Genomic DNA, 256,453 nt, shown 5'->3' with positions numbered 1-256,453 from the left:
TCTAAGATGTGTAAAATTGTTTAGTATGTGTGAAAATGGGTGCTACAGGAAGAGACACCTTGATTCATTATGGCTTTCAATACTCGCACAAGCCTCTCTACTGGAAGCTACTCTTTCCCCCACATCCATACGTAAGTTTATTGAGAGATAGTGGAAGTGACATTCCACAGCTCCTCCATTTCTTCTTCCAGATCTTTACTCTTCCATCTGCTTATAAAAGTCCTCATTGAAGGCTTCTTATCTTTTAACATCCTTGTTAAGCTCACTTCGTTCAGTGTAGACTTTCAGAACTGGCTCACAGTCTCTTTCTGCCACAATTCTGGGAGAGTTCAGTGTTCATGTAGACAAAAGACCGCATCTTAATTTCATCCTAGGTCTTTTCACATTACCCTTTCCTTCTCTGCCCTCCTCCAAGGCACACATCTTTAACAGATCATGCAGAAATTTCAAAGTTCCATATTCAAAATTTTGTAAACAAATTCTTGGTTTTTTTTCACCTTTCTCATACTAACCTTCACACCAAATCTGTACAACAATCTCAACAAACACTCCAGTCCCTGGATTCCCTACTTTCTTTGAATTTTTTAGTTCTGTTCCTAGGTTACCTTCCTTACTTACCTTGGGCTTCAAGATTGTTCATCTGAAGTTCAATATCACCATCAATCTGCAAAACCCAAACGTTTGAGCAGTAACAATTAACCTTTCTTGTTTCTACATTTTGGTAGTTGTGAATATTTGATAAAAAAGCCCCTAGTTCTTTGACTTTGCACTCCTATAGAGTTATGACTTCCAACTTTGGCTAGGACCTCAGTACCCTTACTTGTCCTTGATTAGTTTCCTCCAAAATTTCCCTCAAAACCCATTCAGAACCTGCACCACTCCCCCTAAATTTCTACTCAGATTCTGTTAATTCTCAGCAGATTTCAGTCTCCTACTTCATATTAATCCAAAAAACAAATGTTCTCTCCTTCAGCTTCTTACATCCATGCCCACAAAATCTATTATCTATATGAACAAGTAGGTAAAGATCATTTTTATTCAGAGGAAAACAAAGTGCTGATATTAACTAGTTTCTATCATTAGCGAGGTCCTCACTCATTTGACAGCTTAGAATCTAGAAACAGACCCAATCTGGTCTGAGTAATTATAGACAAGAAGTGTTCCAGTGTAGGTATTCCTGTCTAAATGAGAGCTGGACAAAAATACAACCTAACCCCTCATTTATTGTTTATAAACTGTATATACACATACTTTCAATCCTGTCACAGTACAATTAGATTTCTAAAATGGACAGCACAGAGACCGTGCCACTTTCAAGTTGAAAAAGAAAGTGCATCTTTGATCGCTGTTGGAGAGAGAGCTGCTGAGACTTCATTCTCTACAACTCACATCTTCAGAGTCCTCACTTTCATCAAGATGCTACTCGCTGGTATTACTGACAGCTCAGGAACGCTCTAGTTGCTGTCTTGGAGGGTCTGGGTTCTGCACCTAGAAACAATCCAAACCAACTTTTTGCAACCTTCAAGAGAAAATATTCCGCTAGGTATTTAGAAACTACCTCTCTCCAGTAAAAACTCAGTGTCCTTAATCGTTGAACACTTTATAACAAGCAGGAGAACTTGCAATAGTTTAATGAATTAGGTTTCTAATTCTCAATTGAGAAGGCACAAAGCTAACCCAGATGGCTTTGCTTTTGAAAAAAACTGGTAGAAAATGTTATACTTTCAGCTAAGCTTCCAGCTTATCAGGGCTCAATATTTCTCCTCTTTCTTAAATATAAAATTAATGTCTTATATAAGTGAGAGAGAAAAAAATATGAGACAGCAGTATGTGTCGTTCATAGTTGGGATTTTTTTTCCAGAAGAATTTTTCCTTTTTTTTTTTCTGCCAGTGCATTTACATGGACTAACCTGGATTATTTCATGAGTAGATGAAACATTGCATTCTTCTTCAACTATTCTGGAAGCCAGCAAAAATAATAGACTCCAATGCAAGTAAAATTTTAGTTTCCACCGTCATAAATGCCAAAGAACTATCCAAAATATTGGTAGCCAGGATAAAAGTTTATGTGCAAGATCTCTCCCCTCTCCCCACCCTCACCAAAAAAGTTGGTTAAATCCCTTAGATTTTGACATTTCTCTGTCTTTGACACAAAATATTCTTGTTCACAATGGCAGTTGTCATCAAACTGAGCCTTTTCCCCTCAGGATTAGAATGTCTGTGCTTATTCCTGGTAGCGCTTCAAGAACTCAGAGAGCTGCGCTCATTCTAGACTGCCAAGAGCTATGCTTCCAGGTCCTTCACTCGGTGGGCGGTGCCGCGGCTGGCCTAGAGAGGTGAGCATACGGGAACATAATGGACTCTTCCATGCTTCAGGCACCCATCAGCTCAGCAGTGCCCCAACAGGCATCCACCCTCCACTGCCATGGCCATCTCCTAGCCTCACAGCCCAGCTTCCTGCCACCGCCCACGCCCAGGCCTCCTGCTGGCAGCACCTTGTCCTGCAGACTGCTGGCCTCCCAGCCGCACTGGGGTCTTACTTACCATGCCACCAGCAGAGGCTGAAACAAACCTCTTTTTGTTCATCACATTTTTAATTTCCACAGTTAAAAATTGTTCTCTGATTTTTATTTTTTCATAAGAACATGTTTTGGTTTCATAGGCATTTTGCCTTTGCTTATATCCTTGAGGATACTGGCTTCTTTTTGTTTCCTCTGTTCCACTGATTGTTTTTGTTCACTTTTTTCCCCCTGTTTATTTTTGTACCTGTCTCCTAAGTTTATCTTTTCTCAAGTGTCTAGAGATTGTTGGCCACCTCTTAATATGTTAAAACCAAAAGCTCACTGGAAGAAGTGTGTTATTGGGGAGGTTATACTAAACCTGGCTGTTGAGAATTCTAGGAACATGGCAGGAAAAGCAGACTGCATTTCCAAATCTAGATTTTTCTATAATAGTGCTATTCTTAGTTCCTATACTCGCCCCTACCTTATCCTGTATCTTTTACTCTGAATCCTGAAGCTCTTGGGCTCAGTTTCTCCAGACTAAGCCTCTTGCTACCTAGGTGGATGTAAGTAGGGCAGTTTTCCGAATGCTCAAGGGAACTGAGCAACTTCAACCAATTGGTATATGGGTTTTCAACCAATCATGCTGTCAATCATATCTCACCCTATGTTATGGACATTCTGTCAGGCAAACTAGATCACTTCTTACGAGTGTTCCACTCCTGCAGGCACTGGATTCCTATTTCTTCTAGGTCTGCTAAGTCTATTAAATCTCCATTAGTTTATTGTGTAAACATTTTCTGAAATATTTCATGCACTGTCTCTTATGTTCTCTTTGTCCTCATGGCTAATAGCTTTTTAATTCTTCATTGATAGTTTAATAAAGTTTTTAGAGGAAGAGCTGATGGGCAAAGATGGTCAATCTGTCAAGTTTAACTGGAAGGGCTCAGTAGTCAGCTGCTGACATTTCTAAAACATTGGACAACATCATAAGTGTACATATGGTCTGGGAGCAATATGTAATGCCATGTTTCATTTGTAGCACTAGAATATATCTTTTACTCAACCTTCAATGTATAATCAGAATTTAAATTCCCCAGTAGCTATCATCCTAATCCAGTGGTATCATCCTAGACCAGGTTTCTACAATCTGTCATGTGAATTGAAACAAATGTAGAAAATGTCAGAAACTAACCTGGATTTACTGGGATACCTGAAGTCTGCCCAACAAATTATTTATAATAAGTACTTAATATATGAAGGAACAAAGGAGAAGAACCATGAGCTTGTTTAAGGGTAAAAAGCAATTAGGCTAAATGCTTTCAATTAAGATTAGTGTTTATCTATAGCTTCATAATTATCCAACCATAGGAATACCATTGACAGTGTTAATGAAGAAACTAAAATTTAATAATGTACTTGGAAAATAATACTGAAACAGGGACTGTACACAATAAATTGTGTGTGTGTGTGTGTGTGTGTGTGTGTGTACATACACATACACATTCTTAGGTTCCGTTTTTCTTTTTCTTTTAATTGAAATTTATTTTTAAAGGGAGAGGAAGAGAAACAGTGAAACCGATATGAGAGGAAAACATCAATTGGCTGCCTCCTGCATGCCCTCTACCAGGGATGGACTGGCCACGTTTCAGTTCATGGGATGACACCCAACCAGCTGAGCCACCTGGGCAGGACTCTGTTTTCCTAAAAGATTACTTCGTCTCCCTGGGTGCTGAGGAAAAGCTGGCTCAGGAGATGCAATTGTTAGGTCCTAATCTGAAGTTGAGAGAGGAGAGTGTGCAAGAGAGGAAAAATGGGGAACCATTAATCTGACTTCAGTGAGAAAAAAACATCTTTCATATAACACAATGATATAATGAAACCTAAACATGCCATTTATAAAATAGAAGATATAGATTCAAGAAAAATGTAAAGATCAGCAAAAAATTTTATATAAGAGAACTAGCATTCCCGTTGCAGGAAAAATCCTGCAATAGGATTTCCTGCTGCACTCTACCCCGCATCCGTTCCTCCCTTGCCGCCGGCCCCGCCTTCTCCTCCAGCCGTCTTTGTTTCCCTTCGCCCACAGCCCTGACTTCGCTCCTCCCTTCTCCTCCCCCCGCCCCCTGGCTTGCTTGCTTCTTCGAAGCTTTACTCCCTTTTGCAGCTCTTGGCTTCTTTCGACACTGTCTTGATATGCAAATTAGCCGCCATCTTTGTTGGGGTAATTTGCATACTCGTCCTGATTGGTTGGTGGGCGTGGCTTGGCTGGTGGGCATGGCTTATGTGAAGCGAAGGTGCGTTCAATTTGCATATTTGTCTATTATTAGATTAGATATAGAAATAGATATGGCTATTATATCATTGAAATAAAATATTAAAATATATGAAAAAATCTGATTAATAGATCAAAATTAATAATGAACATTTTACCAGAAAAATTTTGAAATTAAAATAACAAAGAGAGAAACAAAAAAAGAAAAGTAGAAAATATGCCTGATATCAAATGAACAAGCTGAAGTCAGTACTGTGATATGTCATAATAATGGCTATAAAGTTCAAGAAAAGAAATAGAAAGAATCTCCAAACTTCAAAAGTGTGAGGAAAGTAAACAGATTACTACCAGGAAACCAAATTTCAGAGAGTTTCAGACTGCCAAAGACAGAGGAGCGACATCTTCAAAAGTCTTACTTAAAGAGAGAGCCTGTGACTCCTGCCTGCTGTGCTCTCACGGGTCCCTATTGCCTGGAGACCACAGGATCATTCTAGGATAGGCCAACTCCCAACACTTTTTCTACTTATGTGTCTTTCTTCAGACAACAGTCGAGTATTGTACTGAGAACACCAGTAACTAGAGGATTACAGGAAAACTCAAAGACTTCAAATGTCTTGTAAACAAACTACTCACTCTAGTCATACATAAGAAATATGAAGGAGGAAAAGATAAAAGAATGATCATTAAAAGGGTAAAATACAAACACCCAGAAGGACACATTGGTGTGAATTTTAAATAATTCCAACAATTTTTGGAACAAAGTCATATTTTAAGTGTCAGTTCTTCATATAGAAATCATAAACAATGTGACAGGATAGAAACAGAAAAGATTTAAAAAGTATCAAATATCTGATAAAAAATAATACAAAAGTATTGGGATTGCTGAGGCAGATACAATTTTATGTATTATACCAGTCAACAAATATGTATTGTGTATTTATGTGTCAGACACAAAGCCAGGAGCTGCACTAGACAAAGAGAATCTATCTCTATATATAAAAGCCAAGTGACCAAAAGGCAGCAGAACGACCAGAATGACCGGTGGCTATGACGCGCACTGTGACAGCCAACCAGCCCAATCAGGGGTGGGGCTGGCCAGCAACTGCCCTCAGCCCCTCCCCCATGCCAGTCCCATCCCCAATGGGCCCCCCACCCCAATCACTGAAGTGTGACCTTCAGTGATTCTAAGTAAGTAAATGCTCTCCAGTCTTCATAGACCAGGAACCTGAATGATGAGTGCTCAGGAGGAAAAATGCTCATGGTCTGGACTGTCAGTCAGGTGTCAGGAGAGGTGCCCAGCACAACCACCATCTTCCTGCATTCTCTCTCCACTGCTTATTACTAAAGAGGGCAGGTACATCACACCACGGCCTCTCTTTAGGGGGTTTGTCAGCAGGGAACTAAACCGAATTACCTATCTAGAGAGAGGCTTAGAAACGGGAGCTATAAGTGTCCCTGACACTAAAGCGCCTTTGAAGCTTCAACTCATCTGAAAGCCAACAGCAAACCTGTATATACCCTGCAAAGATCTTTGACACTAATAACTCCCCCTGGCCAGCCCTACCCCCAATTGCCCCCCAAACCCCGATCAGGGGTAGGCAGCCGGACCCCACCCGTGCATGAATTCATGCACTGGGCCTCTAGTACAGTGATGAACAATAAAAAAGAAACACCAACTGCCTCTCAAATAAGAATAACTGATACAGACTAATCTAAATGGGAAAAAAGATACAAATGATACAGAGGCTATGGAGGGTATAAGGAGTCCTAATGTTTCTGGCATTACAGATGAGACTTGAACTTATGTTTTAAATTGTTTACAAGAAATTTCATAAATAGGATACTTACATTCGTGATGATGCTATGCTTTCCAGCCTTCATTGCCCTACATAACTCCATTCAAACTTGCTCAAGTATCATCTTCTCTGTCTTTTCCTTCCTCTTCATGACACTTGTACAGATACACACACACTCACCTACAGTATCATTGTGATATCTATCCATGTTGCCCACCACTTATCTCATGTACTATATAGTCACTAACTTCTCCATCCGCAGTCTCCAGGACCCACAAAGCTCCTTGAGGACAGAGAGTATGCTTGTTTTACTTTGCACCATCAGGGGCTACCATAGGAAACCCTTTCCGTCTCTGTCTCAGTAGAAACTCCCAAAGTTCCCTCTTCCACTTTAGGTGGGACTATATCTACACTAATAAAGGAGAAACATGCAAATTGACTGTACCTCCGCTATGCCCACAAGCCACACCCACCAGCCAATCAGGAGCAAGTATGCAAATTAACCCAAACAAGATGACTGGGCCACAGAGTGAGCAGGAGGCTTGGGTTTCCTCGGCAATGGAGGAAACCAAGCTTCCCCCTCGCTCTGGCCAGCTCTGGCCCCCAATTAAGACTACAAAGTTTCCATTATAGAAGATAAATAAATTCCAGATACCAGGGTCTCTGCTTGGGTCACCGGAGGGCATGGCCGGCCTGCAAACCACCACAGGCCCCTCACCCAGGCCACACCATGCCCCAAGGGAACCCCCACCCTAATCCAGGACACCCTTCAGGGCAAACCAGCCAGCCCCTCCCCATGCACCAGGCTTCTATCCTATCTAATAAAAGAGTAATATGCAAATTGACTGTCCCTCCAACACACAAGATGGCTGCCCCCATGTGGTCAAAGATGGCTGCCCCCATGTGGACACAAGATGGCCACCACAAGATGGCCTGCAGGGGAGGGCAGTTGGGAGGGACCAGGCCTGCAAGGGTGGATAGTTGTGGGCAATCAGGCCAGCAAGGGAGGGCAGTTGGAGGGACCATGTTTGCAAGGGAGGGCAGTTGGGGGTGACCAGCCCTGCAGGGGAGGGCAGTTAGGGGCAAATAGGCTGGCAGAGGAGCAGTTAGGCATCAATCAGGCTGGCAGGGGAGTGGTTAGGGGGTGATCAGGCTGGCAGGCAGAAGCAGTTAGGGGCAATCAGGAAGGCAGGCAGGTGAGCAGTTGTGAGCCAGCAGTCCTGGATTGTGAGAGGGCTGTCCAACTGCCCTCGAGGGGTCCCAGATTGGAGAGGGTGCAGGCTGGGCTGAGGGACAACCCCCCCCCCCCATGCACGAATTTCATGGACCAGGCCTCTAGTCCATTATAATCTACTTAAGTAAACTTGTCTAACACACACACACACACACACACACACACACACACACACACACACACACACACAGGAAAGTTCAGATCCTGAATTGAATTGTTGGCATTTCTGCTTCCAACCCTGGGACAAGAAAAACAAAAGCTTGCCTGTGTTCTTGAAATGGATTTGGAGTGAACTCTTTTATTCTTTTCTGTGTTTTATAGCAATAAGAGCCAAACATAAATAGTCTCTACAATTTATCTTGTCATGGGTATCATGCGCAAGTTTTTCAGCAAGAAAATTATATAATACTTAACCTAACACAGTAATAAATAAACTCACCAATTGCCAGAATTAATACCACCTAATGAGTAACTGTTGCAGTGGTAAAACATAATGTTCTGCAAATTTTCAACTTTATATTATGGTTCAATTCAGTTCACCTTTTAAAAAGTGTTAATGTTTTTGGCTGGCGATGCGGGCTGTGAAAGGACTCACAACTAAAAGAAGAGACAGATGCAGAGAAAAAGTTTATTTTCCCCAAAGGGAAAGAGCCTGTGCATTGCAAAGAACAAAAAGCTGCTCTCCCTTTTAAAGCCTTGGCTGCTGTTGCTAGGTGACAAGGAAGGGAGGGGGACATGGAGGCTGAAATTGAGCAGACATCAGGGAAGTTGTAGTTTGTTAGTTCTAAAGCCTGTAAAACATTCTTAAAGCAAAAGTTACAAAGAGTGCAAAAGAGCCTTGTTTGAAGGGGAGGAGGGAGGAGAACTTTCTACCTAGAGACTTCTTGATCAAATTATCGCTGAGTTGTAAAAATAGCAGGAAAGATGGGTATGTATGTAAGAATGTAGCCTTGAGAGTAGCTTATCTTTTCTTATACTTTGAACACAGGGGCTGTTTGAATCAGAGGAGCTAACAATCTAGGGGTTTAATTACCAGATGCTTCTCAGAAATTGTGGAAGGCCACAGCAAAGAAAAAGAAAGGCCTTTTTTTCCATCCCTAGATAAAGTATGACCTTTTGGATTCTGTGTATCACACATGCCATCAGATCACTTTCCTCTACACACCTGAGATCCCATAGACTTATCTTGCCTATTTTCTCCTATAATTTGTAAAAAAAAATCATAAATGTGGGGCATATTAATTTAATCCCCTGAATATTTAACAAAATGTTTTAATAACCTTGCTTTATTAAAATTCTAATTAAAGATTTAGTCTACTTACTATTTGTATATTAAAAAATAATCCCAAAATATAGCAGCTAAAAGCAACCATTTGATTTTGTTCACAAAGATATGGCTCAATCATTACACCTTAACACATCTGAAAAAATTTTAAAAGAATATTGCCCTAGCCAGTTTTCTCAGTGGTTAGAGCGTGGCCTGCAGACTGCAGAGTCTTGGGTTCAGTTTCAGTGAAGGGCATGTACCTCCATTGCACACTTGATCCCAGATCCCGGATGCAGACGAGTGTGGGAGGCAGCCACTTGCTGTCTCTCTCTCACATCATGTTTCTCTCTGTGTTTATCTCCTCCTCTCTTCCACTCTCTCTAAAATGTCAATGGGAAAAAAAATACCCTCAGGTGAGGATTAACAAAAAACAAACAAAGAATCTGAAAGGGCTCAGCTGGGTGCTTCTCACTTGGTTCTGTCCTGTGGCTATCATGAGATGTTGGCTGGGGCTGTAATCAGCGTGAGAGTGCTCACTTACTCGGTGGATAACTGAGAAGGTGGAGCGCCGGTCTGCTACTCCCCAGAGCACCTGTTGTAGCCTCTGCAGTTTGGCAGCCCCACAATCGGACTCTTTTCTTACTTGGTGGTTCAAGTATTCCAACCAACAAGGCAGAGGAGGTTCTTTGTGGCCTAGTCTGACATGTAACACAGCATCACTGCCACAATCTAATGTTACAAACAAGTAACAGGGCACCCAGACCCCAGCAGAGGGGGACAGACCTCACCTCTCGATGTGAAGTCAAGTTCACTCTGTAAGAACATTATATGGGATCAGAGATACGGATGCAGCCATCTTTGGAAAACCCATCTTTGGGTTAAAGGTCATCCACTGTTTTTGTTGTATACACCAAAAATATCAGGAATGGTGCCTAAGTCTCTACAGATATAAAATTAGTCTTCCACCTGTATCAACTTATAATTAATTTCGGTAACAATAAATTTTGTTGCTAACCACCTTTTTAACCTGTCACTTTGCTACATAATTTGATGGAAAAGAGAGTTGCTAGTCTTAATACGAGATTTTGATTTTCCTTCATAGGCTCTGATGAAAGAAGAGAATTGATAATAATGTTTACTAGATTCCAGAGGAAATAGTGACATATAAATTATTCCTACCCATTTAATTATGTCTCTTTAAAAGAATGGCTTTTATGGTTGCCATTTGATATTAATCAAGAAAAAAGTGAGGAAAAATGTTTATTAATCTTTTTATTAATTAATTTATTTAAAACTCTTCATTAAAACAAAGGAGATAAGTGTATATGGAGTTCTATTTTCCTGCTAGACTGTGATAAGTACTACATATCTAGGTATATACCTATATCTACATCTCTAAATATATCCATATCTATATTCAATCCTCCTATCAACCTTCAGATGAAGTAGAGATTCAATGATGTTAAGTCGTTTTCCAAAGTCATAGAGCTAATTTGTAGCAGAGCTCATTTGAAATCAGTATTCAGTGAGTTTAAAGCTTGTGCTCTTTCTACAACATCATTTATATTAAAATATTACTCCAAGTGCATACTTTTTCTTGCTGGTGTGGTCACTGAATACTTTCTCAAAATTCCTTTTCCTTGACAACTTACATTTTCTTAAATTTTTTTCAATAAAAATATTTCCAACTACTAGATAAGTATGCAGCTTTCATAAATGACACATGATTCTCTTGAACTTCAGTTATTTGTTTCATATTGGCTTTCTCATCATCTGAAAATCTCAGGAAACTCAACACAGTTGCAGAGGTGAGAATCTTCTCATTTATAGCTGCACTCGTTCAGCCATGGCTCAGAAATTCCATTCTAACTTGATAAAAAGAATCGTTAACACAACAGGAACCTTGTTTTCTCAGTGAATGAAATTTGTCACCAGATAGGTAATCTTATAACTCAGATCCTTCCAAATAACTTTACTTTGCTCAGATATCCAAAAATGGTACAAATCAGCTTACATATGTGTTATTAAAGAGAGAAACCTGAAAATGCATTTCCATTAATACATTCCTGCAATCTATACAATTGAATCTCTAAAATCTTTACTATTTCAGTTTTTATGTAGAACACATTAGTTGCCATCTAAAATATACTTTTTTTAAAAATCCTCACCAGAGGATATTTCTTGCACTGATTCTCAGAGAATGGAAGGAAGGGAGGATGAGAGAGAAAGAGAAACATCAATGTGAGAGAGACACTTGGATTGGTTGTGACCTGACTGGGCTTGGGATCAAGCCCCTAACCCAGATACAGGCCCTTGACCGGGAACTGAACCTGCGACCCTTCGGTGTGCAGGCTGGGGTGCTCTAACCACTAAGCAACACTGGCCAGGTCTCAATGATACTTTAATAAATCATATGTTTTCAAAGTGTGAATTATTATCCAGTTGAGATAATACTAATAGTCCTTCTATGTTCCACTGTGCCTGGTTTATGCTTGAGTTATACCAATCAAGGACTAGGGCTGGAGGAGTTTTTTAATCTTCTACCTTAGGCACTGTACCATACCATTTTGGGGTCAGTGAGGACTACTGCAATGTCTGACAGAGAATTGTGAACTGACACCTAAATTAAGGGCAATTTAATTGTGCAAAAGTAATAGGTTTTTTATAGTGATTCACTGTGGACCCCCCCCCCACTAAAATGTTTTTTTTTTAAGTATGTTTTTATTGATTTCAGAGAGGACGGGAGAGGGAGAAAGGGATAGAAACATCAATGATGAGAGAGAATCATTGATTGGTTGCCTCCTGCATGCCCCTATTGGGGGTCAGGCCTGTAACCTGGGCACATGCCCTGACCTAACCAGGAACCTAACAGTGATCTCTTGGTTCATAGGTTGATGTTCAACCACTGAGCCAGGCCAGCCTGGCCCCCATTAAAATCTTTAAGGTAGGTGAGAACTCACTGCTTCCCCTAACTTCACTATCCAGTTACAATGAAACTAGAGGCCTGATGCACGAAATTCGTTGAAGGGGCTTGGCCCTCGCAGCCATGGTGGCTTGCCTCAGCCCTCGAAGCCCCAGCTTTGTCCAGAAGGTCATCCAGAAGGATGTCGGGACGGACATCTGGCTCTCTGGTCTAATTAGCATATTACGCTTTTATTATAGATTATTATTATAGATAAATTTCAGACCAAATTCTTCCACAAATACAGACATTTATTAAACAAGAGTGTCATAGCAAAGAGGCACACAGAAGTTATACAACCTGTTCTGTAAGCTCAGTGAAATCCCAACAGTTTCTCCCTGGGAGTTCCAACCACCACTGTCCATGAAAAGCTTACCAGACTGAGTCCAGCAAGATGAATTTAGGGAAATGAGATTACTTAGGTTTTACGTGTTAAGGTAAGGAGTTTAAACTTTTCTGAAAGATAGAGGAAACCACGGGATAACTTTAATCGTGGAAGCAATGTACATTTTAGAAAGATCACTACCAAAGCAACATGTAGAATGGACTAAAGCAGGATTGGGAGGGGGCAGAGTTGAAGAAGGATTCACACACATGAAAAGTGATAAGAGCTTGAGCAAAGGTATAATAAACATTGAGAGCAGTGAAGGGGACAGGTTTGAAAGAAAGAATTCAAAGGCTTTGAGAATGAGTAGGCTGTATGAGTGTGAGAAAATTCTAGAATATCTCAAAGCCTTGGGTAATTGTGGGTAGTGCTACCCAATAAGTATGAATGACTAAAAATCAAAAGAAAAATCAAATGAACAGTGGGTCTACTACAGGACATCCTTCTTTATATGTGATGCCATCCAATAAATAATTTTTTTACAAGCTTGTTTAACCATAAAATAAAAATGGCCCTGGCTGGTTTGGCTCAGTGGATAAAGTGTCAGCCTGTGAACTGAAGGATCCCAGATTCAATTCCGGTCAAGGGCACATGCCTAGGTTTCGGGCTTGATTCCCAGTAGAGGGCATGTAGGAGGCAGCCAATCAATGATTCTCTCTCATTGATGTTTTTTCTCTCTCTCTTCCTCTCTGAAATCAATAAAAATATATTTTAAAATAAATAAATAAAAATGAAAGGCTATGACAGGAGCTTCTTATCATCAGACTAGAGGCCCAGTGCATGAATTTGTGCACGGGTGGGGTCCAGCTGGCCCAGACCCAATTGGGGTATATCCGGGCTGGGCCTGTCAGGAGGATGAGATGGCGGGAGGTTGGCCAGCTAGCCCTCCACGATTGGGGCGATCAGGGCCAGGCCGGCTCAGGGGAGAAGATGAGAGTGATTGGCTGGGAGGCCCTGCCCCCAATTGGGGTGTGGGAGCCGATTGGGAGTCAGCAGCCGGGGGAGAGGCCAATGGAGGTTGGCCGGCCAGCCCCACCCCAGATTGGTGTGGGGGGACCAATCGGGATCAGAGCTGGTTGGGGGAAGGGGCCATGGGCCAATCAGGGTGGTGGGGGCTGATCAGGGGTGAGGCCGGCTGTAGGGAGGGGCTGTGGGCTGGCCTGCCTCACCCCCAAATGGGATGGAGGGGCCAATCGGGAGCCAGCGACCTGGGGGAGGGGCCATGGGTGGTTGGCTAGCCGGCCCTGTCCCTGATCAGAGTCTGGGGTGCCGATCAGGGGTGGAGCTGACTTGGGGGAGGGGCCGCAGGCTGATCGACGTGGGTTGGCTGATCTGGGGTGGGGTCGGGCAGGAGGAGGGGCTTCAGGAGGTTGGCCAGCTGGCCCCACCCCCTATTAGGGTGGGGTGCTAATCAGGGGCGGGGCAAGCCCAGGGGAGGGGCTGCCCAGAGGGAGGAGCTGCAGGATCAGGGGTAAGGCTGGCAATAGGAGGTTGGCTGGAGGCCTCATCCCCTGTTTGGGCTGGTTTGCTGGCCGCAGTGGGCATCATAACGACCAGTCATTCCAGTCGTTATGGTGTTCTGGTCGCTGGCTTTTTATATATATAGATACCAATACATCCCTGTCAACCCACTGGATTCTCTTTTCTCTTGCGTGGCTTGAGTAGTCTCAGTGCCTTCTACTTCTTTAAGTATATTCACCGGAGATGTTTGCCCTCACTGGTCAACCAATAATGATTATTGTTTTTCACAATACATAAACTATAATCCCACAAAGGCATGTTAATCTGCAGTAGGCAAAATTTATTGTGAATTTTCTCTAGTAGTAACTGACAATAAACTGACTGGAAATCCAAACTAATTAATAAAATGTGTTTTATATCTGTATCAAAATTATGAATTATTAATTCATAATTAATAATTCTTCCTGTGCAATCACTTCATTAAGCATTATATATTTATACTAGAGGCCCAGTGCACGAAATTCGTGCACTGCCGGGGTGGGGGGGTCCCTCAGCCCAGCCTGCAACCTCTCCAATCTGGGATACCTTGGGGGATGTCTGATTGCCAGTTTAGGCCTGATCCCTCTCACAATCCTGGACTGCTGGCTCCCAACTGCTCACCTGCCTGCCAGCCTGATCCACACATAACTGCTCCCCTGCTGGCCTAATTGCCCCCAACTGCCCTCCCCTGCTGGCCCGGTAATCCCCAACTCCCCTCCCCTGCAGGCCTAGTACCCCCCCAACTGCCCTCCCTCCTTTGCAGGCCCGGTTGCCCCCAACTGCCCTTCCCTGCCAGCCTGGTTGCCCCTAACTGCCCTCCCCTGCTGGGCATCTTGTGGTGGCCATCTTTGACCACATGGGGGTGACCATCTTTGACTACATGGGGGCGGCCATCTTGTGTGAGGGTCAATTTGCATATTGGCTCTTTATTATATAGGATACTATAAAATTTAAAACAGGAACACAAAAAAAGGGACATCTGTAATACTCTCATCAATAAAGATTTTTTAAAAAGAAGAAATAAAAGTTACATACACTTTTGTCTATACTGTAATTGGCCCATCATGCACATGTACATTTTTCCTAATTAAATAGAGCTAAATATTCCTAAAGTATAGCTCCAGTTTTCTGATACAATGTGAAATTTTCCTGAAATTTCTATAAAACTTTATTTATAAGAATAGAAAAAGTAAAGTAAATCAATATATTGAATTCAATAAATAGTATTGTTAATTGGGAAAGCAATTCTATACTAGAACAAGTAACTACCTTTTAAAGATCTAGAGAATGATAAAATGAACTTAACTATAAGCTTTGTGTACCATCATTACAATATTTAACTTAATATTTTAAAGTTAATCAAGAGATATTTTAGAATCTTGAAGACTATTAAGACTAGAATTTCGAAAGTCAATTACTATGCTTGGGAAGTTTGAAAAATATAATTCCTATTGGATGCTCTTCTATTGAATTGAATATTAAATAATAGATTTTATTGTGCAAAAGTCAAAGAAGAATGCAGACAGTGAGGCAAAGCAGAATGATTTATTGTGCCACCAATTATAATTTAATGAAATAAAACAAACAACACTGAATATATATTTTATACCTCTACATGAGAATAACTGTGTAAAATAAGAAATTAACTATAAAAATGTTATATCATTTAAATAAACTTCCCACAGATAACCACATATGAATATTTATACTAATAGGGTGGAGGCTTACTTAAAAGTATCCTGTCATATTAATATGCTAAACCCCCAAAAAAGCTCTCCTCCCTTTTTAAAATAATATAACAGCCTATACATTTTCTGATTATATGCGCAGGAAAATGTGACATAACACTATTGAGAATAGATTTGTTAAGGAGAACTAAATACAATTTTATCAGTGAAAAATACTATATGTATACTGAGCACCCACAGTATTATGAGTCATTTTAACAGTAGAGCAATTTATAGGGTTTAAGATGACTACAGTTGGATGAAGTTTTCCAAGTAAAAAAATGTGATTCAAACAGTGTTAAAGATTTATATCTGCCAAAACATCTTCCAGCACCTTGATTTAATTACAATAACCTAATTGAAAAAAAAAAAAAAAAAAAAAAACCCTCCAAGGAATGAAGAATTCTGCTAGTGAAAACAACACTAAAATAGTTATACATATATTTCTGATATTTTAGCAGTGAGTTTTGGTTCCTTCTAAAATCTTGAAAAGGTACATACTACTTTGAATTTTTTAGTTCACACACATCACATTTTTTAAAATGTTGCCAAGAGTTAGATGAATAAAAATATATGCCAAAAAGTTGTATTCTACAAAGAATATATTTTCAATTTTTAGCCACTTATTTTACTCAACACTGCTTTTTTAAATAATTTATATTAACATAAAAATGTAAAATTATGAACTTGGGAACAACTCTATAAACTTCCCTCTTTGTATTTCCTAGGAGAAGTGAAGAACATAGGAGAATTTAGAAAAAATGATTACAACACTTCTAACAATTAAGTAATATCTATTTAGAAGAAACTGTTTCAGTTATTTATATAACAACAACAACAAAGAGATGTATAGAATAATTTATATTCATCTTAGGACACAAAATATCTTTTTACATTTTAGTTAAGAATTATCAAATTATCCCTCAGTCCATGTATGTGACAATGCCCTTTCTGAGGTGTTTATTCAATAATCTAAGAAAACATCCCGTCTCCTATTTTGTATTGTTTCTAGCGAAATAATAATTCTGTGCAGGCTATAATGTCTGCAGTTAAAAATAAAATAAAAAGATGAATAGAACTGGTTCCTAAATAATTACATTGTGTTCTATTGAAAAACAACAACACACAATGTAGAAGACAAGAATTCACAAGTCTGTGTTTAAATAAGCATTTTAGGGTAAGCCTCTACCATTCAAAATACTGATGTTACAGAAAACATCCATAATCACACTGCATGGAAAATTTATCTTGCATGTCCTTTAATTCCTTGAACGTTTTCATATGTTTGAAACAGTTTGAACTATTTCAGTCTCATAAATTTTAAGTCCAATTCCCATTTATCAAGTTGAAAAGAGAGCAATTTTATTTTGAGAAATGAATAGGAAAAAAATTGGACAAGAAACTTGGTTACTACATAGATGATCTCATATAGTTTGATACAGATGTTACTTTCCTATGAAGTCTAATTAAAAAAAAAAAGATCTCTGAAATATATTCAAACAGAGTCTTTTTAAACTTAGAGACAAGTGAACACTCACACTTGCAAATGAAAATACACATACCCCTACATCTGTCTTTCTGAATATTTCTCTCTCTAGACTCAACTTTTTGAGAAAAAAGGAAAAAAAAAAAGAATAGACCTTTAGAAAATTATATTGCAGTGTTTGGTCATACTTTACATTGAATTCATCTCTCCTTTAAAATGCTTAGGACTAACTTTGAAAAACTAAATCCCCCATGGAGTACGTAAAATAGTAACAAAATCTTCATCATCTACTACTCCTATACTTAGACCTTCATAGTAATCTTCAAATTCACCATATGACACTTCATCAGACTTGCTGCAGGCATCTTTTAACGTTTCCAGAAAAGATAATTTGATTTCTTCCTCTGTGGAATGGCCTGCAAAATAGTATTGATGATGTAACAATCTCCATAAAAGTACAGGAAAATGACTCTTGATGGTAAAGAAATACATAATCACCTTGTAAAACCTTTCAACAATTTGAAATCTTATGGCAAACTACCCTGTAATTTATTTAAATATTTTCTTGCATGAACTAGAATTTAACGTTAATGACTTTAACACATATTGAAGGCATCTTTTAAACTTCTGATAAGGTGCATCCTATATGTATAGGCAAAATAACAGTTACAACTGTTGATATTCTTGTATTTCTTAATGTTTTAAAGGACTCTGCTTCATTCTCATTAAGGAATCATTTCAAATCATTTCAAAGATTTACATGCTGTTAACACAGTGATGTAATGTGTGAAAGGCATGTCCCATTAAAGCATTAGTTATTTTGTCAATCAGTTATTCATGACTGCAGCTAGAAAATCATTGCTGCAAACACAAGATTCAAAGGCCGATGGAAATGTTTGTGGAAGACCTTACACTTAATTAAATCATTATATTTTAATCTCTGACATTAAGCAGGCTATTTCCATTGGGTTATCCTATCTAATAAAAGAGTGATATGCAAATTGACCATCACTCCAATACACAAGATGGCTGCCCCCATGTGGACACAAGATGGCCACCACAAGATGGCCAGCACGGGAGGGCAGTTGTGGGCAGTTAGGGGTGACCAGGCCAGCAGAGGAGAGCAGTTGGAGGGGACCAAGCCTGCAGGGGAGGGCAATTGGGGGGGACCAGGCCCACAGGGAAGGGCAGTTAGGGGTGACTGGGCCAGCAGGGGAGGGCAGTTGGGGGCGACCAGGCCTGCAGGGGAGGACAGTTAGGGGTGACCAGACTGGCAGGGGAGGGCAGTTAGGGGCAATCGGGCCGGCCAGGGAGCAGTTAGGCGTTGATCAGGCTGGCAGGGGAGTGGTTAGGGGGTGATCAGGCTGGCAGGCAGAAGCAGTTAGGGACAATCAGGAAGGCAGGCAGGCGAGCAGTTGGGAGCCAGCAGTCCTGGATTGTGAGAGGGATGTCCCAGATTGGAGAGGGTGCAGGCTGGGCTGAGGGACCTCCCCCCCCACCCCGCCCCCCATGCACAAATTTTGTGCACCGGGCCTCTAGTATTAAATAAGATTGACTTTATCCTATAAGAAGATGCTATTGAGAATCATATATGTTAAAAATTTTTAATTCTTTAGTATATTATTTAAAAAGAGAACATAAAATATCTGATTTATCCTTCTTAAAATTCATTTGATATTTTTTTTAATTCAGAAAGAGAACAATAAGCTATTTAAATAAGTAACTTTGATCATATTATGGTCATTTAGAGGGGGAGATTGATCTCTCTTTAATACCATTTTCTTGGGAAGCTTCCACTGATCACCCAATGTAGGTGTTCCATCAGAGAACTCTGCTCACTAACTTGCCACCCCTTCATTCCCTACCCTCCTGGCACTGATCTACCCTCAGGATCTGAGAATAGAGCAGGAAAAAAGACATTCATTAATTTTTTGATAAAAAAATAAGAATTAAGAGATGAAAGGAAGCTATAGATGGTCAGGTAATACACAAAGAAAATAAACAGAAGCCCATATATAAAAGTAAAAAAGGATTAGAAAAAATCTGTGACTCTATAAATCATTTTATTTTTTTTAATTTATTGTTTTATTTAAGGATAGTTGATATAAATAATTTTAAGCCTCATTTAAAATAACAAAATTAAATGAGAATGCCACCTTAATTGTTTGTCTAATAGGACAGGCAAAATTATGGTCAGAGTTGGATCTTTTTCAAGCACTAGAGGTTCTATAATGGACTTAGATAACAGTTCATTCAAACTAAAAGAATAAAATCTGCTTTGAATAGCAAAATGCTTAATGTATTTTAAAAACATGTATAAGAAATAAAGAACAGTGATTATTTTTTAAAGAATAGGTTGAATAAACAAGGACTGAATAATTGTGCCATACAGAGATGGTAATATAAAACAATAAAGTAAATTTGTGATTGAATGTTAATCAAGGATAATCAAGATCTAATCTATATAAAAATATATACATATTGGCAGAAGAGATTTCTCTGTTTATCATCCATATTTTTAACAATTAAGTTTTCACACTATTTTTTTCTAAGGAAAACACTTTTATTTAAATTTGTTTCAAATAGTCAATCAATGTATACCTCCTTTGTATTCCCACCCAGGAAATATCCACTCTATCTTTGTAACCTTTCTTTTGCTTCTCTTAGTATTTTAATAAACAGCATTAGATTTCTAATACTAGTGCATAAAAAACACTTGATAAATTCCATTTCTATTAAAGCTGAAAATACTTTTTAAAATAAATTATTTAAACTAAAAAGAAAATATTTTCTGTAGTTAAATTAAATTCTCTGATCTAAAAGCCTTAATTTGAAATTAAATTATAAACAATATATATCCTAAAGATGGGCATGTGAATCAATTATAATTTTTAATGATAGATTTAACAAAAAAGTTTTTTTAAAACAGTAACAGACTTTCCTCTTTTTAAGATTGTTTGGTTTGCTAGCTTGTCTTCTTCAATGTGAATGCAAAAACAAGGTATGTAATTACTTAAACTAACAAAGGTTTATCCAACAACAAAACAAAACCCTCACCAAGAATTCACCAACACATAAAAAAAAAATAAAAAATCTAGAGCTACTTAAGCAATTTAATTAAGATTATTAGAGGGGAGAAGACAAAGACAAAAATAAATGGTGTTGAAAGCACCTAATTTTGAAAAACATAAACTATCTTGTTTTTATCTTTAGTATGACAATTTAAAGGACAAAAAATCAGGGGATGGCATGGGTTTTAAGGGAAAAACATATATACTACAGATAACTAAATAATATTAGAAATTCTCTTTTAGCAACTGTAGTTCATTTAAAGTCATTGATAAGCAAATTAAGCTATTTTGACTTGAAATACATTATTAAAAATTGGGAATCAGTGGTGATTATTAGCTTTAATCTTCATACAAATGCTGTGGGGTTTTTTCACTTCACAATTAAAAGTAATAAATAAACTATTTGCAAGGGTTAATAACAGAAATAAACCAAAGTAATTACAGTGTATCTTTTTAATATTAAAAAAGGAAAATTCTAGAACAATAGTCTTCTATAGTATTTATCAGTAATCAAAATTATGAATTAGAAAGAGATTATTCATTTAATATAAATCATGAATGATCAATATACATACAAAAATATGTTCAAGCTCCCTAATAATCAGGGAAATGCAAATTTAAAAAATATAGCCTATTAGATTGGCAAAAATCTGAGGTAAAATAAAATCTCCAACTAATGGCAGTATAATCTGGTATAGCTGTCTTACAAAGCATTTTGGAAGTATCAATTAAAACTTGAAATGTTGATATTCTAGGTCTTGATATTACCCCAAGAAAATAGGCCAAATAAACAAACTCATTAATTTATTGGTTGCACATAATAAGTAGAAATTAAAAGTCTTCCAATAGAAGACTAGCCAGGTAGATAAGTATTCACACTATTTTTTGCTAAGAAATAGGTAACCTGCACTCCATTATAATAGATTGACTTTTTAAAAGAATAACATGCAGCAGATAAAAATAAGATAGCTCAACATGGATTAACTTAGAAATAGTAAAACATATCCTTTATAATAAAAGCCTAATATGTTAAGTGTCTGATCATCCGGTCAGCCAATCAATCAAAGCGTAATATGCTAATGTTATGCTAAGGCCGCTCAACTGCTTGCTATGACGTACACTAACCACCAGGGGGAAGACACTCAGACTGGCAGGTTAGCTTGCTTCTGGGGTCCAGCCAACCAGGACTGAGCGAGATGGGCCAGACACGCCCTGGAGCCCTCTAGGAGCCCCTCCTCAGCTGGCCAACCTCCCGCATCCATTCCCAGCCCAATTGTGCACTGGTGGGGTCCCTTGGCCTGGCCTGCACCCTCTTGCAATCCAGGCTGAGGGACACACACACCCCCAGTGCATGAATTTTGTGCACTGGGCCTCTAATTGTTGAATAAGATAGCAAACTACACAGCAATATGTTTAGTGAACCATTCATGAAAAAACTTCTAAAATTATTAGATACTTATAGTACATATAAACTATGAAATTCTATAAAGAAAGGACTGAAATATATGTACATATTAGAAGCCCAGTGCATGAATTCGTGCATGGTTGGGGTCCCTTGGCCTGGCCAGCCGGGGGAGGTACCGCGGGAGGTTGGCCCCAGCAACAAGCTAACCAATGGCCAATTCCATGAGGAATTGGGCTCTCTCCTCCCTCCTGTCTGGGTCTGGGGTGCAGGTGAACCAGATTCGGTGCTGTCAGGGCCCCAGCAGCAAGGTCTGGGTCAGTGCATGTCATAGCGACCAGCTGGTCTTTTCGGTCATTTGGTCATAACAATCACTTAGGCTTTTATATATAGAGATTAAATAATAGTAATTGCTACCCCTTTAAAGGGAAATGCAATGTTAAGTGGCCAAATGCTTTCTATATAATAAAAATTCACTTATAAATCAATTATGTATTTATGAGTGAATTTTTATTATATAAAGTCAGAAGAAATATAGTAGGCAATGAATCTCTAGAATTACTTTGAGATTTTCTCTATATATTCAAATTTTCATTATATATATATATATATATATATATATATATATATTCTCATTATATGTGTAGCTTTACCCTTAGAGAAAGACATTCCCTCATTCTGCCTTAAATCTTCAAGTATAAGCACATTCCGTAAAACTAATTCAGAGAACTCACACATGTAATTATCTATTCTCTATATCTATTTTGTTATTTTAAACTCAAATTCCTCAGTAGCTGAAGAGAAAATAAAAGTTCAATCTTGATTATAAACATTGAAGAAAAAATAAGTAGACAATAAACCTGAGAATTTTTAAATGAAGGTCAAAGAGCTCTCACTTTTCTAGTTTAAAATATAATTATTTATTCATCCCCTAATGGCCTCAGGTCTACATTATAAACTAATATTATTTGAAGATATTACTTTCATTAACTAACATTTTAGAAATCGAATGGATTTTACCTCATAATAATTACCTGAAATTACTTGAGGGTGCTTCTTTGCACAGTAACATTTTCTTATGTCTATGATAGGCACACTGCCAGTTTTGTTGAAATCTAGTTTCATAAAGGCCTAAATAATAAGAGAAATGTTATTTTTTTCTATGAAATCATTAGACACGCAAACCTCATTTTTTATTCTGCAGTAGTTAGTTATAAGCCTTAAACAAGACAATTTAAAAATACTAAACTGATATATGAAGGAAGCATCATGAATGCAAGAAAGGAAGGCATTGGAGCAAGATATAAGGTGCCAGATGATGATTGTTAGCACCAATTCACTGTCAACAGGAATCCCCAATTTGGGGTACAGTGAAAAAGGAAACTTTATCCAGTGCAAACAGCTCAAGTGTGAAACAGCATGGCTGCAAGATGGTCCTCAGAGGTGGCCCCTCTCACAAAGCTCTGCTCCTGTCCGGTAGGCCTGCTCTGATCCGCTCTGAGCTCTGCTTCATTCTATCTGAGGCGATATCTTCAGTGTTTCAGCTCCAGCCTGGGGAAAACAGCCTTTAGCCTTCAACAGAAAGGGACGGTGTACTCCCTGAGCCAGAGGAAGGCTGACTTACAGAGAGAGAAGTCCCTGCCCCTGGACCTTAATTAGTCCATCCTCATGCAATAGAGATCTCCAAATCCTTGAAGTTTGGCTGGTCCAAAAATCACTGTCCTGATTGGTCAGTGAGCTGATCTGATTGGTCAATGAGATGCTAATGAGGATATAGCTGCACAGTTCCAATTGAACAGGGGAAGTCTCAGTCCTATTGGTTGAAACACAATTTCAGGAACTCCTCTGTAAGGGCGGGCTCATACAGCAGGAACACAGTGCAGGCAGGCAGGCAGTTCAGTGCGGCCTTCTCCCTGAAGCACGGTCTGTGTGAGGGCGCTGTTTAGAAAGGGCTGCTAGGCTCTGTTTATAAATTTGAGACCAGTTAGCCACCAGGAGCCCTTCTTGGAAGGTATCTTCTTTCTCGGGGTCGAGATAGGTAACCTGCACTCAAGTATTAGTTCTACCACTTTCCAGCACCTTGGCTTTGATCAAGTAACCTAACCTCCGTTGCCCAGGCTTTCCTCCTCTGCACACAAGTTAGGTAAAACACCTCTCGGGTAACTTCCAGCGTAAGGTTCGCATGGAACTGATAAATGGCTAAGACAAGTTACCAGAATTATCTTGATTTAAAAGTGACTTCCAAATATTCCATCACTAAAATCAAAGAGGTAATTCAGTTAAAATGGCTCTGATCCAATACGACTGGTGCCCTTACACTAGTAAAAAGAAGAGATTAGGACAAAGACAACGCAGACTGACGGATGGCCATGTGAACGCCCTGGGAGAAGCCTATGACAAGCCAAGAAAAGAAACTTCAGGAGAAGCCGAACCTGCTGACACCTTGATCTTGCACTTGTAGCCTCCAGGACTTACAGACAATAGATGTCTGTTGTTTAAGCCCCCCAGTCTATGGTACTTGTTATGACAGCCTTAGCAAACTAATACAGTACTTTAAAACTCTACTTTTGTCCTCTATTCCCAGAACCAAGATGTCTGAGACAACTCTCCAGTTTCTACTTCTGATACTCAAACCTATCCCCAGGATATGTGAAGCACAAATAAATGCAAACGTATAAATACTATGAGGAGAATTTGTTTGGCTTAAGGCTTTTATTGTGTTTTTGGCCAGCAGAGATTTGATATTTTTCTATTTGAGATTGACACTTGATGTAATGTCTATACTACTTTATACACAATAGCTTTGTTCAATATTAGGTACATAGACATTTGATATTAAGTATGTAAACAAAAGAGGGAAAAAAAACTACATTGCTCAAAAGTATGTTCTAGAATGCTACCAGAACTGGAGTAATACGTGGTTCCCTATAAAAATCAGTACTCCTGTTTCTTAATTCCAATTTAACATGATCATTTTAATCTTCATTTTAACATTCAGTACACTTATTATAAAAAAACAGAGAACCATCTTAGTCATCCTAAGGTAACACGTATTGCGTCTTGACCATGGGAAAACCAAACAAGAAGAATTTTACATGTATTATCTCATTCAACCCTTATACCAACTCTGTGAGATAAGGAACTGAGGTTCAGGATATTTAAAAACACATATAGTCACATAGCTAGTAGTTTATGGAGCCAGCAATTTATGGAACTAGTAATTTGCGAACCAAAATTCGATTCAGATTTTATTTTCCTTTTATATTATTTTTCTAAAACATATGCATAAATTATTTAGATTTATCCTGGGAGAGTTGTATTTGTATGTGTTTGTGTTTTATTAAAATCAAGATACATTACAGATAAAGGGATTTAGAACATTTTCAAGGTAATTCATTCAAGTCTTAAGTAAGGAACTTAACAATCTATTAAAAGTAACTATTTAAAGCCCAGCATGTGTGGTTCAGTTGGCTGAGCACTGTCCCATGCACTAGGAGGTTACCAATTCAATTCTTGGTCAGGGCATATGCCTGGGCTGCAGGCTCAATCCCCACTAGGGGGCATGCAGGAGGCAGCCGCTCAATGTTTCTCTCTCATCAATGTTTCTATATCTCTCCCTCTCCCTTCCTCTATCTGAAATCAATAAAAACATACTTTTAAAAGTAACTGTTTAAAAGATTACTTAATAAAGTTACCTTTCGAACAAATGATTTTCTGTATTCATTCATTTCACCAATGATGGCACGTCTGAATTCTCCATAGTCAACCTTGCCATTGCCATTGTCATTCAGAATTAGCCATGAAGACTCAAAATCCTAGAAATAACACAGAGACCAATGACTCTTACACCTTACAGCTGTGCATGACCACAAGATAATAGTATTTTGTTACATCTTTTATAGTCCTAAACAAGGGAGAGGACTTAAGAAAATTCCCCCCCAAATTATATTCAAATCCAATCAAAGGCACTCAGAAAGCTATTTAAAGAAACTCTGTGGTGAACAGTCCTGTAAATGTAATAATCATTTAGGAATGACAATAAGACACAAATTGTCTTTTTAAATTCATTTTCTTTCCATACAAAAATAAAAAGTGCTTATTGTTTACTTGGTTTTGGACATTTAATTATTTTTATATATTATATCTGTGACAATTAAAAAATCACTTCGGGTTCTGGAATGCCTCCAATAGCAAGAGAACCAGTAATTGCATTTCTGCTGGTCTTCAGGCTTGAAAGTATAAAGCATAATATTTGAATGATTCTAATACTATTCCATAATTTACAGCATAAGGTGTTGTTTTGAGTAAATCTGTTATGCTAGTTTGTTCATTTTACCATTGCCACTTATTGCTTTGATAAATGCACTACTTAATAGAATATTCTATTTACAGAGTTCCTAATAACAAAGGAATCACGCCATGAGATTTTCTTAAATTCAGGTGTCAGTTGTTAGCTTTAAATGAGAATGTAAATAAAACATCTGACAAGGTGACTGACAAATAATAGTGAAGCAGGATAGTAAGAAGTGAAGAAAATTGCTTGGCAAGTGGGCCGGGGAAACTGAGACAGACAGCTGAACAAACTGGCCAAGCAATTTACAGCCAGATACAGATAGGAAACCCCGGTGCCTAGCAATGAACAGAACTAGTGCTAGATCTCACCCCCAGGGTGGCCTTTCCTCCCCTGGCAAATGGCTGGGCATGTGATTTAGACTCTCTGACCTCTCCCTAGAAATAATTGTATTTCAGCTCCAGTCCCAGAAAAGCAGCAAATCCAAGCAGGTGATGCCAGGACCAGCTGCAATGACTAATGACCCCCTGTCCTGGCCCTGAACAATCATTAGAGAGACTGTGACTCTGAAAGGACACACCTGGAAAAGCTGATGAATAGTCCATTGAGATCTCCCCTAAATTCCCAGCCTTTAAAAAATCCTCAAAACAAAGGGCCCAGAATACCCACTCTCTCCTGGGAGCATGCCCTCACCTTTGCTTCCCCCCACCCTTCTTCCCTCTCAGACTTGCATCTCCTAAATTTGAAGGGACCTGAGGAGACCTGCAACCAGGGGGAGCAATGGGCAGCAGCACCAGCTCATCCAGGGCTCACCCCCTGAACCTGTCTCCAAGGCCCCTTTCCTCTAACTCCCCAGTGAGCCAAAGCAGCCCTGCCTAGTCTCCTGTTGCTTCTTCTATCCTAGGTTCTTCCTTGTTTCACTGCCCCCAGCTGTAGTAAATGTACTCTCAAAATCACCTGGACTTGTGTTGTAAAATCTTTCCTGCATGAGATTAAGAACCCACACACAATCTGCTGGCCCTTAGGCAGACCCGCTCAGGCCAGGTCCCCTTTCCAGTAATAACAGGTCCTCAAAAAATATTCTCTTCTACTTTCTCCTAATTTTTCAAATAAAACTTCAGTAAGAAAACCTAACTCTCAACAACCCATACATTTTTTTGTCTGCCTTAATGACCTATACATGATACAGACTTTAAGTGTCTGTAAAATGAGCTTTTAAGTATGAACTCATAACTAATATGGATAGGAAAGAATGAATTTGCTAACCCAACTCATGGAATACTAGATTTAAAAGACAATGCTTGATGCTTAAAATAAACAATTCTCAAAACTTGAATAAGTTGCCAAAACCGGTTTGGCTCAGTGGATGGAGCGTCGGCCTGCGGACTGAAAGGTCCCAGGTTCGATTCCGGTCAAGGGCATGTACCTTGGTTGCGGGCACATCCCCAGTAGGGGGTGTGCAGGAGGCAGCTGATCGATGATTCTCTCTCATCGATGTTTCTAACTCTCTATCCCTCTCTCTTCCTCTCTGTAAAAATCAATAAAATATATTTAAAAAAAAAAAAAAAAACTTGAATAAGTTACCAAAAGTGGCAACAAATTTATATAACCCCCAAAATATGGTACAGAATGAAAAATGATAATTAGTTGAAGAAAACTGAGGTTTATTCAATGATAGTATCTTTATAGAAATTAAGCTATTTATGGTGTATACCAATTTTTTTCTACGTGATTCATATATACATTTACTTATTTGTGCAAAGATGGCTGCATAAAGATATGTATTGCAGCATTTATTATAATAATTATAAACTGGAAATAACCCATAGAAAAGTGGTTAGTAAAGCAAGTTTTAAAAGAAACGGTTATTTTCTATATGTTAAGTATTTATATATTATTCTAATATTAAGATTTTTAAACTTTATTTTTATCTTACAGTATTACAGATGTTCCCCCTTTGCTCACTTCCACCACCCCTGCCCCCTTCCCTCTGGCCATCTCCACGCTATTGTCTGTGTCTATGGGCTATGTATATATGTTCTTTGGCTAATCCCTTCGCCTTCTTTAATCCAGTCCCCACCTCCCCCTGAGAGCTGTCAGTCTGTTCTATATGTCCATGCCTCTGTTTATATTCTTATTTTATAGCCACTTAATTTTGCTTATCATTGCATGGCCAGTCTCAGTGTGTGGGGGGACGAGATAGGAAATATTATCTACACTAATAAAAGAGAAACATGCAAATTGACTGTACCTCTGTCATGCCAACAAGCCACGCCCACAAGCCAATCAGGAGCGAGTATGAAAATTAACCCAACCAAGATGGCTGCGGCCACGGAGCTAGCAGGAGGCTTGGGTTTCCTCGGCAATGGAGGAAGCCAAGCTTCCCCCTTGCTCTGGCCAGCCCTGACCCCCGATTAAGGCTACAAAGTTTCAATTATAGAAGATAAATAAATCCCAGATACCAGGGCCTCTGTTTGGGTCGCCAAGGGGCGTGGCCAGCCTGCGAAACACCACAGGCCCCTCACCCAGGCTGCCCCACGCCCAAAGGGAACCCCCACCCTGATCCAGGACACACTTCAGGGCAAACCAGCCGGACCCCACCCGTGAACCAGGCCTCTATCGTATCTAATAAAAGAGTAATATGCAGATTGACCATCACTCCAACACACAAGATGGCTGCCCACATGTGATCAAAAATGGCTGCCCCCATGTGGACACAAGATGGCTGCCACAAAATGGCCAGCAGGGGAGGGCATTTGGGAGGGACCAGGCCTGCAAGAGAGGGCAGTTGGGGGCAATCAAGCCTGCAGGGGAGGGCAGTTAGGGGTGACCAGGCCAGCAGGGAAGGGCAGTTGGGGGGGACCCAGGCCTGCAGGGGAGAGCAGTTGGGGGGGGACCAGGCCTGCAGGGGAGGGCAGTTGGAGGGGACCAGGCCTGCAGGGGAGGGCAGTTGGGGTGACCAGGCCTGCAGGGGAGGGTAGTTAGGGGCAATCAGGCTGGCAGGGGAGCAATTAGGCATCAATCAGGCTGTCAGGTGAGTGGTTAGGAGGTGATCAGGAAGGCAGGCAGGCGAGCAGTTGGGAGCCAGCAGTCCTGGATTGTGAGAGGGATGTCCGACTGCCCATTTAGGCCTGATCCTACTGGGATGTGGGGTGGCCTGGGTGAGGGGCCTGTGGTGTTTTGTAAGCCGGCCATACCCCTTGGCAACCCAAGTGGAGGCCCTGGTATCTGGGATTTATTTAGGATCGGGCCTAAATGGGCAGTCGGACATCCTTCGAGGGGTCCCAGATTGGAGAGGGTGCAGGCTGGGCTGAGGGACACACACCCCGTGCATGAATTTCATGCACCGGGCCTCTAGTTTAAAAATATATGAGAAAAAGGGAAAGTTTACTCATATTCTAATAAAAATTTCTCTCTCTGTTAGATGCCTTATGTAATTTTTTTGTTTTTATTCCTGAATCTAATCATAAAAATTTAGCAAATCAGCCAAAAAGGGAACTATTGTGGTGATGCAGAAAGAGTACTAGACTGCCTGTCTGGTGTGGCTCAGTGGTTGAACTTTGACCTATGAACCAGGAGGTCATGGTTCAATTCCCAGTCAGTACACATGCCCAGTTTGGGGGCTTGATCCTCAGTGGGGAGCATGCAGAAGGCAGCCGATCAATGATTATCTCTCTTCATTGATGTTTCTATCCCTCTATCTCTCTCTTTATATATATACACATATATAAAGAAAGAGTACTAGACTGGCCTGAATTATCTAGGTTCTAGTTTTATCTCAGTTATTAATTACTGGTGTAATTGTGATTAAAGACACCAAGGTTGCCCTGGCCGGTAGTACAGTGGTTAGAGTGTCAGCTCATGCACCCAAGGGTCTCGGGTTCGATTCCCGGTCAAGGCGTGCACCTGGTTTGCAACTTCACTCCCTGCCCCTTGTTGGGACTCCTGCCCCCGGTTGGGCTCGCATACGGGAGGCAACCAGTCCATGGTCGAGATCTCTCTCTCTCTCTCTAATATCACTAAAAATAAATAAAGAAATAGAGCAGGAAATATGAAGTGCCCTGCCTCTGCCCTAATGGGGTTTACATTCCATTTGCAGGCACAGCCTGACAATACTTAAAAAGTAGCATAAAGAAAAGAAAATGGGTAAATGATAGAGAGAAGACCAGGGATCACGGGACCAGGTGGGTGCTCCTATAGCCAGAAGTGTCAGGGCCGTACTCTCTGTAGAGAAAACTATGTCTGAATGATGAGAAAATCCAGCAGGCAAAGGTCTAGAGCAGTGGTCAGCAAACTGCAGCTCGCAAGCCACATGTGGCTCTTTGGCCCCTTGAGTGTGGCTCTTCCACAAAATACCACGTGCGGGCGCGCACGTACAGTGCGATTGAAACTTCGTGGCCCATGCGCAGAAGTCTGTTTTCGGCTCTCAAAAGAAATTTCACTCGTGGTACTGTTGATATTTGGCTCTATTGACTAATGAGTTTGCCGACCACTGGTAGAGGAAGGTTACTCCACAGCAGAGGAACAGCATGTGCAAAGGCTCTGGGGGTGGGGACCGAGGGCATGAACAATTTGTAATTCCTGGACAGGCCACACTCCCTCTCCCCTCCATGCCTTCACATGCGCTTCTCCTTTCTGTGAATGATCCATTGTCTGATCCACACCCCTCCCCTCTTGTCTGCTTAATTCCTCATGTTTAAAATTCAGTTGGGATATGTCCTCCTCCAGGAATCCTTCTATGATCTTCCCTATAACCTGATTTGAAATGTATCCCATGTGTTCTGAAAGCATGTTCTACTTAACAGATACCATTTTGTAATCATTTATATCTTTCTATCCTTTTATTATGAAGACCTTTGAGGACAGAGCATATCTTTTCAGAGCTTTGGATAATGGCTAGTTAATATGCTCTTAATATACAGTGTCCCCCCAAAATGTATACACTCTGAATTATTATAAAGTCAGTGTTTATTAATATATAGTTCATTTTCAAAATTTAAAAGAATCTAGAGAAATGAATAATTTTTTTTTTTTTTTTTATTTTTGTCAATGCCTGTTTTCAAACTGATGACTGTTCTGGTCCAGGCACTGCTGATAACTCAAAGCAATGGAATCCCAAACATCAAGAATCATTTTGTTAAGTATTTATGTGCCCTCAATTCATCAACTATTGCCGGTTTTGTACCATAAACTTTCTATTTTATGTATCCCCATAAAAAAAGTCTAGAGACGCTTTAGGATAAATTTTCTTTGTTCAAAGCTTAGTCTAGCTTCACCCATTATTTCAAATCAGTTAAACCTGAGAAGGAGTGAAAACTGAGTTATCAGCTGTTAAAGTGTGTATACATTTACGGGGCGGGGGGGAACCCCACATATATATATATATATGGTAGAGCAGGCATCCTCAAACTACGGCCTGCAGGCCCATGTGGGTGTTTTTGCCATTTTGTTTTTTTACTTCAAAATAAGATATGTGCAGTGTGCATAGGAATTTGTTCATAGTTTTTTGTTGTTTTTTTAAACTATAGTCCGGCCCTCCAACGGTCTGAGGACAGTGAACTGGCCCCCGTTTAAAAAGTTTGACGACCCCTGCGGTAGAGGAATGAATGTTGAAATTTTTAAACAACCAACAGGGCTTATTACCTGGTGGCTTAATACTAATAACAGGGCATAAAGAAGAAGAAGGAGACAAATGAACTACTAAAATTTCAGTAGAGAAGTGAAGAATATCATCTAAGAATAATAAATCATTCACGCAGTGAAGTATCTGTATGCATACCTTTTCAGACATTTCTAAGTGAAAGACTTTTAGGGCTTGCTTAAAATCTGCTTTATCTAAAAGTCCATTTCCTTCCTTGTCCAGTTGTCGAAAGTATTTTCCCATTGCAGTCAAAATACGGACACCTCTTTTGTGTAGCTGTTCTTTTAGCTTATCTGTTTAGGAAGAGGAAAGAAGTAAACTAATACTTCCTGTTCACAAATTTATCAGATTGCAATTGTCTCTCATGTAAGAAAATTAAAGTTTATGTAACTGATATGAGTAATCTCAACCAAATTGAATGTATGACTGACAAAAAACTTTGAAAAATAGAATCCTTTTAATAAAGAAGGTTATGTATAAAATTACGTGCAAATATACCAGAACTATAGCACCACTGTGTGGTGAAAGTGTTATTTTTTAAATATAGGAAAACAATGTTTCACTTTATCAGCATGAAAATAACCTAAATGTTGCAAGTAAAATTTTGTTTTCTAGGAATCCTCTTCATCTAACAATCCCACATTTTTTCATCTCCTTCCTCTGTTTTTGTTATTCAAATGAATTACAAAATTGACACCAGGCAAGTCACTCAAAGCAATGGAATCCCAAACACTCAGTTCAAAATGTCTAAAACAGTTTGCAATTTTCAAATTAAAACTTCCATGTGAAATAGCATCAAGGCTTGGAGTGTTATTCTGTACTGATACATTGAAAGGAATCCTTTCTTCCAGGAATTCATAAGAAGTTATATTCTTAGGCCCCTAGTATTCTTTGTGGGTCAGCGATTTCACTTAGTGCATTATGTGCCATCTCAAGAAAATATAGGGAACTTTACTGATAACATAGTTACTAAATAAAATATATAGAGGAAGTAAAGGTCACTAGACACAATAGTGACAAATAATATATTGCCTATGATAGAATAAACAATTTACAAACAATGGCATCAAGAATATTTGAGACTTCAAATACCAATTCCGACAACTTTAAAATGTTTCTAGTCTTCTTACTCCATGATCATCTCTAAATTATAAATCAGGATTTATCAAAATTCATAAATTATATCATGATCCTCTATGATTACTTCTAAGCTATGAAATTCAACAAAAGAATTGTCTGAGCCTAGTATACTGTAGTAGAAGATTAGACTCTAGAAATAAAATTTGTAATATGTGTTAGTGTCCACAGCCTACATCAAATATGTAAAGTTAATAAAACCGATTATTTTCCCCATTTTAGAGATGAAGAAAGAGGTACAAGAGATTACACAATAATATGTCTATTGAATGACAGCGTCCAAACACATCTAGCTTCCAATCTCGCACCTTTTCTTTTCACTAAGCTACTATAAATCTCTTTCTGATGTCATCTAATGCATAAGACAAGTATTATATTACAAAATTAGCTACTTGATTCAGTTCATGAATAAACCCATATTGCCTAGTTCTTTCTAAGTGTTAAATTCATAATTCAGATAATACTAGTTATTCAGTTAGATAGGATTATTAAAGTAGAAGAAATCTTTAAAATATTTGTAAACATATACAGTGTCCCCCCAAAACTGTATATACCCTTTAACAGCTGATAGCTCAATTTTGAAAATGAAATGTATTTTAATAAAAACTGCCTTTATAATTATTCAAAGTATGTGTATACATTTTTTGGGACACCCTATATATGTATGTGTACGTAATTAACTTATGAAAAGATAAGCAAATAGAAAATATAAGTCAAGTGCCATAAAATTAAGAAATACCTGAAAAATACTGCTTTACTACTTACAAAGAAAATTGTTAAAAATGTAAAATAATTGAGAGTATGCTAAAATGACACAGACCTTGAATGGCTGTGAAGACCAGCCTATCATTGGCTTCTTGCCTGGCTGTATCATCCTCCTGTTCCACAGAATCAGTTCTGCAATTGACATGTTCACAACGATAAAAATACATTAATCAGGTCCCACCTTCCGCCTGCTGATTTAAGCCCTGGGAGGATTAAATATGCTAAATCAAGGGCTAAAATCCTTAAAACCTTCCAAGAACTATCTTCAAGCATTATATTCGTTTTTGTGGCCATTTCAGTGTTCTTTTAAAATAATTAAAACTATTAAATTTAAAAGCAAGCAGTGTTACCTTGCAAAGTATAAAGTGCTATTTTGGAAAACGAAAAATGCATTCACTTTGAGCCATAAAATAAAATGAATTAGATTTATCACTAAGAAACACAGAATAGCATATATTTACCACTAAGAAGCACTCAGCAATAACAATAGCATATATAAAAATAATTAACCTAAGTCCAATTCATTTAAAAGCCTTTTTTATTCATAGCATTATTTTTACATTATGGATATTAGCAATCAATGAACACTAGTAACACGTAGGACCCAAGACACTTTTAATGCTATAAAAACAAAACATCACACTACAATGTGGGGAAAATTATGAATATTGTACTGTATCTCATCTTTTAAATGTTATTTCTTTGTTAGCATTTTATAAAATAAAAGTGTTATAGCAAAGGCCAATTAATACAGTTTCTTTAACATAAAAATGGGACATTTTTGTTCTTCGCTTGATTGTAACTGTTTCCACACATGGACTGTGAGGTAGCACATAAAATAGACAAATAATAGCTATGCTTTGTTTTAAAAAATATAAATCTAACTAAAGTCAAAATGCTTTGGGATTTAATTTAATTTTAAGATAATAAATAACAGTGTTTTCACTTTCCTTCAAAATGACAAATGCATGTTTGACTTACCTGAGATAATCTGAAGCTACCGGATCAATATTTGTGATTCGAAGGATAAGTAATGTGTTTTCTTTTATGCTTTCTGGAAGTCTGTGATGATCAGAACTTAAAAATGTCAAATTTGCACCCTAAAAAAATTAACAGATGAATTATTTAAAGCTTATAATGTCTAGAAGAAGTAAAATACAACTAATACTAATTTTAAATATTCAATTTTAACTATGTGACATGGTATACTTTTATAATGATTTTTAAAAAGCATTTTAGAGACCATTTAGAAGTCACACAGGCTTCAACTAATAATATAGGAAAATAAAGGAACTAATCTCCCAATCAATCTCTGAATTAGAATAATCATCTATTTAACAATCCATGTAGAAAAATAATATAAGAACTCCATCTTCATAAGAATCTTAGAAAGAAATGACAAATTATTCAAATGAAAATAGAGCTATTGATGCACAGAAAGGTGTACTGCAAATTGATGAACTGTGATAGATCAATCACACTTTTTCAACTAGTCTTTTGATAACAAAAATCACATAAACATAAAACCTACTTTTAACCTAATTTGAACTTAAAGGCTTCAATAAAGTATTCCTATCAACTATACTTAATATACTCAGAAAATTGTTATTATTTTGATCTCTAAGTTACTCATATAAATATGGTCAGATGGGAAGTTTAATTTTCTCTCTTAAAAATAATGTAAGAGCCCTAACCGGTTTGGCTCAGTGGATAGAGTGTCAGCCTGTGGACTGAAGGTTCCCAGGTTCGATTCCAGTCAAGGGCATGTACCTTGGTTACGGGCACATCCCCAGTAGGGAGCGTGTAGGAGGCAGCTCATCGATGTTTCTAACTCTATCCCTCTCCTTTCTTCTCTGTAAAAAAATCAATAGAATATATTTTAAAAAATACTTTATTAGAAATAATGGAAGAGATTTCTCTCCTCTCCTTTTTCCTGTAGCATTTACATAAGAAAACGTGTAGCTCTAAGTGCTTCCTCCTTCATTTGAAATGTATATAAATTCTTTTCAAATAATAATAATAAGCAGTTGAAGAAACTATGTGGGTTGTGTAGTAGGGTTATATGTATAAGAATGTACATAGAAGATAATGTGTGTATATATTCATGTGTGCATAGGTTACATCCATGTGATCTGTATCAGTGCATCCGAAGTTATACATTCATGCATATGAGTGAACATATGTGGGTGCACTTTTTATGCATGTGTGCCTGTGGGCATGTGTGTGTGTTTATTTGATTATTATCTTAATAGCTGGCACTAAAATTTCTTTTAGCAAGTGTTCAGGAAAAGACCTTGGTGGGGCATATGGAAAAGTTCCAGAGTAACATCTGGAAGTCAGAAGAAACATCCCCACCCCTGAATTAAAGAAGGACAATAGAATATTTCTGCATAAAGAAATGGAATATTGAAGAGAGGAGAAAAAGATGGGAGGAGTCAAAAATAGAATATTGAAGAGGAGGCGCCTTTACTATGGGAAATACTCAAGGGACATATTTCTAAGAATAAGAATGTCTGATAAATTGTAAGCTGCTGACACTGCTGCAATATTAACCTTCCTCCAGGTCTCTTTCAAAATGTCTTCCATACACCAAAGCATCATGTACATGGTTTGTGTGCAGATTTTCCCAGCTCTCTCCCTTTTTCTCTTCTTTTCCTTGATGGAAATCATAAAAGGGCACAGAGTTCCACATCTGCTTCAAGTGACAGAGAACAGGAATAGTAGAATAAATCATAAACCACACTAAGTTATTGGAGACAGCACTCAGAGCTAGAGGTAACTTCAATCATGGGGTAGGCATTAGACATCCTTTCTGCAGGGTGTGAAGTAGGAGTCAGAGCTGATTTTCTCCAGATTTCAAGAAGAAGACTTGAGTGACACGTGTATATTCTATTTAATCCCAGTTTAAGATGTAAAGTTTGTCCTCACCTAACAGTTACTACATCTTACTGATTCTACCTCCTAAAGAGAATTTTTAATTTTATTTTTCTAACTAGAGGCCTGGTGCATGAAAATTCATGCACTGGAGGAGGGGGGGTCCTGCCCCCTCTCACAGCCTGGGAGCCCTCAGGGGTGGGAGGTGACCAAGCAATCAGGGAAAGGTGACGTCCCATCACACCTCTGCTGCTGCCACTGCCAGCAGCACAAGCCTCAGCCAGTTACCTGAGCCTCGGGCGGCCCTGGGCGGCTGAGGGGCTGAGGGGACTGGGTGACTCTGGAGGCATGTGCACGGAGTGGCCAGGCCCACCTGGGGGCGGGCCCAGCCTTGCCACATGCCTGCTGCCCCGGTGAGGCTAAGGGGACTAGGCGCACCATCTTGTGGCTGTGGGCAGCACCATCTTTGATGGTGTGGCCGTCAATTAGCATATTCCCCCCTTATTGGCTATGGACGTCGCAATCTTTGAGGGCAGGGCAGTCAATTAGCATATTATCTCCTTATTGGCTGTGGGCTCCACCATCTTTGAGGGCGGGGTAGTCAGTTAGCATGTTCCCTCCTTATTGGCTGTGGGTGCTGCCATCTTTGTGATGGTGTGAGGGTCAATTAGCATATTCCCTCTTTATTAGATAGGATTAGCTTCACAGACACAGCCACTTGCTACTTCAGGTTGTCATAACCTCCTTCCTAAATCTATATATTTCAATCCAATCTGGTTCTTTATACCTAGTCTTTAATACATCTCTTTCCCACATAGTAACTAGGAGGTCTTTCTAAATCACGAACCTGATGTCACCTGTCCACATTCTGTCCACATCTTATCTCTCAATGACTCCCCAACACATTTTATTTATTTATTTATTTTTAAATCCTCATTGAGGATATGTGTTTTTTTAATTGATTTTTAGAGAGGGGAAGGGAGAGAAAGAGAGTAAAACATTGATCGGTTACCTTCAGTACACAACCCAGGCATGTGTCCTGACCCAGAATTAAACACAACACATTTTAGATAACTCTTTAACAGAGGCTGCTCTTAATAAGCTCTGACTCATTCTTGATAACACCAACTCTGAACTCTATACTCCAGACAGACTTTCCCTCCCCTCTCCAATCTCCCTATCCAATCTAGCTAACTCCTCCTCTATTGAAATTTAGATGGCACTTTCTTCATGAAGCCTTCTTTGACTCCACAAATCTAAATTATTACCCCTCCTATCTGACAATGTTTCCCATTATTCTAAATTCAACAAAAGCAGGGAATGGGTCTAACTTACCCACTGTGTTCTCTCTAATGCTTAGCCTATGAATACACAGTATTTGTTACATGAATGATCATGGTGGATAGTGCTGCATTGTAATCATGAGATAACATCTATACTAGTAAAAGTTTAGGTGTTCCTCGCACCCTCGTGCACGATGTCGCCACAAGATGGCCCTGTGCACAGCGGAGGCAGGGCCTGGCAGCCGCTCTACACAGTAAGGCCTGGGGGTCTCTCGGCTCCTAGCAGTGCTGAGGAGGTCGGTCCTGGCATCTCCGCCACTTTGCGCAGATGAGGCGGGTCCTGGCAGAGAAGACGGGTCATGGCAGGGGAGGGCAGTTGTGGGCAATCAGGCCAGCAGGGGAGGACAGTTGGGGTCAATCAGGCCAGCCGGGAGGGCAGTTGTGGGCAATCAGGCCAGCAGGGTAGGGCAGTTGGGGGTGATCGGGCCAGCAGGGGAGGGCAGTTGTGGGTGATCAGGCTGGCAGGGGAACAGTTAGGCATCAATCAAGCCAGCAGGGGAGCAGTTAGGAGGTGATCAGGCTGGCAGGCAGAAGCAGTTAGGGACAATCAGGCAGGCAGGCAGGTGAGAGGTTAGGAGTCAGATTGGAGAGGGTGCAGGCAAGGCTGAGGGACATCCCCCATGCACAAATTTCATGTACCAGGTCTCTAGTCCTATATAATAAAAGGCTAATATGCAAATTGTCCCCTCAATTGAGAGTTCTATCAGGGGGTGGGGCTGGCTGGCCAACTGCCCGAGGCCCTTCCCCCCAACCAGCCACACCCTCAATTGCCTCCCCCCACCCCAATTGGGGTGGGCTGGTCGGACCCCACCCATGTATGAATTTGTGCACCAGGCCTCTAGTGTGAATATAATGATTTAAAATGTAGGAGCACTATAGAAATTATAACATTATCTACTAGAGGCCCGATGCATGAAATTCATGCAAGAGTAGGCCTTCCTTCCCCCAGCTGCCGGCAGCTCCAGAGCCAACTACCTCTCTGTGTGGAGAAAAACCATGTGTCCCCAGAAGATAAGCTTGTTTTAGGTGGAGCATTGCCCCTATCCCAATGGCACAGCCCTATAAAACCTTTGTTTGTTTGTTTGTTTGTTTAATCATCACCCGAGGATATTTTTTCCATTGATTTTTTTTAGAAGGAGTAGAAGGGAGGAGGAGAGACAGAGAGAAACATCAATGTGAGAGAGACACATCAGTTGGTTGCATCTTGCACGTGCCCCAACCAGGGCCAGGGATTGAGCCTGCAACCAAGGTAGGTGGCCTTGACTGGAATCAAACCTGAGACCCTTCATTCTGTAAGAAGAAGCTCTAACCACTGAGCAAAACGCTAGGGCCCTGGAAAGCCTTTAAAAGTACCAAGAAACAAGCTCTTCGGGGCTTACATTGGGGATTTGGGTGGGGGCAGAAGGTAATATGACAGGGAATAAAAGCTATGCTTCCATTCAGAGCACTGGGGTCTGAGTCTGAGAGGCAGAACCTCCAAGGAAACATCAACCATTGGCCATTCACACAAATAAATGCCCCTGCTCAGGAAGGAGAATCAGCTAAGAGAAGTCCACTCCTCCAGCCCCACAGGAGCCCACAAAATCCAACATCTGGAATTAAACCTTTGTACACATGCTCAAACTTACAATATAAAAATCGCCAAGTTGGTATTGTTTTCCTTTTCTTCGCCCACGCTGATGACTATAAGTGTTTTTTTTAATAAAAGGAAGCACATTTGTTCTAGAAGTTAAATGACAAGAATGTGAAATTAGTCAGCTTCTCTCAGAAGTAGTCATCTTGAGAGATGTAACAATGCTTTATGGCATACCTATTTTTCCCAAATTGCCGATATTCGTAAATTGTAAGGGACTGATCATGAATAAAAAAGAACCCAACCAGCTCTCTGCAAGCATCACGTCCATTTCTAGAAAAAGAGAATAACACCAAAGGTTTTCAAATAAGATCATTTTCAAATTAAATAATAAGCTAAAAATCATCACGTCAGAGGGATGATACTAACTCCCTGGAGTGTGTGGCAATAAGCAGGGGTTAGGGGAAGCCACGGGAAAACATGCCACAGCTTATGCAGTGCCCATTTTAGTTAGATTTGGATGGAGGAAAAGCTTTAGCTTACACAGATATGAAAATGGATATATAGATTACTAATTTATATAGACTTGTAAGGTAAAGTGAAAGATCTTTAAAAAATGTTGAGCTTGCAAGAAGCCAATCAAGGATATGCATTTATTATCCTTTGTCCGAGAAAGTTCAAAATCATTAAACAAACATGATAATTTAAAAAAAGGCTTTACCATTAGTGTACACAAAGAATATCAAGTATCATTTACATTTTACTGGAAGTATATAATACAGAGAAAAGAGAGTTAAGTATCATCTACTTTGTCATCTTCTTGCATCTATCAATAATCTACTCTAATTTAAGTCATTATCATGAAATTATATAAAGCAGCTTACATAAAGTTTATTTTTTTCAATGACTTAGAATCTTCTGGTAGTAATATATACCTTTTAAAAATTCACTTCTCTATTTCTTTTTGAAAGACATTTTAAATAATTTCTGATTAAAATGCTTTTAGTTAGGTTCATACTTCCTATAATTTTTGTAACAGATTGATACATATTACCTAAAAATGTTTGTTCTAAATTCACATTTTCACTTGTTTGTGACAAATTTAACTAATCTCATTATTGTCATTTCTATTTGAAAATAGGATACATTTTATAATCATAAGATTTAAAAGTTTAATAAAATTATAATTACCTTGATATGACCCTACAGTCAAATTGCACTTTATGAGAAAGCATATTTTCGGTTAATGTAGAATGTGTTCTTATCCTGTTAAGAAACACATTTGTCAACAATGATTTTAAAGTTACATACATTTGATATAAACAATAAAAGTACCAAAAAAGTTGTTAATGTTTTGAAATACACAAATTGCATTAAGATGACCTCTTAACCTCTTTTTTCCAGATTGATAATTGCAGCAGACACCTAAGATATAAGCCTAAAATATGGGACGTAAGACATGAACAACTTTTATGTTAGAATGTATAGTAGCATCCTATATAATAAAAGGCTAATATGTCAATAGTCCCCTCAGAGTTCAACCAGAAGACTGGGAGTTCGATTGCTCGCTATGATGAGCACAGACCACGAGGGGGCAGTGTGGAACAATGCAAGCGACCAGCGGCGGTAGGGTGCTGAGGGAGTGAGGAAAGGAGGAGGGGGGTGGCGGGGAAGCAGGGAACCTGATTGGCCCTGATTGCTGGCCAGGCCTAGAGACCCTACCCAGCATGAATTTCATGCAACGGGCCTCTAGTAGTGCTATGAAAGTAAATATTCAACGAAGATAGCATATTTGTGACTGGCAGTGCTACAGGGCTAACCCGACCGGCATTTCTAACCCTATTCTTCTTGCTTCCCTTCCACTATAGAATTTGCTTTCTTAGCCTTTTCAATTTTAGGTGACTGAGCAACCCAGTTCTGCCAATAAACTTCCAAGAAAGACTTTGTTTTGTCCGGATAAGAGAGTGGCATGGGAAGAGCCCCACTGTGAACATGGCAGGGATATGACACTAGGAGCCACTCTAACCATCAAGTAGCCATGTCAGAAAGACCAATAAGCCGAAACCTGTTTGGCTCAGTGGATAGAGCATCGGCCTGCGGACTGAAAGGTCCCAGGTTTGATTCCAGTCAAGGGCATATACCTTGGTTGCGGGCACATCCCCAGTAGGGGGTGTGCAGGAGGCAGCTGGTCGATGTTTCTCTCTCATCGACATTTCTAGCTCTCTATCCCTCTCCCTTCCTTCCTGTAAAAATCAATAAAATATATTTTTTTAAAAAAGAAAGACCAATAAAACCTGGAAGAAGTCAGCCCAGAGTTGTGCCAGCTCTGAGCTACTGAACTAAAACCAACAACAACGTCCAGCAGCCAGTTATACATAAAAAAATAAATGCTGACTTGTTTAAGTCACTAGCAGTCAGCTTTTCAGTAGGGATAGCTCAAAACATCCCTTACCAAAATAACAGAAGAGTGAAAAAGAGAATTCGGTGAGGTTTTAGCCTTGGAATTGGTCTATGAGACCTCAGATCAGTCATTTAATCTTTATGGCCTTCAGACAGCACTGAATGATCTCACAAAGATTGCTCTTCTTAAAGTTCTATTTAATAATATGAAGCAAAGCACCACTGTACACACTTTGGCACTCTACTACTAATAATCTCTTTTATGTTAAGAAATCTTAAGATTTAGTGATATATCTTTAATCGCCTTCCTAAATAGTCTTATGATATATCCTGCAGGTATAATAACATTGCAACAATGCAAATAGCAAGGGACATAAAGATCTTCAAATGTTTTATCTCTATAAAATCCAGGTCTCTATGAAAGGTATACAAGATACAGCCAACAAGAGTCAGTGGACCAAATGAGTTTGTGAACACAGGGTAGAGCCATAAAAGCTTGATCATCTCAATTCAATTTAATCCATTAGTATTAATGTGCTTATTGAATGCCCATTATGTGCCACAAAGAATTCTAAATGCTGAGAAAATAACAGCACTAATAATAGCTACCATTTATTGAGAACTTCCTAGACACTAGTTATTATTAAAATCACTTTAATGTGTATTGGCTTATTTAATGCTTGCAATAACTCCATGAAGTAAGTATTATTATCCCCATTTCACAAATAAATTCTACATAGACATATAGTTAGTACATGGCAAAGCTAGCAAAAATCTTGCTCATAACCATTATATTATATTGCTTCTGAAAGGTGAACAGAACTCAGTATAACTGTGATAAGTTGAAGTAATAGCTTTAAGGAGTCTAGTGTCTCCTTGAAAACATAAAAGAAGTAAACAGGTATCTATATTATTAACGGAAAGTTCCATGTTGGGATTTTAGGTATCTGATAAGCAGTACCAATAAACTACCCAAGTTCTTAACCAATACAGAAATAAGAATTAAGCAGATCAATATCAAAATATGAATTTTATCATTGATTGAGTTTAGGAATGCAGCAACAGGAAGCTAAGTCTTTGATGCTAGAATTTAACAGACTAATTCACTCATTCCCATTGGGGAGGTACTTGTTAAACATAATGCATAGAACAAATGTGTACTTCTGCAGGCAGCTGATTCCCAAGGAAAAGATGAGAAGACATGCCAATTTTCTGCTTCTAACTCTATAAAGCAGACTTTTCTCCTCTTCTACTGGGAATAATAAAAAAGGGAAGGGGTGAAGTCCATAAATTCAATAATTCTAATTAATATCCCCATAGGATTTTGCATAGAACTAAACTAACTAAATCAAAATTTCTATTAAAGAGAAAAGGGCCCAGTATGTTAAGACAATATTGGAGATAAACAAGCTGCAGGTATTTAATATAAAGCAATACTAATTAAGGTGGAATTATAGCCCTAGTCAGTGTGGCTCAATGGAAACAGCTTTGGGCCCCGCACCAAAAGGTCATGGGTTTGCTTCCTGGTCAAGGGTACATACCTGTGTTGCGGCTTTGATCCCCAGCCCTGGCCTGGGTGCATGCAGAAGGCAACCAATAGATGTGTCTCTCTCACATCAATGTTTCTCTCTCTCCCTCCCTGTCCACCCTTCCACTCTCTCTAAAGATCAATGGAAGAAAATGTCCTGGGGTGAGAATTAACAACAACAACAATAAAAAAGATAAAATTATATTGGTGCAAAAATATATTACAGGTAGATGAGACCAAAGAAAAAGCCTAGAAGCCTACCATGAATTTATAACAACTTGATAAATGGCATTAAAAGTAAGAGAGATAATGAGTTTATGGTTGGCAGAAATTTCTTGAAGAAGATAGAGAAGCCCCGATGATGTGGCTCATTTGGTTGAGCATTGTCTCATGAGCCATGAGGTCACCGGTTGATTCTTGGTCAGGGCACATGCCCAGGTTGCAGACTCAATCCCCAGAAAGGGGCATGCAGGAGGAAACCAATCAATGTTTCTCTCTTACATGGATTATTCTCTCTCCTCCCCTCCCTCTCAATTCCCTTATCTCTCTCAAATCAATAAAAAATATATTTTAAAAAATAATATACAAAGGTCACTAACAACAACTGGAATGAATGGCAAACTGGTCTACACTGAAATTAAGAACTCTGATCAAGAGAATATAAAGGCAACCACAGAGTAGGAAAATATTTGTTCAGCAAATACTACTGAAAAGGGACTTGTAACTAGAATGTATAAATAAGTTCCACAGCCAATATGAAAAAGATAACTCAATAGATTTGAAGGGAAGTTTCATATCCTATCTAATAAAGAGGGAATATGCTAATTGACCATCACTCCATCACAAAGATGGCTGTACCCACAGCTGAGGCCAAGTTTCCATAAGGAGCCTTAATGAGCAATCAGCAGGGACCTGAGGCTACACCCTCCCCCGCCTCCGTGGCGCTTGATAGGGGACCTCAGGCCAGCCCCCCACCAGGTGGGGCTTGACAGGGGACCTCAAGGTGCACCCCCAGTGCTGGGTCAGGGGACCTGAGGCTGCACCCCCCACCTGGCGGGGCTTGACGGGGGACCTCAGGCCATGCCCCCCACACAGTGGGGCTTGACAGGGGATCTCAGGCTGTGCCCCCCACCTGGCAGGGCTTGACAGAGGACCTCAAGGCACACCCCTCGCCCCGGTCTGGGCTGGGGGACCTCAGGCCATGTCCCCCATCCTGGCACCGGGCCAGGGGACCTGAGGCTACACCCCCTGCCTGGCACGGCTTGACAAGGGTGGGACTGGCCAGGTCTGGATCTAGCCCAATGGGGGGTGGCAGCCAGGTCTGGGTCTCACACAATTTTGAGGTGCATGTGGGTGGGCAGGGACTTGACTCTGGGTCCCATGGTGAGCCCCAGACTCTGATAGGAGGAAGGTTTTCATATACATTTTATTAATTTTCTTTCATCTCTGACACTACTATTATAGAGAAAGGGCAAATAGCAATATTAAATTATTTCCTCTAATCCCCTTTTAATGTGCATGAATTTTGTGCACCGGGTCACTAGTAAGAATATATTTAGATGACCAATATACATATGTAAAAGTACTAAACTTCATTATTCTCTAGTGAAATGTAAATGAATATTACCAATACATCCCCATAAGAACTAAAATAAAAAATATAGATAATACCAAGCAGGAGCAAATATATGGTGTAATTAGCATCCTCTTACTGTTACTGGTAACAGTGTTAATTGCAATCACTTTGGAAAACTATTTGGCAATATTTTTTAAAATATGTTATATTGAAGCATCCATCTTACATAAAAACTGCTGTTTGAAATTTTAACCCTGATATTTTGGCTTCTGTAAATGCTTGCTTGCTTAAATAATAAAGAAAATAAGACTACTCCCATTTCAGAGAGGCCATTAAACCAGTGGTTCTCAACCTTTCTAATGCCGCGACTCTTTAATACAGTTCCTCATGTAATTTTGCTACTGTTATGAATCGTAATGTAAATATCTGTGTTTTCCGATGGCCTTAGGCGACCCTGCTAGCGGTTCTCACAGGTTGAGAACCGCTGCTGTAGAGTCTAAGACCATCGGAAAACACAGATATTTACATTATGATTCATTAACAGTAGCAAAATTACAGTTATGAAGTAGGAACAAAAATAATTCTATGGTTGGGGGTCACCACAACGTGAGGAACTGTATTAAAGGGTCACGGCACTAGGAAGGTTGAGAACCACTGCATTAAACCTTCCCCAGACAAAGTTATCAGTGCTGGCACCAGGCCAAACCTTTGGTTGAGGTCTCAAAGCCCCAGCACATAGGGGCTCTTTAAGAACTTGCAAAGGGGGCCAGAAACACCCCATATTTGGGAGACAAAGAAGGTAAAAAGGTATAAATACAGGAAACTTCCTGTGTGAGTTCTCCCAGAATTTGAGAGACATTTTCCTCTGGACCCGTGCGTAATAATAATAATAATAATAATAATAAATGTAACTCCATCTCTCTAAGCATTGCTTGGTTCTTCTCCGGTTTTCTGTAACAATATATAGATTTCAGAGAGAGAAAAGTAGAGGGAGAGAGAGATAAAAACATCAATGATGAGAGAGAATCATGCATTGGCTGCCTCCTGCAAGCCCCTACTTGGGATCAAGTCCGCAACCAAGGCATGTGCCCTGACCAGGAATGAAACAGTGACATCCTGGTTCATGGGTCAATGCTCAATCACTGAGCCACCCCAGCCAGGCTGTCAATATTTTTTAAAGTTGAACACATGCATACTAAATGGTCCAGTGATTCCACTTCTGAGCGGAAATGAGTACATACTTTCACAAAAAGGCATGCAGAAGTTCATGGCAACACTCTTCATAGAGTCAAATGTCCATAAGCATGTGTATATAAGAAAATTGTGGTACATTTATACAATGAAGTACTGTACAGCAATGAAAATGAAGGACACCTATTAATAACAACATGGATAAAATGTACAAACATAATGTTGAGCAAAATAAGCCAGAATCAGAGTCTACATTTTGTGATTTCATTGAAGTGCATAACCTCTGATAGTAGGACAGAGAAGTCGACCTGCTGTGGCAGAGGGTGTGGACAGCAACTGGGAGACGGCACCAAGGGTGGGGAGTTGGGGAACAGGTACTGTTCTGTTTCTTCATCTAGAAACTTGTTCAGGCTGTGAAAATCCATTTGCCGTACACCCAAAATGTGTATACTTTGTGAGAGTGGATTTTATTTTAATAAAGCTTTAAGAGAGAGAGATTTAGATATGTGATAGCTGAATGATGGTCCCCTAAAGATGTCCAGGTCCTAATGAATCCTCAGAACATGTAAATATGTTAATTTACATAAGATGGCAGATTAAAGATCTGGAGATTATCCACGTGGCTCAGTGCCATCACATGGGTCTTTATAGGAGGGAAGCAGAGGAACATGTGAGACAGAAGAGTGTCAGAGTGAGATAACACGAGAAGGCTTGCCCGGCCATTGCTGGCTTTGAACAGGGGAGAAGGGCCATGAGCCACGAGCCAAGCAGTGAAGCTGAAAAAGACAAGAAAACAGGCTCTTCCCTGACCCTCCAGAAGGAATGCACCTGTCAAGGCTCCTCCCACGGGTCTGACCTCTAGAACTGAAATAGGATAGATTTGTGTTGCTTTACAATACTGTTTGTGGTCATTTGTTACAGCAGCAGTAGGAAATTACTGCATGATATATTCAAATGTTTGAAGCCATGAAAATTAAAGCTTCCAGGAAATAAGAATAAGACAAAGAGATTAAAGTTATAAGTAACTGCCAGACAATTACAGTTGGAAAACATAAAAGAATTGCTGTGGAACTGGTAGATTTTTCTGTCTTTTAAAGCTGAGGCTAGATGTCAGCAGTCAGTGAAGTTATTGAGAAATTTAAGTGAAATACACCAGAGGCCTGTGAAAGCCCATTCCAGTCGAAAGCTGTTATAAGCTACAAAGTAAAATGCAAAATAATAACTTTTAAACAACACTAACTTTGAATGTAATACATACCAATGAGATTCAGCCAATATATATTGCGTACATACCAATGTCTCAGTTACTGTATCATATATTCTATACAGAAGGACATCTCTATTCTCTCCTAAGGCTGTGGCTGTTATTCCTAAATTACAGATAGAAAACCTAAAGGGCAAACTTTATCCCAGTATCTTAAAGTGGAAGGGCTAGAATCTAAACTCCAAAAATCCACTTCCTTTTAAATTGCAAAAAGCAAAAAACTTTTCAGTTGGACACAAAATAACATTTTTAAAAATACATGTATAAATACCGCATGCTCAATTGATATTAGTAAGCTCTTCTTACTTGGTTTCATGTAGTGTTCTTTTCCTAAATCGAAGAGGTGTTATGTTTGAAACTGGAAGGACACAAGCACCTTCTTGTTTCTCAGTGGTTAAATTTTGCTCTGGATCACTGATTACAGCCCTAAGCCACAAAACACAAAGTCTGACAATGAAGTGGGAGAATCCATTCTGCCAGCATTCACGTATTTGTAGGCAGTCGAAAAAGCCCATATATGAATGCAAATTTATACTGCCATCAGAATTATATAATTGTCAGATATTAAATGGATAATCACCCTGTGGTGGCATGGTAGGGGTGGAAACATTACTAAAGTGAGTTCATGAGATAATGGGAGGAGATACATTGAAGACTGTAAGTATAATTATTTATTTCAAACAATTTACTGAAAAACATGCATGTGGAATATTATTATTTCTCTCCACCACCTAATCAAAGACTTTTTCTAAAGCTAAACTTGTCTTATCTCTTCTGGAAGATGTCCTAGACCTAGACTATTCCTGTTTCTTTTGAAATCTTGTAATAGTTACACATTCTTATGCAATTGAGCACAGCAGGTGCTCAATCTTTATATAGTTTTCTAAGGGTTGTGAAACTTAGATTACATTTTACAATTCTATAGTTAGTCCCACTGTTCCCAAACTCTATACCAAGTCACTCTGAGGTGCCTGGGGAATGCCCAGGGACACTGCAGGATATTTTTAGTTTTTGAAGGAAACACAGTATTTTGTGTTTATCGGACACCACATGAACTACTAGCTCAACGTAATTCACAGTTTCAATAAGACACACTCCTTCAGTGAAGTCTCATCTTTGCAAAGCAGGGCTTCCTACAGTGCTGTGGCAAACAGCAAGTGCCACGTGAAATAGAAAGTGACTGTGGCAGCATCATAAACAGGTCCAAGGTTGGAGAGACTGTGCAATGCCCCCAAAAGGTACATACCTCCCGTTAGCAAGTAATTATGGCTACTTAAGAATGAGAAAAATATGTCTCCTTTTAATTCATGTGTTGCTTTTCAAAGCCATTAAATAGTTAGGAAGTGCATACTCATTCAGTTGTTTAGACAAAAAATATTCAATAAATAGAAATAATGGGTATTTCTATTAGGCAGGAGTGCTTGAAAAAGTACTAAAACACTATGAGGGCACTGAACAGAGAAAGTTTGGGAATGTCTGAGTTAGCAACTTATTGATTGGCCAAGGATATGGGTCATCAGGCATAAAAAAGAATTGTATTTTTAAATTTTATTTTTATTATTGAAAGTATTTTAGATGTCCTTCCCCTCCCCCATTGGCTCCTTCTAGCTGCCCCATGCTCCCACTCTAGTGTCCATGGCTTATGCATATATGCATGTAAGTTCTTTGGGGTTAATCTCTTCCTTCCTACCCACCCCCACCTTTCCTCTGTGATTCATTAGACTGTTCCATGTGTTTATGTCTCTGGATCTATTTTGTTCATGAGTTTATTTTGTTCATTAGATTCCATATATGAGTGAGATCATGGGATACTTATCTTTCTCTGACTGGCTTATTTTGCTTAGCATAATACTCTCCAGATCCTTCCATGCTGTTGCAAAGGGTAAGAGATCCTTCTTTTATACAGCTGCATAATATTCCATGGTATAAATGTACCACAGCCTTTTTATCCACTCATCTACTGATGAGCACTTGGGCTGTTCCCAGGTCTTAGCTATTGTAAGTTGTGCTGCTATGAAAACTTTCTGAATGGATTTCTGTCACCAGTGACTAACTCTCACCTGCATAGGTAGTCTAGCATCACTTGCTCTGCAACACTCTGTTTCTTCTTCTCAGCGGCCACAATTTCCTGAGAAGAGAAAATAAAGAAAATCACACTGTCCATAAAGCAGAATAATACTACAATTAACACAAGAGTCCTAAAATATAAACCATTCCCAGTACCTGAAGCTGAAATTAAATTGGAATCATTAATGCTATATCAAAAATCTAAAAAACAAACAAAAGACTACCATCTTTAAAATAATAATATTTTTGACACATATAATCCATTAACGATCCTTTATCAACTTTTCTCAATTAGTGTTTTGACTAAACTATCTCCATACTATTTTTTGCTTTTCCAAAAGTATTTTTACTGCATTTTAGGTTTCATAAACTAATTTGTAATCACTCAAGTCCAATTAGATTATCAGGTAAATATAACCACTAAAATGTTTCTTTTGGAGGATAAGTAAAAAAGGTGAACAAATTAAATCAAATAAAACTTGTTCTATTTTCAGAATATAAATTGTCATCCATCCCCATGGATCATTCCAATAAACACTCCAATAAATGAAATCAAATATGTAATGTTGCTTAAGATAGAGGCTTTGTAACTTTAGAGAGAGAATGCTATTTGAAACTTACACAGAATTTAAATAACTAAAAGTATATTAAAAAAACATTGGGCATGATCATTTAATTATTAGTCTGCAATTGAATTTAGATGTTTGTTTGGTAGAAATTTAAGATGTATGCTTTACATATTCAAATATGCCTCATTGGAGTTCATATCATCTATACTAATAAAACAGTAATATGCTAATTAGACTGGACATCTTCCAAACAAAGCCATGGTGGTGGGGGCCGATGCAGAGGTGGTTAGGGGCAATCAGGCCAGCAGGGGAGGGCAGTTAGGGGCCAGCAGGGGAGGGCAGTTAGGGGTGATCTGGCCAGCAGGGGAGCAGTTAGGGGGTGATCAGGCTGGCAGGGGAGCAGTTAGGGGGCGATCAAGCCAGCAGGCAGAGGTGGTTAGGGGCAATCAGGCCATCAGGGGAGCAGTTAGGGGCATCAGGCTGGCAGGCAAGTGAGCGATTAGGAGCTAGCGGTCCCAGATTGAGAGAGGGATGTCCAACTGCTGGTTGAGGCCCAATCCCGCAAGATCGGGCCTAAACTGGCAGTTGGACATCCTCTGAGGGGTCCCAGATTGGAGAGTGTGCAGGCTGGGCTGAGGGACACCCCCCCCCCAGGCATGAATTTTGTGCACCGGGCCTCTAGTTTAATATATAACTGCATCTTGTGATCTTAAGCTTGTGACACTTTATAATGATTTTTAAGAAGTTAGAAGAATTGTGTAACTTACAGGTAAAGCATTTTATATGCAAGGGTGATTCAGAAAGTTGATACTGTCTAAAATGTGAAATTATATAGAAAAAACATCAGCCAGAACAGAGATGTAAAACCCAGAAGTGTTATTGGTGGAAGTGAAGTTCTTGGGGTGCATGAGGAAAAGAATTTCCTGAGACCCCATGGGATGATGGGGGTTAGTAGAAAGCCTTATTGATTATGTAAAATTAAGGGTGTTCCCCTCCAAGGTCCCTTCTCTGTCTATCCCACCATTGAAAGAATCCAATTGCGTCTTCAGCGGGGCCAGAATAAAAGCCACTGCCCAGAATTTCTGCTCCATATTAAAGTCCAGTTCAGTCTAGCCTCTGGCTAGCTTAGCTTGTGTTCCCAGCTGCAGTCCATTGCATGTGAGGCTCGCACAGCCATGGCCATGCACTGCTGAAGGCCACGTGGCTATGGAGAGAGAACAGTGCTGGTCACGGAGCAAGAGGGAGCCGGCATGAACAAGAGATTTTTGTCTGGAGATTTTAACTTTCCCAGATTTTGCATGCTTCTGATGGGATCCTCCCCCTAGCAAATCCATTGTTCCCCAGGCTAGACTGACTGACAAGCGCCTTTGCTACGTCACCCCGACTTCACTGTGCATGCATCCATCTACACTTTTATTTGATTCCTTCCCCCAGTCATCTTCAGGGAATGGACCAGTGGTTCCCATGGGGAGTGTGATGTTGTAGCTTCCTGGTGAAGCTGCCCAGATGACCATGCTGATCATGTCTGGCCTCCCCTTTGCTCTCTTCCTATTATCAATATAAAAACAAAACTAGCTAATTACATCAATAACAAGCGAACAAAAGAGCTGAGGTTAATAAATATGGAGCCATGCAGAAAGCCCACGGTAACTGTTGACATTTATGGTGACTTATACTTTAGGAAAGGTCAGAACCACCCTGAAGCACACTGTTTTAGAGTTCTGTGTAAGCATAAAGCAGATTAGATGCAGAAGTCACACTGGTGCAAAGAATCTGATAACACTGAAAAACGACAAGCAAACTAGAAGATAGGAAACAGAAATCTCACTCTCACTGCTTCTGTCATCCAGTTAGGTGGCTAAATATTAAATTAAAAAGTTGCCCCTACATTTTAAAAATGAATAAATACTAATTTTGATGTGTTCAAAGTTTACTTACATAAAGATTTCCTTGAAAAGCACAGATAAATGAGGACTACCACAATCAAGTGAAATGTACTTGATAGTGAATTTAGATGTATTGCCGCTAATAAAGTAATTGTAAGGAAAAGAATTCCACTAACACCCGGTGGCTTTCGATTACACCAAGAACAAAACCCAACTGACCTTAAGCATTGGTGACATGCATTTCAAGTGTAACTTTAGACACATATCAAAGAACCCTTATTTGAGACATTATGTTGCCTTATAAAGTAGCTTCTTTATCTTTAGAATGATCCTGCTAATACTCCATATTCTATTAAACATCAATATCTAAATAATAATAGGCATAGAAAATAATGTTATGTGGTTTTAGTAAAAGAACTACAATAAGTTAGCAACGTGGGACATCCACAGAAAACCAGTCGGCCTGACGGAGACCGATTATACACTGCTGTCAGAAGACAGTGATTCTGGATGAGTTTGACCAAAATAAAAATACATTAATTTTCCCTTCAATGATAATGAAAATGTAACCGGCTAGATCCATATTGCTTTATTATTATTTAGTTTACCTAAATATGAATTTTCCCAACTTTTGAGCCAATACTCAGTGGATTTCCATCAATCCATTACAAGTGTCCCTAAGATTTTCACCACCCTGGAGTGTCTGGGGTGGCCATTGGATTCCAACTTCAAGCAGCTTGGTCTGATGGGTGGTGGGTGCAATGCAATGTCCAGATGGTATATCATAGAATTGCACACTTGAAACTTATATAATTTTATTAGCTTATGTCTTCCCAATTAATTTAATTTTTATAAAGTAAGCAACATTAAGTAAAATACTTCTATTGAAAAAAATTTTATTTTAATGTTATAAAAAAAAAGAAATGGTATAATTATCTATTTGTACCAGAACTGGTCTAAACAATTCCCATCAAACAATATTAATTGATTTTGTAAAAGTTATATTATAGTTAATATTGAGAGTCTAAAGTTTTACTTCCCTTTTGCTAAAGAGCTTTTATTTAATTCCTATCCTTTTCTTTAATAGCTCTGAATTTCTCTAGCATTCTTAGCTTCTGACTTTGAAAAACATAACCAGACTACTGTCGGGGAGAATCAATGCTAAATAAGCCCACTGACAAAGAGTAGCCAACTAACATTAGGAACTTTATAAACAACATTTTCACAAACTCTCAAAGATTCAAGACAATTTCTCCACAGTGAATAGACCAAACGTCAATCATTTATTAAAATGAGGACTCAATGTGCACATTAATGAATGTTCATCTCAGTCCAAATTTAATTGCTGAAATTATTTATTCAATGATAAGTCCGTAAAACCTTGCAGGGCAAATTATCTCACTGGCTTATCAAATAATCAGTAAACAGACGGGTAACTTACAGCGTTAGATTTTCTTGTACTCTGCTGTGCATGGTAAGGGTTGTCCGCATAACGCTGCTGTAAGAGGGCTTTCCTATCCAGAGTTGTAAGGTCATCCGTGATGGCTTCTTCCCCTTGGGCATACTATACATGAAAGCAATAAATGAACTCTCATCCACATACTTTGAATATTTGTTTTTAAAAGAAGAGGGTTAAAGAACCACTGCACATGTCAGTGATTATTTGTGGAGGGGTTAACAGCATAGGCTCTGAAGATCACACTGCCTGCTCGAATCCAGCTCTTCCACTTTCTAGCTAGATGAACTCTCTGCGCCGTGGTTTGCTCATGAAAATGGGAATTAACAATAGTAACTACTTCACAAACACACAGAGAAAAAGATTAAATGAGATGACACATGTCCCACACTTTAAAAAAAAAAAGTACCTGACATACAGCAAGCATTAAATAAAAGGTAGCAACTACTATAACTATTATTGTCCATTTAAGTCTAGGTAAAGCTAATAAATATAAGCATGCCCACTCCTTATAAAAATTAAATTTGGAGGTAAAGTACTAAAAGACGGGGTGTGTCCTTTGAGGTAAAAATCCTTTGGGGTCCTAAAGAGATAAACACTAACTATTTCTCTGCATATAAGATGTGCTATATTCCCTGAACAACAACAACAGTGTTCCAGTAGGATTGCAACTGGAAAAACTTAATAGATTTCAAGATCTTTCTTGAAAGGTCCATCTTCATACCCTCCTCTGTCGTCATGGCCTTGATTGCTACAGGGAATCTTACTACACAGCCATGTGTGATCCGCTGCCTGTCTCTCCTGCTGTACGTTCCAGGAGGGCAGGAACCTTGCCTGTCCTTTTTGTTGCAGTTCCCCTGGTGCCAGAAGAGGAACAAGTAGAGGATGCGCTTGATGAATATTTATTCAACGAATGAATGACCAATCTTGTTCAAGTGTTAACTATCGGGAATCAATGTATGAGGATATTTTATGCCTTTATGTATTTACTGCTAATATCTTTGTCTGATTTTCTTTCAGACATAAAATTCTACATTATGTTTAAGTTGAAAAAAAACAACTGAAAAGCATTTTGTTTTGTTTCAGCTTGTTTTTAACCTTTACACAGGGGAAACCGTAGCATTTCCACTTGGTATCTCAAATTTAACCTGCTCAAACCAGATTTCCTTGTGGTCTTCCCCACCCTTTCAATCGTTCAAAACAAAAGCCTTAGCACCAATCTTCATCTTTCCTTTCTCTCAAGCTTACAAGAAATCCATTAACAAGTTTTCTCAGCACAATCTTCAAAATCTCTCCAGAATCTGGCTTCTCATCAGATGTGAAAAAATTATGAAATTATCCTGCCTGTTATAGACACTAAATTATTATACTTGTGTGCCTTGTTTGGATCTGGGAACTTTGTTTTAAGATAAAGGACACCTAATAGCTACATAATTTTTGCTGTTATGCTTTCAGCTAAACAGCATGTGAATTAGTTAGTTCTAGATAATTCCTACCTGGATTAGAAAAACTAGCTGATATGCCACACATTTTTATAAATTAATCTTTTTTACCTATAGAAAAAGACAACTAACCAAGTACAACTATCAAACATCCCTGAAAATACATTACTTTTATAAAAAATTAACTGAATTAAGAATTGTATACAACTGTTCTCTTCTTTATGTGCAGTTGCATCATAAACTATTTGCAAACCTTTCATTCCAAAATTCAAGATTGACCTCTCCTGTATGCTTCTGGAAAGCAATTAAATTCATTAAGTTTTACTCTTACAGAATTTACACCTAATTAATATTAAATAAAAGCATAAAAATTTAAGGAATTCATGTTGTTAAAACACATCTCCCAAAATGAGACAGAATACAATCATGGAGTAATGGTAGTTTTAGAAAAAAAGAGAGTCATTATAAAATTTGAAAACACTTTTCAACTTTAATATTTAGATTGGAAGACAGAATTCAAGGCAGCTACATAAAAAAACAGATATACTGTCTTATTTCCAATTGAAGGCAAGTGAAAAATTTCTAACTGAGAAAAGATGATAAGGTCTTGTCATATGGCTAGAGTTTTCACAGCTGAAAATGGTAGCAATAACCATTTAGGGTAATTGTGAAGAATAAACTAGTTAATCTGAGTAAAATACTTAAACTGGTCCCAGGAAACACTTATTATGACTAACAGCAAGATATATCAGACAAGAAGATGTTTCTATAATATGTGTACTCTTTTTCAGAATTTCATTAGAATTTTATAAAGCCTCATACATTACCATGTCATCTATCTTGTTTCTTGGAGACGGTTGATGTCTGATATTTGATTTTGTCTTTTCTGCATTTCTCTGACTATACTGTTTATATCCCTCTTTCATTTCAGTTTTGTATTGCTGATATTTTAGTTTATATTTGCCTGTTGGTGCTGGCAAATCTTCAGGTATAATGTCCTGCTCCTAAGACAAATAGAAAAAGTATGCTATCCACCAGGAAAAAAATCAAAATCATTATTAATTGCCTGGCTAACATTAACAGGTTTATCACTTGCCTTAGCATTTATGCCTAAGAAACGACAATTATATCCACACCCTAAAAGAGGTGATAGTAGAACCTTTAGCTGTGCAGCATCACAGCTACCAGAGCAGACAGAGCTGCTGAGAACGGGCACGGCCTTTAATTCCAGTAAGCCCGTACCTTGTTTCCCAGTGATAATCAGCCCTGATACTAAGATAATTTGAGAGGACAATGAACAACTTTTCTCTCGTTTTAGGCCTTTTCTTCCTGCCCCAGAAAAACTCCACTGTCAACCATTTCTTCCAGAAGGGCCATAGGAATTACAAATCACTAATACTGAGATGGTTCCCATTTCCAGAATGTTAAGATGTTTATCTTCTGATATTATTCGGGCCCCTGCCACACTTCCATGGGAGTGAGACATAACAGAGGCAGTGGATAAGAGAAACCTAAAACAAGTGATAGGCAAACACTAGGACATACTTAATGGCCCAAAGAGGGACAGTCGCTTTAAAAGCCAGCACAACCCTTGAAAATTATTGATAATATCCAAGTCTAACCCAGAGGAGAAGGATGAGGCAAAGCTTCAGGCAAAACTGTAACATGATACAGACTAGGGTACTATTGGTGCATTTTACCCAAAATAAGGCTGATGAGAACATGAATAGAGCCAGTTACGTGAGAAAGACTAACAAAGACAGCAAGGCATGCCCTCTACTCATAGAATATTGGTCAGAATTTGTGTTCATAACACGGAATACTGAGTGAAGTACAAATATGTCCCAAGGAGATACCTTGGAATTATTTATTCCATAATATACTAGTAGCCTAAAGAATGAGTCAATTTCCAAGAAACAAATCTTATATTTTTAAATGAGCAAGATCTGACCTAATATTCTGCCATAACTTTAAATTCCTGATTTCCTATTAGGATAATCCTATGCTTTACCAATTTTATAAGGCACTTTAATAATAACATTCCTCTGTGAGAAAAAAAAACAAACATGAAGCACAGTAATATTACTTCACCAACATTATTGTTTGGGATATTAATATGTTAAATCCTTAAACTGAACAAAACATTGATTAAACATAATAAAATTTCTGGATTAAATACAGTGCTAAAATGCACACTATAATTCAGAATGTTGGTTATAAGAACTAAATACTAACCAGTTCATTTAGATGTTGCTGGGTATATGGTATTTGACACGGTGTGACCCAATCAAGAGCAGAAGATGAATTTGGTGGGTCAAAATGAATATGCGCTGTTCTAAGTGGAATATATGAAAAATCATCCTAAAAATAAAATTAAATGATACTTATTATCTGCTACATATAATATTGTGTTCCAATGTTTGATACACTAAATACTAAGTAAAAATTACCTCATCATCAGAGTCAACAAGGCTTCCCAAATCAAGGCGTGGGACCCTGAAAGAAAAAACAAAATCTATGTAGCCCATAACTTTTAAAAAAGAGACTTTAAGTTGTTGCCAATCATATATGCTGCATCTTACATAAAATGGTACACGGATGCCAATGGTTTACTTCCTAATGGTTTTACTATCCTTCACTATTATTTGTATGCCAGAGGTTATTTTTGTCTGTGTAGTAATATAATGGTAGACATTTCTTTCCAACACTGTGTTCAATGATATTACCCTTTAGGTAGCTTGAAATCAAGCACAGTGGTATTATTTACACAGAAGTTGGCAAAATAATATGAATCAGGACTTGATTTATTACTTCGTTGATTTCTGAGACTTTAAGAAGTGGTGGAGAAAATGGCAAATAATGCAGAAAAAATTAAAAGTGTATCATGTCTTCTCTGTAGCACTGTGAATAACAAAAAACAGAAATATTGTTTCAGTATCACCTGATTCAATAGAGAAATCACTCACGTCACCCTACAATAAATAAAAATATCAACCAACACTCACGTTGGAACTATACGGTTCATCAATTCCAACCATAGGTTGGCTACAGATGTAAGAATTCAGCAAAAAACGAAGATGTCTTGCCCTGGCTGGAGTGGCTCAGTGGTTGGAGAATTGGCCCAAAGATCAAAGGGTTGTGGGTTCAATTCCCAGTCCAGGGTGCGTGCCTCCATTGCAGGCTCCATCCTGGTGCCCTAGTCGGGGTAGGTTAGGGAGGCAACCAATGGATGTGTGTCTCTCCTGGGTATGTGTTTCTCTCTCCCTCATCTTCTTCCTCCCCTCCCCTCTAAACTTCAATGGAAAAAAATATCCTTGGCTGAGAATTTAAAAACAAAACAAAATGTAAAGATATATTTCTGTGATAATCAATTGGCTATATAGAATTTACAATAAAGGGATTATAAGTTTTATTAGTTTTTATCAATTCCTTGCTACAAATCCTTTATGTCAGTAAAATGTATAATCAACTTAAAATATACTTAAGATTCTTTATAATTAAAAATTAAATTTTATATTAAACTTATAGTACAGTTTCAGAAAACCAGTTGTTAAAAACACTTACCAGCCCTAACTGGTTTGGCTCAGTGGATAGAGTGTCAGCCTGTGGACCGAAGGGTCCCAGGTTCGATTCGGGTCAAGGGCATGTACCATGGTTGCAGGCACATCCCCAGTAGGGGGTGTGCAGGAGGCAGCTGATCGATGTTTCTCTCTCAGCGATGTTTCTAAATCTCTATCCCTCTCCCTTCTTCTCTGTAAAAATCAATAAAATATATTTTTAAAAATTTACCAGCACACAATTGACTGTTGTTACATACTCAACATCTTGTATCTAGTGTTTGCACGCCACTCCATTCCTTGTCTAGATGAGTATACAGGTACTATTATGTAGAACCACAAGAAATGTCTGATACTTGCCAATTTCATGTGGCTCAGCCTCATAATTATTAAGTTTAATTTCTATTTTCCAGAATGCCCTGTAGTCTAAAATACTTGTAAGGATATATATACTTTCAAACTGTAAAAGGGGAAAATATACAGTATAAAACAAGTCAATGTATTCTAGTTCAAAATAAAATCATGTTCCTCAAGATACAAGTACAGATAGAGTTCCCATCAAATTCATTTGGACTACCTTAGTTATAAAATGCAAAATTTTATATATTTCTTTAATAAGTGCACTTAGCTAAATTTTCTAAATAAAACAATAATTAAATTTTTCCAGGAATATGGAAGAACAATATTAAATAAAGCAAAAACAAGAGAAGTATTACCCTTAATCCTACCATCCTATAGAAGAGCTATTTTAGTTAATTTTGACATAGTAATTTTAGGCCACCTACCTGCATATAAAGTTTTCTGTGGTTTACAATCACAGCCATGTATATATAATTTTGCCTTCTTTTTTGTTAGTATATTATAAATATTTGCTCAGTAAACAGTTCAAATGTGAAAAAATGTGACTTACACAGGAGGGCAAGGATTCCGTATGGCCCATGATTTGGAAGTCCATCCTTGCTTTAATTTTAAAAAAAATAGAATCAATGTGCATATACTCTTTATTTATACATTAAAAGATAAACAATGGATTAATGCAATAAGGCTAATTACAACTTTTCTCACTAAACTTTATATAAAAATTATTTATTAAACCCTTCCCAACTGTGTTTGAGAACAGAGAGAGATTGATAAGCAACTTAATTCCTACCTATGTGGCACTCCACCTGCTGCAGAGAACATTCACTCATAAAAACAATAATGTGAAAAATAAGTGCTACGACAGAGAAGCTACACAGAGCATGTATATTCAACCTAGTCTAGGGACTTGACAAAGTTTTACAAAAACAAAAAAGTAACGTTTAAATGGATCTCTGAAGGCTGTGTAGGAGAGCTAGCCAGATAGAGAGAGAAGGGAGAAAACTGCTTCAGCCAAGAGGAGCAGCTTGTGCTGAACCCCCACACAGGCAAAAGTTAGCAGTGGAAAGGGTTGAAATCCACAGAGTGAGAAGGTAATGGCCAGAATTGTTATACTATAATACAAGTTAAGGAACTTGGACCTTGTCTGAAAGGTTATGGGGAAAATACTGCAGAATTTAAGCAAAAAAGTGACAAATATATACATGTATATGTTTGTAAATGTTCAATCATATTGCCAAAAAAAAGTGTGCAAAGACCAGAAAAGTACAGTGAGCTTAGCCATTGTGATAAGAAATATGTATGAGTTTTGGGAAAAGTTAAAGTTAATAAAAACAGGAAATAATTCACCCATTGGTGCTTATAGCTTATTCTGAAATGTTACTTAACTGGTCATGTTTGTGATTCTGATAGCAAATTTAGAGATTATATATAAGATTATATACCATCAGAGTAAGAGAAAACATATCCAGCTCTGTATCAGCTTAAAAATGATATTCTTTTAGTAATATCCTAACAAATAGTTAAAATGTAGAAACATAAAATCACAAGATTATTTAAATAGAAGTATATATTTAATATATAATAATGAAAGAAAAATAAATATATAATACATTAATTAATTGCATTTAATTAACTTTAATATAGTAATATAATTTAAAATATATATATCAGGCTAAAATAGCAGCACATTTTCATCACACATCAAAGATTTTCTTTATCGTGTTTGGGAGACATCATGACATCATCTAACAGTAGTAAGAACATCTAAATAGAATATAGCCGTGGTTGTTATAGTCATGATCATCATAATTGTTATTCTCAGAAAGTGCTTTAATGGACTTAGAGTCTTCTGAAGTCATAGGCATAAATATTTTTTAAATAGCAGTTATCTTTCTTTTGTGCTAGCCAATTTGGTGCTAGCCAATCCAGAATAACGATAAATTATAGCTCATAAAACCCCAGGGCCAAGAGTCAGCAAACTATGGCCCAGCTCTGTTTTTGTAAAGAAAGTTTTATGGGAACACAGGCATGCTCATTTATTTACCAACTAGAGGCCCGGTGCACGAAATTCATGCACGGTGGGGGGGGGGCGTCCCTCAGCCTGGCCTGCGCCCTCTCGCAATCCAATACCACTGGCTCCTAACCTCTTGCCTGCCTGCCTGCCTGATCGTCCCTAACCACTCTGCCTGCCTGCCTGATCACCCCTAACTGCTCACCTGCCTGCCTGATCACCACTCAATGAGAGAGAATCATTGATCGGCTGCCTCCTGCATGCCTCACACTAGGAATTGAACTTGCAACCTGGACATATGCCCTGACTGGGAATTAAACTGTGACCTCCTGGTTCATAGGTTGAGGCTCAATCACTGAGGCACACTGGCCAGGCAATTATTATTTCTCACTTTTAATTCTACCTTTAGAATACTCCAGAAATGGTAGCTGATAAATACAACGGTAATACTTTGCTGATAAACTCTAAACAATAACCTGGATACCTGAGGTTATTGTTTCTTTTCTCAAGGATCTAGAGTTCTAAGATAAACATGAATTTGTCCCCTACATCCAACACCAGAGCTGGACCTTTCTAATAGAGAGATAAGACATTAAAATTAAAGGAAGATATTATTTGAGGAGAAAGAATGTGGGTTTATAAATCTTTTTTTAAGAAATTAAACCATGAGTTTTTCCTAGCAATTTGGAAAAAAGTTTGTAATATGATATGCTTAATCATAATATGAAAGACTATAATACTGTACTTGCTATTTTGACTAATAAAAAAAGCTGATTTGATTAAAATTATCAAATACTTCAAATTTAACACAATATTGTGAACCATTAGAATCCCAAAGCACCAACTTGTTATAAGGGAGATAGTTGAAGACTTGAGAACTCAGATCTTGAAGTCAGAACTGGAGTTCAAAATCCTGACAAGTCACTTGCTTCTGTGAGCCTCACTTCTTTCATTTTTATTTTTTTACTAGAGGCCCGATGCACAACTAGTGTGGACTGGGGTGGGGGGTACCTCAGCCCGGCCTGCGCCCTCTTGCAGTCCAGGACCCCTCGGAGGATGTCTGCCTGCCAGCTTAGGCCCATTCCCTGCAGGCGGACATCCCCGAGGGGTCCTTAGTGCTGCTGCAGAGGCGGGAGAGGCTCTTTCTACCGCTGCTGCGCTCACCAGCCATGAGGCCGACTCCTGGCTGAGCAGTGCTCCCCCTGTAGGAGCACACTGACCACCAGGGGGTAGCTCCTGTGTTGAGCATCTGCCCCCTGGTGGTCAGTGTGCATCATAGCAACTGATTGTTCTGCCGTTCGGTCAATTTGCATATTAGGGTTTTATTATATAGGATTTTCTTTAAATAGCTACTTATTTTTTCCATTACCTTTTATCCCCCCTATGTCCTCTTCCCTCTCCACCTGCAATCACCACACTGTTGTCCATGTCTATAAATTCCTTCTCTTTTTTTCTTTTTTGCTCAATCCATCTATCCCCTTACCTAACCCAGCCCCCACACAGCTGTCAGCCTGTTCTCTATATGCTTGTCAGTTCGTTTTGTTCATTAGATTCCACATAGGAGTGAAATTGTATGGTACTGCCGAAACCGGTTTGGCTCAGTGGATAGAGTGTCGGCCTGAGGACTCAAGGGTCCCAGGTTCGATTCCGGTCAAGGGCATGTACCTTGGTTGCGGGCACATCCCCAGTAGGGGGTGTCCAGGAGGCAGCTGATTGATGTTTCTCTCTCATCCATGTTTCTAACTCTCTATCCCTCTCTCTTCCTCTCTCTAAAAAAAAAAAATCAATAAAATATATTTAAAAAAAAAAAGAAATTGTATGGTACTTTGTCTTCCTCTGACTGGCTTATTTCACCTAGCATAATGTTCTCCAGGTCCATTCATGAGTTCTTCCATATTTGAAAGCAGGTAAAAATATAACCTACCTCAATGGTTTATTGTAAGGATTAAGTGATGTAAGCTATCAAAATATTTATAAAGGTCACTGACAATCAGTAGGCATTCAATATTTGGAATAAGAACAGCAAGGAAATATACATAACTTCTCTGTGTTTCTAAACTAAACTTTATGTATACCTGTTTAGGTAGTGGGTACAGGAACAATGTAGTTTTAAACTTGTACTTACCTAAGGATATGCACAACAGTGATATTATGAAAGTTGAAAAGAATAAAACTCCTAATAACAGAAGCCCAGATTCTCTTTCTCCCTAGCTAACACAAAATGCATACATAGGTATCTTATTCTTCTTCCTCCTATTTTTCTTTTTTATATTTTAGGTACACATACACAGATAATTTTTAAAATAACAATAAGAAAATGGTAATAGTAAGCTTAATATTTAAAAATAAAAGTAAATTCACACAGTGACCAATTTTTAAGTAATGATTATCTTCAAGGTTAGTGATTCAATTCCTCAAATCAGGGAAATATTGATCCTAAATATCTATGAGTATGAGCAGTGATAATTTCTCAAGAAAGGAGTCAGAAACTTATTTAACGACTCATTCTACAAGAGGAAAATTATATAGCACACGTACTTGTAGTGGCTTCCTTCTTCCAGAGAATGACTGAGTTTTACTCCTAGGAGAAGCAGCAACTCCTTTAACCTCCAAATCCATTCAAGTTCACGTACTTATTGTGCAACACACTTTGGAAAACGTAAAATATATAATCTTATAAAAGTATTAATTCTTGCTCAAATTTTAAGTAAATCATAAAAATTACATAACAATATTATACCTTCAAATTTCCAGGTCCACCTCAGTGGCTTGTCTTCACTGAAACTGAGATAACTCATGAGAAGTTACTGCTAGCATGCCATGAGTCTTACCATATTATCCTTAGTGCTACCAACACGAATTAAATCACTTTTCTCATTTTTTTAAGGATGTTCATTTCCAATTCTAATCATCATCACGTCTCTCTTGGTTAGTGATATTAGTGGTTATACTGTTGCTTATACCAAATCTGAACATAACAGAAAGCAGAGAATAAATCCAGCACATAATCAAAGAGAGAGGAATGAGATTTGGAAATAGTATTTTAAGCTCCATGCAGGCAGGGACCAAGTAAGTCTGTCTTGTAGCCCAGGTAATGGCAGACCCAGGTACCTTAATTGAACCTGAGGCCATTGTTAATTTCAAACAAGGCAGAGTAATTCCCCTACTTGCCTCCCCCAAAAGTTGAGATAATACATCAAGGCAATGGTACCTGCAGTGTACCAGAACGAATGCTCCACCCTCTTCCTATCTGGGATTCCTGGACTGGGTGGGTTGGGACCCAAGGACAGCCAACCTGACTTGATCCAACAAGCTGGGTAAAAAGCAGGTCCAAAGTGGGAGGGCTGGGGAAGGTATAAGCTGGGGCGATTTCACCAAGAACCCTCTTGAGACACTTTCAGACAGACTAGGAAAAGGGGCAGTTCCCAGCAAAGGCTCCAGCCAACTCAGACCAGCGTCTGCTGGTTGCCTGGCAACCAGCGTCTCCACCTGGGCCTCCAACCCTTCTCTCACTTCCAAGGAAAGAGGGTCATAGTCCCAAGTCCCTAGCTGCATCCACACCATCTCCCGCTGCCTCCAAGCTGTGTGGGTCGTTTTTTCCTCCTCCAGGGTCCGTGCCTAAAGTGACCCCGCAGGCCTCTCAGAGGTACTCACCCACAAAGGGAACTTCTGGTAGCAGCCTCCAGAGCCTTACCCCATGTCCAGCTCTGTGACGCCTCTAAACCCTGGGGAGGAGTTGGAGCGGACTCACTCATCTGTGCTTCTCTTGAGCAGGGAGAGAGCCAAAGCCTGGTCTGGATCAATGGCAGTTGTATAATTCCTCCTTTAGGTGAATTCTATTGAACATATTTTATGGAGCATCTACCAGGTGTCAGCTCCCAGAATGATGTTTTGATGGGGAAGAATTTAAGTATAAGCTCTCAAAGAGCTTGCAATTATTGAAAAAGCCAAGATTGCAATATAATGTTATAGAGAGCTATATAGACATAGACATAAATATTTGTTTAAAAATGTGTGCACATACAAATGTATATGATCACTTGTTGTATATCAAATATATGATTATAGATTAAAATGTGGCTATAATAGGAACAGGCTTAGGAATCAGGAAACCTCCATTTTATTCTTTGCTCTACATACAATGTCTTTGGATGTCACCTCCTCACCAATTAAATAAAAGGTGTGATTTGAGATGTTTCTAAGGTTTCATTCCACTCTAGGATGCCTGACTGACTTTCCTGAACTGAACAAGCAAGAGTCAGATACCCAAACTAGAACTAAGAGCTTCTGAAGCCTAATCCAGTTCTCTTCCCATAAAATCAAGGTGTTTTCTATTCTGCAGTGCCTTTTCACAACTGGCTCCCCTCTAAATATCTGCATTACATTTCCAGTTGGAGAAAATTTTGGAGTAAAAAGACAAATCTATTTTTGAAGAATAAAAGCAGTGAAGAAAATGGGTAAAAGGCAATCATGCCTTCTGTTTCTTCCCTACACTCCATAAAACTCTTTTACCCATTATCCCCACTCAGAAAGAAGAGCAAAAATAAACTGAAAAAAGTAATAATGAAATTAAAGCTAATCTTCAACTTTTAAAAATTTATCAAAAACCTTAAAAATGCTAATGCCCAACTATCATTGCCCATTGAACAAATAGATATTCAAGAAAATAAAATAACCTTGTCTATTCCTGGAACTTAGGCTTCCTATACATAAACTGTATAATATTTCTGAATATAATTCTCTAAGCCATTAGGAACATGGTCTAATTAAAACAAATCTCTCTAATCTAGATATTGAGTTAAAACATCTATTTTAAAAAGCAAAAATCTTGGATTATGAGTTGATTATATAAATTATACATTTTTGCCATTCTTCAATAAAATTAATTACAAAAGTTCTGTTGTTTTTACAGCCAATTAATTTCTCTATACACAAAATGAAACTAAATTGACTATATGTTAACCTACATTGAGTGGCCAGATTATTATGATCTCTGAACGCATAATAATCTGGCCACTCAGTCTCTGTGTGCGTGTGTGTGTGTGTGTGTGTGTGTGTGTGTGTGTGTGTATATATCTATATATATATATATATATATATATATATATATATAGAGAGAGATAGAGAGAGAGAGAGAGAGAGAGAGAGAGAGAGAATATATATTAGAGACCAGGTGCATGAGTTCCTGTATGGGTGGGGTCCGGCCAGCCTGGCCAGGGGGAGGGGACATGGGCGGTTGGCTGGCCTGTCTGCTGATTGAACTCCTGGTCGAGGAGACAATTTGCATATTAGCCTTTTATTATATAGGATATACACCGAGTGGCCAGATTATTATGCCTTCAGAGATCATAATAATCTGGCCACTCAGTGTATATTATTTTCAGTATCAAAATAATTTGCATTTGAAACTCAATGAATATTCATTGAACACCTACTATCTGCAAATACATCCAATGTCATGAAGAGTAAAAACATATGAGCCTACTTATTATTATCCTTTAAATTGCATCTAAAAAAGTTATTGAGTCACTAGTATGTATATAACAAATAAGATATAACTTCTAAAAAGCTGACATTTGTATACACATTATTGGAAAGTTAGAGTGTTCATTTCTTCAGGAACTCATTCAAAAATTGTTATTGAAGGCTTAAGGGTTCAGTACCTGATCTAGGAGCTATAGATATAGCAGTGAAGCAAAGAAAGCCAGTCTTTTAGTGAAGGTTACAATCTAACAGAGGTGACAAATGTTAAAGAGATAAATAATATGATGTTCAGGTAGCAACAGTTAATGGGTAGACATTGACCGGTAGAAAATGAGGTGAGATCAGGTTTGGCTTTACTGAGGGGAATTCTAAGGACAAATGGAACAGCGAGGGCAAAAGGCCTGAGGAGAGAGCATCCTTGTCAAGCTGATGGATGTGGCTGAAGCAGTGTGAGTCAGGGAAGAATGTGGGTTGGGCACCAGAGATGAGCCATGGTAAGGTTATGTAGTGCCTTGCAGGTCTTACCTGGACTTCAGATTTATAAGTATGATAGGAAGGCATTAGAGGCTTGTAAAAGAGGGGGGCTTATGTTTTAAAGGGGATAAACTGGTTGTGCTATGGAATATAAATTGTAATGAACCAAGAATGGAGACAAAAAGGCTGAGTAGAAGGATACTGCTACCTTTGTTCCAGCAAGAGATGTTGATGGCCTTGGCCTTCCCAAGAATGGGAAGCAGTATCTGGATACAGGATATAGTGTAAAGGTAGAGCTAACACAACTTGTAAATTGATTGAGTATAGTGTCCGAGGGGAAAAGAAAAATAAATTAATAAAATAGGCACTTGAAATGTTTGGAGAAGTAAGATGACATGATGGTTAATGTTATGTGTCAACTTGGCTAGATAATGGTGAGCAGTTGTTTAAATACCAGTCTAGATGTTTCCTGAGGAAAATTTTAAATGTGATTAATGTTTAAATCAATAGACTTTGGTTCAGCAGATTACTCTTCATAGTGTGGATGGACCTCATACAATTAGTTGAAAGACCTGAAGAGCAAAGTCTGAAGTTTCCTGAAGAAGACAGGATCCTGCCTCCAAAGTGCAATGGAGAAACTGCCTCAGCTTCTAGCTACAGACTTGTCTGAAACATCAACTCATACACGACTTTCAGCCTGACAGCTTGCCCTATAGATTTTCAGTTTGCCAGCCCCCACAATTGCGTGAACCAATTTTTTCAAAATCACTCTGTGTTCCTGTGTGTGTGTGTGTGTCTAAAGGAGCTGTGGGAATATATGTTCTAATTTTTCATTTTCTCTGGATAACCCAGACTAATATGGGAGGGGAGGGGAAGAGAAATAAAGTTATCATAACATGAAGTGATTTAATGACAGGAGATTCCTCCAAATTGAAGGATTTCATTAAAGGAGCTAACATTTGTTTAAAATCTTAAAGGATTTAGTTATTAAAGTGGTCATCAAATATTAAACTCTTCTGGGGATACATTAGTAAAAATCCTATATAATAAAAGTCTAATATGCAAATTGTCCCCTCAGGTGGAAGTTCGACCAACCGGGAGCTCAACCAGTAGCTACGAAATGCACTGCTGCTGCCAACCAACCCGATCCGGGCCCTGATTGCCCCCCACTACCTCCCGAGGCCCCATCCCAAGGCCGGCCATGCCCCCAATCACCCCCGCGCCATCGGGGGTGGGGCCATCCGGCCAACCACCCAGCAGCCCCTCTCACTGGCTAGCCACTCCCAGACTGGAAGCCAACCTCCTGAAGTCCCTCCCCCCTGCCGGCCAACCCCCTATAGGCCTCGATTGCCGACCAGGCCAAGAGACCCTTCCCGGTGCATGAATTCGTGCACTGGGCCTCTAGTAATGATAATAATAGGTAATCCCTGCCTCATGGGTCTTACATTCAGTTGACAAGAAAGATGATAATGACATAAATAAGTAAGTAAACTTATAAAATGTGTTAATGGTTGTGGAAAAATACAAAGCTTAAAAAGACCAAAAAGAAGTAATAGGTGTATTATGGTTAACATAAAATCCACTCTCCTGTATTTTGAAAAGATGTAGTTTCAACAAATATTTAAAAGAGGTTATAAATGAAGTTATAAAGAAGATGTAGCCAAAACAAATAATATATAATGCCCTGTGACAGAGGCACCTGGTTTTTTAAATAAATGGCTGGAGGCCTGGTGCATGAAAATTCATGCACTGGAGGGGGTCCCTCAGCCTGACCTGGCCCCTCTCATAGTTCAGGAGCCCTCAGGTGCGGGAAGCGACCCAGCGATCAGGGGAAGGCGCACCCCATCACACCTCTGTTGCTGCTACTGCCTGCAGCACAAGCCTCGGCCGGCCCTGGTTACCTGAGCCTTGGGCGGCCCTGGTGGCTGGGCAGCCGCCATCCGAGGCTTGCCTGCACGTTGGGCCGGCCCTGGGCAGCTAGGTGGCTGAGGGGACTGGGAGACTCCGGAGACAGGCATGCGGAGCGGCCGGACCAACCTGGGGGCAGGCCCAGCCATGCTGCATGCCTGCCACCCCGGCGGGGCTGAGTGGACTGGGCACCACCATCTTGTGGCTGTGGGTGCCCCCATCTTTGAGGGCATGGCAGTCAATTAGCATATACCCTCCTTATTGGCTGTGGGTGCCACCATCTTTGTGAGGATGTGATGGTCAATTAGCATATTCCCTCTTTATTAGATAGGATAATGGGGCCAAGGTGTCTGAAAAAAGAAGGAGAGAGAAAGGGAAGATGAGATCAGAGTGAGGTCCTGTTGTTTGGGGCCTTGAAAGCTATTGTGAGGATTTAGGATTGTGGTTTGAGTGCAATAGGAAGCCATCAATTAGAAAGTTTAGAACAGAGGGGTGACATGATCTGACTTACATTTAATAGGATCACTCAGGATGCTCTGTTGAGAATAGTATTTAAATGCAGATATGAAGATAATGATACATGCAGGCAATAGGTATAATGCCCTAAAAATACTCTCTTATTTTTCTCTAGAGATTTTTTTTTTCCACACTTCTCTTAATCCGGAATTTATGTTGGTGTAAGAAAAAGGAAGATATTAAATCTTGCATTTTCCCATTAGGATAAGTAATTATCTGATAATATTCTTTTAAAAGTCCAGGATGCCTGTCTCATAAGAAATGTCATCTCTGTTCTATACCAGTTCTGGAATGCATGTGGATACTTCTTGACTCCTTATTTTCTTCATTTTATCTATTTCTTTATCCGAGTTCCTGTCAGAAAGGCTTTATACATAGTTAATACTCTCTGACTACAAATGTAATGAAACTTCATCAATAACAAAAAAAAAGGTAAAAAATACACATTTGGAGAAATTGAATACAAACTCCATTAATAGCTCAATGAAAAATTCACACAGGTTCCAGTCTGGTGAAGTGGAGCTGTGGTGGTGGCTTAGTTAATGGAGCCTCGGACCAAGCCCTGAAAGTTCATCCCTTGCACTGAAACAAAACATTGTGGATTTGATTCCTTGTCAGGGCACATACCAGGTTGCTGGCATGTGTGGGAGGCAAGCAATTGATGTTTTACTTTCACATCAATGTTTCTCTCTCTGTCTGTCTCTGTCTCCCACTCAATCTCTCTTTCACTCTCTGTCTTCCTCTCCCTTCCTCTCTCTCTAAAATCAATGAAAGCTTATTCTCAGGTAAAAAAGATAGTGGAGTAGATTAGATGAGCACTGTACTCACCATAACCACAAGAAAAGGACAACTAAATTATTGAGCAATGAAGCTGGAGAACCACCTGAAGGCAAGCTGAACAGAACTCTTAAAACTAAGGAGGCCAGTCATGGGTGGAGAGCGGAATGGGTTGCTCCCAAAACCACATGAGGATGGTGAAAATCAGCAAGAATATCTTGGCTCCAGAGATCCCCACTGAGGACTGAGGGGGTCCCCAGCTCAGGGGTCCAGGGCTGGGAAAAGTAGTCCCCACAGCAGCTGGCTGTGAAGATGATCCCAGTGAGACAGAGGGTGGCTGGAAACCCAGGCCTCCTCCTAAAGGGCCTGCTCACAGACTCACTCACTCGCAGGCACTCACTCTGAGCTCCAGCAAAGGGACAGCCGCTCAAAAGGTGCCAGACACATACCAGGAGAAACTGACTTGTGTGACTGTAGGGTGAGGGCTGCCACTGTCCGTGTGCTGAGCCTTCCCCCACAGGCCCTGCAGGGGCAGGCTGGCTCCAAATCTGAATCTGCCTTAACCTTGTGAACACAGCTGGCTGCTACCTGATGACTACCTGAGAGCCTGATCCATCTGATTCACACGCTTCCTTGGCCCATTCTGCAGCCATGTCACCCACAGCCTTGGCCTGTGCTTTCTGACAAACTTCCCAAGGCCTGCAGCCCCCAGCAGGTGACAGCTGGCCTCTGTATTCCCTGTGCCTTTTGCTGAGTGGCCTCGGGCCCAGTGCAGGTGGCAGCCAGCCTTGAGGCATGGCCTCTCCCACATGCTTCCAGATGCAGCACAGGTGGCTACTCACCTCAGACCACTTTGTAGTCCCTCCCAAGAGGCCCAGGACCAATACACCTGGTGGCTGGCCTCTGACCAGAACAGAACACCACTTGATTAGCTCCATAAACAGCACACCCAATGGGTGGACTTGGCAGGCGCCAAAGCCCCCTAAGGCAACTCTGTTTCATTTGGTCATAATTCAAGGGATGTTAATGACCTTAAAAGCACACATGAAGAGCCAAAGCTGGTTTGGCTCAGTGGATAGAGCATCGGCCTGTGGACTCAAGGGTCCCAGGTTCGATTCCGGTCAAGGGCATGTACCTTGGTTGCGGGCACATCCCCAGTGGGGGGTGTGCAGGAGGCAGCTGATCGATGTATCTCTCTCATTGATGTTTCTAACTCTCTATCCCTCTCTCTTCCTCTCTGTAAAAAATCAATAAAAAATATATTTAAAAAACAAAAAAAAAAAACACACATGAAGAAAGAAAAAAAGGAATACCTCTGATTTTTTGAATTCCATTGGGTTGGTTAAATATTCTTCATTTGTCATTTCCCCTTTATTGGTTTGCTATTCCTCTTTCTTTTAATAATTATCCTTAAAATTGTTCACATTTGTGCATCATTTAACAAAATCAAAAGCACTCAATGTCTTTTCTCGCAGCATCACAGCAACTCAGAATAATCACTGAGCTCTCCCATTTTCCACATGGTGTTTCCTAGGATTACAGTTCCACCTTGTATTTAATCTCCTCCTTCCCTGAACTCTCTTCCTCCAATGTCCACATGCTTCCTGCTTGCATCCTCTTCAAGTATTTACTGAAAAGTCACTTCCTCAAAGTCACTTTCTCAAAGCCCTCACCCTAAAGTCTGTGATTTCACCCTGTTTGAAATCACAACCATGTCCCCTGCCTCTACAAATAACTACATATAACTTGTGTTCCCAAACACCTTAGGCTGCATTTATCTTTTGATAGATGTTTTCACCTTTTAAAAAATCATACTATTATGTTTATCATCTATTATTTGTCTTCCTTCACTGGAATTCCAAAAAGGCCGATTACTTTGTTTTGTTCCGTACGATTGTAATTCCAAGCACCAAGAAGAATGCCTGGTACATAGTAGACACTCCAAATATTTAAGTATATTAAGACTGTACTGTATACTGTTACTGATATCTTGAGACTAGGCAACAGGAAGATCCACTAGGAAGCCATTGCATTTATCCATAAAATTGAGGAGATGCCATTTTATTTTATTTTTTTCTGCTTTTATCATATACTTTATTTTTTAAAATTAATATTTATTTTTGAGATTATTACAGATGCCCCTCTTTTTCCTCCCCATAGCTCCCCTAAACCAGTTCCCATTCCACCCCAGGCCCTCACCACCAAATTGTCTGTGTCTGTAGGTAATGCATACATGCCTATAAGATCTTTGTCTAATCTCTTCCACACCCTGCCACACCCTCTCCCCTCTGAGAATCATCAGTCTGTTCCATTTCCATGCCACTGATTCTATTCCATTCACCAGTTTATTCTATTTATCAGATTTTTTATTTGTTTGATTTTTAGATTAAATTGTTGATATGTATTTGTTGTCACTTTGTTGTTCATATTTTTTATCTTTATCTTTTTCTTCTTCCTCCTCTTCTTAAAGAATACCCTTCAGCATTTCATATAATACTGGTTTGGTGGTGATGAACTCCTTTAGCTTTTTCTTGTCTGTGAAGCTCTTTATCTGACCTTCAATTCTAATTGCTAGTTTTGCTGGGTAGAGTAATCTTGGTTGTGGGTTCTTGCTATATATCACTTTGAATATTTCTTGCCACTCCCTTCTGGCCTGCATAGTTTCTGTTGAGAAATAAGCTGACAATTGTATGGGCACTCCCTTGTAAGTAACTAAATGCTTTTCTCTTGCTGCTTTTAAGATTCTCTACTTGCCTTTAACCCTTGGCATTTTAATTATGACGTGTCTCGGTGTGGCCCTCTTTTGGTTCCTCTTGTTTGGCATTCTCTGTGCCTCCTGGACTTGTAAGTCTATTTCTTTCACCAGGTAGGGGAAGTTTTCTGTCATTATTTCTTCAAATAGGTTTTCAATATCTTTCTCTCTCTCTTCTTCTGGCACCCCCATAATTCAGATGTTGTTATGCTTGAAGTTGTCCCAGAAGTTCCTTACACTATGTTCATATTTTTGGATTCTTTTCTCTTTTTGCTCTTCTGGTTGGGTGTTTTTTGCTGCCTCATATTTCAAATTATTGATTTGATTCTCGGGATCCTCTAGTCTACTGTTGAATCCCTGTATAATATTCTTTTTTTCAGTCAGTGTATGCTTAATTTCTGACTGGTCCTTTTCCATTTTTTTGGCAAGTATCTCACTAAGATACTTGAAAGTCTCATTAAGTTCCTTGGAGGTTTCTAGAAGATTCTTGAGTAACCTTATAACTGTGGTTTTGAACTCTATATACAGTAATTTGCTTTCTTCCATTTCTTTCATTTGTGACATTTATTTCTTTGTCTCAGCATTTTGGCTGCTTCCCTGTGTTTGTTTCTATGTGTTGGGTAGCTGCTAAGTCTCCTTGAGTTGATAGAGTGTCCTTTGTAGTAGGTGTCCTATAGGGCTCAGTGGCTCAGTCTCCCCAATCACCTGAGGGGGACACTCTTGGTGCACCCCTTTGTAAGCTGTGTGCACAGTCTTGTTGTAGTTGAACCTTGACTGCTGTTGGTGTCACTGGGAGGAATTGACCTTTAAACCAATTGGCTCTGAGGACCAGCTGTGACGATGGTGGGAGAGCTGCTGTGCAGGAGATAACCTTATGGAGAAGGACTTACTTCAGTGGGGCTTTGGTGCTCACTGAGTCTGCCCCTTAAGTGTGTCGCTTATGGATGTGAAGAGTTGTAATCTGGTATGGTGTTACACTGACCACTGGGTACACTGGCTCTTGGATCTCCAAGGAGGTGCAAAGTCAGCCACTGCCTGGGGCCATCCAGAAGGAGCTACAATGAGATCTGCAGATTCCTCCTCTTTGTATCAGGTTTGGAAGTGCCCAGATGAGGCCCAGCTGTGAAGCAAGGCAGGCTGGTGATGGTGCTGGGGCTTGGGCATTTTATTGATCGGTTTGGGACTCCCTGACCCAGCTGCAACTTGTTTGACAGGTTTTTAGCAGAGAAAGGACCAGCCATTCACATGCAAAAGCCATTGAGCACAGCTTGGGCGGAGTTGTAAATTGGGTGGAGCAGGGTCTCAGGGAATCACCAGGGCAAAGCAAACAGAAATGGCTGCCAGTCAGCCCTGCAACCAGGGAGTGACCCGATCTGCACAGTGAGGTTCAGGGTCTAAAGGAGGGGCCTATGCACAAATGAAAATGCTAGACAAAAATATGAATTATTTAGGGGTGGGGGCCAGGTGGAGACTCTTTCTTGAAGAGACACACTGAGTCCTGGCCTATTTTGCTTTTATTCAGTTTTAGATACACATCTTGCCCTCAGTAAAGCAAGGCAAACAGGCAGCAGACAGACAGTCTCAAAGGTCAGTAAAGATCAGTAAGGTCCAGTAACATTTACTTGGAGGCTATCAGGTCAGGAAATTGCTTCCAGCCACCACTATCTCAACACGAACAATCGGTGCTTAGCATAAGCCCTGCTAACGCTCAAGGTCCATCAGCTGCCACGTTCCTTGGTGCATGCTCATGACAGTGTTGGCATGCGGGGGCTTCCCCCAAGGGAGGTCCCAGCACAGGAACAATGTGAGCACCTCCGTCTAAAAGAAAGCCACCCCCCAAGTTCCTGCTCTGATGCCGGACAGTCCAGTTACTCCCCATATGTGTCTTGGTCCCTGAGAGTCCCACCTGGGAGGAAATGGGACCTTGTAAATTCAGTTCATGGTGCCGGCCTTTTAAGAGGAGTAGCTGGGTCTCCAGCAGCCTGTGTCACTGAGCCCCAATCCCCACTGGTTTTTACAGCCTATAGTTCTTACTGCCTGGAGGGGCTCCTTTTCCAAGCTCTGGAAGCCTGGGCTAAGGGTTTGGTGTGGGACTAGGACCCCCCCCCCTTGCTCCTCTGTGTGGCCTCCCAGAGGTGATCTCCCTCCTGATTAAAAAATCAGCACACCTGGGTGCCGGCCCAGCCCGTTCTGCCCCTCCTACCAGTCTCAGTGTGCTTTCTTCTTTACCTCTCTAGGTGTAGGACTTCCATTCAGCCAGCTTTCTGGTGGTTCTGGATGATGGCTGCTCTTCATTTTAGTTGTAATTTTGATGTAGTTGTAGGAGGCAGCAAGTACAGGTGTTTACCTTTGACACCATCTTGGTTCTCCCTCGAGAAAATGCCATTTTAATTGGTGAGGACTGGTAAAGGAAGGTCTGAAAATATAAAGACAAAGCCATCAAAATTTGCTAAAGAACCAAAGTCTCCAAAGTTTGAGGCCTGAGCAATAGATAAACACACACACACACACATACACACACACACACACCCAAACAAACAAAGAAACAAACAAACAAGAGAGAGAGAACTGCTATTAACTGAGATAGAGAAGATTCTGGAAAGGTCAGGCTTGGGATGTTGTGTATCAGAAGCTCAGTTTAGACCAGTGATGGCGAACCTATGACACGCGTGTCAGTGCTGACATGCGTAGCCATTTCTGATGACATGCGGCCGCTGAGGCGGATGCATGCCGAGGATGAAACATTTGCTGCTCCTGAGGATGAAACATTTGCAAAATAATGTTTTTTCCTCAAAGTGACACACTACCTGAGTTATGCTCAGTTTATTGGTGAAGTTTGACACACCAAGCTCAAAAGGTTGCCCATCACTGGTTTAGACTGTGTATGTAATGTTAAAGTAACACATTGACATTCTCCATTAGCAGATAATTGAACAGAAATATGTATTGCTGAGTAGAATTTCCATTGGGATCCTTGTATTTTCACCCATTTTATAATAAATTTCTGCATTTTTATTCACACATAATGACTAGTTGCATCAAACTTTTGGGATTGTTTGGTGGCAAGCTTATTGGATTAGAATATTAGTAAATATGTGCTCACTTATGTTAATTAGCCTTGTAAACAACCTCAAATCATAAAATTAAGATATTTATTTGAGACTTGGCCAATGTGGCTCTGTTGGTTGAGTTTTGTCACCACAGCAGGAGACTCCATCCCTAGTAGCAGGATCAATTGCCAGTAGGGGGCATGCAGTATGTTTTTTCTCTCCCTCTCCTTTCCTCTCTATCTAAAAAAATATATATTTTAATAAAACATATTTTTAAAATATAAATTAATTTGAAACACAGCAATAACAAAAATGTCATTTAATATCTCAGAAAAAGTGCTGATTTATCCTATCTGATAAAGATGTAATATGCAAATTGACCATCACTCCAACACACAAGATGGCTGCCCTCATGTGGTCAAAGATGGCTGCCCCCATGTGGATATAAGGTGGCTGCCACAAGATGGCCAGCAGGGGAGGGCAGTTGTGGGCAATCAGGCCAGCAGAGGAGGACAGTTAGGGGTGACCAGGCCTGCAGGGGAGGGCAGTTGGTGAGGACCAGGCCGGTAGGGGAGGGCAGTTGGAGAGGACCAAGCCTGAAGGGGAGGGCAGTTGGGGGTGACCAGGCCAGCAAGGGAGGGCAATTAGGGGTGACCAGGCCTGCAGGGGAGGGCAGTTGGAGGGGACCAGACCTTCAGGGGAGGGCAGTTGAGGGTGACCAGGCCGGCAGGGGAGGGCAGTTGGAGGGGACCAGACCTTCAGGGGAGGGCAGTTGAGGGCGACCAGGCCGGCAGGGGAGGGCTGGGTGGGGTGACTGGGCTGGGAGGGCAGGGCAGGTAGGGGCAATCGGGCTGGCAGAAGAGCAGTTAGGCTCTGATCAGGCTGGCAAGGGAGTTATTAGGGGGGTGATCAGGCTGGAAGGCAGAAGCAGTTAGGGGGAATCAAGCAGGCAGGTAGGCGAGCAGTTTGGAGCCAGCAGTCCTGGATTGTGAGAGGCATGTCTAACTGCCTGTTTAGGCCCAATCCCACCAGGATCAGGCCTAAATGGTCAGTAGGACATCCCTCAAGGGGTTCCAGATTGGAGAGTGTGCAGGCTGGGCTGAGGGACACCCACCCACTCAATGCACAAATTTCATGCACCAGGCCTCTAGTTATTGAGTAATAATATAACTGATGTAATGGGTATTAAACATTAATTCAAATGAAATTCATTTATATTGCAACTAGAGGCCCGGTGCACAAAATTCATGCATGGGTAGGGTCTCTAGGCCTGGCCTGCAATCAGGGCCAATCTGTGGGATGACTGGCAAGGTGATCAGGGCCCCTGTTAGCACCTGCTTTGGCCTGGTGCCCCCCGCTCACCGGCCCTGCCCCCCGCCACCACTGCCAATCGCTGTCTGTGGGGCGACTGGTGGAGAGATCAGGCCTCCCATTTACACCCACCTTGGCCTGGTGCCACCCGCTCACCTGCTCCACCATTCCAACACGGTCCCACACTCGTCAGGGCCTATCAGGGCTGGCAGTGCCTCCACTGCTGCCTGCTGCCAGCACTGTGTCGCCAAAACCTACCATGTTCCATGCTGCCCCTGGTGGTCAGCGCACATCTAACTTTCATTCGGTCAAACTCCTGCCTGTGGGAACAATTTTCATGTTAGCCTTTTATTATATACTAGAGGCCTGGTACATGAAAATTTGTGCATTCTGGGGTGGGGGGTCCCTCAGCCTGGCATGTGCCCTCTCCCAGTCCAGGAACCCTCGGGGGATGTCAACCTGCCAGCTTAGGCCTGCTCCTCTTAGAGCAGGCCTAAGCTGACAGTCAGACTTCCCTCTAGCAGCCTGGGAGCCCTTGGGGGATGTCAGTTGGACATCCTTAGTCTTGCCGAGGAGGTGGGAGAGGCTCCCGCCATTGCCGCTGCGCTCACCTGCAGGGGAGGGGGCAGTTGAGGGCTACCAGGCTGGTGGAGCTCCCCCTGTGGAAGGGCACTGACAACCAGGGGGCAGCTCCTGTGTTGAGCATCTGCCCCCGGGTGGTCAATGTGTGTCATAGCAACCAGCCATTACTGGTTTTTCCACCTTTAGGGTCAATTTGCATATCACCCTTTTATTATATTGGATGACCAGGGCCAAGAAATTTGTGCACTGAGGGGGTGTCCCTCAGACCAGCCTGCACCCTCTCCAATCTGGGACCCCTTGGGAGATGTCCACCTGCCGGTTTAGGCCGGATCCCTGTGGCCTAAATGGGCAGGTGGACATCCCTCTCACAATCCGGGACTGCTGGCTCCCAACCACTCGCCTGCCTAACTGCTTCTGCTTGCCAGCCTGATCACCCCCAAACCACTACTTTGCCAGACTGACAGACGCTTAACTGTTCCCCTGCCAGCCCGATTGTCCCCAACTGCCCTCCCCTGCTGGCCCAGTCACCCCCAACTGCTTCCCTGCCGGCCTGGTCACCCCCAACTGCCCTGCCGGCCTGGTCACCCCAACTGCCTTCTCCTGCATGCCTGGTCCCCCCCGCAACAGTCTTCCCCTGCAGGCCTGTTCCCCCCCTACTGCTCTCCCCTGAAGGCCGTGTCCTCCCCAACTGCTCTCCCCTGCTGGCCTGGTCGCCCCTAACTGCAAATCTCTACTGGCCTGGTCACCCCTAACTACACTCCCCTGTAGGCCTGGTCCCCCCCAACTGCCTTCTCTTGCTGGCCTGGTCCCCCACAACTACCTTCCCCTGCCAGCCTGGTCACCCTCAACTGCCCTTCCCTGCAGGTCTGGTCGCCCCCATCTGCCCTCCCCTGCTAGCCTGGTCACCCCTAACTTCCCTCCCCTGCAGGTCATTTGTGGTGGTCATCTTTGACCACATGGGTGTGGCCATCTTGTGCAAGGGTGTGAGAGTCAATTTGAATATTACCTCTTTATTATATAGGATTAGTAAAATAATTAATCAAATGTACTCTGCTCTAGGCTTCAGCATACTAATTAAATGAGTCTTTTATCTAAAACTAGAGGCCCAGTGCGTGATTGAATCATGCACGTGTAGGGTCCCCTACACGCTTTTGCTTTTGATCATGGGGAGCTGGGTGTCTGTCCATTAGTGCACCAGGCCTTTCAGAAGCCTCCAGCGCGGTGGAGGCTTCTGAAAGGCCTGGTGCCAGAGCATACAGGCACCCAGCTCCCCCACTTTTGATGGTCCGTGGCTGCTGAGGGGGGCTACCCTGCTGTTGAGAGGTGCAGGGGGCGGGACTCCCGCCCCCTGCGCCTCTCAATGGCCGCTGAAGGGGGCTACCGCAGACACCTGGCTACCCTGCCATTGAGAGGCGCAGCTGGGTGTCCACACAGGCCCCCTCAGCGGCCGCGGATCTGGCCTCGATCTGGCCGTTGAGAGGCGCAGGGGGCGGGAGTCCCGCCCCCTGCGCCTCTCAACAGCAGCGTAGCCCCCCTCAGTGGCAGCGGATCCGTGCCTCTCAATGGCCGGATAGGCCACCCCGAGTTCCGCCCCCCAGGCTCCCGCCACCCAATCGTGGGCATAGCGGAGTGATGGTAATTTACATGTTACTCTATTATTAGATAGGATTCCCTAGTCACCAAAAAACAGGTGTGTTCCAAAGGCAAGTGTCAAGAAGAGAATTTGTCCAGAGAAAGTACTTGGCTACACACTCCACGTGTCTGTTTTTAATCTTTCTAGGCAGTCATTCTCTTTAGATACTGAAACAAGCAAGTCATTGAATTAAGTCTTTTATGAAATAATTGAGAATCACACTAAATCGTTTAGAAAATGTAGCTTTATTCCCAATTTCTAAGGAAACCAGCAATATGATGTTGCAATTTATTTAAAACAACAAAAAAGCAATACACAGAAGCTGAGTCTATGAAACTAACATGTAGGGTTATGCACAGGCCTGGTTCATTGTTGGCATTTAATTTATGTCATACTTTTACATAACACAGTGCTGCCTGAATGTTGCAATCTGGATTACAATCCAGTCCCCTTCACGGTGATTCCAGATTAGGTGCACAGACAGTGCCTTCAGGATGGTTTAATGCCTGCACCAGGGGGCAACTCAAGGCTTTCCCCTGTAGCCCAAGGCTTTCTGGGCATCTTCACCTGCTGCCTGTTGCCTGTCCATTCTGGCCCCGCCCCTGGGGCCCAGCTTGCTGTGCAACCCTCTATGAGCTCAAGCCAGCAGAGAAAGTTGGGCCCAGGTGCAGAGCACTGGCTGGCCTAGCTGTTACCAGTCCACACAGCCAGGGCATCCTCTGCATTTTGCCATGGTTTATGGGAATAAATTAAATTTCTTATGGACTTTAGGTTTCTATCTGGTAGCCAGTCAATCATCTCCCAGCGTACCTTCCATAGAGGACAAGAGTTTCATAGAGGACTGTGTCACAGCTCACAATGAAATGCGTCGCACAGTCCAGCCCTCCGCGGCCAATATGAAATACATGGTGAGAAAAAAATGAGCTGGGATTATCCTAAGGGATGTTGGCTATTCATTTTACGGACGCATTTGTATGAATTCAGTTTGGACTTTCAGCATGCAGTTAAAAATCATACCTTGGGCCCTCACCGGTTTGGCTCAGTGGATAGAACGTCAGCCTAAGACTCAAGAGTCCCAAGCTCGATTCCGGTCAAGGGCATGTACCTTGGATGAGGGCACATCCCCAGTAGAGGGTGTGCAGGAGGCAGCTAATTGATGTTTCTCTTTCATCGATATTTCTAACTCCCTCTTCCTTCCTCTCTGTAAAAAAAATATATATATATATATTTTTTAAAAATCATACCTTGACTGAGCTGTCTCCAGAAGGGTGGTGATAGAAGGGAAAGAGAAAGGAAGTCTTGAAGCTGTTACTTGCTAGAGTTACATATGTGTGTTTATTCACATACAGTTTACACCTGTGAAGACATGAATCAGTTTATTCTTACATTTTATTTTTTAATTATTATATTGTTTATTTGTAAAACTCCTTTGACCCATCCCTGTATATATGGACATTCCATATAAACACATACTTATGCTATATTTTCCAAATGAAAGGATAAATGTAGATTAATTTAAATTTTCATAGCTACCTACAGAAGATGAGGAAGAAATGAATAAGGTAGAAGAAACATGAACCTCCTTTGAATTTATTTTGTTTTATATATCATTCAATTTTGTAAACATGCAATCGTTTTTTTGGTATTTTAATACTTTACATTAAAGATCTATCTGGTGATTTTCTTTCTTTCTTTCTTTCTTTTTCTTTTCTTTCTTCCTTTCTTCCTTTCTTCCTTTCTTCTTTCTTTTTTTGCAGATCAATATCCACCTTGTATCCTTTTCCTTCAGCTTAAAGGATATTAATATTTGTCATACTGTGTGTCAGTTGTAACTAATCCTATCAACTGAGTGTGTCTGTGAGTTTATATCTCCTTAAGTTATGATACATATTATCATTAGTCACAGAATTCTAAGTTGCCCTGGTAACTTCTATCTTCCTGCACATTGTTTGTGATGAGAAATCTACTGGATCATTTTCTTTGTTCCGGTGTATATCAGAAGTATTTTCCCTGATTTAAAGAAATCTCTTTATCTTTGGTTTTGAGCAATTTGATTATAATGTACCATGATGTAATATTGTTCTAATTTTCTGGAGTTCATTGAGCTTCTTAGACCTGCAGGTTTAAACAAATTAGAAAATTTTTAGCCACTGTATAGTCAAATACTAAAGACTCCAATTATAAGCATATTAATTATAAAATCTGAAGTTATCTCACAGCCCATTGATGCTCTTTTCATGTAAAAGTGTTTGGTTTGGTTTTTTTCTGACTCTTGCTTTCTCTACTAATTTTAATAGATGTGTTACTTCTGGTTAAATTTCTACTCATTGATTTTTCTCCTTATTAATTTTTTTAAATTTATTGATTTTAGAATAAGAGGCAGAGACAGAGTGAGAAACAAAGATTATTTGTTCCACTTATTCAAACAATAATTTATTGATTCCCATATATGCTCTGACCAGGGAGTCCTCAACCTTGGTTCACCTTGATGATGCTCTAACCAACTGAGCTACCCACCCAGGGCATTTCTCCATATTTTTTATTGTATTACTAGGGGCCCAGTGCATGAATTTGTGCACCTTAAAAGGAACTGTGGGCCTTGAGGCTGTAGTGAGCACAGGGGTGGATGGATCTAGGCCCATCATCCTCACCCCTGCCCAGCCCCTCCCACTGCGGCCCCTGGTCCCCTCTGCTGGCAGCCCTGCTCCTGCTGCTGCCACTCTCATGTGCTGATGGCACTGGTCCCACTTGCACCCGTTGACCGCATGGAGCTATTGGGGCCTTTGCCAGCAGCGGGTGTGAGTATGGCCAGCGCTGTCAGCGGATAGGAGCAGCAGCTGCTGCCCCAATCACCCCTCAGGAGCAGGGAAAGGTGGAGAAGCCCAGAGGGGCAATCATGGCTGGCAGCCACTGCTTGCACCCTCTGACAGCGCCAACACCAGGTGCAAGCAGCAGCTCCAGGGCCAGCAGCAGGTGCGTGCAGGGCTGGCACAGGCAGCAGGTGCAAGACCAGGTGGGACCACAACTCGCAGGAGCAAAGAGTTTTTTAGTAACTACCAGAAGCTAACACTGATGACAGGGATCAGTGCCCTGCCTTGGTCTGGCTCCCTGCTCATCTGCTCTGTCATCCCGCCACAGCCAATTCCCACCATGTTCCACACACTGCCACCTGTTACCGATGCCCACCATGTTCCATGCGTGCCCCTGGTGGTCAGCTCACGTCATAGCGACTGGTTGTTCAGTTTCGGTTGTTCCGCCTTTCACTCTATTTGCATATTAGGGTTTTATATATATAGATCAAGAGTCCTGGTATGCAGATAAGTTTGTATCAGATATCTGAATCTGTCAATTTTATCTTGTTGGGTGATGGTAATTTTTGTATTTATGTAAATATTCTTGACAGTTTTTTTCTGGCTTGGACTTAGGTTACTTGGTATTTTGATCCTTTTGAGTCTTGTGTTTAAGATTTGTAAGGCAGAACAAAAGAAGTGACTGAGGCTAGGGATAATTATCTCCCTCTATTAAGGAGATACTCCTGAGTAGACTCTACACAATTCCCAAGATTATGAGTTTTTCCAATCTTGCTAGCAGGAAGAAGCAGTATTCTCAGTGCTGTGTAAGCATTAGGTAATATGCTCTCCTATCATTTTGAGTGATTCATTCCCTGGTGGTGCATATGTTCTTCATATGTGTGTGTTAATCAACCCTCTTTAGAGCTCTGCCTCTATGCATGTCTGTGCTTTCTGGTATTCATTGCATGAACATTCTTCTAAGGCAGTAGGTAAGGCCATTATAGGACTCACCTTACTGGGTTCCCTCCTTTCAGGGATCATGTTCCATGTTGCCTGGTTTCAGGTGTCTTGCTTTTACACATACGTATATTGTTTTTATTGTTTCAAGTCAGAAAGTTACTCCATCTTGGCCAAAAGTAGAAGTGACAACTGTTGGCTAAGACTTCAACAGGAGTTTCTCCTGTCATCCACTACTGCATCATCCTGAAAAACCAGGCATCCCATTTCTCATGTCAATTTCTATAAATGTCAGAAAAGATAGAGCATGATGTGTTAACAGATCAGCCCTGAAATCATGCAAACTTTTTTAAATTTTGTATTGATGTATAACATTGTATTAGTTTAAAATATAAAAGATAAGTATTTGATATATGTATATATTGCAAAATGATTACCACAATAAGTTTAGTTAAGATCCATTACCTCATAGTTACATTTTTTAATGAGAATTTTTAATATTTTTAATATCTGAACAACTTTCAAATATACAATACAGAATGGTTAACTATTCTCACAATACTGTATTCTACAGCCCAAAACTTGTTTACCTTATAACTGGAAGTTTGTACATTTTGACCACCTACAAATATGAACGGCCACAGCCGGTCATAGACTGTTTCTGAAGCACAACTTAAAAACAAAACTGACTAATGGTGAAAATAATCAATGCCAAAGAAAAACTGTATTTTATTACAAGGAAAAACTTAAACAAAATTTCACTGATTGCCATCATTAGAATAACTTAAATGCAAACGAATATGCACAATGCATTTGAAATTATTTTTGTCTTTCAGACGTGGGATGAAGGTTTAGCGAAGACTGCAAAATCCTGGGCGAACCAGTGCAAATTCGAACACAACAACTGTCCAGCAAATCGGTGTCATCCAACTTTTGCATATGTGGGAGAAAATATTTGGTTAGGTGGATTATACCAATTTAAACCAGCAATTGCTATTCGTTCTTGGTATAATGAAAGCATATTTTATACTTATAGTAGTCAACGTTGTACCAAAGTTTGTGGCCATTATACACAGGTAAATATTTGACATTTATTCATTAGTTCTTATTTATGCACATTTCAATCACAAGACATGTTTTTTAGCATTTTCTTTTGAGTTACTCTTGGGTATCTTGAAAACTCAATTTCATTTGGAAGATAGGTTTACTGGATATAGAATTCTCTGGATCTTTTGTTTTCTGGACATTAAAGATTACTCTACTGTCATCTCAATGCTTTAATTCCAATAAGAAATCTACTGTCAACCTTTTATTTATTCCCGTGTATGTAATATGCTTTTGTTTCTCTCATTAGCTTTATAATTTTATTTTGTTTTTATTTTTATTTTTGATACATATTTCTTATTGTTGGTAGTATTACAGATATCTCCAATTCCCTCTCTCCCCCACAATCCTCCCAGCTTCTACCCACCCCCAGGTCTTCCCTACCCTATTGCCCATGTCCATGAGCTATGCATATAAGTATATAAGTTCTTTGATTTATCTCTTGTTTGCCCCCTAACCCCACATCGAGGTATGTCAGTCTATCCCATGCCTCCTTGCTTTGAATATCATTTTGTTGGTCAATTTGTTTTGTTCATTAGATTCCACAAATAAGTGAGATCATGTGATACTTGTCTTTCTCAGTTTAGCTTTTTCACTTAGCATAATAGTTTCCAGATCCATTCATGCTATCCCAAAGTGTAAGAGATCCCTCTTTTATACAGCTGCACAGTGTTCCAGAGTGTAAATGTCCCAGAGATTTTTTATCCATTCATCTACTGATAGGCACTTTGGCGGTTTCCAAATCTTAGCTATTGTAAATAACAGTGCTATAAACATAGGGGTGCATAGATTCTTTCTGATTGGTGTTCTGGGTTTTTTAGGATATATTCCCAGAAATAGGATCACTAGGTCAAACAGAAGTTCCTTTTTAAATTTTTTTAGGAAAATCCATACTGTTTTCCATAGTGGATACACCAATCTGCATTCCCACCAGCAGTGAACTAGTGTTCCCTTTTCTCCACATCCTCACCAGCAAGTGTTGTTTGTTGATTTTTTTATTACAGCCATTCTGACAGGTGTGAGTTGATATCTCATTGTCATTTTAATTTGCATTTCTCTGATGATTAGTGACTTTCAGCATTTTTTTTCATGTGTCTCTTGACCATTTGTATAAATTTTTTTCTTTACAACAATCTGGAGCCATTTCATAATGTACTAAAGTTTGCTTCACCTTTTGTGCAGCCATTTACTGAGTTTCTTAGAACTATAGGTCTATAATTTAAATCAAAATTTGATAAATTCTGGATATTGCTTCTTGAAATATTTATGTTACTGACTTCTGTCTGCCCAGATTCTAGTCACCAAATTTGATGGCCACTTGAATTTTCCCATGGTTATTGATGTTATCTTTTCTTTCTTAAGTTTTTTTCCTCTCTGTGATTAATTTCAAAGTCTTATTGATTTATCTTTAAGTTCTCTACTTTTTTCTTCTGTAATGATTAATCTACTATTAATAACAATTAGTTTATTTTGTCATCTTAGACTTTAAAACTTACGTCTCTAAAAGCTTGATTTTTGTCTTTTTTACATAATCAGTAACTATGTCCAGAATATTTGAACTTTCATCTACCTTTTCAACTATATGAGATAGTTACAATTATTATTCTAATGTTTTCTCTATGTTAGTTCTAGGGTAGTTTCAATGGATTGATTATCCCTCTTTCTTATGGGTAAATTTTTTCTGCTTCTTATCACATTAGGTATGTTTTATTATATCCTCAACTTTATAAATCTTGCCTTCTTAGATGTTTGATTTATTTATATGCCTATAATATTCTTGAATTCTCTTCTAGGAAACAGTTAAGTTACCTGGAATTTGTTTGGTCCTTTTGGTTCCTGCTTATAAAAGATGTTAGATGGAGGCAAAATTCTTCTGCATACTCTACCCACTTCCCCAGAAATTATGAAAATTGCCAGTAGAGCTATTGGAAAAGGCCCTACTCCTATTTGCTCCCTGCCAGCCTGATCACCCACTAATGGCTCCCCTAATGGCCTGATCACCACCTAACTGCTCCTCTGCCAGTCTGATCACCCCTCTAACTGCTCCCCTGCTGGCCTGATCACTCCCTAACTGCTCCCCTACCAGACTGATTGCCCCTAACTGTCCTCCCCTGACAACCCCTAACCACCTCTGCCTCGGACCCCACCACCATGGCTTTGTCTGGAAGGACATTCGGAAGATGTTGGTCTAATTAGCATATTACCCTTTTATTATCCTATATAATAAAGTGGTAATATGCAAATTGACCATCACTCCAACACACAAGATGGCCACCCCCATGTGGTCAAGGATGGTCACCCCCATGTGCACACAAGATGGCAACCACAAGATGGTCATCAGGAGAGGGCAATTGTTGGCGATCAGACCAGCAGGAGAGGGCAGTTGGGAGGCACCAGGCCTGAAAGGGAGGGCAGTTGGGGGCGATCAGACCAGCAGGGGAGGGCAGTTGGGAGGGACCAGGCCTGAAGGGGAGGGCAGTTAGAGGCAAGCAGGCCTGAAGGGGATGGCAGGTAGGGGCGACCAGGCCTTCAGGGGAAGACAGTTGGGGGGACCAGGTCTGCAGGGGAAGGCAGTTGAGGGTGACAAGGCCTGCAGGGGAGGATAGTTGGGGAAACCAGGCCAGCAGGGTAGGGCAGTTAAGGGTGACCGGGCCAGCAGGGGAGGGCAGTTAGGGGCAAGCAGGCTGGCAAGGGAGGGAAGTTATGGATGACCGGGTAGGCAGGGGAGGGCAGTAGGGGGCAACAAGGCCAGCAGGGAAGGGCAGTTAGGGGCAATCAGGCAGGCAAGGGAGGGCAGTTAGGGGTGACAGGGCCAGCAGGGGAGGGCATTTGGGGGTGACCAGGCCTGCATGGGAGGACAGCTAGGGGCAACCAGTCCAGCAGGGGAGGGCAGTTAGGGGCAATTGGGCCAGCAGGGGAGCAGTTAGGTGTCAATCAGGCTGGCAGGCAGAAACGGTTAGGGGCCATCAGGCTGGCAGGCAGGCATGGGGTTGGGAGCCAGCAGTCCTGGTTTGTGGGAGGGATGTCCCAGATTGGAGAGGGTGCAGGCTGGGCTGAGGGACACACAAACTCCCCCCACCCCCGTGCACAAACTTTGTGCACCTGGCCTCTAGTTATAGACAATTTTTCTAATTCTTTTGGTTGGTTGTGAGAGTTTTGGTGAGAAATGGAAATCACATTTTAGGCATGACACGGAGCCCCTAAGATGGCCCATTTAAGCAAGAGAAGAGCTCTCTTCTCTATACTTATCTAAGTTGAATTGACATACAGTGTCTGAAAGCATGCCATTTTTATCAGAGGTTCACTGAACACAGAAATTAGCAGCTTTCATGCTCCTATTCCATTTAAACTTTGTCTGACAACAGGATGCTATAAATTTAGAAACCCTTCTCAGAAAGGTGTTGTATACAATGACTATGGTTTGGCTACTGCTAGGAAAATTGAGGGAATGGGATCAATTGCCAGGTGTCCTGGTAACAAGAAGAATGCAATATTCCTAATATGGCATCAAGGCTGAGTCACTGCCCTTACATAATCCTTTGTCTCCTCTTTTACTGTCAGGGGAAAGGAACCTGTTTTCAAATACCCCTAGTCCCTTAGCATTACACAGCAGAACCGCAAGCTCACTCCACATTGGATAATGTACACAGATGTGTAAAAAGCTAGGAATAGATGCATTCTTCATATTGTATCAAAAACTGTATCTTGCTTAGTGTTCTAAAGAAAATAAGGTAAAATATTCTTACCATTACCATCTGGAGATAGTTGTACTGAACTTACAATCAATGTTCATATTAATGTTACATTTAGTTCCTTTAAGAAAATAAACATTTTAAACCTATACATGTTCAATATTTATCTTTACCATTCCAAAAATTTAAAAAAGGAGGGGAGAAACCAAGATAGCAGCATAGGTAAACACCTAAACTGATGCCTCGCACAACAATTTTAAAACTATAACTAAAAGACAAAACGTCTATCACCCAGAACCATGGGAAAGCTGGCTGAGTGGAAGTTCTACAACTAGAAGGAAAGAGAAAAGAGCATTGAGACGTGCATAAGCACTGAAAAGCTGAGGTACGGAGGTGCGTGAATCGGGCTGGCAGTGGGTGCCTGGGTGCGCTGCTTCTTTCAACCTGAAAGGAGACTAGCTCCCGATTACTCTGAACTCCAGTTTCTAGGGAGACGCTGGGGACCCAAACTCCTACGGGAAGAAGCTGGACTGTCTGCCAACAGGTCGGAAAGTGAGGGCGGCTTTCTTGCAGAGGTGTGCCCAGCAATCATTGTTTACTGAGCTGGGGCGCAGGACGTGGGGACATGGAAACGCGGAGATGCAGAGATGGCTGACTGACAGCCATCGCTGTTTGCCACACCCTAGCCTAGTGACTCCCTGAGACCCTGCCCCGCACAATCTACATACCCACCCAAGCTCTGTGCAGCAGCTTTTGCATATAAATGGCCTGCCTGCTTTCTCAACAGAAACTATGCAGGCCAGATGGGAGTGGCAAGAAATATTCAAATTGATGAATAACAAGAACCTACAACCAAGATTACTCTAGCCAGCAAAGTTATCATTCAGAATTGAAGGTCAGATAAAGAGCTTCACATACAAGAAAAAGCTAAAGGAGTTCATCAACACCAAACCAGTATTATATGAAATGCTGAAAGGTATTCTTTAACCGTTTGCACTCGCTTGCTTTTTCTCGATTCCTGCTACCGATACTAACCGTGTCGAGTCACACTCGACATCCGAGTGCAAAAGGTTAAGAAGAGGAGGAAGAAGAAAAAAGTAAAGATAAAAATTATGAACAACAAATACATATCTATCAACAAGTGAATCTAAAAATCAAGTGAATCTAAAAATCTGATGAACAGAATAAACTGGTGAATATAATAGAATCAAGGGCATAGAATGCGAGTGGATTGATAATTTTCAGGGGGAAAGGGGTGTGGGGGTGTGGGAAGAGACTGGACAAAAATCTTACACCTATGGATGAGGACAGTGAGGGGAGGTAAGGGCAGAGGGTGGGGTGGGAACCAGGTGGAGGGGAGCTATGGGGGGGGAAAGGAGAAACAATAGTAATAATCTGAACAATAAAGACTTATTAAATTTAAAAAAACAAAACAAAAAAACACAAAAATTAAAAAAGGTCACAATTCAGATATATTAAGAAAATAAAATTTCATGGTGGAGTCAGTTATTCATTAACTGAATTTTTATACATGAATTCCTTTAAAAATATACACTGAGTGGCCAGATTATTATGATCTCTGAATGCATAATAATAAGGCCACTCAGTGTATAAACTATATAATAAAAGGCTAATATACAAATTGTCCCCTCGACCAGGAGTTCATCCAGCAGGCAGGATGGCCAACCGCCCATGTCCCCTCCCCATGGCCAGGCTGGCTGGACCCCACCCATGAACGAATTCATGCACAGGGCCTCTAGTGTGTGTATGTATGTGTGTGTGTATATATATACACTAGAGGCCTGGTGCACAAAATTCATGCATGGGGGTGGTGTCCTTCAGCCCAGCCTGCACTCTCTCCAATCTGGGACCCCTCGAGGGATCAAACCTAAACGGGCAGTTGGACATCCCTCTCACAATCCAGGACTGCTGATTCTCAACTGCTCGCCTGCCTGCCTTCCTGATTGGCCCTAACCACTTCTGCCTGCCAGCCTGATCACCCCCTAACCACTCCCTGCCAGCCAGATTGATGTCTAACTGCTCCCCTGCCAGCCTGTTTGCCCCCATCTTCACTCCTCTGCCGGCCTGGTCCCTCCCAACTTCCCTTCCCTGCTGGCCTGATCACCCTCAACTGCCCTCCCTTGCAGGCCTGGTTCCTCCTAACTGCCCTCCCCTGCTTGCCATCTTGTGGTGGCCATCTTATGTCCTCATGGGACCAGGATCTTTGACCACATGGGGGTAGCCATCTTGTGTGTTGGAGTGATGGTCAATCTGCATATTACTCTTTTATTAGATAGGATAAAGGCCTGATGCATGGGTGGGGACCAGCTGGTTTGCCCTGAAGGGTGTCCGGATCAGGGTGAGGGTTCCCTTGGGGTGTGGGGCGGCCTGGGCAAGGGGCCTGTGGTGGTTTGCAGGCTGGCCACGCCCACCGGCGACCAAAGCAGAGGCCCTGGTATCTGGGATTTATTTATCTTCTACAATTGAAACTTTGTAGCCTGGAGCAGAGCCAAGCCTCCTGCTCGCTCCCTGGTGACAGCCATTTCTGTTGGGATTTATTTATCTTCTATAATTGAAACTTTGTATCCTTAACTGAAGGCCAAAACAGTCCAGGGCTGCAGAAGCTTAGCTTCCTCCATCACCAGCGGCAACCCTAGCCTCCTGTTCTCTCCAGTTCCATGGCTGGAGTGGAACCAAGCCTCCTGCTTGCTCTGTGTATTGCTGGAGAAACCCAAGCCTCCCTCCTGCTTTCTCTGTGGCCACAGCCATTTTGGTTGGGTTAATTTGCATACTCGCTCTTGATGGGCTGGTGGGCGTGACTGGTGGGCATGGCTTGTGGGTGTAGCAGAGTGATGGTTAATTTGCATATTACTTTTTCATTAGATAGGATATATATCCTCTCTAATAAAATGGTAATATGCAAATTAACCATCACTCTGCTACATAAGCCACGCCCACCAGCCAAGCCACACCCACCAGCCAATCAGGGTGAGTATGCAAATTAACCCCATCCAAGATGGCTACAGCCACAGAGAGCAAGGTTTCCCAGGTAACAGAGCAAGCCAAGCTTTTCATATCCGTTGCAGGCCTAAGCCTTCACTCAAGGTACAAAGTTTCAATTATAGAAGGTAAACAAATTCAAACAAATGGAGGCAGAATGGAGCTTGAGAGAGCAGGCCAGGGTTGCCGCCAGCAACAGGGGAAGCAAAGCTTTCCACACACCCTGGCCGGGCTCACCCGCTTAAGGCTACAAAGTTTCAATTGTAGAAGGTGAATTAACTGCCACAAAAATGGCTGCTGCCCCAGAGGGAGTAGCAGGCTTGGCTCTGCTCCAGGCTACAAAGTTTCAATTGTAGAAGGAAAATAAATTCCAGATACCAGGGCCTCCCCTTGGGTTGCCAGGGGGTGTGGCCGGCCTGCAAACCACCACAGGCCCCTCGCTCAGGCCGCCCCACGCCCCATGGGAACCCCACCCTGATCTGAGACAACCTTCAGGGCAAACCAGCTGGCCCCACCCGTGCACCAGGCCTCTATCCTATCTAATAAAAGAGTAATATACAGATTTATCATCACTGCAACACACAATATAGCTGCCCCCATGTGGTCAAAGATCCTGCCCCCATGTGGACACAAGATGGCCACTACAAGATGGCCAGCAAGGGAGGGCAGTTGTGAGGGACCAGGCTTGCAAGGGAGGGCAGTTGGAGGTGATCAACCCTGCAGGAGAGGGCAGTTAGGGGTGACCAGGCTGGCAGAGGAGGGAAGTTGGGGGCAAACAGGCTGGCAGGGGAGCAGTTAAGCATCAACCAGGCTGGCAGCAGAGTGGTTAGGGGGTGATCAGGCTGGCAGGCAGAAATGGTTAGGGGCAATCAGGAAGGCAGGCAGGCGAGCAGTTGGGAGCCAGCAGTCCTGGATTGTGAGAGGGATGTCTGACTGCCCGTTTAGGCCCGATCCTGGTGGGCAGTCAGACATCCCTCTAGGAGTCCCAGATTGGAGAGGGTACAGGCTGGGCTGAGGGACAACCCCCCGCCGTGCACAAATTTCGTGCACCGGGCTTCTAGTATATATATATATATATATATATATATATATATATATATATATATATACTGAGTGGCCAGATTATTATGCGTTCAGAGATCATAATAATCTGGCCACTCAGTGTATATGTGTGTAGTCATATAGTTGATTAACTTTCTAAAACATTCCAAAGGAATAGGTATTTTAAGGAACTAGCTTAATCTCATTTGATTAAGCTGTAAACTAGGTCAGAATAACTCATATCTTTTCTGTTCACTGTGCTTTCATTGCACTTTGCTGCCTCTCAGGCAAACAGCCATTAAAACATATTTTGCAACACTGTTGATTACAGCTATATCCAGGTCATGGGAAATAGTGAATAATACATCAGTTTAGAAAATGTATCAACACATTATGTTAATTGAATTATAAAATAAACAGGTTCAGAAAATTCATTTGTGTTATCAAAATCTATATCCATTTTCCTTTGTAATTTGGTTTTCCAAATGGAGTAAATTAGTATTTTCCTTTTTGTTTATTTAGGAAATGGAAGAAAATTCCACTCTATCATTGTCACAAAAGATTACTGATTTTTTTTTTTTTTTTTTACCTCTTTGCCTCTCCCTTGCCCCCAACCCATGGTTAGTTTTCCATAGGAATCTTCTTCTTTTGAATCACTGCTATTCTTTACAATGAAACAAAAATATTCACCATCCTTATGGCAAGCATGGGTTTGTTTGTTTTTTTGCAATAAACTCAATATATTCTTAGTCTCTGTCTCTATCTGTGTCTTGTAAATTGACAAAGGTGACATTAAGGTTAAGACCACAACTTTTAAAATGTGATCATCAACTAAGTACTAATAGAAGGTTTTAGAACAAAAGAAATAAAAGTCTATAATTGTTTTTATTTACACTGTGATTTCAATATTATTTGTATTATATACCCATGGAGAAAATAATGTTTTTCATAAATTATCTAAAATAATATCATTTTGACTACATATTATATTCTTTGATTTATGAGAATTATCAGTGAGGAAAATCTAGTTAGGTAGCCTTCAAGAAAGCAGCCTTTTAAAAAATTGTTTTAAACTAAATATTACAAATTAAAATAGCCATTAAGAATTTATGTCTACTCAATTTTATCACATGACTAAGATTATAGCTATTCCCATAGTGCATTGTGGCAAAGAGGTGTTTTGCATATTTAATTAAGATTTCCTTTTCTTATAGGTAGCTTGGGCCGATTCATACAAACTTGGTTGTGCAATAACAATTTGTCCTAATTTTGGGAATAATGACCCTGCAATATTCGTATGTAACTATGGACCTGCGTAAGTTATTTTGCTTTTAAAAATATCTTATATTGAAACAAACGTTATATTTATTTATATATTTAATAAATGAAGTATTTACTAAACGAAGTCTGCCTGTATAATGATAATAAAAGAAAGAGATGAAAATAGAAAGTGGTGAGAGAATATTACCTTGTGTAAAGAATTATACCTATCATGAGATATTTAATATTCAGAGTAAAAATGATGGACATTCTTTGTTAAATAGAACAACAGATAACATAAAATGCATCGCCACGCTAAGTAAGAGAACACAAAAAAGACAGTGAGATGCTTTCCTAATATAGCAGAACATAACTGGAATGAGCAAGTGATTCTGAATGATAATGAAAAGCACATTTTTCTGAGGAAAAAATACCATAAGTTTTATTGCCTTTTTTATTATTGTGCATCTAAATGGAAATATAACATAAGTCTAATGGGAGGCTCCAAAAATAAAATTCTGGAATTCTAATCCCATTGATCTGCACAAGAAAAAAATATAAAATCCACCCACAACCCAACCATTTAACAAACAAAAATATTAAAATAAAATATACAAAAGATGAAAATCTAAGCATAGAATAAATATATAAGATTGGTAAAAGCTGAGATATGTCAAAATTGCTGAGGAGAGGCCAAATGTGTATATCTCCTCCTGTATTTATTCTACTCCTTCTCCGCAACAGAAATGAGTATGATACATGCATAACTTAAAGAGAAGAAAAACAAACGCCAGATGCAACAACAATTAATAAGAAGATGATAGCCTCAATCTTAACTATGTGAATAATTATATCAAATATAAATGCTACAAACACCCAAATGAAAAGGTAGAGATTGTGAGATTAGATAAAAAACCAAGAACCAATTATATGCTGCCTACAAGAAGCATCCTATATATGCTAATATGCAAATTGTCCCCTTCTATTATATTCCATCTTTGTGTTTTTGTATTTCAAATAACACTTTAAAATATAAAAAATTAATTCTTAGCTATGGGTCATACTTTGCTGATTGCTGGTCTGTAAATCTATGTAGAAAATCTAATGGAGTCTATGAAAACTCTTCTAGAACTAATAAGTAAGTTTAGACATTTTTAAGGATACAATATCAAAATACAAAACTCAATTAAATACCTATATACTAGGAATGAACAATTATAAGCTGAAATAAAATAATATTATCATTTATAATAGCTTAAAAATATAAATTATCATATGCAATATATCTTTGTGAACAGGATGATACAAATCTGGTACAGTGTTCACAAATATATTTTGCATAATATATTTGTAACACCATAAAATATTGTTTGATGATTTCAGTGGGATTTTGTCTGCAATGTTTTCTTATATAAATTGGGTTTGAATAACTCTGATGAATGCCATGACTGTAAAAATGAGGAAAATGACTGAGTTCAGTGAATGACTTTGAACTAATCTGAATCTTCTCAAGCACAGTTTAATACTTTTTCCACTACTGAATGCTAATAATGTAATGAAGTACTTAACTGTAATATACTATGGAAATGCATTCAGATAGTTATTTTTACAAATGAAGATGGTACAAATATTTTTTCATGATATATATATTATCTAGGGATAATTCTGGCAGAAGGTATGAAGGACCTGTGCATTGAAAATTATAAAATCTTCATGAAATAAATTAACATACACAAATAGATATACCTTTTTAATAGGGTAAAAGACTAAATATTGTTAAAATGTAGTTTTTCACTAAATTGATATATAAATTCAACAAAATTCTAATAAATATCCTGGCAGGCCTTCATTGTAAATGTTGAGAAACCTTGATCCTAAAATTGATATGGAATTCAAAGGACTTAAACTAGCCAAAATGACTAAGAAAAAGAACAAATTTGGAGGACTGACACTATTGTTTTTAAGAATTATTATAGCTAGAATAATCACAACATTGTGATATTGACATAAAGTTAGACAAATAGATCAATAGAACAGAATAAAATGTTCAAAATTAAATCTACACAGGGTTGACCACATATATTCAACTGATTTTTAATAGATACAAAAAGGCAATGCAGTAGAAAAGAAATTTTTCAACAAATGCTGCTGGAACAAAATGCTATCTATCTACATCTATATATAGTATATCTATAGGTATAGATATACTATAAATAAAAGCAAACTTAAATCTGCACAAAATAAAATCTATAAAAATAACTCAAAACTAACCTAAGACCTAAATGTAAAACCTAAACGATAAAAATTTTGTACCCTTACCATAGCCAACAATTTTTAGCTAACACACCAAAAGCGTGATTCATAAAAGAACAAATTGACATGTTGTATTGCATTAAAATTACAATTACAACTATTCAAAGACATTGGTAAGAGAATGAAAAGAAGCTACAGAGTAAAAGAAAGTCTTTGCAAAACACATCAGATAAAAGACTTGTACCAAGAATATAGGGATAACTGTTACAATTCAATATCAAGAATACTTAAAACAATTAAAAATGAATAAAAGGTTAATAAAGAAAATTTGCAGATGGCAGAAAAGCAATGAGAAAAACCTCAGTATCATTAATCATTAGGGAAATACAAATGAAAACCACAATGAATATCGCTACACAACAATTTGGCTAAAGACTGGCCATTCTAAATCCAGAGGAAGATGTGAAGGGACTAGCGTTCTCAACCACAGCTGGTGGGAATATAAAGTGTCACAAATATTTTGCACACAGTGTGGAACTTTCTTAAAAAGTTAAATATGCAATGAGCATATGATCTATTTATTTCACTCCTAGATATGTAGTCAAGGAAATGTATGCCCATAAAGACACATATATGAATGTTCAAAATGTGCATAGTTATTTAATATGTAATAGTAAAAAATCGGAACAACACAAATGTCCATAAAGGTATGCATGGATAAATGAATTGAGGCTTATTCTTTAATGGAATACTTAATGTTACTAATTTTTTCCTTGGGTACGCTAAGTAACATTTTTAAAGTCTACCACAAACACTGAGATGGAAAAAAGCAGGTTTGTTAGAATGTATCAGCTTATATTATTGAAAAGCAGGTATAATAATATTTGTCAAATGGTCGTCCAAATGGTACCATTATTTTGGTATATCATCAAGCAGGACTAGATAAGGATGATGATATTATACTTTTAAAATAAGCCATAAGCATATGTTTCCACTTGCTATTTAAAGTTTGCTTATTCCATTTACAAAATAAAGAGATAATCTTAGTGTTCTACACTTAGTGTCATACAACCACAAACAAAAAATAACTTTGGCTATTACATACATAACTACACTGGTTTCATATCTAATTTATGTTTTATTACATATTAAAGAATATAACTCCTTGGCTGGGTGGCTCAGTTGGTTAGAACGTTGGTCTTGCTCATCAAGGTTGCAGTTTTAATATAAGAATCAACCAACCAAGGAATGAATATATAAGTGAAACAACAAATTAATCTCTCTCTCTTTCTCTCTCTCTCCCTCTCTTCCTTCCTCTCTAAAAAATCAACAAAAATTTAATTTTAAAGGATATAACTTTGACATAGTGAGAACATGATGTAGAGATCAGTTTTAAAGTATCTTTTTACAAAAGAAATTAGCATAAAATTGGGACAAAAGTCATTTTTCTTTCAACATTCATGACTTAATGAGCAACCAAAAAAATAAGTAAATTAGAGGACTAAATAGCCATTTGGCTACTCAATGTTTCCCTTTTTTCCAGAGGAAATTATGTAGGGGCCCGCCCTTACACTGAAGGAGCATCCTGCTCTACGTGTGGAAAAGAAGACACTTGTGAAAACAACCTCTGCAGTAAGCAAAAAGGAAAAAGTAAATTGTAACTTCCTATTTGGAGAGCAAAGTTTCCATAAATTCATTGATTTTCAAATTTAGCTCCTCTCAAATTTATAGAGAATTTATGAAGATTACATTGATGCTATATGATGATATAACTTATTTGTCATAAATCATACTTAAACTCAGATAATCCCTCCCTTCTTCAGTGATTATTTTCCCTCTGAGGCTAAAGGACAGGTGGGAGTGAGGTATAACTGTGATCCAGTGTGCTGCTATACAGTAGATATTTGCTGCTATACAAAGAACTACTAGTTGAAATGTTTATTGGCATTTGCCTCCATTCTCCTCCTTTTATTAGATACTGGAGGCCCAGTGTACGAAATTTGTGCACTGTGGGGGGGAGGGTCCCTCAGCGCGGCCTGTGCCCTCTCACAGTCCGGGACCCCCTCACTCCTTCCTGTCCACCTGCTCGCTGCTCCTTACCTCTCAGCTCACTGCTCCTTAGAGCTGCCACAGAGGCAGGAGAGGCTCCCACCACCACCCCTCCGTGTGCCAGCTGTGAGCCCGGATTCTGGCTGAGCGGTGCTCACCCTATTGAAGTGCATTGACCACCAGGGGACAGCTCCTGAATTGAGCATCTGACCCAGGTGGCCAGTGCGCATCATAGCGACCAGTCGTTCCACCGTCATTCCACAGTTCCGTCGATTTATATATTAGGCTTTTATTATATAGGATTTGTGTGAATTCTTTATATGTTAAAGATACTAACCATTTATTAACTACTAGAGGCCCAATGCACAAAGATTCATGCAAGAATGGGTCTTCCTTCCCCTGGCTGCCAGCACTGCCTTTGCCCTGGCAGAGCCGCCTTTTTGCTCCAGCCCGGAGCCACCTATCTGCTTTCCATTGCTGCCTAGAGGCCTTGAGTGGCGCAGAACACCTGTGTCCCGCACCGCCCTCATATGCTAATTAACCTGCCATCGTTCCTGGGTTAATTTGCATACTAACTCCTGGTTGGCTAGTGAGCGTCACGAAAGAACAGTCAATTTGCATCTTACACTTTTATTAGTGTAGATTGCTGCAAATACATTTTTCCCAGTTTGACTTTTAAAATCAAGGATCATTAGTGATTTCCCTTGTAGCCACATGGATTCCTTTAGATGCACATTTTCTTCCTTGTTGGAATTCTATGTTATTTTTTATTTCTAAAATTTCCTTTTTAAAGAGTGTCTGATTCTTGTTGAGTTATATTTTCTTCTAGAGTTTGCAACCATGGGACCTTAATGGCTTCACTTCTAACATTATTTTTTATAACATATTTTGATTTATTTGAGAGAGAGAGAGAGAGGAAGAACGAGAGAAAGAGAATTATTGAGCCCACAACTGGGGCATGTGCCCTGACAGGGAACCTAAGCAGCAACCTATTGGTATACAGGAGAGACATCCAGTCCCTGGCCTCAGGCTTTTTACCCTTTGTTGTTAATGCTTATAGGAGTCAAAAGGTCCTTCACAGGTGGTTTCTTATGCTAATGAGCTCCTCCTTTCTGAAAGAGGCTGAAGATTCTCATTCAGGGTTTTCACAGGACAGGGGCACCTAGCAGAATCCATAGGAGACTAGCCTTTCAACAGTAGTAACAGAACAGCTGACACTGAATGGCCACTTAAAACAGCCCCAGCACTCTTCTAAGTGCTTCACCTGGTGACCTAGTTTGATCAACAACCCCAGGAGGCCGGCACTGTTATTCCCAGCTTTCAGATGAGAAAGCAAAGGCGAGGAGTGTTTAAGTGATTTGCCCAAGTGCAGGGCAGAGCTGGGAGGCACACGGAGTGGGGGCTGCTGGAGACAGAAGTGCACACAGATTACGCAGAGATTCCCGATGTGAGTGACAACTGAGGCAGGACAGGAAAGTGCTGGGAAGAGAGGGAGGAAGCGGTTATTTCCCGGAGACCCATGGAGTTCATGCTGGGACCCAGCTGGACTCCTGACCCTCATGGGTTTCATATTGCAGAGCCATCTTGCCAGGGAATCCGGAATCCGGATTCCGAGTTCTCCCAGGGGCTCCAGGACACAGAGAAGCCAATTTCCACACCTGCCTACATTGCCAGTTAAGCACTGGGGTTCCTAAGCCCCGTGGGGGCAGGGGGCAGAAAATCACAGTGACCACAGTGAGAGCTTAGAACCTGTCAAGCACCGGGCTGAGAGCCTTACTTGCATAATCTTATGCACACCAGTAACATTCCAATGAGGCTGGTACTTTATCAAACCCATTTTATAGATGAAGAAACAGAGGCTCAGAGAGGTTACACAGCTCTAACTGGCAGAGTCTGTGTGACTCCTAAGTCTGTATATGGTCACCACGTCCCTCTGCTACCCCCGACCCTCAGGTGGGTGGCCTTGCTAAGTCCAGCTTTCCTCTCCCTCCTGCTCTGGGACACCCGATGGTCAGCAGGGCTGAGCAGAGAGGAGAGGTGGGGCTCTGAGGGACCCAGCAGGGGACCTGGCCATTATTTCTCTAGAGCCCGGGGATAAAGAATCAATAAGGAGAAAGATTCGCCATTTCCAGGCTGTTCTATTGTATGTTCTTCCCACTAATGGAAACTGGTAGGCCCTGGGCAATCAGAGCCAGCGGCCGGGGGGAGGGACAAAGAGGTTGGCCATTCCCGCCCAGTCCCCGCTGCAGGTTGCCCTGTGTATGGGGGGCGATCAGTGGTGCGGGGCCTTGGCCTGGCGCCCCCGGCATCCCCCACCACCCACCCCCAGTTCCCCATTCACCATGAGGGGATGGGAGCCTGCTCCTGGGGGAAAAGACCATGAGGTGGTCAGTGCGCCTCACAGTGACTGGTCCAGCGGTCATTCTGGTCATTCCTTAGTTAGGGTCAATTTGTATATTACCCTTTTATTATATAGGATTATTAAAATTGCAACTCACTCAGGAGTAACACATTAACACGTTAAGCGCCAAGCCTGTTTTGTCTTCCTTTCCCTTTAGCCAGTTGTTGTTTCCAGGCTGTTCTACTGTATTTTCTTCCCACTAATGGAAACCGGTAAGCCATGGGTGATCAGAGCCTGTCAACAGGGGGAAGCACCAAGAGGTTGGCCATTCCCGCCTGCTTCCCAGCCCCGCCCCTGCTGCCGGTTGCCCTCTGTGAGTGGGGTGACCGGCAGAACCTAGACTTTGGCCTAACACTGGCCTGAGTCCCCTGCCACCCAACCCCAGCTCCCCATTTGCCATCTGGCAATGGGAGCCTGCCTCAAGGGGAGGGGAATGAGAGGTGGTCAGTGCGCCTCACAGTGACTGGTCCAGCGGTCATTCTGGTCATTCCATAGTTAGGGTTAATTTGTATATTACCCTTTTATCATATATGATTATTAAAATAGTGACTCACTCAGGAGAAACACATTAGTTAATGTCCAAATTAATTGGAATTTAAAACGAGTGCTTCCCTTCTATCATCATCCTATTATTTCTCAGAACAAAGATACTTTTTAAGTTAAGTGTATAAATTCTTTGATTGAAGATAGAGTGAAATGGATGAAGGGGGTAGATATAAGAAAAAGAAACAGTTATAATGCCATAAAATAAGGCAGACACAAAAAGAAAGCATATTAAAAGATTTCCTTTATATAAATTTCAAAATCAGGCAAAACTCTTCCACATTTGGACTCAGGATAGTGATTACCTTTGGAAAGGAAAGAGGACTTAATAATATCTAAAGGTTATCTATGTATGTTCAATTTGTGATAATTAACCTAACTTTCTATGAGATATGTATGTTTGAATATCCATTATATACATCAAGTAAAAATGACTTAGACTATGGTCCCTCTAATTTCAGATTTCATTCAAAACAATTTTAAAGATAAACTTACCACATTATGTCCCACTTGGAAATTAATGTTTTCTCTTTGAAAAAATAAAAAGATAACAATGAAACACTCCTTTTTTCATTTCTCCTTCCTGCCCAGTATCCAAGCCACTGTCATTTCTCTCCTGAACTAGTCCAGTCTACCGATGCTCTTCCTACTCTACTCCAAACTGTTTTACACAAAGAAAATCAGATCAAACACCTTCTTTTCTTAAAATTCCTCATTTGCTTCTTACTGCAATTGAAGAAAAATCTGACTCCATGCCATGTAGCTGCCAAGCCCATGTGTCTGTTACCCCCCTCCCCCAAGCTCCATTATCAATACCTTCAAATATTCCAACCCCTTTTAAAAACTCAGCATCCAAATCACCTGTGGGTCTGTTTCTACTTTCAAGGTTGTTTTGTCTTTCCTTAGTTTTGGTGATGTGCTGTTTCTTGGTGTGGTACATTGACTTTAAAGATGGCCATCAACTCTCCCACCCCCCCCACCCCCACCCCCTTTTACATGCCTGCCTCTACTCCCATTGAGGAGTGGAGCGTATTTCTCCTTGTCTTACATAGAGGACTTGATATTGTGCCAGTTTTGAAACTGGTCTTTAAGAGACCTGGAAGCTTTGGCTTTTGCTATCTTGAAAGCTCCCAGTATAGAGGAATCCATGCTCTCCTGCTCAAGAGGTCACATGGAGAAAGGCCCTAAGAGAGAAAAAGTCAACTTTCTGTTGCAACCCCTACTGAACTGCAGTGAAATGCAGCCATGTCATTGACTCCTGATGACACTATGTGTAACAGCAATTGCCTAGTACAGTGGTCGACAAACTCATTAGTCAACAGAGCCAAATATCAACAGTACAACGATTGAAATTTCTTTTGAGAGCCAAATTTTTTAAACTTAAACTTCTTCTAACGCCACTTCTTCAAAATAGACTCGCCCAGGCCGTGGTATTTTGTGGAAGAGCCACATTCAAGGGGCCAAAGAGCCCCATGTGGCTCGCGAGCCGCAGTTTGCCAACCACGGGCCTAGTAGAGCCAGCCAACCTAGATAACTGTGAGAAATTATAATAAATAGTTGCTGCTGTATTTGGAAATCTATTACACAATAGTACATTGCAGAGACACTTGGTATGACTAATACGTTTTTACTAAGCTGTAGAAAGTTCTACCTTTGCCTCTGCTGAAAAGGTGGACATGGGGATGTCTCACTGAATCCAAACACAATTTAGTGAAAGCTGGGCTAGAATATAGGTAAAGCTTGGTCAACCTCTGTTGAACCTTGTTCCATGGATATAGGTTTCCAGGGCTTTTCCCTGAGAGACTGGGGTGTTCACTGTTGCCTTTCCCTGCTGGTCATTAAACTCCAATATCTTATTGCTTTAGCACACTGCAATCACTAAAATATCTGCTTTTATTTCCAGGGCTTTCAGCCTAAAGATTTAGTCTCTTGCCCTCACAGCTTCAAAATTAAAGTAGCTTGAATACAGCCTGGATATCCATTGGGCTAATTTCCTCCATCTCTACCACTCACCTGAACCCTGACCTACTCAATGCAGAGTAAAGCCCATATATTCGATGAGTAAAGCCCTTGACCTGCACCAATCAAAAAATGGCCCCAGAGAAAAAGCAACATTCATAACATCAGCCCACCTCTCTATGGATTTCCTGCTCTGAAATCTTCACCCTCTAGTCTTCGTTGCTTTGAATCTCTGATGCTCTTAAACACTGTTTTGTTGTATTTTATTTGGATTTTCTAGCTGTGATTGATGACCGCTCTTGTCTGTCCCCAACGACTACATTGCTGAGACTTAAGTGGGTATTGACAATGGTCTCCAGTACAGCACTGCACAAACTGCAAAGGCTGCAATAAACTTTGAGACCTGGTAGGAGATGTTCTCCGACTTGTTCCTTTTCCAACTATTTGGAAATTATTTGGTTATTCTTAGCCCTTTACTCTTTGGAAATTAATGTTATGATAAGCTCATCGATTCCATAGAAGACCTTGAAATTGTGGTTAGCATTGCATTGAGTTTATAGGTAAATTTAAGAAGATTTAACATCTTTATTATATTGAGTATTTATATTAATAAATATTATTTGGGTTTAAATGTTTTCAGTTAGGTTTTAAATTTTCTCAGTAAAGGCCTTGCTCATCAAGTTAGGTTTTTTAGCAGCACACATTTGTTGTTTAAAATGACATATTAAAATTATATTTCCTAATTGATTTTTGCTAATTTATAGAACATAAATTATTTTTATATTAGTCCAATATCCAGATATCTTAGATAATACTCTTATGAATAGTTGATTAATACTTTATCTTTTCTTAATGTTCTCTATATAAAACATAAGTTTGTTTTGTCAAATAAACTTTTACATCAATTATTTATTTTACTAATATTAATAGTCAGTGAATCTTCCAATACAATCCTGTCTAATAAAAGTATAATATGCAAATTGACTGTACCTCCACTACACCCACAATCCACAGCCACCAGCCACGCCCATCAGCCAATCAGGAGCGAATATGCAAATAAACCCAACCAAGATGGCTGAGTCCACAGAGAGCAGGAGGGAGCCCTTGCTGGCCTAGGCCTCCATTCCAGGCTACAAAGTTTCAATGATAGAAGATACATAAATCCCAACAGAAATGGCGGCAGCCACAGAGCTGGAGAGAGCAGGAGGCTAGGGCTGGCCCCGGCGATGGAGGAAGCCAAGCTTCTGAAACCCTGGCCTGCCTTGGCCTCCTCTCCTGGCTACAAAGTTTCAATTATAGAAGATACATAAATCCCAACAGAAATGGCTGCCGCCATGGAGCAAGCAGGAGGCTTGGCTCCACTCCAGGCTACAAAGTTTCAATTGTATAAGATAAATAAATCCCAGATATCAGGGCCTCGGCTTGGGTCGCCGGGGTGTGTGGCTGGCCTGCAAACCACCACAGGCCGCTTGGCCAAGCTGTCCCTCACCCCAAGGGAACCCCCACCCTGATCCGGGACACCCTTCAGGGCAAACCAGCTGCCCCCCACCCATGCACCAGGCCTCTATCCTATCTAATAAAAGAGTAATATGCAGATTGACCATCACTCCAACACACAAGATGGCTACCCCCATATGGTCAAAGATCCTGCCCCATGTGGACACAAGATGGCCACCACAAGATGGCCAGCAGGGGAGGGCAGTTGGAGGGACCAGGCCTGCAAGGAAGGGCAGATGGGGGCAATCAAGCCTGCAGGGGAGTGCAGTTAGGGGTGACCAGGCTGGCAGAGGAGGGAAGTTGAGGGTGACCAAGCCTGCAGGGAAGGGCAGTTGGGAAGGACCCAGGCCTGCAGTGGAGAGCAGTCAGGGGGACCAGGCCTGCAGGGGAGGGCAATTAGGGGTGACCAGGCCTGCAGGGGATGGCAGTTAGGGGCAAACAGGCTGGCAGGGGAATAGTTAGGCATTAGTCAGGCTGGCAGGGGAGTGGTTAGGGGGTGATCAGGCTAGCAGGCAGAAGCGGTTAGGGCCAATCAGGAAGGCAGGCGGGCGAGCAGTTGGGAGCCAGCAGTCCTGGATTGTGAGAGGGATGTCCGACTACACGTTTAGGCCCAATTCCAGTTGGACATCCCTCGAGGGGTCCCAGATTGGAGAGAGTGCAGACTGGGTTGAGGGACACCCTCCCCTCTGTGCACGAATTTCATGCACTGGGCCTCTAGTAATTTATAATAGTGGAGACCATTTTGTTGTTCCATACTTTAAGAACATGTTTCAACATTATGTATTTTTGCTTTAGAGTGTTTTTAATTAGTCCTTATGGCCAGATTATGGTAGTTTTCCCTTTCCTTATTTTGCTATGACCTTTTATCTTGAATGAATGTTTAATTTTATCAGATATTTTCTGCATCCCTTCAAATGATCCCCAAACATTTTATTTAATATTGTAAACTTCAAAGTATTTCTTTCTGTCTTTTTTTCTTTTTGGATACTTTTTTGAAAGTATTACATTGTAAGTTTAATTTTTTAAAATTTACTTGTACTCTCAACCTCTCTTTGAGTAAGTATATTTTTTAAAACTGGTCATTTAACAAATATTTTGAAATTATTGCAAAGAGATAGATACATGGTGGTTTTTAATTTTTTATTTTAATTATTTATTTTGTTAAATAAACCTTTATTATTCATATTATTATAGTTGTTCCTCTTTTTCCCCCCCATAGCTCCCCTCCACCTGGTTCACACCCCACCCCATGCCCTTACCCCCCACTGTCCTCATCCATAGGTGTAAGATTTTTGTCAAATCTCTTCCCACACCCCTCACACCCCTTTTCCCCCCCAAGAATTGTCAGTCCACTCACTTTCTATGCCCCTAAATCTATTATATTTACCAGTTTATTCCATTCATCAGATTTTTTATTCACTTGATTTTTAGATTCACTTGTTGATAGATATGTATTTGTTGTCACTTCGTTGTTCATAATTTTTATTTTTATACTAGAGGCCCGGTGCACGAAATTCGTGCATGCAGGGGGGTGTCCCTCAGCCCAGCCTGCACCTCCTCCAATCTGGGACCCCTCGAGGGGTGTCTGGCTGCCCGGGCAGTCGGACATCCCTTTCACAATCCAGGACTGCTGGCTTCTAACTGCTCGCCTGCCTGCCTTCCTGATTGGCCCTAACTGCTTCTGCCTGCCAGCCTGAAAACCCCCTAACCACTCCCCTGCCAGCCTGATTGATGCCTAACTGCTCCCCTGCCAGCCTGTTTGCCTCTAACTGCCATCCCCTGCAATCCTGGTCACCCCTAACTGCCCTCCCCTGCAGGCCTGGACACCCCTAACTGCCCTCCCCTGCAGGCCTGGTCTCTCCCAACTTCCCTCCCCTGCTGGCCTGATTGCCCACAACTGCACTTCCGTGCAGGCCCAGTCGCCCCCAACTTCCCTCCTCTGAAGGATTGATTGCCCCAACTGCCCTCCTGTGCAGACCTGGTCCCTCCCAAAAGCCCTCCACCCCTGGGCATCTTGTGCTGGACATCTTGTGTCCACATGGGGGCAGTCATCTTTGACCACATAGGGGCAGCCATCTTTTGTGTTGGAGTGATGGTCATTTTGCATATTATTCTTTGATTAGATAGGATTAGATAGGATAGAGGCCTGGTGCATGGGTGGGGGCCGGGTGGTTTGCCCTGAAGTGTGTCCCAGATCAGGGTGGGGGTTCCCTGGGGGCATGGGGCAGCCTGGGCGAGGGGCCTGTGGTGGTTTGCATGCTGGCCACGCCCCCCAGAAACCCAAGCAGACGCCCTGGGATCTGGGATTTATTTATCTTCTATAATTGAAACTTTGTAGCCTTCAGCAGAGCCACACCTCTTGCTCGCTCTGTGGCCACAGCCATTTTTGTTGGGGTTTATTTATCTTCTATAATTGAAACTTTGTAGCCTTAAGTGTAGGCCAAGGCAGGCCAGGGCAGGTGGAAAGCTTGGCTTCCTCCATTGCTGGGGAAACCCAAGCCTCCCTCCTGCTCTCTCCATGGCAGCAGCCATCTTGGTTGGGTTGATTTGCTCACTCACTCCTGATTGGCTGGTGGGCATGGCTTGTGAGCGTAGCGGAGGTGTAGTCAATTTTCATATTACTCTTTTTTTAGATAGGATTTTTCTTCTTCCTCCTCTTCTTAAAGAGTACCTTTCAGCATTTCATATGATACTGGTTTGGCGGTGATGAGCTCCTTTAGCTTTTTCTTATCTGTGAAGCTCTTTATCTGAACTTCAATTCTGAATGATAGCTTTGCTGGGTAGAGTAATATTGGTTGTAGGTTCTTGCTATTCATCACTTTGAATATTGCTTGCCACTCCCTTCTTGCCTGCATAGTTTCTGTTGAGAAATAAGCTGATAGTTGTATGGGTACTCCCTTATAGATAACTAACTGTTTTTCTCTTGCTGCTTTTAAGATTCTCTCTCTGTCTTTTGCCCTTGGCATTTTAATTATGATATATCTCGGTGTGGTCCTCTTTGGATTTCTCTTGTTTGGGGTTCTCTGCACTTCCTGGACTTGTAAGTCTATTTCTTTCACCAGGTAGGGGAAGTTTTCTGTCATTATTTATTCAGATAGGTTTTTAATATCTTGCTCTCTCTCTCTTCTTCTCACACCCCCATAATTCAGATGTTGGTGCGCTTGAAGTTGTCCCAGAGACCCCTTACACTATCTTCATATTTTTGGATTCTTTTTTCTTTTCCCGTTGGGTGTTTTTTGCTTCTTCATATTTCAGATCTTTGACTTGATTCTTGGGATCCTCTAGTCTGCTGTTGGATCTCTATATATTATTCTTTATTTCAGTCAGTGTATGCTTAATTTCTGATTGGTCCTTTTTCATATCCTTGAGGGTCTCACTAAATTTCTCAGAGGTTTCTAGAAGTATCTTGAGTAACTTTATAAATGTGGTTTTGAACTCTATATCCAGTTGTTTGCTTTCCTCCATTTCTTTCATTTGTGACATTTTTTTTGTCTCCGCATTTTGGCTGCTTCCCTGTGTTGGTAGAGTGGCCTTGTGTGCTAGGTGTCCTATAGGGCCCAGTGGCTCAGCCTCCCAAATCACCTGAGGTGGACACTCTTGGTGCACCCCTTTGTGGGCTGTGCGCACAGTCTTTTTATAGGTAAGCTGATTGCTGTTGGTATCACTGGGAGGAATTGACCTTCAGGCCAATTGGCTGTGAAGGCCGGCTGTGTCTACAGTGGGAGAACTGCTGTGCTGGAGACACCCTTATCGGGCAGAACTTGCTTCAGTGGGGCTTTGGTGCTCACTGAGTCTGCCCCATGAGTGTGTCCCTTATGGATGTGAAGAGTTGTAATCTGGTCTGGTCTCACACTGACCACTGGGTACACTGGCTCTTGGATCTCCAAGGAGGTGCAAAGTCAGCCACTGCCTGAGGCTACCCAGCAGGAGCTAAAGAGAGATCTGCAGATTCCTCCTTTTTAATCAGGTTTTAAAGTTCCCAGATGAGGCCCAGCTGTGAAGCAATGCAGGCTGCTGCAGGGCCTTAGGCCTTCTTTTGGAAACTTTGGAGCTCTCTGACCCAGCTGCAGTTTGTTAGGTTTTAGGTTGCAAAATGACAAGCCATTCATATGCAAATGCTGCTGCTCAGAGCTTGGGTGGGGTTGTAAATTGGGTTGGGCTGGGTCTCAGGGAATCACCAAGGCAGAGCAAAGAGCAATGGCTGCCTGTCAGCCCTGCCCTGGAGAGGTCCCCCAGTCTCTGTGTACCTGTGCCCCATTCAGGAACAATGATCACTGCAAGCACCTCTGAGAGAAAGCTGCCCTTGTGTTCTGGCCCAATGCCAGACAGTCCAGATTCTCCCCATATGAGTCTGGGTCCCCAGAGTCTCACCTGGAACTGGAGTTCTGAGCAATCGGTAGCTTGTATCTGCCTCCTGAAAGAATAAAACAACAGCGCACCCAGTTGCCAGCTCGTTTCGCATGCGGCTCTGCACCTCCGCAACTCCGCACCTCCACACCTCCTGCCAGTCTCAGTGTGCTTTTTTCTTTCCTTCTAGTTATAGAACTTCCACTCAGGCAGCCTTCCCGTGTTTCTGGATGATATTTGTTTTGTCTCTTATTTGTAGTTTTGATGTGGTTGTGAGAGGCAGCAAGTACAGGTGTTTACCTATGCTGCCATCTTGATTGTTCTCCGAGTTTTTAATTTTTTAAATCTTTCATCCCATCCTGTTTCCTCCCTCATTTTTGTTTATTTATTGTTTCTTGTATTCTTGTTTTCTTATTATTTTTATTGCTTTTTAAATAAAACCTTGATTGTTGCTTGGGACTCTCTGTGCCTCCTGAACTTATGTGAGGTGACTTTACTGAGGAGGTGATAAAGAGCATTTAAGTGTCATACAAAGTTATTTGAGTGCAAAATAAAGTAAGCTCTCAATTAATTTCAGCTATTAGTTTAAGTTCCTCATTTTCTACCTTTTGAGGCATTTTTTTTATAATACTAATCACTCTCTGTAATTATCATTTTCACTCATTTTTATTAACTTAGTCCATTTTTAAATTGATGATAGATTTTCTTTCCTTATTTTTCTGTAAGGAGAGGAACTTTATTTTGTTCTGATAACCATTATGTCTAAAGGCTGGAACCATGCTCAATATACAGCAGGCAATTAAAAAAAAAAATGAAGGAAGAAAGGAAGGAATAAAAAAATAAATAAGTGTATTCCTAACAAACTGCAGATTGCTGAGAGAACAGTAAATGGGGGAGAATAATTTCAAGGAGGAAAGACATTGAGCAAAATTCGGAGCAAGGGCCAGTGCAGAAATGAGTGACATATTTCATGGAAGGCTATGGGTACCCAAAACACTACATGAAGGACTACCTTTTTCAGAGATTTTTAAACGGGTATGACAGAGTATCAAATATAAAATAATATAGATTTGTCTATGATTGGCTTTTATGCCTTCAATGCAAAAGGCATTTTAGTAGTATTTGTGGAAATGACATTGTTGGCAGAGAGCATCACATGGATTTTTAAGTACAACAGGATTTGGGGAGGAAGCTTTCATTTTTTTTAACTAAAAAGCCAAATTTTGTTTAAGTTGATTAACTTATTCTAAAAGCCAAAAAAGCAAATGAATACTTTTAATTTTATATTACTTTTTTTATTATAGGAAATGAAATACGTGAAAGACTTATGGGTATGTATAAAACTATCTGAGTATTGATTTAATTACTTTGGTCCCTTGAAACTAAATTGAGCTCTTAACTGTTGTTTTTTATTGACAGAATATCCAAATTGGAATCCAAAGGGGCAAGCACCACAGTCGACAGCATGTAATCTCTTGTGCCTACTTTGTGTTCTCCTGAGAATGTGTTAATCTTTATGTATTATGGGAAACACACTCACCAGTCCAAAATTAAATAAAAAAGAAATTAGAGACACTAAGTACAGCAAAAGTGAGGTGTTTAATGTCGGTCTGACAAGATCAGGTGTCTGGTGGGCAGGCACACCCAAAGGGCTTACCACCAGCATTTTATTCCCTGGTGCTCAGGTCCCTCCTTGGTTCCTCATTGGCTGAGTTCTATGGGGTATACAATCTGCCCAGACCTCACCTAAGTCTCATTATTTCCTTATAGGCTATTCCTTCCTTTCCAGTTTAAGTTCCTCTTTCAGTTGGCCCCTCCCCAACACCCTGATTGCCTGGGGACCCTCCAGATGCATGAACTTTGTCATGTCCACAGGCCCTTATGCTAGCAAAGTACCAGTCATTTTCCATTCAGGGGTAAATGCTTTGCCTTGAAAATGGACCACCACTGACTTTATTCCTAACATTTATGTAAAAGAGAAAGTCTCACACATGACAATAAAAAAAAGTGCAAAATGTAAGTTTCATCATATTAGTTGTTAAAACTTCAACACTCTTGTGTGTTATATAATTTAATTTCTATTTTTAATTCAAAAGATGATTAGTATAGCTGCATAGAGGAAAAGCAATAGTAAAAAAAAAAAAGTATCTCAGATTATTTTTTAAATTCTCATCCAAGGATGTGTTTACTGATTTTAGACAGAAAGAAAGAAAGAGAGAAAAACAACGATGTGAGAAACATTGATTAGTTGCCTCTCACATGAGCCCCTATCAGGAATCAAACCTGCAACCTAGGTATGTGCCCTGACATGACAGTACCATGACGTGATGGTGTGACTTAGTTGGTTGAGCATTGTCTCATGGACCAAGAGGTCACAGGTTTGATTCCTGATCAGGGCACATACCAGTTGTGGTCTCCATCTCCTGGAGGGGCATGCAGGAGGCAGAAAGTCGATATTTCTCTCTCACAGTGATATTTCTCTCTCTCTCTCTCTCTCTCCTCTCTCTCCACTAATAGCAAACAGAAAGGATGGTAAACTGGTCTACACTGAAATTAAGAACTCTGATCAAGAAAATGTAAAAGCAATCGCAGAGTAGGAAAATATTTGTTCAGCAAATAAAACTGAAAAGGGATTTGTAACTAGAATGTACAAATAAGTTCCACAGCCAATATGAAAAAGATAACCCAATAGATTTGAAGGCAAGTTTCATATACAAATGAATATAGATTATATATATATATATATGTGTGTGCTATAGTTCATTATTATCCAGTGAAATGTAAATGAAAATTACTAAACCATTCCCATAATAACTAAAATAAAAAATATAGACGATACCAAGCAGGAGAAAATATATGGTGCAACTAGCACCCTCTTACTGCTACTGGTGACAGTGTTAATTGCAACCACTTTAGAAATCTATTTGGTGATATATTTTTAAATGTTTTTATTTTATTGATTTCAGAGAGAGAAAGGGACAGGGAGAGATAGAAACATCAATGATGACATTGAATTCTCCATTGGCTGCCTCCTGCATGCCTCCTATTGGGGATCAAGCTGGCACCCGAGGCATGTGCCCTGACCAGGAATGAAACAGTGACATCCTGGTTCCTTGGTCAACACTCAATCACTGAGCCACCCCAGCCAGGCTGTCAATATTTTTTAAAGTTGAACACATGCATACTAAATGGTCCAGTGATTCCACTTCTGAGCAGAAATGAGTACATACTTTCACAAAAAGGCATGCAGAAGTTCATGGCAACACTCTTCATAAAGAGTCAAATTTCCATAAGCATGTGTATATAAGAAAATTGTGGTACATTTATACAATGAAGTACTGTACAGCAATGAAAATGAAGGACACCTATTAATAACAACATGGATAAAATGTACAAACATAATGTTGAGAAAAATAAGCCAGATACAGAGTCTACATTTTGTGATTTCATTGAAGTGCATAACCTCTGATAGTAGGACAGAGAAGTCGACCTGCTGTGGCAGAGGGTGTGGACAGCAACTGGGAGACGGCACCAAGGGTGGGGAGTTGGGGAACAGGTACTGTTCTGTTTCTTCATCTAGAAACTTGTTCAGGCTGTGAAAATCCATTTGCCGTACACCCAAAATGTGTATACTTTGTGAGAGTGGATTTTATTTTAATAAAGCTTTAAGAGAGAGAGATTTAGATATGTGATAGCTGAATGATGGTCCCCTAAAGATGTCCAGGTCCTAATGAATCCTCAGAACATGTAAATATGTTAATTTACATAAGATGGCAGATTAAAGATCTGGAGATTATCCACGTGGCTCAGTGCCCGGGATTATCCACGTGGCTCAGTGCCATCACATGGGTCTTTATAGGAGGGAAGCAGAGGAACATGTGAGACAGAAGAGTGTCAGAGTGAGATAACACGAGAAGGCTTGCCCAGCCATTGCTGGCTTTGAACAGGGGAGAAGGGCCATGAGCCACGAGCCAAGCAGTGAAGCTGAAAAAGACAAGAAAACAGGCTCTTCCCTGACCCTCCAGAAGGAATGCACCTGTCAAGGCACCTCCCACGGGTCTGACCTCTAGAACTGAAATAGGATAGATTTGTGTTGCTTTACAATACTGTTTGTGGTCATTTGTTACAGCAGCAGTAGAAAATTACTGCATGATATATTCAAATGTTTGAAGCCATGAAAATTAAAGCTTCCAGGAAATAGGAATAAGACAAAGAGATAAATATTATAAGTTGGAAAACATAAAAGAATTGCTTTGGAACTGGTAGATTTTCTATGTCTTTTAAAGTTGAGGTTAGATGTCAATAGTCAGTTAAGTTGTTGAGAAATTTAAGTGAAATACACCAGAGGCCTGGTGAAAGCCCATTCCAGTCTAAAGCTGTTATAAGCTAAAAAGTAAAATGCAAAATAATAACTTAACCAACACTAACTTTGAATATAATACATACCAATGAGATTCAGCCAATATATATTGCATAAAAACTGATGTCTCAGTTACTATATTGTCTACACTAATAAAAGAGAAACATGCAAATTGACCGTCCCTCTGCTATGCCCACCAGCCAAACAAGAGTGAATATGCAAATTAACCCAACAAAGATGGCGGTGGCCACGGAGCTGGATTGAGCAGGAGGCTTGGGTTGCCCCTGGCAACATAGGAAGCCAAGCTTCCTGCCCACCCTGGCTGCTGGTGAAGGAATGGCTGGGAGCCTGGTTCGCCATGGGTGGCCAAGCCTTCCAATCTGCCCTGGCCTCCACTCAAGGAGGGGCAGGAAAAACAAAAAAGAGGTGCTGGGAGCCTAGATCGCCATGGGGGCATGGCCAGCCTGAAAATGGCTCTCAGCCACTTACCCAGGCTCGCCACAGCCCCGTGGAGTAAGAGTTCCCAGCTCAGGGGCCTGGCCAGCCTGCAAACAGCCATCAACCTCTCACCCAGGCTGGCCAGGCACCCCAGTGGCAACCCCCACCCTGAATGGGATGTGACCAGCTTGAAAACAACCCTCAGCCCCTCACCCAGGCTGACCACGTCCCCCCAGTGGGGACCCTCACCCTGCTTTGCAGGCCTGCAAACCACCACAGGCCCCTCACCCAGGCTGCCTCATGCCCCAAGGGAACCCCCACTCTGATCTGGGTCACCCTTCAGGGCAAACCAGCCGGCCCGCACGCATGCACCAGGCCTCTATCTATACTAATAAAAGGGTAATATGCTAATTAGAGGAAGACCTTCCAGGAGACCTTCTAGACGTTCTTCTGGACAAAGCCATGGTGGCAGGGCTGAGGTAGAGACGGTTAGAGGTCAAGAGGGGAGGGCAGTTGTGGGTGATCAGGCTGGTGGGAAGCTGTTAGGGGTGATCAGGACAGCAAGGAGGGGGCAGTTTGGAGTGAGCACGCCAGCAGGGGGGCAGTTGGGGGTGATCAGGCCAGTAGGGGGGGCAGTTGGGGGCAAGCACACTGCTATGGGGGCAGTTGGGTGTGATCAGGCTGGCAGTGGGGTATGTGGGGGCAAATAGGTTATCGGCAGGGGCAGTTTAGGGTGAGCAGGCTGGCAGGCAGAGTGGGTAGGGGCAATCAGGCAGGCAGGCAGGTGAGCGGTTAGGAGCCAGCAGTCCTGGATTGTGAGAGGGATGTCCAACTGCCAGTTTAGGCCTGATGCCTGTAAACTGGCAGTAGGACATTCTTCGAGTGGTCCCAGATGGGAGAGGGTGCAGGCCTGGCTAAGGGACACCCCCCCCCCATGAACAAATTTCATGAACCGGGCCATTAGTCCTAATATATAAAAACCCTGGGTCATAACGACTAGTAACGACCAAGTCTCGACCAAACAGAAGTCAGTCTGGCAACTCAGCACTGATTGCTTCAGCTGCAGGTGCAGTGCCCCAGCACCAACTGATGAGGGAGCTGTGATTCAGGGCCAGAGAGAGGCCTGAAGCGAGAAGCAGGGACTGATCCATTGCCTCTGTGGCAGCTTTTGATCAGCACTTGCTTTTCTCTTTCTCTCCCAGTCTGGCCAGGAGCCACACCTTCATTTCTTTCCAGGCCTCCACCAGGGCTGCTAATCAGCCCCGCCTTTCAGATCAGTATCCGGTGATAGGTCCAGAGACATTGACTGGAATAGAAACTGACCAATCAGAACCAAATATGTGAGCTATGAAGAATCAATGGCTGCTTAGAAGGAGGAGCTTCTGACGCTGACTGGCATAGACACTGACCAATCAGAACCAAATGTGGGTGCTATGGGGAGCCAATGGCTGCCTAGGAGGTGGAGCTTTTGATGCTGACTGGCATAGAAACTGACCAATCAGAACCAAATTGGCCAGCAGAGGAGGGCACTTGTGGGCAACCAGGCCGGGAGGGGAGGGCAGTTGGGGGTGAGATCAGGATGGCAGAGGAGGGCAGTTGGGGGCAAACAGGCTGGCAGTGGAGGGCAGTTAGGGATGATCAGGCTGCCAGACAGAGGCAGTTAGGGGCAATCAGGCAGGCAGGCAGGTAAGCAGTTAGGAGCCAGTGGTCCCAGATTGCGAAAGGGCTGTCCAACTGCCAGGTTAGGCCTGGCAGTCAGACATCCCCCAAAGGGTCCCCAATTGGAGAGGGTGCAGGCTGGGCTGAGGGAACCCCCCCCCTCCATGCACCAATTTTGTGCACTGGGATTCTAGTATAATATATATGACTAGAGGCCTGGTGCACAAAATTCATGCACGGGGGGGCAGGTGTCCCTCAGCCCAGCCTGCCCCCTCTCCAATCTGGAACCCCTAGAGGGATGTCCAACTGCAGGTTTAGGCCTGATCGGGCCTAAATGGGCAGTCAGTCCTCTCACAATCCAGGTCTGCTGGCTCCCAACCACTTGCCTGCCTGCCTGCCTGATTGTCCCTAAGCGCTTCTGCCTGCCAACCTGATCGACACCTAACTGCTCCCCTGCCAGCCCAATTGCCCTTAACTGCCCTCCCCCGCTGGCCTGGTAACCCTTAACTGCCCTCCCCTGCCAGCCTGGTCTCCCCTAATTGTCTACCTTTGCAGGCCTGGTTGACCCCAACTGCCCTCCTTTGCTGACCCAGTCACCCCTAACTGCCCTCCCCTGCAGGCCTGGTCACCCCCAACTTCCCTCCCCTGCTGGCCCAGTCACCCCTTACTGCCCTCTCCTGCAAGCCTGATCGCCCCCAACTGCCGTCCCTTTCAGGCCTGGTCCCTCCCAACTGCCCTCCTTTCCAGCCATCTTGTGTCCACATGGGGGTGGCTAACTAGTGTGTTTTAGTGATGGTCAATTTGCATATTACCTCTTTATTATATAGGATTATAGATTAAATGTGGATATAATAGGAACAGGCTTAGGAATCAGGAAACCTCCATTTTATTCTTTGCTCTACACATAATGTCTTCGGATGTCAACTTCTCACCATTAAAATAAAAGGTCTGATTTGAGATGTTTCTAAGGTTTCATTCCACTCTAGGATGCCTGACTGACTTTCCTGAACTGAACAAGCAAGAGTCAGATAATCAAACTAGAACTAAGAGCTTCTGAAGCCTAATCTCTTCCCACAAAATCAAGGTGTTTTCTATTCTGCAGTGCCTTTTCACAACTGGCTCCCCTCTAAATATCTGCATTACATTTCCAGTTGGAGAAAATTTTGGAGTAAAAAGACAAATTTTTTTTGAAGAATAAAAGCAGTGAAGTACATGGGTAAAAGGCAATCATGCCTTCTGTTTCTTCCCTACACTCCATAAAACTCTTTTACCCATTATCCCCACTCAGAAAGAAGAGCAAAAATAAACTGAAAAAAAGTAATAATGAAATTAAAGCTAATCTTCAACTTTTAAAAATTTATCAAAAACCTTAAAAATGCTAATGCCCAACTATCATTGCCCATTGAACAGATATTCAAGAAAACAAAATATCCTTGTCTATTCCTGGAACATAGGCTTCCTATATCTAAACTGTATAGTATCTACACTAATTAAAGGGAAACATGCAAATTAACCATCACTCCACTATGCCAAGTCACGCACACCAGCCAATCAGGAGCAAATATGCAAATTAACTAAACCAAGATAGCAACCGGCCAGGGAGCTGGAGAAAGCAGGAGGCTTGGGTTGCCCCTGGTGATGGAGGAACCCAAGTTTCCTGGCTGGCCCTGGCCTCCACTCAAGGTTACAACGTTTCAATTATAGAAGATAAATAAATCCGAGATACTTGTTTCCAGCCGGCCCTGACCTCCTCTCAAGGAGGTGCTAAAAAAAAAAAAAAAAAAGAAAGGAGGGCCTGGGACCTTGAGTAGCCAGGGGGTGATCAGGCCAGGATGTGACGGCTGGGGCCCTTGTGGCAAAGCAGACCAACAGGGCGGCCAGTTGGGGGTGAGCAGGCCGTCAGTGGAGGTCAGTTGGAGGTGATCAGGACAACAGGGGGGGCAGTTTGGAGTGAGCAGGCCAGCAGGGGGGCAGCTGGGGGTGAGCAGGCCAGTTGGGAGGGAAGATGGGGGCGAGCAGGCCAGCAGGCGGGGGGGCAGTTGGGGGTGATCAGGCCGGCAGGGGGGCATTTGGGGGCGAGCAGGCTGGTGGTGGGAAGCAGTTGGGGGCAAGCTGGCCGTCAGGCAAGAGGTTAGGGGCAATCAAGCAGGCAGGCAGGTGAGCGACTGGAGCCAGCAGTCCCGGATTGTGAGAGAGATGTCCCACTGCCAGTTTAGGCCCGATCCCTGTAAACTGGCAGTAGGACATCCTTTAAGGAGTCCCAGATTGGAGAGGGTGCAGGCCAGGCTGAGGGACACCCCCCGCCCCATGCACAAATTTTGTGCACTGGGCCAGTAGTTTCTGAATATAATTCTCTAAGCTATTAGGAACATGGTCTAATTAAAAGAAATATCTCTAATCTAGATATTGGGTTAAAACATCTATTAAAAAAAGGAAAAATCTTGGATTATGTGTTGCTTATATAAATTATACAGTTTTGCAATTCTTCAATAAAATTCAAAAGTTCTGTTGTTATTATAGCCAATTAATTTCTCTATACACAAAATGAAACTAAATTGACTATATGTCAACCGATATTATTTTCAGTATAAAAATAATTTGCATTTGAAGCTCAATAAATATTCATTGAACACCTATTATCTGCAAATATATCCAATGTCATGAAGAGTAAAAACATACGAGCTTACTTATTATTATCTTTTAAATTGAGTCTAAAAAAGTTATTGAGTCACTAGTATGTATATAACAAATAAGATATAGTTTCTTAAAAAGCTGATATTTGTATACACATTATTAGAAAGTTAGAGTGTTCATTTCTTCAGGAACTCATTCAAAAATTGTTATTGAAGGCTTAAGTGTTCAGTACCTGATCTAGGAGCTATAGATATAGCAGTGAAGCAAAGAAAGCCAGTCTTTTAGTGAAGGTTACAATCTAACAGAGGTGACAAATGTTAAAGAGATAATTAATATGATGTTCAGGTAGCAACAGTTAATGGGTAGACATTGACCGGTAGAAAATGAGGTGAGATCAGGTTTGGCATTACTGAGGGGAATTCTAAAGACAAATAGAACAGCGAGGGCAAAAGGCCTGAGGAGAGAGCATCCTTGTCAAGCTGATGGATGTGGCTGAAGCAGCATGAGTCGGGGAAGAATGTAGGTTGGGCACCAGAGATGAGCCATGGTAAGGTTATGTAGTGCCTTGCAGGTCTTACCTGGACTTCAGATTTATAAGTATGATAGAAAGTCATTAGAGGCTTGTAAAAGAGGGGGGCTTATGTTTTAAAGGGAATAAACTGGTTGTGCTATGGAATATAAATTGTAATGAACCAAGAATGGACACACAAAAAAAGCTGAGTAGAATGATACTGCTACCTTTGTTCCAGCAAGAGATGATGATGGCCTTGGCCTTCCCAAGAATGGGAAGCAGTATCTGGATACAGGATATAGTGTAAAGGTAGAGCTAACACAACTTGTAAAATTGATTGAGTATAGTGTCCGAGGGGAAAAGAAAAATAAATAAAATAGGCACATGAAATGTTTGGAAAAGTAAGATGACATGATGGTTAATGCTATGTGTCAACTTGGCTAGATAATGGTGAGCAGTTGTTTAAATACCAGTCTAGATGTTTCCTGAGGAAAAATTTTAAATGTGATTAATGTTTAAATCAATAGACTTTGGTTCAGCAGATTACTCTTCATAGTGTGGATGGACCTCATCCAATTAGTTAAAAGACCTGAAGAGCAAAGTCTGAAGTTGCTTGAAGAAGACAGGATCCTGCCTCCAAAGTGCAATGGAGAAACTGCCTCAGCTTCTAGCTACAGACTTGTCTGAAACATCAGCTCATACACGACTTTCAGCCTGACAGCTTGCCCTATAGATTTTCAGTTTGCCAGCCCCCACAATTGCGTGAACCAATTTTTTAAAAATCACTTCCCTCAAGGGAGGTCCCAGCACAGGAACAATGTGAGCACCTCCGTCTAAAAGAAAGCCACCCCCCAAGTTCCTGCTCTGATGCCGGACAGTCCAGTTACTCCCCATATGTGTCTTGGTCCATGAGAGCCCCACCTGGGAGGAAATGGGACCTTGTAAATTCAGTTCATGGTGCCGGCCTTTTAAGAGGAGTAGCTGGGTCTCCAGCAGCCTGTGTCACTGAGCCCCAATCCCCACTGGTTTTTACAACCTGTAGTTCTTACTGCCTGGAGGGGCTCCTTTTCCAAGCTCTGAAAGCCTGGACTAAGGGTTTGGTGTGGGACTGGGACCCCCCCCCCCCCTGCTCCTCTGTGTGGCCTCCCAGAGGTGACCTCTTTTCCATTTAAAATATCGGCACACCTGGGTGCCGGCCCAGCCCGTTCTGCCCCTCCTACCAGTCTCAGTGTGCTTTCTTCTTTACCTCTCTAGGTGTAGGAATTCCATTCAGCCAGCTTTCTGGTGGTTCTGGATGATGGTTGCTCTTCATTTTAGTTGTAATTTTGATGTAGTTGTAGGAGGCAGCAAGTACGGGTGTTTACCTTTGATACCATCTTGGTTCTCCCTCGAGAAAATGCCATTTTAAATGGTGAGGACTGGTAAAGGAAGGTCTGAAAATATAAAGACAAAGCCATCAAAATTTGCTAAAGAACCAAAGTCTCCAAAGTTTGAGGCCTGAGCAATAGATAAACACACACACACACACACACACCAAACAAACAAAGAAACAAACAAACAAACGAGAGAGAGAGAACTGCCATTAACTGAGAGAGGGAAGATTCTGGAAAGGTCAGACTTGGGATGTAGGGTATCAGAAGCTCAGTTTAGACTGTGTATGTAATGTTAAAGTAACACATTTACAATCTCCATTAGCAGATAATTGAACAGAAATATGTATTGCTGAGTAGAATTTTCATTTTCACCCATTTTATAATAAATTTCTGCATTTTCTTACCAAGTAATGACTAGTTGCATCAAAGTTTTTGGTGGCAAGCTTAATGGATTAGAATATCAGTAGATGTAAATATGTGCTAACTTATGTTAATTAGCCTTGTAGTAAACAACCTCAAATCATCAAATTAATTATTTGAGCCTTGGCCTATGTGGTCCATTTGGCTGAGTGTTGTCACTACAGCAAGAGACTCCATCCCCAGCAGCAGGATCAATTGCCAGTAGGGGGCATGCAGGATGTTTTTTCTCTCCCTCTCCTTTCCTCTCTATCTAAAAAAATATATATTTTAATACAACATATATTTAAAAATATATATTTATTTGAAGCTCAGCAATAATAAAAATGTCATTAAATATCTCAGAAAAAGTGCTGATTTATTATTGAATAAAAATATAACTGATGTAATGGGTATTAAACATTAATCCAAATGAAATTCACTTATATTGCAACTAGAGGCCCGGTGCATAAAATTCATGCACGGGTAGGGTCTCTAGGTCTGGCTGGCGATCAGGGCCAATCTGTGGGGTGACTGGCAGAGCGATTGGGGCCCCCGCTAGCAGCCGCCTTGGCCTGGTACCACCCACTTGCTGGCCCTGCCCCCCGCCACTGCCACCAAAGCCGTCTGTGGGGTGACCAGCAGGGAGATCGGAGGCCCCTGCTTGCACCCACCTTGGCCTGGTGCCACCTGCTCACCTGATCCACCATTCCACTGCAGTCCCACACTCGTCAGGGCCCACTGGGATCAGCAGTGCTGCCACTGCTGCCGTTGCAGTGCTGTGTCGCCGAAAACTGCCATGTTCCTCGCCACCCTCTGGTGGTCAGCACACATCTAAATCCCAGTCTATCAAACTCCCACCCATGGGGACAATTTGCATGTTAGCCTTTTATTATATAGGACTAGAGGCCCAGTGCACAAAATTCGTGCACAGGGGGAGGAGTGTCTCTCAGCCCAACCTGCACCCTCTCCAATCTGGGACCCCTTGGGGGATGTCTGACTGCCTGTTTAGGCCCTATCCAATGGATCAGGCCTAAACAGGCAGTCGGACATTCCTTTCACAATCTAGGACTGCTGGTTCCAACTACTCGCCTGCCTGCCTTCCTGATTGCCCCTAACTGCGCTGCCTGCCAGCCTGATCACCCCCTAACCATTCCCCTGCCAGCCTGATCGACGCCTAAATGCCCTCCCCTGACACCCCGGTCACCCACAAATGCCCTCCCTTGCATATTCCCTCTTTATTAGATAGGGTTTTTTCTTTAACATATTGGAAAATCCTAACTGGTTTGGCTCAGTGGATGGAGCATTAGCCTGCAGAATCAAGGGTCCCAGGTTCGATTCTGGTCAAGGGCATGTACCTTGGTTGAGGGCACATACCCAGTGGGGAGTGTGCAGGAGGCAGCTGATCGATGTTTCTCTCTCATAGATGTTTCTAGCTCTCTATCCCTTTCCCTTCCTCTCTGTAAAAAATCAATAAAATATGTATTCTAAAAAAAGAAACATTTAAGATTCCTTCATATCTGCCTGGCTGCTGTGACTCAATGGTTGAGACCCCAGGCTGCCACCGCTGGAAGGGGTTTGGGCCCTGGCCAGGCTGAGACCCCAGCCCAGAATGCCATCTCAGCCCAGCCAGGCTGAGACCCCTGCCCAGGCTGCCATCTCAGCCTGGCTGGGGATAGCCCAGTGGGGGTACCCAGGTCGGGGTGCGCAGCTCCAGCCCAGGCTGCCTTCGCTGGCCTGAAGATCGTGCATTTGGGTTGCACTGCCCTGCTGGCCTGAGACCCCCCACCCCCGGGCCTGAGAACCCTGGCCCCCGAGCCCTAGGCCACTTTGCCCCGGATCGTGCACCGGGCCTCGGGGGCGGGGTGCTATCAGCCGGCCTGAGACCCCCGGCCCCCGAACCCGCAGCCACTTTGCCCTAAGAGGACTGGGCGCCGCCATCTTGTGGCCATGGGCGCCGCCATTTTTGTCGCGGAGTGATGGCTAATTTGCATATTACTCTATTGTTAGATAGATAAGATAACTAATCAAATGTACTCTGCCCTATTCTCAGCATACCAACTAAATGAGTCCTTTATCTGAAATTCCCTAGTCACCAAAAAGGCAGGTGTGTTCCAAGGCAAGTGTCAAGAAGAGATTTTGTCCAGAGTGAGTACTTGGCTACACACTCCATGTGTCTGCTTTTATCTTTCTAGGCAGTCATTCTCTTTAGATACTGAAACAAGCAAGTCATTGAATTAAGTCTTTTACAAAATAATTGAGAATCACACTAAATCTTTCAGAAAATGTAGCTTTATTCCCAATCTCTGAGGAAACCAGCAATATGATGTTGCAATTTATTTAAAACAACAAAAAAGCAATACACAGAAACTGAGTCTATGAAACTAACATGTGGGGTTTTGCATAGGCCTGGTTCATTGTTGGCATCTAATTCATGTGGTTCATTTGCATAACACGGTGCTCCTTGAATGTTGCGATCTGAGTTACACTCCAGACACCCTTCACAGTGATTCCAGATTAGGTGCACAGGATGGTTTAATGCCTACACCAGGGGGCAACTCGAGGCTTTCCCTGTAGTCCAGGGCTTTCTGGGCAGCTTCACCTGCTGCCTGTTGCCTGTCCATTTTGGCCCCGCCCATGGGGCCCAGCTTGCTGTGCAACCCTCTATGAGCTCAAGCCAGCAGAGCACTGACTGGCTTGGCCATTACCAGTCCACACAGCCAGGGCATCCTCTGCATTTTGCCATGGTTCATGGGAATAAATTAAATTTCTTATGGACTTTAGGTTTCTATCTGGTAGCCAGTCAATCATCTCCCAGCGTACCTTCCATAGAGGACAAGAGTTTCATAGAGGACTGTGTCACAGCTCACAATGAAATGCGTCGCACAGTCCAGCCCTCTGCGGCCAATATGAAATACATGGTGAGAAAAAAATGAGCTGGGATTATACTAAGGGATGTTGGCGATTCATTTTATGGACGCATTTGTATGAATTCAGTTTGGACTTTCAGCATGCAGTTAAAAATCATACTTTGGCTGAGCTGAATCCTGCAGGGTGATTTGTGATAGAAGGGAAAGAGAAAGGAAATCTTGAAGCTGTTACTTGCTAGAGTTATGTATGTGTGTTTATTCACATACAGTTTATAGCTGTGAAGACATGAATCAGTTTATTCTTGTATTTTATTTTTTAATTATTGTATTATTTATTTGTAAACCTCCTTTTGCCCATCCCTGTATATATGGACATTCCATATAAACACATACTTATGCTATATTTTCCAAATGAAAGGATAAGTGTAGATTAATTTAAATTTCAATAGCTACCTGCAGAAGAGAAGGAAGAAAGGAATAAGGAAGAAGAAACATGAACCTCCTTTGAATTTACTTTGTTTTATATATAGTTCAACTTTGTAAACATGCAATCATTTTTGTTATTTTAATACTTTACATTAAAGATCTAGCTGGTGGTTTTCTTTCTTTCTTTCTTTCTTTCTTTCTTTCTTTCTTTCTTTCTTTCTTTCTTTCTTTCTTTCTTTCTCTTTTTCAGATCAATATCCACCTTGTATCATTTTCCTTCGGCTTAAAAGATATTAATATTTGTTATACAGTGTGTCAGTTGTAATTCATCCTATCAACTTAGTATGTTTGTGAGTTTATTTCTCCTTAAGTTATGATACATATTATCATTAGTCACAGAATTCTAAGTTGCCTTGGTAACTTCTATCTTCCTGAACATTGTTTGTGATGAGAAATCTACTGGATCATTTTCTTTGTTCCCATGGATATCAGAAGTATTTTTCCTCTGGCTCCTTTAAAGAAATCTCTTTATGCTTTGTTTTGAGAAATCTTACCTAATAATAGAGAAAGATGTAAATTGACCGTACCTCCGCTATGCCCACAGCCAATCAGAGTGAGTATGCAAATTAACCCAACAAAGCTGGTGGTTAATTTGCAAACATACCTGGGTCCAGGGAACCTCCTCGGCACCCAGGTCACTCCCAGCCGACCATCAGGCAGAGGCTTTAGGTTTAGGAAGGGGCCAAGCCTATGATCGGAGGGGCGGGGTTCCCCTTCCCAAGCCTAAAGCCTGGGGTGGAGGCTTTAGGCTTGGGAAGCGGCCGAGCCTGTGATCAGAGGCGAGGCGGGGGCGGGGGAGGAGAGAGGGCCCTTCCCAAGCCTAAACCTGGGGAGGAGGCTTATGGCTTGGGAAGGGGCTGAGCTTGAGATCGGAGGGAAGGGGAAAATATCAATGGTAAGATATCCTCAGGTGAGGATAAAAAGAAAAACAAAGAAAGAAATGTCATATCCTATGAAAGACACATCTTGAAAATGCTTAAAGAAAGTTGTCATTTTTTCATGGTGAAGGGACTGGGGTCTATGTTGATGAAAATACCTGGGCAGCTGCGGTGACTGGCAGTGGCTGCAGCAGAGGGGTGATGGGGCTGGCACCTTCCCCTTATCAGCCCAGTTGCCTCAAGCAAAGGGAGGCCAGACTGCGGTTTAGGTCCACTCCCAATGGGGTGCGGGCTTAAGTTATCTGTAGGACATCCCCTGAGGGCTCCCAGTATGTGAGAGGGGGCAGGCTGGACTGAGGGACCCTCCCCAGTGCACGAATTGTGGGACCTGCCCCAGGGCCCCTAGTTTGATTATAATGTACCATGATGTAGTAATGTTCTAATTTCCTGGGGTTCATTGAGCTTCTTAGACATACAGGTTTAAAAAAATTAGAAAAATTTTAGCCACTGTATAGTCAAATACTAAAGACTCTAATTATAAGCATATTATTTATAAAATTTGAAGTTATCTCACAGCCCACTGATGCTCTTTTCATGTAAAAGTTTTTTTGTGTGTTTTTTTTTTTCTGATTCTTGCTTTCTCTACTAATTTTAATAGATGTGTTAGTTCTGGTTTAATTTCTACTCATTGATTTTTCTCCTTATTAATTTTTTTTAATTTATTAATTTTAGAGTAAGAGGCAGAGATAGAGAAACAAATATTTATTGTTCCACTTATTCAATACATTAATTGGTTGATTCTCATATGTGCCCTGACCAGAGAGTCCTCAATCTTGGCTTACCTTGATGATGCTCTAACCAACTGAGCTACCCATCCAGGGCCTTTCTCCACATTTTTTATTGTATTACTAGGGGCCCAGTGCACGAATTTGTGCACCTTGAAAAGAACTGTGGGCCATGAGGCTGTGGTGATCACAGGGGTGAGTCTCAGCCCATCCTCCCCGCCCCTGCCCAGCCCCTCCCACGAGGCCCCTGATCCCCTCTCTGCTGGCAGCCCTGCTCTTCCTGCTGCCACTCTCTTGCACTGATAGTGCTGGTCCCACTCGCATCGGTTGACCACACAGAGCTGTTGGGGCCAGGACCAGCAGCTGGTGTGAGCATGGCCAACGCTGTCAACGGATGTGAACAGTGGCTGCTGCCCCAATCACCCCTCAGGAGCAGAGGGAGGTGGAGAAACTCTGAGGGGTGATCAAGTTTGGCAGGTGCTGCTTGCACCCCCTGCTGGCACTGATGAATCGGGGCCAGTGCCAGGTGCCAGCAGCGGGTGCAAGCATGGCCAGCGCCGGCAGCAGGTATGAGCGCCTAGTGGGACCGTGGCGCACAGGAGCAAAAAGGTTTTAGTAACCACCAGAGGCTGACCCTGATGACAGTGAACCTGAGTCCTGCCTTGGTCTGGTGCCCTGCTCACCTGCTCCACCATCCCACCGTGGCCGACTCCCACCATGTTCCATCCGTGCCCCTGGTGGTCAGCGCACGTCATAGCGACTGGTTTTTCAGTTGTTCGGTTGTTTCACCTTTCAGTCTATTTGCATATTAGGGATATATATATATATATATATATATATATATATAGAGAGAGAGAGAGAGAGAGAGAGAGAGAGAGAGAGAGGGAGGGAGATCATGATTCCTTGTATGCAGATAAGTATGTATCAGATATCTGAATCTGTCCATTTTAGCTTGTTGGGTCATGGTAATTTTTGTATTTATGTAAATATTCTTGACAGTTTTTTCTGGCATGGACTTATGTTACTTGGCATTTTGATCTTTTTGAGTCTTGTGTTTAAGATTTGTAAGGCAGAACAAAAGAAGTGACTGAGGGTAGGGATAATTATCTCCCTCTACTAAGGAGAGATCCTCCTGAGTACTCTACACAATTCCCAAGATTATGAGGTTTTTCAATCTCGCTAGCAGTAAGAAGCAATATTCTCAGTGCTGTGTAAGCATTAGGTAATATGCTCTCCTATCATTTTGAGTGATTCATTCCCTGGCGGTGCATATGTTCTTCATATGTGTGTGTTAATCAACCCTCTTTAGAGCTCTGCCTCTGTGCACGTCTGTGCTTTCTCGTATTCATTCATGGCCTGAACATTCTCCCACGGCAGTAGGTAAGGCCATTATAGGACTCACATTACTAGGTTCCCTCCTTTCAGGGATCATGGTCCTTGTTGCCTGGTTTCAGGTGTCTTGCTTTTACACATACGTATATTGTTTTTATTGTTTCAAGTCAGAAAGTTACTCCATCTTGGCCAAAAGTAGAAGTGACAACTGTTGGCTAAGACTTCAACTGGAGTTTCTCCCATCATTCACTACTGCATTATCCTGAATAACCAGGCATCCCATTTCTCATGTCAATTTCTATAAATGTCAGAAAAGATAGAGCATGATGTGTTAACAGATCAGCCCTGAAATCATGCAAACTTTTTTAAATTTTGTATTGATGTATAACATTGTATTAGTTTAAAATATAAAAGATAAGTATTTGATATATGTATATATTGCAAAATGATTACCACAATAAGTTTAGTTAAGATCCATTACCTCATAGTTACATTTTTTAATGAGAATTTTTAATATTTTTAATATCTGAACAACTTTCAAATATACAATACAGAATGGTTAACTATTCTCACAATGCTGTATTCTACAGCCCAAAACTTGTTTACCTTATAACTGGAAGTTTGTACATTTTGACCACCTACAAATATGAACGGCCACAGCCGGTCATAGACTGTTTCTGAAGCACAACTTAAAAACAAAACTGACTAATGGTGAAAATAATCAATGCCAAAGAAAAACTGTATTTTATTACAAGGAAAAACTTAAACAAAATTTCACTGATTGCCATCATTAGAATAACTTAAATGCAAACGAATATGCACAATGTAATTGAAATTATTTTTGTCTTTCAGACGTGGGATGAAGGTTTAGCAAAGACCGCAAAATCCTGGGCAAACCAGTGCAAATTCGAACACAACAACTGTCCAGCAAATCGGTGTCATCCGACTTTTGCATATGTGGGAGAAAATATTTGGTTAGGTGGATTATACCATTTTAAACCAGCAATTGCTATTCGTTCTTGGTATAATGAAAGGCAATTTTATACTTACAGCAGTCAACATTGTACCAAAGTTTGTGGCCATTATACACAGGTAAATGTTTGATATTTTATTCATTAGTTCTTATTTATGCACATTTCAATCACAAGACATGTTTTTTAGCATTTTCTTTGAGGTATTCTTGGGTATCTTGAAAACTCAATTTTATTTGGAAGATATGTTTACTGGATATAGAATTCTCTGGATCTTTTGTTTTCTGGACTTTAATGGTTACTCTATTGTCATCTCAATGCATTAATTCCAATAAGAAATCTACTATCAACCTTGTATTTATTCCCATGTATATAATATGCTTTTGTTTCTCTGATTAGCTTTATAATTTTTATTTTTGCTTCATATTTCTTATTGTTGATAGTATTACAGATATCTCCAATTCCCTCTCCCCTCCCCCCCCAAGCCTCCCAATCCCTACCCACCTCCCCCAGGTCTTCCCTACCTTATTGCCCATGTCCATGGGCTATGCATATAAGTATATAAATTCTTTGATTTATCTCTTGTTGCCCCACAACCCCACATCGAGGTATGTCAGTCAACTCCATGCCTCCCTGCTTCGGATATTATTTTGTTGATCAGTTCGTTTTGTTCATTAGATTCCACAAATAAGTGAGATCATGTGATACTTGTCTTTCTCTGTTTGGCTTATTTCACTTAGCATAATAGTTTTCAGGTCCATTCATGCTCTCCAAAAGAGTAAGAGATCCCTCTTTTAAAAAAAAAAATTATTGATTTTTTTTAAAGAGAGGAAGGGAGAGGGAGAGAGAATTAGAAACATCAATGAGAGAGAAACATCAGTCGGCTGCCTCCTGCACACCCCCTACTGGGGATGTGTCTACAACCAAGGTACATGCCCTTGACTGGAATGGAACCTGGGACCCTTCAGTCTGAAGGCCGACGCTGTATACACTTAGCCAAACCGGTTAGGGCAAAGGATCCTTCTTTTATACAGCTGCATAGTGTTCCATAGTGTATATGTCCCAGAGATGTTTTATCCATTCATCTACTGATGGGCATTTTGAATGTTTCCAAATATTAGCTAATGTAAATAACGGTACTATAAACATAGGGGTGCATCGATTCTTTCTGATTGGTGTTTTGGGGTTTTTAGGATATATTCCCAGAAATAGGATCACTAGGTCAAACAGAAGTTCCTTTTTTAATTTTTTAAGGAAAATCTATACTGTTTCCATAGTGGTTACACCAATCTGCTTACCCACCAGCAGTGAACTAGTGTTCCCTTTTCTCCACATCCTCACCAGTACGTGTTGTTTGTTGATTTTTTTATGATAGCCATTCTTACAGGTGTGAGGTATTATCTCAATGGCTTTTTTATTATTATGATTGATTAAGGTATTACAAATGTGTGGCTATCCCCTCATTGTCCCTCCATGCCCCCCCCCCCCAATCCTGCCCTCACCCTCACCTTCTGTTGTCTGTGTCCATTGGTTAGGCTTATATGCATGCATACAAGTCTCTTGGTTGATCTCCCCCCCCCATACCCCCAACCTCCCCTTCCTTCCCTCTGAGGTTTGAGCATCTGATCGATGTTTCTCTTTCTCTGGATCTGTTTTTGTTCATTAGTTTATGTTGTTCATTATAATCCACAAATGAGTGAGATCATGTGATATTTATCTTTCTCTGACTGACTTATTTCGTTTAGTATAATGCTCTCCAGCTCCATCCAAGCTGTTGCAAATAGTAGGAGTTCCTTCTTTTTTACCACAGCGTATTGTTCCATTGTGTAGATGTACCATAGTTTTCTAATCAACTCGTCTGCTGATGGGCACTTAGACTTATTCCAAATCTTAGCTATGGTAAATTGTGCTGCTATGAACATAGGGGTGCATATATCCTTTCTCATTGGTGTTTCTAGTTTCTTGGGATATATTCCTAGAAGTAGGATTGCTGAGTCAAATGGGAGTTCCATTTTTAGCTTTTTGAGGAAACTCCACACTGTTCTCCACTGTGGCTGCACCAGTCTACATTGCCACCATCAGCGCACAAGGGTTCCTTTTTCTCCGCATCCTTGCCAGCACTTGTCATTTGTTGATTTGTTGATGACAGCCATTCTGACAGGTGTGAGATGGTACCTCATTGTTGTTTTGATTTGCATTTCTCGGATGAATAGTGACTTTGAGCATGTTTTCATATGTCTCTTGGCCTTCCTTATGCCTTCTTTTGAAAAGTATTTAAGTTTGTTGCCATTTTTTGATTGGGTTGTTTATCTTCCTTTTGTTAAGTTGTATGAGTTCCCTGTAAATGTTGGAGATTAACCCTTATTGGTAATAACATTGTCAAATATGTTCTCCCATGCAGTGGGCTTTCTAGTTGTTTGGTTGATGGTTTCTTTTGCTGTGCAAAAGCTTTTGATTTTGATGTAGTCCCATTTGTTTATTTTTTCTTTAGTTTCCAATGCCCCCTAGGAGATTTAGCGGTAAATAAATTGCTGCTGCTTATGTCCGAGATTTTGTTGCCTTTGGATTCCTCTAGTATTTTTATGGTTTCCCATCTTACATTTAAGTCCTTTATACATTTTGAGTTTATTTTTGTGTATGGTGTAAGTTGGTGGTCTAGTTTCATTTTTTTGCATGTATCTATCCAATTTTCCCAACACCATTTATTGAAGAGACTGTCTTGACTCCATTGTATGTTCATGCCTCCTTTGTCAAATAGTAATTGAGCATAGTGGTTTGGGTCAATATCTGGGTTCTCTATCCTATTCCATTTGTCTATATGTCTGTTCTTGTGCCAGTACCAGGCAGTTTTGAAAACAATGGCTTTGTAATACAGCTTGAAATCTGGTATTGAGATCCCACCTACTTTGTTCTTTATTCTCAGGATCACTGCAGCTATTCGGGGTCTTTTTTTATTCTAGATGAATTTTTGGAGACTTCGTTCTAGGTCTGTGCAATATGTCATTGGTATTTTATTGGGGAGTGCAATGAATTTATAGATTGCTTTGGGTAGTATGGACATTTTAATGATGTTGATTCTTCCAATCCATGAACACAGTATGTTCTTCCATCTATTTATGTCTTCCTCTAGCTCTTTTTTCAACATCCTGTATTTTTCTGAGTAGATGTCTTTTACCTCCTTAGTTAAGTTTATTCCTAGGTATCTTAATTTTTTGTGCAATGTTAAATGGGATTGTTATTTTAATCTCTCTTTCTGTAAGTCACTGTTGGTGCATAAAAATTACCTACGATTTCTTGGCATTAATTTTGTAACTTGTTACATTGCTGAATTCATTTATTAAGTCTAATAATTTTTTGATGGAGTCTTTAGGGTTTTCTATGTACAGTATCATGTCATCTGCGAATAATGACAATTTTACTTCTTTTCCAATTTGGATGCTTTTTATTTCTTCTTCTTGTCTGATTGCATTGTCTAGCACTTCCAGTACTATGTTGAACAGGAGTGGTGAAAGCGGGCATCCCTGTCTTGTTCCTGATCACTGAACACAGAAAATAGCAGCTTTCTTGCTCCTACTCCATTTAAACTTTGTCTGACAACAGGATGCTATAAATTTAGAAATCCTTCTCAGAATAGCTGTTGTATACAATGATTATGGTTTGGCTACTGCTAGAAAAATTGAGAGAATGGGATCAATTGCCAGGTGTCCTGGTAACAAGAAGAATGCAATATTCCTAATATGGCATCAAGGCTGAGTACACAGCCTTTACACAATCCTTTGTCTCCTCTTTTACTGTCAGGGGAAAGGAACCTGTTTTCAAATACCCCTAGTCCCTTAGCATTACACAGCAGAACCGCAAGTTCACTCCACATTGGATAATGTACACAGATGTGTAAAAAGCTAGGAATAGGTACATTCTTTATATTGGCTCAACAACTGTATCTTGCTTAGCGTTCTAAAGAAAATAAGGTAAAATGTTCTTATTGTTACCATCTGAAGATATTTGTACTGAAGTTACAACCAATGTTCATATTAATGTTACCTTTAGTTCCTTTAAGAAAGTAAACATTTTAAAACTATACATGTTCAATATTTATCCTTACCATTCCAGAAATCATAAAAGCTCACAATTCAGATATATTAAGAAAATAAAATTTCATGGTGTAGTCAGTTATTCATTAACTGATTTTTAAACATGAATTTCTTTAAATATATATACATACCTGTAGTCGTATAGTTGATTAACTTTCTAAAACATTCCAAAGGAATGGGTGTTTGAAGGAACTAGCTTAATCTCATTTGATTAAGTGGTAAACTAGGTCAGGATTGATCTGTCACTCTCCAAAGACACACACATGGTTAGAACCAAAACTCATATCTTTTCTGTTCACTGTGCTTTCATTGCACTTTGCTGCCTCTCAGGCAAACAGCCATTAAAACATATTTTGAAAAACTGTTGATTACAGCTACCTACTATACCCAGGTCATGGGAAATAATGACTAATACACGAGTTTATAAAATGTATCAACACATTGTGTTAATTGAATTGTAAAATAAATGGGTTTAGAAAATTTATTAGTGTTATCAAAATCTATATCCATTTTCCTTCATTATTTTGCTTTCCAAATGGAATAAATTAGTATTTTCTTTTTTGTTTATTTAGGAAATGGAAAAAAATTCCACTCTATCATTGTCACAAAAGAATACTGATTTTATTTTTTACCTCTTTGTCTCTCTCCTTCCCCCAACTCATGGTTAGTTTTCCATACGAATCTTCTTCTTTTGAATCACTGCTATTCTTTACAACAAAACAAAAATATTCACCATCCTTATGGCAAGCATGGGTTTGTTTGTTTTTTTGCAATAAACTCGATATATTCTTAGTCTATGTCTCTATCTGTGTCTTATAAATTGACAGAGGTGAGATTAAGTTTAAGACCACAACATTTAAAATGTGATCATAAATTAAGAACTAATAGAAGGTTTTAGAGAAAAAGAAATAAAAGTCTATAATTGTTTGTATTTACACTGTGATTTTAATATTATATGTATTAATATACTCATGTAGAAAATAATTTTTTTCATAAACCATCTAGAAAAAATATTACTTTGACTACATATTATATTCTTTGATTTATGAGAATTATCAGAGAGGAAAATCTAGTTAGGTAGCCTTCAAGAAGGCAACCTTTTGGGGAATAGGACACATGTAAAAAATTGTTTTAAACTAAATATTACAAATTAAAATAGCCAATAAGAATTTAGGTCTACTCATTTTTATCACATGACTAAGATTATAGGTATTCCCATAGTGCATTGTGGCATAGAGGTTTTTTGCATATTTTAATTAAGAATTCCTTTTCTTATAGGTAGCTTGGGCTGATTCATACAAAGTTGGTTGTGCAATGACAATTTGTCCTAAACTTGGGAAAGGTGACCCTGTAATGTTCGTATGTAACTATGGACCTGCGTAAGTTATTTTGCTTTTAAAAATATTTCATATTGAAATAAACGTTATATTTATTTATATATTTAATAAATGAAGTATTTACTAAACGAAGTATCCTTGTAGAATGATAATAAAAGAAAGAGATGAAAATAGAAAGTGGTGAGAGAATATTACCTTGTGTAAAGAATTATTCCTACCGTGAGATATTTTAAGTTCAGAGTAAAAATGGTGGACATTCTTTTTTTTTTTTTACAGAGTGGAAGAGAGAGGGATAGAGAGTTAGAAACATCAATGAGAGAGAAACATTGATCAGCTGCCTCTTGCACACCCCCTACTGGGGATGTGCCCACAACCGAGGTACATGCCCTTGACCGAAATCGAACCTGGGACCCTTCAGTCTGCAGGCCGACGCTTTATCTACTGAGTCAAACTGGTTAGGACTGGACATTCTTTATTTAATGAAATAACAGATAACATAAAATGCATCGCCACGCTCAGTACTAGAACACAAAATAGACTGGCAGATGCTTTCTTAATATAGCAGAACAAAACTGGAATGAGCAAGTGATTCTGAATGATAGTGAAAAGCACATTTTTCTGAGAAAAAAATACCATGAGTTTCATTGCCTTTTTTATTATTGTGCATCTAAATGGAAATATAACATAAGCCTAATGGGAGGCTACAAAAATAAAATTCTGGAACTCTAATCCCATTGATCTGTACAAGAAAGAAGTTAAAATCTACCCAAGACCATGCCCTAACTGGTTTGGCTCACTGGATAGAGCATCAGCCTGCGGACTCAAGGGTCCCGGGTTCGATTCTGGTCAGGGGCATGTACCTTGGTTGCAGGCACATACCCAGTGGGGAGTGTGCAGGAGGCGGCTGATCGATGTTTCTCTCTCATCAATGTTTCTAGCTCTCTATCCCTCTCCCTTCCTCTCTGTGAAAAATCAATAAAATATATTTAAAAAAAAATCTACCCAAGACCAAACCATTTAACTAATAAAAATATTAAAATAAAATATACAAAAGATGAAAATTTAAGCATAGAATAAATATACAGGATTGGTAAAAAGAAGCTGAGATATGTAAAAATTGCTAAGAAGAGGCCAAATGTGTATATCTCCTCTTTTATTTATTCTACTACTTCTCAGTTACCAACAGAAATGAGTATGATACATGCATAACTTAAAAAGAAAAACAAATGACAGATGCAACAACAATAAATAAGAAGATGATAGCTTCAATCTTTACTATGTCAATAATTATATCAAATATAAATGCTACAAACACCCAAATGAAAAGGCAGAGATTGTGAGATTAGATAAAAAAACAAGAACCAATTATATGCTGCCTACAAGAAGCATCCTATATATGCTAATATCCAAATTGTCCCCTTGACTGGGAGTTTTACCAGGGGGCGGAGACAGCCCACCAACAGCCCCAGCTGCCTCCCTCCAGCCAGCCACACCCCAATTGGCTCCTCCTACCCCAATATGGGGCAGGGCCAGCCGGCCAACCACCTGCAGCCCCTCCCCTGGGCCAGCCCCATCCCGATCCGGGGCTGGGCCGGCCCACCAACCACATGTGGCCCCTCCCCCAAGCTGGCCTGCCCCAATCAGCCTTAATAGGGGTGGGCCAGCTGGACCCCTGTGCATGTATTTGTGCACCGAGCCTCTACCACTTTAAATATAAAAACACTAGAGGCCCTGTGCATGAAAATTCATGCACTGGAGGGGGGGGTTCCTCAGCCCGGCCTGCCCCCTCTCACAGTCTGGGAGCCCTCAGGGGCGGGAGGCAACCCGGCGATCAGAGGAAGGCGATGCCCCATCACACCTCTGCTGCTGCCACTGCCAGCAGCACAAGCCTCGGCCGGCCCTGGTTACCTGAGCCTCGGGTGGCCCTGGGCGTCTGGGGGGCTAAGGGGACTGGGTGCCACCATCTTGTGGCTGTGGGCACCACCATCTTTGAGGGTGGGGCAGTCAATTAGCATATTCCCTCCTTATTGGCTGTGGGCGCTGCCATTTTGCGACAGCATGAGGGTCAATTAGCATATCCCCTCTTTATTAGATAGGATGAAAAGCAAAAGGATGGGAAAAGCTTTACTATACTAACACTTGGAAAAATAAAGCTGCATTGTCTATATTAATATCAGGTAATATTTATTTCAGAGAAAAATGTAGCCAGAGATAAAGAAAGCCATTAAAAATAATAATGGGGTAAGTATTCAAGAGACAAGTTGGATAGAGTGAACAAATTCATCAAAAGACACAAATTGCACAGGAGAAATAAAATGAAAAGATAACTACAGAGCAGTATCTCTTATGAATGTAGGTAGAAAATTTTGAAACAAAATTTAGCAATTGAATCCAATAATATGATAAAGCATAATACATCTTGTCCAAATGTATTTTATTTAAGGAATATAGGCCTGGTTTAACACCCTAAAATCAATTCATGTAATTAGCCATATCAATCAACCTGAAAATAAAGATCATCTGATCATCTCACTGGATGGAGTAAAAGACAAAACATTCATTCATAGTGAAAGTTCTCTGCCTGCTAGAAACAGAAGGAAACATCTTAAACCTAATAAAGGGCATCTATGAAAAACCTGCATGTTACATATCCATCTTTGTGTTTTTGTATTTTAAATATTCCCTTAAAATAGGAAAAATGAATTCTTAACTATGGATCATACTTTGCCGACTGCTGATCTGTAGATCTATGTAGAAAATATAATGGAGTCTCTGAAATCTCTTCTAGAACTAACAGGTAAGTTTAGACATTTTTCAGGATACCATACCAAGATACAAAACTCAATTACATATCCATATACTGGCAATGAACAATTAGAATCTGAAATAAAATGACATTTTATCCTATCTAATAAAGAGGGAATATGCAAATTGACCATCACTCCATCACAAAGATGGTGGCACCCATAGCCACAAGATAGTGGTGCCCAGTCCTCTCAGCCCCGCCAGAGTCCCCCAGGCCTGGGGGGCGGCTGCTGAGAGCGGGCAGCGTGAGCAGCCTGATGAACCACTTGCCTCATCGCCACGGCGATGAGGCAAGTGTTCCACCCCGGCCACGGAGGGCCTTTGGGCAACGGGCACAGAGCAGCCGGAGGTGGGGGGAAATGCTTGCCTCGTCGCCCCGGTGATAAGGCAAGCATTCCATGCCTGGCCACGGAGGGCCTCTGGTCAGGCTAAGCCTGGAGCGGTTCGGCGGAATGCTTGCTTTGTCATTGCTGCTGCAGAGACTCTGATAGCAGGGAGGAGGAAGTCCCACCCCCACAGAATCAGGCAGAATCAGCCGTTGGTCAGACAGCTCTCAGCAGCCTAACAGCCAGCACTCTCATTCACCTGCATCTCAGACCATGACAGCAGGGAGGTGGGATTATGTCTAAAGAGCAACTATTGATACAACGTAGCTCTGCAGCTGAAAGAAGCCAGCGTTATCGACAGAAAATGTCTGAAGACCAACATGGGTCTGATCTTGAAAGAAGGCAGCACTTGTTACAGAATGTATCTGAAAAGCTACCATTGTCAAAACGTAGCTCTGCATCCGAAAAAAGCTGGGGTCATCAACAGAAAATGTATAAAGAACAACGTGCCTTTGAAGTTGAAAGAAGGTGGTGGTAATAACAGAATATGTCTAAAGAACAGTCATCAACAAGGACAACCAATACTGGTAGAAACTGCCTTCTCAGCGAAAATGGAGTACATGAGGATGCAATTCTCGAACATAGTTGTGGTGGAATGACTGTTAGCTGTCAATTTTGCCTGTCACTAAATTTCTCTGATGAAAAACCATCCGATGGGAAATTTAATCCATGTTGTAGCAAAGGTCAAGTCTGTCCAAATGATATACGTTTTCCAGAATACCCAGCATATTTAAAAAGATTAGTGACAAATGAAGATTCCAACAGTAAATATTTCATGGAAAATATTCATTCCATAAATAATTCTTTTGTTTTTGCTTCCATGGGTGCAAATATTGCATCGCCATCAGGATATCGGCTGTACTGTTTTAGAATACACGGACAAGTTTATCACCGTATTGGACTTTACATCCTTCTAATGGTGTTTCTCGGAAGCAAGGGAAGGCAGTTGGGGGTGACCAGGCCTGCAGAGGGGGGCAGTTGGAGGCAACTGGGCGAGCAGGGGAGGGCAACTGGGGGCAATCGGTCCGGGAGGGGAGCAGTTAGGCATCGATCAGACTGGCAGGGGAGTGGTTAGGGGGTGATCAGGCTGGCAGGCAGAAGTGGTTAGGGGAATTCAAGCAGGCAGCCAGGCAAGCGGTTTGGAGCCAGCAGTCCTGGATTGTGAGAGGGATGTCCGACTGCCTGTTTAGGCCTGATCACTGTGGATCGGCAGTCGGACATCCCTCCCAGGGTCCCAGATTGGAGAGTGTAAAGGCTGGGCTCAGGGACACCCCTTCCCCAGTGCACAAATTTCATACACTGGTCCTCTAGTCATTTATAATAGCTTAAGAAATATAAATTATCATATGCAATATACCTTTGTGAAGCAGGATGATACAAATCTGGTGCCAATGTTCTATTTTGCATGATACATTTGTAACAGCATAGAATATTGTTTGATGATTTCAGTGGGATTTTGTCTGTATGTTTTCTTATGTAAATTGGGGTTGAATAACTCTGAAAAATGCCATGACTGTAAAAATGAGGAAAATGACTGAGTTCAGTGAATGACTTTGAACTAATCTGAATCTTCTCAAGCATAGTTTAATACTTTTTCAACTACTGAATGCTAATTATGTAATGAAGTACTAAACTGTAATATACTATGGAAATGCATTCAGATGGTTATTTTTACAAATAAAGATGGTACAAATATTTTTTCATGATATATATATTATTTAGGGATTATTCTGGCAGAAGGTATGCAGGACCTGTACATTGAAAATAATAAAATCTTCATGAAATAAATTAACATACACAAATAAATAGATATACTTTTTAAATAGAATAAAAGACTAAATATTGTTCAAATGTAATTTCTCACTAAATTGATATATACATTCAACCCAATTCTCATAAATATCCTGGCAGGCCTTCATTGTAAATGTTGAGGAATCTTGATCCTAAAATTGATATGGGAATGCAAAGGACTTAAACTAGCTAAAACGACTAAGAAAAAGAACACATTTGGAGGACTGACACTATTGTTTTCAAGAATTATTACAGCTAGAATAATCACAACATTGTGATTTTGACAAAGTTAACAAATAGATCAATAGAACAAAATAAGGAGTTCAAAATTAAATCTACACGATTGACCACATGTGTTCAACTGATTTTTAATAGATACAAAAAGGCAATGCAGTAGAAAAGAAATTTTTCAACAAATGCTGCTGGAACAAAATGCTATCTATCTATATCTATATATCCATATCTACATCCATATCTATGTCTATGTCTATGTCTATGTCTATGTCTATGTCTATGTCTATGTCTATGTCTATGTCTATCTCTCTATATATAAAAGCCTAAGTGACCATTGGAACCAAGCGGATGACCGAACAGTCTGTCTGGAATGACCAGGCCAGCAGGGGGTTAGTGAAGGGTTACCAAACAACTGAGCAGCAGGCTGCGTGGGGTGACCAAGCCTACAGGGCGGGCAGTTGGAGGTGACCAGGCCAGCGGGGGGAGAGGGCAGTGAGGGGCGACCAGACTGACAGAGGGGGGAATAGAAGGGTGACCTGGCTGGGGGGCAGGCAGTTGGAGGCACCAGGTTGATGTAGGGGGCAGTAAGGGTTGACCAGGCCAGTGAAGGGAGGCAGTTAGGGGCAACCAGGCTGGCGGTGGGAGAAGGCAGTTGGGGATAACTGGCCAACAGGGGGGGCAGTAGGGATTGACCAGGCCAGCAGGGGGAGCAGTTAGAATCGATCAGGCAGGCAGGCAGGTGAAGAGTTAGGAACCACTGATCCAGGACTGTGAGAAAGATGTCTGACTGTTGGTTTAGGCCTGATTCCCAGGATCTAAAATGGCGGTCAGACATCCCCTGAGGGGTCTCAGATTGGAGAGGGTGCAGGCTTGGCTGAGGAAACCCCCGACATGCATAAATTCCGTGCACCGGGCCTCTAGTATATATATAATAATAAAAGCATAATATGCAAATTGCCCCAATAGCCGAACAGCAAAATAACCATCCAGACAACCTTCCAGATGAAGGTGGGGCTGCGAGGGCTGAGCCCCTTGCACAAATTCCATGCATCAGGCCTCTAGTATATATATATATAGATAGATAGATAGATAGATATAGATATAGATGATATAGATATAGATATAGATAGATATAGATATAGATATAGATATAGATATAGATATAGTAGATATAGATATATAGATATATATAGAGTGAACTTGAATCTGCACAAAATAAAACCTGTAAGAATAACTCAAAACTAATCTAAGACCTAAATGTAAAACGTAAACTATAAAAATTTTGTACCCTTAACATAGCCAACAACTTTTAGCTAACACACCAAAAGCATGATCCATAAAAGAACAAATTGACATTTTGGATTGCATTAAAATTACAACTATTCAAAGACATTGGTAAGAGAATGAAAAGAAGCTACAGAGTAAAGGAAAGTCTTTGCAAAACCTATCAGATAAAAGACTTATACCAAGTATATAGGGAGAACTGTTATAATTCAATATCAAGAATACTTAAAACAATTAAAAATGAATAAAAGGTTAATAAAGAAAATTTGCAGATGGCAGAAAAGCAATGAGAAAAACCTCACTATCATTAATCATTAGGGAAATACAAATGAAAACCACAATGACTATCGCTACACAACAATTTGGCTAAAGACTGGCCATTCTAAATCCAGAGGAAAATGTGAAGGGACTAGCGTTCTCAACCACAGCTGGTGGGAATATAAAGTGTCACAAATATTTTGCACACAGTGTGGAACTTTCTTAAAAAGTTAAATATGCAATGAGCATATGATCTATTTATTTCACTCCTAGATATGTCGTCAAGGAAATGTATGCCCATAAAGACACATATATGAATGTTCAAAATGTGCATAGTTATTTAATATGTAGTAGTAAAAAAATGAAACAACACAAAAGTCCATAAACATATGCATGGATAAATGAATTGTGGCTTATTCTTTAATGAAATTCTTAATGTTATTAATTTTTTCTCTGGATACTCTAAGTAACATTTTTAAAGTCTACCACAAACACAGAGATGGAAAAAAGCAGGTTTGTTAGAATGTATCAGCTTATATTATTGAAAAGCAGATATAATAATATTTATCAAATGCTCGTCCAAATGGAAGCATTATTTTGGTATATCATCAAGCAGGACTAGATAAGGATAATGATATTATACTTTTAAAATAAGCCATAAGCATATGTTTCCACTTGCTATTTAAAGTTTGCTTATTACACTTACAAATAAGGAGATAATTTTAGTGTTCAACAACCAACAAACAAAAAATAATTTTGGCTATTACATACAGAACTACACTGGTTTCATATCTAATTTATGTTTTATTACATATTAAAGAATATAACTCCTTGGCTGGGTGGCTCAGTTGGTTAGAATGTTGGTCTTGCTCATCAAGGTTGCAGTTTTAATATAAGAATCAACCAACCAAGGAATGAATATATAAGTGAAACAACAAATTAATCTCTCTCTCTCACACACTCTCTCTTTCTCTCTTCCTTCCTCTCTAAAAAATTAATAAAAATTTTATTTTAAAAGATACAACTTTGACATATTGAGAACACGCTGTAGAGATCAGTTTTAAAGTATCTTTTTACAAAAGAAATTAGCATAAAATTGGGACAAAAGTCATTTTTCTTTCAACATTCATGACTTAATGAGCAACCAAAATAATAAGTGAAGGCACAAAATTAGAGGAGTAAATAGCCATTTGGCTACTCAATGTTTCCCTTTTTTCCAGAGGAAATTATGTAGGGGCCCGCCCTTACACTGAAGGAGCATCCTGCTCTACGTGTGGAAAAGAAGACACTTGTGAAAACAGCCTCTGCAGTAAGCAAAAAGGGAAAAGTAAATTGTAACTTCCTATTTGGAGAGCAAAGTTTCCATACATTCATTGATTTTCAAATTTAGCTTCCCTCAAGTTTATAGAGAATTTATGAAGAAGATTCCACTGCTTCTATATGATGATATAACTAATTTGTCATAAATTATACTTAAACTCAGATAATCCCCCCCTTCTTCACTGATTATTTTCCCTCTGAGGCTAAAGGACAGGTGGGAGTGAGGTATAACTATGATCCAGTGTGCTGCTATACAGTAGATATTTGCTGCTATACAAAGAACTACTAGTTGAAATGTTTATTGGCATTTGCCTCCATTTTCCTACTTTTATTAGTTACTAGAGGCCCAGTGCACAAAATTCATGCACGAGGGGAGAGTCGGGGGAAGAGGGTCCCTCAGGCGGGCTTGCACCCTCTCACAGTCCAAGACACCTCACTCCTTCCTGTCCTCCTGCTCGCTGCTCCTTACCTCTCAGCTCACTGCTCCTTAGAGCTGCCACAGAGGCAGGAGAGGCTCCCACCACCACCCCTCCATGTGCCAGCTGTGAGCCGGATTCTGGCTGAGCGGTGTTCCGCCTGTGGGAGGGCACTGACCACCAGGGGGCAGCTCCTGAATTGAGCATCTGCCCCTGGTGGTCGTGCACGTCATAGTGACCAGTTGTTCCACCCATGCTTCCACAGTTTGGTTGTTTTGTGTATTAGGCTTTTATTAGATAGGATTTGTGTGAGCTCTTTTTACGTTAAAGATACTAACCATTTATTGACTATTTGCTGCAAATACATTTTTCCCAGTTTGACTTTTAAAATCTAGGTTCATTAGCGATTTCCCCTGTAGCCACATGGATTCCTTTAGATGCCCGTTTTCTTCCTTGTTGGAAGTCTATGTTATTTTTATTGCTATAATTTCCTTTTTTAAGAGTCTCTTATTCTTGTTGAGTTATGTTTTCTTCTAGAGTTTGCAGCTATGGGACCATAATGGCTTCACTTCTAACTTTATTTTTTAAAATATGTTTTCATTTATTTGAGAGAGAGAAAGAGAGAGAGAGAGAGAGAGAGAGAGAGAGAGAGAGATAGAGAGAGAGAGAGAGAGAGAGAGAGAGAGAGAGAGAGAGAGAGGAAGAAAGAGAGAAACATTGAGCCCACCGAACTGGGGCGTGTGCCCTGACAGGGAACCTAAGCAGCAACCTATTGGTATACAGGAGAGACATCCAGTCCCTGGCCTCAGGCTTTTTACCCTTTGTTGTTAATGCTTATAGGAGTCAAAAGGTCCTTCTCAGGTGGTTTCTTATGCTAATGAGCTCCTCCTTTCTGAAAGAGGCTGAAGATTCTCATTCAGGGTTTTCACAGGACAGGGGCACCTAGCAGAATCCATAGGAGACTAGCCTTTCAACAGTAGTAACAGAGCAGCTGACACTGAATGGCCACTTAAAACAGCCCCAGCACTCTTCTAAGTGCGTCACCTGGGGTTGATCCACAACCCCAGGAGGCCGGCACTGTTATTCCCAGCTTTCAGATGAGAAAGCAAAGGCGCAGGCGCGGAGTGGTTAAGTGATTTGCCCAAGTGCAGGGCAGAGCTGGGAGGCACACAGAGTGGGGGCTGCTGGGGACACATGTGCACACAGATGACGCAGAGATTCCTGGTGTAAGTGACAACTGAGGCAGGACAGGGCAGTGCCTGGAAGAGAGGGAGGCAGCGGGTATTTCCATGGAGACCCAGGGAGCTCATGCTGGGACCAGGCTGGACTCCTGACCCTCAGGGGTTTCACATTGCAGAGCCATCTTGCCTGGGATTGCAGAATCCGTGTTCTCCCAGGGGCCCCAGGACACGGAGCAGCCAATTTCCACACCTGCCTACATTGCCAGTTAAACACTGGGGTTCCTAAGCCCCGTGGGGGCAGGGGACATTTAATCACAGTGGCCACAGTGAGCGCTTAGAACCTGTCAAGCACCGGGCTGAGAGCCTTACTTGCATAATCTTATGCACACCAGTAACATTCCAATGAGGCTGGTACTTTATCAAACCCATTTTATAGATGAAGAAACAGAGGCTCAGAGAGGTTACACAGCTCTAACTGGCAGAGTCTGTGTGACTCCTAAGTCTGTATATGGTCACCACGTCCCTCTGCTACCCCCGACCCTCAGGTGGGTGGCCTTGCTAAGTCCAGCTTTCCTCTCCCTCCTGCTCTGGGACACCCGATGGTCAGCAGGGCTGAGCAGAGAGGAGAGGTGGGGCTCTGAGGGACCCAGCAGGGGACCTGGCCATTATTTCTCTAGAGCCCTGGGGATAAAGAATCAATAAGGAGAAAGATTTGCAATTCCCAGGCTGTTCTATTGTATGTTCTTCCCACTAATGGAAACTGGTAGGCCCTGGGCTATCAGAGCCAGCGGTGGGGGGGCGGGGAGAGGGAGGGGGCGGAATGAGGTGGGGGAGGGACCGAGAGGTTGGCCATTCCCGCCCAGCCCCCGCTGCAGGAAGCCCTGTGAGTGGAAGGCGATCAGTGGTGCGGGGCCTTGGCCTGGCGCCCCCAGCATCCCCCACCACCCACCCCCAGTTCCCCATTCACCATCAGGTGATGGGAGCCTGCTCCTGGGGGAAAAGACCATGAGGTGGTCAGTGCGCCTCACAGTGACTGGTCCAGCGGTCATTCTGGTCATTCCTTAGTTAGGGTCAATTTGTATATTACCCTTTTATTATATAGGATTATTAAAATAGTGACTCTCTCAGGAGTAACACATTAGTTAATGTCCAAATTAATTGGAATTTAAAACGAGTGCTTCCCTTCCATCATCATCCTATTAGTTCCCAGAAAAAAGATACGTTTTAAGTTAAGTGTATAAATTCTTTGATTGAAGATAGAGTGAAATGGATAAAGGGGGTAGATATAAGAAAAAGAAATAGTTATAATGCCATAAAATAAGGCAGACACAAAAAGAAAGCATATTAAAAGATTTCCTTTATATAAATTTCAAAATCAGGCAAAACTTGGTGATATGCTGTTTCTTGATTTGGTACATTGACGTTAAAGATGGCCATCAACTCTCCCCCTGCCCCTCCTTTTACATGTTCTACATTTGGACTCAGGATAGTGGTTACCTTTGGAAAAGAAAGAGGACTTAATAATATCTAAAGGTTATCTATGTATGTTCAATTTGTGATAATTAACCTAACTTTCTATGAGATAGTATGTTTGAATATCCATTATATACATCAAGTAAAAATGACTTAGAGTATGGTCCCTCTAATTTCAGATTTCATTCAAAACAATTTTAAAGATAAACTTACCACATTATGTCCCACTTGGAAATTAATGTTTTCTCTTTGAAAAAATAAAAAGATAACAATGAGACACTCCTTTTTTCATTTCTCCTTCCTGCCCAGTATCCAAGCCACTGTCATTTCTCTCCTGAACTAGGCCAGTCTACCGATGCTCTTCCTACTCTACTCCAAACTGTTTTACACAAAGAAAATCAGATCAAACACCTTCTTTTCTTAAAATTCCTCATTTGCTTCTTACTGCAATTAAAGAAAAATCTGACTCCATGCCATGTAGCTGCCAAGCCCATGTGTCTGTTACCCCCCTCCCCCAAGCTCCATTATCAACACCTTCAAATATTCCAACCCCTTTTAAAAACTCAGCATCCAAATCACCTGTGGGTCTGTTTCTACTTTCAAGGTTGTTTTGTCTTTCCTTAGTTTTGGTGATGTGCTATTTCTTGGTGTGGTACATTGACTTTAAAGATGGCCATCAACTCTCCCCCTGCCCCCCCTTTTACATGTCTGCCTCTACTCCCATTGAGGAGTGGAGCGTACTTCTCCTCACCTTGAATAAAGGACTTGATATTGTGCCAGTTCTGAAACTGGTCTTTAAGAGACCTGGAAGCTTTGGCTTTTGCTATCTTGGAAACTCCCAGTTTAGAAGAATCCATGCTCTCCTGCTCAAGAGGTCACATGGAGAAATGCCCTAGGAGAGGAGAGGTCATCTTTCTGTTGCAACCCCTACTGAACTGCAGTGAAATGCAGCCATGTCATTGACTCCTGATGACTATGTATAACAGCAATTGCCTAGTAGAGCCAGCCAACCCAGATAACGGTGAGAAATAATAATAAATTGTTACTGCTGTATTTGGAAATCTATTACACAATAGTACATTGCAGAGACACTTGGTATGACTAATACGTTTTTACTAAAGTGTAGAAAGTTCTACCTTTGCCTCTGCTGAACAGGTGGACATGGGGATGTCTCACTGAATCCAAACACAAATTAGTGAAAGCTGGGCTAGAATATAGGTAGCTTGGTCAACCTCTGTTGAACCCTGTTCCATGGGTATAGGTTTCCAGGGCTTTTCCCTGAGAGACTGGGGTGTTCACTGTTGCCTTTCCCTGCTGGTCATTAAACTCCAATATCTTATTGCTTTAGCACACTGCAATCACTAAAATATCTGCTTTTATTTCCAGGGCTTTCAGCCTAAAGATTTAGCCTCTTGCCCTCACAGCTTCAAAATTAAAGTAGCTTGAATACAGCCTGGATATCCATTGGACTAATTTCCTCCATCTCTACCACTCACCTGAACCCTGACCTACTCAATGCAGAGTAAAGCCCATATATTCAATGAGTAAAGCCCTTGACCTGCACCAATCAAAAAATGGCCCCAGAGAAAAAGCAACATTCATAACATCAGCCCAGCTCCCTGTGGATCTCCTGCTCTGAAATCTTCACCCTCTAGTCTTTGTTGCTTTGAATCTCTGATGCTCTTAAACACTGTTTTGTTGTATTTTATTTGGATTTTCTAGCTGTGATTGATGACCGCTCTTGTCTGTCCCCAACGACTACATTGCTGAGACTTAAGTGGGTATTGACAATGGTCTCCAGTACAGCACTGCACAAACTGCAAAGGCTGCAATAAACTTTGAGACCCGGTAGGAGGTGTTCTCCAACTTGTTCCTTTTCCAACTATTTGGAAATTACCTGGTTATTCTTAGCTCTTTTACTTGGAAATTAATGTTATGATAAGCTCATTGATTCCATAGATGACCTTGAAATTGTGGTTGGCATTGCATTGAGTTTATAGGTTAATTTAAGAAGATTTGACATCTTTATTACATTGACTATTTATATTAATAAAGATTATTTGGTTTTAAATGTCTTTCAGTTAAGTTTTAAATTTTCTCAGTAAAGGCCTTGCTCATCAAGTTAGATTCTTAGTAGCACTTATTTGTTGTTTTAAAATGGCATATTAAAATTATATTTCCTAATTGATTTTTGCTAATTTACAGAATATAAATTATTTTTATATTAGTCCAATATCTAGAAATCTACACTAATAAAAGAAAGACATGTAAATTAACCATCACTCCCACAAGCCACATATACCAGCCAATCAGGAGGGAGTATGCAAATTAACCCAACCAAGTTGGCAGCCGGCCACACAGGGAGTGGGAGGCTTGGGTTTCGCCAGCAATGGAGGAAGCCAAGCTTTCCACCCGCTCTGGCCGGCCCTGGCCTCCATTCAAGACTACAACATTTCAATTATAGAAGATAAATAAATCCCAACAAAAATGGCTGTGGCCACGGAACGAGCAAGAGGCTTGGGTTTCCCCAGGGATGGAGGAAGCCAAACTTCCTGGCCTGCCCTGGCCTCCACTCAAGGCTACAAAGTTTCAATTATAGAACATAAATATATCCCAGATACCAGGGCCTCCACTTGGGTTGAAGGGGTGTGTGGCCAGCCGGCAAACCACAGGTGCCTCACCCAGGCCACCCCACTCCCCAAGGGAACCCCCATCATGATCCGGGACACCCTTCAGGGCAAACCAGCTGGCCCGTACCCATGCACCAGGCCTCTATCCTACCTAATAAAGGAGTAATATGCAAATTGACCATCACCCCAACACACAAGATGGCTTCCCCCATGTGGTCAAAGATGGCTGCCCCCATGTGGACACAAGATGGCTGCCACAAGATAGCCAGGAGGGGAGGGCAGTTGGGAGGGACCAGGCCTGCAGAGGACGGAACTTGGGGCAACTGGGCCTGCAGGGAAGGTCAGTTGGGGGACATCCAAGCCTTCAGGGGAGAGCAGTTGGGGGGGACCAGGCCTGCAGGGGAGGGCAGTTGGGGGGACCATGCCTGCATTGGAGGGCACTTAGGGGTGACCAGGCCTTCAGGGGAGGGCAGTTAGGGGCAATCAGGCTGGCAGGGGAGCAGTTAGGTATCAATAAGGCTGGCAGGTAAGTGGTTAGGGGGTGATCAGGCTGGCAGGCAGAAGCGGTTAGGGGCAATCAAGCAGGCAGGTAAGCAAGTGGTTGGGAGCCAGCAGTCCTGGATTGTGAGAGGGATGTCAGACTGCCCGTTTAGGCCCGATCCCAGTAGGATCAAGCCTAAACGGGCAGTCAAACATCCCTTGAAGTTTCCCAGATTGGAGAGTGCAGGCTGGGCTGAGGGACACACACCCCTGTGCATGAATTTTGTGCACCGGGACTCTAGTCTTACATAATTCTCTTATTAATAGTTTGTTAATACTCTTGTATTTTCTTAATGTTCTCTATAAAAAATGTTTGTTTTGTCAAATAATCTTTACATCAATTATTTATTTTACTAATATTAATAATCAGTGAATCTCCCAATACAATCCTACCTAATAAAAAGGTATTATGTAAATTACCATCACTCCGCTATGCCCAAGATTGGGCTAGTGGGAGGCGCAGGGGCGGGACTCGGGGTGGCCGGGGTAGCCGATTGGGTCAGCGGGACGCTGAGCACGAGCTCAGCATCTGCGCCATGACTGTGCTGCGGAACAGAAGGGGCCTCTGGGGAAGCGAGCTCACATCCCGAAGCGGACCATCAAAAGCGGGGGAGCTGGGTGCCTGTCTGCTCTGGCATCAGGCCTTTAAGAAGCCTCCACTGCACCAGAGGCTTCTGAAAGGCCTAGTGCACCAGCAGACAGGCACCCAGCTGAACCACAATCGAAAGTGAAAGCCTGTAGGGGACCCTGTACATACATGATTCAATCATGCACTGGGTCTCTAGTCCTATCTAATAAAGAGGGAATATGCAAATTGACTGTCACACTATCACAAAAATGGCGTTGCACTTAGTCACAAGATGGAGGCACCCAGTCCCCTTAGCCCTGACAAAGTCCCCCAGTCCTTTTAGCCTTGCTAGGGGGCAGTAGGCACATGGTGCAGCTGGACCTGCCCTCAGCCCCCAGCCACCAAGGGCTGGCCTGAGGAGCAGGCAAGCCTCAATGTCGGCTGCCCAAGCAGTGCCCAAGGCATAGGCAAGCCTCAGATGGTGGTTGCCCAGCCATCCAGGGCTGCCAGAGGCTCAGGTAACCAGGGCCGCCCGAGGCTTGCCCTGCCTGCCGTGGCAGCCACAGAGGTGTGATAGGGGCACCCTGATCGCTGAGTCACCTCCCACCCCTGAGGACTCCCAGACTGTGAGAGAGGGCAGGCTGGGCTGAAGGATTTCCCCCCTCTAGTGCATGAATTTTAATGCATCAGATTTCTAGTGGTTTATAACTATGTAGACCATTTTGTTGTTCCATATTTTAAAGGCATGATTCAACATTATGTATTTTTGTTTCAGCCTGTTTTTAATTAGTCCTTATGGCCAGATTATGGTAGTTTTCTCTTTCCTTATGGTGTTGTGACCATTTATCTTGAATGAATCTTTAATTTTACCAGATATTTTCTGCATCTCTTCAAATGATTCCCAATCTTTTTCTTTAATGTTGTAAACTTCATCACAGTATTTCTTTTCTTTTCTTTTCTTTTCTTTTCTTTTCTTTTCTTTTCTTTTCTTTTCTTTCTTTCTTTCTGGATAATGTTTCAAAAGTATTTCATTATAGGTTCAATTTTTTTTACATTTACTTTTATTCTCAATTCCTCTTTGAGTAAATATATTTTTAAAAACTGGTTCATTTAACTAATATTTTGAAATTATTGCAAAGAGATAGATACAGGGTGGTTTTTAATTTTTTAAATCTTTTATCACATCTTGTTTCCTCCTTTATTTTTTTATTTATTGTTTCCTGTATTCTTATTTTCTTCTTATTCTTTATTGCTTTTTCAATAAAATCTTGATTGTTGCTTGGGCCTCTCTGCCTCCTGAACTTACGTGAGGTGGCTTTATTGAGGAGGGATTAAGAGCATTTAAGTGTCATACAAAGTGATGTGAGCACAAAATAAAGTAAGCTCTCAATAAATTTTAACTATTAGTTTAAGTTCCTCATTATTTCATATCTTTGAGGCATTTTGTTTTTTTATAGTACTAATCACTCTCCAAATGATCAATTTTACTCATTTTTATTTCCTTAGTCCATTTTTAAATTGATGATAGATTTTCTTTCCTTATTTTTCTGTAAGGAGAGGAACTTTATTTTTGTTCTGATAACCATTATGTCCAAAGGCTGGAATCTTGCTCAATACACAGCAGGCAATCAAAAAAAGAAGAAGAAGAAAAAGGAATAAAGGAATGAATAAGCAAGCAAATAAATAAATAAATAAATAAATTCATTCCTAACAAACTGGAGATTGCTGAGAGAACAGTAAATAGGGGAGAATAATTTGAAGGGGGAAAGACATTGAGCACAATTCGGAGCAAGAGCCAGTGAAGAAACGAGTGAGATATTTCATGGAAGGCTATGGGTACCTAAAACACTACTTGAAGGACTACCTTTTTCAGAGATTTTTAAATGGGAATGACAGAGTATCCTATATAATAAAGAGGTAATATGCAAATTGACCATCACTCCAACACACAGGATGGCCACCCCCATGTGGTAAAAAATGGCTGCCCCCATGTGGACACAAGATCGTCGCCATAAGATGGCCTGCAGGGGAGGGTAGTTTGGGGGGGCCAGACCTGCAGGGGAAGGCAGTTGGGGGGGACAAGGCCTGCAGGGGAGGGCAGTTGGGGGCGATCAGGCCTTCAGGGAAGGGCAGTTTGGGGCAACCAGGCTGGCAGGGGAGGACAGTTAGGGGTGACCAGACTGACAAAGGAGGGCAGTTAGGGGTGACCAGGCTGGCAGGGAAGCAGTTAGGCATCGATCAGCCTGGCAGGGGAGTGATTAGGGGTGATTCAGCTGGCAGGCAGAAGCAGTTAGGGGCAATCAGGCAGGCAGGCAAGTGAGTGATTGGGAGCCAGCAGTCCTGGATTGTGAGAGGGATGTCCACTGGGATCAGGCCTAAACGGGCATTCTGACATCCGTCGACGTGTCCCAGATTGGAGAGGGTGCAGGCTGGGCTGAGGGACACACGCCCTCCTGTGCAAGAATTTCATGCACCGGGCCTCTAGTCAAATATAAAGTGATATAGTTTTGTCTATGTTTAGCTTTTATGCCGTCAATGCAAAAGGCATTTTAGAAATATTTGTGTAAATGACATTGTTGGCAGAGAGCATCACATGGATTTTTAAGTACAACAGGATTTGGGGAGGAAGCTTTCATTTTTTTAAACTAAAAAGCCAAATTTTGTTTACTAAGTTGATTAACTTATTCTAAAAGCCAAAAGAGCAAATGAATACTTTTAATTTTATATTACTTTTTTCTATTATAGGAAATGAAACACGTGAAAGACTTATGGGTATGTATAAAACTATCTGAGTATTGATTTAATTACTTTGGTCCCTTGAAACTAAATTGAGCTCTTAACTGTTGTTTTTTATTGACAGAATATCCAAATTGGAATCCAAAGGGGCAAGCACCACAGTCAGCAGCAAGTAATCTCTTGTGCCTACTTTGTGTTCTCCTGAGAATGTGTTAATCTTTATGTATTATGGGAAACACACTCACCAGTCCAAAATTAAATAAAAAAGAAATTGGAGATACTAAGTACAGCAAAAGTGAGGTGTTTAATGTCGGTCTGACAAGATCAGGTGTCTGGTGGGCAGGCACACCCAAAGGGCTGACCACCAACATTTTATTCCCTGGTGCTCAGGTCCCTCCTTGGTTCCTCATTGGCTGAGTTCTATGGGGTATACAATCTGCCCAGACCTCACCTAAGTCTCATTATTTCCTTATAGGCTATTCTTTCCTTTCCAGTTTAAGTTCCTCTTTCAGTTGGCCCCTCCCCAGCATCCTGATTGCCTGGGGACCCTCCAGATGCATGAACTTTGTCATGTCCACAGGCCCTTATGCTAGCAAAGTACCAGTCATTTTCCATTCAGGGGTAAATGCCTTGCCTTGAAAATGGACCACCACGGACTTTATTCCTAACATTTATGTAAAAGAGAAAGTCTCACACATGACAATAAAAAAAAGGGTATGGCTAAATGTAAGTCTCAAAAAATAAAAATAAAAAAATAAATGTAAGTCTCATAAGATTAATTGTTAAAACTTCAACACTCTTGTGTGTTATATAATTTAATTTCTATTTTTAATTCAAAAGATGTATAGTATTGCTGTATAGAGGAAAAGCAATAATAAAAACAAGTATCTCAGATTATTTTTAAATCCTCATCCAAGGATGGGTTTATTGATTTGAGAGACAGTAAGTAAGAAAAAGAGAGAGAAAAACAATGATGTAAGAAACATTAATTAGTTGCCTCTCATATGAGCCACAACCAGGGATCAAACCTGCAACCTAGGTATGTGCCTTGACATGACAGTGCCATGACACGATGTCCTTACCTGATGGTGTGGCTTAGTTGGTTCAGCATTGTCCCATGGACCAAGAGGTCACAGGTTTGATTCCTGATCAGAGAGAAAGGGAGAGGGAGAGATAGAAACATCAATGATGAGAGAGAATCCTCCATTGACTGCCTCCTGCATGCCTCCTACTGGAGATTGAGCCTGCAACCAGGGCATGTGCCCTGTCCAGTGACATCCTGGTTCATGGGTCAATGCTCAATCACTGAGCCACCCCAGCCAGGCTGTCAATATTTTTTAAAGTTGAACACATGCATACTAAATGGTCCAGTGACTCCACTTCTGAGCAGAAATGAGTACATACATTCACAAAAAGGCATGCAAAAAATTCATGGCAACACTCTTCATAGAGTCAAATGTCCATAAGCGCGTGTATATATTAGAAAATTGTGGTACATTTATACAATGAAGTACTATACAGCAATGAAAATGAAGGACACCTATTAATAACAACATGGATAAAATGTACAAACATAATGTTGAGAAAAATAAGCCAGATACAGAGTCTACATTTTGTGATTTCATTGAAGTGCATAACCTCTGATAGTAGGACAGAGAAGTCGACCTGCTGTGGCAGAGGGTGTGGACAGCAACTGGGAGACAGCACCAAGGGTGGGGAGTTGGGGAACAGGTACTGCTCTGTTTCTTCATCTAGAAACTTGTTCAGGCTGTGAAAATCCATTTGCCGTACACCCAAAATGTGTATACTTTGTGAGAGTGGATTTTATTTTAATAAAGCTTTAAGAGAGAGAGATTTAGATATGTGATAGCTGAATGATGGTCCCCTAAAGATGTCCAGGTCCTAATGAATCCTCAGAACATGTAAATATGTTAATTTACATAAGATGGCAGATTAAAGATCTGGGGATGAGGAGATTGCCTGGGATTATCCATGTGGTTCAGTGCCATCACATGGGTCTTTATAGGAGGGAAGCAGAGGAACATGTGAGACAGAAGAGTGTCAGAGTGAGATAACACGAGAAGGCTTGCCCAGCCATTGCTGGCTTTGAACAGGGGAGAAGGGCCATGAGCCACGAGCCAAGCAGTGAAGCTGAAAAAGACAAGAAAACAGGCTCTTCCCTGACCCTCCAGAAGGAATGCACCTGTCAAGGCACCTCCCACGGGTCTGACCTCTAGAACGGAAAGAGGATAGATTTGTGTTGCTTTACAATACTGTTTGTGGTCATTTGTTACAGCAGCAGTAGGAAATTAATGCATGATACATTCAAATGTTTGAAGTCATGAAAATTAAAGCTTCCAGAAAATAAGAATAAGACAAAGAGATAAAAATTATAAGATAGTACCTGCCTAACAATTCTGTGAATATAAAAGAATTGCCGTGGAACTGGTAGATTTTCTATGTCAATGAAGTTGTTGAGAAATTTAAGTTAAATTTAAGTTAATTACACCAGAGGACTTTGAAAGCCCATACCAATCTAAACCTACTATAAGCTACAAAGTAAAATGTAAAATAATAATAACTTTTAAACAATATTAACTTTGAATGTATTACACACAGATTCTGCCAATATATATTGCGTATATACCAATGTCTCAGTTACTACATTATACATTTTATACAGAAGAAGATATCTATTATCTCCTAAGGTTGTGTCTATTATTCCTAAATTACAAAGAGAAAACCTCAAGGGCAAACTTTATCCCAATAACTTAGAGTGGAAGGACTAGAATCTAAACTCCAAAATTCCACTTAACTCCAAAAAATTAAATATTGAACTGCCATTTGACCCAGTGATTCCATTTCTAGGAATATATCCTAAGAAACCCAAAATACCAATCAGCAAGAATGTTTGCACCCCTATGTTCATAGCAGCACAATTTACAACAGCTAAGAGCTGTAAGCAGCCCAAGTGCCCATCAGTAGATGAGTAGATAGAAAAAAGCTGTGGTATATTTACACCATGGAATACTATATATATAAAAAAAAAGGATATCTTACCCTTTGAAATAGCATGGAGGGACCTGGAGAGTTTTATGCTAAGCAAAATAAGCCAGTCAGAGAGAAAGACAAGTATCACATGATCTCACTCATATGTGAAATTTAATGAAGAATATATACTGATGAATGGAGTGGATTCAGAGTCAGAGAAGCATGGAACACACTGTAGAATCTCGAGGGAAGGGTGGGTGAGTGGGAAGAGATTTACCAAAAGATTTGTATGCATATATGCATAACCCTTGGTCACAGACAATGGGGTGCTGAAGGCCTGAGGCAGTGGGAAGGGACTGTCTAGAAAGGATAAATGAGGGCAAAAAGGGGGACATATGTAATACTTTCAACAATAAAGATTTTTTTAAAAAAAGAATTTATAGCCAAAACAAACAATACCTAATGGCTTGAGACAGGAGCACCTGGTTCTTTTCATAAACAATAATGGGGCCAGAGTGTCTGAAAAGAAGCGGGGGGGGGGGGGGGGGGGGGGGGGGGGGGTGGGGGGAGGGCTTGAAGGCTATTGTGAATATTTAGGATTTTGTTTTGAATGCCATAGGAAGCCATCAATTGGAAGGTTTGGAACAGAGGGGTGACATGATCTGACTTACATTTAATAGGATGTCTCTGGATGCTCTGTTGAGAATAGTATTTAAATGCAGATATGAAGATAAGGATACATACAGGCAATAGGTATGATGCCCTAGAAAAACTCTCTTATTTTTCTCTAGATGTTTTTCCCCACACTTGTCTTATTCTAGAATTTATGTTGGTGTAAGAAAATGGAAGATATTAAATTTTACATTTTCCCATAAGGATAAGTAATTATCTGAGAATATTATTTTTAAAGTCCTATCACCCACCCCTCACCCTCCCCTGCCTATCTCCTCAGAAAAGCCATTCTCATCATTTGCCTATCTCATCAGAAATGCCATTTCTGTTATATGCCAGTTTTGGGGTGTATGTGTGGATACTTCATGACTCTTCTCTTCATGGTATCTGTTTCTTCATCCAAGTTCCAGTAGGAACGGCTTTATACATAGTTAATATTCTCTGACTACAAATGTAATGAAACTTTATCAATAACAAACAAAAAAGTTAAAAGTATACATTTGGAGAAATTGAAAATTCATACAGGTTCTAGTCAAGATGGTGGACTAAAGCCCCCATGGCTCAGTTAATGGAGCCTCATACCACTCACTGAAAGGTAATCCCTTGTACAGAAACAAAACATTGTGGGTTTGATTCCCAGTCAAGGTACCGTATTTTCCAGTGTATAAGAAGACTTTTTAACCCAGGAAAATCTTCTATACGCCCAGTCGTCTTATACGCTGGAAAATACAGTACATACCCTGATTGCTGGTCCAATCCTGGTAGGGACATGTGCAGGAGACAATCAATGGATGTTTTACTCTCACATTGATCTCTCTCTCTCTCTCTCTCTCTCTCTCTCTCTCTCTCTCTCTCTCTCTCTGTAAAAGCATAACCAGTCAGAGAAAGACAAATATCACATGATCTCACTCATATGTGGAATTTAATATGGAATTTAATGAATATAAATTGATGAACAAAAATAGACCGAGACATAAAAGCTTCAAACAGACTGTCAAACCAAAGAGGGAAGGCAGGGGAGGGTGAGGGGAGGGGAAGAAATCAATGAATGAACTCATATGGGATATACATAATCCATGGACACAGACAATAGAGTGATGAAGGCCTGAGGTGGGGGGTGGGGGCAGGGTGGAAAGGTCAGTGGGGGAGAAAGGGGACATATGTAATACTTTCAACAATAAGGATTTAAAAAATAAGTAAATAAGTAAATAAATAAAAACAAAGCATATTCTAAGGTTTAAAAAAAACGGTGGAGTAGATAAACACTGTATTCACCTCCTCCCATGAGCTCATGAAGAAGACAACTAAATTATCAGGCAATCAACCTGGAGAACCACCTGAAGGCAAGATGAACAGAACTCTTAAAACTAAGGAGGCCAGTCATGGTAAAGAGCAGAATGGGTTGATCCACAAACCACAAGAGGATGTTGAGAATCGTGAGGGATATCTTGGCTCCAGAGATCCCCACTGAGGACTGAGGGGGTCCCCAGCTCAGGGATCCAGGGCTGGGAAAAGTAGTCCCCACAGCAGCTGGCTGTGAAGATGATCCCAGTGAGACAGAGGGTGGCTGGAAACCCAGGCCTCCTCCTAAAGGGCCTGCTCACAGACTCACTCACTCGCAGGCACTCACTCTGAGCTCCAGCAAAGGGACAGCAGCTCAAAAGGTGCCCGACACATACCAGGAGAAACTGACTTGTGTGACTGTAGGGTGAGGGCTGCCACTGTCCGTGTGCTGAGCCTTCCCCCACAGGCCCTGCAGGGGCAGGCTGGCTCCAAATCTGAATCTGCCTTAACCTTGTGAACACAGCTGGCCCCGACCTGATGACTACCTGAGAGCCTGATCCATCTGATTCACACGCTTCCTTGGCCCATTCTGCAGCCATGTCACCCACAGCCTTGGCCTGTGCTTTCTGACAAACTTCCCAAGGCCTGCAGCCCCCAGCAGGTGACAGCTGGCCTCTGTATTCCCTGTGCCTTTTACTGAGTGGCCTCGGGCCCAGTGCAGGTGGCAGCCAGCCTTGAGGCACAGCATGGCTCTCCCACATGCCTCCAGATGCAGCACAGGTGGCTACTCACCTCAGACCACTTTGTAGTTCCTCCCAAGAGGCCGAGGACCAATACACCTGGTGGCTGGCCTCTGACCAGAACAGAACACCACTTGATTAGCTCCATAAACAGCACACCCAATGGGTGGACTTGGCAGGTGCCAGAGCCCCCCTGGGGCAATCCTGTTTCCTAAAGTCAGGCCATGATGTCATCATGGCCCGTCCTCATAGCCAGTCAGCCTTAGGGTCAATCTCAACCACTGACAAACAGTAATCAAGGCTCAACCACAACAGGAAGACACACACAATCTACACAAAAAAAACATTCCTGGAGCACCCGGTTCAGGTGACCAGGGAGACTGTGGTGCTAAGACTTCTATATAAAATCATTCTGCAAAACTGGGAGACATAGCAGATCTACCTAATATGCTATCTAATAAAAGAGCGATATGCAAATTGACCATCATGCAACACACAAGATGGCCGCCCCTATGTGGTCAAAGATGGCTGCCCCCATGTGAACATAAGATGGCCGCCACAAGATGGCCTGCAGGGGAGGGCAGTTAGGGGTGACCAGGCCGGCAGAGGAGGGCAGTTGGGGGAGACCAGGACTGCAGGGGAGGGCAGTTGGGGGTGACCAGGCCTGCAGGGGAGGGCAGTTGGGGGGGACCAGGCCTGCAGGGGAGGGCAGTTGGGGGTGATGTGGCCAGCAGAGGAGGGCAGTTGGGGGAGACCAGGCCAGCAGGGGAAGGCAGTTGGGGGGACCAGGCCTGTGGGGCAAGGCAGTTGTGGGGGACAGGGGAGGACAGTTAGGGGCAATTGGCCGGCAGAGAAGCAGTTAAGCATTGATCAGGCTGGCAGGGGAGTGGTTAGGGGGTGATCATGCTGGCAGGCAGAAGCAGATAGGGGCAATCAGGCAGGCAGGTAGGCAAGCAGTTGGGAGCCAGCAGTCCTGGATTGTGAGAGGAATGTCTGACTGCCTGTTTAGCCCGATACCCGTGGGATTGGGCTTAAACGGGCAGTCGGACATCCCTCGAGGGGTCCCAGATTGGAGAGGGTGCAGGCTGGGCTGAGATACACACACATCCCGTGCACAAATTTCGTGCACCAGGCCTCTAGTATAGAAATAAACACAAAGTGGCAGCCAAAATGAGAACACAAAGAAACATGTCCCAAATGAAAAAACAGAACAAAATACCAGAAATTAAGTAATTAAAATGGAGGCAAGCAATCTACCAGATACAGAGTTCAAAACATGGTTATAAGGATGCCCACAAACTTATGGGAAAATATGGAGTGAGAACTTTAACAAAAAAATTTTGTAAACAAACAAGAGAAAAGACATAGAAACCATAAAAAGAGAACCATCCATTTAACTTCTGGATATTTATCAGAAGAAATTAAAAAATTTTATTCTAAAAGATATATGTATCCCTATGTTCATTGCAGCATTATTTACAACTAGAGGCCCAGTGCACAAATTCATGCATGGGTGGCATCTGGCCAGGATGGCTATAGGGAGGAGCTAAGGGATGTTGGCCACCTACCCTGCCCCCGATTGGGGCCCAGTTGGGGCTGGGCTGGAAGGGGGAGGCCTAAATAGGCAGTTGGACATCTCTCTCACAATCCAGGACTGCTGGCTCCCAACTGCTTGCCTGCCTGCCTTCCTGATTGTCCCTAACCACTTCTGCCTGCCAGCCTGATCACCCCCTAATCACTCCACTGCCAGCCTGTTTGCCCCCAACTTCCCTCCTCTGCCGGCCTGGTCACTCCTAACTGCCCTCTCCTGCAGGGTTGATCACCTCCAACTGCCCTCCCTTGCAGGCCTGGTCCTTCTCCACTGCCCTCCCTTGCAGGCCTGGTCCTTCTCAACTGCCCTCCCTTGCAGGCTGGGTGCCTCCCAACTGCCCTCTCCTACTGGCCATCTTGTGGTGGCCATCTTGTGTCCACATGGGGGCAGGATCTTTGACCACATGGGGGCAGCTATATTGTGTTTTGCAGTGATGATCAATCTGCATAGTACTCTTTTATTAGATAGGACTAGAGGCCCGGTGCACAAATTCATGCATGGGTGGGGTCCAGCTGGCCTGCCCTTATGGGGGCAATTTTGGGTCAGGCCAGCAGGGGTGGAGGGGATACAGGAGATTGGCTGGCCAACCCAACCCCTGGGTCAATCAGGGGCTGGGCCGGCCAGGGGAAGGGGCCACAGACGGTTGGGAGAGGGGGTCGATTGGGGCCCTGATCGGGCCAGTTGGCTGTTGCAGTGTTCGTCATAGCAACCCGGCATTCCAGTCATTCCGGTCATTCAGTTGTTCCAGTCGCTTGGCTTTTATATGTATAGATAATGACTAGTTGCATCAAAATTTTGTGTTTTTCTGGTGGCAAGCTTAATTGACTAGAATAATAGTAGATATAAATATGTGCTCACTTAAGTTAATTAGCATTGTAAACAACCTCAAATCAAATCATCAAATTAAGATATTTATTTGAGTCTTGGCCAGTATGGCTCCATTGGTTGAACGTTGTCCCACACACCACACCAAGAGCCTCATCCCCAGTAATAGGATCAATTCCCAGTATGGGGTGTGTAGGATGTTTTTCTCTCTCTCTCTTCCTCTCCTTTCTTATCTAAAATCAAATCAATAAAAACATCCTATCTAATAAAAGAGTAATATGCAAATTGACTGTTACTCCAAGACACAAGATGGCCACCCCCATGTGGTCAAAGATGGCTGCCACAAGATGGCTGGCAGGGGAGGGCCATTGGGGGCAGTTGGGGGAGACCAGGTCTGCAGGGGAGGACAATTGGGGGGGACCCAGGCCTGCAAGGGAGGGCAGTTTGGGGGGACCAGGACAGCAGGGAGGGCAGTTGTGGGAGACCAGGCCTACAGGGTAGGGCAGTTGTGGGCAATCAGGCCAGCAGGGAGGGCAGTTATGGGTGACAGGGCCAGCAGAGGAGGGCAGTTGGGGAGGGCAGAACTCCTTGGGAGGGCAGTTAGGGGTGACCAGACCAGCAGGAGAGGGCAGTTAGGGGTGACCGGGCCAGCAGGGGAGGGCAGTTGTGGGCAACCAGGCCTGCAGGGGAGGGCAGTTGTGGGGGACCAGGCCTTCAGGGGAGGACAGTTGGGGTCGACCAGGCCAGCAGGGAGGGCAGTTAGGGGTGACAGGGCCAGCAGAGGAGAGCAGTTGGGGGAGACCAGGCCAGTAGGGGAGGGCAGTTGGGGAGGGCAGGCCTGCAGGGGAGGGCAGTTAGGGGTGACCAGGACAGCAGGAGAGGGCAGTTAGGGGTGACAGGGCCTGCAGGGGAGGGCAGTTAGGGGCAATCAGGATGGCTGGGGAGCAGTTAGGTGTCAATCAGACTGGCAGTGGAGTGGTTAGGGGGTGATCAGGCTGGCAGGCAGAAGTGGTTAGGGGAAATCAGGCAGAGGCAGGGAGCAGTTGGGAGCCAGCAGTCCTGGATTGTGAGAGGGATGTCCCAGATTGGAGAGGGTGCAGGCTGGGCTGAGGGCAACCCCCCCCCATGCACGAATTTTGTGCACCCGGCCTCTAGTTTAAAATATATATTTACTTGAAACATAGTAATAATAAAAAAATGTCATTGCCTGGCCTGTGTGGCTCTGTGGTTGAGCATTGACCTATGAACTAGGAGATAACAGTTTGATTCCAGGTGAGAGCATATGCCTGGGTTGTGGCAGCTTGATCTCCAGTGTGGGGCATTTGGGAGTCAGCCAATCAATTATTTTCTCTCATCATTGATGTTTCTCTCTCTCCCTCTCCCTTCCTCTCTGAAATCAATTATATACATTTTTAAATGTCATTTAATATCACATAAAAAGTGCTGATTTAATTGAATAATAATATAACTGATTGTGGGAACCCTGATAAGAGTGTGCAAGATGTTCAAGGCCAAGTTGCCATATGCAGGTGCAAGGACACAGCAGTTTTACTGTATGAATTGTGCAGGCGTGCTTTTCTGTAACCCGAATACTGAAGTCACTATTTTGGCAAGAGGCCTCTTTTGTCTACGTTAGTATAAAGATGTGTTACTGACCAGCCAGTGAGAGGCTGCCTAGTCAGACTACTTTGTGTGATAGCTCCTATGTTTACTGAGGCTGCTTTTACATAAAGGGGCTGCTGTGTGTACAATGGCTGCCTTTGTGGGGCTACTTTGAAGAACTGCTTTGTCTAATGGCTCCTTAGAAGCAATGGCTACTTGGGCTGCAATCAAGACTCTCCCATATGCCCATGACTTCTCATGTCTTCTTCGTCTAATATCTGGCGTCCAGGGACTTGGACTCAACAGTTAGCATCGTCAATCAGGATAAAGGAGTATTTCCACAATTGCTACAGTGAGCAGGGCCCAGAAGAAACTTACTCCAACACTGATATAATGGGTTTTAAACATTAAGCCAAACGAAATGGATTTATATTGCAAAGTAAGTAAAATAACCAATCAAATGTACTCTGCCCTAGTCTTCAGCATACCAACTAAATGAGTCCTTTATCTGAAATTCCCTAGTCACCAAAATGGCAGGTGTGTTCCAAAGGCAAGTGTCAAGAAGAAGAGATTTTGTCCAGAGAAAGTACTTGGCTACACTTTCCATGTGTCTATTTTTATCTTTCTAGGCAGTCATTCTCTTTAGATACTGAAACAAGCAAGTCATTGAATTAAGTTTTTGACAAAATAATTGAGAACCACACTACATCATCCAGCATATGCTAGCTTTATCTCTGAGGAAACCAGAGATTGATGTTGCAGCTTATTTAAAGCAATAAAAAAGCAATACACAGAAGCTGAGTCTATGAAACTAACACATAGGGTTTTTCACAGGCCTGGTCCATTGTCAGCATCTAATTCATGCCATTTTTTTTCTCTTTAAAATAATTTTTTAAATTGATTTCAGAGAAGGTGAGAGAGACAGAAACATCAATGATGAGAGAGAATCACTGATTGGCTGGCTCCTGCACACCCCCCGTTGGGGATAGAACTTGCAACCTGGGCATGCATCCTTGACGGGAATCAAACCAAGGGCCCTCAGTCCATAGGCCTACGCTCTATCCACTGAGCCAAAGCACCTAGGGCTCATGTCGTTCTTTTTACATAACACAGTGCTGCCTGAATGTTGCAATCTGGATTACAATCCAGTCCCCTTCACGGTGATTCCAGATTAGGTGCACAGACAGTGCCTTCAGGATGGTTTAATGCCTGCACCAGGGGGCAACTCAAGGCTTTCCCCTGTAGCCCAGGGCTTTCTGGGCAGCTTCACCAGCTGCCTGTTCCCTGTGCATTCTGGCCCCGCCCCTGGGGCCCAGCTTGCTGTGCAACCCTCTATGAGCTCAAGCCAGCAGAGAACGTTGGGCCCAGGTACAGAGCACTGGCTGGCCTAGCCGTTACCAGTCCACACAGCCAGGGCATCCTCTGCGTCTTGCCATGATTCATGGGAATAAATTAAATTTCTTATGGACTTTAGGTTTCTATCTGGTAGCCAGTCGGTCTCCCAGTGTACCTTCCATCGAGGACAAGAGTTTCATAGAGGACTGTGTCACAGCTCACAATGAAATGCGTCGCACAGTCCAGCCCTCCGCGGCCGACATGAAATACATGGTGAGAAAAAAATGAGCTGGGATTATACTAAGGGATGTTGGCGATTCATTTTACGGACGCATTTGTATGAATTCAGTTTGGACTTTCAGCATGCAGTTAAAAATCATACCTTGGCTGAGCTGTCTCCTGCAGGGTGATTTGTGTTTAGAAGGGAAAGCGAAAGGAAATCTTGAAGCTGTTACTTGCTAGAGTTATGTATGTGTGTTTATTCACATACAGTTTATAGCTGTGAAGACATGAATCAGTTTATCCTTGTATTTTATTTTTATTACAACTGTAAACCTCCTTTTGCCCACCCCTGTATATACACACATTCTATATAAACACATACTTATGCTATATTTACCCCCAAAAATGAAAGGATAAATGTAGATTAATTTAAATTTCCATAGCTACCTGCAGAAGAGGAGGAAGAAAGGAGTAAAGTAGAAGAAACATGAGCCTTCTTTGAATTTACTTTGTTTTATTTATAGTTCAACTTTGTAAACATGCAATCATTTTTGTTATTTTAACACTTTACATTTAAGATTTTATATATATATATATATATATATATATATATATATATATAGATAGAGAGAGAGAGAGAGAGAGATTTCCACCTTGTATCATTTTTCCTTCTGCCTAAAGGACATTAATATTTCTCATACTGTGGGTCTGTTGGCAATTAATCCTACCAATTTTTTTGTCTGTAAGTTTATTTCTCCTTAAGTTATAACCCATATTATCATTAGACACAGAATTCTAGGTTGCCTGCTACACCTTGTTTGTGATGAAAAATCTACTGGATCATTTTCTTTGTTCCCATGTAAATCAGGTGTATTTTTCCTCTGACTGCTTTAAAGAAATCGCCTTATCCTTGGTTTTCAGCAATTTGATTATGATGTGTATTGATGTAGTTTTATTCATATTTCCTGGGGCTCATTGAGCTTCTTGGGTCTGCAGGTTTAAACAAATTTTAGCCATTGTATAGTCAAATATTAAAGACTCCACTTAAAAACATATTAACTATACAATTTGAAGTTATCTCACAGCCCATTGATAACTCTATTCATATAAAAAAAATGTCTCACTCTTTCTTTCCTTACTAATTTTAACATATGTGTTAATTCTGGTTCAATTTTCATACATTGATTTTTCTCCTCATTAATATTTTTTAATTTATTGATTTTAGAGTGAGAGGAAGAGAGAGAGAGAAACATAGATTTGTTGTTCCACTTATTCATGCATTCATTGGTTGATTCCCATATGTGCCCTGACCAGAGAGCCCTTAACCTTGGTGCACCTTGATGATACTCTAACCAACTGAGCTACCCAGCCAGGGCCTTTCTCCTCATTTTTTATTGTATTTATCATGAGTCCTTACATGCAGATAAGTTTGTATCAGATATCTGAATCTGTCCATTTTAGCTTGTTGGGTCATGGTAATTTTTGTATTTATGTAAATATTCTTGACAGTTTTTTCTGGCATGGACTTATGTTACTTGGCATTTTGATCCTTTTGAGTCTTGTGTTTAAGATTTGTAAGGCAGAACAAAAGAAGTGACTGAGGGTAGGGTTAATTATCTCCCTCTATTAAGGAGAGATCCTCCTGAGTACTCTACACAATTCCCAAGATCATGAGGTTTTCCAATCTCACTAGCAGGAAAAAGCAATATTCTCAGTGCTGTGTAAGCATTAGGTAATATGCTCTCCTATCATTTTGAGTGATTCATTCCCTGGCGGTGCATATGTTCTTCATATGTGTGTGTTAATCAACCCTCTTTAGAGCTCTGCCTCTGTGCACGTCTGTGCTTTCTCGTATTCATTCATGGCCTGAACATTCTCCCACGGCAGTAGGTAAGGCCATTATAGGACTCACCTTACTGGGTTCCCTCCTTTCAGGGATCATGGTCCTTGTTGCCTGGTTTCAGGTGTCTTGCTTTTGCACATACATATGTTATTTTTATTGTTTCAAGTCAGAAAGTTACTCCATCTTGGCCAAAAGTAGAAGTGACAACTGTTGGCTAAGACTTCAACAGGAGTTTCTCCCATCATCCACTGCTGCATCATCCAGAAAAACCAGGCATCCCATTTCTCATGTCAATTTCTATAAATGTCAGAAAAGATAGAGCATGATGTGTTAACAGATCAGCCCTGAAATCATGCAAACTTTTTTAAATTTTGTATTGATGTATAACATTGTATTAGTTTAAAATATATAATTATTTGATATATGTATATATCACAAAATGATTACCACAATAAGTTAAGATCCATTACCTCATACTTACATTTTTTTCTTGTAATGAGAATTTTTAAGGTCTAATATCTGAGCAACTTTCAAATACACAATGCAGAATAGTTAACTGCACTCACAATGCTGTACTCTATAGCCCAAAACTTGTTTATCTTGTACCTGGAAGTTTGTACATTTTAATCACCTTCAACCTTTCACCTACTCCCCAACCTGATATTCTGACAAACACTAATCTGTTCTCTGTATCATGAGTTTAGTTTTTTAATATTCCACATGTAAGTGAGATCATTCAGAGTTTGTCTTTCACTGTCTGACTTATTTTATTTTTTTATTTTTTTATTTCTTTATTGGTTATGGTATCACATTATTGTCCTCATCCCCCTATTCCCATCCCGAACCCCTCCCCACGTATGCCCCCACCCCCCTGTTGTCCATGACCACTGGTTAGGCTTATATGCAGGCATACAAGTCCTTTGGTTGCTCTCTCCCTCTTTCCCCCACCCTCCCCTGCCTTCCCTCTGAGGTTTGACAGTCTGGTTGATGCTTCCCTGTCGCCGGGTCTGCTTTTGTTCATCAGCTTATGTTGTTCATTATTTCCCTTAGATGAGTGAGATCATGTGATACAAGAAATACACTTATAAGAACCAAAAATGAGACAAGCCATAATGGTTCTTTGCTGGGAGGCAAATGAATCAGTCTGTAGTGAGTTTCTTTCTGGGCCAACAGTTCCTTTGAGACCCAATTTCAATGTCGAACATTTCCTTATGTGTACATGTCAGCAATGATATTTCAGTTCTGGGTGGTGGACAAATGGTAGTGATGTGTCTGACTTATTTTAAATAACATAGGTTTAGCGTCTCAGTGACGCCGCTCTCCATATCACCTGTTCTCCTTGCAGTGCCTTTGGGCTGTTTACATCATGGTTCCATCATGTCAACACATGTTCCTCAGAGTCACCATTGAGAAAGCTGAAGGGCTGCACAGAAGTTTTATGATCAGACCTAGAGGTGATATATTCTATTTCCACCCGTATCCTTCTGGCCAGAATTAGTCTGGTTATCCTAGCATGCTTACCTTAAATATCTCTACCCTTGATTCCTTTTGTGGTAATTGAATATTTTCATTCCTTTTCTTTAATACATAGAACAAATTCACAACCTCCCTCAAAGAAATAAAAAACCCAATATCCTCCCTCAAAGGATAAAACCCAATATCCTGTCCAGTTACTGAATCAGAGTCGAATATCGCTGAGTGGTATGCAACAATCTCTCCAACAGGGTAAGGTGTGGATACCGTTGGCCATGTGATTGTCTGTGTCCTCCACATAAACAATTTTCAATGCCAGCACAAGGACAACACAACCGCAACAAAGATCTCTATGCAGAAAGTAGAAGAATCGAGCCACATGGAAATCATTGGTTCAGAGCAATTTTGAATTTTGGGGGAAATGGTTATACCGTCAACCTGTTCCATTTGCTGAGGCACTTTTTAATCAGTCAAGAGGAATGGGTACTTTTTATATAGATCCACTTGATCAAATTAAGGAAAGTCTATTTCTAGCGTGCTAGGAAGTTCTTAATTATAAATGGGTCCTCATCCTTTACTTGTGATAGGCTTGCATGATTTCCTAAATTACTGGACTGTGAACTCTGACTTATTTAAATCACATTCAAATATTTTTTGACTGCCTGTACTGTACCAGGCCAACAAATACAAAAATAAACGGCCACAGAATGGATCATAGAGTGTTTCTGAAGCACAACTTAAAAGAACTGACTAATGGTGAACATAATAAATGCCAAAGAAAAACTATATTTTATTACAATTAAAAAATTAAACAAAATTTCATCTATTACAATAATTAGAATAACATCAATGCAAACGAGTATGCAAAATTCAATCTAAACTATTTTTGTCTTTCAGTCTTGGGATGAAGGTTTAGCGAAGACTGCAAAAGCACGGGCAAACAAGTGCAAAAACCAATCCAACACCTGCTCAGAAAAACCATATCAATGTCATCCAACTTTTAAATATGTGGGAGAAAATATTTGGTTAGGTGGATCATACCAATTTAAACCAGAATCTGCTATTGGTCTTTGGTATAATGAAAAGATGATTTATAATTATAGTACTTTACATTGTTCCGAAGTTTGTGGCCATTATACACAGGTAAATATTTGACATTTGATTGATTAATTCTTATTAATGCACATTTTAATCACAAGACATTTTTTAGCATTTTTTTTTAAATATTTTGTATTGCTTTTGAGAGAGAGAGGGAGGGGGCGGGGGCGGGGGAGGGGGCGGGGGAGAGGGGCAGGGGAAGGGAGAGGGAGAGGGAGAGGGAGAGGGGGAGGAGGAGGGAGAGGGAGAGGGAGAGGGGGAGGGGGAGGGGGAGGGAGAGGGAGAGGGAGAGGGAGAGGGAGAGGGAGAGGAGGAGGGAGAGGGAGAGGGAGAGGGAGAGGGAGAGACATCAATGTGAAAGTGGAACATCGATTGGCTGTCTCCTGCATGGCCCTTACTATGTATAGAACCCACAAACAGGGCACGTGCCCCAACTGGAACCCAACCAGCACACACTGTTGGTGACATGGGATGACAATCAACTGAGCCACACCAACCAGGGCTAGCATTTTCTTTTGAGCTACATTTGGGTGTTCTGAAAACTCACCTTCATTTGGAAGATAGTTTTACTGGATATAGAATTATCTGGAGCTTTTGTTTTCTGGACTTTAAAGATTACTCCACTGTCATCTCAGTGCATTAATTACAATAAGAAATCTGTCAGTCTTTTATTTATTCCAGTGTTATGTAATGTGCCTTTTTTTTTTTCTGTTTCATTTAAAAATGTTTTCTTTACAACAAATCTGGAGCCATTTCATAATTTACTAAAATTTGCTTCACCTTTCGGTGCTGCAGTTTACTGAGTTTCTTAGAACTATCAGTCTATAATTTAAATCAAAATTTGATAAATGCTGGATATTGCTCCTTGAAATATTTCTGTTACTGACTTCTGTCTGCCCTGGTTCTAGTCACCAATGTTGACGGCCACTTAAATTTTCCCATGATTATTGTTGTTCTCTTTTCTTTCTTACTTTTTTTTTTTCTGCTCTGTGATTAATTTCAAATAGTCTTATTGCTTTATCTTTGAGTTCACTAATCTTTTCTTCTCTAATGTTTAATTTACTATTAATAACATTTAGTTTATTTTTCATCTTAGACATTAAAGTTTATATCTCTAAAAGCTTGATTTTTTTTCTTTTTTACATAATCAGTAACTATATCAAGAATATTTGGCCCTCGCTGATTTGGCTCAGTGGATAGAGCATAAGCCTGCTGACTGAAGGGTCGTGGGTTTGATTCTGACCAAGGGCACATGCCTAGGTTGCAGGCTCGATCCCTACTAAGGGGCATGTAGGAGGCAGCTGATCAATGATTCACATAATTGATGTTTCTGTCTCTCTCTCCCTCTCCTTTCCTCTCTGAAATCAATAAAGAATTATATATATATTTTTAAAAAGAATATTAGACCTTTCATCTATCTATTTAACCATATGAGATAGTTACAATAATTATTCTAATGTTTTCTCTATGTTAGTTCTGGGTTAGTTTCAATGGACTGATTATCCTTATTTCTTATGGGTAAATTTTTTCTGCTTCTTATCACATTAGGTATGTTTTATTATATCCTCAATGTTATAAATCTTGCTCTCTTGGATGCTTGATTTATTTATATGCCTGTAATATTCTTGAATTCTCAGTTAAGTTGCCTGAAATTTGTTTGGTCCTTTTGGTTCCTGCTTTTAAAAAATGTTAAATGGAGGCAAAATTCTTCTGTATACTCTACCCACTACCCCAGAAATTATGAAACTTGCCAGTTTTGGGTGAGAAATGGAAATCACATTTTAGGCATGACACAGAGCCCCTAGGATGGCCCATTTAAGCAAGAGAAGAGCTCTCTTCTCTAAACTTATCTAAGTTGAATTAACATACAGTGTCTGAAAGCATGCCATTCTTATCAGAGGTTCACTGAACACGGAAATTAGCAGCTTTCATGCTCCTATTCCATTTAAACTTCGTTTGACAACAGGATGCTGTAAATTTAGAAATCCTTCTCAGAATAGCTGTTGTATACAATGATTATGGTTTGGCTACTGCTAGGAAAATTGAGGGAATGGGATCAATTGTCAGATGTCCTGATAACAAGCAGAAAGCAATATTCCTAATATGGCATAAAGGCTGAGTCACAGCCTTTACACAATCCTTTGTCTCCTCTTTTACTGTCAGGGGAAAGGAACCTGTTTTCAAATACCCCTAGTCCCTTAGCATTACACAGCAGAACCACGAGCTCACTCCACATTGGATAATGTACACAGATGTGTAAAAAGCTAGGAATAGGTGCATTCTTCATATTGTCTCAACAACTGTATCTTGCGTAGTGTTCTAAAGAAAATAAGGTAAAATGTTCTTACTGTTACCATCTGAAGATATTTGTACTGAAGTTACAACCAATGTTCATATTAATGTTACATTTAGTTCCTTTAAGAAAGTAAACATTTTAAAACTATACATGTTCAATATTTATCTTTACCATCCTAAAAATAAAAAATAAAAAAGGTCACAGTTCAGATATATTAAGAAAATAAAATTTCATGAAGTTGTCAGTTATTTATTAACCGGATTTTTAAACATGAATTTCTTTAAATATATACATACCTGTAATCATATAGTTGATTAACTTTCTAAAACTTTCCAAAGGAATGGGTATTTGAAGGAACTAGCTTAATCTCATTTGATTAAGTGGTAAACTAGGTCAGGATTGATCTGTCACTCTCCAAAGACACACACATGGTTAGAACCAAAACTCATATCTTTTCTGTTCACTGTGCTTTCATTGCACTTTGCTGCCTCTCAGGCAAACAGCCATTAAAACATATTTTGAAAAACTGTTGATTACAGCTACGTACTATACCCAGGTCATGGGAAATACTGACTAATTATTAGTTTATAAAATGTATCAACACATTGTGTTAATTGAATTGTAAAATAAATGGGTTCAGAAAATTTATTCGTGTTATCAAAATCTATATCAATTTTCCTTCATTATTTTTTCCAAATGGAATAAATATTTTCCCCTTTGTTCATTTAAGCAATAGAAGAAAATTCCACTCTATCATTGTCACAAAAGAATACTAATTTTTTCACCTCTTTATATTCCCCTGCCTCACCCCATGTGTTTTCCATACGAATCTTCTTCTTTTGAATAACAGCTATTCTTTACAATGAAACAAAAATATCCACCATCCTTATGGCAAGCATGCTTTTTTGCAATAAACACAATACGTTCTTAGTCTCTATCTCTATCTGTCTTTGTAATTTGACAGAGGTAGAATATGGTTAGGGACACAAAATTTAAAATGTTATCATAAACTAAGTAGAAATTTTTGGAGAAAAAGAAATAAGTTTAACATTGTTTTCACTTATAGTGTGATTTTAATATTGTTTATATTTATACCTATGAAGAAAATAATTTTTTTCATAAATCATCTAGAAAAATATATTATTTTGGCTACGTATTATATTTTTTTGGCTTATGAGAATTATCAGTGAGGAAAAACTAGTTAGGTAGCTCTCATGAAAGCAGCCTTTCAAAAATTGTTTTAAACTAAATGTTAGAAATTAAGAAAAATAGTCAATAAAAATTTATGTTATTCATTTTTAGAGCATGACTAAGACTATAGTTACTGCCATAGTGCATTGTTTCATACAAGTGTTTTGCATATTTTATTTTAAAATACCTTTCTTTATAGGTAGTTTGGGCCGATTCATATAAAGTTGGTTGTGCAATGACAATTTGTCCTTACCTTCAGGGAGCTTCAACTGCAATATTTGTATGTGACTATGGACCTCTGTAAGTCATTTTGCTTTTAAAAATATTTTGCATTGAAATAAATGTTAAAAATTATTTCCAAAAATAAGAAGTTAGACTAAAAAGGCAGGTATATATGTAGTAAATGAAGCCTCTGTCTATAATGATAATCAAAGAAACAGATGAAAATAGAAAGTGGTAAGAGGATATTACCTTGTATAAATAATTATACCTACCATGAGATATTTAAAGTTCAGAGTAAAAATGATGGACATTCTTTGTTAAATAGAACAACAGGTAATATAAAATGCATCGCCATACTAAAAACTGAAACACAAAATAGGCTTGCAGATACTTTCCTAATATACTATACCATAACTGAAATGAGCAAGTGATTCTGAATAATAGTGAAAAGCACATTCTTCTAAGAAAAAAATACCATAAGTTTTATTGCCTTTTTTATTATTGTGCATCTAAGTGGAAATATAACATAAGCCTAATGGGAGGCTACAAAAATAAAATTCTGGAATTCTAATCCCATTGATCTGTACAAGAAAGAAGATAAAATCCATCCACAACCCAACCATTTAACAAACAAAAATATTAAAATAAAATATACAAAAGATGAAAATCCAAGCATAGAATAAATATATAAGTTGGTAAAAAGAAGCTGAGATATGTCAAAATTGCTAAGGAGAGGCCAAATGTGTATATCTCCTCCTGTATTTCTTCTACTCCTTCTCAGCAACAGAAATGAGTTTGACACATGCATAACTTAAAGATAAGAAAAACAAAGGACAGATGCAACAGAAAATAAACAAGAAGAGGATAGCCTCAATTTTAACTATGTCAATAATCACATCAAATATAAATGCTACAAGCACCCAAAGGAAAAGGCAGAGATTGTGAGATTAGATAAAATATCAAGAACCAATTATATGCTGCCTACAAAAAGCATACTTTATAAAAACACAAACACATTAAAAGTAAAAGGATGGAAAAAGCTTTACTGTACTGACACTGGGCAAAATGAATCTGCAGTAACTATATTAATATCAGATAATGTGAATTTCAGAGCAAAAAATGTAGCCAGGGATAAAGAAAGACACTAAAAATAATAATGGGGTTAAGTAATCAGGAGGCAACTTGAATGAAGTGAACAAATTCCTCAAAAGACACAAATTGCACAGGAGAAGTAAAATGAAAAGATAACTACAGAGCAGTATCTCTTAAGAACATAAGTAGAAAATTTTGAAACAAAATTTAGCAATTGAATCCAATAATATGGTAAAAGCATAATACATCCTGTCTAAATGGGGTTTATTCAAAGAATATAGCCTATTTTAACACTCTAAAATCAATTCATGTAGTTAGCCATATCAGTCAACCTAAATAATTAAGATCATCTGATCATCTCACTGGATGGAGTAAAAGACAAAACATTCATTCATAGTGAAAGTTCTCTGCCTGCTAGAAACAGAAGGAAACATCTTAAGCCTAATAAAGGGCATCTATGGAAAACCTGCATGTAATGTTAAACCTAAGAGCAAAACATTTTTCTGTAAAGTACAGGTAGCAAAAATGTTAGGCTTTGCAGAACACATGCTTTCTGTTACATATCCATCTTTGTGTTTTGTATTTTAAATAACCCCTTAAAATATAAAAAATTAATTCTTAGCTATGGGCCATACTTTGCTAACTGCAGGTCTTTGGATCTATATAGAAAACCTAAAGGAGTCTATAAAACTCTTCTAAAACTAATAAGTAAGTTTAGACATTTTTAAAAATAAAAGATCAAGATGCAAAACTCAGTTACATGCCCATGTACTAACAATGAACAATCAGAAGCTGAAATAAAATGACATTATCATTTATAATAGCTTAAAATATATACATTATCTAGGGATAAATCTGCAGAAGATATGAAGAAACTGTACATTGAAAATTATATAAGCTTCATGAGCTAAATTAACATACACAAATAAATAAAGAAATATACCTTGTTAATAAGATAAAAGACTAAATATTGTTAAAATGTGATTTTTTCACTAAATTGATATATAGATTCAACACAATTCCAATAAATATCCTGGCAGGCCTTTATTGTAAAAATTGACAAACCTAGATCTTAGAATTCATATGGAAATGCAAAGGACTTAAACTATTCAAAAGAGCTAAAAAAAAATCTGGAGGATCGACACTATTGTGTTTAAGAATTATTATAGTTAGAATAATCACAACATTGTGATATTGACATAAAGTTAGACAAATAGATCAATAAAACAGAATAAGAAGTCCAAAAATAAATCTACATATGATTGACCACATGTATTCAACTGACTTTTTATAGATACACATAGGCAATGCAGAGGAAAATGGATTTTTCAACAAATGCTGCTGGAACAATATGTGATCTACATATACAAAAGCAAACTTGAATCTACACAAAACAAAACCTACAAAAATAACTCAAAATTAATCTCAGAGCTAAATGTAAAACTTAAACTTAAAAAACATGGATGAAAATTTGTGCCCTTAGCATAGCCAAAAATTTTTAGCTACCAAACTAAAAGTCTGATCCATAAAAGAACAAATTGGCCTTAACCAGTTTGGCTCAGTGGATAGAGCGTCAGCCTGTGGACTGAAAGGTCCCAGGTTCAATTCCGGTCAAGGACATGTACCTTGGTTGCAGGCACATCCCTAGTAGGAGGTGTGTAGGAGATAGCTGATCGATATTTCTCTCTCATTGATGTTTCTAACTCTCTATTCCTCTCTCTTCCTCTCTGTAAAATATCAATTAAATACATTTAAAAAAAAGAACAAATTGACATGTTGGATTGCATTAAAATTATAATTATAGGTATTCAAACACATTGGTAAGAGAATGAAAAGATACACTACAGAGTAAAAAAAAAGTTTTTGTAAAACATATCAAAGACTTGTACCAAGAATATAGGGAGAACTGTCACAATTCAATATCAGGAATACTTAAAACAATAAAAAATGAATAAAAGCTTAATAAAGAAAATTTGAAGATGGCAGAGAAGCAATGATAAAAACCTCAGTATCATTAATCATTAGGGAAATATAAATTAAAACCACAATGAATACTGCTACACAACAATTTGGCTAAAGATGGGTCATTCCAGACCTGCCCCCACTCAGGCTTTAGACTTTTCTAGAATATCTCAAATAAGCCGCAGCCAGTGTCAGCATGCCCCAAACCTATCAATAAGAAGCCCAAGACCCAGCAATACCACTATTCTGCCCTGATTCAGAGCTGGGCCTCACCTGGGGCACTTCCAAGACCAACACAAATAATAGCCATCTTCAGATCTCTCTGTAGCTCCTGTCAAGTGGCCCTGGCAGTGGCTGACTTTGCACCTCCTGGGAGTCCCCAGAGCCAGTGAACCTGGGGTACAGCTTCAGACCATACCAAATTACAACTCTATCCATCCACAAGTGACACACACAAAGGCAGACTCTGAGAGCACCAAAATCCCACTGAAGCAAGTTCTGCTCCATAGGGGTGTCTCCTGCACAGAAGTTCTTCCACTATAGTCACAGCTGGTGCTCACAGTCAATTGGCCTGAAGGTCAACTCCTCCCAGTGATGCCAGCAGCAATCAAGGCTCAACTACAACAAGACTGTGCACACAGCCCACACAGGGGTGCACCTAGAGGGCCCAGTTCTGGTGACTGGGGAGGCCTACGATACAAGACCACTCTACCAAGTCCAGGAGACATAACAGATCTATCTAATAGATAGAAACAAATACAGGGAAGCAGACAAAATATGAAGACAAAGAAACATGTCACAAATGAAAGAAATGGGAGCAAGCACTACTGGATACAGAGTTCAAAATAATGATTATAAGTTTACTCAAGGATCTTAATGAGAGCTTCAAGGGACTTAGTGAGAGATTCAAGGGACTTAATGAGACTTACAAGAATCTTTGAATTTCAAAGACATGAAAAAGGGCCAGTCAGAAATTAAGCATACACACTAAGTGAAATAGAGAATAATTTAAAGGTATTCAACAGTAGAATAGAAGATTCTTAGAATCAAATCAATGATTTGGAATATGAGGAAGTAAGAAATACCCACTCAGAAGAGCAAAAATGAAAAAAGAATCCAAAAATATGAAGATAGTGTAAGGAGCCTCTGGAACAACGTCAAGTGTACCAACATTCAGATTATGGGGATGGCAGAAGGAGAAGAGAGAGAGCAAGATATTGAAAACCTATTTGAAGAAATAATGACAGAAAACTTCCCCTACCTGGTGAAATAAATAGTGTTACAAGTCCAGGAAGCATAGAAAATCCCAAACAAGAAGAACCCAAAGAGACACACAATAGACACATCATAATGAAAATTCCAAGAGTTAAAGACAAGTAGAGAATTTTAAAAGCAACAAGAGAAAAGCAGTTAGTTACCTACAAGGGGACATGCGTATGACTGTCAGCTGATTTCTCAACAGAAACTATGCAGGCAAGAAGGGAGTGGCAAGAAATATTCAAAATGATGTATAGCAAAAACCTACAACCAAGATTACTCTACACAGCAAAGCTATCTTTTAGAATTGAAGGTCAGATAAAGAGCTTCACAGACAATAAAAAGGTAAAGGAGCTCATCATCACCAAATGAATATTACATGAAATGTTGAAAGATATTCTTTAAGAAAAGGAAGAATAAGAAGGATAAGATTTAAAATATGAACAATAAATGGCAATAAATACATATCTATCAAAAATTTAATCTAAAGACTGTCCTCAGACACAAAATGGGACCCTACAGCCACTTTGGACAAAGACCTGATACCACAGCTGCAGACCCATGGACACCAAGATTCCAGCCACCCTGGCTGCAGATTCCTGTGAATCACAGAGTGTGTCCCCCTCCTGCTGGCCCACCGCAGTGACATAGGGCCCATGAGACCCTCAGTGCACGAGTGGGCCTCCCACCAACACAGGGCGGCCATGCAACCTGGCCCCCTAGGCAGCCCGTGACTCTGATTCTCAGCGTGGATGTCTCCCCCTACCCCATCCTCTCCCACCCCCGCTGACCTGTGGTGGCTGCGCCCTGCACCCATGACTCTGATTCTTGGAGTGTGCAAAAAATGAAACTAGACCACCAACTTACACCATACACAAAAACAAACTCAAAATGGATAAAATACTTAAACGTTAGATGGAAAACCAAAAAAATCTTAGAAGAAACCATAGACAACAAAATGGCAGACATTTATCATAGCAATATATTTACTGATACCGCTCATAGGGCAATGGAAACTAAAAAGAAAATAAACAAATGGGACTACATCAAAATAAAAAGCTTCTGCACAGCAAAAGAAACCACCAACAAGAAAGCCCACTGCCTGGGAGAACATATTTGCAAATGTTATCTCCGATAAGGGTTTAATCTCCAACATTTACAGGGAACTCATACAACTTAACAAAAGGAAGATAAATAATCCAATAAAAAAAAATGGGCAAAGGACCTAAATAGACACTTTTCGAAAGAGGACATACAGAAGGCCTAGAGACATATGAAAACATGCTCAAAGTCACTAATTATCTGAGAGATGCAAATCAAAACAACAATGATGTACCATCTCACACCTGTCAGAATGGCTATCACCAATATATCAATAAACGACAAGTGCTGGAGAGGATGCAGAGAAAAAGGAACCCTTGTGCACTGCTGGTGGGAATGCGGATTGGTGCAGCCCCTATGGAAAACAGTATGGAGTTTCCTCAGAAAGTTAAAAATGGAACTCCTATTTAACCCAGTAATCCCACTTCTAAGAATATTTCCCAAGAAAACAGAAACACCAATCAGAAAGGATATATGTATGCATCCCTATGTTCATAGCAGCACAATTTACAATAGCTAAGATCTGGAAACAACCTAAGTGCCCATCAGCAGATGAGGGGATTAGAAAACTACATCTACACAATGGAATACTATGCTGCTGTAAAAATGAAGGAATTCTTACCATTTGTAACAGCATGGATGGACCTGGAGAGCATTATGCTAAGCGAAATAAGCTAGTCAGAGAAAGATAAATATCACATGATCTCACTCATTTGTGAAAATTAATAAACATCATAAACTGATAAAAACAGATACAAAGTCAAAGAAGCATAGAACAAACTGTCAAACTTCAGTGGGAAGGCAGGAGAGTGTTGGGGGGGGGGGGTAAGTGATCAATCAAAGGGCTTGTATGCATGCATATAAGCATAACCAATGGACACAGACACTAGGGTAGGTGAGGGCATGTGCTGGGGGTGGGGGAAGCCAGGGGGAGGTCTATGGGGGGAAAATGAGACATGTGTACTACTATTTGTAATACTTTAAACAATTATAAAAAATAAAAAAGCAAAAAAAATTATCTAAAAATCAAAATAAATAAACACTAATGAACAAAATAAACTGATGAATAAAATAAAGCCAGAGGTGCGGAAACATGAAACAGACTGACAAATCTTGGAGGGAAGCAGGGAGAGGGGATGAGGACATGGGAAGAGAATAACCAAAGATTTTTAGTGCATATATGCATTACCTCTGGACACAGACAAAAGGGTTGTGAAGGCTTGGGATGGGGCAGGAACTGAGTGAAGGGGAGCAATGGAAGGGGGTGTGTGGAATGAGGAACATCTGTAATACTATCTACAATAAAGGTTAAAAAAAAATACTGGCCATTCCAAATCCAGAGGAAGATGTGAAGGGACTAGAATTCTCAACCAGCTGGTCCAAATATAAAGTGTCACAAATATTTTGTAAAATCAGCACGGCAGTTTCGTAAAAAGTTAAATATGCTTTGACCATATGATCTATTTATTTCACTCCTGGAAATGTATGCCCATAAAAAGGCATATATGAATGTTCAAAATGTGCATAGTAACTTAATATGTAATAGTCTAAAACCAGAACAACACAAATGTCCATAAATGGATGAATGGATGGATAAATTGTGGCTTATTCTTTAATGAAACTCTGCTAATGCTAATAATGTTTTCTTTGGGTACTCTAAGTAACATTTTTAAAGTCTACCACAAACACTGAGATGGAAAAAAAAAAAGCAGGTTTGTTAGAATGTATCAGCTTGTACTATTGAAAAGCACATATAATAAAAGTAATATCTGTCAAATGGTTGTCCAAATGGTACCATTGTTTTGGTACATAATCAAGTAGGACTAGATAAGGATTATGATATTATACTTTTAAAGTAAGCCATAAAGCATATGTTTACATTTGCAATTTAAATGTTCCTTATTCTGCCCAGCTGGGTGGCTCGGTGGTTGAGTGTAGACCTATGAACCAGGAGGTCATGGTTTGATTCCTGGTCAGGGCACATGCCTGGGTTGTGGGCTCCATCCCCAGTAGGGGGTGTGCAGGAAGCAGCCAATCAATGATTCTCTCCCATCATTGATGTTGCCATCTCTCTCATTCTCTCTTCCTCTCTGAAATCAATAAAAATGTATTTTTTAAAAATAAATTTTTCTTATTCCATTTACAAAATGAAGAGATAATTTTAGTGTTCTACAACCAACAAAAAATAACTGGTTGTCACATACATAATTACACTGGGTTGATATCTAATTTATGTTTTATAGAATATTAAAGAATATAATGCCCTGGCTGGGTAGCTAAGTTGGTTAGAGTGTCGTCCTGACCTGCCAAGGTTGTGGGTTTGATACCTGATCAGGGTGCATACAAGAATCAACCAACCAATGAATGAATATATAAGTGGAACAACAAATGAATCTATCAATCTATCTCTTTCCCTCCCTGTCTTTTCTCTCTCTCTAAAAACATCAATAAAAAAATTATTTTATAGAATATAACTTTGACATATTGAGAACACTCTGTAAAGAACAGTTTTATTAGAGTATCTTTTTATAATAGAAACTAGAGGCCCAGTGCACGAAATTTGTGCATGGCAGGGGGGTTCCCTCAGCCCCGCCTGCACACTCTCACAATCTGGGACATCCCTCTCACAATCCAGGACTGCTGACTCCTAACTGCTGGCCTGCCTGCCTGCCTGCTCCTAACCACTCACCTTCCTGCCTGATCACCCCTAACCACTCTGTCTGCTTGCCTGACCGCCCCTAACCACTCTTCCTGCCTGCCTGGTTGCCCCTAACTGCCTCTGCCTGCCTGCCTCATTCAGCCTAACCACTTTCCTGCCTGCATCATCGCCCCTAACCCCTCTGCCTGCCTGCCTGATTGCCCCTAACTACTCACCTGCCTGCCTGATCGCCTTAACTGCCTCTGCCTGCCTGTCTGATCGACCCTAACCTCTCAGCATGCCTACCTCATTGCACTAAGCACCTTTGCCTGCCTGCCTGATTTTCCCTAACCACTTTGCCTGCCTGCCTCATCACCCCTAACCACTCTGCCTGCCTGCCTAATCGACCCTAAACACCTCTGCCTCTGCCCCTGCTGCTGTGGCTTTGTCCGGAAGGACGTCCAGAATGACATTGAGAAGGTCGTTCGCTGTCCAGTCTAATTAGCATATTATGCTTTTATTATTATAGATTAGCATAAAATTGGGACAACAGTCATTTTCCTTTCAACATTCATGAATTAATGAGCAACCAAAAAAAAGTAAGTAAATTAGAGGAGTAAATAGCCATTTGGCTACTCAATGTTTCCCTTTTTTCCAGAGGAAATTATGTAGGGGCCCGCCCTTACACTGAAGGAGCATCCTGCTCTACGTGTGGAAAAGAAGACACTTGTGAAAACAGCCTCTGCAGTAAGCAAAAAGGGAAAAGTAAATTGTAACTTCCTATTTGGAGAGCTAAATTTTCAAATTTAGCTCCCCTCAAGTTTATAGAGAATTTATGAAGAAGATTCCACTGCTTCTATATGATGATATAACTAATTTGTCATAAATTATACTTAAACTCAGGTAATCCCTTCCTTCTTCACTGATTATTTTCCCTCTGAGGCTAAAGGACAGGTGGGAGTGAGGTGTAACTGTGATCCAGTGTGTTGCTATACAGTAGATATTTGCTGCTATACAAAGAACTACTAGTTGAAATGTTTATTGGCATTTGCCTCCATTCTCCTTCTTTTATTAGTTATTATTAAAATAGTGACTCACTCAGGAGTAACACATTAATTAATGTGCAAAACTAATTGTAATTTAAAACTAGTGTTTCACTTCCATCAGTCCATTGGTCCTCAGAACAAAGATATTTTTTAGGTTAGTGTATAAATTATTTGAGTGAAGATAGAGTGAAATAGGTGAAGGGGGTAGAAAACTTGGAAATGGTAAAAAATAATAATAATAATAATAATAATAATAAAATAAAAGAAAAGAAAGAAAAAGACAAATTTGCCTGGCCAGCATGGCTCAATGGTAGAGCATCAACTTATGAACCAATATGTAATGTTTCAATTCCCTGTTAGGGCACATACACAGGTTGCATGCTACATCTCCAGTGGGGGGCAAGCAGGAGGCAACCGATCTATGATTCTCTCATCATTGATGTTTCCATCTCTCTCTCCCTCTCCCTTCCTCTCTGAAATAAATTAAAAAAAATTTTTTTAGGAGAAAAAGAAAAAGTTGTGTCCTAGCTGGTTTGGCTCAGTGGATAGAGCGTCAGCCTGTGGACTAAAGGGTCCCATGTTAGATTCCTTTCAAAGACACATGCTGGGGTTGCTGGCTCAATCCCAAGTGGGGGGGGGGGGGCATGCAGAAGGTAGTCAATCAATATTCTCTCTCATCATTGATGTTTCTATCTCTCTCTCCCTCTCCTTTTCTCTCTGAAATCAATAAAGATATATAGTTTAAGTTGTAATGAGATGAAATAAGAGACACACAAAAAGAAAGCATATTAAATGATTTCATTGACATTAAGTTTAAAATCAGGCAAAACTAATCCACACTTGGAGTCTGGAATGCATTACCTTTGGAAAGGAAAGAGGACTTAGTAATTCCACCAAGATTCCTAAAGGTTATCTAGGTATGTTCACTTTGTAATAATACACCAAACTTTCCATGAAATATGTATGTTTAGGTATCCATGCTATACTTCAATTAAATAATGAATTAAAGTATTGTCCTTCTAATTTCAGATTTCATTCAAAGCAATTTTACAGATAACCTTACTGCATTATGTCCCACTTAAAAATTAATGTTTTCTCCTTGAAAAAAATAAAAAGATAACAATGAAACACTCTTTTTTTCAATTCTGCTTCCTGCCCAGTATCCAAGCCACTGTCATTTCTCTCCTGAACTAGTTCAGTCTACCGATGCTCTTCCTATTCTACTCCAAACTGTTTTACACAAAGAAAATCAGATCAAACACCTTCTTTTCTTAAAATTTCTCACTTGCTTCTTACTGCAATTGAAGAAAAATCTGACTCCATGCCATGTAGCTGCCAAGCCCATGTTTCTGTTATCCCCCCTCCCCCAAGCTCCATTATCAACACCTTCAAATATTCCAACCCCTTTTAAAAACTCAGCATCCAAATCACCTGTGGGTCTGTTTCTACTTTCAAGGTTGTTTTGTTTTCCCTTAGTTTTGGTGATATGCTGTTTCTTGGTGTGGTACATTGACTTTAAAGATGGCCATCAACTCTCCCCTCACCCCCCCCACCCCACCCCCTTTTACATGCCTGCCTCTACTCCCATTGACGAGTGGAGTGTATTTCTCAGCATGGATGTCTCCCCCTACCCCATCTCAAATAAGCCGCAGCCATTTGAGTAAATGTTCTGAAACTGGTCTTTAAGAGACCTGGAAGCTTTGGCTTTTGCTATCTTGGAAGCTCCCAGTTTAGAGGAATCCATGCTCTCCTGCTCAAGAGGTCACATGGAGAAAGGCCCTAGGAGAGGAGAGGTCTTCTTTCTGTTGCAACCCCTACTGAACTGCAGTGAAATGCAGCCATGTCATTGACTCCTGATGACACTATGTGTAACAGCAATTGCCTAGTAGAGCCAGCCAACCCAGATAACGGTGAGAAATAATAATAAATTGTTACTGCTATATTTGGAAATCTATTACACAACAGTACATTGCAGAGACACGTGGTATGACTAATAAGGTTTTACTAACCTCTAGAGAGTTCTACCTTTGCCTCTGCTGAACAGGTGGACATGGGGATGTCTCACTGAATCCAAACACAATTTAGTGAAAGCTGGGCTAGAATATAGGCAAAGCTTGGTCAACCTCTGTTGAACCCTGTTCCATGGGTATAGGTTTCCAGGGCTTTTCCCTGAGAGACTGGGGTGTTCACTGTTGCCTTTCCCTGCTGGTCATTAAACTCCAATATCTTATTGCTTTAGCACACTGCAATCACTAAAATATCTGCTCTTATTTCCAGGGCTTTCAGCCTAAAGATTTAGCCTCTTGCCCTCACAGCTTCAAAATTAAAATAGCTTGAGTACAGCATGGATATCCATTGCTCCATCTCTACCATTCACCTGAACCCTGACCTACTCAATGCAGAGTAAAGCCCATATATTCGATGAGTAAAGCCCTTGACCTGCACCAATCAAAAATGGCCCCAGGGATAAAGCAACATTCATAACATCAGCCCACCTCTCTATGGATCTCCTGCTCTGAAATCTTCACCCTCTAGTCTTTGTTGCTTTGAATCTCTGATGCTCTTAAACACTGTTTTGTTGTATTTTATTTGGATTTTCTAGCTGTGATTGATGACCGCTCTTGTCTGTCCCCAACGACTACATTGCTGAGACTTAAGTGGGTATTGACAATGGTCTCCAGTACAGCACTGCACAAACTGCAAAGGCTGCAATAAACTTTGAGACCTGGTAGGAGGTGTTCTCCAACTTGTTTCTTTTCCAACTATTTGGAGATTATTTGGTTATTGATGGCCCTTTACTCTTGGAAATTAATGTTATGATAAGCTCATTGATTCCATAGAAGACCTGGAAATTGTGTTGGCATGGCATTGAGTTTATAGGTAAATTTAAGAAGGGTTAACGTCTTTATAGCATTGACTATTTATATTAATAAAGATTATTTATTTGAGTCTTTAAACATCTTTTAGTTAAGTTTTAAACTTTTCTCAGTAAAGGCCTTGCAAATCAATTTAGATTCCTTAGTAACATGTATTTTTTGTTTTTAAATGGCATATTAAAATTATATTTCCTAATTGATTTTTGCTAATTAATAGAAATATAAATTATTTTTGTATTAGTCTACTATCCAGGAATCTTACATAATTCTCTTATTAATAGTTTGTTAATGCTCTTGTATATTCTTAATGTTCTCTATAAAAATACAAATTTGGTCTGTCATCTAACTTTTACATCAGTTATTTATTTTACTAATATTAATAGTCAGTGAATCTTCCTGTGCAATGTTGGACATAAGTTATAATAGTGGAGACTATTCTCTTGTTCAGGACATTAAGGACAATGTTTCAACATTATGTATTTTTGCTTTAGATTGTTTTTAATTAGCCCTAATGGCCGGGTTATGATAGTTTTCTCTTTCCTTATTTTGCCATGACCTTCTATCTTGAATGAATGTTTAATTTTACCAAATATTTTCTGCATCTTTTGAAATTATTCCCAATTTGTTTCTTTAATATTGTAAGCTTTATCAAAGGATTTCTTTATTTTTTCTTTTTGAAAACTTTTTTTGAAAGTATGACTTCGTAAGTTTAATTTTTAAAAATTGACGTGTGCTCTGAACTTCTCTTTAAATAAATACATTTTTAAAAACTGGTCCATTTCACTAATATTTTGAAGTTATTGCAAAGAGATAGATACAGGTGGTTTTTAATTTTTTAAGTTTTAAACTTTTCTCAGTAAAGGCCTTGCAAATCAATTTAGATTCCTTAGTAACATGTATTTTTTGTTTTTAAATGGCATATTAAAATTATATTTCCTAATTGATTTTTGCTAATTAATAGAAATATAAATTATCTTTTAACACATTCTGTTTCCTCTTTTAATTTTATTTATTGCTTCCTTTATTGTTATTTTTAAACCACTTTACTGAGATATGATTGACATAAAAAAAAAGCTGTACATATATCTAATATATATATAACTTAACCAGTGAGATTTATACTTTCATGTAGGTTCTGCTAGTTAAGTTATGGCCTGAAAATCCAATTTTAAACTCTTCTTTGATTCTCATAATAAATCCAAATTGGTCATGAAGTTTCTTTTAGAGATGGCTTGATTTCTATATTTTCTTCAAAAAATAATTTTTTTTCTTATTTCAGAGAGAGGAAGGAAGAGGGAGAGATCAAAACATCAATGATGAGAGCAAATCATAGATCCATGCTGTCTTTTGCATACCCCCTACTGAGGATTGAGCCCACAATGCCCATGACCTCCTGTTTCATGGTTCAATGCTCAACCACTGAGCAGCCCTGACCAAGCAGTGGCTTGATTCTTGGTAACATTTTACTTACAGTTTTTCTATTTAATTTTAGAATTATCATTGGTCTGAAATTTTCCATTCTCATTTCTCATATGCTTTCAACTTCAAGGTTGAAGTACCCTCATAAAAGAAGTTGCAAGTTTGTGCCAGGGTTCTTGTCACAGCATTAAGAAGGATTCAGCAATCTGGTGAAAGGCTGTGTGTAGATTAAGTAGGAGTCCAAAGACGAAAGATAGTTTTGAAAGGCACTGGGGGTCAGAGGAGCTTCAGCTAAAGGAGCTAAAGATTTCTCCTTGTCTCAGGACCCTGTGCTTTTTATTAACACAATTTATCCTAAGGCAAGGTGGAGATAATACACTTCAAAAGGTAGGGTACAGAAACATTGTCAGATTGGGGAATAGCCTACAGCTGTTCAGGTGTTTGGCCAACAGGAGTCAATAACATGTAGATTAAGATGCCCTGAGCTGTCTGGCAGCAAGCAATCATCCTATTCAGGTTAGGGGGAAGTGCCTTTCCAGCCGTTCCAACAGGTAATTACATATGTGACTCAGCCCTTGTTGAGCTCCCAAGTTTCATCAACCTTCTTTTTTTTTTAAATATATTTTATTGATTTTTTTACAGAGAGGAAGGGAGAGGGATAGAGAGTTAGAAACATCGATGAGAGAGAAATATCGATCAGCTGCCTCCTGCACACCCCCTACTGGGATGTGCCCGCAACCAAGGTACATGCCCTTGACTGGAATTGAACCTGGGACCCTTCAGTCCGCAGGCTGACGCTCTATCCACTGAGCCAAACCAGCTAGGGCTCATCAACCTTTTGATAAAACTCTTGTAATTATGACATTCTGGAATTGGCTCCCGGCAGTTAGGAGTATTACTTCTTTTAATATTTTGGTTACAATTTATATAAGATTCTGATGATATTTTTCCCCATGTTTGGGAGTTTCCTGTAAAACCATTTTGTTTTGGGTTATGTGTGTTTGTACATTTCAAATAACTGGTTTAATTTCTTTTAATATTATGTGCTATTAAGGTTTGAGAACAAAATTAGCAAATGTATATTTTATAGCAAGTTTTAATGAAATTCTCTTATATTTTTATCACTGCTCTGTTATGTTTCAAGTACGTAAGTCCTATGAATTTTGATTTGTTTTTTATCTTTTCTTTGTTAATCAGTTTCTATGAAAACCAACTTTTAGTTTTGTTGACTTCCTTTTTGAGAGACAGGACATATAGTTTAATGGCTAAATGTATAGGCCTTGCAGTGAGGTAGCTTTACTGAGGTGATTAAGAGCATTTACTAGTAAGAGTCATACAAAGTGATTTGAGTGCAAAATAAAGTTCTCAATAAATTTTAGCTATTAATTTAAGTTCCTTGTTATTTTCTATCTTTTGAGTCAGTGTATTTTTTCATAATACCAATCACTGTGAAATGATAATTTTTACTCATTTTTATTTACTTAATTCATTTTTAAATTGATGACAGATTTTCTTTTCTTATTTTTCTGTAAGGAGAAGAACTTTACTTTTGTTCTGGTAACCATTATATTCAAAAACTGGAATCATGCTCAATACACAGCAGGCACTCGAAAAAAATCAATGAATAAATAAATAAATAAATAAATAAATAACATGAATTCCTAACAAACTTCAGATTGCTAATAGAATGGTAAATAGAGGAGAATAATTTGAAGGGTGAAAGACATAGAGCAAAATTTGGAAAAAGGGCCAGTGCAGAAATGAGTCAGATATTTGATAAAAGGCTATGTGTAACCAAAACACTACATAAAGGACTCCCTTTTTCAGAGATTTTTAAATGGGCATGACAGAGTATCAAATATAAAGTGATATAGTTTTGTCTATGTTTGGCTTTTATGCCTTCAATGCAAAAGGCATTCTAGAAATATTTGTGAAAATGACATTGTTGGCAAGGAGCATTGTACGGATTTTTAAATATAATGGGATTTGGGGATGAAGCTTTCATTTTTTTAAGTTAAAAAGCCAAATTTTTTTTTCTTAAGTTGATTAATTTATTCTAAAAACCAAAAAAAAAAGCAAATGAATACCTTCAATTTTTTCTATTTTAGAAAATGAAGAACGTGAAAAGCTTATCGGTATGTATAAAACTGAGTATTAATTTAATTATTTTGGGCCCTTGAAATTAAATTGAGCTCTTAACTGTTGTGTTTTATTGGCAGAATATCCAAATTGGAATCCACAGGGGAAAGCACCACAGTGGACAGCATGTAATATATTGTACATAGTTTGTATTCTTCTTAGAATGTTCTAATTTTTATTTGTAAGAGAAATTCTCATGCATGACAATAAAAGATAGTTTATCCTAAAATGTAAGTCTTATCATTTTAATTATTAAAACAACTTCTACACTCTTGTCTGTTATCTAAATTTAATGTCCGTTTTTAATTCAAGAGATGTACAACATTGCAGTATAGAAGAAGGATCATAGTAAAAAAAAAGTATGTCAGGTTGTATTTTTTTAAATCTTCACCCAAGGATATTTATTGATTTGAGAGAGAGAGAGAGAGAGAGAGAGAGAGAGAGAGAGAGAGAGAGAGAGAAACAACAATGTGAAAAACATTAGTTGCCTTCCATATGAGTCCCAACCAGGGATCAAACCCCCAAACTAGGTAACATGCTCCAACCTGATGGTGCCCTTACCTGATGGTATGGCTCAGTTGGTTGAGCATTGTCCCATGGACTGAGGTCACCTGTTTGATTCACAATCCAGGCACATTTCCGGGTGCTGGCTCAATCTACTGCAGGGTGTGCAGGAGGCAACAAATCAATGTTTCTCTCTCACAATGATGTTTCTTTCTCTCTCTCCCTTTCCCTTCTCTCTCTCTCTCAGAAATGAATAAAAAAGTATATTTTTTTAAGAAAGAAGATACAAAGGACACTAACAACAAACAGAAAGAATGCCAAACTGGTCCACACTGAAATTAAGAATACTGATTAAGAGAATGTAAAGCCAACCCCAGAGTAGGAAAATATTTGTTCAACAAATACAACTGAAAAATGTAACTGGAAATATAAATCAGTTCCATAGCCAATATGGAAAAGATAACCCAATAGACTTGAAGGAAAGTTTCATGTACAAATGTCTTTAGATGGCAAATATACTGGTACATATGCAAAAATGCTACAGTTCATTATTCTCCAGTGAAATGTAAATTAAAAGTACTAATACATCCCCATAAGAACTAAAATAAAATATATAGACAATACCAAGCAGGAGTAAATATATGGTGTAACTAGCACACTCTTACTCTACTGGTGTCAGTGTTAATTGCAACCACTTTAGAAATCTATTTGGCAATATTTTCTTAAATATTTTTTTATTGATTTCAGAGGGAGGAAGGGAGAGAGAGAGAGCAACATCAATGTGAGAAACATGGACTGGTTGCCTCCTACGAGCCCTGACCAGGAACCAAACCTGCAACCGAGGTATGTGCCCTGACCTGGAATTGATCCCACAACCTTTCAGTGTAAGGGACAATGTTTTATCCAACTGAGTCACTGGCCAGGGCTCAGGGTTTTTGTTTTTTTTTAATTACAATTTTAAATGTATCAATATTTGCATTCTCTACTTTAGAAATTTTCATTTTAACTGCAGTAGATCTAAAGAACTAAACATTGCAGATACCAGATATTTTTTCTTACATGCCAGTAGTTTCCTTTAAGAATACCATAAACATTATTCAGAAACAAAATATTATTAAGGTAAGTATCTGATAGCATGTCATGTTATATTATTGTCATAATATTTGTAATAATTAATGAGAACAGAATAAAAAGGGGAAATCAATTAAATATTAAAACTTTGATAAGTAAAAGTATGTTCTGAAAATTAAAATCACTCTTTTAAGATATAGCAAATGCAGATAGTATACCTTTTAAAAAACCCTATACAAAATTATCTGTAGTATAGTTAAAACATCTCTAAAAACCAAAGAATTGCTTAATTCTGGCATTTTTTCTGAAGACAAAAAAAGATTATTCCATTAATACAGTTTTAAAAAATCATTTATATTGAGTAGTTGACTACTCTGGACTAAATTATCTAGTTTAGTTGTTTCCTTCTCAACTAAAACAACCACCAACTTCTCTCAGCTATAAATATTAAAAACTATTTTAAATGCATTTTTAAGAGTTCATATTTTATTTTTTATCTTTGAGAGTATTACAGATGCCCCCCCCCTTATTTTGAGAGTTATTTGATAAACATTACCAAATACCTAAGAATTTCCACATTGCTGGATGATTAATGCTATTCTTAAAAATGAAACCAAGTGGCTGGGCCAGTATTGCTCAGTGATTGAGCATCGACCCATGAACCAGTGTTTAGGGCTTGGTCCCCAGTAGGGGCATGCAGGAGGCAGCCAATCAATGATTTTCATCATTGATGTCTCTCTCTCTCTCTATCTCTATCTCTCTCTCTCTCTCTCTCTCCCTTCCTTTATCTGAAATCAATAAAAACATATGAAAATATTTTTTTAAAAATGAAATCGCCGGGCTGGCATGGCTCAGTGGTTGAGTGTAGACCTATGAACCAGGAGGTCATGGTTGGATTCCTGGTGAGGGCACATGCTGGAGTTGCAGGCTCCATCCCCAGTGTGGGGCATGCAGGAGGCAACAATTCTCTCATCATTAATGTTTCTCTCTCTCTCTCTCTCTCTCTCTCTCTCTCTCTCTCTCTCTCTCTCTCTCTCCCTTCAGCTCTGAAATCAATAAAAATATGTATTTTTTTTTAAATGAAACCAAGTGATTTTTTGCATTTCAAATCTTCCTATGTTAGTCAGGGTTCTCCAGAAAACCAACAGTGGGGAGATTGTAAGAGAGAGATAAAAAGCGAAAGAGAGATGGGGGGAAGATTTTAGGAAATTGGCTTACGCCTTAGCTGGTTTGGCTCAATGGATAGAGCATCAGCCTTTGGACTGAAAGGTCCCAGGTTCCATTTCGGCCAAGGGCATATTCCTTGGTTGCAGGCTGAATTCCCCATAGGGGGCATGCAGGAGGCAGCCTATCAATGATTCTCTCTCATCATTGATGTTTCTATCTCTCTCTCTCCCTCTCCCTTCCTCTCTAAAATCAATAAAATATTTTTTTAAAAAAAAGAAAAGAAAAAAAAATTGGCTTACATGATGTGGCAGCTAGCAAGTCTGGAATCTGTAGGGCAAGCTGGCAGGATGGAGACTCATGTAAGAGTTGCTGTTGTAGTCTTGAGTCTAAAACCTGGAAAGTAAGACAGAATCCCTATTTTGTGATCTGAAGGCACTAATACTCAGGGAATCTCTGCCTTTACTCTTAACTGATAGGACGGAGCCACCCACATTACAGTAACATCGAAACTAGTGTTTGACCAAACACTGGCAAACATAGTCTAGCCACATGCACAGGTAAATTAACCATCACACTGCTATTTGGTATCATCTATATGGAGTCATTATCATTTTAGTAAACTATTTGTTTATTATGTCATTAAGATTTTAATTCATAATTACTCCTCAACTTGTACTTTTAAATAGGCTATAGGTAAATTGACATTTATAGAGTATGCTTTTCTAATGGTTGCATTGACTTTATAGATTTTTAATTAAAATTTTTCATTAATAATTAAAATATCCTCTGATTTTTTTTATATAATTACTCCCTTACTTCTCCAGACTCTTTATTCATCCAAACACATATAAGTATCTTTAATCAGGTTAATTGAAATTCTGCAGACCACATGAAAAATTAATTTTTACAAAATTATATCCTCTGATTTAAAGAAATATTCGTCAGAGTATTAAATTGACATAGCTACAGGAATGTGCTAGTAGTGTAATCAGAACCAAGGTTCAACTGCCTGCCACCACAAAAACCAAACTTGTGAAACAAATGCTGGTAAAAAAGGAAAGAGGTTTATTCAAGTGCCAACATCTCAAGAAGATGAGAGACTCTTGTCTAAAATCCATCTTAGCTTCTCAGTGTAGGCAGGGGTTTTTATAGGGAAGGAGAGGGGAAGCAGAACAAAGAGATCAGGAGGAGGGGCTGTGGACAAGCAGGCAGTGTCCTTGCTGGTCCCAATATGGATTGTTAATGTCAACATATGGAACTGATCAGTGCTAGCCAAATTCCTGCAGTTGGATGATCTACATCAAACCAAATTCCTGCAGTTGGATGATCTGCATCAAACCAAATCTACATCAAACCAAAGTCAAGGCCTTTTTTTGTATAAGCAAGGTCTAGAACTGCTGATGCCTGCAATATGTTTATAAGGAAACTGTCAGTATGTTCATTGCTTTTATCAGTTTGTCAGTACATTTTATTCTACTTCTATCTCATGGTTAGTCAGACTGGTATAAAGCTTTATTCCCTGTTACAGTAGTGACAGTTCTCAGAAAATGGGATGTCTATTTGAAGAGTGTTCTATCTATGCTTAAGCTGTGAACAGAGGCTGGGTAGGGGGAGGGCCTCTGACTTACTAGTGGAATTTCCCTTCATTGGCAATAAGAGAAAATCTGACCCAAGGATATGTCTTTTCTACTTCTTGTGATCATAACCATAGACTCTTGACTGGATATCTTAAGAGGCCTGGTATCACTTGCAATTATTTTACTCTAAACAGATCTTATTCTTAACTAGAGGCCCAGTGCACGAGTTTGTGCATGGGTGGGGTCTGGCCAGCCTGCCCTGATCGGGGCCGATTGGGCCAGGCCAGCCAGGGGGAGGGGCCATGGGTGGTTGGCCGGCTGGCCCCACCTCCTGGTCTAACTCCCGGCCGAACTCCCAGTTGAGGGGACAATTTTCATATTAGCCTTTTATTATCCTATATCAGTGGTCGGCAAACTCATTAGTCAACATTTTGTGGAAGAGCCACACTCAAGGGGCCAAAGAGCTGCATGTGGCTCATGAGTCACAGTTTGCCGGCCACAGTCCTATATAATAAAAGCCTAATATACTAAGTGTCCAGTCATATGGTTGTCCATTCAACGAATCAAAGCATAATACGCTATTGATATGCTAAGGCCGCTCAACTGCTTGCTATGATGTGCACTGACCACCAGGAGGCAGACAGTCAACCAGTTACTATGACGTCCACTGACCACCAGGGAGCAGATGCTCCAACTGGTAGGTTAGCTTGCTTCTGGGGTCCGGCCAATCAGGACTGAGTGAGATAGGCTGGACATGCCCTGGATCCCTCCCGTGGTGCCTCTCCGGCTGGCCAACCTCCCTTGTCCCTCCTTGGCCCTGATCATGCATTGGTGGGGTCCCTCAGCCTCGCTTGCTCCCTCTCACAATCTGGGACCCCTCGGGGGATGTTGTAGAACTGGTTTCAGCCCAATAGCAAAACAACCGGTCGCTATGATGTGCACTGACCACCAGGGGGCAGACACTCAATGCAGGATCTGCCCCCTGGTGGTCAGTTCGCTCCCACAGGGAGAGCACCACTCAGCCAGAAGCTGGGCTCACATCTGGCGAGCGTAGTGGCGGTGGCAGGAGCCTCTCCCGCTCTGCAGCAGTGCTAAGGATGTCCGACTGAAGGCTTAAGCCAGCTCCCCACTGAGCCCCTTGCATGAATTTTGTGTATCAGGCCTCTAGTATAGAATAATGACTGTTAGTAACCCTCCTATTTCACTCACATTGGATTTACTAGATAAACTACTCTGGGCTTGGTCTTTTCAAATTAATGAGGGCTGTTAACTCAGGGTTTGAGTAGTATAATTTTCTAAGAATCTTTTTGTCCTACCTATGTTTGAAATTCCCATAAATTGCCTATTGTTTGGAGGTTAAAGGATCAGGCTTGTCAGTCTTAACTAGGCCAGATTTATCCCATTCTTAACACTTGGGAAGGATGGTGAAGAGATTGTTTAATATAGTCCCCATAATATTTTGATTATCCAGTCTATTAGTAAAAAAATATTGCAGTGACCAACAGTCCTGATTTGCCTGAGACTGAGGGGTTTCCCAGGACATAGGAAAACACAGTAAGCCCAAGGCATTCCTTAACAAACCAGGAAGTTAGTGACTCTAAGCTTGAACCAAAAGTATATATGTAGCATTAATTATTTGTATTGTGTGTATTTTTAAACTAGAGCAATATATATTTAAATACACACAAAAATTAAACCTAAAAAAGATAACATAAAATGAATTTTAAAATGTATAAAAGAAATGTTTATGCTAGGAAAACAATAATCAAATGATTGATATTGTTTCCTTGTATTTATATCTTTACAACTATAATCTGCAATATCTTTTCAGCTATTTTTGCAAGACATATGATCATGTTTTGATTCTTTCTTTAGTCAAAACTAGGTAATATAATCTGCAATTAAATCTACCCTGATATACACACTACAGAAAGGAAACAAGTAAATCCCATCATCATCACTCCCTGTGGAACTCCCATTTTCCCTCAGGAAAGCTATGCACACCTAGTGAAAATCACCAGGTACTCAACTGGAGTTGCACACAATGGACTTGTGCCTTGTAGCTCGTGAGACCACACTGATGATCATAATTCAACAAGTATGTATTAAGAATATATAATAATATATCTGGCAAAATGCTAAGTGTTAAAAATTTATTTTGGCTCTTGTCAATATAAATGAAAATGAGGTAGTACTTAATAATAGTATTAATTTAATAATACCTAAAGTTAAATAATATTTTCAATGTTCCAAGCAACTAAGTGCTTTACATATAATTTATATAATCCTCTCAATAAGTGTGTGAGGTAAATTATATTTTTATTTCTTTAATTATTTGTAGACTTAAATATATTTTCATAAACTGCACTCAGATTTACAAATATATTTTTTGAGAGTTATTAAGGTAGTCTGGGGAAATGTCATTTCAGGGAAGATTTCTAGAAGTTGTTGCATACATATTACCATACTAAATAAATATTGACCTCAAGAATATAAGAGTAATGTAAGTTTAGGAGCCAAAATTTCATATTACTATTCCCAGATTTATACTCCATTTCATGGTTTTGACTTTGGAATGGAAGCAAACTGTTGGTTAGTTCCTGAGACCTTCCACCACATTATTTTCAGGTTGTTTTTGTTGTTGTTGTTGTTGTTAGTTTTTTGTTTTGTTCACCTCCTTCATTCATTTTTCTAATGGTGCTGTTTATTTTCTCAGGAATTTTAAATTATCCTTAAATGTGCATTAATGAAACATCAGTGATTTTAATCCTTTGACATTTATGTACCAAATATCTTTCTCAGTTATCCTTTATTCATATTTTAATGAAGTAAAGTTCATCTTCCCACTTTTTCTCACTTTTTCCATATCTAAAATGAACATAATAATATCTATATCTTAAGGATTATTTTATTTTTTAAATGAGTAGACAACACATTTAAAACAGCATAGGATAGTGGTGATGGTTATACAGCACTGTAAATGTAACTGTCACTGATTTTTATACTAAATTATGATTAAAATTGTAAATTTTATTATGTTTATTTTACCACAATAAAAATAAAATAGCTCCTGACACATAGGATATTTTGAAATAAATATGGTACTAGAATAGTTTGATTAGTCTGTAACACTTTTAACTAAAAGCTTCATGTGGATAGATATGTCTAGCTTGTTCAGCATTTGTAGCTCTGACACACAGGATGTCCTAAAGAAATACTTTTTGAGTGAGGAGTCTAGCAATAGAAAATGTGACTTCCTTGTGAGTGTAATTATTTAAGCAGAGGATATAATGATCACCTGTCAATGATGTGTCAGAGAATATGTCTAAAACATGGAACTAGTAAGACAGCCTAAATTTCTTTGTAATCTCTGGTTGCATTATTTTGTTTATCTTGTGTTTTACTATAGCAATTTTCATAATCTAATAACAGTATCAACATCATAAAGGAATTCCACCTTTCAGCACTTGCCATTTTCACCCCTGAAATAGGCTCTGGTCAGTAAAATACTCAGCCTTTTTGGCTCTCCTGACATATGTATTACATGCCTTTTCCTTTGTTTCACTCACCTGTGTTCTTTACTTTCTTGACATCACACTATCCAGAAAGGCTTGGTATTTTTCACAGGGTATAAAAGTTATTGAGCTGCTAGTTTTCTAAATTGTAAGCTACTTGGAAGCAGAGCCTGTGTCTTGCCCACCAATCATTGTCAACCCCAGAACACACTGCCTGGTAATACATATTTACTAAATGACTAAAGGCATGAATGAAACTATCTTCCGAGGTCTATTGCTTTTAATTGTGTGCACCAAGCATGTCAAACTCAAAGGCTAACACGGGCTAAATAAACCAGGTTTTAGTTTATGTGGGCCGCAAAAAAACAAAAGCTTCAATTTTCACAGAAAGGTAGGTTTATTTCTATAGAGACATGCTGAACACAGAGGACTAAAATAAATGAATAATCTATATATATAAAGAGCCAGGGTTCCTAACGACCAAGGCTCCAGGGAACACCTGAAGTCAGTGCTGGGTTGCCGTGGTGACCCAGCACTGACTGCCGAGGTAGCTATGGATCAGGCCCAGCGAGAGGCCTGCAGAGAGAGAGGCAGGGTCTGATCCCCAGCCTGCATGGCAGCTATTGATCAGCGGTGCCTCTCTCTTTCATTCCTAGCTTCACCAGCAGCCCACCTCTGTTTCTCTCCCATCCTCCTCGGAGGCTGCTGATCAGCCCCGCCTCTTTGATCAGGCCCAGAGATAGGCCTGGAGATGCTGACTGGCATAGAAACCGACCAATCAGAACCAAATCTGGGTGAAGTGCCAGGAGCCAATGGTTGCCTAGGAGGCGGAGCTTTTGACGCTGACTGGCATAGAAACCAACCAATCAGAACCAAATCTGGGTGAACTGCGAAGGCAGAACCTAAGGTGGGAGCTGAGGAGGGGTTTTAGGGGAAACAGCTGTTTGGTGTAAGATGTAAGAAAGCAGTTCAATTTTTTCATGACTGGTTTGGCAGTATAGTGCATATGGCTGGCTATCAGTCCAGATATAGGGATTATGTGTTTTTGTCTGCCAAGAGCATCTCCTCCTGCTGAAAAAGGTCCCCCCCACCCCATTTAAGCAATCCTATCCTATATAATCTATCTATACTACTAAAAGGGTAATATGCTAATTAGACCTGGTCGACCAGCCATCTTCTAGATGGCCGACTTCCTTCCAGACAAAGCCATGGTGGTGGGGGTTGAGGCAGAGGCAGTTAGGGGCAAACAGGCTGGCAGGGGGGGGCAGTTGGGGGCGAGATCAAGCTGGCAGGGGGTTTTAGGGGCAATCAGGCCAGCAGGGGAGGGCCATTGGAGGCAACCAGGCTGGCAGGGAAGGACACTTGGGGGCGAGATCAGGCTGGCCAGGGAGTGCAGTTGGGGGTGAGATCAGGCAGGCAGAGGCAGTTAGGGGAGATCAGGCAGGCAGGCAGATGAGCAGTTAGAAGCCAGCAGTCCCAGATTGCAAGGGGGATGTCCAACTGCCGGTTTAGGCCCAGATTGGGCCTAAACCGGCAGTTGGACATCCCCCAAGGGGTCCCCGATTGGAGAGGGTGCAGGCTGGGCTAAGGGAACACTCCCCCCGCCCCTGTGCACAAATTTTGTGCACTGAGCCCCTAGTTAACATAAAATAATAGAATATTTTAATAAAAATATTTTTTCTTGAACATTAACTTACCAGACACTGAATAACTGCACAAATTAATAAGCGCAATGCAAATAAACCTATTTTTCTTGTTCTCCAAAAGTGAAATATTTCCTGTTGCGCACACCAAACAAGTCAGTCCAAGACTAATGATATGGCAATCGGCTGCTAAAATATTCACTGCTGGAATTAGTGGAGAGAAATGCTGCACCTGCCTGTAAGGTACCTAAGGGAAATAAATGCAATAAGATTATAGTAATCAGTCATCAGCAAACATTGTAGTTCATTATTAATAATTATGTGTAACAGGATGTTGTAAAAATTAAGTTAGAAAATTTTATTAAAATGTTTCTTACTTACTGTTATATTAGCTGGGCTGCAAAAATATTCATTGTGGGCTGCATGTGGCCTGCGGGACACGAGTTTGACATGCTTGGTGTACACCATAGATAATTTTTATAAGCACATTTCTTTTTAGATATTTTGACCAACCGGTTACAATGCTTTCTTTGTGGCAAAATTCTGTCCCAGTGTCAATGATTTTGAATATCTCCTTAATGCTATCAAGCACAATATGCTATACTAGAGGCCCGGTGCATGAATTCAGTTGGGGGCCATCAGGGGCCGGCTGGCCAGGGCGAGGGTCTGTGGGAGTTCTGGTCATTCCACCATTTGGTCAATTTGCATATTACCCTTTTATTATATAGGAGGGTGCAATTGGAACCCCCAAACAAATGTGTGCTTCTATTTTGTGCCTAGAACTTATATCCTTCAAAGTAAGTTTTCTAGAGCAAATTGTTTGTAAAAAGCACAGGCCAAAATCTGGTAGGACACTAGTAATTGTTGTTTGAAAGGAGAAATGAAAACAAAAATAAGTTCTTACTATGAACTGGACATTTTGTCAGAGAAGATTGTTATTGATATTCCAGGCTGCCTATAAAATTCGGGTAAGAGAAAATATGGAAATATTTAAAGCTTATGATAATTTTATGATCCTTAGTTTAACACCTACATGTTGAGCTTCCAATCTTCCATTTATTTTGTGGTTTCCTGCAAAACACTGAGAGAAAATCTCAGTGAAGTCCACCTTAAAGAGGATATTTTTCAGTCTACGAGGAAAATAAAGAGCATGCTCTGCATTAAATTCCCAGGTCAACAGGTAAGCATGGGGGAGGGAGGAAATAGTTTTCATCAATATCACAAAAGAATGATTATTTACCCTGGCATACTTAGAAGGTTTCTCAGGCATGTTAATTATTCAGCAATTGGCATTTACTGTACAGAGGGCTTATTAATAAACGATGACACATCACTTGGTACCAGAAATCAACTCGGGATACTCTCCAGCTACATTAACTAGTTTAGAGAAAAGCCTGCACTCATTTGACTCAAGCCTCCCTGAGTTCTGCAAGCCAACCGGCCAGGGGGAACTTCACCCACCATTCACAAGGGCAGAGCTTCCCCTCAAGGGGCGGGGCCAACCTTGTGTGCGTCGTCAGCTGGATTGGCAGATCATGGGGCGGGCCAGCGCGTGCGCACTGGCCGGTCCGCGGCCGGTGGACCATGGAGGCGCCGGGGCCCTTTGCACTGGACTGGTACGTCCAGTGGCTCCCCCTGACGCCAGGGGCCGATTTGAAGCTGTGGCTCTGTGAGCTCTGGCTACTACTGCTGACTTCTGGCTTGAGCGCGGATTTATTGCCGCATGAAGAGGACGTAAAGTTTATCAATGAGTACGTGAACCTCCACAATGAACTCCGAAGCAAGGTCAAGCCCGCAGGGGCTAACTTGCGCTTCATGGTGAGGCCCCGAGGCGGTTGCCTGAACCTCTGACAACCCTTGTCCTGACCATGCACCCCGGGGCCTCGCAAAGTCTGGGCCGCTGCTCTGAGGGTTAAGGATTGTGGGGAGCCGCCGTTTCAGTTTGGGCTTAAAAATATATACATGTAAAGTTTATTCACTGAAGAAATAAAAACCACTGTCTTCTTAACACATTTATTACCAAGATTTACATAGGGCTGGGACTAGGATGAGTAGAGGCACTCATCTGAGGTGTAAAATTTGAGATTTCAATTCGAATAAATGATGGTTCAATGCATTTTATATTTTTTTATTTAAAAATCTACAAAAATATTGATGAAGACTATCAATTTAAACAACAGGATCCTGGTCTTCAATTAGGGCGAGGCAAGTGAGGCAGTCTCAGGATGATGCAAATGAAAAGCCAGATCTTGTTTTTATTTAAAATAGTGATTTTTTTTTTCATCAAGGATGTTTTTACATTAATTTTGTCTTTTAAAAATAGTGCTTACCTTAATTATTGTGAGATGTGTTTTTTCCCGTATCCACCCAAGGGAGTGTCTAAGTCATCTTACCCTTTTTTCTGCCAAGGGCCAGTTGGATATTTATAACATCTTTCGTAGGCCCTACAAAATTATCAACTTAAAAATTAGCCTGCTATATTTGGTCAAACATTTAATTAACTCCTGATCTGTTGGCTAGACCTGCTTCTCTTTAGTGAGGCTTGTGAGGTTAGCTGGTATTGATGTTGCTACTCGAAACTGCTTTTCCAGGTTTGCCTCGGTCTGTCTGGAGCGCAGTCCACTTTGTGATGCTAAATTTTGAAAAGAACTGCTCCCAGCACTAAGTTGTTCCAAACACAGATGCATATTTCAATGCATGTCTCCTCAGAGTGGGAAATTCATCATTGTTTATATCAGTGGTCGGCAAACTCATTAGTCAACAGAGACAAATATCAACAGTACAACGATTAAAATTTCTTTTGAGAGCCGAAAACCGACTTCTGCACATGGGCCACGAAGTTTCAATCGCACTGTACGTGTGCACCCGCACATGGTATTTTATGGAAGAGCCACACTCAAGGGGCCAAAGAGCCGCATGTGGCTCGCGAGCTGCAGTTTGCCGACCACTGGCTTACATAATGTGTATAGAACTCAAGCAGCGGGAGGTTGTTGTCCTTAGCTTTCAGCTCATCATCGCTTTGTAGCTGAATGATTTCGTGTTGTAGGTTATCATGCACATCAGCGGGTTCCACATTGAACAGTGTAGCAAAGATGTTCGGTTCCATTGGTTTTCTTTTCATGTCCTTGAATCTTTCATTAAATGGCCTCATAGTTTCCCACATTCACCAGCATATTCAAGTGTCACAGAAGGCTTTTGTCCTTCCAGAATAGGGAAATGCACCGTGTTACTCCTTTTGAGTTGCACTTTCCAAAAGCCTTAATTTAGCTTCAAATGGTTTCACGTTTGAAAGCAGGGAGCTGAGAAGCTGGTTGGGGCCCTGCAGCTTGACATTCAGCTCTGAGAGGTACTTGGTAATGTCCACCATGAACGCTAGATCACACAGCCACCTGCTATCATTGAGTTCCCAGACAGGTTTTCCCTTCATCTCCATGAACTGCTTGACTTCATCCTGTAGTTCATAAAACCTCACGAGCATGTTCCTGCGACTCAGCCACCACACTTCACAGCGATAAACGAGATCACTGAACTCGGTCAAGATCATTCAGTAACTCCTTAACCTGGCAGCTATTATATCCTCTGCTTTTGACAAAATTTACATTTGATACTTCTATTGACATCACATTGTTGAGCCTCAATGACTGCGCACAGAGATTTTCTTGGTATATGGTGCAGTGGCATATAATTAAACCACTTGGATCAAGACTGAAATGATTCAGTTCTTTCTTGACAAATGCAATTAACCCTTTTTGTGAGCCAATCATGGCTGTAACTCGATTAGTAATAAGGCCACTTTTCAAATATTAGCTCAGATTTTTTCATTGTTGAAACAAGTCTCTCAAGTTGCTCACCTCTTGTAGTGCCATGCATGGTTTCCAGTGACAGCAGTTCCTCTCATGTGTCAAACTCTGCATGGATGAAAATGGCCCAGTGGGTTGTATTTGTTATGTCATTGTCTTGTCACAAGCCAGAGACAAAAATTGGAAATCCTTCAGTGTTTTTCCAATATCTTGTGCTGTCAGTAATCCCATCTGAGACGGTTCTCCGAGACAAACTAACACTCGGAAGCAATTTTAATTTCTCTGGTGCTAACAGTTCTGTAGCAGCCCCCATGCCCTCTTTCACCAACTCTCCCTCACAGGAGGCCTGTTTCTTTGTGATTTGCTCCCTCACTACATAACTCATCTGAATAACGTTGTCCCTGTCACAAGGAGGCTCAGTAAAAGCAGATTGTTGTGATTCTGAACTCCACTGAAGAATATTGATTTTATCCTGACACATTTGGCCTCTCAATTCATTGAGTATGGCATGTTTTGAGCTATAATGACGATCCAGGTTGGCTTTTTTCATTATTGCTAACACATCGCCACAAACTGGGCACATAGGTCCGTCTTTGACTTCAACAAAAAAAATAATCATTTGGTCCTAGCCTGTTTGGCCCAGTGGATAGAGTGTCAGCCCATGAACTGAAGGGTCCTGGGTTTGAATCCTGTCAAGGGGCACATACCTCGGTTGCAGGCTCAATCCCTGGCCCTCATCAGGGCATGTGTGGGAAGCAAACAATTAATGTATCTCTCTGTGTATCTGTCCTCCTCCCTTCTACTCTCTTAAAAAATATATATATATCCTCAGGTGAGGATTAACCAAAATAATCATTTGTCCATTTCTCTTGGAAAGATCGACACTGCACATCAAGTTTTCTCTTTTTTTATAAGTCACCATTTGTAGGATGTCACACCACTTAAGTTTTAATAACTATCCAGTGTGTCGCCGTGCTGCAATTATTTTCCTTTGATAGCTGTTCTAATCCTGTATCCTGGATTTGGAACATATCCAACGTTCGTATCACGGACTCTTGAGGTCTTTTTAGTGTATTGTGATTTCTTTTATCTTCATCTGAGATCAGTTTTTACGAGGATTGTTGATTATGGATGTGTGGATAAAGGTTGGATTGGATTTATCATCTGTGTCAACAAAAAGTCAACAACATCGTTGTCAGTCATTGGAGGCAAAGTCATCAACGTCCCTAGGAATCATCTCATTGCATCTGGTCTCATCATCACCAGATCCCTATAGTTTCACTGCAGTGTGTTAACACTTTTCCAATGTGTACACTCTCAGCCAGCCTGGCACTGACTGTCCTGAGTCACCGCAATAGAGGCATATGGGCCATGGACAGCTGATGAGAAGCATACATGTCTGTCCTGTCATGTACTCATCATATGTGTCCTATCTATCCCGTAATGGTCATTCCTTGCTTGTCCCTCAAAATCTACATTATTATTATGATTCACTTACTATAAATTTATGTTGCTATGAAAAAAAAACTCCTAGATTTATTGAATTTCGAGTCTCACCTGCGGTTGCCTTGACAGGGCCAGACCAAAAGATTTCTCAGGCCTTACACAGCCTGCGGGCCAGAAGTTCCCACCCCTGCCCTAGTTCAATCCTTATTTTGCATTCTTTTAAATGTTTCTTGTTTCTTTCCCATTCCCTCCCCTTCCCCATTTCTATTTATCAACTCTTCCCTTGTTGCTCAGGGTTGTCATTAAAAATGACTAAAATGGCCTTAGCCAGGGAAGCTCTGTTGGGCTTCATCTGGGGCATGGGCGGGTTGCAGGCTTGGTCCCTGGGAGAAAGTGGGCAGGAAGCAGCAGATTGATGTGCTCTCACATCAATCTCTCTCTCTCTCTCTCTCCCTCTCCCTTTTTCTCTCTCTAAAAGTCAATAAGAAAAAAAAAAAAAAAGACTAAAATGCATTGAAATACCTAGACTCTTATGAGGCAATTAGGAGCTTCCAATATACATTATAATGTATTTTAAGGACTATCTCCCTAGACTTGAGTCTTTTCTTCCTTCTGGATTAGTTCCTTTGGAAAAATTCAAAGAATGGCATAAATAAAGGATGTAATATTTTTAATTTATATGACACATAACAATTGCTAGTCTAAATGGTTGTGCCAAATTAAGCAAATACCAGCAGTGTATAAATGTTCTGCTTTCACCACATCCGCACTGGCTTGGGCATTGTCAGTCACTTGCTAAACTGATAAATTATACAATGGTACTTCATCTTAATGTTAATTTTTAAATGCTATTTTGAGTGATCCTATTTTAATTCTTTTTTGTTCATTTTCTTTACCTTTTGTATTTTCAGTGTTTCCTCTCCTGTTTATATATTTTTATAGAAATACATTAGGATTTAATCTGTTGCTGAAGATAATTATTTCCAAGCCAATTTTTATGTTTTGAATTTAATCATAGAATTTGGGGATATTTGAGAGTTTTAGCTATGTACCACCATTTATGATTAATTTTTTATTATATATATATATATTTTTATTGATTTCAGAGAGGAAGGGAAAGGGAGAGATAGAAACATCAATAATGAGAGAGAATTATTGATCAGCTGCCTCCTGCACGTGCCCCAATGGGGATCGAGCCCGAAATCTGGGCATGTGTCTTTGACCGGAGTCAAACCCGGGACCCTTTAGTCCACAGGCTGATGCTCTATCCACTGAGCCAAACTAGTTAGGGCATTTTTGGTTTTTTGTTTTTTATTTCAGAGAGGAAGGGAAAGGGAGAGAGTTATAGAAACATCATTGATGAAAGAGAATCATTGACTGGCTGCCTCCTTCATGCTCCCCACTGGGGATCTAGCCCACAACCTAGGCATGTGCCCTGACCGGGGATTGAACCATGATAGCCTGGTTCATAGGTGGAAGCTCAACCACTAAGCCATGCCAGCCGAGCTAATTCTGTTTTTTTACAAGTTAGAAGCTTAGCCTTCCTTCTCATAATTAATAAACACATAATACAATTTTTATAGAGTCTGTATTTCTAATCTCTAAATATTAATTTAAAATATAAAGAAAAGTATAAAATAATGTAGCAGGCACTTGTGTACCAGCAATACATATCTTAATATATGATTATTTTAATAGTAATATTGTAGTGGATACATTTTATTTTTTTTTTTTAATTATTATTTTTATTAAGGTATTATATGTGTACATATCTTACCATTGCCCCCCCCCCCCACCCAGCTCCCATATATGACCTCACTCCCCAGAGTTTTGCATTTTAAAGTTCCAACCTAAATTTTCACTCTTCTCTTTCTAAAAGTTGGTGTGTATTTTCCCATAGATTTTGCTAGGATGGAAATATTAACTGTAAATAGAATAGTTTATTGTAATAATATGGTCTCCTTAGAACTTTTCCTTCAGAGGTTTGAAAATCACGTTTTTTATTATTATTATTATTTTAATAAATCTTTATTGTTCAGATTATTACAGTTGTTCCTCTTCTTTTCCCCATAGCTCCCCTCTACCCGGTTCCCACTCCACCCCATGCCCTTACCCCCCCCCCCGCTACTGTCCTTCTCCATAGGTGTAAGATTTTTATGCAATCTCTTTCCCCACCCTCCACATCCCCTTCCCTTAGAGAAATGTCAGTCCACTCCCTTTCTATGCCCCTGATTCTATTATATTCACCAGTTTATTCTGTTCATCAGATTTTTAATTCACTTGATTTTTAGATTCACTTGTTGATAGATATGTATTTGTTGTTCATAATTTTTATCTTTACTTTTTTTCTTCTTCTTCCTCTTCTTAAAGAATACCTCTCAGCATTTCATATACTACTGGTTTGGTGGTGATGAACTCCTTTAGCTTTTTCTTGTCTGTGAAGCTCTTTATCTGACCTTCAATTCTGAATGATAGCTTTGCTGAGTAGAGTAATCTTGGTTGTAGGTTCTTGCTATACATCACTTTGAATATTTCTTGCCACTCCCTTCTGGCCTGCATAGTTTCTGTTGAGAAATCAGCTGATAGTCGTATGGGTACTCCCTTGTAGGTAACTAACTGTTTTTCTCTTGCTGCTTTTAATATTCTCTCTTTGTCTTTTGCCTTTGGCATTTTTATTACGATGTGTCTTGGTGTGGTCCTCTTTGGATTTCTTGTTTGGGGTTCTCTGCACTTCCTGGACTTGTAAGTCTATTTCTTTCACCAGGTAGGGGAAGTTTTCTGTCATTATTTCTTCAAATAGGTTTTCAATATCTTGCTCTCTCTCTTCTTCTGGCACCCCCATCATTTGAATGCTGGTACGCTTGAAGTTGTCCCAGAGGCTCCTTACACTCTCTTCATATATTTAGATACCTTTTTCTTTTTGCTCTTCTGGTTGGGTGTTTTTTGCTTCTTCCTATTTCAAATCTTTGACTTGATTCTTGGTATCCTCTAGTCTGCTGTTGGATCTTTGTATATTATTCTTTATTTCAGTCAGTGTATGCTTAATTTCTGATTGGTCCTCTTTCATATCCTTGAGGATTTCAATAAATTTCTTGGAGGTTTCTAGAAGATTCTTGAGTAACCTTATAACTGTGGTTTTGAACTCTATATCCAATATTTGCTTTCCTCCATTTCTTTCATTTGTGACATGTTTTTTTGTCTCCACATTTTGGCTGCTTCCCTATGTTTGTTTCTATGTTCTGGGTAGCTGCTAAGTCTCCTTGAGTTGATAGAGTGGCCTTGTGTGGTTAGTGTCCTATAGGGCCCAGTGGCTCAGCTCCCCAGTCACCTGAGGTGGACACTCTTGGTGCACCCCTTTGTGAGCTGTTTGCACAGTCTTGTAGTTAAACCTTGATTGCTGTTGGTATCACTGGGAGGAATTGACCTCCAGGCCAATTGGCTGTGATGACCAGCTGTATCTACACTGGAAGATCTGTAGTGCAGGAGACACCCTTATGGGGCAGGACTTGCTTCAGAGGGGCTTTGGTGCTCACTGAGTCTACCCCTTGAGTGTGTCTCTTATGAATGTGAAGAGTTGTAATCTGGTATGGTCTCACTCTGACCACTGGGTACACTGGCTTTTGGATCTCCAAGGAGGTGCAAGGTTAGCCACTGTCTGAGGCCACCCAGTAGGAGCTACAGAGACATCTGCAGATTCCTCCTCTTTGTATGGGGTTTGGAAGTGCCCAGATGAGGCCCAGCTGTGCAGCAAGGCTGGTAGGGCCTTGGGCCTTCTTTTGGAAGCTCTGAGGCTCTCTGACCCAGCTGCAGTTTGACAGGTTTTAGGTGAAAGGACAGGTCATTCATATGCAAAAGCTGGTGCGCACAGCTTGGGTGGGGTTGTAAATTGCGTGGGGTGGGGTCTCTGGGAATCACCTGCCAGTCAGCCCTGAACCGGAGAAGTCCCTGGTTCTCCATGCCCCCATGCAGAAACAATGATCGCTGCAAGCCGCTCTAAGATAAAGCCGCCCTCTTGTTCCTGTCCTGATACCAGACAGTCCAGTTTCTCCCCGTATGTGCCTGGGTCCCCCACAGCCTCGCCCAGAACTGGAGTTCAGAGCAAGTGGGAGCTTATACCTCCCTCCCAATTAAAAGAGCAGCACATCCTGGTGCCAGCACTTTCCGCGCCTCTGCACCTCCTACCAGTCTCAATGCGCTTTCTTCACCTCTCTAGTTGTGGAACTTCCACTCAGCCAGCCTTCCCGCGGCTTCGGGTGGTAGTTGTTCTGCCATTTAGTTGTGGTATTGATGTGGTTGTGAGAGGCAGCAAGTACAGGCGCTTACCTATGCCGCCATCTTGGTTCTCCTCCTCAATTTTTTCTCTCTTTTTTTTTTTATTGGTCGTTCTTAATGTTTTAAAATATATATAAGTTTACAAAGTCCAAAGTTAACATCTATAACTTCCTTCCAAATATTAAAAAGATCTTACAACACAAATTCTAAATCCCTTGCCTGTGTCCCTGATGTTGTTGTCATCTAGTATTTGTCTTCTACCTTGTCATTAAACTAAAAAATTTAGTTCTTTTATTGTTGTAAAATACTCATAACATAAAATTTAACATTTTAACCATCTTTTATGGTACAGTTCTGTGGCGTTAAGTTCATTCACATTGTTGTGCAACCATCACCAGCATTCATCTTCCCCAATTGAAGCCATTTCCTACTTCCCCCAGTTTCTGGCTATAGCCATTCTGCTTTCTGTCTCTATGAATTTGACTATGCAAAGAAATCATACAGTATTTCTCATTGTGACTGGCTTATTTCATTTATCATATTTTCACGGTTCATTCATGTTGTAGCATGTGTCAGAATTTCCATCTTTTTAAGGCTAAATATTTTACTTTGTATATTTATACCACAGTTTGTGTATCCACTCCTCTGTCAATGTACATTTCGTTTGCTTTCACCACTGGCTATTGTCAATAATGCTATGAAAATGGGTGTGTGTACAAATATGTGTTCAATTCCCTGCTTTCACCTCTATGGGCAATACCCAGAACTGGGATTGATGGAACATATGGAAATTCTGTGTATCTTTTTAAAATATGTTTTTATTGATTTTGGAAAGAGAGAAAGGGAGAGGGAGAGAGAAACATCCATCAGCTGCTTCAAAAACACCCCCTACTGGGGATTGAACCCCAAACCTAAGCATGTGTCCCAACTAGGAATTGCACGGGATGACACTTAACCAAACGAGCCACACCAACCAGGACTCTGTGTTTAATTTTTTTGAAGAACTGCCATTCTGTTTCCCATAGTGGCTGCACCATTTCACATTCCCACCAACAATACACGAGGGTTGTAATTTCTCCATATTCTTGCCAACACTTGTTAGTTTCTGGGTTTTATATATGTACTAGAGGCCCAGTGCACGAAATTCATGCATAGAAGGTTGAGGGGGGCGGTTCCCTCAGCCTGGCCTGCACCCTCTCCATTCCAGGACCCCTCAGGGATGTCCACAGGGATAGGGCCTAAACTGGCCATCGGACATCCCTCTTGCAATCTGGGACCACTGGCTCCTAACAGCTCACCTGCCTGCCTGCCTGATCACCCCTAACCACTCTGCCTGCCTGCCTGGCTGCCCCTAACTGCCCTCCCCTTCTGGCCTGGTCACCCCTAACCAGCTCTGCCTCGGCCCCCACCATCCTGGCTTTGTCCGGAAGGACGTCCAGAAGGATGTCTGGTCTGATTAACATATTACCCTTTTATTAGTATAGATATCCATTTTAATAGGCATCATTATGTTTTTATTTGCATTTCCCTAATGTATAGTTATGTTGAACTTATTAGACATTTGTACATCTTCTTTGGAGAAATGTCCATTCAAGTCCTTTGTTCAATTTTTGATCAGACTTGTTGTTGTTAGTTGAGTTGAAGAAATTCTTTATATATTCTGGGTAGTAATCCCTTATCAAATATATGATTTGTAAATGTTTTCTCTCATTGCATAGGTTTCCTTTTCATTGTGTTGGTAGTATCCTTTGATTCGCAAAAGTTTTTAAATCTGATAAAGTCTAATTTATCTATTTTTTATCTTGTTGCCTATGCTTTTCAGGGCATATCCAAGAAATCATTGCCATATCTAATGAAGCTTTTCCCCTTTTGTTACTGGAGAGCTGGCTGAGTCAAAGAGGGCTCTGTTCCAGTCAGCTTGAGAGAAAGAATTCAGATGAGTAACAGAAAGTGTAATTGAAGCAAAGCCATAATAATACGGCAATTCCTCAATAATTAAAAATAAAGCTGCCATATGATCCAGCAATTCCACTTCTGGGTATATATACAAAGGAAATGAAAACAGGATTTCAAAGAGATTACTGTACTTCCATGTTCATTTAAGTATTATTTATAATAGTCAAGATAGGGAAACAATCTAAGAGTCCATCATTGGATGAATGGATAGAGAAGATGTTGTGTATGTATACAATAGAATAATAGTCATCCATGATAAAGAAGGAAATCCTGCCATTTACAACAACTTGGTTGTACCTTGAGGTCATTATGCTAAGTGAAATAAGCCCAACAAAGATAAGAAGTGCATTGGTATCACTTATATGTGGAATCTAAAAAAAAAAAAGTGACTTGTAGAGTAGAAAAGAAAGTAGTTTCCAGGGGTTAGGGGTGGGAAAATAGGAAGAGGTTGGTAAAAGGGTAGTGACTATAGCTGATAACACTGTATTATATAATTGAAAAAACATTGAGCCTGTTTTCAACTGTAATTTTATTCAAGGTTGAGCAAAGGAATTTGTAAATATCATAACTTATTTTACACACTGTCATGGGAAGGAATAAAGTAAAATATTTCCAAACTTGGAGTTGAAAGTTAGCCTTTCTGGGTTAAATTCAGACTCCATAATTTATTGGTTATATGTGACTACAGGTAAAATACTTGCCTGTGTTTTAGTTACTTTCTTTGTGAAACAAAAAATAATAATAATGCATACCTCATAGGATATTCTGAACACTAAGTTAAATAGCGTATAAAAAACAATAGTGATGCTCTAGCTGGTTGGGCTCAGTGGATAGAGCGTCTGCCTGTGGACTGAAGGGTCCCAGGTTCAATTCTGGTCAAGGGCACATGCCCAGGTTGTGGGCTCGATCCCCAGTAGGGGGTGTGCAGGAGGCAGCCGATCAATGATTCTCTCTCATTATTGATGTTTCTCTCCCTTTCCCTTCCTTTCTGAAATCAATAAAACTATAGTTTTTAAAACAAACAATAATGCCTGGTACATAGTAAGCATGTGATGTATGAACAATATACAAAATAAGGCAGTAAAAAGATGATCCATGGAACATTGTTTGCAAATGGGAAACAATCTAAAAGATTATTAATAGTGGAATGGTAACATTTATTATGTGCTATTCATACTATAGAATACTATGGAGTGATTGCAAAAGTTAGGTAGATCTAGTTGTGTTAATATGGAACAATCTCTCTAAGTGAAAACTGCAAATCACAGGCCAATAATATTATGTATGGAATTATTACAAAAATGCAAGGGGGAAAAAATCACAGAATATGCATTTAAAATACCCGTTTGTATCTTATATATGAGTGTGTGTGTGTGTGTGTGTGTGTGTGTGTAGAGAAATGTATACAAATTGAAATGTATACAAGGCAATTTTTTAAACAATAATGAGCTTTGGGGAGAAAAGTAGTTGGGGAGTAATCTAAAAGCCTGATTTGTTTATTTTTATGATATATTTTATATTATATGTATGTATAATCTATGAAATTAGCTGAGAAAACCCTTAAAAAATCTTAGTTTTCAGAAATGCTTACTTTCAGATACACTGAAACATATGTACTTAGCATTTTGGTTTGACAACTATTGATTTTTCTTTGTGTATTGTGTTTGTTCTTATCCTTAACAATGAACTTAATGAGGCTCTAAATAACAACAAAAGTACACATTTTTTGATATTTCTAGAAAGAAATATCTAGAAATATGGGAGCAGCATCTTGTGAAATTTTCTCACATTTCTGGAAATATCATAAGACTTTATTTCCTCAAAACACAATATTTTGCATAAAATTAGTGCTCAATAAATAGTTCTTAAATGAATATTTTATATTATTGTATTACTATGAATAAAAATTATGAGATAAAAAATATAATATATTCTGAAAAAATAAAAATATATGTTCTGAAGAGACTACATATGAGTATTATACAGTTCTGAACAGACTCTATGTAAGAGTATCATAATCGTTTGCATCATCTAACAATCTGACTTTTTAATTACTAATATATACTGTACATAGTCCTTTGTACCAGAAAATAGTTGTTTCATTTATGATTATCTAAAATAAAGTTCCCTATAGATATTCCACAAATAAAACCTATAAACATAAAGTTAGGATTGTTTTCCTTAAATCTTACTATGAGAACTCAAGGAATATAAATTAGATAGAGCACACACACAAAAAAAACCCACAAACAACTCATCATTATTTTGTTTTCTTTGCTTTTTGCACTTTTTTTCAGACTTGGGATGTAGCTTTGTCACGGACTGCTAGAGCATGGGGAAAAAAATGTGTGTTTGAGCGTAATACTCATTTAGAAGAAATAAAAATGGCCCATCCTAAATTTAATGGTATTGGTGAAAATATGTGGGTCGGACGTGAAAATGAATTTACTGCAAGTATTGCTATCAGAAGTTGGTTTGCAGAGAAGGAAAGGTACCATTTTCGAAATGGCACTTGCTTTGGTGACTGTTCTAGATATATGCAGGTATCTAATTTTTATATTATTAATTCAAAAGACTCCTTAATTGCATTACTATCAAGTTTTTATTGATTGTTTCGATTTTATAAATAAATACAAATGGTAAATTATTAATTCTAATAGAATCAAAGTTCTTATCAGTCCTAGATTTTCAAAATGTCTGTAATTATCTCTGTTATGTGAACCATACAATTAAAACATTATTTTAAATATAGAAAATCTAACGTCCATACCCAAATATGAAAGGTACTTTTCTAAAAATAATGTACACTGGAAAAGGAAGTAAGAAACCAGAAAATGGCCCTAACCGGTTTGGCTCAGTGGATAGATCATCGGCCTGTGGACTCAAGGGTCCCAGGTTCTATTTCGGTCAAGGGCATATACCTTGGTTGCAGGCACATCCCCAGTAGGGAGTGTGCGGAGGCAGCTGATTGATGTTTCTCTCTCACCGATGTTTCTAACTCTCTCTCCCTCTCCCTTCCTCTCTGTAAAAAAAATCAATAAAAAAAAATTTTTTAAAAGAAAGAAACCAGAAAATGAAAACTATTTATAAATTATTGACTATAAACATAAGTGAAAGACGATATTTTTTGCACAGATCAGTATATATACTACTATATAACTAATTGGTTAAAACATTTTAAATGCAAATTAATAGTATTATTTTTCCTACCTCATGACTAATAATCTACCTTACACTTTATACCCCCAAAATACTGAACTACTTATTTCCTATACATATATTTATTATTTCACATATCACATTGTTTAATAATCATCTATATGTGATACCACACTAAGGGCAGGGATCTTCTCATCTGTTTTTTCTCAACACAACATGACATTATTTAGGTCTTCAATAAATATTTGTATCCGGGATCAATAATTTATTAAATGAACTTCCAAGCTTATTTAAAATACGATTTTTTTTGCCCTAACTAGTTTCTCTCAGTGGTTAGAATGTTGATCCGAGGACTGAAAGGTTGAGAGTTTGATTCCAAGCAAGGGCACATACTTCAGTTGCAGGCTTTATCCCCGGCCCCAGTAGGGGCACGTGCGAGAGGCAACCAATTGATGTGTCTCTTTCACATTTATGTTTCTCCCCATCTGTCTCTTCCCCTCCTGTCTACTCTCTCTCTGAAAAACCAATGGAAAAATATCCTCAGGTGAGGATTAACAAAAATAAATAAAATAAAAATAATTATTTTTCTATCAATAAACTGATGTCATGTTTTATGTACAACTTAAAATCTTGGAATTTTTTTCATGTTGAACTCATGTCTTTCTCATTATGTTTGATCTGTTTATTCTTCTTCTATAAAGTTATAATGGTTCTTCATTATCTTATTTATATCAAAGCTAGTCTTAATATAACTTCATACTTTCAGTAAACTAACAAATTTTACTCCCTGACCTACTCCTCTATATTTTGTACTTCTTAATTATAGTATCTTAGTCATTTAGGTTTCCTGCATTTAACCTGACTAACTCTAATTAAACTGTTGCAGTCATTCCATTCTCTATTCTTTTTATGCATCACTATATTTCTTTACTAATCATGCTTTTAAAACCACAAAGGCTTGGGATAAAAAGAAAAAACAAAAATGGTTCCCCTCCCTCCCACAGAAGTTAACAAAACAAGTACTTTTTTGTCATTTGAAAGTATTAGAAATATTAAAACCACACAGAGAATTTCTGGAATATCTTGAACTATTCTCCTACTTTTATTCCAATTTAATACCAGCTTTTCCTTTTATAAAAACAAGCTCCTTTATTCATTTTTTAAATAAAAGGCCCAAACTCTTTTTATAATGGAATTTCTTCAACAAAAGAAAAATGGCAATAGCATTCAATTATTCTCTACTCTTTTATTGCTTTTTTCCCCCTTCTCTAATCTAGTGTCTCTCTTTTTCTCCCTTCTATTTACAACTTTTATTCTTTCAAAATATTTCTCCTCTCTTTTCTTCTTCCTCTCTTCCAATAACCTAGAACTCAGGTTCAGTAAAAGGATGAAAATTGATTCAGCAGGTGGGTCTTTCTTGGGCTCCAAAGCATTATTCTGGATCAGTGGTTCTCAAACTTTTTATCCAAAGGATACTTATTGGTAGAACCTATTAAAGTATTTCTCTACCTATAGTGTTGCAAATGCTGCCTTAAAACCATGCTAATTCATAGTTCATATTTTTTAATTATTTAGTTAAAGGTTCTATGGGTATTGAATATATTATTTATAATATGGCAGAATAAATTTCATGTTTTCCTTGAAAATTTCATTTTAGCTTGTTTGGGACAAGTCTTACAAAGTTGGTTGTGCTGTTACTCCATGTGCAAGTATTGGACGTATTAAATATGCAGCAATTTTCATATGCAACTATGCACCAGGGTAAGTTACTTCAAATTTAAAAAATAATATAAAAATAAATAAATTGAGAATGTTTTAACTTAAGTTTGCCTAACTTCCAATATCTATAATAATAAAAGTGTAATATGCTAATTACACTGGACGTCCTTCCAGACGTCCTTCTGAACAACCTTCCAGATAAAGCCAGGGCTGTGAGGGAAGTCCAGGTTCTGGGTGCCTGCTGGTGGCTGGAGGGAAACAGTGCCATCAGCTGGGGGAAGGAAGGCCTACTCTTTCATGAATTTCATGCATCAGGCCTCTAGTATTCTCATAAATGTCTTTGTGAACTATAAAAAATAAATGTAAGATGTTAAAGAATTTATATTAAAACTAGAGGCCCAGTGCATGAAATTCCTGCATGGGGGGGGGGGGTTCCCTCAGCCCGGCCTGCACCCTCTCTTATCTGAGACCCCTTGGGAATGTCCAACTGCCGGTTTAAACCGGCAGTCGGACATCCCTCTCACATCCCTGTCATAATCGGACATCCCTCTCACAATCCCTCTCACATCCCTCTCACAATCCCTCTCACAATCCCTCTCACAATATCTCACAATATTGCCTGCCTGCTTGCCCCTAACCCCTCTGCCTACCTGCCTGATTACCCCTAACTGCCCCCCTGCCAGTCTGATCACCCCTACCTTGCCCCCCTGCTAACCTGATCTCCTTTAACCGCCTCTGCCTCAGTCTGGCCTCCCTCTGCCAGAGGTGACCTGGCCGATCAGGGGAAGATGCCACCCCCATCACCCAGCTGCTGCTGCCACTGGAGGCCACCATGGCTGCCTGAGCCTCAGGCCTCGCAGCCAGATGCAGCTGCCTGAGCCTCAAGCCAGCCCTCGCAGTGGCAGCCACCATCCATAGCTTGCCTGAGCCTCAGGCAGCTGCCGCCACTTTTTCCAGAAGGACATCCAGATGGTCATCTGGAAGACGTCCACCCTAATTAGCATATTACTCTTTTATTAGTATAGATTAGTATAGATATTTTGAATTCCATAATGAATCAATAAGTCATAATTTGTGCATATTACTTTTATGTATAGACTAGCAAAGTATAGATTCCTAAATAAATTTTAACTTTAGTATTATTTCACAATATCTAGCCTAATTAGCATGGGATTTGAATTATTTTCCAAAATAGTTTACTCCCATATTATAATAAAAGCCAAAAGAAAATAAGGTTACATGCATTGAAATGTATGCTGTATGAATTATTTCAGGAATACATCAGATTTGTAACATGAAGGACACTTTTAATTGACTATTTTTTGAAGGTTGCATTATTAATTGGGGCTGATCTCATACACATAAGGAATTGTAATATCTCAGAGATGGAAGAGTACTTTAAAACTATTTTAGTCAGGCTATCCATATGAAACTTTAATTTTTTATTACCATGTAATTATTTACCCTGTACCAGAAAATCTTATGTTGGGAAATAACTACCTTAAAAAATAGCCTCCATCTCTGGAGAGCTCTTTTGGAAAGTCCCACATTTTCTTACAAGTCAATGTGATATTATAAGTAATATTGTTAAAGTGATCAACTAAGTGACAAAATATCCCAATCAACATGTTAAATTGATTACATTCTAGGATTGAAAAGGAATGCCTATCAAATAAAATGCTTCTGGGACTAGAACAAAAAGAAAAACAAAACATATTAATTACTATTTACTGATTGTCTTCCCTTAGATAGAGAAAACAACAGAACCGTGATGTAAAAATTAGACTCAGAAAGCCCCTTCCTGATGGAAATCTCTGCTGGCTTTAAACACAGGCACGCAAAACAAGTACAGGATGTCAAGTCACTACAAAACTTTTTAGGTTTCTTTTCATTTTTACAGACCAGAAGCATTGAAATGAAACCTATTACATGGAGAAACTTTTAAAAGTTGACTACTGATTGGTATTGAAAATTCAAACAGTGAACTGGGCACTGGTCGGGGGAGGAAAGGTTTCTCAGAAGCACAAGTCTTTATTTATGCAATAAGCAACCAGGTGCATGGCTCTGCCCTATCTATTAACAAGACCAAAGAAGTCTGGCCATATTTAGCCTCTAGTCTTGGAAGGGAAACAAAAAATAAATAAATGAACACATAAAAATATTATATAGTAAATATGCCAGACAAAATAAAACAAGATAAATAGAGAATAACTAGTATAGAATGTAGACAGGGTAGTTGCAAAAGAAGGTGGCATTTGAGCTGAAAGCCAAATGATAAGAAGATGGCTAAGGAGTATTTCTGGTAGAAGTAAGAACTTGTATAAAATCTCTGAGCTTGGAATGAGTTAGCATATTTGAGAAATAAATAGCTGTGGAGAGGGAGGAACCAAGATGGCGGCATAGTTAAACAACTAATCTGCTGCCTCACACAATTTCAAAAATACAACTAAAAGACAAAAACGTCTACCACCCAGAACCACGGGAAAGCTGGCTGAGTGGAAGATTTACAACTAAGAAGAGAAAGGAGCACAAACGCTGAAAAGCTGAGGTACGGAGGCACGCGAATCGGGCCGGCGGCGGGCGGCTGGGTGCGCGGCTTTTCTTCAACCCGCAGGGAGACAAGCTCCCGATCACTCTGAAATCCAGTTTCTGGGGACACTCGGGGGACCCAGGCACCTACGGGGAGAAGCTGGACTCTCAGCCATCGGGTCGGAAAGTGAGAGTGACTTTTTTGCAGTGGTGCGCCCAGCAATCATTGTTTACTGCGCTGGAGCGCGGGGCGCAGGGACTTGGAAACATGGAAAGGCAGAGACAGCTGACGGCAGCCATCGCCGTTGGCCACGCCCCAGCCTAGTGACGCCCTGAGACCCCGCCCCGCCCTGAGACCCCGCCCCGCACATTCTACAAACCCGCCCAGGCTCCACACAGCGGCTTTTGCATATAAATGGCCTGTTCTGTGCCAGCTTAACCAAAATAACTGCAGCTCCAGTCAGACTGCTCCAAAACCGCCCAAGCAAAGGAGGATAAAACTAGCCCTTGCTGTAGCTCCTGCTGGGGGACACACAGTACACAAGGGTACACCAAGAGTGTCCACCTCAAGTAACTGGGAGGCTGACCCGTTGAACCAATAGGACACCTAGTACACAAAACTACCCTACCAACTTAGGGAAGCAGAGAATATGAGAAGGCGAGGAAACAGATCACAAACCAAAGAAATGGAGGAAAACAAGCGACTGGACATAGAGTTCAAAACCATGGTTATAAGGTTTTTCAAGAATTTCATGGAAAAGGCCGATAAATTCAATGAGGGCCAACTAGAAATTAAACATACACTGACTGAGATAAAAAATATTATACAGAGACCCAAAAGCAGACTAGAGGATTGCAAGAATCAACTCAAAGATTTGGAATACAAAGAGGCCAAGGACACTCTTCCAGAGAAGCATGAAGAGAGGAGAATTCAGAAAGTTGAAGATAGTGTAAGAAGCCTCTGGGACAACTTCAAGCGAACCAACATCAGAATTATGGGGGTACCAGAAGAAGAGAGAGAGCAAGATGCTGAAAACCTATTTGAAGAAATAATGAACGAAAACTTCCCCCACCTGATGAAAGAAATAGACTTACAAGTCCAGGAAGCACACAGAACCCCAAACAAAAGGAATTCAAAGAGGACCACACCAAGACACATCATAATTAAAATGCCAAGAGCAAAAGACAAAGAGAGAATCTTACAAGCAGCAAGAAAAAAACAGTTAGTTACCTACAAGGGAGCTCCCATACGATTATCAGCTAATTTCTCAACAGAAACCATGCAGGCCAGACGGGAGTGGCAAGAAATATTCAAAGTGATGAATAGCAGGAACCTACAACCAAGACTACTCTACCCAGCAAAGTTATCATTCAGAATTGAAGGGCAGATAAAGAGCTTCACAGATAAGAAAAAGCTAAAGGAGTTCATCACCACCAAACCAGCATTATATGAAATGCTGAAAGGTGTTCTTTAAAAAGAGGAAAAAGAAGAAGAAAGATAAAAATTATGAACAACAAATACATATCTATCAACAAGTGAATCTAAAAGTCAAGTGAATTAAAAATCTGAGGAACAGAATAAACTGGTGAACTTAATAGAATCAGGCATAGAATGGGAGTGGATTGATAATTCTCAGGGGGAAAGGGGTGTCTGTGTGGGGAGTATGGGAAGAGACTGGACAAAAATCATACACCTATGGATAAGGACAGTGGGGAGGGGAGGTAAGGGCAAAGGGGGGGTGGGAACTGGGTGGTGGGGAGATATGTGGGGAAAAAGGAGAAACAATTGTAATCTGAACAATAAAGATTCATTAAAAAAAAAAGAGAAATAAATAGCTGTGGTTAGATGGAGGAGTTGTGGTAGAAAGTTAGATGATAGATACATCAAATAGAATAGCAGAGTCCATGTTAAGGATTTTAGAATTTATTCTAAATAATGACAAAGCCACTGGAAAGATTTAAGCAAGTGAGTGGCATGCTCTCATCTATGTTTTAAAAAGAACACTTAAAAAAATAATAAGATTAGAAGAAACCAAGATGGTGGCATAAGGTAAACACCTAACTGTTGCCTACCACAACAATTTTGAAACTACAACTGGAAAACAGAGCGCACACCATCCAGAACCACCAGAAAGCTGGCAGAGTGGAAAACCTACAACTAGAGAAAAAAAGAGAGGGGGACACTGAGCCTCAGGAGCTGTGGAGGTGCGGAGATCCGTGAGCGCGGAAAGGGCGGGCAGCTGAATACGTGGCAGGCTTGCTCGCAGCGCGAGGAGAGGGAGGGCAGCAGACGCTGTGTGGCTAGCTTTCTCATTTGGGAGAAAAACAAAACCTCCCGACTGCACTGAAATCCAGCTGCAGTCGGGGAGAAACTGGGCTGTTTGGCAGCGGACGAGGCTCAAAAGCTGCCTTCTCTCAGAGGCACACAGCCATTGATTAGGGCAGGGAGAAACTGACCCTCTTAGGGCGGCGCAGACGGAAACCAAGTTTGTCTGCGCCATTCTGAGACTCCGCCCCATCCAAGCTGAGCACAGCCCTCCCAGTAACTGGATTTCTCGTTTGGGAGAAAAACAAAACCTCCGTTCTGCACTGAAATCCAGCCCCAGCTGGGGAGAAACTGGTCTGTTAGGCAGCGGGAGAGGCTCGAAAGCTGCCTTCTCTCAGAGGCGTGCAGCCATTAATTCGGGCAGGGAGAAACCGCCCCTCTTAGGGCGGAGCAGACGGGAAACCAAAGCTTGTCTGCGCCACCCTGAGACTCCGCCCCAGCCAAGCTGAGCACAGAAGCTCTCCCAGCGGAGACACCGCTGATCCTCACAGCCAGCTGGCTTGGAGATCAATTCCTTCCAGTGATACCAACAATCCCAACCACTCTGAACTCCAGTTTCTGGGGACACGTGGGGGACCCAGATGCCTACAGGACTCTCGGCCATCGGTCGGAGAGTGAGAGTGACTTTTCTGTCGGTGTGGACGACACCAGATTTCAACCACTCTCATAAGGGACACATTCAAGAGGCAGACTCAGTGAGCACCAAAGCCCTACTGTGTCTCCAGCACAGCAATTCTTCTGTTATAGACACAGCAGGCCCTCACAACCAATTGGACCGGAGGTCAATTCCTCCCAGTGTACCAACAACAATCAGGGCTTTTAACTACACCAAGACTTTCCACTCAGCCCACAAAGGGGAGTACCAAGAGTGACCACCTAGGGTGATTGGGGAAGCTGAGCTACTGGCCCCTATAGGTCACTGACCACCCAAAGCCACTCCATCAACACAGGGAGGCAGCAAAATGTGGAGACATCGAAGTATGTCACAAGTAGGAGAGATAGATGAAAGCAAACTAATGGATGACACAGTGTTCAGAACCATATTTATAAGGTTACTCAAGAATCTTCTAAAAACTGCTGAGAAACTTGAAGAGACCTTCAAGGACCTAAATGAGAATACCAAAAAAATGGAAAAGGACCAGTCAGAAATTATGCATACACTGTCTGAAATAAAGAATATACAGAGTAGACCACCACACCCGAAGAGTCAAACCAAAGATCTGGAATATGAGGAAGAAAAAAACACCCAACCAGAGAGGCGGAAAGAAAGAAGAATCCAAAAGTGTGAGGATAGCATAAGGAGCCTCCGGGATGGCTTTAAGCGTACTAATATCCGACTTTTTGGGGTGCCAGAAGAGAGAAAGCAAGATACTGAAAACCTATTTGAAGAAATAATGACAGAAAACTTCCCCCACCTGGTAAAAGAAATAGACTTACAGGTTCAGGAAGCGCACAGAACCCCAAACAAGAGGAATCCAAAGAGGACCACACCAAGACACATCATAATTAAAATGCCAAGGGCAAAAGAAAAAGAGAGAATCTTACAAACAGCAAGAGAAAAACAGTTAGTTACCTACAAGGGAGCACCCATATGACTGTCAGCTGATTTCTCAACAGAAACTATGCAGGCCAGACAGGAATGGCAAGAAATATTCAAAGTGATGAATAGCAAGAACCTACAACCGAGACTACTCTACCCAGCAAAGTTACCATTCAGAATTGAAGGGCAGATAAAGAGCTTCACAGATAAGAAAAAGCTAAAGGAGTTCATCACCACCAAACCAGTATTATATGAAATGCTGAAAGGTATTCTTTAAAAAGAGGAAAAAGAAGAAAAAGGTAAAGATAAAAATTATGAACAACAAATACATATCTATCAACAAGTGATTCTAAAAATCAAGTGAATTCAAAATCTAAGGAACAGAATAAACTGGTGAACATAATAGAATCAGAGGCATAGAATGGGAGTGGATTGATAATTCTCAGGGGGGAAAGGGGTGTCTGTGTGGGGGGTATGGGAAGAGACTGGACAAAAATCATACACCTATGGATAAGGACAACGGGGGGGGGGAGGGAACCGGGTGATGGGGAGATATGGGGGAAAAAAGGAGAAACAATTGTAATAATCTGAACAATAAAGATTTATTTAAAAATAAATAAATAAATAAAGTAAGTAAGTATAATATTTGCTATAGGTTTTGGCAGATAGCATTCATTAGATTATCAGTATGCAAATAAAAATTCCATTTAAAATAAATAAATAAAAAATAAATAAATAAATAAATAAAATAAGAAGATTAGGGCATGTATGGGAGTGGCGTGAGGGGGGCAATAAGGGATATGGACACATATGTAATACCTTAATAAAAAAAAAAAGAAAAAAAGATTGCTCTTGCTGTTGTGTCAAGAAATGGAGTATAAGGAAACAAGGGTACAAAGAGGAAGCAAGCCCTGGTCCAGCAGTTCAGTTAGTTAGAGCATGGTCCCGATATGTCAAGGTTGCAAGTTCAATCTCTAGTCAGGTTACATATGAGAAGGAACCAATTAATGCATAAATAAGTAGAGCTATCTATCTATTTATCTATCTATCTATCTATCTATCTATCTATCATCTATCTATCCTACTCTCTCTAAAATCAATTTTTAAAAAAGAAGAAGCAAGCACAATTAGGAGATTATTTATAAATAGAGGCCTGGTGCACGAAATTTGTGCACGTGGGGTGGGCAAGGAGGGGACTGTCCCTCAGCCCAGCCTGCACCATCTCCAATCTGGGACCCCTTGAGGGATGTACAACTGCCCATTTAGGCCCAATCCCAGACTAAACAATCCAGGACTGCTGGTTCCCAACTGCTTGCCTGCCTGCCTGCCTGATTGCCCCTAACCACTTCTACCTGCCAGCCTGATCACACCCTAACCACTCCCCTGCCAGCCTGAATGAAGCCTAACTGCTCCCTTGCTGGCCCGATTGCCCCTAACTGCCCTCCCCTGCCAAACCAGTCACCCCTAACTGTCCTCCTCTGCCGGCCTGGTCACCCCTAACTGCCCTCCCCTGCCGGCCTGGTCCCCCCCAATTGCCCCCCCCCCTGCCAGCCCCATCACCCCTAACTGCCCTCCCCTGCAGGCCTGGTCCCCCCCAACTGCCCTTTCCTGCAGGCCTGGTCCCCCCCAACTTCCCTCCCCTGCAGGCCTGGTTGCCCCCAACTGCCCTCCTCTGCTGGCCTGGTCACCCCTAACTCTTCTCTCCTGCTGGCTATCTTGTGGCAGCCATCTTGTGTCCACTTGGCGGCGGCCATCTTTGACCACATGGGGATGGCCATCTTATGTGTTGGAGCAATGGTCAATTTGCATATTACCTCTTTATTAGATAGGATAGGCTACAGACAGTGGTATCTTCAATTAGGGTTTTAGCCTATTGCTTGGTTTTCTCTTATTGAATAATAAATTACCACAAGTGTGGTGACATAAACCAGCACCCATTTATTATCAAACAGTTCTGTAGGCTATAATCCCAGGCACCAGTGTGGCTGGATTCTTTGCTAAGGGTGTCAAAGGCCAAATTCAGGGTGTTGACTGAGTTCTTACCCAGAGGCTCTGTATGAGAAGCCCCTGAAAGAATGAAAAATTTTCAGGATAATATTCTGAAAGCTTTCATTATTGAATTTAATAAATTGATTTTAAAATTTAAAAAAAGATAAGAGAGAAACCAAAACAGTGCTGATAAGAATACTTAGAAGCCAAATTAAATATATAAATATTGTTTCAGTTCACTTTTTCTGATTCGCTTATAACCTATCTTAACTTTATATGGGTATCTTCATGATTAGAAACATTTTATGTTATTATTTCTGTTCCATTTATTCTTCTCTGTTCTTTAGGAGCACCAATTTATAGATATATCACCTACATATTTGCTTTCTGTTTTCATATATATTTTTATTTCTATCCTCCATCTTTGTGTTCTGCAGATGACACCGGGCCTTTTATGTAATTAAACATAAGTTTGTAGCAGGTGCACCAACGTGGATCAAGCAACAGAATTCCACATGTTTGCATGGTGTCTATTCTGAAAACAATTGTAGTCTGTTGGGAAATAAATATTTTTTTAAAGCAGCATTAACCAAATATACACATGTCCATGTTTTTAAATAGAAAGAAGTTGTTGTAAAACCAGGTTTGAAATAATCAAAGCAATTAGCCTGGATACAGATTCAGAAGCAGTCAGCTTAAAAACTTAGAAGATGTGTATTCCAAGGAAAAAGAGGCCAGTGGGGAAGGAAAGGGATCTGTGTTTGAGGAAAATGAATTGAATCTAAGGCTGGGCTCTTAAAAGAAGTAAATTATAATGTCCAAAAATATTTAGTAAAGAAAATTTTCTTTAATAGTTAAGAAAATACAGTCTGGCAGGTGGTGCCATTTTCTTTACTTCGTGAAAAGACAGCTAGATCACATTCCCAGCCTCCCTGCTGGCTGGGTATAGAGGAATCATCTGGTGGAGGATTCAGATGTCCAAAAGGTGGCAGAGCCATAAGTGAAATGAGCCAGTGCCCTGAAATGACTGCCTGGAGGAAAGCTCTCCTCTAACCCTGCCAACACCCATCCAAGTACAGAGACACAGACCCTGCCTTTCATAGCATGGAAATGGCAAGAAAAGGTCAGACTCAGCATATTTGAAAATGGAGCTAATGATACCTGTTGATAGATTTAACTTTAGGAGTAAATGGGATAGAATAATCAAGGATGATGCCTGTCTTTGAGCAACTGGATGAATGATGATTCCATTAAATCAAATAATGAAGATTTACAGAGGAACAGAGCTTGAGGGAAGATCAAGTGTTCTGTTTCAGACACATTAGATGGAGAAAAAAAATGCAGAAATATAAATGCTTCTTGAGAAAGACCTAGTCAGACGAAGTTCTAGGACAGCTTTCTAAGTAGCAGTGGGAACTGCAGGAATCAAGGTCCTGGGGCAGAAATGAGTCCTGAATGAGATTACCTTGTGAGAAAGTATGGAAAACAGAACAGAAGAGACCTAGGAACTAAGCCCAACATCACTAAAGCATTTTAACTTTAGGCAAAAGAGCTAGCAAAGGAGCATAAAGAGAGGCTAGTGAGGTAAGAAGGAAGCTAGAACTATGCTGGCAGATTTTTGAAATTTGTCTCATCTGTATCTTTTTATTATGTCTGAGATTTCTCTCTTTCCATGCTTTTCTGCAAACATCGAAATTCATAACCCAAAGATATATCATATGGTAATCATTTAGACATTTAGAATAGCAGTTTCAGTACATAAAGTGCAAACAGTGCATGCAACTCATTTGAAGTGATGACAATATGAAGATCTATGTCAGCTTCACAAACACACAGTAACAACTGTATCACATTCACTGCCTGGCCAACTGTGATTTTAAGACACCATCAGTGTTAAGATATATCTTGATTTCAGAGATGTTAAAATATGAAACGGCATGCATCTTAAAATTATGAAATGTAGTATATAGTGAAAAAAATATTTACAAAGCAATATGTACCCTTCATTACTGTGTACAATAAAATAAAAACATGTTATATAAAATAATATTTTATTCACAGTTACATTCACAGTGAAACATTCTAATCTACCTCATATTTTAAAATATTGGTTGAAAAGCACTAAATCTGATTTTATGACCTACTAATAGCCATGACTTGCAGTTTAAAAAATAATGCCAATTTAGAATACTCTATATAGATGTCTGGCAGTGAAAAGAAGGTATGAGGTAGGTGTGTAAAACTGAGCAAAATCAATATTTTGGTGCTAATGCATTTTCATAAGCTAAAGAAAGACATCAATAAATAGAGAGTGATAGAATATATTAGAACATAAAAGGGATGGGGAAGAATTGAAAGAACAAGTTCTATCTTGAAAAAGGCACGAGAGAATTATAAAAAGAGAAAATGTAGAAAAATTCTTAATATTGAAAATTTTATGTGTTCCTTGTTTAGTGTGGCTCATGAGGGTTTAATGAATTTTATTGAACATTCAAAGGATTTGTGGATTTATTTATCCTTTCCCATTCTTTTGTTTGTTTTCTGTTTCATTATTCTGAGACATTCAATCTCCCAAGTATTTTTTAGGAGGAAGGGTTGTAATATGTTATTGTTTTTGTTAAGATATCCAACATTCCTTTACTTTTAATACTACATAATATTGAGGATATTTACAGTTATATATTTTTCTCAGATTACAATTTTTGCTGGACCTTAGGATCTCATAGGATATAGCCTCTTTCTTGTTCCTTTCAATTGATTATAATTTTAGTTCATTTTAAAAGAATATGATTAACACTTGATACATATTCATGATAGAAAATTCAAAGGTATTGAGGAGAAAGTAATGTTTCCAAGCCTGCCTTCCAGTTATCTTCACCAATATTTATCCAAAATATATATTCTGTGCTTATACAAGAGTATATCAGTCTTTGTATGTGTGCCTGTGTGTATCTTCATAATTCCAATAGGATCAAACTACACTTCCTGTGATGTACTGTAATTATTTTTACTTAATGATATGACTGGAAGTTTCCACATACTTTAAAATATTTACACAGTGTTTTTTTAATGAATGTGCAAATGTTTATTTAAATATGCTTAAATTACTGCTCTCCTTTTGATGGGCATTTAGCTTATTATTTTAATTGCAGCCATAATTATTTGGGTAGACATGTTATTCTCACATGAGTTAATATCTGTAATATAATTTTATAGTCATGGAATTACCAGGTCAAAGATCATGTGTACCTTTAATTTGGGTACATATTACTAATATCTATCATGGTCACACCATTTTTTATTACAAAATTATTTTCATATCAACATATGAAAGAGACTATTTTTTGCTAACATATTTTCAAACATTTTGCTATTTACTGCTATGAGTTCAATATATCTTTAATTTTCATCTCCTATTTTACATGAGTTTAGATATCTTTTTGTATGTTTCAGAATATTTGAATTTCATATTCTGGGATCTGACTGCTCCTATACATTTAATATTTTTCTCTTAAGTTACTGGACTCTTTTTCCAATTGCAAGAGTATCTTATATAAGTAAGAATATTAGCTCTTTCATGTTATGTCATTTACAATTATTTTCCCATTTTGATGTATTACTTTTGACCTTATATATACTGTAATTTATTTTTGCCAAATAGAAGTTTTTATCATAAAAAAAAAGATATTGAAAAAAAATGGCGGCGGAATAGAGAGACGGGTCCTGAGACTTGTCCCGGAGCAGAAAGAAAGAACAGCTGAGGGTCACACAGGGAGTATTTGTTGGCGAGTTAAGGGATAGATAAATTCCAGGAGAAGGTGGGGGACTGTTGGACGGGGTTCCCCTGACCAGGCAGCCCCCACTGCTGCTGGGTCCCCTCCCAGAGCTATGGGCTCCTACATGGAGACCGCGCCATCTTGAGGGAGAAAGTGGATCTTATCGGAAGCTTGAAAAGCTACAACTGCGGCAACCACCAAACAGCTGCGAGCCCCAGAACACCAGTTTCCACTTGGAACAAACAAGCGGATTCAGAGGAGATCTATACTCAACCATGGAAAGGAGAGAGAGAGAACTACATAACCAGACATCCGGAGAAGAGAGACCATGGGGAGACAAAGAAACAGCCCGCATATGAAAGAAAAGCAGGCATCACCAGAAAACAAAGTAAACGAAATAGAGGCAAGCAACATGTCAGAGAAAGAATTCAGAGAAATGGTCATAAGGTGGCTGAAAAGAATGGAAGACAAATTCGACAATATGAGTAAGAACCAAGAGGAAATGAAGAAGAACCAAGAAGAAATGAAAAATGACATCGCTGCTGTGAAGAACTCAATAGAAAGCATCAAGAGGAGACTAGAAGAAGCAGAGGACCGCATCAGTGAGCTAGAAGACAAGGTGGGAAAAAATACCCAATTAGAGCAGCTTCTAGAAAAAAAAAATCAAAAAGCAGGAGGAGAGCCTAAGGGAACTTTGGGACAACACAATATAAAACAACATCCGCATAATAGAGGTTCCAGAAAGAGAGGAAACTGAGCAAGGAATAGAAAACCTATTTGAAGAAATAATGACAGAACACTTCCCTGATATAGGGAAGATAAAACCCACACAAATCCAAGAAGCTCACAGCGTCCCAAGCAAAATGAACCCCAAAAGACTGATGCCAAGACACATTATAATTAAATTGGCAAACACCAACGACAAAGTAAGAATCTTAAAAGCAGCCAGAGAGAGACAGAAAGCCACATATAAAGGAACCCCCATCAGACTAGCAACTGATTTCTCAACAGAAACTCATCAGGCCAGAAGGGAATGGAATGAAATATACAAAGTCATGCAAAGGAAGGGACTGAATCCAAGAATACTGTACCCAGCAAGACTATCAATCAAAATTGAAGGTGAAATCAGGAGATTCACAGACAAAAAAAGGACTAAGGAAATTAATCACCACCAAACCAGCAATGCAAGAAATGCTAAAAGGTCTGCTGTAAAATATATATATGAAGAGAAGAAGGAACACAGGGGTAAAGAATAAAAATGGCGACAAATAAGTACCTATCAATAATAACTTTAAATGTAAATGGATTAAATGTGCCAATCAAAAGACAAAGGGTAACAGATTGGATAAGAAAACAAGACCCATATATCTGCTGTCTGCAAGAAACCCACCTCAGAAAAAAGATGCACACAGACTGAGGGTGAAGGGATGGAAAAAGGTTTTCCAGGTGAATGAAAAAAAAAAGCTGGGGTAGCAGTACTTATATCTGACAAATTAGATCTCAAAGTGAAGGATATAACAAGAGATAAGGAAGGCCACTTCATAATACTAAAGGGAGCAATCCAACAAGAAGAAATAACTCTGGTAAACATACACACCCAATAGAGGAACACACAAATACATAAAAAAACTTCTAGAGGATATTAAGGGAGAGATTAACAGCAATACACTCATAGTAGGAGACTTTATTATCCCACTATCACCATTCGACAAATCTTCTAAACAAAAAATCAGCAAAGAAACATCAATCCTAAATAACTCATTAGACCAGATGGAATTAATTGACATCTTCAGAACATTTCACATCAAAGCCACAGAATATACATTCTTCTCAAGTGCATATGGGTCATTTTCAAATATGGACCATATGCTGGGACCTAGGCAAAGTCTCTTCAAATTTAAGAAGATAGAAATCATATCAAGCATCTTCTGAGATCACAGTGGCATAAAACTGGAAATCAACTACAATAAAAACAATTCAAAGAAATCAAACACATTGAGACTAAACAGCATGCTATTAAACCATGACTGGGTCACCAGAGAGATCAAGGAAGAAATAAAGAACATCATGGCAACAAATGACAATGAAAACACAACAATCCAAAATCTATGGGACACAGCAAAAGCAGTCTTGAGAGGGAAGTTCATAGCTCTACAATCCTATTGAAAAAAACAAGAAACAATGGTAATAAATTACCTAACCCTACAACTCAAAGAATTAGAAAGAGAGTAACAAGAAAAGCCCAGTGTATTTCCCAGACATGTTCTTTCTTCCCTTTCCATGAAAGCTTCCCAGTCCTCTCTTCCCTTGTGAGATAATCAGCTCCCCACTACTGGTCATGTCCTGGCAGAGGCTGGCTATGGCTACTTCACAATCTGTCCAGGATATAGGCTAGATGATGTTCAAGGCCTCTTCCAACTCCCACATTCTATGAGGGCCCTGATATCTGTAGCCTATCCTTTGCTCCCTATCCTCCAACCCAGACCCCTATTGTAACTCATTCTCAAAGATGCCTTTATTGAACTCAGATCTGGTGAGATCTCGAAGGCCCCTTTCAGCATTGACATCTGTGATCCTGTGTGTCACATGCAGAAATGTAGAACAGACATTCTCAGGATCCTGAAGCAAGAGTCTTTCATGGACAACCCATATACATGTGTGCCCTGCAATCCATTGTTGCTTTAACATTTTTAAATAACCTATTGATTTCTACAATTGCGCAAGTAACACATGAGTACTTTTTTGTGAAACATTCAAACATTGAAAAGTAAATTGATTCATGTGCACGTTTCTCTTCACCACCTCTAAACCAACTTCCCTCTTCGTATGTAACTACTGTCAACAGGTTCATGAGTTCAGTCCATTCTCCACACTGACCTCTATGTCCACATAGGATTACACAATATATTTCTGGTGTTTAATGGTTTTAAAAATAAATGTGTTCATACTAAAAAAAGAAAAGCCCAGTGTAAGCAGAAGGAAGGAAATAATAAAGATCAGAGCGGAGATAAATGACATAGAGACCAAAGAAACAATACAAAAGATCAACACAACCAAGAGCTGGTTCTTTGAAAGGATAAATAAGATTGATGAACCTCTAGCCAGGCTCACCAAGAAGCAAAGAGAAAGGACCCAAATAAACAAAATCAGAAATGAAAGAGGTGAAATAACAACAGACTCCACAGAAATACAAAGGATTGTTAAAAAAAAAATACTAGAAACAACTTTATTCCAACCAACTAGACAATCTGGAGGAAATGGACATATTCCTAGAAAAATATAACCTTCCAAAACTCAATCAGGAAGAATCTAAACATCTCAATAGACCAGTAACTATGGAAGAAATTGAAGGAGTCATCAAAAAGCTTCCGGCAAACAAAAGCCCGGGGCCAGACAGCTTCACAAAGGAGTTTTACCAAACATTCAAGGAAGAACTAAAACCTATCCTCCTCAGACTATTAAAAAGTATTCAAGAGGAAGGAACACTTCCAAGCTCCTTCCATGAAGCCAGCATCACCCTAATACCAAAACCAGATAAAGACAACACAATGAAAAAGAATTACAGGCCAATATCCCTTATGAACACAGATACCAAAATCCTTAACAAAATTCTAGCAAATTGGATCCAGCAATACATCAGAAAGATCATACACCATGACCAAGTAGGATTTATCCCAGGAATGCAAGGATGGTACAATATCTGCAAATCAATAAACGTGATTCATCACATAAACAAATTGAGAGATAAAAACCACATAGTCATATCAATTGATGAAGAAAAAGCATTTGACAAAATCCAACACCCTTTCTTGATAAAAACTCTCAACAAGGTGGGAATAGAAGGATCATACTTCAACATAATAAAAGCTATATATGATAAACCCACAGCTAACATAATACTCAAGGGGCAAAAACTAAAACCATTTTCCCTAAAAACAGGAACAAGACAGGGATACCCACTTTCACCACTCCTGTTTGACATAGTACTGGAAGTGTTAGCCATTGCGATCAGACAAGAAGAAGAAATAAAAGGCATCCAAATTGGAAAAGAAGAAGTAAAGCTGTCCTTATTTGCAGATGACATGATATTGTACATAAAAAACCCAAAAGACTCCATCAAAAAACTAACAGACTTAATAAATGAATTTGGCAATGTAGCAGGATACAAAATTAATGCCAAGAAATCTATGGCATTTCTATACACCAATAGTGAAATTACAGAAAGGGAGACTAAAAAAGTAATTCCATTTACCATCGCACCAAAAAAATTAAGATACCTGGGAATAAACTTAACTAAGGAGGTAAAAAACCTATACGCGGAAAACTACAGGACACTGAAAAAAGAGATAGAGGAAGACGTAAACAGATGGAAGAACATACCATGTTCATGGATTGGTAGAATCAACATCATTAAAATGTCCATACTACCCAAAGCAATCTATAGATTCAATGCACTCTCCATTAAAATACCAATAGCATATTTCACAGACCTAGAAAGAACTCTCCAAAAATTCATCTGGAATAAAAAAAGACCCTGAATAGCCACAGAAATCCTGAGAAAAAAGAATAAAGTAGGAGGGATCTCAATACCTGATTTCAAGCTGTATTACAAAGCCACTGTTCTCAAAACAGCCTGGTACTGGCATAAGAACAGACATATAGATCAATGGAATAAAACAGAGAATTCAGATATTGACCCAAACCACTACACTCAATTAATATTTGACAAAGGAGGCATGAACATACAATGAAGTCAAGATAGTCTCTTCAATAAATGGTGTTGGGAAAATTGGACAGATACATGCAAAAAAAATGAAACTAGATCACCAACTTACACCATACACAAAAATAAACTCAAAATGGATACAGGACTTAAACATAAGACGGAAAACCATAAAAATACTAGAGGAATCCACAGGCAGCAAAATCTCAGACATGTGCCGAAAGAACTTCTTCACTGATACTGCTCCTAGGGCAATAGAAGCTAAAGAGAAAATAAACAAATGGGACTACATCAAAATAAAAAGCTTTTTCACAGCAAAAGAAACCATCAACAAAACAACAAGAAACCCCACTGTATGGGAAAACATATTTGCAAATGTTATCACTGATAAAGGTTTAATCTCCAACATCTACAGGCAGCTTATACAACTTAATAAAAGGAAGATAAATGATCCAATTTAAAAAAAAGGCAACGGACCTAAATAGAATCTTTTCGAAAGAAGAAAGAAGGAAGGCCAAGAGACACATGAAAACATGCTCAAAGTCACTAATTATCCGAGAGATGCAAATCAAACAACAATGCAGTACCATCTCACACCTATCAGAATGGCTATCATCAACAAATCAACAAACGACAAGTGTTGGCGAGGATGTGGAGAAAAAGGAACCCTCGTGCACTGCTGGTGGGAATGCAGACTGGTGCAGCCACTGTGGAGAACAGTATGGAGTTTCCTCAAAAAACTAAAAATGAAACTCCCAGTTGACCCAGTAATCCCACTTTTAGGAATATATCCTAAGAAACTGGAAGCACAAATCAGATTTGAAATAGTTATTATGGAAAGTGAGAGGAATCTGAGTAGGGAACCATAGAAAGATTCTTTACCTCATTTAATGATTTTGCTCCAGCAGCACCCAGTTGCCCTGAAGCAGATATGGAACATTCACACAGTAAGATGCCTTCATTTTTTCCAAGACTGGGGTTTAATCAGGTGTCTGTAAAGGAAAATAGTGTACGAGAGTTTCAGGTTTTTAGCTGAACATGCAAATATGAGAATATGCAGAGACCTAAGCTAAATAGAGAAGAGACAACAGGGTGGATAGGGAGAAAATAGACCTGCAGTACCAGTGAAATGAATGGACAAGTAAATAAGTGAACAATCTGGAAGGACAGGAGGTTGCAGTTAGTGAGTGTAATTTGTGATTTATTTATTTATTTTTATTGATTTCAGAGAGGAAAGGAGAAGGAGAGGGAAAGATAGAAACATCAATGATGAGAATCATTGATCAGCTGCCTCCTGCATGCTTCCCACTGGGGATCGAGCCAGCAACCCTGGCATGTGCCCTTGACCGGAATCGAACCCAGGACCCTTCAGTCCAAAGACTGACGCTCTAAGCACTGAGCCAAACCAGCTAGGGCTGTAATTTGTGATTTTGTGAGTTCAGAGATGGAGCAGTTTTAGGGGATTACAAGGTCCAGAGTGTGGCTACAAAATGCCAATTATAGTAACAGAGAGACCAAGTTATTGGGCAAATCATCCGTAAGCATATTGTAATCATCTGCGTCCCAAATTCTAAGACAATGGCACAATTTTGATTGAAAGGGAGATTGTGAATCAGGGGTCAAAATGAGGAAGGAGGCATGATCAGAAAGAAGATAGTACCTTGGGGCGGATCAGAGGATGGTACAGCAAAATAACACCACCCTCGAAGGAGTTTTGTCAGTGTTTAACTGTGGTCCCTAGTCCTTTAGTTCCAAGCAGTGGAAGTGAAGGAGATATGACCAACTGAGTTTTACAGAAAGTGATACAAAGTAACATAGCTTTGCACATAAAGGGATAATTTGAGGCAGAAAACAACAGGATTCGTGCGTCTCTTGACCTTGAAATAAATCTAGGAAGTAGTCATAGAGTTTTGGCAAAGATAAATACATTAGGTGTATCAGAAGGAGAGCCAAATAGGATCTCTAAAAGATAATCTTCCTTGCTGTTTATTGCATTGTATTTTTCTCTAGTTTACTGGGATAGATTCTTTAAATCTTCTTGGGAGACCAATAGATGTCCAGGTGTACCAGTAAACTAGAAGCCAGCTTTGTGGTATTTCTCAATGATATATGGAAGAGTGAAAGTGAAAGTGGTTGTTGTATGTGGTATAACTTCTGGCTTTATGAGATGGAAAGATCAACATCTGTTTGATCTTCTCTTGCCATTGTTCTATGGACAATGTACAGTTATGTGAGTCTGTACATGGAGAACTTTGAAGAGAAGAATCTGCTTACAAATTATAATTGCTAGATTGTCAAACCATGGAGTTGAATTACTTCCTTCATGAATAAAGTGGTGGCAGAAATGGGTCTAGTGTAAGCAATGAAAGTTTCCATCACCACCAGAGTTGTGTTTTCCTTCTGAAACAATATAGTTCTACTATAAAATTTGAATAATGGTCTTCTAATGAACTTTGGGTTGGACGTAGGTAAGGTTACCCAGCCAGACAACATGTCCTTATCTAGGACTTGGACCCACGTCCTGTAAGTGGCAATATTCTGAAGGTAAGGCCAGATACGAGTCTAAGAAAAGTTCTAGGGACTTATATGCCTAATGTTTGTTTTCATAGCTTCTAATACACACTGAGTACATAAGCAATCCTATTTAATGATCAGTATCAATGACCCCTCCCCTCACTGAAAAATATCTTTTTCCTACCTATCTCCTCTATCTTTCTAATCCTAGATCTTTTATATAAGCTTCCCAATTCATATCTACTTTTGGGCCTCTTTGTCTTACTTAGCTTTGAGGAATTGATGTAATAGTTTCTCAATTCTCCCCTCTGGTCTATACAATGGGTTAAACCAACTTGGTAAAATTGCATTTAAATTTATTTACTTGTTTATATATTTATGTATTTTTCATGTAGATCTCAAAGTAATCCATGCAGCTAGGTCTTTGAGACAATAGACATTTCAGGATTTTTCAAACTCTTCAGAAAATTAATACAACTTCTTATACAAGTGTGCCAAACAGAAAGCAGTTAATTACAAAGCATTCTGTAATATCCATTTTTCAAGGAAAACTTTGCTACAAACTAAGATAAAATAAACTTTAAAACTCAATCATTTTTAAATTACAATATTTTCTTTCAAGGATATCGGAATTTACTTCAAAAGAGACTTTTTTGGGGGGAAGAAAGATTGCATCTCCAATTTGAGTACTTCCTTGAGTCCTTTTTCTTAATTAAATCACCTTTATAAACTAATAAAAAATTGTTAATTATATTACTTAAATAATATAAAATTTGAGACTTTTTCTAAATAAATGTTTTCTGCTTTTTTTGTAGAGCAACTCTAAGGAGAAGGCCTTATCAACAAGGAGTAGTTTGTTCTCAATGTAGCAAAAATGACAGATGCACAGATTTTCTATGCAGTAAGACAAAGAAAGTAACTTTAACACGAAAAAAAAAAAAAAAAGCCCATAGTGCTTAGGATGACAAGAAAAATGAAGTGTTGAACACTAGTTTTCCATTATCATGTTAATATAGTTCCTTTGACCAGAATAGTATTATATTATCAAAGGATGGTTGAAACAGTATGATCTTTAGATTTTTCTAAACTGCACAGCCTTTTATGCCCTCTTTTACCTCTATTCCTGCCCTCAAGGACATACCAGAATGTCTGAAAGAAGAAATGAAAACTAATAGCTATACCCTGAAAAAGCTTCACAATTAATTCCTAAAAGAGCAGCCTTTTTTTAAATGACTGCTCTAAAAGATAAGCTATTTCAAAAGAGAAAAGAAGTAATTTGCAGTATTTTTCTTAGGAATGTTTCCTCTATAAACTCCTAGAATATGACTTTCACCAAAAAGAAGAGATGAATGGAAAAGCAAAATGATTCATTGAAAGAATTACCATTGAATCTTTATTTATAGATAAAGACCAAAATAAATCTGAAGCTTATAATTACAAAGCAAAATATAAATATGATAACTTTAGGAGATATACAAGTGATGTAATTAATAAAACTTGGGAGGAGAAGAGAGAGGTAGGAAAAAATATGCTTAATTTCTTCTTCTTTTGGAGCTAGAGGCCAAAAGATATCATTTAAAGCTGATAAATCAAACAAGAGAGATGTGGAGGATCCAAGATGGTGCAGATTAGGTGGAAGCTACACTTACATCTTCCCAGGACCAAACTGGAATTACAACCTAAGTATAGAAAAATAATCCTGAATAGCCAACTGGAGACTAGCTGGAGAGAAACCTTAAAATCAACGATTTACAGAAGAGGCCACAGTGAGACTGGTAGGAGGCGTGGAAGCATAAAAGGGCTGGATGGACACTCACAGTCAGCAGCTGTGTGGTGGGGAGGTCCCCCTGAGAAGTTTGGGGTGTAAACCCCAAGACGGTCTCCCCAGCCAAGAGCTCCAGAACCAGGAAAGGAACCCACACAACATCTGTCTGTGAAAAGCAGTGGTTGTTGTCCACCAGGGAGAGACAGCTAGAAACAGAAGTAAACTCTTAAGGGGCCAACACAAAAAAATTTCATTCATAGCCACTCACCTTGGGCTCTGGTGGAGGGAGTGCAGAGTGGACTAGAGGTGCATGAGGAGGGTCTGGAGTTGGTGGCAAGAGAGCTGAGAGGTCACCGCTGGGATCCCTGTGGTAAGCCATTTCCCCATACTGAATGAGCCATCTTTCTCAGGCAGAGTATTCCCCTCCATGGGACATCAGCCTGGGAGAAAGCAATAGCCCCACCCTGAGCCTACACCCTGGTGAGGAGTACAAGTAAAGGATCTTTAAGTGAGCCTAACAGACAGACTCCAGGCAGAGGCTGATCTCTGGATGTGTTGAGGCTTCTGCTGATCTGCCCCTGACCCAGTGCTAGTCAAAACAGACCTTGGTGGACAGCTTGGTCTTTCCACGTGCACCAAGGCCCAGAAGAAGGAGCCACAATCTGTGGATCACTGATAGCTCCAAACAGTTTGCCCAGGGCCAGTCATAGACAACAGCTGGCATTGGCCAGCACCGGAGTCCTTCCGAAGAGGCCCAGAACCAACACACCCAGTGGCCAGCTTCAGACAACAACAGAGTATGATCCAATAAGCTTCACAAGCAGCATATCCATAGGAAGATCTCAGCAGGACAAAACCCTGCTGAGGTACGTTCCACTCTAGGTGATCAGCACCTGCACAAAAGCTTGCACGCTGTGTTGGTGGTTGAGCCTCACAGTCAGATAGCCTAGGGTCAATCCCACACACAAACTGGCTAAGAGCAATCAAAACTTAATTACAAAAGGAGGGCCCACATAACATGCACAAGGGAAATTCTTAGTGCATCCAGATCAGGTGATCAGGAAGAGTCCATCACTTGGTCCCACGGGTCACCTACTACATAAGGCAACACTGGGATTCACAGCAGATTTACATAATACATAGAAACAAAAAAGAAAAATGCAGCAAAAAAGGAGAGACAAAGAAAGAAGCCCCATATGAAAAATAAGAGAATTCTTCAGAAGAGCTAATTGAAATGAGGGTAAGCAATTAATCAAATATAGAGTTCAGAGTAATGATTATAAGGATGCTCAACAACATGACAAAAATCATTGAAATGTGCATATAAAAAGGACAGATTTTACTATATGTTAATTACAACCTGGCTTAAAAAAGAGACCACCTAAAATATACAATCAATGCTAACTAACATTAGCATACTCTTGGAAAAAAGATACCAGAAATATAAAAGAATGTAGAATAAAGAATAGCATAAAGGATTAAAGGTATGGGATGGGGAAAACCCAAAGATTAGGAATGCTTGACATACAAAAACACTGGAAGAAACTTCTCAAAGACCAAAGGGTAAAAAATACAAGAATCAATGAAACCAAGAGCTGGTCCTTTGAAAAGATAAACCTTTAACCAGACTCATCAGTTCCCAAATAAATAAAGGGCCCAAATAACATCAGAAATGAAAAAGAGAAGTAACAAATGATACCAAAGACATACAAGGAATTGCAAGAAAGTGTTATGAACAACTATATGCCAACAAATTGGACAACCTAGATGAAAATGAATAAATTCCTATAAACATACAGTCTTCTAAAACTGAATCAGGAAGAATCAGAAAACCTGAATAGACAGATTACAACCCATGAAATTGAAGCAGTAATAGAAAAACTCACTACAAATAAAAGTCCTGGACCAGATGACTTCACAGGTAAATTACACCAAACATTCAAAGAAGAACTAACATTTATCCTTTTCAAACTATTCTGAAAAATTCAAGAGAAGGAAAAACTCCCATGCTCATTTTACAAGGCCAGCATGATTCTAATTCCAAAACCAGATAAAGACACAACAAAGAAAGAAAATTATAGGCCAATATCCCTGATGAACATAGATGTTAAAATCCTCAGGAAGATATTAGCAAACTGGATCCAGCAATACATATAAGAGAACATTTATTTGGAAAATCACGAGGTAGAAGAAGTTATTCATAGAAGAAATGGGCTTAGAAAACAAGTTATAGAGGTAAATGAAGGCCCTATGACCTAGGGAGTGAGGAAGGTAAAGAGGGGAAGATGGGGAAGGAAAGGGAGAGGGCAGAAGGGAAAGGCTTAGGCATGCTCCCAGGAGGGAGAGCCAATCCAGCACCCATTTATGATAAAAACTTTCAGCAATGTGGGACTAGAGGAAACATACCTCAATGTAATAAAAGCCATATATGACAAATCCTCAACCAACATCATACTCAGAGGGCAAAAACTAGTAGTGTTTCCTTTAGGATCAGGAAAAAGACAGGGATGTACATTTTCATATTCTTATTCAACATAGTGCTGGAAGTACTAGCCACAGCAACCAGACAGGAAGAAATAAAAGGCATCCAAATTGCAAAGGAGGAAGTAAAACTCATTATTTGCAGATGACATGATATTGCACATAGAAAACCCTAAAGACTCCACAAAAAAGCTACTAGATCTAATGAATTTGGCAAAGTAGTAGGATAAAAAATTAATATTCAGAAATAAGTGGCATTTTTATTTTTTAAAAATATATTTTATTGATTTTTTTACAGAGAGGGAAAGAGAGTTAGAAACATCGATGAGAGAGAAACATCAATCAGCTGCCTCCTGCACACCTCCTACTAGGGATGTGCCCACAACCAAGGTACATGCCCTTGACTGGAATCGAACCTGGGACCTTTCAGTCCGCAGGCCAACATTCTATCCACTGAGCCAAACCTGTTAGGGCAATAAGTGGCATTTTTATATACCAATAATAAGCTATCAGAAAGAGAAACCAAAAAAGCAACCCCATTTACCATTGCAACAAGGAAAATAAGATACCTAGGAATAAATTTGAAGCAAGGAGGTAAACGTCCTGTATTCAGAAACTATAAAACATTGAAGAAAGAAATTCAGGAAGATACAAATAAGTGAAAATATATATATATATATATATATATATATATATATATCATGTTCATGGATTGGAAGAATTATCATTATTAAAATGTCCATACTATCTAAAGTAATCTATATATTCACTGCAATTACTATTAAAATACCAATGGCATATTTTACAGATCTAGAACAAATATTCCAAAAATTTATATGGAACCAAAAAAGACCCCAAATAACCACATCAATCTTGAGAAAGAAGAACAAAGTTGGAGGGATTGCAATACCAGATGTCAAATTATACTACAAAGCATCTGTACTCAAAATAGCCTAGTATTGGCTCAAGAACAGGCATATAGATCAGAACAGAGACCCCAGAAATTGAACCATGCCAAAAGAGGCAAGAGCATACAATGGAGTCAAGACAGTCTCTTCAAAAAATGGTGTTGGGAAAATGGGACAGGTACATGCAAAAATAAGAAACTAGACCACCAACTTACACCATACTCAAAATAGATAAAAGACTTAAATGTAAGTCATGAAACCATAAAAATCCTAGAAGAAACCATAGGCAGCAAAATCTCAGATATCTCACAAAGCAGTATGTTTGCCAATACATCTCCTAGGGTAAGGGAAACTAAGGAGAAAATAAACAAATGGGACTACATCAAAATAAAAAGCTTCTGCACAGCAAAAGGAACAACAAAATGAAAAGGGAGCCCACTGTATGGGAAAACATTTGCCAATGATATATCTGATAAGGAGTTAATTTCCAAAATATATAAGGAACTCATACCACTTAACAAAAGACAAAAATTGAATTAAAAATAGGCAAAGGGCCAAAATGGATATATAGGTGGCCAAAAGACATGTGAAAAAATGCTCAAAGTCACTAATCATCTGAGAGATGCAAATCAAAACAACAATGAGGTATCATCTCACACCTGTCAGAATGGCTATCATCAACAAATCCACAAATGACAAATGCTGGCGAGGTTGTGGAGAAAAGGGAACCCTAGTACACTGCTGGTGGGAATGCAGACTGGAACAGCCACTGTGGAAAACAGTATGGAGTTTCTTCAAAAAATTAAAAATGGAACTGCCATTGGACCCGGTGACCTCACATCTAGGAATATATCTTAAGAAACCTGAAAGACCAATCAGAAAGAATATATGCACTTCTATGTTCATAACAGTGCAATTTATAATAGCTATGATCTGGAAACAGCCCAAGTGCCCATCAGCAGATGAGTGGATAAAAAAACAGTGGTACATTTACACAATGGAATACTATCTATATACACTGAGTGGCCAGATTATTATGACCACCTGACGTTTGTAGGCAAATTAGCCGTACACTGCATCATATGGAACATGGAAGCCGAAGGCCTGTTCGAACACCTTTGCTGTCTGTAGTTACCAAGATAAAACATCTCCAATTCGCACAGGAACACAAGGATTGGACAGTCGAGCACTGGAAAAAAGTCATATGGTCTGATGAATCACGTTTCCAGTTGTATCATGCAGATGGCAGAGTGAGAATTTGGCAGAAACAGCATGAAAGCATGCACCCCACATGCCTGAGTACAACCTTTCAAGCTGGTGGGGGCAGTGTTATGGTTTGGAGCATGTTTTCCTGGCACGATTTGGGCCCTTTAATCCGTCTGAATAGCACAACATACCTAAGTATCGTTGCTGATCAAGTTCATCCCAATGGAGATGGCTTCTTCCAACAAGACAATGTGCCATGCCACGGTGCTCATATTGTGTAGGAGTGGTTTCAAGAACATGAGGGAGACTTTACCTTGCTTAGGTGGCCCCCACAATCACCAGATCTCAATCCAATTGAGCATTTGTAGGACGAAGTTAAAAGAGCCATCAGGCAGCTGGTTCCACAACCATCAAATCTCATAGAACTGGACAGTGCTATTCATCAGGCATGGTGTCAGATTCCTCGCATCACCTTTCAACATCTTGTGGAGTCAATGCCAAGAAGAATCACTGCAGTACTGAAGGCAAAAGGTGGCCCAACGAAGTACTGATGGGGTGGTCATAATAATCTGGCCACTCAGTGTATATAAAAGCCTAAGCGACCACTAAGATGGAATGACTGGAACAACTGGTCGCTATGATGCGCACTGACCACCAGGAGGCAGATGCTCAATGCAAGATCACCGATGGGGCTTGCAAACCAACCTCCTGGTCCCTCCCCCTGGCCAGCAGGCCCCAATCTCCCAATCGGGGCTGGGCCCCCAGGCTGGGACGGTGAACTGGGGGTGGGTGGTGGCAGATGCAGCCCATTTCTCAGGGGGGCCGAGGACCAGCTCCCTCCTTGGGGCTGGTGGCCAACCTCCCAGGTTCCTTCCCCTGTTCCTCCTCCCAGCCAGTAGGCCCTGATTGGGGCCTGCTGGCCAACCTCCCAGTCCCTACCTCTGGCCAGCAGGTCCTGATCACCCAATCAGGACCAGGCCCTGGGCTAGGACAGGGAACCGGGGTGGATGGTGGTGAACGCAGGCAGCGAGGGAAGGAGAAAAGGGGGAGGCAAGGAGGCGGGGAACTGTGCAGTGGAGGCGCATGGGCAGCAAGGGAAGGAGGAAGCAGGAAGGCGGGGAACCTAATTGGCCCTGACCACCAGCCAGGCCTAGGGACCCAACCTCTGCACAAATTTCGTGCACTGGGCCTCTAGTGCAGCTATAAAGAAGAAGGATCTCTTACCCTTTGAGATACCATGAAGCAAAATAGTCTAGTCAGAGAAGAATAAGTATCATATGATCTCATTCATAGGTTGAATCTAATTAAGTAAACTGATAAACAAAATAGATCCAGAGACATAGAAGCATGGAACAGACTGACGAATCTCAGAGGGATGGTGGGGGGAGGGGAAGAGCTTAGCCAAAGAACTTAAATATATATATATATGCATAACCCATGGACACAGACAATAGTGTGGGGAAGGCCGGGGGGGGGGGGCAGGCTAGAGGGGGTCAAAGGGGAGAAAAGGGGACATCTGTAATACTTTCAACAATAAAGATAATTTTTTAAAAAAACAACATGGTACTGGCATAAACACAAACATATAGGTCAATGGAGCAAAATAGAGAGCCCAGAAATAAACCCATCCCCAACATTACTAATCATCAGAGAAAGGAAAATTAAAACCATGAGATATCACCTCACACCTATCATCAATAAATCAACAAACAAGGGTTGTCAAGGATGTGGAGGAAAGAGAACCCTTGTACACTGTTGGTAGATATGCAGATTGGTGCAGCCACTGTGCAAAGCAGTATGGAGTTACCTCAAAAGAAAAAAAAAAAAAAGGAACTCCCTTATGACCCAGCAATTCTACCTCTGTAAATTTAGCTGAAGAAACCCAAGACACTAATTTAAAAGAATATATGTTAATTGCAGTATTCTTTATAGTAGCCAACATTTGGAAGCAGCCCAAGTGTCCATCAGAAGATGAGTGTATAAAACGGCTATGGTAGACTGGCCAGCATGGCTCAGTAGTTGAGCATCGACCTATGAATCAGGAGGTCACAGTTCGATTCCCGGTTGGGGCACATGCCCGAGTTGCAGACTCAATCCCCAGTGTGGGGTGTGCAGGAGGCAGCCGATCAATGACTATCTCTCATCATTGATGTTTCTCTCTCACCCTCTCCCTTCCTCTTTGAAATCAATAATAAAAATATATGGGAAAGAAAAGCTATGGTACCTTTACACAATGGTATACTACTCAGCTGTAAAAAAGAAGAAAATTTTATCTTTTGTGTTAGCATGGATGGACCTGGATAACATTATGCTAAGTGAAATAAGTCAGTCAGAAAAAACAAGTTCCATATGATTTCACTCATATGTGGAGTTTAATGAACAAACTGAACTAATAAGCAAAATAGAGACAGGCTCAGAGATAGAAAGCAGGCCGGCAGCTTGGAAGGAGGGTTGTTAGTTGGGGAGTGGAGGGATTGAGAAAAAAAGAAAAAGAACTCATGGACACAGACAACAGTATGGTGATTATTGCAAGGGGGTGTGGAGGGAGGTGGAAGAGTGTAGAGGGCAGATAAGTGGTGATGGGGAAAAAAAAACAAGAGATGTAAATATAAATGTACTTAAATATTTGATCAAGTGCAAAAGTAAAAGAAGAATGTAATCAATAAAAATTGCTGATGAGAAATGAAGGAAGATGCAAAAAAGAAATGTACTAATTACATCATTGCTTATTCTAAGCAATCAATAGATATACACAGAATAAAGCTGAAAAAATATAGACTATATGGTAATTTTTTTAAATGAGCTGTAAAATAGAAACGTTTACATAAAATACATAGTAATAAATATGACCAAGCACACAAGGTTGAAATAACGTCAAAAATCTGGCAGAAGATCGGTTCATCTCACAGGTGCCGGAATAGTGATTTCTAAATTTTTCTCTAAGGGTTTTATCATTGCAAGACAAGCCCCAGGTTGCCACTGTGCCCTCTGTGTGTGAGAGCTCATTTATCCTCCCACTCTTTTTCCTAGTGGAATCCAGGAAAGGTTATCTGACTTTCTATGCCCAGGTGAGCAGAGGAAAGAAAATTTATTTCCTGAAAAGTATTATGACAGCTTTGGGCTAGATAGCAAAAACCAAACTATAGAGTTAACTTTGCCAGCTAGGAAATGAAGAGCAACTGAAAGCTTCTGAAAATAAAGATTCAATGAGGAAAGTGAGTAGATTCTGATGATTAATTTGCAATGATCAGTGTAGGGGAGAGATGAAAATAAGAGATGTTGTAGAGTCCTACATTACTGATCCTATAACAATCTTGAGAAAGCAAACATGATTTATATAAGATGACCTGATTTAGAGGCAGAATTAGTTCTGGAATTCACACCTCTTCCTATACTTTCATGTTCTCTGTAGCAGGCCAGACTGACTTTTACTAAAAGAAGATATATTGGACTTTATGGTTAGGTATTGGTAGGACAGCAGAAATCAAATATAATAATAGTATGATGCCTGAGAGCTAGGAAAATGATGTCATTATTTTTGGAAAAATTATTTTATATTTTAGAGAAAGACAAAATGTATGTCATGCTTTATTGACTTACTTTTCCCCCTCCCTAGGCAATGAAGATCGTGACGAAGCCACATGTATGTATTGTTGTCCTTTGTTTCTTGAACAATTTAATTACTTTATGTGAAATCCAGTTTTCAATTGCTTTTTTATTGACAGATTATCATTTTTGGTATCCAAGATGGGAAGTGCCCCGGCCACTTGTGTGTGACCCACTCTGCTTTTTAACTTTCTTTTTGAGAACACTAACTTTTACATTATGTGTCACAATTGTTTTGATAGTACAGTCTCATTTTCCAAATATATTATTGGAAGAACAGATGACATTTCCCCCTGAGGTAACAAAAGGAGAGGAAGAAGAGGAGGAAGAAGAGGAGGAAGAGGAAGAAGAGGAGGAAGAGGAGAAGAAGAGGAGGAGGAGGAGAAGGATGAAGATGAGGATGAAGATGAGGATGAAGACAAGGAGGATTAGAAAGATGAGGGATAAGATATTACCACCATCATAGGACAAAAGTATAATACCAAAAAGCAACATTTAAAAAAAAAGAACTTGAGTTCAAATAAGAAAAAAATATGTACAAGCCACTATTGCAATACCTTTTATTCCCTTCTCATACTTATTCAACAAATTTAAATTTTAAAAACAAAGAAACAAACAAAAACATGTATTTTATTAATGTGTATGGGAAGGAAAGCTCTTGGGAACTAAGAACATATAAAGAAGTGATGATAGAAACACTAAGATTTCACTATGTTGTCCTGATAAAGGAGAAAATTCCCATTTTCTAAATATGTTTCTATCTCTGTGTTTTTAAGATTTTTAATGTGTGTTAATAAATTTCTCAAGCATTAAGATTTACCTGTGAGGTATGTAAGACCATTCCAAGTTCAAGACAACCATTTAATAGATAACTTCTGGTTTTGTTGTTTTTATCATTACTATCATAGTTGCTATTAGCAATGGTGATTGTGGTGGTGGTGATATTCTCCATGTGATGTCAGGGCATCAAATATCATTATTTATTTTTGTAATATACATGTTTGGAATGGTTTAAGTGGTACTTGTACATGCTGTTAGGAGATAAATTTATTATTTCTACTTTATGTGCAATCTTTCATTAAAGCCTTGCTGTAATTCTTTATTAGGCTAAATAATGTGTTGCTACCAAGGGCTAATAAATGTCAAAGGCTTACTTAGTTACAATTGAGCAATCTGACTGCTTCTGACTTTAGGTGATGAAATAAACTTTAAAAAAATAATTATTTACTTGTAGTTAATTTAAAATAATATAGTAAAGCCCTGTCGGTGTGGCTCAGTGGTTGAGCTCAATCCATGAACCAGGAGGTCACCAATGAACCAGGAGGTCTCTGTTCCATTGCTGGTCAGGGCACATGCCCATGTTGTGGATTCACTCCCCAGTGGGGGGCATGCAGGAAGCAGCCAGTCAATGAGGCTCTCTCATTATTGATGCTTCTATCCTTCTCACCCTATTCCTTCCACTCTCTGAAATCAATACAGATATTTTTAAAGTATAGTAAAAGTGCATAAATTAGTAATATAAATTAACTACTTACAGCTAATATTAATGAAAGAACTGAATAAAAATACCTAACATAGCAAAATACATCAAATGGGATAAACTGTATGTTAATGAACTCTATTATGTATATATGAAGTCAGCCTCTGTTGGGAAGCACAGGAGACTTGGTTGGAAAGTTTGCAAGGAGGACATTCTGAGAAAAGGGAAGTGTGTGGAAGGCCACCTGCCCTGTTTATCAGACTTCCGACTTAAGGGAGACTTAGGGGAGTATCAAATGGGGCACCCCTAATTATGCCTTGACCTTTCCAAACAAGTCTGTGCAGACCCCCGGGGGGCTTACTGGAATCTTTATGCCTAATTTTGGGTGCCCTTGCCTTGAGGACAATGCAAACAGTGTCCTCCCAAGATTACTTACCCTACTGATTGTATCTAAAGATAAAAAACTGCAATAAAAGCCTAACGAGGCAGGCAATTGAGGCTGTCTGGTTGCTATAACCAGTCCTTTAGCCTCTTTTCACAGTGTCGGAGTAATCCATTCATCTGTCGCTCAGGGGCTGCTGGTCAGCCCTGGCAAACCTTTTTTCTCCCCAGACTCTTAAGAAATATAATATTCTTAGGTAGATAAAAGGGCTGGTTGTCATAGTGATTTTATTTTTTAAAATTATTATTTTATATTCATATACCACTTTGTAGCTTCTAAAATGTTTTCACATAATTATTTTATACTCAAAACTATGCTATGGAGTTAGTATTGCTTCCATTTTTTAAATGAAAAACAAACAAACTGACTTTGGATTTGTGAAGTGGTTCAGCTTAGGACAGAAGATAAATTAACTTCTGAACATTCTGATGCGTAAGTAGAAATTCTTCAAGGTACCATGTTCAATTCCCAATATGACTAACTTCTACATTTCTACATCTACTCTTTAACATATTCTCCAGGCAACTTCACGGGTTATGATTGCCTTAAGCCAGTGGCTGATAATGGGGTGCAATTTTGCTATACCCTCCCCGACCCTGGGACATTTGGCAATATCTGGAAACATTTTTTATTATCATGACCAGAAACATACTGTTGGTATCTAGTGGGCAGGAATGCTGCAAGCATCCTACAATGCTCAAGACAGCCCCAGAGCTAAGAATTATCTGGTTCAAAATGTCCATAGTGCAGAGATCAAGAAATGCTGCTGTAGGCTAGTTCCACCCTAGAAGTGTGTAAGTTATGGATGCACTATATGTTACTAGAGGTCGGGGCATGAATTCGTGCACCAGTGGGGTCCCTCGGCCCAGTAATCCCTTGTATAAATGTATTGCAGCTTTTTCTCCACTCATCTAATGATGGGCACTTGTCCTGCTTCTTGACTATTGTAAATAATGCTGCAATGAACATAGGGGTGATTTTTTTTTTAGCAGTGCATATTATTATTTCAAATTAGTGTTTAATGAATAGCTCGATTAAAGGTCATTAGGTCTAAAAACCCAGTGTTCTGCCTTGCAGCACTTCTCTTCTTTCAGAAGTACAATTTCCTTTTGTGCCACACGGGGGAGGTGGGGTCTGTATTATTAAAACTTCCTATGTCTTTCAGCTTTGATTACTCCAGATTCCTACGTAATGAAGCTTTCCTAACTTTCAGTGGCAGCAGCAGGATTTCCTACTCACTCATACCATCCATAACAACAAGAGGCTCTGATATTCCAATAACAGCATTTGTTACTGATTTACTAATCTAGCACCTTTCACCACTGCATCTTTCTCTCCCCTCAGTATTGATATATGGTCCTAGGTAAGACCAGGGTTACATTGTACATCTAAGCCAGTACGCTGAAATCTCTGTTTCTGATTCCTTCATCCAGGAGGAAAAGAAGAAAGCCCAAAGGGAATAGGAAAACAATATGGAAGGAGGAGGGGATAACCTCACATGTCTCATGTGAAGTTCAACCTTTGAGCCCAGGAGTTACTATACTAACCAGTCTAAGGGAATAGTGACCAATCAGAGGGGATATCAAGGCACCAGGATTGGCAGACTTTATAAGCCTTAGGGGAAAGGAACTCAGGGGGACCCTTTCCCCCTCCCCATGTGGGAGTCTATACTTGTTCTTTAATGAATCTCCACCTTTGCTATACTACCCTCTGTCTGTGGATTCATTCTTCGACTCTGATGGACAAAGAATCCGGGTTCCAGTCTAAAAATTCCGTTTCACTTTGAGACAGCATGGAGGGACCTGGAAAGTAAAATAAGTGAGTCAGAGAAGTATCACATGATCTCACTCATGTGGAATCTGATGAACAAAATAAACTGATAAAAAAATAGATCCAGAGACATGGAAGATTCATGCAATGGGACTTCCTTCACCTGGCTGCCGGCACCAGTTTTCCTCCGGCATTCGGGACCCAGGCCTTCGCTCTGGCCACTGCCTTCTGCCTTCACTCCAGCCAGAGTCTTTGCTTCGGCTGGATTCTTCGCTGACTCCGGCTGGAGTCTGCAGGCTTCTCCCTGACTCTGGCCACAGGCTTCACTTTGCTCAGGCCAGAGCACTGCTCCTGTAGCTCCCTCGACCCCCGCCTTCCCCCTCATAGCTGGTGTCCTGCCCCGCCTGGCCACTCTGCACCTGGAGTGGCTGGGAGACGGGGCCACTGCCATCTTTGTCCTCCTAATTTGCATATTACCTCCTGATTGGCTGGTGGGTGTTGCAGAGGTATGGTCAATTTACATATTTCTCTTTTATTAGTGTAGATATGCATAACCCATGGACCTAGACAAGAGATACTAGTTTTTACATAATGGGATACTACTCTGCTGTAAAAAGAAAGAAAATTTTCCCTTTTTAACAGCATGGATGGACCTGGAGAACTCTGATTAAAGAGTCTTAAAATAATCTCAGACTCTTCAATCAGAAAGAAGCCAGTCAGATAAAGACTAGTACCATAAAATTTCACTCATATATGGAAACTTTTTTTTTTCAATTTATTGATTTTAGAGAGGAGGAAGGGAGAGAGCAACAGAGACATCAATGAGAGAGAAACATCCGGGTGAGGCCTCGTGCACCTAGGCCCGGGTGAGGCCACGTGCCCCTGGGTCTGGGAGAGGCCACGCGCCCCTGGGTCCGGGCGTGACCATGTGTCCCTGGATCCGGGTGAGGCCTCGCGCACCTAGGCCCGGGTGAGGCCACGTGCCCCTGGGTCTGGGAGAGGCCATGCGTCCCTGGGTCCGGGTGTGACCATGTGTCCCTGGATCCGGGTGAGGCCTCGTGCACCTAGGCCCGGGTGAGGCCACGTGCCCCTGGGTCTGGGAGAGGCCACGCGTCCCTGGGTCCGGGTTTGACCATGTGTCCCTGGATCCGGGTGAGGCCTCGCGCGCCTAGGTCCGGGTGAGGCCACCTGCCCCTGGGTCTGGGAGAGGCCACACGCCCCCGGGTCCGGGTGAGGCCATGTGTCCCTGGATCCGGGTGAGGCCTCGCGCACCTAGGTTCGGGTGAGACCATGTGTCCCTGGATCTGGGTGAGGCCTCGCGCACCTAGGTCCGGGTGCGGCCACGTGCCTCTGGGTCTGGGAGAGGCCACGCGCCCCTGGATCCGGGTGAGGCCACGCGTCCCTGGATCCGGGTGAGGCCACGTGCTCCTGGGTCTGGGAGAGGCCACGCGCCCCTGGCACCAGCTGAGGCTGGGTCCCTGGGCCCGGGTGAGACCACGTGCCCCTGGGTCCGGGTGAGACCAGGCGCCACTGGACCCGGATGAGGCTGGGTCCCTGAGCCCGGGTGAGGCCATGTGCCCCTGGGTCCGGGTGAGGCCTTGCGCCCCTGGGTACGGGTGAAGCCGGATCCTGGGTCTGGGTGAGGCTGTGTGCCCCTGGATCCATCCGGGTGAGGCTGGGTCCCGGGCCCGGGTGAGGCCACGCTCCCCTTGGGTATGGGTGAGGCCACGTTCCCCTTAGTCCAGGTGAAGCCGTGCCCCTGGGTCCGACCGAGACCAAACCAGAGGGAGTCGGACTCTCCGTTACCACCATTTGTCCACCATCCAGAGCTGAGGGGTCAGTGCTGACATGTACACATAAGGAACTGGTGGACATTAATATTGGGTCTCAAAAGAACTGTTGGTCCAGAAAGAAACTCACTACAGACTGATTCATTTGCCTGTCAGCATAACTATTATTGCTCGTCTCACATTCAGTTCTTATAAGTATATATCTAGTGACATATGATCTCGCTCATCTAGGGGAAATGATGAACAACATAGACTGAGGAACAAGAACAGAACCAGAAACAAGGAGGCATCGATCGGACTATTGGGCCTCAGAGGGAGGAGAGGGGAGGGTGGGGGGAGGGGGAGAGTTCAACCAAAGGACTTGTGTGCATGCATATGAGCCTATCCAACGGTTAAGTTCAACAGGGGGTTGGGGCATGCATGGGGAGGTGGGTGGGATGGGAATGGGGGGATGAGGACAAATATGTGACACCTTAATCAATAAAGAAATTTAAAAAAAAAATGAGAGAGAAACATTGATTGGCTACCTCCTACAGGCCCCCTACTGGGGATCAAGCCCACAACCCAAGCATATGCCCTGACTGGAAATCTAACTGAAGACCTCTTGGTTCCTGGGTTGGCACTCAACTGCTGAGCCACACCAGCCTGGCTATGGAATTTAATAAACAAACTGAACTACCAAGTAAAATAGAGACAGGGGGCCGGGGGATGGAGGATGGAAGAGGGCATATCAAACTAAAGAGTTTTTGAACAGCAAAGAAAACCATCAACAACATAAACAGACAACCCACTGAATGGGAGAACATATTGGCCAATGACACATCTGATAAGGGTTTAATATCCAATATTTATAAAGAACTTATAAAACAACACCAAAAACAAAACAATCCAATTTAAAAATAGGCTAAAGACCTGAATAGACAATTCTCCAAAAAGGACATACAGATGGTCAATAGACATATGAAAAGACAAGGGGCCCAGTGCATGAATTCAAGCACCTTGAAAAGAACTGTGGGCTGCGAGGCTGCAGTGGGCACAGGGACTGGTCTCAGCCCATCCTCCGTGCCCTTGCCCGGCCCCTCCTGCCATGGCCACTGGTCCCCTGTCTACCGGCAACCCTGATCCCAACACCAGCCCCACTCACACCCACTGATAGAGCAGAGCAATTGGGCTGGCATCAGCAGTGGGTGTGAGTGGCGGCTGCTGCGCTGATCGCCCCTCAGGAGCAGGGGGAGGTGGAGAAGCCCTCAGGGGCAATCAGGCTGGTAGCTCCTGCTCGCACCTGCTGACGGCACTGAGTGATCAGGACTGGCGCTGGGTGCCGGTAGTGGGTGTGAGCAGTGGCTCTGGCACTGGCAGCAGGTGTGAGCACCAGGCAGGACCGCGGAGCACAGGAGCAAAGAATTTTCAGTAACCACCAGATGCTCGCCCTGATAACAGCAATCACTGCCCTGCCTTGACCTGGCACCCCCGCTTACCTGCTCCACCATCCCACCGCGCCATGTTCCATGTGCGCCCCCTAGTGGTCAGCGCACATCATAGAGACCAGTTGTTCGGTTGTTCCACCATTCGGTCTATTTGCATATTAGCCTTTTATTATATAGGATGCTCAAGCCTGGCCAGTGTGGCTCAGCAGCTCAGCGTCAACCCATGCACCAACAGGTCACAGGTTCATTCCCAGTCAGGGCACATGCCCGGGTTGCTGGCTCAATCCCCAGTGGGGGGCGTGCAGGAGGCAGCTTATTGATGATTTTCTCTCATCATTGATGTTTCTATCTCCCTCCCCCTTCCTCTCTCTGAAATCAATAAAAATATATATATTTTAAAAAAGACAAGAACCAAGGTCTAAGAATTCAGAGCCAAAGAACTCAACTTATAAGGGAAAGTTTATTTAGAAAGTCACAGAAGAAGTGAGCCTAGAAGAAATGGGCTCTGGAAACAAGTTACAGAAGCAAAAGAAGGGTCCTTGGAGCTTAAAAGAAAGAGAAAGGCAAGGAAAACGCACCCAGGGGGAGGGAGTGGGAAAAGGGGGGGAACTGCTCTACAGACTGAGCTGAGCTGGGTCCTTCATCTGCAGGGCTTTTATCTGAGGTCTCAGGGGAGGATCTAAATAGAATATTCATCAGCTTTCCCAGAGGGTCTCCAGTCATTGAGGTGGGTCCTGATGTCAGCCATGGCATAGCTCTGCCTGGTTTTGCTGCTTTTCTGGGGCCTGGAGCTGAAATACAGTTGAGGCTTACACATATCTCCAGTGAGTAATGCTTAAGGGAGTGGCTGCTCAAGGGCTTTGTAGTTTTACCGGTTGCTAGGCAGCTGGGCTCTTAGCCCAGATGACCCTGGCCCATCCTCCTGCTCTGCTCAGGCCTATCCCCTCAATCAACACTCATTTTATTCTTTACTGTTTCTAAGAATTAGTCCATGGTTGCTCATCTCAGTTAACCATTTGCTGAATATGAGAAAGAAAATAATTTCCAAATTTTTACTTTGATTTTTTTCAAAAGAAAATCCCATTTAAGTTTGTTTGTTTTTCTCTCTAACTGCCTACTACAGAACCACAGCTGGCAGAACATGTTTTAGAAGATGCTTTAGCAAAGAAACTGCAAAAAGGAAACAGAAAAAGAAAGCGGAGAACTAAAATGTCCAAAGGAAACAGCAAAATTGCGGTTGAAACCACAATTTTCTTTGGGTTGAGCAAGTGGCAAAGAATTTTCTTCTTAGATGTAAGACATTAACTATGCTAAAAATGTGTAGCCAATTGAACAGTGTAAACACTGATTGGGTAAGTCTCAATGCTGTTAAATTATATTGGTTACATTATCTCTTTGCCCATTTATATCCTGTGTTTCTACCTATAAACACTTGAGTTATGTTCAGATGCCTGACAAGTTTTACTTACGATGATTAACTAGCAGCATTATTCAATATGATGTAAACACTTCATAAACATACGCACTAACCTATTAATATTTATTCATTTTTTAATTTTTATTTACTTAGAAAGTAAATTTATCTTGTTTAAATGTATAATGATGTTTAAAATTTATCTATCACAATTATCTTAAGATAATTGGTATCAGGACTATTTAAAGAAAATATACTTTAATGAGGACCAAAAATTAAAAATAAAATGTAAAGAAAAAAAAAACTTAAATGGGATTTTCCTTTGAAAAATCAAAATGAAAATTTGGAAATTGAGTTCTTTCTTCCTCATATTTAACAAATGTTTAAGTGAGATGTGCAACCATGTACTAGTTCTTAGAAACAGAAAAGAATAAAATGAATGTTGATTGAGGGGATTGGAATAACTTTTTATTAAAAAGTTATATGGTAACACAAAACAGCATATTTCACTTCACATTTGACTTTCAAAGTAAATAGGAATATATATATCAGAGTTCTTTATCAATTTCCCCCAGAATTCTTGTAATACTTTGACATTTAAATCATTCTCTTTGTAAGGACTAATGAAGTCATTATTTTGTTTATTTGTTCTCCTTCAAATATTAACCAATTTAGCCCTGGCCTGTGTGTCTCAGTGATTAGAGCATTGGCCTGTGGACCAAAGGGTTTCCAGTTAATACCCAGTCAAGGACAGGTACCTGGGTTGCAGATTTGATCCCTGGCCCCCATTGGTGTGTGTGCAGAAGGCGACCAATTGATGTCTCTCTCACATCCATGTTACTCTCTCTCTCGCCCTCAATCTCAATCTTTCTCCTCTTCCATCTCCACCCATTCCACTCTCTAATAATTAATAGAAAAAATATCCTCGGGTGAGGATTAACCAAAAAAAATTTTTTAACCAATTTAATTCTAGTCAACATTTTACTTGTCAACAGCTTTTTTCTTTTTTTAATCCTCACCCAATATTGTTTCCACTGACTTTTAGAGAGAGAGGAAAGGAGGGATGGAAGGGGAGAGAGAGAAAAAAAAACATCAATGTGAGAGTGGCACATCTGATTGGTTGCCTCCTGCATGTGCTGATGCTCTAACCACTGAACACACCAGCCAGGGATGTCAACAACTTTTTAATAAATTTCTAAAATCTTAAATCTTTTATAAGAATTGCAATCTCACTCAGGTTGCAATTGATTTATTCTATTACATTTACCTTATATTGTAAGATGACAGTATGTGAAATTAACAAGAAAGCTACAAAGATATTGAGTCTTCCTGTTAGGACTAAGTGTTAGTGGTATGGGAATAGGAATGTTTGAATTGGAAATTACTCAATATACATTTATTAGCAAATGTTTCTGTGTTTGTGTGATGACTGATTTAGCTGCCCTATGCCAGCTTGTAATGTGAATGAATATGAATACTTGGATAATGAAGAGGTCTATATTTTAATTGTTACACAAGAATATGTTAGGCCCAGCCAGTGTGGGTCAGTGGTTGAATGTCGACCTATGAACTAGGAGATCATGGTTCGATTCCTGGTTAGGGCATATGCCTGGGTTGCTGACTGGATCCATAGTGAGGGGCATGCAGGAGGCAGCCCTTCAATGATTCTCTCTCATTGTTGATGATACTACCTCTCTCTCTACCTTTCTCTTCCTCTCTGAAATCAATAAAATTATATTAAACAAAATGTTAGTACAGAATCTATAGAATCTTCTAATAATGGGGATAGCGTTGTCAATAACTTCTTTCTAATTCTAATCTCATGTAAATGAGAAACTTAAATTTACTATATGGTTTGGAGAATTATAAAAAACAAAATATTGCCGAAACCGGTTTGGCTCAGTGGATAGAGCATCGGCCTGCGGACTGAAAAGTCCCAGGTTCGATTCCGGTCAAGGGCATGTACCTTGGTTGCGGGCACATCCCCAGTAGGGGGTGTGCAGGAGGCAGCTGATCGATGTTTCTCTCTCATCGATGTTTCTAACTCTCTATCCCTCTCTCTTCCTCTCTGTAAAAAATCAATAAAATATATATATTAAGAATATATATATATTATTTTAAGTATATGTCTATACACAAAGTTCCTAGTTGAAAATATTCCTAAATTCTATCAGTCCATACTTTTGTTAGTCACTATATTCATACTAATATTAATTCTTTATTTAAAACATCACTGTCTAATAGAAATATATGAAAACCACACAGGTTATTTTAAATGTTGTTGTAGATACAGTATAAAAGTAAAAAGAAGGAGGTGAAATGAATTTTTATAATAGATCTTATTTAATCCAACAGATCACAAATATTATCACTTCAACATGTAATCAATATTAAAAGTATTGAGGAGGTATTTTGCATCCTTTGTACATATCAAGTCTAAAATCCAGTGTATGTTTTACACTTAGAACACATTCCCACTGAGACCAGCTACATTTCAAGTGCTCAGTAGCCCTGGTGTAGGCTGCAGGAACAGCACCAGGTGAGAGGCTTGTGAGTCACCAGGAATGAGGAGAGCAGATGTGGAAGCAGCGGCAGGGCCAGTGCTTGCGAGATGGAAGGGAGAACACTGTGGCCAAAGAGTAAGAATTTGGAGCTAGAGCACTTCCAGGTGGAGTTTGGAAGCAGCCAGAACTCTGTTGTGTGCTTTGGGAACAGCGCCAGGTGTCTGACCAAGCGGGTCAGACCAAACCTGGGTTCAGCAACCTCAGTTCTTGGGTTCTGGCCAGGAAAGAATTCAGAGCAAGACCCAAACTGTAAGAGAACACTTATTGGGTGAATTATGCAGGTAGTAACAGTAATTGTTGGAAGAAATGGGCGTAGGACACCAGTTACAGAGGTAAAGGAAGGGCCCTTGCAGCTTGGGGGCGAGGAAGCTGATGATAATGTGACTAGAGGGGAGCGGGGGAGAGAGAAGAGGAAGGGACAGGCAAGAGTGTGCTCCAAGGAGGGAGAGCAAGCTGGGTCCTAGGTCCTAAGGTTTTTAACCCTTTGCACTCGCTTGCTTTTTTCTCGATTCCTTTATTCTACTCAGGATTTAATTTTTTAAATACCCCAGATTTTACAAAGCGCGGCAGTAGAATAAAAAACTGGAGTTTCTTTTCATACAAACTTATTTATTTGGACTTTTTTATATTTCAAATTATTGATACATTCAAAGAGTAATTTTAATCTTGACATCCGAGTGCAAAAGGTTAAGGGCAGAGATTTTATGGGAGGTCCCAGTAGATCTCAGTAGAACATTCAGCAGTTTTCCAGGTGTGTCCTTTCAGGGTTGGGGTCTCCACTGATTGGTTCGCACTAAGAGGGGGTCTTTATTCAGTGCAGTTGGTCCTGAGGCTGGTTTTGTTGCTTATTTGGGCCTGGAGCTGAAATACAACTGAGGCTTAGATGTTATCTCTAGGGAGGAAAGTCAGGGGATCCAAACCTCATTGCCAGTGACATTCTAGGGGAGGAAAAGTCACCCTGGGGGCGGGAAGGGGGAGAGGTCCCACCCTACAATTGTCCTTTGCTAGGCACCTGGCGCTTTCCATCCTGGTGACCTTCTGTACCTGGCCCACCGTCCTTGCTCTGCTCATGGCTGTCTAACTGCCTACAACTCCAGCTGGTAAGGCCCAGGATATTTATATGTGAATTATTTATTCAAATCAATGAAGTCGAGTTGTGGGCAGAGTGTTAGATAATTCAAATGGAGACAAAGACAGTTGCAGGGGAGGTCTGAGGATGATGATGGCAAAAGTAGAATTCAGTATAAATGAATATCATACCCCTCAAAGAAACACAGAGGAAAGGCTGTGTAGCAATGGTCTGGAAGCAGCAGTACAAAGCTGGGAGGATTTGGGTCCCAACATCCTAAGATACAGTGAATGAGAGTGACTGAGTGCCTTCAGCCTAAGCAGTTAGCCACAGAGCAGATGTCATCAGGGCACAGAGAATCATCATGATGTAAAATCGGTCCTCCAACTTTGGCCATATCTGAGAAACACTGTGGACGGCTGCTTAAAAGCACTGGATGGGTTGGTACAGGGTGGGTATTCTAATGCACAAGATGTGTGAGTCATTGGTATAAAGAAGAAAGATAACCCTGAGTTTAATTCACTTCTTTACTAACTGTGTGAACTTGAACAAATTACTTAATGCTGGCCCTCAATTTCCTCATCAAAAATGCAGCATTATAATACAGACTCTCTAGGATTACAATGAAGTAAACAGTAACTGAGAACATGCTGGGCCATGAGATGAAAAGTGTAAGGCCATGGATCACTGTCCTAGGAATTGGCAGAAGATAGCTGCCCTCTGAGTAGGTGGAATAGTCCAACATACAACTATTAGACTTCCTCAGTCTTGAACAGAGTAGAAGCTAACCAGCAGAAGATGAAGGCATGTTGTTATTGGTAACGGCACACCAGCTCTCTCTGTCCACAAAAGAGCTGATTTTCCTGCACACAATTTGCCGTTTGTACAAAGATCTTTGTACAGCTTCCGAGTAGCTGCTAGAGTGGCTGCTGAAGCCTGTGAGTCACCCTCTGAATCACCCCAGCAGAGAGGCCCTGCAGGAACCGAGAGAGTGCAGAGCAAGAACTTACTCAAATCAGAACAGCATGACTCCATGGAGAAACAGAAAAGGGAACACCAGGCCGATTATATGCTGAATTGAGCTAACTCACATTTGGACCATTACAAATTAAGAAATGCAGCAAAGAGCATGTGAACCTTCAGTAGATATTTCTCTCTGAGACATGTCTATGCTAAAGAAAGTTTTGAGAATTATTGCTAGGAAAAGTATAGCAATGTTTAAGAGCTTAGAAATGTCGGGTACTCAGTTCTCATTGTAAAATTACCTTTGAATTCATATCTTAAAAAGCAACTACTCTGTTTAAGAATAAAGCAGAATTGATCCCAGTGTTTGTAAATTTGGTTTGGATGCTCTCTCCTGTTAAATGATACAGCATATCAAGGGCAACAGTTAGGAATTCCACTGTGACTGCTTCTTCGTTCCGAGAATTTATTTTGTTCTCTAGATTTCACAGATGAGTGAGATCATGTGATACTTGTCTTTCTCTGATTGGCTTATTTCATGTACATAATGCTCTCCAGGTCCCTCCATGCTGTCTCAAAGGGTAAGAGATCCCTTTTTTATAGCTGCATAGTATTCCATGGTGTAAATGTACCACAGTTTTTTTTATCCACTCATCTACTGATGGGCACTTGGGCTGTTTCCAGATCTTAGCTATTGTAAATTGCATTGCTATGAACATAGGGGTGCATACATTCTTTCTGATTGGTGTTTCGGGTTTCTTATAATATATTCCTAGAAGTGGGATCCCTGGGTCCAATGGCAGTTCCATATTTATTTTTCTGAGGAAACACCATACTGTTTTCCATAAGGGCTGCAACAGTCTGCATTCCCACCAGCAGTGACTGCTTCTTTGGAGAAACTATGCCTTGAGGTCAGCTAAAGTTAAGATGCTATAAACTAATCCTAGAATGCAAAGGGAGGAAAAGGAGGAAGTACTTAATTATGTATATGGACAAAACACTCTCTTTGACCAAACTTTAGTCAGATTTCTCTAAGCCCTGTTCTGAAGGAGGCCTCAGTCTTGCTCCCTCCCCCATCCTTGCCAGACCTGCATAGACCAGTGTCAGCGAGAATCCTGCCATGTCAGCTTAGAGAAAATATCTCCCATCCTTGATATCTGATCACTCTCAATATGTAACCAAATTCCTTAGTCCCCACCCTTGATATCTGATCACTCTGGACTGCTCTTAGTAATTTTCCATCCACTCATTTCCCTCCCCCCAACTCCCACTCTACCCCTTGGCTGTAAATCTCCAGCTGTCTTTATTGTATTAGGAATTGAGCACAATTTATGCGGAGGTCTCTTTTTCCTATTGCAGTATTTTCTGAATAAAATCTATCTTTGTTGCTTTAACTTTGTTGCTGGCTCTGGTTCTCTGATAATATGCACAACCTGATACATATATACACAGAGTTCTGATGTTTAAAATAATATATAGTCTTAATGCCCATATGATGATGATAGCAATAGAAATTAGTTCAAGTTCTAAGAGGGTTATTGGGTACTCTATATTTGAAATAGTTAAAACACAGCTTATTATCTAGTAATTTTCTTTTTAGGAGTCAATCCTACTAAATATGGAATATGCCCTATGTATAAAGATACCCACAGTAGCATTATTTATAATAAAGAAAAATGGAAAGAAATCTGAATAGCCAACACTAACTTGTTATGTAAATTACAATGTATGCCTTTGAGGAAGCATGGTGAGACCCTCAAAATGTTTGTAAGTGTCACAGTAACCCAAAACATACTTATGAGATTATGGTAAGTAGAAAAAATCAGGATTATATAAAATTGTGACCTCGTTTAGCAAACGAATCTCTGCATGTGCGATATAATTTGCATCAAGTCCACTGTGAATCTAGAGCAGTAATTTTTATGGTGCCAAGATCTAGTTTTCTAACAATGAGCTTATGTTCCATGGTGAACGTCCTCTCAGTGCACCTATGTACTGGTCTACTTATAACTGGGGTAACTGAAGGGAAGCAATGATGGTAATAGTTCACCTGTACAATACTGTGTGTCAGGGCACTTTCTAAGATTTTTTTACAAATAATTTCTTATCTACCCAATAAGGAGGTACTTTTATTATCCCAATTTTACAGAGAAGGAAGCCAAGGCCCAGGCAAGTAAAAAGCCCAAAGACATACTGCCAGTACACAGGACTTGATTTGGACCCAGACAACTTAAAGAACGTGGGCTCTTACCAATGAGAAACAGGATTTGCAATCAGACAGACCCTCTGTTAGCCTCTTACTAGTGTCATGTTCTTGGTCCAATTATTTAACCTCCCCTTGTCTCAGTATTGCCATCTGTGCAAATAATAATGTATATCTCACACAATTACTGTGAGAGATAGTGAGGTAATGAATATGAAAATAAAAAACCCCAGCTCGATGCTTGTCATCGCTGCTGCCAACTGACCTGAACTGACACGGCCTCCAGAGTCAGGCTCTTTTCATAAAAGGGGGAGCCTCATGCAGTGGAGCTGGTCTATCAAAGGCTATTTCCCCCTCCCCCAGAACCTCAATATTTGATGGTATGCTAGTATGAAAGCAAGTCTTGGACAAGTGCTGCTAAATATATAAACATTCATTAGCAAACAGAACACAGTCCTGTTCTGTCCTTGGACACTCCAATCATACAATTCTAGGAGAGGCTCGCTTGAAATTCATTCTGAAGCCAGGACTGGCCAGGTCTGAAGTCAGGTCTGAGTCAAGGCCGGGGACAGGAGCCTCTGAGACAGGTCTCTGGAGTGCTGTGCTTGGCTTTTTCTTTACCTCCTTTACGCAACGGCAGGAGGGTGTGTTCCGTCTTCTTACAAACCATCACTGAGCACTACTCATTTCACCAAAGGAAATCACTCTTGAACATTACCTAATCTACCAAACAAACTGCGGTGTCTATTTCTATAACCTTCCTGTCTTTGGAGTGTGGGTTTCTGGTTGTTCAGAGGATGTGAAGTAGATAGAGTTAACTTGCAACACTGGCATATATAAAACTGGCTTATCTCAAGTCACTATGGTATGAAGTGTTATCACACAGACACAGCGGCAGTCATGTGTTTGTATTTGATTGGCAAATATCATAGTCTTTCTCCCTTTCTGGATTCTTTGTCTTTGTCCATTCCCACCCAGGCATCCTCATTCTCAATGTAATGGGTGACTAGAGCCTTTTGGAATATTTTATACTCCTTTTGGAATATTTTATACTCCTTTTGGAATATTTACTACTAAATATTTTACTAGTAAAATATAATCAGAGAGATATATATAGAGGTATAAAGAATTACACATCATTTCTCCCCAAGAAATAAGAGAGCTCATCATATATTTAAAAGGACAAATCTAGGTCAAGTTATGATGTTAACTAGATACTCCAAAAAGAAAAAAAAATTGTTTTTTAAAAAATGTTTTGAGAGAGAGAGGGAGGGAGAGGAAGAAACATCCATCAGCCACCTCCTGCATGCCCCCTACTGGGGATCGAACCTGAAACCTTGGCATGTGCCTCCACCAGGAATTGAATTGGGGACCTCTTTCTTGGTGCCAGGGATGATGTTCAACCTACTAAGCCACGCTGGCCAGGGCCCCCCGGAAAAGTTTTTCAAAAGCATTTCTACAAGTAAGAGATATGTTTTTATTTAACCAGCAGAACCTCTGTAAAAACTGAAACTGTTATTTCTGGAGATTCCAGAGTTTCCTTTGGAAATATCCCCCAACTC

General features: G+C 40.4%; 5 protein-coding genes across 13 annotated transcripts; 4 read left to right on the top strand and 1 right to left on the bottom strand.

Moving 5' to 3' along the window:
• Positions 1–17,141: 17,141 nt before the first annotated feature.
• CAPS2 (calcyphosine 2) lies at positions 17,142–74,704 on the bottom strand. Its single transcript, XM_054718395.1, has 18 exons — positions 74,678–74,704; positions 63,076–63,185; positions 59,077–59,126; positions 57,060–57,105; positions 56,845–56,970; positions 55,437–55,613; positions 53,153–53,275; positions 49,250–49,317; positions 47,496–47,615; positions 40,422–40,496; positions 39,468–39,563; positions 39,286–39,379; positions 34,422–34,540; positions 33,496–33,572; positions 31,677–31,831; positions 25,302–25,421; positions 22,641–22,737; positions 17,142–17,549 (listed from the first exon to the last, which is right to left on the bottom strand). Exons 2-18 carry the CDS (start codon positions 63,154–63,156, stop codon positions 17,374–17,376), a joined length of 1,800 nt encoding a protein of 599 aa, XP_054574370.1. The 5' UTR covers positions 63,157–63,185; positions 74,678–74,704; the 3' UTR covers positions 17,142–17,373.
• A 4,986-nt stretch (positions 74,705–79,690) lies between these two features.
• On the top strand, positions 79,691–109,489 carry LOC114229090 (GLIPR1-like protein 1). 3 transcript variants are annotated; one of them, XM_054718394.1, is made up of 7 exons: positions 79,691–79,932; positions 83,610–83,849; positions 92,825–92,925; positions 96,667–96,755; positions 102,356–102,481; positions 109,224–109,250; positions 109,339–109,400. In XM_054718394.1, exons 1-5 carry the CDS (start codon positions 79,756–79,758, stop codon positions 102,466–102,468), a joined length of 720 nt encoding a protein of 239 aa, XP_054574369.1. In that variant the 5' UTR covers positions 79,691–79,755; the 3' UTR covers positions 102,469–102,481; positions 109,224–109,250; positions 109,339–109,400. The 3 variants fall into 3 exon arrangements, with proteins under 3 accessions (XP_054574369.1, XP_054574367.1, XP_054574368.1); XM_054718392.1 differs by having other exon boundaries at positions 96,667–96,773; XM_054718393.1 differs by lacking the exon at positions 102,356–102,481 and having other exon boundaries at positions 109,339–109,489.
• A 12,445-nt stretch (positions 109,490–121,934) lies between these two features.
• On the top strand, positions 121,935–149,946 carry LOC129149614 (GLIPR1-like protein 1). 4 transcript variants are annotated; one of them, XR_008556486.1, is made up of 6 exons: positions 121,935–122,211; positions 126,494–126,733; positions 131,982–132,082; positions 134,734–134,837; positions 149,672–149,698; positions 149,787–149,834. XR_008556486.1 is itself a non-coding variant. In XM_054718390.1 (6 exons), the coding sequence occupies exons 1-6, from the start codon at positions 121,957–121,959 to the stop codon at positions 149,876–149,878; spliced, it is 804 nt and encodes a 267-aa protein (XP_054574365.1). In that variant the 5' UTR covers positions 121,942–121,956; the 3' UTR covers positions 149,879–149,946. The 4 variants fall into 4 exon arrangements, 2 of the variants coding, with proteins under 2 accessions (XP_054574365.1, XP_054574366.1); XM_054718390.1 differs by lacking the exon at positions 134,734–134,837 and adding an exon at positions 140,019–140,107 and having other exon boundaries at positions 121,942–122,211; positions 149,787–149,946; XM_054718391.1 differs by lacking the exons at positions 121,935–122,211; positions 134,734–134,837 and adding exons at positions 123,461–123,541; positions 140,019–140,107 and having other exon boundaries at positions 149,787–149,946.
• Positions 149,947–160,763: 10,817 nt separating this feature from the next.
• Positions 160,764–184,775, top strand: LOC103288164 (GLIPR1-like protein 1). 2 transcript variants are annotated; one of them, XR_008556575.1, is made up of 7 exons: positions 160,764–160,975; positions 165,138–165,383; positions 169,025–169,125; positions 177,756–177,844; positions 182,299–182,474; positions 184,547–184,573; positions 184,658–184,700. XR_008556575.1 is itself a non-coding variant. In XM_054718838.1 (6 exons), exons 1-6 carry the CDS (start codon positions 160,802–160,804, stop codon positions 184,747–184,749), a joined length of 729 nt encoding a protein of 242 aa, XP_054574813.1. In that variant the 5' UTR covers positions 160,764–160,801; the 3' UTR covers positions 184,750–184,775. The 2 variants fall into 2 exon arrangements, 1 of the variants encoding a protein (XP_054574813.1); XM_054718838.1 differs by lacking the exon at positions 182,299–182,474 and having other exon boundaries at positions 184,658–184,775.
• A 10,863-nt stretch (positions 184,776–195,638) lies between these two features.
• Positions 195,639–240,660, top strand: GLIPR1L2 (GLIPR1 like 2). 3 transcript variants are annotated; one of them, XM_008143834.3, is made up of 6 exons: positions 195,639–195,872; positions 207,826–208,071; positions 210,345–210,448; positions 230,619–230,704; positions 239,780–239,806; positions 239,889–240,660. In XM_008143834.3, the coding sequence occupies exons 1-6, from the start codon at positions 195,639–195,641 to the stop codon at positions 240,233–240,235; spliced, it is 1,044 nt and encodes a 347-aa protein (XP_008142056.2). In that variant the 3' UTR covers positions 240,236–240,660. The 3 variants fall into 3 exon arrangements, with proteins under 3 accessions (XP_008142056.2, XP_054574810.1, XP_054574811.1); XM_054718836.1 differs by having other exon boundaries at positions 195,745–195,805; XM_054718835.1 differs by lacking the exons at positions 239,780–239,806; positions 239,889–240,660 and having other exon boundaries at positions 230,619–230,763.
• Positions 240,661–256,453: the final 15,793 nt, after the last annotated feature.

The sequence above is a fragment of the Eptesicus fuscus genome, chromosome 7 (genome assembly GCF_027574615.1).
Source record: "Eptesicus fuscus isolate TK198812 chromosome 7, DD_ASM_mEF_20220401, whole genome shotgun sequence".
Taxonomy (NCBI): Eukaryota; Metazoa; Chordata; class Mammalia; order Chiroptera; family Vespertilionidae; genus Eptesicus; species Eptesicus fuscus.
This window is presented reverse-complemented; position numbering and strand designations above follow the sequence as displayed.

Coding starts and splice junctions, on each gene's coding strand:
- LOC129149614 (XM_054718390.1), top strand. CDS start 121,957: ATGAGCTCAAGCCAGCAGAGCACTGACTGGCTTGGCCATTACCAGTCC. Junction 140,108..149,671: donor TTGTGAAAACAGCCTCTGCA/GTAAGCAAAAAG, acceptor TTTCTATTATAG/GAAATGAAACACGTGAAAGA. Junction 149,699..149,786: donor AACACGTGAAAGACTTATGG/GTATGTATAAAA, acceptor TTTTATTGACAG/AATATCCAAATTGGAATCCA.
- GLIPR1L2 (XM_008143834.3), top strand. CDS start 195,639: ATGGAGGCGCCGGGGCCCTTTGCACTGGACTGGTACGTCCAGTGGCTC. Junction 208,072..210,344: donor ACTGTTCTAGATATATGCAG/GTATCTAATTTT, acceptor ATTTCATTTTAG/CTTGTTTGGGACAAGTCTTA. Junction 210,449..230,618: donor ATATGCAACTATGCACCAGG/GTAAGTTACTTC, acceptor CTTTTTTTGTAG/AGCAACTCTAAGGAGAAGGC.
- CAPS2 (XM_054718395.1), bottom strand. CDS start 63,156: ATGGATTTGGAGGTTAAAGGAGTTGCTGCTTCTCCTAGGAGTAAAACT. Junction 53,276..55,436: donor GAAACAAGATAGATGACATG/GTAATGTATGAG, acceptor TTTCATGTATAG/TATGCCCAAGGGGAAGAAGC. Junction 33,573..34,421: donor GTAGCTTCAGATTATCTCAG/GTAAGTCAAACA, acceptor TGTCAATTGCAG/AACTGATTCTGTGGAACAGG.
- LOC103288164 (XM_054718838.1), top strand. CDS start 160,802: ATGATTCATGGGAATAAATTAAATTTCTTATGGACTTTAGGTTTCTAT. Junction 160,976..165,137: donor CGGCCGACATGAAATACATG/GTGAGAAAAAAA, acceptor TTTGTCTTTCAG/TCTTGGGATGAAGGTTTAGC. Junction 184,574..184,657: donor AGAACGTGAAAAGCTTATCG/GTATGTATAAAA, acceptor TTTTATTGGCAG/AATATCCAAATTGGAATCCA.
- LOC114229090 (XM_054718392.1), top strand. CDS start 79,756: ATGGTTTATGGGAATAAATTAAATTTCTTATGGACTTTAGGTTTCTAT. Junction 83,850..92,824: donor TTTGTGGCCATTATACACAG/GTAAATATTTGA, acceptor CTTTTCTTATAG/GTAGCTTGGGCCGATTCATA. Junction 96,774..102,355: donor CAGTAAGCAAAAAGGAAAAA/GTAAATTGTAAC, acceptor TGGATTTTCTAG/CTGTGATTGATGACCGCTCT.